Source organism: Solenopsis invicta, chromosome 8, assembly GCF_016802725.1.
Source record: "Solenopsis invicta isolate M01_SB chromosome 8, UNIL_Sinv_3.0, whole genome shotgun sequence".
NCBI lineage: Eukaryota > Metazoa > Arthropoda > Insecta > Hymenoptera > Formicidae > Solenopsis > Solenopsis invicta.
In genome coordinates, this window is record NC_052671.1 from 7,884,016 (window position 1) to 8,138,830 (window position 254,815).

Here is a 254,815-nt window from a genome sequence, read left to right on the forward strand (position 1 = left end):
GGAAAGAACAATTTTGCTGAAATACAGATTTGAAAATAATTATGTTGAACCATTTAAAAAATTGTATCAGATATATAACTTTATTGCTAGAATGTCAAAACTATTTGTAGCAACTTTTTATCATGCTTAGGCGTTCTACATAATTATTTTAATGACCCAACATAAAATGTATTCTGATCTGTGTCTAGCTAAATTTTTAGATGCTGCAGTAAAGTTTTTCCTTCCGTGTGATTGAATGTTAAAATGTGGTAAACCTTAAAGAAGTTTTAAATGCTGAAAAATAAAAATGCCTTATAATAATTGTATGTTATGTATCGGCATATTAGCGCCATTACATAATGGCGATCTAGTAAACGAATAATTCCATAAGCAATCATTAGAATTCGTCATCTGATAACGAAGATAATAAGGATGGCTATCATTATTATAAACCATATGATTTTAAAAATTTATTTAATATGTTTCTTGAGCTTTTTTTTTATTCTAATGAGATGAAATAAACTCCAAGATAAAAAATTGTGCGGGAGCTGTGTGTACAGCTCAAACAAAATATAATTATATATTAGACAAAAATTTAATTCAAAGTAAATGCCGTGCAAGTTACGCGTACGCCCAAACGGTCGGTGTGCAAACAATCTCTTTGAAAAAGCGATTCGAATCTTGAAATAACCATGCGCGCACGTTTTGCGCGCTTTTTTATATTTTATATTTTACTCGAAGCCATTGGGGAATGCCAGCTCGCCTTTATGCTGCTCGTTAATGAAAATCAATTCTTGGACACTCGTTAAACGCCGGCGATCCGGCAGCCCAAATGTTGAACGCGCCGGTCGTTCCCGATCCAAACGCATGTTCTCCACTTCGGTTGGATTTACGAGCGCCGCCAGTTTCGATTTATGCTGCGTCCCGTTTACTGCTGACTGATTTGTGATCTTGGCGAATGAGTTACGTTCACACTTCGCGTGACGTTCGATGTTAAAACGTGCCTCGTGCTCGTCTTACGTGTCGCTTAAAATTCCATCAGATTTCACTCAAAAGTGTTATCAAGAGTAACATGTACCGCATGTACGTACACCGTTTGCGTAAGTCTCACGCACCTCCAATATTTTACATTTATAATTTTTGCGACGCAATATTTTCCCCTTTTTTTTTTCAATCCATCTAGACAGAACTTCGTCCAGTATGAATTGGTTTGATGCTAACAATTCGGTATTAATTTATATAAAGTTATTCAATATTAATTGATTAAAAAATATTGACATCAAGTGAAAAAGAACTTTCACTGCATTTTAGAAGCGAACGAGCGCTCGCGTTATACGTACCTTCGTTTCACTATAATTTTTTTTTTACTATAAACAGACTGAAATTTTTATATTCTTCGTCTGTACTTTATATGGCACTCGAAAAATATAAAAGTTGTACTTGTTACGTCTCGATTTGCAGATTGCGCGGAAGGTGCGATTATCGGGTAATATTTCAAACTCGATTATTAATATTGTAATAGACGTGTATATATTATGACATACATTTATAGAGGGCAAATGTGAATAGATAGGAGGAAAACATTGTCGAGTCGGTTGAAATAATAATGCGTTGCATATGCCACGTTTCCACAAGAATATGCACAGTCATTTTGCACGATAATTATAATTGAATGCGATTTGAAATTAATGATTACCGACACACCGAGCTATTAGTGCGAATTTTATCTCATCTGTTCTCGTCTATTTAATGCGATGATGCGGTGCCATAATAACGCATCGATTTACGGATTTGCAGCAAAAGCGTGTACACACGCATCTATTAACATTTTCAGGATGCTCAACGTTTCGAGATAGCGCGGCGATTATGGGAAGTTCTATATCGGATTCCTACATTCATTGTCGGCAAACGTATCATTAACATCTGAATTATCTGAACATAATTTTCGTATCGCCATTGTGCCTTGTATTTGATACGGTGACAGGCGGATCATGTATTCACGGCTGAATTAATTCGTTCAAAAGGATATAATCTTGCCTATTGTTTATGTCGTTTTGCTATTGTAAGCACGAATTCACACATTTTTTTTTCTTTTCGGAGCTAAACTTGTCGATGAAACGCTCGCCTGCAATTTAAAAAATTGATTGCCGACGTATTTTTACTCTCGCCCGTGCTCCTGGATTATCCTTTATTTCATGAACGGGTCAATAGGGGATACAGATTGAATTTCCGAAGTAGAATCGCGAAATTGCGACTATAGCCGGCGCGAACCATCAACAAAATGTGATAATAACACGTTCGTGCCACTCGATTTCATCGCCAGTTTCGATTTTCTCTATTAAATAAGTAAAGACCGTATAAAAGTTTCGTTTTTCTCGCTGAGATATCGCTCTTCTTGTGTCAGGAACTGCTGGGAAGTGGAACGGCGAGTTTGTAGAGCGCGCAAGATTTGCGTATGCATGAGAATTTTTGTATTAATAATTCAACGAGTATTTTCTTACACAGAGCAACATATTATCGATTTCTCTTAACAAAGTTCGGCGAAGTTAGACGAAAAATGCTCCTTTCGTTTTAGCATACAAAACTGAAAATTCCAAAGTTTAATTCTAGCGACATATTAATAATTCATGGGATATCTTTTTTTTTTGAGTTGCCAAGAGCTAGTTATATATTTCAATTGCGAAAAAAAATTAAGTCATTTCATAATAAATTTATTTCCTGAAATTGAATTTCAGAGGATCTGGGCGGAATTTTCACAATGGATCTCAAAGATAATATTATAAAAGTTAATATATTTTACGAAGAAGTAAAAATAAAAATAAACACATTTTCTTTCAAGAACGTTAAAACTGGAATACTTTCTTCTTCATTATTTTACTACGCTTGTGCGAAGAAAATCGTGTGTACGAAAAACGTTGACTCTTATCCTTTGTAGCTTAATAGAAAATGATTAGCGATACATTACGTGTATATCCCGCATATCAAAATTAATGAGTGGCATTATGAGTGCTTATTGAAATATCAAAAATGTATTTATAACAAATGTATCTATTTCTCCTTAATTAAATTACTATGATATCTATATTATAATATTATGCATTAAATTACTCAGAAATTTATTGTATAAATTAACATAAATTATATCCGTATTACGTATTGAAATATTTTATGCGATAAATTATGACTCTATTAAGGGTGCTATTAACCCAAAATGGTCGGCCTGATATAATTGCGAGGGGAAACAATGCGGTTCACGATCCTCCCATTGAACGAAACACGAGATAAAGTGTATCATTAACTAAATAAGTAATTGATTACTAGCGGATATAATTAACTAAATAATTAAATGGATAATTAATTGCTCCGCAATTACTACCCGTCTCGCGTGCATATGTAACTGCACGCGATATAGTAAAAATTCTCAATTACATGTGCGCCACGTACGTTTACATAGTATGAAAACCCACCGGAGTATATATTCCATTAGAATACATAGAATCTTTATTGCCGAATGTGATGCAACAGTTCCATGTTTCCATTAAACTAGTCTAATATCACTCACGCAAAAGCTGACCTGCGAAATGATTCACGACGAAGTTTGCACTGCCCGCAGAATTGAATTATGAAAGTTCATCGAAGGTAGCGACCCACGCTCCGGATATCACCCGCCTTCGAAAGAGAGACGGAGGAGAAGAAGGGAGGGAGGGAAGGAGATAAAGAGGTTTGGAGAAAATTTTGATTCAATTCTTTCCCCAGTTGATTATTATCCAATTCGATTCGTGACGTGGGTTTTTCGGGTATACCGAGAAATTCTCCCCCTTCGAAAGTTTGCAACAAAATTATTTCCGGCAACTGGGAGGCAGATTGTTTTATCTCGTTTATACGAGCGCCATTCGTAAAATCCGATTGCGCGATCCAAGCAAAGATAGATTTCGGAATCACTAACGAACAAGAGAAAATTGGAAGGATGGGAAGGAGCGCGACGTGCTTTATCCCACGCGGGAGACGTGATTTGTCCTACACGGAAAGAACGGTTTTGCTAAACTCGGCTAAAGTATCTAAAAGTTTAGCCGGCTACAGATCTAAAAGTAATTTCATTAGATTACGAAACTAATAACATGTAACTCGGGACTCTCGAAAATTAAAACAGTAAACAGAGAATTAAGGCCAATAAAAATCAGCGCAATGAGAATTATTAACGTTCTTATAATTATTTATTTATCTTAAGCGAAATAACAAAATCAATCGAACGAACGTTTCAACTCTCTTTGGTGTCATCTTCAGCGTATCAATGTAAAATGTTAAGTTGAATAAATAATTACAAGAACATTAATAATTTTGATTGCGCATCTCTACCCGCGTTGGCTCTCATTGGCCTTATTCTCAATTAGTTGTTGTTTAGATTACAAAAGTAATTATGTAGAACGCTCAAGATGGTTACTAAGTAGCACACAGAGAAAACGATTTCTTCAAACGTAATAAATTTTATTATATCCAAATAAATTTGTTATTTGGAATAGTCCAAACGAACCAATGTTTGAATCAATAAGTACGATTATTTGAATTTGAAACAATATATATCTTCTTCTTAAATAAATCATTTGTTTGAAATGAAAAATAAGTATATTTTCAATATATTTTGCAATTTTTATATAAATAATTTGTTTCATTGATCGTATACTTATTGTAATCAAATAATATACGTATTATTTGGTTGAAAGATATTACTTCAAATAACAGTGTTATTTCTGTCAAATAATAGAGATTTTTTTAAACGAAACAACAAAATTTTTATTCAAACAAATAATGTTTCGTATAAGCATATGTTATTTCAATAAAACGAATTTCAGTCAAATAAATAGAAATACTGAATCTAAAGAAATCTTTTTCTCCGTGCATGTCAAAACATTTTGCCGCATTGCTCATCATGCTTGAACTATATAATCATTTTAGTTAAAAAAAAGTATTTTTAGATAAATGCGTTTAGATAAATTTTTAGATACTTCATCAAAACCACTCTTCCCGTGTACAGTTTCCCCTAATATGGAAATTTTAACACAGGCAGAGACCTGCTTTGACGTTAGTATACACTGCCGTAATAAATTAGTACATTTTAATAACGTAATGATATACGAGATCTCTGTTATGCGTACATTAGGCAGACGTGGCATCAATTTTCAACTTTTTTACATGTATAAAATATTAGATTCCTGAATACATTATCTATTTATTAAATTTTTCATTCAGGGAACACTAAGTTCAAGGAAAAAGAGAATGGAGAACGTTTTTATTTTCTCTCGAGATATTGATATGTCAATTAGATATTCTGCATATAATTGGATTTTTAAATCTTCCCCGAAGATAATATACGCAAATACTTTGCGCAAATTTACATTGAAGGAAGAATTCGGGGACTCCGATTCTAAATCCTTCGCGTCTGTCTAATGCGTTCGAGAGACAAGCCCGAAAGAGAAGCTATTTCGATGAGGAAGAAACGGCTTCCTCATCGTTACGGCGACGCGACGTATCGGGCGACGGTATGGTGAACGTAAGTGGCACTACGGAGCGTCGGGCGTAAAGTGGATCCGTGTATTTCGAAAGGATGGGAAGAATGAGAAACGAGACTTCTTAACCGAAGAGACGGTCGAAAAGAGAGAGAAAAAGAGAGAGAGAGAGAAAAAGAGAGCGAGAGAGAGCGAGCGCGCGGCACGGCTAGGAGAGACGCCGTTTCGTCGGTGGCGGATTTCATGCCGCGGGACGATATTTTTTATTTATGAGACCCGTTAACGTACCGAAGCCCCGAAGCTAAAGCCCTCGGCCAATATCTATGATAATGCGCGATATCGTGTCACACGGGTTTCGACGACGATGACGATGAAACGTGCCTGCATCACGGAATCGCACGTGCGTATCGTGCGCGTTCGTGAAGAGAGCCCCATTGGCTTAGATTACGGCGACATGTAGACAAGATAATGAACACTTGAGAAATGCGCCACTTTATTATCTTTATTAATAAAACGCCCATCATTTGTCCTTGCACAAAGATTTTATCCTCGTTTGAAATAAGATTATGCACTGTAAATTTAATTGTCATCAGCGCAACCATTTTTCTAGCAGACCACCTTTCAATAGATATTATCGTAGAGGATGCTTGAGAGCTATTGGAAGAGAAAATCTACTTTTCATTTTGCCCTTCAATACTGATCGCAATAATTTGACGATATTCAAGTTGGGCAGTTACGCTGGCTGGAAAAAGATGTTGAAGTTTTGAAGAACGGAGGGTAATTTTGGAAAATATCGTGAGAAGCAAATTTCTTTCTCCTACATCATATATATGTAATTAATCGAAAGACGTCCTGCTAAAAGAATGGTGCATTCCGTCGATGTCTATTCGAGCATTATATGGTTTTATTTCAATAAGGATAAAATCCCTGTTAAATACAAATGATGGATATAAAGAATTATATCCATCTCTCTCTTATTGTTAAAGAGAAGGAAGTCGTTTGGCTCCACGTGAGAGCGACTGACTCGTGAGATACGGACCGAGAGTTTAAACCCACGCATCTCATATATACGGATTTTTAAATTTATAACCTGTAGTGGGAGTTACAAAGGAACTCTTTAGATCTACGTACAAGGACAGATAATCTCATCCGCCTTCATTACTACTACTTCTACTTCTATTAATAAAAAAGTAATGTATTTCCTAGGGGCACAATGTGTTTACATTACCTGCATTTCATCCCCTGTGTGTATATCTACATGATTTTGTTAAAGTATCTAAAAATTTAGCTAGGTACAGATTTGAAAATAATAAATAATTATGAAGGGTGTTGAAGCATGATGAGCGATGCTGCAAAAAGTTTTGATATTTGTAGCAATTAATTTGAGCGACATAATTATTTTGGTCTTCGTAATTATTTTCCTTTTCCGTGTAAACTTATAATAATTATTAAGGTAATATCCTATAAGTTAATATCATGTTTTAATTTATAATAATTTTAATCTTTCTCAACCTTTTTATCTCGTAATTGCAAGCGTGGTTAAAAGATAGGTATGCCGTTTTCTCGTCAGAGTTAGAAATCGAAGACGCGGGGGAGCGCTGTCAAGTCAATTAAATATAATTTAATGAAATGTAACGGCAGCAAATTTCAAGCAGGTACATTAAGAAGCATTTTTAATGTACATACATTTAATGAAATTTAATGTTGTCAAAAGTGCATTAAAAACGCACTAATTTCACAAGATTTTCACTTATTGATACATTAAATTTAATGTGTAACTTAAAAATACAAATTAAATTTTATGACATTTCTAACAATGTAACAACTGAGAATAAACATTTGTATATTATTTATCGAAAGCAATTATTATTCTATATCTCGCAAAGAGTGCACTTATAACATTTTATTGACATTATTGCTATTAAACTTGTTAATAGATATAATTATTATAATAATTATGATTTAGTTACATTAACAGTGATTGTTTCATCAATTGTCAGTTGTTAAAAGTACGTTGCGCTAAGCAAAAATACAGCACAAATATAAACTGCCTTATTTCTGAATAATATAACGTCATCCTTAAAATCTAAGCGAGACTCTTGAGGCGTACACATATCAGTTGCCACGTCAGTGGTTTATCGTTGTTTAATCATCGAATTCTAATCTTACTCTGACATTATATGGTATCGTGCTCAACGCCATCAGATATCGAATGTATAATCCGTTAAAAGGGCAACGAAGGATAAATCAGGGATGTTATCAAGTCCTGCAGATGACCACTATTCTTATCTATACTTAAAAGGTATAATAGCAAAGACAGAAACTTGAAACGAAATAGAAACGATAGAGATTTTATTATCTATCTATCTGTATTCCTAAACTTACTTCATAAAGTCCACTTCAAATCGCCATACCGTAAATAACAAAATATCAATCATCGTAAAATATCATCATTCAATCTTCGTAATGGGAAAAACTCGAGTCTCAATTAGATCAAAGAAAACCTATACGTGAAAAGGAGTACGAAAATTATACGTATTTCTCTTCTTCTCGATTTTACAGCCGTTATTTTCAGCTTCAATCATTAGCTGTTAAATAATATATTACTTTATTTTTAATCCATGTTGCGATCAACGCTAACCACTTTCTTTTCGCGTGGAAGAACACGTGTCGCTTATGTCAAATTAATCTCTATTATCACGCGCCCGGAAGTCCCTTGACTTTTCCTACGCGAGGGTGAATGGAGACAGGGCTCGAGGAGTTTAAGCACGCGAGCCGTTCTCTCGCGCTTCCGCACGGAAGTTTCCGTGCTCCGGCTATTCGCGTCCAAGTTATTCTTAACTTGCGTTCAGAAATCGAGCCGTTGTCTTTGAGAACTACTTCGCGAGCGTGTCCGCTCGATCGCGGGCGTTAAAATTGAACGGCACGTGTCGAAGGACGTAAGTGTCCGTCCCCGATTTCTCCAGTGATTTTCTGTCGTTCGCGGAAATCCGATAGCCAGCGGTACGCGCTAACAAGACGCACGACCCGGTTACGAGAGGATAAAAAGTCAAGAAAAATCGTCAAGAAAAATCCAATATCTTCGTAACGTCTCGTGAAAAACTTTATTAATCATGTACAGTGGAGTCTCCTTAACTTCGACTCTATGGGGCGATAAGAGCAGAATGCAAAAGTTATAGAATACCATCACCGCAGCACGAGTCTACCGATCACCATGTACTTGCGCGAGCAAAGACTCGTGCACTGAAAAAAAAGACTGGTAATAACTACCAAATGTATAGTGAAATAGTATCAATTAAATATTTGGCTAGTATAACCAAAAATAATTTCGCTTTTCTAAATATTCAGTAACTTACACCAGATTTGATAATATTTACTAAACACTTAGAAACACAAAATTATTTTTGGTTATACTGACAAAATATTTAATTGATATTATTTCACTATACATTTGGTAGTTATAACTAGACTTTTTCTTTCAGTGCACGAGTCTACCGATCACCATGTACTCGCGCGAGCAAAGGTAGACTCGTGCACTGAAAAAAAAGTCTAGTTATAACTACCAAATGTATAGTGAAATAATATTAATTAAATATTTTGTCAATATAACCAAAAATAAATTTGTGTTTCTAAATGTTTAGTAAGTATTATCAAATCTGCTGTAAGTTACTGAATATTTAGAAAAGTAAAATTATTTTTGGTTATATTAGCCAAGTATTTAATTGATACTATTTCACTATTCATTTGGTAGTTATTACCAGTCTTTTTTTTTCAGTGTGCTGTGGCGAGGGTATTTCTATGAAAGGAAGAGGGTACGATGTTAGTGTTTGTGAAAGTACGTGTGAAGAAATGCAAAGATTATAGAGGGCCAAGGTTAAAGAGGTTCTACTGCATCTGGATGTTATAAAACGCAAGCGTTTATACATTACGAAATAAAGAGAGAAATGTCTCTTTTATTTAGTTGCAATAATAATGAATACGATGGGAAATGTTTGTAGAAACGGGCGATTCTATTACATTAGCAAGTTGTACCAGGCGTAAAGCTGCTGAAGATTCGTGTAACGGATTACTCCCTCATCTTGGCTCTCATCTCATTACACAAATTGCAAAAAGGATTAAAAAGATTTTCCAAGGATGATTGTGATTTAATCAGTTCTCGCGCCACGTTATACTACGCAGCTGCTCGCACTGATGAGAGAAATTACGTAGGCGTGGAAAGAAGTTCATAATACGTTGTCGTTATACCAATGCTTCATTGTGCAACATAGTTTACACAGCGCTGATCTATAAATGCAAATTTAAATATAAAAATATCTCGAGATCTTCTATTTGGCGAGATATTTATTCCAACATTTTTTCGCTGCTAATAATAAATAATAAAATCGATTGGTTACGTAAATAGGTTTTGTATAGTTTATACCAACTGTAGGAATTATGTAGTCTGGAAGATTGAATTCTAGTTTCAAAGAGAAAAATTAAAAAATTAAAAAACCAGAAGGAAAAAGAAAGTGGTACTAGCGGAACTTTAGCAAAGTGAATGCAGGAGGGTCAAGGTCGGCGCAAGATGCTATTTGCAATGTAAACTAGCGCACGCTATTTAAACAGCTGACGGATGGGCCGTAGTATGTTGTATAAATAATTGTTTTCAATATTGCGTGCGTTGTAATGGTGCTCCCAATTTATGTTGTAGTCACATGATCAGTGATCAATCGTGATATATTAGGAGTGTAATATATTATCTAAAGAAACATGTAAGGGAGACAGGGTCGAATTAACGCTCAGGTTAATCTAAGCTATATCCGAAGGTTGCAGATTTAGAAGGGACGACATTTTACAAATTTTAGAAATTTCTAAAAGATTAATTTTATAATAAACCTTGCGATAATATATACATAAGACGAGGTACGAAAGAATAATAACTAATAGAATATAGTATTTGATTAATTTAGATTAAGTTACATTTGAGACTTGAGAAAGAGTGGCAATGATTTAATTACATAGGGGCGGCAATTCGACCGATAAAGGGAGAGAAGCGAAGTTTTAAATAAAAAAATATATGTGTATAGGAGAGAGTTGTTGAATGCGTATTAATCGCATAAATCGCACTTGATCAATATTTTATAGTTTTATTTAATATAAGCAGCATTGGGTTACAAAAATATAAAACAAATGAAAAATGAATAACATCAATAAAAATTTGACAGGTTACATTGTTGATTTTACGCGTATGTGTGCTAATAATATTTAAAAAAATCATATAACTGATATGAATTTTTGATCAATTTTATCAATAAAATAATGTAATCATACAATTTTGTACTAAATTTATATGCTTTAATGAAAGACAGTTTATTGTGCAATATTTTATATTTATTATACATACATATTTGCAATTGTTATAAAGATTAAATTCAATATTTTTATAAAATTTATCAAGTTTCATAAAGCATACCACCACAAATTTTATTACAATAATATTAATGTAAGGATGATAAGTGATATAATAAAACTTATAATCGATATGAATAAAATGCCAATTGCAAAAAGAAATTCCAGCCAGGTTTATTTCAATGTCCTCAGTTGTTCATCATTGTTATTTATTAATTATTAAATATTTGATCCTTTTCTCGATAAATTATTAATAAAATAAGTATTTTATTAATAATTTATCGAGAAAAGGATCAAATATTTTAATTTGTAATACGATTTACGATTCACAAGTACGGTTTAGGTGACCGGTACTTTATGGAATATGTTGTTAAAGGCTTATAATAAATTAATTTGTTATTGGTGAAAGGTTAAGCACATTGCAGTACCTGAAACATCAAGCTACAATTTCCAAAGTTTATTTGTGCACAAATCAGTATACCAAATGGGAAACATAATAATAAAATATAATTTGAATGTTACGCTTTGACAACTCTCCCCTATGTGCATTAAATTATAACATTAAAAATTAAATTTATTAAATATTAAAATAAAATAAAATTCAATATTTAATGATGTTATTTCTGAAAGAACTGTACCATATCAAAATTACAACATTAAAAATTAAATATATTCAATATCAAGTTAAAATTTAATTCATTAATTTTGTAAAATTATTAGTTTTCTTAAATTATTTTCAAAAGGCTGAGGCTCAACACTTTCTCGAGAGAGATGGAGAAATGGAAAATTGTAATGCAACTTATATTTGAATAGATTATTTCAGCTTTCCAAGCAAAAGTGAGAGACGAGAGAATTTAAATTTCAATGGCGCAAGGTTCTCGGCATAACTTAATCATCAATATCTTTGATATCTTTGATAATGTTTGGCTCGAGAGTAGCAACGATTGCTACTTTGAGTGTTGTAATTTCGCTTAATTAGATTTACCGTCTCGATTTGCCAAATTAATGGACTTACGTTTTTTTAAAACGAACAATACGGATGTTCTCGTTACTGGCGGGAACGCGGAGCGTCATAGCGGAATTAATTCAAAGCTACTCCGACTCGAGAAGCGCGGGGAGGCGTTGTTGCGAGCGTAGGAGAGCTTTCCTCATCACTTGGATACGCCGTCCTCCGCTCTCTTAATTTCTCATCTCCCAGAGAAACGCGAGGCGCCGGAACCGAGACGACGAGCCATTCTCGCGACTGCCGGAAGAAGCCGCACGAAGTATGCGATGCGGACGGTGAGCATGCGACACTATTAGCGCCTTAACAGAGAGGCGGGCGTCTACCTGGGTAGACGCCTGCCTCTTCATGTAATCACATAGTTACTACAATTTCCGCGATAATCCGCGACCGGATTATCGCGCAGCATCCATCCGGATGCACGAGGTGGATGCAAATCTGCGTCTATAACCAGTGTTTGCCGTTTATGTAAAATTATCGAGATAATTATCTAGATTATCTAGATGAAGAAATAACTTTACTTGAATATTATCTGTTCTATAAATTTGAATCAGTGGATAATTACTGAGTTAGATCATCAGTGGCATACTTGGGACTGATAAATCAGTGATTATCTTAATCTAAAAATTCAATGAAAGGTTATTGGTAATTGTTGAAAAGTTCTTATTGATCAGTGTGATAATAAATACGCTTATAAATACTAATAAATATACAATAATCGTTAATAAATAAACAATGAATTCATTGATTTTTCAGTTCAGATTATCAGTGATATACTTGGAACTAATGATGAGAATTATCACAGTAGATTAGTAAAATGTATATTATTTCCACATTTCTTTTATCTTGAATAAAAGAAGTGCTATCTTTCTCAAACTATCCAAGTTAATGTGAGTGATAACGACTGTAGAAAGTATTGTCCTTTGCTGCAAATTCTGATTCATACTAATAGGAAAATTAAATTTTTGAGTGATAACAACAAATTGCACAGATCAGAAAATAGTAGAGCAATGTCAAAATTACTTAACTTTAACTTATTGATTAACTTTGTCGATCATCATAATGCGAGTTGTGTATTTCCTCTATATTTTTTAATTTTTATTTTTATTTGCGTATTTATCCAAATAAAAAAAAAATATATATATATTTTTGGTCAAATGAAATTATTTAAACAACTCTTGTTGTTAAAAAAAAATGAAGATTTATAAATAAAAGATATGGATACATTGTTTGTATATTTTTACGATATTATTTAAAAATTATTGAAATAAAACAATTTATTTTTTATTCCGATAAATTTAGATAGATTAAATCATTTTAATTCTATCCAAGGTACGTGTAATTTTTCTTATCTCTACTTCAAGTTATTTAAACTCAGCACTGTGTATAACGCGCTAACATGAATTGGCTGTGTAGACAGACGATACTTCTTTTTTTTTTCATTGCATCGAACTACGGAAGATTGAATCCCGTACAATTCCGTGTGCGAGAGCGCGCGCAGCTCTATTATCTCCGGGATATTTGTCGTCAAAATTGCCTGATTACAGACGCAAAGCTCTGTCAGCGACTCCCGCGCGTAGCTTATTCATTGGACGCGTCGCGTCATCTTCCCGGAATTTTTCCTTTCGTAATACTGTCGTTCGTTTCGTGCAAAAATTTCGGTTGTGCAGCACGCAGCCCGAGACTCGAATCCGAACTTGATAAGAGCGTTTGTATTGGAAGGGAAAAAAAATACAGAAAAACCGAGGGGGGGAAAAAAGAATTTGATCGATTGCGCGGAAGAGCAAAATATTGTACGTACAAATATTTGCGCACGACAAATTTTTATGTATCACAATCGATCCGCTGGACTGAGAAACAAATAGTTTTTCACGTTTTATTTCGGAAGCGTGTGCAGTTGAATTTGCATACAGCGACACTGAATGATGTTACGAGATAACGTCCGCAAATTGATATAATTATGGAAACCATGGAAGTAAAATAGCTGAGCGGAGACAGTTGAAATAATATTTGACTGCAAAATTCTATGCGAATATTCGCTCGAAATAAACGTTGGCGACATTGCGCTCGCGTAAAATCGACGAAAGTAATTAATTCACGCAGTAATAAAGTAGAATAATTATACTTCTCTTCTGGGCTGGCAAATGCATTGTTTCTGAAAATTCATCGCATTATACGCGGAAACGCATACAAGTTTTATGGACGAGTTAAGGATTATGGCGAAACCGAATTTTCGATTAAATTTTCGAAAGCCGCCCCCCACGCTAACGCCTTCACACTTTCGTGCATTAATCTCGCGCGGCTTTCGAATAGATTACCATCGTTTACGTCGAGATTATGACGTAGCAAAAAGAACATTTTATTATCAATGTGGGCGCGCGGTTTTCAGAACCGGAAAATATGTACATACGTATAAAATTACAGAAAATATTATTAGCCACCAGAAATTCAACCGAAAAAAAAGGTTCATTTTCTCCGATTTGTGTTTACGTGGATTAAAAAATATGTAAAAATATATTTGTGGAATATAAGTGTTATTCCACTGAAATAAATCTTTATGTGACTTGTTCTTTTATTTCTGCTTTCGAGATCAATATGGAAATCGCTATAATACACAAATAGTAACTATGGCGTACGTCACAGAGGACTGTGTAAGTCTCGCTTGACGCGTGGAATTTTCTAAATTAGAAAATTCCACGTGCCAAGCAAAAACGTTATGAAACACAAGTTTTCATTTTTACACACAGTTTTGATCACAATCTTGAACGTGAACAAATGAAATATGTGTATAAAAGTGTACATGTAAAGGCTGTGACAATCTTCGGAGTACAACAATTTTACCTTTGCGTAAATCTGCAATGAAGCATAAATTTATGACCCTTTATGCGATCAACGTTTTTGAATGTCACTATAAATTTGTGGTTTTGCGTCTTCTTTAGTTTGTGCACTCCTACGCGGAAAGAACAATTTTACTGTAGCATCAAAAAGTTAGATCAGAAAATAATGTCATGTTGGGCTAAAATAATTATGTAGAACGCCCAAGGCATGATAATGTTGCTGCAAACAGTTTTGACATTCTAATAACAAAGTTATTAAATTTGATACAATTTTTTTTAATGATTATTTTGAGATCTGTATTTCAGCAAAAATTATTGTTTTTGTATAACACATAACACGTAACGGATGTGACAACCACAATGTTTTTATGCAAAAAGTCAAGTAAGATAGAGCCGAACTATCTATATAAGACCTACTTAATTTATTTTATTTTATTTTTTTTTAATTTTATTTATGGACATATTGAAATAAACCAAGTGAGAATGAAATGTTTGTTTCAATTACTCATCAAAATAAAATTGTCTTCCATATAGAACATTCATAAACAAAAAAAATTTTTTTGAACTATGGCATTAAACTATAACTTATTAAATGCTTGTTTTTAATAAACCCCAAATAAAAGATAAATTAAAAATAAAGGAAGTAAATATTATGTTTTTTTAGTAGAAAAAAATTTGTTTTTTTTCTATAGTTAGAAAATTGAATAATATTATAATATGTTGTAATAAACCATAAAATAATATATACTTAACAAACTTTACAGCAGCTCTTTTTTTTTATAAAAACGGCTCATTTATCCATTTTGTCAAAATTTTTTGTTACAGTAAACTCTTTACTTACTTCATGACACATTTTGTAATCGTGCATTCTAATCATAAAGTGGATTTTTAAATGGGCCTTAGTTAGTACTGAGCCTTATTTGGCTCAAGTACATTGCGCGTTGTAATCAAGATCGTTGTAATCAATGTCTTTGCGAAGATCAAGTCATTGATAGGTAAAATAAAATTCTTTCTACAGTAGAAACAACGCGCTCCACTGAGTTTCATTGCGAGAAAAGGAGCGTAATGCACACGGCGCGGCGTCCGTAATCCTTTTTAAGAGCGCAAAATTTCCAAGAATTTCAATTCGATTCTCGTCCATAATGCGCGACCTTGAGAGTTCGATTTGAAAGGCTCGAGGTTTCTATTAATCCAGACGGATGAAATCGTGCCGCTAGAGCTCTTGACCGATGAAGTTGTGTGCCATCGCGCCGGCAACGAATTAATGGAAAAAGTTTCGCGGGAAAATTGTTGCCATAAGTCGGCGAGCGAGAAATGAAACGAAACTCGTCCTAACTTTTTTTTTCCAATTAACCAGACGATTGCGTGGGTGATCCGCGTATCGATTCGCATCGTTCGTTTTTACCTCGAATAAATCGGAATACCGAATGTTCCGTTTCGTGGCAAATATCGCTGATCGTCCGTGCCTTGTGTGTAATGCGAATAGTTGGGTACTTCTGTTGTTACCTCTACACTGCAACTGTAAGATTCGCTGCTGCTGTTACTGCTACTGCTACTGCGTTCGAGCGCGCTTCCGCTTTCGGCTCACGAAGCACCGCATATATACCCGAATGCGAAACTGTCCTCTATATGCCGCGTAAGTTCCGCGCACTAGAGATTAATTTGCGACCGTTGTTTGAAGGAGTCCTTTTGTAATTCCCGGCGTTAGAAAATGCGATACCCTGAAAACAATGTTTAATATTCTCTGTGAAGTGAGCAGTGCGATCTCTACGGTATCTCGGTGCGCGATGTTGAAAAAAAAATGTAAAAAGTATTTATTCAATGCTTAAGATGCGCCTAAGGTGTATGATAAAATATTTCTTGTTCTGCAAGATTCTTATTTATTTTAGAAGTTTTTTTTGGAAGAGGAACAGTTTAACGAGAATTTTATTGCGCAGCTTCGCTTCTTTTAAGAACGACTGATTTAAGTATTATAACACTAATTTAGATATTTAGATAGAATATATATCTGTGCTTTGGTGCTAAAAGGGCCAATCTCCAAAACTGTCAAATTCGAGTTACATACATTAATGAACTCTAAATGAGAGCCACTATTATTGTAAAAAAAGAGCCGATGTCTTTCTATAAGTTCTATAAGTTCTTAACGCTAAATTTGAAATTACATCTCTCTCTTTTTATTACCTAAGTTTTGGCCAAAACAGCAAAGTGATAAACAACTATCTTCCGTTTACATTCAAAATGTATTTTTAAACTTGTTAAAATCTGTGGAAATTATTGCATACATCTTTAATTTAATTTTTCCTAATATAACTATATAATACGCAGTAAAAAATAAAATGTAATTCTAACATTTTTGCATGTCCCAGAAAGTCCACTCTAAATTTTAAGTTAAAATAACTTAAAGTAAGAGTTATTTTAACTTAAAATTTATAGCGGACCTTCTGGGACATTTTATTTTTTACTGTGTATACAGTTCATTAATGCACACAACTCGAATTTGGTAACTTTGGACATTGGCCCTTTTCGCACCAAGGTACAGATATAAAAGATTCCGCCGACGTTCTCTGTACAGCAAACTTTCGAGACGATTCATTAGTTTGAGATAGGCATAACGTGAACAAGAAGCAGTGAACAAAATATATCTTACGGGATAAGGTGACACGTGTCTACTTCTCCGCTTTAAGATTCGTATTTCACAGCCGTACAATTCGAACATTAAAATTATAAAAGAGGATAGACGTATAATCTCAGGTTTGACGTCACAAATATCGAGTTGACTCTCAAGCCTCATCTTTTGAACTACATTACTTCTCAAAACAGAGTTCTAATCGGTTTTAATCGAGTTTTGCTGGTTTCTCCGGTAAGAAACGCGATTATAAATACGGGCCTAAGTTCTCCAGTGAAGTTTTGCGGCTTGAATAATATTTCGTAATACTTCGCGTACTTTGCGATGCTTCAAAGACATTCCCCTGTATCGTAAGAATTTAACGAGGGTGCCAGAATTCAGAGAACAATCAAGATCCAAAGCGCACGGATTCTTTTAAGAGAATTGCATCGCGCGGGATGAAAGAGGATTTCTCGCGTTCCTTTGTTGTCGATATAAATTGTTAAAAATACAATTTCTCCCCAATTACTTAACGAGTATAAATAACCAAGCTGGCAGATATTCAGAAAGTCGGAGGGGAATTCTTTTCATAAGATTGCCGCAAAGGGAGAAACAAAATCGTTAGCACCCTGCTAATGTTTCAAGTTAAAACTAATATTTTGAAAGACACGAAGAAGGAAAGTTGCTAAAGGAAATACAATTTGTACTTAATATCGCGAAGTGCATAAAAGGAATGCAGGATTAAATATTTCTCGCGATGTCCGTGTACGCGCGTGTCGTTTAAGATCGTAATTTATTAAAACTTGAATTACTAAAAATTGCACGACTTTATACAGTTCGCATAAAATGAAACCTGCCTGAAATCGTTTAAAAAAAAAGAAAGAATAAAAGCTACGTAATCGTTATACAGGGTGTTTTCTGTAACTCGATCATTTAGAATATCTCCGTTGTTTTCAATGATACAAAAAAATATCAGGGAATAATAAAAAGAAAAAATTTGTACGTTCCGAAGGGCCAAGTATCATGATGAGGCAGCAATTTTTTTCACGCTTATTATTTTACGAGATTTCGTGCTTACATTTTTTAAAAATGGAATGGCATATTTTCATCAATGCAATAATGAAACGTAGTTTGTAAAAAACAAAACAAGTTTAACTATGTGAGCTACGTAAACCTTACGATAACTTTAAACGTACAAAAATCATGTTTTATTACATTATTACATATTACATTATTACGTTAATGAAAACATGCCATCTCATTTGTAAAATGTTGCTTTTAAAATGATCATTATTACAAGAAACATCACAGCTGGATTCCTAAAGACGAACATTTTCATTTAATTTGTTATCCAAATTTCGTATTATTCATTGCACGTTTGCATTATTCGTAATTAATTGTATAATTTGTGTTATTCATTATTTTTATTATTTATTACTTCAGTGTTTGTTAATCAGTATTTTTTATTCAGAAGGTAATTTTTATATGTTTTTTTTTTTATGTTTAGCTTAAAGTTGACATGGCGGACTTTTTTACGAACTATATTATTGCGTTAATGGAAATAAAAAAATATTAATCCCTAAATGATCGAGTTACAAGAAGTACTCTAGTGCATCGGTATCAAAAACAGTAATAGTGTGCACTCTCGCTATTTTCTATTCGAAACAGATAACAAGCGCCGTGCCATCGGAAATCTAATTTGATCAAGCAAGACGTTTTTCCAACCTCACCTGGATCTCCACCGCGCAATTTTCCGCGCTGTTCGACACGTCGAAGCGTCCTTCCCTTTCACCCGCCCTCTCTCACGCCCACCCTCTCGTGCCGGAACTCTGTTACGACACCCTCGACGTATAATAACCGGAGTGTCCCGAAACGCGCGCGCTGTTCGTCGCCTGCGCATCGCGAAATATCCACGTCGCATCCCCTTCGTCGGACAGCGGCGAAGGAAGGAACGAAAGGGGCTGCAGGATAACGGAGGGGCAGGGAACACGAGGGAGGCACGAGCCCGACCTGAGCCATCGCTAGGAAACTTCCTCTCCGCGCGCACGAAATCGATCAGATAGTGACGCTGGTGTGACGTCTTGTCAGGATCCACTCCGCAGGCTCTCCTCCTGCGGTCTTCACGTGGCTAATGAGGGTGTCGCGAACACGTGGAACACACACACACACACACACACACACACACACACACACACACACACACATACATATACATATTATATATACATATATATACATATATATATATATATATATATATATATATATATATGTGTATGTATATATATATATATATATGCACACACACACACACACACAGATATATATATAGGAAATACCTTGTGGAACTTAGCTCAGGAATGGAATTCCTTGATATATTCAAAGTTAATTTGGAGTCCCATTTGTCCTTTGCGAAAATATCAAAGTGACAGTTTCTGAACCTCAAAGAATTTTAAAGAATTGAGTTCTCTACGTACTAAAGTTAGAATGCCAGTCAGAAAAATAGTCGGAAAAGAGAACTGGTCTCACCCGAAGTTTTCGCGAACCTGGCCTGGCGATTTCAGCGCGAAGCTTGTTCTCGATCAGCCAATTTGGCATCTTAGATTCCTTAGTGATACGTTTGATCAGTCCAACACGTACGAGGCTCTTCGGGCTTTTACCTCTGAGATATGCAGTTTTTTGCACGAAGCGGCGTCGCGGAGCAACAGGGATTTAACGGATTACGCCCTAAAGAGATATTTACGAGCGATTACGAGCTCCGAGAGAGCGCTTTCCCCGTTTCGAATTATATAACGCGAGTACGACATGTCGCAATTAATCGCGAACGAAGTTAAGATTCAGCGATGCAACTCGATTCCCAGCGTTTCCGATTAAACATATCGACGACGAAGCTACGTTGTTTATTCAGGTACGCGACTTGCATGCGGCCCCGGCAACGATTCGGTGCAGCAGCAGCAGCAGCAGTAGCAGCAGCATCAGCAGCAGCGGTAACGCTGTCAAAATTTCACGATTTCGTACTTCGATTTGTTACCGTATGCTTTACGTATGCATGCCGCGTGTATTTGCGTATTCCGTTGCAGCTCGGTATCATTTTATATTTCCCGATCCTCGAATTAAGCGATAACGCATATTTACATCCGCCACCTATTTCTCACTCATCCCTCAGCGCAGCGGCCCCTCTGCGCGTGGTTAATCGCTTAAAATCGCGCAACGCGAGCCGCGAATACGCAAGTACGCTGGACATGTACGTTGGAACGAGTCGAATTTTAATTGCATAGGTCCGCATCGGCAACGCGCGAGAGGCAACGAAATCAGAAATACAATTGACAAGCGCGCGACAAAGTTACGCGCAGTTAACGTTACGCACGTCTTAATACTCAAAAACGTCCGTTATATCCAAGAAAGATGTATTTGTTACTAGATCTGAATTCGCCGTAGGCGAATATTTGTTTCCGAGTGGAGAAATATTAAAAAACTTTTACGCCTAAAGATAAAAGATATAAAGAGATTTGTCCCTTTATTGCCCCGTCGTTATATTTTTCTTTTTACCACATCCCCCTCGTGTCGAAAGTGTCGACCTCTCTTCCAGTATCCATTTCATTGAGCTGACAGCGAACATCATATTCATTCACCAGCGAGTCAGATGAACGATATACGACCTCGCGCAAGAGACCGGATGCGAGGCGATCGCAGAGTAGTCGAGATCGACGTACGCACCGACGAGGCACACACCGCGCGGTGTCTTGGTCTTGTCCTTCGTCCTGCATCGGCCGGTCGTGAGGCGAAGGCTTCTTGCCCCTAACCCTCGAGAGGGTAAGGGGCGCGAGCTTGCGCCCTGAGCTGCTCCTCGTCGAGGAGCCCTAGGACGAGGGGCGCGAAGAGGGAGGGCGAACAGAGTGGCGTCAGGTGGGGTTGAGAGGTGAGCTTTTTCGGGGGAGGACGCGTTCGTTCGCTGTAGAACGTGGCTGGTGCAAGGGGTTGTCGCGGCACACTGACAGCAAGGTGGAAAAGAGGGAGGAAGGCAGGGGGATAGTGAGGTATAGTGGTGGCGGTTCTTCGGTGGGAGAAACGGTAGACCCGGGCAGTGCAAGCCGGGCTGCCTGCCCGACGATACGGTCGCTCTGTTGGGGTGTCGCGGTAATTTATCTCTTTTTTTTCTCTGCACGCGCAAACTGAGCTTGACATCGTCCGGTTTTCTCTTTCTCTCTCTTTCCCGCTCTCTCTCCTCTATTCTTTCACGAGCGCTTCCGGCGTGTACGGCTGTCGGATCGTGTCTTATCGAGAAGGGGGGAAAAAGTGGGCGCGCGCTACCTGTGTCAAGACAATACCGGAGAGCACGTGCATCCGTGCGAAAGAGAGCCGAAGAGCGCGCTCGAGGGATCGCACACGCACCCCTACCCTCTTCTTGGAAGCTCGTGCTGCCGACAAGTAACAGGTTGGTGTTGTAGCAACGTCTTTAGAAGCGAGCGATCGCGATCGATCTGACGCGGAGGTATGCGGGGGTATGTGCGCCCGTCTATATAATCGCCAAGCGATTTAACTGCTGCCACTATGCTTTTAATGGTCGATCTGCGGATATAAGAACGCTAAGAACGTTAGGAATCAAGAAATCAAGTAACAGTTGGTGACATGTTTGGAAATATGTATCTATACCTAAGAGAGTGACGTACCTATACTTGTACGTGACATATGCATTTAACGGAGTGTCCGAAGGACAAGCCGCCGTTTAAGTTACGCCCTTGCTTTAGTTTATTTTCATGCACGTTAATTACTTACGACTTCGTCATGGAAACAGATACGTGAAGGAGTGATACGTGAAGGAGTGACGATCGCGATTTGAGAGATGGTGCATAATCTGTGTAAAGGTGGCGAGGCACGTAGTACTTTCGGTGATCAATATTCAGGTGTGAACTCGTTATAACTTGCGACGGTAGTAGGAGATTTAGATGGGATTAAATCGGAAAATATGTTCGAAAGTATCGACAGTGGCGATCGGCCCGGGAGAAAATTGCAATCTGCCAAGGAGCTGAATCGTTTGTTCTGAAATGTATTTTTAACCCTGACGGCCATTTTGTAAATTTTATGCAGTTTAACGTGTTTCAAAGAGAGAAAATGTATTCAAGTCCGACGTGAGACGCATCATAATGAACATTGTATATTATTATAAAATCACGTTGTTCATAAAATTTTTGTTTGTTTTTTTTTACACGAGAAAAACGATTTCGCTAGAGTATCTAAAAATTTAGCTTAACGCGGAGCTGAAAATAATTTTGTTGGACCATCGAAATAATTATGACGGATGTTCAAGCGTGATGAGCAAACGTTGCAAAAAGTTTCGACGTTCCACCAACCAGTTTGAGTGGTCCAACATAATTATTCTGATGGCCTGACAAAATTATTTTCACATCTGCATCCAACTAAATTTTTAAATACTTGCAAAACCGTTCTTCCGTGTACGAGCAAAATTTATTTGTAATAAAAAAATAAGAAAGATTAGATAGATCTTTAAATAGCTTTCTGTAATTTTGATACAATCTCAAAATCTTGTAGAATATATAGATCTATAAAATAAAGTGAAAAACATAAATCTTGCAATCATAAGTGGGCTGTTAATCGAATTTCAGATGTTGTTCTAATTAACCTGGACCATTTAACAGGTTGACAAGACCAGTAAATCGCGATTTTGCGCTTCGCGGTCAGCAGTGTTCGATAACGATCGATTTGCTGCAAAATGCAGCTGCTTGCTTCCTAGGATTTAATGAAGTGATAAATGACAAGCGATAGAATCATAATGAACATCATATATTATTATAAAAATCACGTCGTTCATAAAATTCTTGTTTCTTTTATTTCACGTACAAAATTTATTTGTAATGAAAGTATAAAAAATATTAGATAGATCTTTAGATAATTTTCTATAATTTTGATGTGATCTCAATCTCGTAGAGATTTAAAACAAAGTTAAGAACATAAATTTTGTAATCATAAATGTACTTTTAATCGAATTTCAAATATTTTTCTAATTAACCAAGTAACAAGGTTGATGAGACCAGTAAATCGCAATTTTGCGCTTCGCGGTCATCAGTGTTTAGTAACAATCGATTTGCAGCTGCTCGCTTCCTATGACTTAATGAGGTGACGAGCGATCATAATGAACATCATACATTATTATAAAAATCACATCATTAATAAAATTCTTGTTTTTATATAGTCTCGCGTGCAAAATTTATATGTAATGAAAGAATAAGAAAGATTAGATAAATCTTTAGATAATTTCCTACAATTTTGATGTGATCTCAATCTTGTAGAATTTAAAACAAAGTTATAAATTTTGTAATAATGTGCTTTTAATCGAATTTCAAATATTTTTTTTTAATTAAAATTTATTTGTATTAAATAAAGAAAGAATAAGAAAGATTTACTGAATCTACAGATAGCTATCTGTAATTTTTATGTAATCTCAATCTCGCAGAATCTAAAGTCAAGTTTAAAAACATTAAGTGCCATCATAAATGTGCAATTAATCGAATTTGAAATGTTGCTCCAATTAACCGGGACTAAGTAACAGGTTGATGAGACCAGTAAATCACGATTTTGCGCTTCGCGGTCAGCGGCGTTCGATAACGATCGATTTGCTGCGAGATGCAGCAGCTTGCTTCTTAGGACTTAATGAGGTGATAGATGACGAGCGGTAGATGATGCTTGGTGGTTTCCGCGGTCGGTTTCGGGCCGCGCCAACTCGATATAAGTTGGCGAGCCCCGTGCCAAGTAACAGGTTGCCTCGCGGTCGTAGATTAGAGCGGAGATTTGTTTCGCGTCAGTCTCCGCTGCGCGCGAGTATACGATACATAATTAAGTTACACGCGTAACAAGCGAAACGGGGTTGAACTCGATGCTCGCTCGTGCTGGCCCGTCCTTCAGCTGGAATCACCGGCGCTCCACCTGCGTCGCGTCGCGCCGCGTATTTTACGCTTTTCTTAACGACGCGCGCGCGCGCGAGCGCGATCGAATTCGCTTGATCTAAACCCGTTAATCTTCCCGTAATTGGGAGCCTTTAAGTGCATTTGAGTAACAGGTTGGCGCTCCCAAATCCGACGTTAGGTCTAACAAGACGGTAATTGCGACGCTTCGTAACTATAAGTGCAACCGTTTGTGCAATTAGCACTGGCACGAGTGTCGCACTTATCCCAAGGATTTGCAGGTCTAACATTCAGTTGAACAAACTGAATGATGTATTAAATAACGCGTACATTTCGCATTAATATAACGAATACAAATACGCGTGTGTCGCTCAAATATGCGTACTTGATTACAATCCACGATTTTGTCATCGTGAAATCTAAAGGGAGTTCACGTTTCCGCCGTAATTGTCGCGTATCGCGAAAATGCAGAATAATTATTATAGAAATAATTGTTTTAAATGTTCTATGAGAGATTATACTTCAGTATCAACTCGGGACACACGCGCGTTGTCATGTTTCACTATTTGTTATACGTACGACTGTATTTCGCTTATATCGATACCCCTTTACCTTAGACACGTGACTTTAAACAGCTTATACACTTAGGCGTCCCTATAGCTCCGCGAAACTTTTCTTGTTTCCTGCAATATCCTGTTATGGTGCTTATTGTTCTTCTTGTGACGCCGATAAAGAAGTGGAACTTCTTTCTTGCGATCCCGCGTGAATTTACGGCCTGAATACGAAGAGTGTCATTCATGCCAACTTCACGTATCGTCTTAATCCCGTTGCCTTTCCATTTACATTTATTCGACCGTAAAATAACGATTCCGCGCTTTACATTCTTTACCTCCGATGTACCTCGACGTAAATCCATCCGGTAAATGAAGCAAATTTGAGTAGTCGAGGAAATACACATATCGATAATGCAATATCATTTTCAATATAAAGGAAGAGGACTCCTTTTCGGAAAGATTCCTACGGATAGACTCCTACAGACCTCTCGTCGCAAATAACGACCTGCGATATACCTCCGAGGTATTTGATTCGTTTATTCGTGGCGCGACATTTGCAAAGTTTCCCCGCTTTTCGCGAGAGTCCTTCTATTTTTATCCAAGCAATTTGCATGAACAATTTAGATAGAGCGAGGTGAACAGGTGATATTATAACCGCAAATGCGCGCCAAATTTTATTAACGCTCAATTTTCATCGAAAAATGACGTTTCCGCAGGTTTAATTAAAACGTCAGTTACCAGCGCGCCGTGTGAAAATGATCGTTGGTGAATTAAAAAAATCAAAAAAAAATCAGCGAAACCGCATTTCGCGATTGTTGAATAATGGCTGAGGTCGGGCGCATGTGTTTGCGGCGAGGGCCGGAGCCTTTTTCTCGCGCGTCCAATTCGCGTTTCGTAATTTCAAATTTCGTACTCGCTCACCCATAAAATGTGACCGTAAAGTGTTAATATTATTAATAATTGTTGTTAATATGCAGAACAAATTATTTGAGCATGTCCCATTGATATAATACACTTTTGGCAAATAGCGATATCTAATATTGTCGATCGGAATTATTGTATATATCCCGAACACTTTTAATTTCGAGCAAAATCGATCAAAGCGAAATAGCAGCTGCTCAGCTGTGCCATGTTAAACTGAAACTTGCATAGCCATCGTGACCGAATTTTTGAAGCGGCGGTGGCGGCGGCGGCGGCGGCGGCAGCGGTGGCGGCGTGGGCGCGTGGTTTCGTTATTGGTAAGTCAATAGCGGCTTCAATAAGCGACGTTAACGCGGCCACCACACAGCCATCGAGAACCAATAAATTCAACGTAACACACAGAGCAGTGCGCAGCCGTTGGCGAGATGCCAACGAAGCGGGGCGTGTGCATCCTCACAAAGGTAATGTTTCCGCGGCGCCTTTTCTCATTTCGCAAATTGGCTTCCGGTGCGGGATTCAAATCCGCGGCGCTCGCCGCTCGCGTTCGCGCTCCCGCATCCCCCGGGATTGCGAAGCGCAGTTTTACGGGCCTTGCGGAATTTACCCGTCGACCCAAAGAGCGAGTCCGGGCATGGACGCTTTTACGTCTCGGCGCGAGAATATAAAAGCTCGTTGAAATATTTCTTCCTACCCCGTCGCGCGCCTTCCCAGATTCCCGTCGGGCGCTGTTACCGTCCGGAAACGAAGTGTCGACACACGACTTATTCGTGGGGCGAGAGCATCCTTATTTACGATTGTGGCGCGAGTTACACGAAAAAATCTCGTGAATCTGCGAATTGCTCCGAGAGCGCAGAGGAAATATCGAACTCTCTCGCGGAACTTCTTTGTAATTTTTTTTTCTTTTTTCACATAACTTTGCAAATTCGACGGAGCTGCATGCTGGGGCATAAAAATATGTTACTTCGTTCGCGTGGCTATCAAACGAGCGCAAAGAGAGCGGATTCTTAAATGGATGAAAAATTGCAAGATTTAACGCAAGAGTGAGAAAAGTATACAGAAAAAATTGATCGAATCAACAATTTATCGTTCCATTCTTCAGCAAAAATATAAAATCTTGTTAAAAGAATTTATAATCTTAAACAGACATAAAAAAAACAAAATTACTTCATGCTAGCAAATTATGTTTGTTTAAGATTATCAAATTCCTTCAAGAAGATACTCTTGCTACTAATTTTTTTTTTTTAATAGTAAAGGAAAAGAAGGTAATATGGCATACATTTCTATTTTATTGAATAACTTTGTTTATAATTAATATTTTTTCTTGAAATTTAAACGATTACATTTATTAGAGTGTTGTTTGACAGATTCTAAACTCAAAGTAATGAAATATTTATTTAGGATGTGATTTATAAAAATCTAATGCATTATATAATGAAAGAAAAACAGTGATTGTAATATCTATAAAATAATTAAAAATAATTTTAAAAAATTAGTTTAGTTTAAAAGAAACACAGTATCTTGTTACAAAATTGTATATTTTTAATTTTCCATTGTTTCGAATTTTTCTGATAGAGAATTTTTCTGCGTTTAGAAGCTTTAAAAATACCATTAGAAATTTTATTAGAAATATTATTTTACCTCTGTTTAACATCAAACAGCAAGCATAAAATGATGACTCTAATGTTTCTAAACACCGCCCTCTAAAATGATAATCGATTTATTGAAGAAATATTTCAATTTAAAATTTTTTCTTAAAAAACCATATTAACAAAATTCCATGTTATTGTTTTAACTTTGTATAACTCGAAATGTGTACAGCCAAATAAAAAGTTAAATAACAAAAAATAAACACTCGAGTGTACATTCGTGTGATAACACACTTGAGTTTAAAAATAATAAGGAAGTATGTGTAATTAAAGGTTAAAAGTGTACCTTGAAAAAGTTTAGAAGTGCTCAAAAGTAAAAGTGCCTTGTAACAATTGTTAGTCATTATGTACTGGCATATTAGCATCACAAAAAACGGCGGGTTACTAAATGAATAACTCCATAAATAATTGTTAGAATACGTCACTTAATAACGAAGATAATAGGGGTAACCATATTGTCGATAGTAGCCATAATACCCTCTTTTCGTCTAAAGTTTATCTTAGAAGTATATCCATTTTCTTCATTAGTGTACTTTAGACACACAAAAAATTGTAACCTCAATATTCGCGTAACAATACATGTACGAAAAAGGAGTTAAGTAAGACTAGTTTCGTTGAAACGGTTTTTATACGTATGTATGTGTCTACAGACGAAAAAAATTAGTACCAAATCAACACATAGACACACATATTTCATTGTTTCATATAACATATAAGCAAGAATATAAATCTTGGAAGAATTTATAAACTTGAACAGACATAATTTGCTTACACAAAGAAAAAATTTTTCTTTGTGTTAGCAAATTATGTTTGTTTAAGATTATAAATTCTTCTAAAATTTCGTATTCTTGCTTATATATAAAACAATGAAGTGTTGATTTAATACTAATTTCTTTCTATGTATTTGTGTAAAGAAGCAAAATTGTTATAATTTGTAGTTTAAAAACATATTACCGTCATTCATTTGCTTCCATTCCTTTTCATAAAACATATCTCAAACAGACATCTTACTAAATCACTGAGATCTCACTGATTTGCAGCACTGTACTTCTAATTATTATAACCAGTAGCTATTTACAGTGCTATACTTATAATTATGATCATCAGTGACTATTCACTTTCGGTGTTCTGATTAAGAGGGGCGTACTCTATAGTAATCACTGTGTTATCACTGAATGACATATATTACATAGAGTATCTACTACATAGTTTTGATTGACATGGTTATTATGAACAGTCTGCTATACTTAACACCGAAATCAGACTATTCACTGTCTTTCAGCGGCTAACACCTTGATTCCGATTTACGGTATATACGTGAGGAAACTCGACGAGACTCGCGCGGCGCAGCGATCGAGTTGCCATTAAAGCAGAGCCGCAACAATGATCAAGTATATCTCTAGAAAAGTGTGAAGAAGAGCGATTTATGTGAAACGAGGTCGGTCAAACAGCAAACAACGTCGTGATTCTCACCTTGGATAGTTCTTATTTCTTAAGCTCTTCTGAAAGGAAAAAGGTCAGGATTAGTGTCATCGTTCATTGTGTGAAAACGTAATCAGTTTTCACGAAAGTACGTTTTCTCGCTTCGCGAGAACGAAGCGAGCGCGACAGTTCGGCATGAGCTTGACTTCGATTTCGTTTCACCTGCTCTAAAGAGCGAAAACTCATTCCGAAGAATTTAGAGAGTAGCGTATTGTTTAATTAGCATACTTGGTAACAATTTCAATTTTGAATTTCAATGTGTTCGAGTAAACGGACTTACTGAGTAAATCTTAGCTCATGTATAATCAAAACGGTCTCCTAAACCGTACTTTGCTGCAGTGTATTTGATTTACAGATTTTGTATTTGCACATATAGCTTGTAACTGCATGTATAGAGCTATAAACTGTATAACAGATTTTGTAATAGTGCACCGAGAGAAAAAATTTTGTTGATTCAAAAGATAGTAAAAATACCTGTAAAGAATATTTGTAATGTTGTCACTATATTTGTTGTCACTATATCTAGAAATATTTGATGCTGGTAATTGTTTTCTTTCAGCGCATGCATAGTTAAAAAGTAATTAAAAACAGATTATTTTTTTACATACTTGTTTTAAGCACGCCATTTTAAATATAAAATATAACAAAAAGCACACGAGGATGAATATTTTTTTAAGCTCTGCAATTCGTACAAGTTTTTAAAAGAATTCTCAATCGGCTTGCACAGAACTGTGAAAGGACAGATAAAACATTTAAGAAAATCACTACGTGAGAGAAATTACTACGGCTACGCAAACTTTATTTTGTTGAAAAATTTATTAGCAAACTACGCGTCTCGATTTCACATTTATTCTTTCAAAGCAGTGAATGCAATAAGATCCGTAAGAAAATTTATTCCGCGCACGGATTCCGATCGCAAACTAGCATAACTGCCCAGAGCATCCGCCAATTTCGAGCGAGCACGTTTTGTGTGTGCGCTACAAATCAAATTACAATAAGATATATTTGAAATACGTGCTCTCAGCTGTAAACTACCTCTGCATCGCCAAATTCAATAAATTTGACTAAATTCGAGTGAACTTCTCCGCGAGCGTGGCTAAGAAATTAGACTGTATTCGATCAGTCGGCACATGCAATGGCACGAGGCGCGTTGAAAGACGCGCGTAATCGGGTTTATCAAAAGACTCGCGCTTGGAGCTGCGAGGATGCGAATTAATTTGACTTGCGCCAACGTCAAAAGCTGACACATGCGTGACGGGTCCTTTTTGCTTTCTCGCTCACTGTTCAATTTCGTTCGTTCTTTGTCGACGAACATCCGCGGCCATGCTGGCTGCATAAAGGAAAATGACACACGTTCGGTAACGCCTAAAGCTTATATGAGACTATCGACTGTGAAGAGGCCCTCAAGGGAGAGCAGTGTTCAGTTTTTGAGTGCAGCCATTAGGCAGTAAAATTTACTAGTCGAAACGGTTTGGATATGTTTCGAATTAACTTTAGGTATCGCAAGTTATGGATTTTTTTATCCTTTGGCATATGATATTAAGTACTAAAAATAAAAATAATGTTATATCGCTGGCTGTTGTATGCGGGCATATTTTAATAATAAAAAAAGGATTTTAATGTAATTCGACAAAGGAGCAAAATGTTAACGTTGAATGTATAATGAACCATTTTTATTAATTTCATCCAATATTATTTTAAATTGAATAAAATATATTATACCAAATTTATAATATATTATATAGAATTATATTAGCATTAAACAAAAATTTAAGAAATTTAGTATAATAATTAAATATTTCTTAAATGTTATGAAAAAAAGAAAATTTTTTTATTAAAACAGATATATTTAATTTTTTTAATGAAAAGTATTTTTAAAGAGCTTCTATAGCTTTTATTTAAAGCAACAATTAATATAAATTTAAGATAATTTTTAAATCAATTTATTAAATAAATTTTCTAAATAACAATTTCACGTTTGTTGTTTCTGAACAATAGAATGGTATAGAAATATGCCAATAAATGAGCAATTAAAAGGACATAACATATATATTATAATTTTATAATACAGTGTTGAACTATAATGAAAGAAACGTTTTGACTTCACTTAGTCATTTTTTGCTTAATAACAATAATTTACGTAATGATTACAAGAAATTGTTTCATCAGATGACATTATTAAAGAAAAAACGTGACTAATATTGTGATTATATATAAGAACATTGGTATGCGTCCAACTACTATTATTAATTTCATTATAATTCAATATTGTGTTATAAAATTATAATGTATAATTTGTTATAAATTAATATTGTTCTAGATTTATAATTTAACAAATAAAATTACACCGAGGTATACTCGTATTACATTCTATTAAAAAATTACAAATAAAAGAAGATAAAAAGGCGATGATTATACATGTCAATGGCATTATAATATTATGTAAATAAACAACGTATTCTTATTCTTATTCGATTATCATTATTTATCTAATTTTTGAATTTACTAGAAAAATTACTAGTTTGTATCATCATGGAGAACGTTTCCTTTGCGGGTCTTCATAAAGGACCACTCGACTATGGCTGCAATTACAATGAGACGTCAACTAATTGTACCGGTTGTCCTTCGCAGTTGGTAGTCTAATACTTAATGCGCACTACTCTTTTCATCTATTTCTTTCTTTTTTCTCTCTTTCTGTAGATTCACGCTCGCGCTCCAGAGAAGCATTGTCTCACGCAATTCTTCTGAAAGCATCGCGATGGATATTGCGAGCAGCGGGCAGCGCGTATTCTCGTGTTACTCGTCTTACCCTTAATAAACCACACACGATCGCTCCAGTCCTTGTACCCTTTTGTTCCTCCGCCGCTCTATCTCTTGGTGGACGAACACATGAAAAATTCAAGTATCTCTCTTCACTTCTCGAGTCTTCTCGTGTAGGTTGACGGTATGCCGCGCGTGGTTATCGCTACCCTTATGAACGAAGTATCAGTTTTGATTGCGTGTAGGAGTTAATTAACGTTGCGACGGATAACAAGGAATTTTACGTTAATAATGCTGTGGTAATAAAGTCTGCACTATATATGATTTCCTCTGTGGGAGGACGATAATGATAGCGACCATATCATCTTTTCCCTTTGCGGAGGTTTAATTATAAGAAACGCTAATGCATTTCCCGAACACAGGGAAAACGTTTCGCGTTGCGACAAAGTAATCGAAAATGCGCCCTCGCATTTTGATCGGGATGATTCAAACGTCGGACGAATCTCACGAACGCATTCTAAGTAAATCATCTTAAATTTCGAATTAATTTTAAAAGCGAATCGACCTTCACGTTATTCGTTAAGTCTCTAAAAGCTGTAGTTTAACACTTTCAAGCGCTAAAATTAACTTAAAACTTTGTAACTTTGGATTTTTCCCGATTAACATTTAACTACCAAGTAATCCCGTTTGCGAATAGTTTACGAAACAGTTCAGTAAATATCGCACGACCATTCTCATTCGGCCGCTATTAGATGTACGAGGCGGAGATTTTTCCTATGTATATATAGTATGTATACCCGTCTCAAAAGTTTACCTATGCCGAATGAAGTTGGAAATATACTACGTACGATGTATATCGATTTGCGTGCATGCCTATCCTGGGAACGCTCCAGCGATTATCCTACAAAGAAAGTGTGTCAACTACACGTCTCGAAATTCCCTTTTTATCGTATGTCATCGGGCTGCCATCGTTCCGGCTTACGCTCGGATTGTGCGGTTTTATTCGTGCATAAAACGGATAGGGTGGTACCACGCGTGTGCAACGTCGTATAACTATAATGCAGACGCGCGCAGTCAAAGAGTGTTAACTCGAAAGTTTCACACGCATTCTCGTTTGCGAAAATCACCCCGTACATTCGCCATGTAAAACTTGCGTTGTGACAGTTAACTTGCATTTTACCGCTGATTATTTTGATCCCCCTCCGCCATTGACATTTTTTTAAATCACACGTTCTCAACGTTTGCACGTTGTAACGTTTACGATTTGTGTTGATTATTTTTAATAGGCAGGTTTCTAGAAAGTTTTTAGAAGGAAAACGAGGACGAGGATGTTACAAGAGCTTTAACAATGGCAAGAACCGATAGACTCTCGAGCGTACTGATCAAGTTTTTGTCGCATTCTACCAGCAACAATTGGAGCAATCGTGATTTCGTAATTGGATTATACGCGCTTTAATACTCGAAACGCTACTTGAAAAGCGAGATATCGCGCATACCATTGACAAATGGAGGGAAAAAAAAGACAGTAGATGATCCTCTTTCGCAGCGGCGGTTCGTTCGCAACGATGGTTCGGCGAACGGCAAGTGCCCTCACATCGATTTTTGCACCATCGTTGTTTATTACGCGCTTGCGTTTCACACAGTGTAATTGCTTTGTATTGCGCGGCGCTTTATATCCGCTACTAATGAAGATTAATAAATAATAAATGTTCAGCGAGAGAAACTGTAGTACCATCCGGCCAAGTGTTACGCACGTATGATTGATGATGCAGTACTATTGTTTGATACGATTACACTGTAGTAAAATTCAGTTAAAATAGTAGCAACTTGATTTTAAAACAGTAGAGTAATTTCTTAGAGAAATAAATCAACGGTGGAAATAATCAAATTTTTTTTTTGTGAAGCAACAACGTTTTCCTTCGCGAATGTTCGGCGACACTAAAAACGTAGTTGAGTAAGACTTCAGTAAGACGTGAATTAGAATGGATTAGTCTAATTATTTTTGGAAAAAGAAAGTCAGACACAAAAGGGTTAAAATTAAGAGACGCGCAAGTCAGATTTATATAATAACTTGCGCTTTAACTTTTTCGCGCCTGATGGCACTTTGTGTGTCCAATTTTCGAATATCTTTCACAAAAATGAAAATAACAACTTCTTTATGGACTCATTTTGAAGATAGATGGTACGGACTCTTCACAAAAAAATTAACACCCTTAGAAGTTTCCCTCCCTGATCTGCATACTCTCATAAAAAATAGGATAAAAGTAAAAAAAAGCACATATCTTCGATAAAAATTAAGATAGCGAGTTCTTTCTGGATTTATTTCGAAGATTAAGGGCCGTTTATGAAAAAAAAAATCGCTATTTAATTTCAAGATGCAGATAAAAATACGAAACTTTGTTGGATTTGAATATTTCGTCGTACTGGATACGCCATTTTGAATTTTGCACATTTATAATCAGCGACACTAAAAACGTAGTTGAGTAAGACTTCAGTAAGACGTGAATTAGAATGGATTAGTCTAATTATTTTTGGAAAAAGAATGTCAGACACAAAAGGGTTAAAATTCGACAGCTTCTTTCTTAACGAAATGCATGGACGCGGGGAGCGCGGAGCGTAATGCAAAATATAGGTTTCCCATTTCTTTCCTTCCGCTACACGGAGGATGTAATTTACATCTTGACGAAAAACCAATGCAGATAAAGTACATAATTAATGATCCGACGTTCGCAATCCTCTTTCAAGATTGTGCCGGTTGCCGTGTCGCGGAGTAATTTAACTTTTTTAAAGATAAGTTGCTCAAAGGAATCTGATAGATGCGAGACAAATCGTAATCGCGTGCACTCGCAGTTTAATGAGGTTGCTCTCGTAGCTTAAGTTAACGTTTCTCGTAACCGAGGAGCGAATGAGTGCTATGAATAGGTAAATCTCGGATTTACATCGTGACGTACGCAACGCGTCTCCTTTAGCGGCTATTAGGCGTTTATGCTTCGTTACTAAATTTACATGCTGAATAGATTTAGCCTTTGTTCTCCGGTTTTATTGAATTCGCTCTTTTTTTTTGCCGTTACAGCCAATTCCTCGTGTCGAGACCGACCGTCCCGAATGTGCGCATTTTTTTCGATCCCCACGAATACCTACTTCGTTCTTAGCCGGCGAAATTGATTACGTTTTCAATCGGATTATATATAGAAGCGCAAAGCTAAATGACGTAATAAAATACTACTTTATGGACGCTCATTGAATTAAGTATCGTTGAAATTCCAGATTAGCATGAAGTTCTTCATTACGATATTCAATAAATTTAATATATCGGAATCGAATTCGCAAATAAAAAAAATGTAGGATTATTCATATATGTTATTAATATTAATATAACAAAGTGCATATATAATTTGAATCAATATCCTCTTTAAATATATGGTTGATTAATTTACGTTAACTTCACGTTATGCGCCACTTTTTTTAATTTTCTGTGAAATCTCATGTAAGATAATAATTCATACATCAATGTTTGGTATGCAATTGAAAAAAAAAGACTGTCTCACAATTGCACCCTTTGAATTCTCGTCGCTAAAGTTGCGTCAAGCGGAACTCGATTTTTCGAATTGCTCGATCGCACGTTGATTCCGAAGGAAACGCTGCATTGTAAAGCAAAATTGTAACGATTATTTGTGTTCAGACAGCGTATGATTAAAAAAAGAAAGGAAAAAAATGTCGTTGCCACGAGTATTGCAGCGAAGAGGAATGTCTTGTTCAGGATGCCATCACTAGGAAAAACTTGGCTACGCTACGATTATTAAACTGCCATTAACATTGTTTCACACACGTATTTTACATTTGTATAAATATTTTTCGCGTTAATTCTCGACTAAAGAACCGGTTCGACCTTGTGCGAGATTTATGATTTTATGACGATTCAAGTAAACGTGCGTAGCAGTTGAGGAGATGCAGTTGTTACAAGAGAACAGCCGCAGTTTATCATTTCGTCGCCATAAAACGTATTTTCGAGTGATTGAGTAAATCTTTGTCCCAAATATCTTAAGCTCGCAGCGTTCCTCAGTTTACTGCGCACGGTAAATTTATGGGGTCATGGGAAAAGCGGCAAGCACTTCGGCGGTGAGCTCTCGGTGTCGGCGGCACTATTATACCGTCGCGCTGATCCGTGATATTCCCGAATTAATTCTATGTAAATTACCGTGCGGCATCGCGAGTCGCGATCTCTGGCATTTGGATCCGATGGGATCATGTAGCTCGCCATAATGCTAGAAATAAACGGTCGTATTCAATAAAAACGCTTGTGACGTCATCGCATAATCGTTACATAATTATTAATATAATTTAATATAATCTTCCGTATGTAAAATAATTTAAGCATTTCACATTTCAAGAGCGAATACCGATAATTTTGTCTGTTTACGAATGCCTCCTGACTCTTTAATATCAAAACCAAATTGTAAAAATAATGCTGACAGATCGAATAAAGTAAATGCACTCTCTTTCCCTCTTCTCATTTAAAATACAATTTTAAAGATGCAACATTCCTTTCACTTTATTAATAATGGCATTAAAGTTTATGGTTACCCTGAAAAGTTTTCTTATCATTTTTAGACGAATTGGAACACTTTTCAAAAATACTCAGAAAGTCTACATTTTTTTCTCGAAATTTGTTCATACATGTAAATTTTGAAATATTCCGAGATTTCTCATCCCATAATTTCTAAAAGGTACTTTTAACTTTTTTAAACTCTATAACATTTCATCAGAAATTACAAAACAAAATAATTATGGAACAAAAAGTCATAAAAGTCTTAGGATATTTTATAAATAACGTATATGAATAATTCTGAGAAAAGATGTGAACTTTCTGAGTTTTTTTAATACAATACTTCTGAAAAATGTTCCAATTTATAAACAAAATCTGAGAAAGTTATAAAATTGTGCAGATATTCTTAAAAATATTATATGAAGAACTTTGAGAAAAATTTTCCTCAGGACATTCTAAAAGATAATTACGTATTTTTTTTTCAATCTATGTATAATACTCGGTTTGGTTTAAATTATCATTCGATTAATTGACCTCGTATTTGGCTTCGCCCTGGATTCTTCATTAAATTCGCGAAAATTATGGTGTCTGACAATGAGTTCGCACTTGTCGTTCGTTAGGCCACCCCTGAAAATTATCACAGGTAATTTCCGTGCCGGGTGTGCATCGTCCTAGTTATTTACCGCAAGAAGGTCACCGGTTGACCCAGTTTCCCGATCCGGGACATATGCGATCGCGCGCTTCTTCTCTCGCTTCCCTCCGCGCCTCCGTTCTCGCTCCGTTGTCCGCCGCAAGTCGGTTCTAAGAACGTCAATTACGCGTCAGGAGCCAGGATTAAATCGAATAAAAATGCAATTACCGCGACACCGAGCGTTTATTCCGCGCGGCATTAAAACGGATAGCAAATGAAACAAGAAGAAACAAGTGGCTGTGGCGCCTCTCATGAGCATTAAAAAGCGAGGTGCTTAAAAAAAAGATTAAACGATAGTCTCGATAACTTGTTAGAAATAAGAGCGCAATATATATTGATACCTATATAAAATCGGAATATGCGACAGAACCATTGTTTCGTTGAACATTGTTATTAATAGCCAATTCTTATTGAAGTTTTTGTTACTCGTAGCTTTAATATTCTGCCAGTTGGATACGAATTATATTCCACACGTGAGCCATCTATTTCTTATTATTTCAATTTAATATAATTTAATTATCTTTTTAACATCTCTTGCATTATTCAATTTATCAATAATATATAATATTTTGGCCAAAAACAGATAAAGATACTTAAAGAGTTTATTTTTGTTCTTGAATTTTTCAGTTAAAACTAACGAATTGAAACGAGTTCTATAATTTTCAATTCTCTCTTTAACTATTTTTTGACAAATTGATGCAGTAAATTTATAAATCGTAATAACAAGTAATTTTCATATTTTATTTAAATTCATCAGACGTGGCTATTATCCAAAATTTTTGTAAAAGCAAAAATATATAAATATCATATTTGTTTTCTATCAATTTAAGAAACTATAAATTTTGTACAATTCCTGCTTCTTTACATTTCTTATTTAAAATTGCTTTTGGGCAACATACGTATATACATAGACATATTTAAATCAATTTTCTCAACATTAATTTAGAAGCAAAAATGGATCGAAATACCTTTGCACATTTTCTCATCAAAAGCATTACATTATATTGTATTATTAAAGTATATATGACATTTCAAGTCGAATGCAGATTATATTACAGCGGAGCGTTAATGTTATACATATAGAACTTCTATGGATAATAACGATCTTACGATTATTACAACCATTTTAGTAACGGCGCGGCGTACACAATCTGCTTTAATGTGGGTGGTGCGTTATTGTCAACAGTATTGTTTCGCAGGATGCAACAAGGCCGGCGAGTGCCCCAGTTTCGCATTTCAAGGCGCATGATGATTACTTATTCCTCTCGCAGCGTCGATCGATACGCACAGACGACCGGCCTCATCCACGAAAATGCATCGGCGCGCCATTATCGACGTTGCTGTTGATCAATTACAATACAACGCGCGATTACACGCTCAATTGTAAATTGGGCACATTTATGTCCGTCATTGAGCGTCGAGTAAAGAGAGAACGGTCGACCTGAATCTCGCTGGCGCAGCGGCTCGTTTAAAGAGCGTTATCTATTCCTTTCCTCCCTCTTCTCCCGTCAACTTAGAAAATGATATTTATGTGACTATTAGCACTCCTAAATCACACCGAGGACGACCAAAGAAAACTTTTCAACCAACTACCGCCCAAGAGATTCCCTTCTAAAATACTCGCGAGCAGATAGTGCATTTTCACGTGACTTTATCCCGTAAATTCTTTAAGCAGCAGTTTATTCGAATTAGAGGTGTAAATGTGGACGTTACAATATATCATTAGCTTTGTGAAAGTTTAAAGAGAAGTAATAAAAGAGATGTATCTCGCGACGGAGAAACTTGGGCTGGAAAAGCGTCGTTGGACAACTTAACTCTTCCGCGAACTAAAAATATTACCAATTTTTGTAATTTCCAAGTCAGTCGAGTATCCACGCAAGTGTCACGCGTACAAGATCGAGCGTGCTCGATAAAAGAGGAGTTCCGTCATGTTTATTGCATCTTCGCGAGAAAAATATCTCAAGGTGTGGGAAGAAGTCGCGCCCTGTGCGCGTAGTTGTTTGGTAAGACGATACGCTTTTTCAAACCACTTTCTACATAAAGTGCAAAGGGATGAAAGAGCCTTCCTTTCCGGGTCATTGAAGGATAAAAATATGAGAGACTGCCATCTCTCAGCCTTGTCCTCTCTAATGATCCTTATAATTTTGTATTTATTCCAAGATAAACCGAAGACAGAAGTGGTTAAAATCGCACATTTAATCGGTATTCGAGACAAGAGTAATGTGGGCTGATAAAATGTGCGAGAGAAATGTGATAAATGTTCAGAGGTGGAAAGCGTTTTAGAATTTTTATCTGCAACGTACAACACACCGCACCGATATTTGATTACATTTTTATAATTTTCACATATAATTGCAATCCCTTCATAATTATCGACTTCATCTTTGTTTTTACAAAGGCGAAATGTTCTGACAGCGATAAAGAAGCGATAAATTCTTGAAGTATTACCGCGATAAATTATAGAAATTTTAACGTGACACATCTGGATAAGTTTATAAAATTACGATCTTTGCAAACACGAATATCGAAATGTAATAAGCATCCATCAGTTTTTTTGCTGCCCGATCCGGAATTTATCTCTTCATACAAGTCTGATAATGATAAAATGAGTAAGCGAAACGCCCGTACAGACTGAGTTCGCGTGCTCGTAATTTCGAACACCTGTAGCTAGAGCGATCTATAAACAAGTAGCCCTGAAATTCATTTGCTCCTTCTACTTTCATTATTGCTGGGAACAACGACGTTAATTCAAGTAAAATTGTATTAATAATATTGTACTAATAATTGTATTAATATTTTTCTGAATTTTTTTTAACAATTGTAAAAATAAGTACTCTTACAATTAAGTAAAGGCCAAGTAAACGTCTTTTTATTTTATCTGATCTAACTAAAAAATTATTTCGCCACAAGGCCGTCAATTATTTACAAGATTTAAATATTGACTTGAAAATATTACAAAAATTAAGAGACAGCGATTTTTCGATCGAAGTGGATCTTGCTGCTTAATAATATTTTCTTATCAATTATTTTGTATCAATATTTTTATCTAAATCATTATATTAAATATATTTTTCAATTCTATAAAGTGCATGCCAATATGGGTGTCGGATATAAAACGCAAACTCGTAAATTGAAACTAATAGTAATAATGTCTCAAATTAATTTGATTGTCAATTTAATGACGACGCTGTAAAAAGCTGTAAAGAAGTTATTGTGAAAAATATCACCTCAACCAGAGTTCGAACCTGGCACTCCCTCATTTCGTGACGAGTGTCATATCAATTCCATTACCACGGCATGTGATGATTTTTATCGCAATAAACAGTATTAGTAGAACGTTTTTTCTTTCACACAACGTCGTATATAATAATAAATTGGATATTAGTGTGAATAACGCAAGAGATAAGAGAAAGTGCTATTTTTTTTTAAATATTAGTTTCTTAATATTTTAGTTAAAAAAAAGCTCCCAGATTGATAAAATAACCTTTATGACTATGTATATACACCTGTATAATTAATTATTAATTTCTAATTTATTAGATGCATAATTGGATTACTTTTGCGAAAGGGTTTAATTAATTATTTGAATGTTAATTGCGCCTGCACGTCACCGACTTTTTTTCAAGAATAAAAAAACTGACTAGTACTGGTACTTTCGGACACCTGTAGCTATATTGATCGGCTGGGGTCGGTCGACAGCCCTCGACCTCGAAACCACCCTTTCGAGGCGGGAGCGAAATTTAATCCTCTTTCCCTCTTTACCTCAGTCGCTAACATAGCCTTGGGTTCGATTCGCGTCGAGTTGTTCGTCGCAACGGCGAGAATTTTCTTCCGATCGACGAAACGCGCCTTCATTACGAGTCACCTATGTACTTTCAGCGCGGACCTTAAAAGTGGCCCTGATATCGAGCTTCATAAAAAAAAAAAAAAACATCGCGATAGAGCAAGAACTATTGTCAAGTCGCGTGAGTTTACATTTTGTTACATCGCATCGAATACGATGCGAAATTCATCTAAATAAATTGGAAATTTACAAATTATTACATTCGATTAATGTACACATTGCTACACTCAGTGTAGTGATGCGATAATAGTAACTCTTATAAGCCTTTCAATATTTTCCTGGAAAATGGCACGCCTGAACTTTGCAAACTCGGCCAGCACGACACGTGTTGCTTTTCTTTTCGCATCGCACGCATAAGTTATTATGCGAAGTTGGCCGCGAAGTTGCTTGTGACTGGACTGACTTTGATGCTCGAGGTACCTTTACGAGTTACTTGCTAAGTATTGGTTTATAGTATTGGCTCCCCGTGCGTTGCATTATGCGGTAGCCAGCCCGTTATTCCCGTTGCATATTTAATATTGAAAACAAACCGCCCGACTTTGAATAATTCACCGTGATTTCTCTCCTTAATATTACTGCTCGATCATTTTAATGTCGAAAGCTACGATACGAAAGATACGATCGCGCTGAGCATATTTATCGAGCGTATAATAAAATAATTCGTTTCCGAAATTAAATTCTGATTGTTACTGGTATTGATCCGGCCGAAGACCATGCCCACAATCTAATATCCGGTGTGAAATTTACTTACATAAAGTTAAAGCAAAAATATTAGGTCCCTGATACAAATCTATACATAAATTGAACAAACTATTAACGCATTACACGAAGAGCGTACTGTCGCAAAAAATATTTATAGATATAATACTGTTTGGCAAGATATGATTTTTTTTTGCAACATGAATGCGAATAGTCATTTTCACATTTCACTGTCAAAACTTGATTGTCACGTTATGATTTTGAGGAAAATAACATCAAAGACGTCAAAAACGACGAGTTCAGGGCTTTCATGACGTAGTAGTTTCGATATCAAATTTTTAAAATTTTATTACGGATATATGGGTCATATTTAAAAAATATATATCTTTTTTACATTACGAGTAGCTATTTTCGATGTATTTTTGCTTGCTGAATACGAATCCATTTTCCAAATTTGGTCATCACGTCATAATTTTGAGAGAAACAGCGACCTTGAGGACTTGTCTCGTTTATAGTCTCTTTGATGACATTTTTCTAAAAGTCCCGATGTGATAACCAAATTTTGACAACAGGCTCGTGGCAGGTAAAAATACGTGGAGAACGACTATTTACACTCGTATTGGACGGTGTAATTAATTCCTAGTTAAAATATCTCGTAATTACTGCATTGTGCGAAAGAAGAATCTCGTTCGCACAAGTGCGATGATTGCGACCCGCCAATTTCACGTAATCGCTCGATGCACCTTTCGCCGGCGTTAAATAATACAAGTATTTGTAAATTTGAGGGCGTAGCCGATCGTATCATCACTCGCTGACGATGTATCCGAGGGCCGTAGTCACGCGAGATCGCGAGAAATGCTCGTCGTAAAGTTTTCAATGAGCTTACCGAAGTTATCACGCGGGCACGATCGAGCCACGCGAAACACGTCGTAAAAAAAAAAAAAAAAAACGCGCGACGGACGTTGCGATAACATTATCGGAATACCTCGCTGTGCGTACTGCTCTTACGCGCACACACACACACACACACACACATACGCACAGGCACGTATACCTTTGTACGTTCCCTTTACGACCCCATCGAGATACTCTTCGATCCCTACCTACTCATCCTCCAAGGACGTCGGTGGCTTTCCTGCCGGATGTATTTCATCTGCGGGTCGTAAAAGGGCCTTGCAGCGTGCCGCTGCCGATGGTAATTTGAAGACATTCGCATCTTATGTCCCAGGAATGGCGAGACGGTAACCTTCGCGCGCCTCCCTCTTTTCTTTCCGCGAAAATCTCGCGAGGGTTGTTGACCCGGTGAACAATGCGATTCTCGTCAAAATTGCGCTCGTCGCCTGTGTTTTTTTTTTTTTTTCAAAAGTACGTAACGCACGTTATACATTTGCGCTGTACGCGCGCGAGTTTGATGCGCCGCGATAGAGCGACGATTTAAAAGTACGGTATTTTACATCGGTGACGGCGATATTAGGTGAGGAACGAGAATGGTCGGAAAACATAAAAGGGACAATGATTTATACTTCGCGAGGGCTTTTATCGTAAATAAGTATCATAAGAGGAATTGTTATCCGTTATTTAATCTTTCTCCATCTTCTATTATCCAGGTCGTTTATACAAGCTTATTTATCTTCCAGACGTTTTACGGAACTCGCGGACAATTCAAATACACCGTACACTCTGTTATTTATTAAAGAGAAAAATAAATCACGCGCCTGACACTTTGATATTAACTGCCCTTTTCACACGCAAACTCGTAATACTGTCGCGCCTGCGTTACGCGTAAAATAAGAACGAACAAGGGTGGAGAGGGACACGATTATGTTACAAACTGTCGAAAAATCTCGCGTCCCAGCGGATCGATAAGCGACTTGACGCGAGTTCTTGAATATCCCATGATGTACTTCTGCTTTAATGTCTAGAAGACATCAGCCGCCCCGACTCGTGGCTGGGTCGGATACGCGGCTTCCCGGGGCAAAGTATGGTAAGTGACGTGTGATGGATGCGACGTAAGCTGGGAATTGCAATGTCAATACTTTCGAAATTCCCGTAACTTATACGGACGACTGATTTTGTTATTTTTTTTTTAACGCCGCCTATCGTGATTTATGAGCTTGGTGTTTGAAATTTCTTGCGATAAAATATGATTCTCGGTGCGAACACATTGTTCGCGACTCTAAAACTGGACCTTTCTTTTGGAAAAAGACAATATTTATTCGCTGTGAGAAGTAGGGAAACTTTGCAACGTATTTAACAATATCTTCAATCACAGGACAAACAGTATCAAAATAAATTAGCATCAAACTGGTATACTCAATTTAAGAATGAAATAAAACAACGATAATCTCGCTTATATTAATCGTTGAAGAATTTGATAATCTTAGATCTTCAATATTATGTTATCATCTAATGCGGTTGACAGTAATTTAAAAAATTCTAATGTTTGGTTGAAAGACATTGTTATTTTCTGTCTGATATTTTTTTCTCTCGACTTATTAAAATTATTATTGAAAGATAAAAAAGTATTTTTTTAATAAAATTATATAAAATTTTTTTATATCATTAAATTATGCCCGTTTATCGTTATATAATCTTATTTCAATATTTAAATTTTAAAAATAAAAAAAAATATTCAAATAGTATCCTTTTTATTGTCTGATAATTTAAAAATGTTCAAATTTCCGGAAAGAGTTTTATTTTTATAAGTGCAGATAAATTATAAAACATATAATGGCAAAATATCATATTATAAATGTAAAATTAACGTTTACAGTCCTAAAAATACAATATAAAATCTTACAATCTTAAGTACGAATTTAATACGGTCCTGTCGAACGCAGTAGCGCCAAAATGAAATTGCAGCCGCAGGCTTTCGATAAATCTGTCGCTGTGGAAAGGAAGCGGCACTGTTGTAACGAGGTTTCAAGCGCAATGTAACGAGATATTGTTGCCACGTGTTTGTCCCCAAAACTCCGGCAAATTGAACCCCGTTTCTCTTTCAGGGTGTGCCGCGACACCGCCGGTGAAAAAAAATAAACGCACTTTTTTTTCCCGTCGTCCCGTAGTTGCAATTTCACATGTGTACATCTCTAGAGAACAGGTATTCGCAATACGGAGTTTCGTGATCCTGCCGATCACGGTGTCACTGGAGATCTGTCGTAACGGACGCGACACGTCCTCTTCGCATATGAAATACAACCTGTCTTTTTTTTCCCGCTTTTACAAACGAACTGTTAGCATACTCGAAATATTGCTAGAATTTTGGGCTAAAGTTTAATCACTCCTGATTTGTTATATGCTTGGAAATATTCAACTCACTGGATATATTTAATACAAAGCACAATGAAAGAGATCCATTTAAAAAAATTTTAATTCTGCTATTTTGTATAATCAATAAAGTAGTTGTTTCCTAAAATCGCCAAAATTTCGCTAAAAAGAAAAAAAAATGATCGGAAGAACGTTGGAAGCGTTTTCTGATTTTTTATTTAATTTACATTTTTTGATAAACATTCGATCATGTAAATAATATCATCGATACATCTTTTTAGTTTTTACAAATCCTCAATGTCAAATAAATATTCATAAGATATGCTATTGGTTAGATCAACCACTCACTCGAATAAATAAATTTCCGTGCCGTTGATGCAGAAAACTCTAACTCGCTTTTTCCTTCTACGTTGTGTCGTGTACGCTACGAGTGACTTATGAGGTTCCGAGAATCCTTGATCGCTTTCGAAAGGAATAAAGGATGTCGTTACTTTCTTCAGAATAAATGTTTCTTATGGGACGCCGTGAAGCCAGGGTAGAAATTTGCATTTGGTACATCGTCGATTTTTAAAACCGATTCGCAAAGTTACTGGCAATACAAGATCTCGTTTGAACATGAAAAACTTGAATGTTCCTTCGGAACAGGCAACATAAAATGTTGCTTACATTGAATATTTGTAGTTTTACATCTTTTCATTGAACGTCAAATTCTTGTCATATTTTTTATTACATTTTATTAGAGCATATTTTTATGATATCATTTCTAGAAAGTTTTATGTAGGGAAAAGTGGTATACCTTTGACCATGTTTGATATTTTTCATTGTGCAAGTTTCATTGTGGTGTCAAAAACAGAAAAATATTTTCAAATATGTTTTCAAATATTGACAGTAATACATGTCTTTTTAAAAATGGTTATTTTGTAAATTGTAACGTTTTGTAATATTAGAAAAAAAATTTAATTCTAATGAAAGGTGCAACATCCATGATGTACCTTTGATCAATAAAAAGTTTATAAGAAGAAGTCAAGAAATTTCTATATATTGTATATTTTTACATTTTGAAACATTATATAAAGTATGTAATGTACAAATTTAAATATAAAATATATGGAAATTGAACAAACTAAAATAACATAAGGAAGAATAATAGAACACTTCCGCATTATAAATTCCATTTTAACCGAAATAAAATTTCCTTACAATATCTTTTTCAAAAACTTTACCTTAAATTTCATTTGTATTTTATCTTTCACAAGATATCTGTTACCGGTCGAAATGACATCTGTTTATTTTCTATTTGTTAATAATTTGATAAATTATATTAAAATTAAGAATGTTAAATTATAAATAATTTTCCAGATAACTATTTAATAATAGAGACAATTCAAATATAAGATAGAATAAACATGCAATATTTTATAAGATTAAGAAAAAATTTTCAGAACTAAGTGTTCTATACTCAAAACAATAAATAATTTTTCATAGCAGCATTTCTTAATTATTAAAATTGTGGATTAAAACACTTTTGATGGTCAAATTGCAAACTATATACTTTTTCAAATATTCAGTGAGTGGTTTCACAAGATAATATGGTCAAAGGTCAAAGAAATACCACTTTTCTCTATTAGACTAACTTTTTTATTTATGCTGCGCGAGGATGACGTCGCAGTAGTTAGAAAAAAAAACAGGAGTGAACCAGGTATCTAATTTTCTCGTAACTATCTTTTTTTTGTACATATATATACCTTTATATTATATTAGTGTTGTACTATGATTTTAATTTTTTACTGTTATTTAATATTAACGAAACCATCGTGAGTGGAATCAATTTATCAAGGTTACCAGCAGCGCAACAATATATAATAGTATTATACAACCTACGTAAAATGATTACTCTCCCTATACGAAATGTAAAAGGTTATTTCGTGATGAGTGTAGAGGAATAGTAAAGGATGTAGGATGCTAAAAATAAATGATTAACTGTATTCTTTGTTCAGCGTGATGCCAATCATAAATGGCCATAAATCCCACGCCTTTTGGTAGATGGCAAAAATGCAAGGGCTTCTAAAAGTTATTTTTTCAAATATAAAAAAATGTTTCATTAAAAAAAAATTTTTCGATAATAGTATAAAAAAAATTTTTATTGGTATAGTTTATTTATCTTAACATACACAATAATACTTGATAAATTAAGTTTCCGATAGATGCGATAAATATATCAAAGTTATCTTATATTTACTAATAATATTAACTATATAAAAATTTATCATTTTTAATTATCGTACGATAAGATAGAAATTTACTTAATTTCTCTATTTACTTTATTAGAAACATTTCAGCGATAAATATATGCGAAAGAATATCACGTGGTATTTTGCCGTAAGTCTATCGCCCGCTTAAAATATTATCGGTTTTCATAATTCACTTCGGTCGTGATTCGCTAACGATCCATTATTATTTACGAGAACTGTGACATCGAATTTCCCGCTACAAATGTAATGAATAATTAGCGCGCGATCGTTCCCCAATGAGTAAGTATCTCAAGGGCATTCGATGTATCGCCCGTTTTGGGATGGCGTTTTTCCAGTCCATACACGGTGCTAAAGAATTCGTTAATTAATTTACATAGTTCCACAAAGTATGTTCGACTTATCAGGTCAGCCTTAATTGCTCGAAGAAATTTCAGAGATGTAATATAAGTTCTGAGGAGTAAGCTTTCCCATTCTTCGATTGTTTGTTTTCTAATTATTGCATCCAAGAATAAATGCAATGTTGTGCTACAGAGAAAACAAAAATCTTAGTATTTTTCCATGCATAAAGTAACTTGTTTTTTTAAAGATTCTTTTGTAAACTTTTCGCAGGAAAGTTTCTTCAGAGATGTTTTGACATCATTAAACCAGAAAGCAATAAATTGATTAAAGGGTCATTTCATTCACGCTGGTAAAATGCAGCATGCACGTTAATTACAAAAAAAGACGCAATTATGAAATAACTAGAGTTATTTAATAAGAGAAGCAGGAGAACAGCATGCAAGAACGCGATTGCGGCTTTTGCTCGCTTTTTCTTTGCATTGTGCATATACAGGGTGCTCCAGATTTACCTGTTAAGAATACCAACTGGTGTCCTGAGATCATTTCGAGACGAAAATCCTGATATCAAAATGTCGAGGCTTCAATAATTTTTAAATGAAAAGGGTTTAAAGTTGGCAAATCAAACTATTTTCAAAATATAATTGCTTAAGTACAGTGTATCACACAGTAAACTGTAATATTATATATTCCTAAATGTGATCCCTATTTTCATAGATTTTTTTTTGCATTTACTTTCATGGCATAATGTGGCGCAGTTGAATACGCAAATTAAAATTTTTCTTATTCGAAAACTATTGTAGCATCGACATTTTGGATTTTCGTCTCAAAATTATCTCAGGAAATTATTTCTGCCATTAATGGTAAGTCTGGGACATCCTGTATATGCGCTGCTGTTTCTTTAAATATTCTCCTTTCACAAATACATGTCACGGCCATGTGCGACGCTAATTTATGAAATTTATTATTTTATTCTTCTACACCTTCTGTGGCTTTTTATATTACGACAAACGAAGTTATTCACATTAGATTTACAGTGGGAATATTTGCGTGTTGTATTTAACTGTGCAAATGTATTATGTATAATCACTCTTACTTGGTTGTGTTCTCGGGACGATAAGAAAATTACATGAATCAAAATCTTGAGAATTTCTCCGTTCAACCGTTATATAACGATGCTTTGTATAAACAGATACACGTACAAGCACAGGTTACAAAAGGTAAGAGCATCGCTTCCTTACTTATTTTTTTATAATATTGTATAACAGTTATTTCAACTACACCGATAATTCGACGTCGAGCTACTCTAATAAAATTATAGAGAGAAAATCGTGTATTCACGCAAATTTTCTGCGAAAAAAATCATACTAATGCAATTTTTAGTATGAGAAGTATAAAAAGTAATATGAACTCTGCTAACACGAACGAATTAGTATAGTGGCAAAGTATATGCAAATGATAATTGTTTGGTGCGGCAAACGTGCATACTTAGATTATAACTGCGCGTTGCTGAGCTCGTATTCAAATATTTAATGTAAAAAAAAAAAGAAGTGGAATACTACGTAGGCCACTTCTTTTTTTTTACATTAAATATTTGAATACGAGCTCAGCAACGCGCAGTTATAATCTAAGTATGCACGTCTGCCGCACCAAACAATTATCAAGTAACAGGTACGTCGACGTTCATTTTGGCGATTCACGGCCGATTATTCTTTTTATCATATTTATATGACTCGATCAAGTCGGAGAGTTAATAAAATCCGGATTTGTATCCGACAAAGAAATAGCGCCCCGTGATGACCTCATAAAGATTCTTTATCTCCCACATTGTGGCTATCACGGGTCACAGGAGACAGAAATCAATCGAGTGGGCTGTATCCTATACGAGGATAGGTACTGCCATTCTGTTGTATGTTTCCTCCACATAATTATCTTTAATTTACATTCGCTGCTGGATTATAATCGAATGAATCGATTCACGCGGTAGCCATAAGGATGACTACGTTTCCCATTTAAATTTATAGCTCAATTGAGTTTGCGCATGAATATAAATTGACACTTCTGTTAATTTTGAGATTTACATCGTTATTTCGTCATTAAGTTTAATGCTTTTGATTTGCGCAGAAATAAGAGTATAATATTTACGTCATATTATTGTAAAATAAAAAAATAAAAAAATAAAAATATAATAACACATTGTCATTAATTATGAAGCTCTTCTTTATTACATTTTGAAGTTTATTGCTACGTCATCCGTTCTAACGCAGATATTTTTAACAACCTTTTTTTTTTAGAAATTGTGGAGATATATTTTTTTTTGTCAGTCATTTTACTCATTCAAAATTTAATTAGAAACTTTCACTTAAAAAATTTTAATACTGATTCGCAAATCCTGCTTATAAAATTGATTTGATATATCGGCTCTCCCTCAAGGGAAATTTTAGACTCAAATTTTATTATCATAAGCTCGATTTTTCCCAAGTAGAAATAAATTTTTAAGAGTCTCGGTCTCTGAATATAAGAATCGAGAGAAGACAAATACGAGACTTATCCAGAACGGATCTAGGATAAATAGAAAAAAAGAATCTCATTCTTCGGAATTCGATTCTAGAATTATGGAAATAAATACGGCATGATAAATATATTCATCCGTTGCGCCAGTAATGTTATCTCGTGCAATTTCCCCAGACTCAAATATCGAGGTGACAAACTTATTCATTATATTTACCGTGTCACGTTGTCGTATCCATATTTTCTGATTCCGCCGACGGAATGTCATTCGCATCACGATGATAAAAAACGGCGTATGTATACCGCTGGGCTGTTGCGCAGGGTTGCATCAGCAGCGCGGCGCGGCGCGGCGCGGCGGTGTGTTTGCAGAGCCCCAATTTCTTTTTGTGGGACGTTGCGAAGGATGAGTCCGTCATATGCAATACCCCGTTGCGAAGGAATCGACGGCGAAGGACGAGGGATACGTAAGCTCGCAGGGCTTTCTCGATAGGAGAAACGGAAGGCGAAGGGGCGAGGCGCGGCGAGGGGAAAATACGCGCGCACGTACACACTCGGCTTCGCCGCCCTGCCGATCAATAGCTAACAGGTGGCAGCCATTTCCTAGCCAACGTTGGCACTTGGCCTCTCTCTCTCGCTCTCTCTCTCTCTCTCTCTCTTTCTCTCTGTATCTGTCGTCCTACGTTATCCTTGCGAGATCACCCACGTTACTATTAACGGCAGTGAAGAGACTCGACCGAATACGAAGTAAACAACTAGGAGCGTGAGAACATTGTTATGCCTACAGATCAGTTGAGAAGAACGTGATGCAGGATCGTGCTTAAAATAAGCAAATCCTTTGATAAAAATTATATCGCAGTCTCAATGTGCGGAGAATCGAGAATTAAGGACGTGTAGGTCTTACCCCAAGCCGTTGCCAAAAATATAAAAGTTTCGTGGAACATTTTAGTATTACGTTTGAGTATGTGTGCAAAATTTGAACAGAATTCACTTGTTGGTGGTTGAAAGGTTATTTAATTTTTTGCTTACTCTTGATCCTTATGCAAAGTCGCGTTTTGTAGTACTTATTTGGAAATTCGATGGCGAAGTAGTCTATGTAGCGCAGATCTCCTGGGACATCCTTTGGATGAAATGTGCCATTTGGGTAGCGTTATGAATTAAAATCAAAATGTTTATATATAATAATAAATATTCTTACAAAAATTCATTTAGACCCACTGCTTCGTTAACAAATTATTTATTTAAAACTGCAGCAAAATATAGTAATTTTTGCTACAAAAACCATTATATAAAATCAAATTTTTCCTTCTCTGCAGCTAGTTTTACGGTCAAAATTCGGACACTCGCAAAATTTTTTGTTATAAATTAGGAAAGGAAAAAAAGTAAACCTAAAGAAATCTTCAATTTTTAAATTTTGATCAAGCCAAAACATCCTTAAGAAATGAACACTGTTGCAGGATTCAAAATAACTTAATTTTCCGCGAATGTTGTGCTACATCTTACATTGTGGAATAATTTTTCTGTCCCTCCTTCAGACTTAATAGTAAATATACGTGGCAATATACGTGCTATGAATGAAATATTATGAAGGACACAGTAAAAGAATTATTAGATGTGCCATCTCGGATAAAAATGTTTGAAAAAATTATTTCAACATTAAATTAAATAACGACGAATCACGAGTTTCACATTATAAACTGTTATTAATACTTATATGTATGTAGCTACATTTTATCGTTTGCTCATCTTTCGCGGTACACTTTTGCGTTTACGGTCAATAACTTTATACTTGAATCAAACATCGTACCTCGTCGTGTTAACTTTGCGAAAGGAAATATCAAGATCACTTTTGTCAACACACATTCACTTCGCATGCCAAATATATACACTAGAACTTAAGAAAATTTGCTTTGCGTAATTCGACGATGTATGAAAGCGAAGCAAAGATGTATTTGCGGATGTGTTCCTGATATGAAGCGCGATCCGCACGAATATCTAAATTCAAGGCACCGATGAGAAACAGTTTCCGCCCTGCGAAGGGTACTAGAGTGTGTGTGTGCGCGCTAATTTGAGATTCTTGACTCGACTGACTTCCAAGACTTGCATCTTGCAGTGCGATTACAATGAACGTGTCCCCCGCCCTCCGCCCCCCGCCGACTGGAGACTGCTTATTCACCACTGTAAAGTAGGTGTTGTATGTACACGCGCGTCGTCGCTCCTTGCGTTGTTTCTCGCGCGTCGCTGAAAATTGCGCTAAATCGCGGAAACGCGGCCCCTTCGGGATCGAGTTTATCTCGGGGTTGATTGCGACGCGGAATGAGCTTTGATTGGGCCGCCGGCAGCAGTCAGTCGGGCAGCTTTTAATCGAGTCGATCGATCACGCGACGCGCACAAAAGCCCTTCCGTTTCCCCGTAAAAGACGGGGAAGCGAGTCACCTCGGGTAACAGCGAACGAGATTAATAAAGGAGCTAATGAACAATGCTGCTGCGTGCCCGGATAAGGAGCGGAGCTTACAAACTTATCGAGTTTCGGATGCATGCGTCACTTCAACGATCGGGAGATTGACGAAGGAAAATTGAACAAATCTACTTAACAGCGATTTCATTACGGATTATGATACGCTATTAGTTAAGCAGCGAATCGTCGATGAATGAAAAATATTACAGATATTAATGGATTGCGATTTACTATTTTCGAGAGGAATGTATTACCGGATTATATATCGGAGTAAAAGCTTTTTATCGTTTAACATTTTTATCGTAAAAATCGAATAGAATTTCCGGACAATATCTTTTGCGTGTCAACGTCCAACGTTTGCGTTTCCGTGAAATGAATTAATTTTCGCAGCTGCAGTTGATATCGAATTCGCCTTTACTTTCAGGAAATAAAGGGACGGCTCAAAGTATATCGATGCCAATCGATTGAAACGCGTATATTGCGATCCATTTCCGTTGGCTTAATTAGAACGGCCACGAGGCCGCCGGAATAAGTCCGTTCCGTCTGTACATGTATATGTAAACCGACTGAATTTCCAGGAATATCCAGGGGAATGCATAGGGCTGATTTTATACCGCAAGCCCCGACCTGAATATTGGTGTTCCGGACCGATAATAATTAAGGGCTTGTTGGTGCGATCCGATGGGCGATATACCATGAATTAAGCGTTATCGTTCATCACTTCATTCACTTACTGATAATCTCTGCACGTCACGGCTTATTCGTTTTCCAAATTTATATTGCAATTTAATTACGAACCTTATGATGCTTATTTCGTTCAATGAAGCTTATAATTAAATGGTACAAACGTAGAATAAATCTTCCTGTGTCATTTGGTAGTTAAATAGTTGCCAAATGCGTACCACTTTAGTGATTTTTTACTATATTTCGCATATGGTGTCGTTTTGGATGCAGATCAAAGTTCGAAATTGTAGGTTGATGGTTCAGTCCTCTTATTACATGTTAAATCTTTCGGTAATAACAAATTAATTTGTTATAAGCTTTTTAGTAATATGCTGCGAAAGGTGTGATTTAGAAAACCGGTTGCCTGAAGCGTACCTCTGATCTTTCAAATCGTCTCGTCTTTGAAAATAACGAATTTATAAGTGAAAGTTATTAAAAATGTAAGGGACCATTAACTAATATTTATTTTGTTAATAATTTATTAAAAAGGCGATCAAATATTTAATAATTAATAAATAATCATAATAAAAGATAAGAACACTAAAATAAAACAGGCTTTAATTTATTTTTGTAATTGACAAAATTTTATTCAAAGCGATTACCAGTTTCACTATTATCACTTTACTATTATTAATCTTACATTAGTATCATTTCTTTGTAATAAAATTTGTAGTGATACGAATTAGGAAACTTGATAGTTTATAAAATTTAATTTTTACAATAATTGTAAACATGTATGTAAAATATTCAACAATAAGTCTTCTCTTGTAAAAATATAACAATTAAAAATAAAATTGTACAATCAGATTATTATCAATTACATAAGTTGATGAAAAATTTACATCAGATGTATCTGATTTTCTCAAAAATGCTGATAGCATGCACAAAACAAAATAAAACTTGTTGAATTTTCATCTATATTATTTATTTCTTATTAACTTTTTATTTTTGTCACTAAATGTTGCATATATGAAATAAAAATGTGAAATATTGAATAGGTACACTTTAGGAGAATGGTACGCATTCAGTAACTTTTCCCTATAGGACTCTAGCAAATAAAACAATAGGATATTTTTCAACACTACATAAAACTTTTATTCAAAGAGATTGAATTAAATGTGTTTCTGTTTTGAAAATATGTATTTTTTATCAAGAAAAATAAGATGGAAAAGTAAAATGAATGTGAAAATAAATAAACAATATAATAATAGCGTTCTGAACAAATACGCGTCCCACCTTGGTAACTACGATTGAATGTCGATAAATTATCTGGAATTAAATTGTAAACAATATTATTTATTTATTTCAACATTATTTATTTAACTTTTTAAATAAAAGTTTTATATATTATTGAAAAATACTCTGTTTATATACAAATATAAGATCATGTGTCTCTTTAATTTTGAAATTAAAATTTTACGTTATTACTTATAGCTTCCAAATAAAAGTATATAACAAGATTTTAATATTTCTTAATTAAATCTTGAATTAAAAAATTTCAAACACACAATTTACACGAATGTCTAATATGCATAAAATTTTTAGAAAAGCACGAAATATAAGTTTAATATGTAAATATTTTTTACAATTTGCTTTCTATACACAAGTTTATTTATCCTCTTTGGAATGAATGGAAAAGAATGTAATTATTTCCTAACTTCCAAAGTTCCTACCTAAAGATGTCAATAGCTCGATACCTTGAAGAGTTTGAGATAACTCAAAGTAATATTACATGCTTTTGTGTATCACGGTCGCAGTTATTGGCTAGTTTCCAATCGAGGTTGTTTATTTCGGCAATGCATCGACTCACATCGTCGACTCTCCAAAGTATTTTCTCCGACCGAAGAATGTACGGTCCTTATCATTGTTGAAGTACTGAAGGATCATTGTTATGTAAAACAAAATCCTAAATTCTCATTTCCCTTACTCGTGAGACGGGAATACTTTGACAAGCGGTGTAGAATGCGATTTAAGATGTTTATTTACCAGAGACATAAATTTCTGCATCCGGGTCACGTACAGTCATCTAGCTCTTGTTTCTGAAGTAACGATATGTTTATACAAAACCAAGGGAGATGCAGCGATAAACAAGAAAATATATCACAAACTTTGAATAAATCATTGTAACTTTAATGGTGAATAAATCTTTCATTCTTCTTAGCAGCTTTTCTTTCCTCTTAAAGGCTAAGTGTTTACATTAGCACGATCTATTTTCGAACGAACTAGTTTATGCAAAAATGCTCATTTCTTCAAAATTTCACGTTATTTACGCAAGACAAGCGTTTTCAATTGTTTTCGGTCCTTAACCATTTTTTCAACGTGTTGTATAGGAAATTTCAGTACAGCTATTTAAAGTCATCATTAATAATTATCCGTCCTTAGGCACGACACTTTAATACCTGACAGCTTCATTAGCGAACTCTGTTATGGATGACCCTGTCGTAAAAGTTTAGCATCCTTCTCGTTAACCCTTTAATGGACTATACGCTCGTTGTCTTTACGATCTGTTTCGACGTTGCTGGCAAACAATAACGAATTGCCGTCGTACACCGTAGGTATGTCGCGCAAGTTACGCCGTCATAAAATTGGTTTCAATGCAATTTCCAACATCGCAAATGTAACATTGTTTAACTTGTAAATATTTTAAATCAATTACATAATGACGCGCGATTAAAACCTCATGAAATATTGTTGGGGGATAAATGAATTGCGGATTATAAAATTGAAAACACGTTCGGAAGAGCTTCGTAAGGACGAGAAATGTCTCTTTATCTAGTTTCCAATTTATTAGCGAAATCAATGACATTCAATCGCTAAGTAATTTAACCGCTAGTTAATTCGGGCGCGATTTAATTACCAAATCTTAATAAGCGGTTTTTGCCATTAAATCGAAATCGTGAATCGATAATCTTGTGCAGTATAGAAGGACTAATGGGCTCAAATTAGGCTTCCCAAAACTTATCGACTGAGTTTTGTGATTATTAGAATAATAAATATTAACTTTATCTAAAATTAATTTTTGTATCATTAATTTTATTGTTCTCATCAATTTTGGAAAAATTAATTAAACTTTAAAAAATTGACCTTAAAAAATGTTAAGACTGTTGTTTAGAAATCATAACAATTTTGCTATTGATAACGTATTTCTCAGCATCAGTTCTTATATCTTTTTTTAAATAGAAATCGATTTTCTTTAATAACAATTCCTTAACCTTCCGCGAATTAGAAAAAAATCAACATGACGATTATGTGAGATATTTCACACTACATGCTACTCATACTATACACCACCATAAGTATATTAATTTAGTACGACTGTAATTCTACTGTCATAACATCGATTCTTGCCTTTCAAGATATAAAAATAAAACAAAATAAGAGAAAATAAAAAGAGAATAATTTTTTAATCTTTTAAAACAAGAAAACAAAACAAAAAAAAATAAAAATGACTTTAAATTTTGCTGGAATACGTTCCATTTAGATTACCGAAAGTTAAATATGTTTGCTCATGCATCGAGAGATTCAATACAAAAAAATATTTGTTTGCGAAATCGCACAAAGCGTCATATTGTTACGGATTAAAAGTAAAATTAACAAACTCTTGTTAGACGCTACTGTAATAATTTTATTTTGCTGTTGATTGGTACGATAGGATATTTCGCTGTGCGCCCATTTGTTATAGTCGGCGTAAACAAAGACTGATGAGTTGCTATCAATCAGTGACATTTGTTTTGTGCATCATGAAGTAAACTCACAACAAATTTGTTCAATTAATTTTATAATTAAAGCACAATGCATTTTCCATGTTAATCAATTAAACTTAATAAAAGACTTTTTGTATTAACATAATCCAATTAATTGTACATTAACGAATAATGTGAAGGGAAAGCATTTCAACGCGACCCCGCTTTTGTGCTTTCCATTCGTGTTCAGAAAAACTTATTATCTCTTTAAATTAATTTTCTCTTTTTTTTTATCATGTAGTAATAGTATGCAACTGTGCCTTTACTTGAATATGTAATTTTTACTGGTCGCGAGAGGAAATTTTCGAACTAATCTCCAAAAAAAGGAGAGGAAAAGTAATTCCCGCAAAGTGGTGGCGCATAACGAGATCTCGCGGGAGTGGAAGTCACGTTTTTCTTGGAAAGTCGCTTGGAGAAATTCGCGCCGTTTACAGAACCGCGAAAATTATTCGGCTAAGACTCGGAACCTCGTATTTTTTTAGATTTTCTTGTGAGTAAAGTCTGAAAATCTCATGATGCATTTATATTCGTAATCTCTCGCGGACGCTTCCTCGTTTCGATAACGTTGCGTAACTTTTTACAACAGCGTCGTGGAAACGCGCTCTTATTCTATTTAAGAAAAATAAATCAAGAATTACTTACCCAAGTCCAATCATTATTGTACCTCTGTGGGACATCACGGCGATAGCGCCCAGTGTCGGGGCCGTTTTGTCTGTTGAATAAAAAATGAGGGAACGGAGCGCAAGGTGGAATGACGCGCGTTGTTCCCGAGAAAGGCGGGCGTGCCCATGAGAAATTGGATTAATTCTGTATACAAGCGAGCGCCTCCACCATCGTCCAACAGTATCTGCAAAACACAATGCTCTAGCTGATGACATCATCAGAACTTACGCACTACGAATTAAGGAAACTATAACTTAAAGTCTTACATGTTAAAATCAAACGAAAATATAAAATATCAGTGTTTGCCGTTACATATATAAAATTATCTAAGTGACGAAATGATTTTATTTTATCTTTATCTAGAGTTATTGGAATGTATATTACATCCATCTTTATCTTAGGTAAAGATAAAGATGATATACATTTCAATAATTTAGATAAAAATAAAATAGTGTCATTTCTTCATCTAGACAATTTTAAAAAAAGTGTTATCTTTTTTTAAAAAAAAGTATTATCTGTATCGTACTACTTGAGTTCTGAGTTACCAGTTTGACTTAACAGGAGAATTTTTTGAAGTAATAACAACAGATTATATAAATCAGAAAATAGTAAATGAGTGGTTAAAAAACTTTTAAAGAAATGATTTTGTCATGATAACGTGATTTGTGAATCTCCCTCCATATTTTTCAACCTTGATTTTTATTTGTGTATTGTTTCAAATAAAATGAAAAGCATTATTTTGTCAAATTAAATTATTTGAAAAACTCTCGTTTTTAAGAAATAAAGATTTATTAACAAAAATATGAATATATTGTTTTTATAGCCTAAATTGTTTTGCTCAACTCTGATATTATCTCTTAAAATTATCTAGGTAAAACGATAATTGTCTTTTATCTAGATAAATTTAAAGTTCAATTATCTGTATCTAAAATACGTAATTTATCTTATCTTTATATAGTTTTTTATCTTTATATAATTGTAAGTTAAACACATCACTGATCAATTATACATTAAACATTTTCTTTACATTTATTATACCTCACAGTGGATGCAGCGTTTGATTCATATTACAATTTTTAGATCGATAGATTCGCAATAAATAATGTAAATTTTTTTACATAAATTTTTATAGACTGATTTAAAATTTTTATAGAAAGGTGTCTATACGACAGCATAAAAAAGCATTAAAATTGAAATATCAATCTGAGAGTGATTTTAGTTACATATTGCTTTTGAAGTAATAACAACATATTACATAAATCAGAAAACAGTAAATGAGTGGTTAAACAATTTTTAAAGAAATGATTTTGTCATTATAACGTGATTCGTGTGAATCTAGCTCCATATTTTTCAACCTTGATTTTTATTTGTGTATTGTTTCAAATAAAATGAAAAGCATTATTTTATCAAATTAAATTATTTGAAAAACTCTCGTTTTTAAGAAATAAAGATTTATTAACAAAAATATGAATATATTGTTTTTATAGCCTAAATTGTTTTGCTCAACTCCGATATTATCTCTTAAAATTATCTAGATAAAACGATAATTTATTTTTATCTAGATAAATTGAAAATTAAATTATCTTTGCCTAAGATACGTAATTTATCTTATCTTTATCTAGATAATTTCAAGTTAAACACATCAGCGATCACTTATATACATTAAATATTTTCTTTACATTTATTATACCTCACAGATGGATGCTGCGCTTGATTATGCTGCGCTTGATTCATATTATAATTTTCAGATCGATAGATTCGCAATAAATAATGCAAATTTTTTCACATAAATTTTTCTAGACTGATTTAAAATTTTTATAGACCGATGTCTATACGAGAGCATAAAAAAAACATGCATTAAAATTGAAATATTAATCCGAGAGAGTGATTTTAGTCGCATGTTGTTTTATGCAAAAATACGAGCCTTTTTAATTTTTACATATCGTTATTAATTTAACAATATTTTCTCGCGCCCTATCAAAGACGCTATCGGAGATTAAATCTGCCGCTACGTGAAGGACACTTCGATTTTGCGGGACAACAGCCGGATATTGGCGACATCGTACGCTTGGCAGCTCGTACAGCCAGATCGCCACGTAACAAACGGATGCGCACACACGCGCGACATGCTTACAGGGATGAAATCTGATATGGGATAATAGGTCTGAATCCTCTCCCTCACAGACACAAGCAGAGACGCGCGCACGCACACGCAGAACGATCATGCGTACGTACGGGGAGGAAAACGGCACTCGCGCGCTCGCGGAATTATAATATTGGACGTCACTGTGTAATGATGTAAATGTGCATCGAGGCGCGCGACGTATCCCGCGATTCCCTCTTGCGCGTCAAGGCTTTTTTTATTTGCGATCGACAGAAATTTCCGCTCGCGGACACGAAAGCGCGTCGCACAACTCGAGGGGGGATTAATTTCGAGATTTTTATCGAGCGCGTATCGCGATACCGATAGAAGCATGGACAAGTGGAATATCGGATTAGAATTTCCGTGGGCTGTATAGATGCTGCGACTATTGACACGGTAACGTTAACGTTATTGCGCGACGTGTGTGTGAGTGTGTGTGTGTGTGTGTTATTATTATTTCTGCACGTGATACAAATTCATTTATTTCGCTTTCAAAACAAAGACCGAGAACTTCAAATATAAATATTAATTTTGATCTCGGAAAAGGTCGCATTTTATTTATCCGTCGCCGATTGCATTTATGGAACGTGGAACGATGAAAATATTTTCCTTGCGATCGGCTCCTCAATCGCAATCAAACGATTTTTAAAAATAAGAGATTATCTTACTCAAACTGATCTATTTGCGGTCGATGTCAGTGAAACGAAATTTATTTGACTGAGCAGCTTTTGTGACGGAAATGAGAGAGAGAGAGAGAGAGAGGCTCTTTGTCAAGAGCGAAAATTTTACTTTTCACGACGAGAGAACGAATCGTCGGCGGACGTGGCTAGATTGATTAGATTCATTTATTACAGTCGCTCTGCCTTCTCGGCAGAGCGAATTTCAGGCCACGGGAATAGTTGCGTCTCCCCGCTCGTGCAGCAAGGAGTTCGGTGAGGACGGAGACAAGTCGGTGAACGCTAAAGATCACGCGGAAACTCTATATCGAGTTGACACGGACGGAGGGATCGATCGCCGCTAACTTGATGTACTATTTACGAAATTTTCGAATGGCGAGCACGTACGGCGGGAAATGAGGTCGCGTGTGAAAATAACGAATGTTACGAGTGACGATGAATATTGCGCAGAACCTGCTTCTTCAATAGTACGCGAACAGCTAAGGTACACGTCATTCCAGCTTTAATAAAACATTGGATTAATAAGAATAGAACATTGAAAAACATAAACATTGTTGCTTGCAAGTAATTTAGAGAACTTAATTTTTAATTAAGTTCTCTAAAGTGCTGGCAAGTAACAAAGTTTATGTTTTTACAAATTAATCTTTTACGCATATTTTGTAATAATTTATATATTTTCCATGCAAATTATATAAAACACAAATAATTATTATTAAAATTCGATATTTAATATTAATCATATGATATTGTATAATATTTGTTCGTTATTCTTTTTTGCTTACACGATAATATCGTAATTTACATGTAATAATAGAAATTACAATAAATTGTAACAATAACAAAAAAAGTATTATTATATTTCTGTCATTTATATTTACTATTACTTCTCTAGAAATCTCTTAAATCGAATTGCGTACGTGTCAATGGATTTTTGTCAGGGCAATCGCGAAATGAATAGTTGCTCGTCACTTATATCTATAGAAGTCACAGAACGGCATTGAAAGTTCACGCCCTGAGTTTAGTTTCCCTTCGAGAAGTCGCACGGAAACACAGGCAGGGATATTTCTCAGATAAAGTTTCCCCGGAAGCTAGCGTGCGCTTAAATTCAACGGAGGATAGACGTAGAAGCGCTGACAAGTGGAAGAGCGTCCTATCTGATCGGCCGCAACAAGTAGAAGCAGCTAGCGCGTGATCAGCCGACAAGTAGTAACAGCTAAAATTATCACCCACGGGAATTTGCTCATTCGATGCCAGAATCAACCAAGTTCTATCAATAACGAGGTTATCACGTCTCGCTCTTGGTATAAAGATGCCAAATTAAGGATACGTGTGTTTCAAAGTATTATCAAAATTTTAAAGATTGATTCATAGGCTGTTCTATTATTACGTTTGAGTATCTGCGTAAAAGTTTATTGGGGCCTATTGTTGATTTAAAAGTTGTTTAATTTTTTTGTTTATTCTTGATTCTTATCGCGTTTTGTAACATTTATTTATTTGCAAATTTGATGAGAGAGCAATATTACAAATTAAATTAAATTTTTTACATAAAGTTTATGTTATGCTGATTAATGCCTACTTAATTTATTTTATTTTATTTTTTTAATTACATTTATGAGAATATTGACACAAAATGAGAACAAAATCTTTATTTCAATTACTTACAAAAATAAAATATATGTTTTATATATTTAGAATATTTATAAATAAACAAAAAATATTTTTTTTTAATTTTGACAATGGATTTTATTTCAAACATAAGACTCAAATTAAAAATAAATTAAAAAAGAAAGTAAACATTATCTTCTAAATCAGTTGTTAAAAGATTATTAATGATAAAAATTTCTTAGGAATTACTATATTAAACGTAACGTTTATCTGTAATTTGTCTTAATTAATCATTTGATCTTTAGGAAGTTTTAGCTATTTGGTTGTGCAGTTTCTTAAATTCGGACACATACAAACAAATATTTTTTGGATCAGTAAAATCGTATTTTCGAATACTAAAAGACTCTTCCACATTTTTTTAGATTTTTTAGATTGCTAAAAATCCTTTGAAAAATAATCGGACAGCAATGACTCGATTAGACTAGAAAGCAGTAAAAAAAAAACGTTGAATCATGGAGGATTAAAATCAAAATTTTTTAATTAGGTAAAAAAAAAGAATAAAACCTGCAACAGTTTTTGTTCGATACCTTTTTTCGATAATTTTTAGTTAGTATTGTCGCGGGCCAAAATATAATTAAATTAGAATCGTCAGTTATTAGAAGAATATATTAAAATAACGTTAATACTCTTTTGCGTGTTTTTTTTGTATTGTTTTTGAGTGTGAAATTTGCTGTTAATTAATCCTCCAAATCGGTACGTTCACAGCTGATTATTGCTAATATTTAATATTTAACAGCATTGTGCAATATACGTGTGCAATAATTATAACTGCGAATATTCCCCTTTTCATCCTCTATACGTAATTTTCAAGTTTCAGTTTACTTCATATATAATACATGTGTAAACCGCGAGATATTGCTGCGCGTTTGCCGTACACAAATTATCATGTTGAGAATACACAATTTGTCGTATTTATCTAACGATAATGGAACATATTATGTGTGTTCGCTCTAATACATATTACTAGTGTTTCAACGGCAACGCCGTCGTGCGCGCGAGAAACCAGTAGAGCGAAACTCGCAAATCCTGTATGTGGGAGCAAAATGCATATACAATAACATAGAACGATGGCGGTCTCCGACTATAAGCGCGGTATTAAAGTATACAGTGAGCTCAACAAGTAGCCACTGGGACAAACATCGTTTCATAGGGAGGGTGAAGCTAGAGGTTGCTTTGTAACCACGGTCGTTATAATCCCCGCGTATAAACGAGCCCTAATACAGGAACGCGTATTATCGATCTTTCCAGCGTAGCAATTTATCAAGCTGCAAGAAAGTATCGTAGATAATAGGCGAAGTTGCCCTTTGTTTGTTCTCAGGGAGTAAGCAAGTGTTAAAGCAAACAAGCATCAGCCGGAAAGCCTTTTTCCATTCATTTTTTTTCCGCGAGTGATGCATGGCTGTTAAAATTAAATATCTAATTAATGGTAAATTTGATTATAATTTAATTATTCGAGCATTAAACACTCCAAAAGCTTATAGAATATTAATTAATTTATGAAACTACGCATATTATCTAAGGATTACGCATATTATCTATAACTTTGCTATTAATGCGGAATTATTAATAACTTTAGTGTCAGAGCTCGATATTTATGACATAAAAAATATTCTTTTTCTATTGCTAAAAAATTTCTGTTACTCACGACTCTACATTTCCAATAATTTTCCATTTCCATTAGACGACATCGCGTAAGTTTTCAATTCATTATAATTTAATGAAGAATAGTTGCCAGCTATTTTATCGTATTTGTCCAATACATGTTTCTGTAGCGAATGCGAATGGCTGTATATTTGTTCGCACAATCGACTAGAGGTCCAATTGAACGCGGTCATTTCTCGATTTCCTCTCGAGTTAACGTTTCCGGTTGGACTGCGGGCTTATTCGATATTCGAAAACGTAATGGGAGAGAGCCAAAAGCGCAATTGGCTCATGGCGAATTCCATCGCTATTTATTGCTATGGATAAATATCCTCTTTAAACGAATTTTTGTCCGGCAAACGCGCAGATCAAATCGCACACGTGAAAACAACAAAATATATTCCTTGCATCGTCCTGTACGGTAACATGGAACGGGAGCATGGAGGAGTTTCGTGTAACAAAGCAACTATCTAGAGAGCTTTGGTTCGCAGGTAATTTAAATGAAAAAAAAATACATATATATATATATATATATATAAAATAGTAACATGACGCGTTTTACACGACGCACTTAGATAAATGTGCAGTGCAGTATTAAAGCAATTATTATAACCCGGTGAAACTGAATTAGTAATAATTAAATTTGTTACACCATTTAGTTTGAATATTTCTCATAAATCAAGAAGGATTTTAAAACAAATTGCAACATCGCTTTGAGCGACGGATTTAATTAACGGGCTTGCTATACATGCTAGGCGCTTATGCCAACGTGATCACTCAAAGGGTTAAAAGCGCGGCGGAATTATTGTCCGGGCTGTTAGCCGAGAAGCGAATACGTGCGTTTTCGAGCAATGGCGACGGGTAATTCGAACGTGTCCCGCGCTGAATTTCGTGCATATAAAAGAAATGTGAACCGCCAGCATGTCGCGTATCCGCGGGCAGACGGCACGCGGCGCGGTGAAGGGCGACGGCCGCCGCATTGTGCTGCGAACCCCACACATCTAGTTTCACAACTTCCTCTCGATTTACCAGTTTTGATTTAACCGCAGACGATATCATTTCAGCCTCGTGTATTTTAGGCGACAAAAACTAGGTCGCGCGAAAGCTACGCGCTGGCAAAATTATCGATTCGATGCATACTTGATGAACCAAATAAATATAAGCAATAAACTTAATTGGCGTAACGTACAACGTATACCGCGGGAAATTGTTCAAAAGAGAGAAACCGTATGGGTGAAATTTAAAAATTTAAAAAAAAAGCTACTAAATTTAGAACGCACAAGCTCTTTATATTTAACACGTGCTATTGCATCCCCGGATCTTTTTATTTCCCACGCGTGAAGATCGTATATTATTTCAGGTTGAACGTCAGACTGCCATATTTTATGTTAAATGTAGGATACATAAATATACTCGTTTCAATATTTTAGATATTACATCGCATAAATTTTTTAAATAGGATAGAGCGGGCCTTTTCTTCTACGGGACTATTCCGTTTAGCGATAATATTTATGCTTCCGAACTGTAATTGTGCTCAAGAAAGAAATTCTGGACTTCCAAAATCAAAAGAGCACAACCATACGCTTTAAATAATTAATACGTGCTGTCGCTCTAATCCTAGAATCTCTTTTCCTTTTGTATCTGTAACTGGAAGTGAACACGCTTCTAATATAGGGTAAGGCTGCCGAAATCGCACCACTTTTGACATGAAGGCTTATATCCAAGAAATTGTGAGAAATTTTCTTAGGTAATAATAAAGTACAACATTTCTCCTTTCACATTTATTTTTTTCAGAATTTTATGTATTGCCATCAATTTTGAAATGACGCCTTCAAATATTGCGATTTAGGCAACCGGTGTCCTAAATTGCACCACAGGTTAATATTACTTTTCCTGGGGTAGAACGACACTTTTTTTCTGCTAGATTCTTTCTTCTCGAGCAAAAATACGTTAGATAAGCATACTTTTATTAATATTGGAGATAAATACCATAAGCTAAATATAATTTCCATCAATGTTATCATTTCGATAACTTTTCAATAATATTGCTATATTTAACTTACTATATTTAATACAATTGCTATATTACGGCAATATTGTTACAATGTATGCTCTGTATAATTATTATATTTGATTTTATATGTATAACCACGATTAAAGCAATATTGCGATTTAGAAGACTAAGATATGGTGCAATTTAGGAGATTAAAGCATTTTGTAAAACTTCATTTAATTTACAAATAAGAATGTTAATTAAATTTTAATAATATTGTGATCATTACAAATTATCAAAATTTAGATTATTTATTTTACCATTTTTGCAATCAATCTACAAAATGTGTTGAAAAATATTAGCAAAGTTGCGATTTTTCTGTAAATATTCATAACAAAATTTCTATTGTCCTTAACATGTTGAGTTCAATGAAGGATGACGATAATGTTATGTAGCTCCCAAATAACTCCATGAAGACTGTATAAGCGGCGGTTGAATTTATACTCGAGATGATGCGATTTAGAAGTCGGCGCGATATCGGCAACCTTACTCTACAATAAACATTTGATGTCTCACTAGTCAAAAAATCGCAACATAAATCAAGAAAATAGAGAATATAGAGACGGAAGCCACGTTATCGTTCTGGTCGTGAGATTTATTCTGTTGCCGCATGTTAAGGTTACATTGTGCGACTGCAAAACCGCAGAAGAAAATTCTCTCCACGCCTTCTCACTTCGCTGGTCTATTCTCTCGTCGTCAACGGTATTACATGCAAACCACGGTTCCCTGAGGTTCTATAAGCGTGCCATTCATTGTTGCGCCAGCAAACTCCGCGGCTGAAGCTCGTGTGTCCTTGTCCCAATCGTGGTGAACTCGTTCTTGCGTTCCGAGCACAGACAAGCGCGACCGATCTCTCCTTGTACTCAGGATAATTTTGTCTCCGCTTCATACGTCATCGGAGACTACCTCGAATCGGGTTATTAGTGTTATTACGTTGCGAGAGTGGCTTGTTTGCGCTACGTTCTGAAGCGATCATCCATCGCAAATATTGCGAGTTGTAGCTCGATACCGCTTTTGCGTTTCATAATATCTAGGTATTTCCTTAGAATTTCTGTTAATACCGATACATCTCTTGTAAATATTAACATTGCATCTATAAAAGCATTACTCGGTGTTTATTAAATATCATGAGGATAAGAAATTTAAAATAAAAATAAATTTTTATTCTAATTGAAACTGGACAAAATATTAAGGATGCTTTGGCTGTATATACAATGAAGGGCATGCTAAAAGTTATTAAAATTTAAAAACTGAAGGCTCATCTAGGTTTTTTTCTTTTTTTTTCTTAATCAACGACAAAAAATTTTGTTCGCAATTTTGGCCCTGAAATTAGTTGCAAAGAAGAAGACAATGATTGAATTTGGTTTATAATTGTTTTTGCAGCAAAGATTACTATATTTTGCTGCAGTTTTAAATAAATAGTTTTTAAACGAGCAAGTGGATCCAAATTTTTGTACGAATATTTATTAGAGTTTCATTAGTATATGTAAAAATTTTGATTCCATCGTTAATGCTACTTTCTCATCAAATTTGCAAACAAATACCGCAACTTATTTTGTATAAAAATCAAGAGTAACTTAAACAACTTTTAAATTAACAAGCAAATTGCGCTAAAATTTTGCACAGATACTCAAACGTAATACTAGAATAATTCTAAAAAAATTTTTATATTTTTCACAGCGTTTTGAAATATGACCCATACATCCTTAAATGGCAAGAGTGCAAAACTCATCTCAAACGAAATCATCTCAAACGAAATAATATAACAGTTAAACATAAGATTATAATTAAACAACAAGCCGCCTTATTCGCTGTACTCACGCGAGATACGTCGGTCATTAACGTCCCTCGTACGAACAAGCGGCCTACGCCTTCGTTAATTAACGTAGCTCGTAGAATTTAATCCCCCAACGTAATGATCTACGAAATCGTAACGTGCAATATTATTCGATACGATCTTGGTTACTCCGCGATCTTGCCGCCGTGCGGAGATTTTCGAGTAGCCCCCGAACTTTGCACTTTACTGATCCCCCGTCGATCGTGACACCCACGCGAACATTAACTTCGGCAATTAATATGGGTGAATACCGTGCCCGCTTCTTGTCGCCCCGTTTCTCATCGCCCGGGCGACAGACCGCCCACGTTCGAAGGATATTATCCGTGAGCGCCACGACAGGATCATTATGAGATAAATTAATATACGCCGGAGTATTACGAGCGCGAAGCGCTTGAAATTCCATTCCTCCCATTGTTCCATCCCGTTCAGTCGACGATATCTACGTTTTTCTCCCGTGCACCCTCCTTTCCGCGATTGCACGCCCCCTCCGCTGTCGTGTCTCTTTGATTCCTCTTTGCCTTCTCCTTTCGCACCCGAAGATTAGTATAATCGCGTCATCGCCACGTTCGATTGCGTTTTCACTCTGCCTCTAGGAGAGCTTCGTATCTTACGCGAACATGAATTTTTCTCTCAATTTTTTTCTTGTATTGTCTCTCTTTCCGTCTCTTTTGAAAAAAAATTGTTTTTTTGTCCTCTCATTAAAATTATTTCAATTAATAACTAACGTTTTTAATTATGTAAGGACGTATCGGATATACAGTTTCTACGAAATAAATAAAATTTGAAAATGTGTTATTACTTTAACACTTCAAACAAACTACATATCCAAGTCGCGCAAATAAGATTATATTTTTATTTAATTACATTCTTACAGTTTATTTGTTCTACTTGCTCTATTATTAAAAATTAAAATATTTTTTTACAAAAATAAGAAAAATCTCAACTTTTGCAAGTACTTAAAAAATTCAAGATAATTTATACAAAGTTCATTATGATATTTATGATTATCTGTTTAGTTATTTTATAAATAAATAAATTTTGTTTATTTTACTGATCTGTTCATCTCACTGAAACATTATGTAAATCATCTTGAATATTTAAAGTACTTAAATAAAAAAGTTCAAATTTTTTTTTTTATTATTCCTTTTTTCATTATTTCATCATCAACTATATTTTCATTAGAACACATGTCTACGTCTTATTGAAATAATTTCTTATCCAAATAGAAAATTGATTTTTTCTACTACTTTTGAACGCAATACAAAACAATCTGTAATTTTTTAAATAATTATCTTAATGTTTTGAGACAACCCTAATATCAATTAATAATAATTAATAGTTTACATTCCGTACTCTCTACTCACTTTACCATTACATATACACACCAAGAGAAACCGCACGACAATCGTTATTACGTGAAAATCCTGACCGCATAAACGGCCGGTAATAACAAATTTTGGCCACAATGATGTTAGAACGACGATGAAGCGGCAGCGTAGCGTTAATCCCGCCGAGCAGAACGGTTAACGAAGCCATTTACATCGCAATTACTATGATTCACGTAACCATGAAACCCGGTCGCGACCGAAATTTGTCTCGTTGCGCGGCAAGTTAATTGCCTGATCCGCGGAATGCGGCGCGGAAGAGCGTGCGGCTTCCAAAACGCACGCGGCGAGACAAGTCGGCCGCTTCCCGCAGCGAGGAATCAATTCGCGCCGCGCCAGGACTGCCTTCAAAGTTTGCCAAACGACCGCAATTGTGGGAGGAATTAATTAACGCTTGTGAAAGACGGAATTGCGCATTTGGCCGGACAATTTTTCGGATGGCAGCTTCCCACCGATTGCGATTGACAGTTTATCACCCAATTTATTATCATTCAGACAATATTCGCTCGTAATACAACGTGAGATATTTCGCGTGGAAAAAGTATATAGTTAGGTAAATTGCTTGATTACATTATTTTGTTATTAAAAACTTTTAATTAAGAAAACTAGTAATCTCAAAGTGTTTGTTGCAGAAGTAAATACCGTCGTAACTTTCATAAATTAACGATAACGTAAAAGAGAAAACTTTCTTCTCCTACGTGGCGAAACTGCAATAATTTCAATTTGTTATTTGACACTGTTAGACATCCATAATAATCATTCAAGATAATAACGTAATTAGAATTAAATACGGATAAAAATACAAAAGTCGAACGAATCAATTATAAATGTTTCATTATTGTACTTTCTGAGTTTCTCTCATTTAGTAACAATTTTAATAATTAATATCAGAGATTTAATAAAATGACAGTTAAAAAGGCATCTTGAGCCTAGCTGTGTAAAAATACTTGATACAAATTTTGTCTCTCAATCTTAATATGTTTTTTTTAATACTAAGACTGAGAGACAAATTTTAACAGTAACATAAGTATCACAATGCGGATAAAAATACAGGAGCCGAACGAATCAATTATATTATGAATGTTTCATTATTGTATTTTTTAAGTTTCTCTCATTTAATAATACTTTTAATAATTAATATCAGAGATTTAATAAAATGACAATTAAAAAGGTATCTTGAGCCTAGTTGTGTGAAAATACTTGATACAAATTTTGTCTCTCAATCTTAATATGCTTTTTTTAATACTAAGACTGAGAGACAAATTTTAACAAGCAACATAAGTATCACAATGCGAAATAATGAATGTTACGTGATAACGGAATTCAAAGTTTTACAAACGTTTCGATTATATATTAGACTATCTTTCTTTTTCAACACATTTAGATTTCAATTTATTCTTCCATTTCTAGATTATATCTTTCACTTACTGTTTCTTTTTTTCATCACAAAAGATCATGTACATCAATATGTGTGATACGTAAATATATATGAATGTCTATATACATACATATAGAATGTGAGTTTGCTAAACTCAAATGATATATTTGATACATATGAATGATATATATGAATGTCTATATACCTGTACAATGTGAGCTTGCTAAACTCAAATCACTGTGCAGATCAGTCATCCCTGTGGGATGAACCTCGTTATCATAAAAAATATTGGTTACAATCGCTTGAAAACTGTAAAATATAACGCGTACACGGGCATACAAATTCATTAGTTTAGATGCGGCATCGTTATGGAGTTTGAATTCGTAATTACAGTACCATCGCGGTCAACTATGCCTGTGGGAATCAAGGACCTCTAGTTGTTGCGTGGGTGATTTCCTTGATTGAAATTACGGCTAATGAGGACGAGTGCATAATGCAGCGCGTCGGTACGTTGATTAAGTTCAACAAACTTAGTTCAGCAAACTCTTACCACACCTTTTAGAGATCCTTAATTAGAAAATTATATTTTTAATAACTCAAAATCGCAATTTTGAACGCGTTAGTCTCGTGATTGGACTTTATTTTCCTTTAACATAAATATTACAATCACAATTTGAATGTAAATATCCGATTAAACTTCTTTAAAATTTTTATCGACTATAGTACACAAATGAATGCTCGTGCTTAACTGCAAGTGGATAAAATTAATGTAAACACTAGTTTTTGTCTTAAGCACGTGCTCCAAATTACAACATGTTTTATTCATGCATTTAAATTATTAATTTTGGAGGCTGATATTTTCGAGTTTGTTTTTGAAATTACAACTCCATCATTCGCGGGGAAAATATTTGCGCATTTGATGCAATCGTTCGGAATTTCATAGTTCGATTTCATGCGAGATATAAATAATTATTTTTTTAATTATTTTCTCTCGGTTAAAGAAAAAAACTGATAACGAGATCTGCTCTGTGGCATTTTACTCACAAATGTTTCCACAATACGGAAAAAATTTTTTTTTCCGATACTTATAATAAAAAAATAATAAAATAAAATAATTAATTTTGATAAAACTGTTTATGTGATTATTCAAGAACAAAATATAGGGTAATGGAAGAATCGAACAACATAGTCGTTTTCAACGCATCGAAATCCTTAAACAGAAACATTCTTCAAAGTACAAGAAATAGATTTCTCTAAATTTTGTAGATCTGTGTTATTAGTGAATTCCAAGTATTTTCCAAGTGCAAATTAATTTGCACGATAATAAAATCAAAGTTATAAAAATAAGTTATTCAAAATGATAATCGAATCTCGTATCAACGCCTGAGTAAACGAACGTAATTTATTTCGACGTTGATACTTGGAAACTTAACTCTTTTCAGCTGTCCAAAATATCGGCTTGTCGCGCGTTAGGAAAAGTAAGATTAATCATTTCAAAACGTGTATGCACTCGCTCTCAGAAACTGACATCCCATATGCGACGAAACAAAGCCAGATATTAATTTGCGCGCGCAAATATTTGTTTGCGTCTAAACTTTCTAACGAGGTTACGTTCATCCAAACATTCCTCTCAAAGCAGCTATTCTGCGAAAGGACTGTTTACGAACTACAAAGTGGTATATGACGCGGGAAACTCTGAAAACCTCAAAACCGCCTTTAAAGTAGAAATCCATTTACTCAGCGCTCGAAATAAGCCAGAAATATTTTCATAGGGTAGGCCGCTCGCCGAGAGAGACGGGCTTTGATGATCATTGAATCCATTATCACGATCAAGCCTCGTAATTCAAAGCAGAAGTGGATCGAGTCCATTTATCAAATTCATTTGAAGCATGAAGTCATATATAAGTCGTATATGTAAAGTGAACGTTATAAATGATGGACTTGGCCTACTTTTGCTCCGAGTCTCTCAATCGCATGTAATTAAATGCCGGTTGATACTTTTCAGAATCGCGTGACAGCGGCACACCGGAACCACTCATGTCGCTTTGAAGAGTGATGACCGTCACAAGAGATGCTTTCGCGGCAGGTGGGCGAGCCGCACGGCTCTATCTTACGCCAATCAAGATTCTGCAGTTCTAAAGACACCACAGAACTGTTGTGAGGTCAGCGATTGCTAATCAGCGGCGGGCCTTTATGCCGGTACTCAGCACCAGGAAGTGACGAGAGGCGCAACTGGGATTCAAGAATCCTCTGTTTCCTCCATTGAAAACAGGCGAGATCGAAACAGAGAGTCAGGATGTTGCGCAACAACGTAATGTCCTTCATGAAGAAGGTAAGTGCATCGTTCTTTATGCACGCCAAAAGTTTTCAGGTTGTAACGGGTCGTTTTTGTTAAATGCCAACGATATTGGGTTATTGGGTGACTATATGATTCTTTGTCACGCTATTTATCCAAACGCTGCTTTTAAACAGCGTGAAAACGGATGGAAATTTTGACAGATTTTAATAGTCAAAATCCAAATTAAAATTTTACAATGTTATATAAAATATCAGGTGTGTGCATAAATTCATACATTCGAGTCCCAATTACTTACATAGAAAAAAAAATTAATATCAAATCAACAATCTTTGTTTCATATATAAAAAAGAATGTAAAATCTTCTTGGAAGAATTTATAGCTTTAAAGAGAAAAATTTTCTTCATGTAAACAAATTATGTCTTGTTTAAGATTATAAATTCTTCCAAGATTTTATATTCTTGCTTATATACAAAGATTGTTCATTTGATACACATGCGTCTCTTTTTTTCTAATACGCGCGAGAAAATTTTGTGAGTTTTGTTGATGTAGTCATTGTTTTGCCTTCATATTATTTTTAGATAAACCTCGAAAAGTTCACTTTTGTCAGTTTCTTTATTACTTTTTTTTTTTTAATAATTGATAGCAGCAAAAGGCAAGAGAATTTCGTGCGACACATGTGGTGAGGAAATTTCGGCAGGAAGCATGTTTAAAAAGTGATACAGGCGCTTCTGATTTTAACAGTCGATTAAGGTCAGGCCACCCCCAAAAAACTGACGATGGAGAGCTGTAAGACCTATTCGACATGAACTCAGCTGCGACAACTTATTTTGTATCTTACTTTGCGACTTACTCTTGCTAGTACTTTAATTTAATAAAAACGTTGCGAATTTATGCAGACACGTAATAAAAAGCGTTACTGTCAGAGACGGATCCGCGATAGAGCTTAAGCGGAATGCTAATTGTCACGAATTGGATCTCGCGCGGAATAGTTTCATTTGGTATACACTGATGATATTTCGTTCATATATCTCAATCGAAATGCGAACGGAATCACGTCTATTTCCGAACGAGTATTTTTAGACGTAATAAAATGTAAAACCATGCAGATACGAATTATACGCTAAAATGTTCGTAATTACATCATGGGAGCCGAGCCGCGGGAGCTCTGCTCGGCGATCCGCATGAATCGAATGAAGATAGAAAACCCCGGTAATCGATAGATCGTGCCTGGAGTACGCAGCTGGCTATTTAACGACCGGTTTTATCCTCATGGATACTCCCGGCGCATCGAATATTCAACAGTTGGCATCGATCCCCCTCGAAATACGGAGCATCCGGAATGGACGTTCCTAATGCCGTCAGATCTGACCTGCGCCTAAGACCCCGGAATCGCGTGCGATTAGGTACACTGGGCACAGTAGCGGGATCTCGGCCCCCGAGATCAATGTCAACGCAAAGCTTTTATTCGTGCAAATCGGTCATTACTTCACGAAAGTCACTTTAGAATTGCAAATTTTCCTTTAACACGATATTTCCATTTCCCTTCATCAATGAAAGCCGTTCGTTTGGCGTTAATTGTGCTACGTGATTTAAGCATACGATAATAATACTAAATACCACAAGCCCGCGTTTTAACGTCATGATGTTACAATATACAGTCGTCACACAATAATATAACGTAATTGAAATTAAATATTAAAATCTGCTGATATTGTGAATTAATACTGTTACACTGTCATATTCGCAAATGTCATAATATTTAACGTGACGTCAAAACAATAGGAGATACTTCTATGTATATCACACCCAGAGAAAAGTTAGGTTTAAATTAATAAAATCGCTTTTTTTTAACTTGGTTTTTTTACGTTTAAGTGAAAATACTTCTGAAGAAAATAAAAATTTACTTGATTTCAAGAAATGACGTTAGTAACTTTCCTTAAAGTAAATAAACTATTTATTTAATTAAAACAAACGATTTTTTTTAAAAGAAAGTGCTGACAGAAATGCGAAAAGTAATTTAGTTGTTCTGGTTTTAAAAATATATTTCTTTCATTTAAATAGAGATTTGCATTGCACAACCCAAAAATTTCTTCAAAGCAAAGAAACTTTTCTTTAACCGTATAGCAAAATGTACAAATTTTTTTGGTTCAAATCTTTTTTGTCCGAATAAACTTTTCTCTGGATTGGTATCGATTATTTTCGAGATTCTATATTTTTTAATAATAATTTACGAGACAGAAACTGGAAACACAGAAAAAACGAAAATCTTTTCTCGTTTCCATCTTTCTGATAAACCAGTTTGCAGTTAATTTAATTTGTCCTTGTTTTTTGAGAATGGTTGTTATAAAAAACAAATTGGATACCCGAAAATAATACTGCGACGGACTCGCCAGAGAATAAAAAGTTCTCACTCGCGACACGTGTATGATTACAAGGATTACAAGGATTACATCCTTAATCTTCTCGTGTATAAACTTAATCGTGCGTTTCTTTACGTACAGTCGCATATAGTCCACTTCTCTCTGTGAAAAATCTCTTTCGGCCACGTCTGCACTTTTCTAAAGGCAGGCCTGACCTGGCCCAGCGAGATGAAAGCTTTTGCATGCGGCGCGCGACGTTCCTTCCAGCCGGTGCCTCTGGAAATGTTTGTACGTTGGTTCTCTCTTTGGCTTCTGTTTTCACAGTTTCACAGTGGCTTTGGAATTTCCGTGCCCGTGTCATCTCCGCTGTTTCTTCTCGCTTTTACACATCTATTATATTTACATTAATAAGAATACTTGGAAAATATTTGAATATTTGAATATTTTGATTCCTATGACTATAATCCTTCAATTCCAGTTAACGTTCATGGCTTGAAAAATAGTAATATTGAAAATAATTGCGTTATATCAAATTTTTTATTGTTAATTAAATATTTCATATACAAATTTATTATTCTCATTTATCGTTTTATTTTTGCGTTGTTTGTTCTTTCTTCCCTCTCTCTTTCTTTGACGCGTGTTATTTTTACACGTGTTATTTTTACACGTCTTCTGAAATTACGTCAGGCAAAATTTTGCAGTAGAGACCCTTTGCTGTTGTGATGCGACTCTCTTTGAAATATATTGTTAAACACAAAAATCTAAGAAATTGTTTCTACGTGCTTAATTTGAGATTTCAGACATGGAGCAACCTCTCAAAGATAACGCTTATATTTGATTTCAAATAATTTTTGACAAAATAGTAAAATACAAAAATTGTTTTAGACAAGAATTTTATATTTTTTATGAATTTTATAACTGTGTATTTAGATTTTTCAAAAATGTAATATTTTCTAAAACACTTCTCCCTCTTTATTATTTTTAGAAAATTTGAATTTTTATTGAGAATAAAAATTAAATGAAACTTTTATTAAAAATAAAATTAAAGAAAATTTTATATTTAATTAGTATTTTACAAAATCTTTGAAAAATAAGCTAAAGATGTCATCAAAAGTCTAAGTAGGCACATTATTATCATAAAGTGGAAAACTCCTTTGATGAAGAGATGTCATGATATATAAACTGCTAAGCACAGACATAGTAAACATCGTTTCCATTCAGAATCGGCAGTTGTCACGAGTAAATTAACAGCCGGTTGAAAATAAAAAGCCAAAGAACGTAACTGTAGTATTACATAGATAAAACAGATAGCTCGATAAAAGATAAATTAAGTTAAGATTCACTTAGAGTAAAAAAATATAAAAGTCAAGATTTAAGGAGTTGAAATAAAACATTAAATAAGATTGACTATAACGTGTCTCGTACACACGCCCGTTAAAAAGTAAGACCATTTTACTTTTATTCAGGACATTTATTTTTCTCCTGTTAATTTTACAAGTTCTACTAGATACCGGGTGTTCCGAAATTTGCGAGTAAAAATACTGTAGCAAGAAATTGAATTAAAAAATATTTTTTTTTGTAGATTTTTATTTCAAGAATTAATTTTTCGAAAAATAAAGACTCGAAGCTAGACAATCGCCCGTCATGCGGTCACTACTGCTCGGTAGTGTTATGGCCCTCGTACACGAACGCGATGAGCGATGAACGATATTCAATGAGAGCTCGGCATTTTCGGACATCGCTATGTTGGAAAAAGCAGTACTCTCATTGGATATCGCTCATCGGTCGTCACATCCAGTGTGCGAGGGACTCACGCAAACGTGTGACCGTCTAAACGTAGTTTGTGATTTTTTTTTTCCCAACTTTAAATCTGTATATTTCAGAAGCTTCTTGAAATATTATAAAAATGTACAAATAACTTTTTTCTCTAAATATCGTAGATTTTTGTATTTAACAATATATTTCAAGAAAAATCAGATCAATTTTAGACAGTAAAATCGATACATTCCTTTTTGTTAATATACATGAAGTTCAAAAGGTGTAAATGTTTTTATCAACAATGCCTAGGCTTCTGTCTTTTAACGGGAGAATTCTTATTTTAATAAAAGAAATGTAGCAGTATAGCATATTTTGTCCTTTTATGCAAGCACACACGCACATATGAATTCTCATATTCTATATTTTGATATTTCATCCATTCCGTTTTCGTTTTACTTTTCAATCTTTTCAAGAAAATTTCGGTATATTGATATAACACTATTTATTGATCTAGATATTGAAAAGCATCGTGTTTTCAGCTACTCTTCTTTAAGCACGGTCACGTTTTTTTTCTTTCTACCTCGCGCAAACGTTCTATTGCATAGGGGATAGCCCGGCTGTGTATATTGAACAGAGTCGTTTCGAAATTTATCGAGCCCACAGCGCGGGCTTATTTATTTGTTTCCCGATGGTTTCAATATTCGGCAATGGCCTTAAAAGTCGGGTGGCACGGTAAAGTGGTTCGTTTTTCATATCCGAAAAGACTCTTGGCGGTTCTTCTCAAACACCGCCGTTACTTTTATCGAACGTCGCCAAGATTACATCGAAGATCAGACAGCTTTCACATATATTTCGTTGCACGTTAATATTCATAAATCGTAAATCACACACGCGAAGAGATCAATTGTTAATGCGCGACGAGTATATTACGTGATTCAATATTCCTTCCGCCGCAGGTAAATCATGAATTTTCAACGATCCGATAATAAAAATATTATTTTGACATTTTCCATATGTATGTGTGTGTGTGTGTGTGTGTGTGTGTGTGTGCGTGCGTGCGTGTGTGTGTGTGTGTATATATATATATATATATATATATATGTAGCGAATGACATAAATATTGTGATTAAAATGTTAAAGTTTGTACATTTACAGTGCAGCTTCATGAATAAAATTTAATTTTATTTGCAAAGTTGTATCAGTTGATCGTTGAGATGGAAAAAAAAACAAACTAGCGCGACTAAAAATAAAAAAATATCACGCTGAAACCTCTGTCTTAAAATAGAAAAAAAATGTCCGGTAATTCTATATTCAGAATATCGCTCTCCGTGCAACTTTATTTTATCGTTTCGCCATACCGCGCGCTCCTTTTCAATTGCTCGCAATTTCGCGACTTCAGCCGAAATTTCTTCAAAGTGCCAGGCGCACGTATCGCGGCGCGGCAAAATGACGCGTATAATCTCATTAAACGCGTGCTCCGCCAGTCATCTTCATTCTCGTTCTCTTGCGGGACCGGAATATTCAACTTTTCCCTGCATCTCCACTCGTCTCCATGAAATCCGTGTCGTCCCACTAAATCGTCGCCTTCTCACCCTTCCTCTCTCCCTTCTCTCCCCACGCAATATCGTAAGCAAACTTTTATTAACAAACTTTCGTTATAAAGCTGTATCAGTGCTAACGACTGAGGTGAGTACGCAAGCTTGTCATTCCCAGCGTCGCGAAAAGAAGAAAAGGCTCATTTCCTCTCGAGAAACAAAAAAAAAGGAAAAAAAAACCAAATCATAAGCGCTATACGAGAGAGGCGCGAAGCGATCCCCGTGACGCAAGCAGCTCAGACGAAATTTTCCGCTGACGCGCGTTTCCTTCGCCGTGGGCTGTTCGTAACGCCGGCAAAAGCGAGAAACTCTAGAAACTTGAGAACGAGAAACGGAAGGTCGGAAGGTATCCGGCGCGATTTTCCACCCTCCATCCGCCGCGGAATTGTACAGAAAATGCGACGCGCTCGCGCGCGGGCGCTGCACCCACGCACCCGGGCAGAGGGGGCGGTCGCTTCTCGCTCACGATCACGCCTCGGTACAGCGTTTTCCTGATAGAAATGTATTGCTACATATTATTGCAAGTGCTGCAGTAAATGCCGTAGTAATACAGTTGTTGCTGGCACGGCGCTTTCTTATTCCATTCTGTTATTTCCCCGCGGCGGCTCATTGTTTCCGAGTACTTCATATTTTCTATTGACAAACTCCGTTCTCGTTACGCGTATAAGTTACCGTACTATTTGCGCACGCGCGCGTGTGCATTCAATAAACTTGTAGTAAACAATTCACATGCATGTTCAAACGGTATTCAAACATTATTAATTTAATTTAATAACGTACGCTTTAAGACGTTGCTGTTTAATGTTACGTCGGAGAATCATTAGACTTCACGTGCAATGAAGGAATATTAGATATTATATTGGGAATAGGGATTAGAGTTTTAGAATCAATTTCCTATCAATAAACACTTTAGATAAATAAGTTGTTGCGTTTCGTATTACGCATATACGCGAGGTGGGTGACCACTAGCTAAAATGTTGTCCCATAGATTACATGATTTCATTTGATTTCATAAGATTGCATTTCATTGCAAATGATTTCATCTGATTACACAATAATTTTTCGTGATTGCATATGTAATTATTAGATTTCTTGTGATTATGAAAATAATTTTACTTGACCAGAAACACCATTATTTGCTGATTTCTTTCAAATAAAATTAAATTGAGGGCTAACCACTCAGAAAATAAATATATTCAAGACTTTGTTGGGGTTCATTATAATTGATAAAATTTTTTTTTAATAAAAGCGCTATAAAAATTTTTGATAATCTTTTTTTGAAAAATTGATTACAAAAACTAAAAACTTGTACTAATTTCATCAAATTTTATGGATAGTCATACATGATTTCATCATAAATTTCATCATCATTTCATGATGATACACATGATTTCGAATGATTACACAGAAATCCAAAATGATTTCTTCTGATTTACATATAATTTCTGGTGATTTTGTTATAATTTCTGATGATTTCATCTGACATTATGATTACATCTAATTGCAAAACAATTGCATGAGGGTTTCGTAAAGATTTCGTAATAATTTCGAAGACACTGTTCCATGATTATATTAAGTAGTTACCTCCACGCATGTACGTCTTGTATTTTATTGATACACTAATTGTAAATGCAACATTTTTTGTATAAAAAAATACATTTTCTTGAAACCATATATTTTTTTATACAAGCATTTGTTCGTTCTGTTTAAGTAAAATTATTTACTTTTAAGTAAATAGGCATATTATCCTTTTGTATTTTTATATTTAAATTATAATTATACAAATAAGCTAATAATATTATTAAACTTAATTAAATTGTTTCTCTAGATTAAAAAATCTGATTTTATAGAGCTACAAGAAAAAATTGCTTGATTAAAAATTATTTCTTCATTTTATTCACATAAATATTTTGAGATTAAGAATTTTTTAACTTGACTGCAAGTAGATAAGCTTAGTACTTACTGAGTAAATATTTTTTTCTTTTAAGATATATTTTTTTCTTTTATTGTATCCATTGTGCATTACATTCAATATTCACTGGAGGAAAGAGATTTTAAAATTTTAATTCTTATTCCTATTATCCAATATTCTTCCATTGAATACAGAATCTGTTTCAAGACCGTAATTGTTCGTTAGAACGTTCAACAATCCACTAATTCTTGTTTCGTGCAATTAAGTCCGTATTGAGTGTGTTCTTTATACATATAACAAGAAAGTGAATAGCTCGCAATGAATTATGGAGTATTTCGGGGATTCGACAATGATAGGGTGCTTAAGCTATTTCAAAATTAATCAGATTAATTATTGTTACTTGATCTTTAATGCCGCTGTATGTTTAGTTTAACAGACCGTTCTGTCGAGAATTGTTTTTCCGGAATAATACATTTTCGCTGAAACGCGGAGCGCATTTTCCTGATTGTGAGTGTATAGATTCATCGGGAAATAACATCTCTTACACATCATTTACAACGCTGCGATATAGCTATTGAAATATATCCATGTGCTCGTTCGTTATTACGAAATCTATGAATTCTAAAATGCACCGGAAAATCTTTTTTCCCATGCTCTCGCGAGACCGCTCGAGTTCGAGGACCAATTCCATTAACAGTCATTTTTCCTTTATGTCGAGTAGGAGGCAGCCGAGGGAGGAAGAGAGCTGACCTTTCCTGGTAATTGACCAAAGATTCAATTATCCGTATTACATGTTTCTCTCTAAACTCGGAATGAACCTTTGGACTATCGCGTGAAAGGTGAGGTGTTACGTCGCGTTTTAACACGCAATTCAACATTGTGACCATCGAGAACGCAAAATTTTATCAAATCATCACCGGTCGATCGCTTTGCGATGAATGAATTGTCGCCATAACATGAAAGCGATGAGGTGCGCGAAATGTGCTGAGACGGAATTAATTCGCGCCACGTGCGACAAGAACAACCCAATAAAAAGTGAAAAATCCATCATTTGCATTTTCGCGACCCCGTATTTCAATTCAAGCGCGCGCGCCTCGTGACATTAACGGTTCCTCGTCGAAGTAGGTCACGCAGACCAACTTCTTTAAAAGAAAAAAGAAAAAATAATGAAACGATTCAAAGGAGAGCTTCATATCCGGATAAGAAGAAAAAAAGACTAACTGTTACGGCCTGCACATGCTCTTTGCTCCTTTGCATGTTTTTTTTTTTTTTTGCGAAGCACACGGGAATCGAATCTATCTGCTCCGCGCTTTGGCACGTCGTCGTACGTTCGTCGGCTCGATATTGAGCGGCAAACATATTTTGACATTTAGAGGCCCTGAATTATTATAACTAAATCAGAAGATCGCGAGAGCGTTTCGCTACCGGAAAGTGCACGCTCGGCAACGATTACGTCGCAGCTTTACGAGGCTCCCGACGCGACGCCATAAAGTCGACAGGTGTCAAAGGTAGCTTAAAAGCTCGACGGTGACGTGCAATTGCTCGCGTCATTAACACGTTTACGTGCGCTACCACCTTTGTTCCATTCAGCTGTTAATTAATTTGTCGTTTGATCGTTAGGTGTCGATGAAATTAGTCCTCTGTATGAATAGAAAATTATCGGCTTGTTAATACAGCTCAGCGTCCTCCACGGCACAAAATGTCATGTGCGTATACATGTTTTCTAGCGGTAATAACCTTCGAATTGTTTCGGCAATACCTGTCGACATTCATTACGCTCCTCTCGCGAAGCGTTATTATTTATCCCATTAACAAATTAAACCGCCTCCTTTTTCTATTTGCGAATTATATTTGCCGGATGTGCATTTTTTAGGACGTTGACTACTACACGGAGTAAATACGGGGGTAAATAAAGACTCAGCGGCGAGAGAAGACGTGGAAGATTTAAGATATTTGTTCACCGTAAATAATTCGCCGAATTAATCTCGTGCAAAATACTCGTACATCTAAACTGTAATCTAAACTTTACCTCTAACTTTTTCTCGCATTCCTCAAAACCGTTATCAACAATGCAAACGAGAAACGTAGGAAGAACACATTCTTTTTGTCTATTTCTCTGGCGTTTTTGTAATCTTAAAATTTTTTAATTAACAAGAAAAATATACGACCTCGTCAAAATAAAAAAATAATAATTTAAAATCGGCCACATCAAACATTTTATAACGCTTAATTGAACATTACTTTAAGACAAAAAGTGTATTTAGAGAAAAATTACATAAAAAGAATAACTTTCAGTCGCAGATGCAAAAAATTAAGAACGTAACATTTTAACTTTTTTTTCTAAAAATATTTAAAAGATTGTAAAGTTGACTAAAAATTCAAAAAAAAAAAATTATAAAATTATTAAAATATATAATACTTTACGTTGCGATAATAAAGAATTTCAGGAAGACACAACGACATTATTAACAGTTTTAAAATTAATAACGATTTTACTTTTTACCATCACTCCGTTTAATGAAATTGTGATAAAGTGTTATACTACGTACTTATACCATTTATTACAGTTTCCGTTTTAAATCAACCTTTTTACTTACATTACGATTAGTTATTTAGTTCGCCCATAAAAAAGTTGTACTTGCAAGAAAAATTCCCATTCAAGAAACTTCACGTTAAGAAACATTGCACTATTATACTGGACGGAGAGCATTTAACGGTAGCCTTCGCGTAAAAATAGCGATAAAGGCGGATAGTGCCAGTGAAAGAACGTCGACTTTCGCTATTACGATCCTAAAAACTTCGCCCGTTAGTGCCGAACCCTCGACGTAACATAATTAAAGCGTGTAATATCATCCCTAAACTTATGCTAATTTTATAAAGCTTCACGGGTCGCTCCCATTTTGGCTTCGGAAAATACACCGCGGGGGATTTACGCAGATAAACGTTACCGCCATTCGCTGATTCCGAATTGGAGGTCGCTTCTTTTCTAATATAAAATATTAATATGAGCACACCGGGGAAATATTCGCGCGCGCGTACGCGGCGGGCCAAGCTTTCTGTCTATCTTATCGGAACAGAGAAAACAATTTCATAGAATCGTAACCCTTCGAAAATAGGAAAGATTTCCGATAAATCGGAGAAAGCGCATGCTGTTCAATGCTACGCGTAATCCATACGCGAAATCCCATTTTTCAATGGAACGGAGTACATCATTCGTCATTCGATAGGTGTTGTTCTGGCATGAAAAATATATATTTGGGGCGTGTTTATATTCCTCTTTTATTTTTATTATTTTTTTTTTCTCGCGATCCTAGCTTTCTATGCTCACCGATATTATTAACACAATCGTAAAAAGCTTATGCTTTCACAGTAATTTATTGATAAATTTTTATACGATTTTTATTTCGTATAAAACATGTGATGTAACTGTAGTATCTTCAAAACTTCCATTAAAGAGATTGCCACACGTAAAATCTTAATATGTTTTTTTAGCCAAAGATCGCCGAGTTTAACGCTGTTATGTATCACAGAGCTCAACGCAAAGTGCAATAAAGAAATTTGTAATAAATTTTGTTGTTACATAAATCACGATTATACTTTAATTTTCTAATTGGTTGAAAAACAGGCCTTTTCGAATTGGCTATCGATATTTTCTAATCAATACGCGATTTATTAATTCACAGTAAAACTGAAGATACTTTCAGTAAAGTGCTCGCTTTTACTTCTAATAAACCGTCGGCGTTAGCGCAATTTTTACGCGTGAATACATGTTTAATTAACTCCAATTTGAGCTAGCCAGATACGACAAAATTTAATTCACTGCGCGGGACGCAATTTTCATTTTTTTTTTATTTTTTATTTACTCATTGCGGATTTTCTTTTTTCGCACGCTCTCAAATTAATACGGTTATTTATCATGGCTGTGGTGACCAATAAGTCAGGAAGCGGACGCGGATACGATAGTTTTCGCGATGTGTCTGCGCAAACACAGGCACATCGCCATTTTCATCTATCACGAGATTATATTTCTCCCGATGTCATAAATTACACGCTATATATGCGCAGATACGAATCGTGGCCGTCCATTAGAGCGCCGACTGTTGCGTCCAACTGCATGCTGTACACGCCTAGAAGCTGTGTGAAATAACATTCTTGAGCTAAAGAAAATATTTATATTACACTCAGCGATATTTTAAAAATGATTACACTGAGAAACAAGAGGTTTGTTTTCTATTCCTGCGCTGGACTCTAGAGCTGCACTCTCCTTTTTGCTTTTGCTAATTTCAAATATATACTCATTTCATTCTAAGTGCATGCTGTGAAAACAGAACCAAGATTTCTATTTTTCAAAACTGTTTTTTAGATATTTTATATATATATTTTTTTTTAGATATTTTTAGCTGCTGAAAAAGAATACAATGTTCAGAAAGTTCCGTCATCCACAGATTTTGAGAAAATTGGCCAAAGAGACAAAAAAAGGATTTGAGCATTTTTATATTATTAAAGGTAGCATTGGTAATAATTTTTTTTTTATTTTGTTACTCCCACGCAAAAGTATTAATTTTTATTTTTAAAATGCACTTTGACTCGTTTTGCTGTGACTTTTTGTTTTCGAGAGAACAATTTAAAGATAGCTCCTTTTTTTTCTATGTAACACACACATAACCACCAAAATTTTGACCTTTTTTTTTGCATCGCGAGTGTGAATGTCATTTCCGATATACAACTTTTGCCTGTTAAATACGAATCCGTCGTCTAAATTTGGCAATCACAATTTGAGAAAAATGACAAATTCAAAGGTTCATTGTTTTTGCCCTCTCTGATATTATTTTTCTCAAAATTGTGACGCGATAGTCGAATTTAAACGACGGTTTCGTGTTCAACAGCCAAAAGTACATCGAAAATGACATTCACACTCGCGATGCAAAAAAAAAAGGTCAAACGTTTTGTCGGACAGTGTTGTATGGAAAAAGTTATCTTCAAATTGTTATACCTCGAAAATGAACAAACATATTGAAGCAAACTAAAGGGCATTTTAAACCTAAAAGTTGATACATGGCATAGACAAAATTAAAAAAAAAAAAAATTGCCATTGATGCTGCAACATCGTAAAAATCCTCGAATGTACGTATTTAACGTCTTTTGTTTGAGCTTTTAAAAATTGAAGAGTAATAGAATTCTTTAAAGTACGCGTTCTTTTTTTTTTTTTTAGTGTGAAAAGCTCTACAAGAAATATTCATTACGCGTTGAAAAAACAAATGTTGATCAAACATTTGTTCCTCTGTATTATTAATCTGTCTGTTATTATATGAATTTATCGGATGGAAGATATTATATTTGTAGAAAAACAACACATCATGAGCGGCAAACAATAACACAAACAATGACAAAGGTTTCTCGATTGCGAGGTAAAAAATGTTAGCACGTTAAAAAGAAACGTCTCTGTAAAAAAGAGATTATCGTGCCGGTGAGAAGTGTTCCATGTCCACAGAGATATTAAACAAAATGGCCCAGATATGTATTTATCACAAGAGTGATAATACTCATGAAAGGCCGACTGTTGTAATTTACGAGAGCCCGCGCGAATTCTCTAGTCCTGTGCGCAAAATTTTATTCTGCTTTTCCAGCCAGTCATATAGTAGCAGGATAAAGCCTAATGCACAATGAAAGGTACAAGTGTAACGGGCATCAGATTTCAACCTATGTAAAATTGCGCGTTAATGCAAAATAAAAAATGTAGGGACGTGGAACAGGCAATAGGAATAAATTTTCGATGCGTGGTGAATTTCTATTCTCTATTGCTTGTACCTGTCCAATTGCAGTGATTTAATTTTACACGAGCTCTTTTGAGGTTCGCTTATTTTCTGTTCCTATATTAAGCTTAAAGATTAATGTACAATGAAAAGCACTGGCAATAGCAACAAGGAATAACCCTATAATCTACTTTGTACAATATTCCTACAATATTATACGAATATTATTAAAAATAAAAATAATATTAAAATAATATTCCCGGAATATAATGTTTTTTTTGTATTATAAGAATATTATAAAATGTTCTGCAAATATTATTTTTGTTCAAAAGTCAATGTAAATTATTATGCCTAAAGTATTCATAAACTTTATATAATTATTACATTTAAAAGTTACAATATTCTTGAATTTAAAATATTGGAGTAAATAATAATATTTATTTCTCATTTAATATTATTAGGAGCGGACATATAACCACCTTTTATTAATGTTAAACAATATTACAGGAATATTATTTAATATTAAATGATACAACAACGCTCACGGGGAAGGAACCGTTCAATATGTTGAACGAGGAAAATATATAAAGAGTTCTTCGTTCAAACATATTGAACTGTTCCTTATACCCTGCTGCGCTTTTCATTGTGCATTAGGCTTAAGGCATACAGCCGATTAAATCAGGTGGCAGACGATTCGTGCCGAACTGCACGCGAACTCCAGTTACGCGCGTCATAACGTTTGCAAATGCGACATAGTGTTATCGGTAACGCGGTCGCTGTTCGACAATTCCCGTCGCGGGAAATGTAAATGTTGAGAATTTCTGATACACATAAATTTCGGGCCGCGAGAATATATCGCTCCTTGCGCTTATAAATTAGGCAATTAACAACGCGAGCTGTTAGAAAATCGGTTATACACCGATACGTCGCTTTACTACAATTTACTGCGCAATTTGCAATAATCGTGACAACAAGATTTCAATACTGCAAAATATAGGTTAAACTTTCTGGTAGAATCGCGCTTCGCGGTATAAATGCAGTTAGTCGAAACTAGTGCACGCACATTGCTGCCCGTACTTTCGCAAGATTTGCAATTCATGCGAGGATCGTAGTAGACACACGACGTAGAATCCAAAGGTCGAAGTCACGCGGAAATGAGTTCAACATTTTAAGAATGGGATTTTTTTCACAGCCGCCGGCCGTGATTAATTTAAATGTCCGCAAAATGTTCAACGTGCTCTGTACTCGGAATTCTCCTTCGCTTCCAAATCGAAATTTTCCGATCTACAGTTCAAACGAAGAATTCATTTATTATAACTGTAGAGCAGTTGTTTCGCTGCTACGAGATCGGCGGTAGTTATTGCTAATTATACGCGTCGCAATCAAACGCACGTCGAACTTAATAACGGCATAAAGGCTGCACCGTATGCAAAGGCCGCGCTGATCAGCGAAATGACACGAGCAGGCGGAAAAGCGAGGAGCAGCTCGCGTGGTCTGCGACGCGTTTAATATTCCCGATGTGTGTGTACGTATATATTCGCGTTGCCGCATTTCATCAAGGGTAACCTGGATCAAATCACGGCGGTGTCCCACCGGCTGTTTCCGACCGCTGGAATCGTTTCAGAAATGGGGCTTGCATTATGCCACGCTCAACGTGCCGAATAATATAGCCGGGGTATATAAGTGAAGAGAGCGTGTTTGCACGTGCACAGAGTAGGACGAACGAGAGAGCGATGAGTACCTTGGACAAGAAGAGCTTGCGGCACCGAAAGCATATCACAAGTAGAAAGCGAAGTTCCTACAGAGAGAGAGAGAGAGAGAGAGAGAGAGAGAGAGCTGGCCAGATGTAGTGCAATTTACATCTCGATTACGAAATTGGCTTTCGCCTGGACTCGCTTGTGTACCTGTAAAGATATTTACTGTCGTCCTACTTCAAAGGTCAGCGCGGCATGATCGAAGCTCGGGGAGAACGTTGGCGTTCGCGGAGAACAGAAGTCCTTCGAAGAAGAAATAGCCGTTTTTCTCATTTTCGAAAGAAGGAGAAAAGAAAATTGAATTTCGCCGTTTCATGCGATATCCTTGGATTTGATCTACGATATTTTATTTTAGTATACCGCGCGGAGAACGTCAAATACAATTTTTCGCGATCCCTTCGACAAAGAACGAAATTCAATCGATTACGTACTAAAATTATGCCCGGTTTGTTATACTTTATGTCGTGTAATTTATTATGTTCATGTCTCGATAATGTAGTACATAATCCCAAGGGAAATGGATTCTTGAAGTTTTTGCGGATATAATACGAACTTTTTTTTAGATGATAATTCGAGATGTAGATTGAACAATATCTTTTTAGTAATAAAATCAATAAGTATTGTCGTTTCAATTACTTATAAATATTTAAAAATTGCTTTACACATTTAAAAAAATTGATAATTATTAAATTATTCGTCGCAAAATTACTGCGTTCTCAATTTATCGGACAGTTTCAATTTTTATTTATACATTGAATAACTGTAATTTATCATATATATTATAAAAGATATCCCCTTCCAATATTGCAATAAAATGTTTGAATTTTTAAAACTCAAATTACCGAGATGATAAAAATGAAGTTTTGGTCCGTCCACCAACTTATTCATGAATTTTGCATAAAGTAATGCATACGTAAATTGAAAGTTTTTATCATTTTGTCGAGGGATTTGAGGGGACCGCGATGATCCTTGATTAAAATCTCCGAAGTTCGCAAGTTGCTCAAACCCACAGCGATAATTTTTACAAAGTATTATAATAGAGCGCTACGATAAAACATGTATATGTGCAAAAGGCAAAAATATTGAATCTCGGCTTTAGTTTCAACAGAGTTTCGCTTAAGGCGGAGAGTATCTATTTAATCTCCGATCACTTTTCGAGAGTCTCTCAATATTTCTCCTTGTGTAATCACGCCGACAGAGTTCGGGGACATCATAGTCGAGACACGATCCGCGACAGATCTACGAGTTAGATGTTAATTAATATTTACGTTCGCTGGGTCAAGGTTATTCGAGAAGATAGAGATCGCTTACAAATTAGGTCACTTCACTCTTGCATACTGTGTCTTATAATTGACGTGCTATCGGAAGTATTGGTAGGCATATTTAACATTTAATTCTGAGCTATTAATATTTTCTTTCAATTTGCATCTTATGAGGAAAAAAAACTGTTAAGTTCTTTGCGAATTAAAAAGTAATGCGTTATATAGACGTAAAAGGAGAGATTGTAGTTAGATTATCGTCATTTTCTTAAATAGAATTATATGATCAAAATTTTTATATCGTATAATTCGTTAGAAAATTGTATTTTAATCGTCATACCTAAATTTTTATGTACACGATGGAGTTCAAACCACATTAATTGTCAATGTTTAACTTTATGACAAAGTTTCCAAACCATTATGTTCCAGTTGTAGGAATTAAATCAATTTAATCGATTGTTTGCCGTTTTTTACGATTGGTAAAAATAGAATAAAATCAAAATGTTGTATTGATGTGCAATATTTAAAATACTTTAATATTATTAACTATTTTTATAATATTCCATCTTATTTGTTCGGTTAATTGATCTTGATTCTATTTGAGAATTATATGATTTTTTTTTACGTATGATTCCCTTATTCATTCTAATATAAAAGTATTAAGGTAGACATCGAAAAACAAATAATTTGCGAGATATTTTTATTCTGGCAAATATAGAGATACATTTATTTTATAAAATATAAGATATCTCGTAAATTAATTACTTTTTTGATAATTATATCTTAATACTTTACTGGTCAATGAGATAATTAAATTGATATAAAAAAAATACACAATTGTTTTTCAGAAAAATTTTACAAATTACAATATGCAATTATATATTTTTTTGAAAAGCAATTACAATGTATTTTGTTTACAGCAATTAATTTATTTCATTATTTTGCACGAAAATATTAAATTACGATCAAAAATAATCTACAACGTATTTTAGATTTTACAATTTTAAAAATATCTCGAAAGCTATTTGGTGATTTCTTTGAATTTTATCTTTAATACTTTTATTTACGAAATAATTGAAGAAATCGTATGTAAAAAAATTATATAATTTATTTAAGAAAATGACCTATGTATAACTTAAAAGAAAATCAATTATATCAAAAAGTGATTTTATCATTATATGTCTCTTTTTAAAAAACTTTCAAAACCTGAAACATTTTTTAAATGCGTTTTTTCCAAGACATCCAAGTGTTTTAGTTTAAATGTGACTGTGTGTCTCTCCAGATGTAATCGTGAAATTATAATCAATTTATAATCATGAAAATGATTAACATACAAAACAATTTACAATAATAATAAAATCTTCTTTCTACTTGGGGAATTCTTTATACTTGGACATGAAATATATTTAAATTTTCTATTGCATAATCAGTCACGCTTCAATTCAAATCATTCAAATACTGTTACAGATGGGGATGACGCAACAGGAAGCCGGTGCATCGGGGCCAGTCACGCCGGAGGAAAGTGGAAAAACCTTAAGCAAGTTATTGCAGCTGGGGAACATCATAACGGCGGGAAACGGTAGGTCTCGTTGTTCACCTTGGCTTTAATATTTGCATTAAACCGCATACGATTATTATTATAACGGAAACCCAATTTCATTTCTCCATTCATTCAACGTTAACCTTCCCTATATCTCAATTACAAAACTATGCACGAGAGGGAATTTCAATTTCGCATTGAAACGTCACTCTAAACTGCTTTTAAAAGACCAATTCCCTTCTCCCCCTCCTTCCGCGCCTCGTCTCGCATCTTCAGAAGTGCATTTCAAAGAAGACTTCAGCTTACTTAACATACTTTATGTGTACTTTCCAATTAACATCAACGGCCAAGTCATTGTTAGTACAAATCATAGTATAAATCGCGTTTGAATGTCGTACAATCGGAATTGTACCATTTCTTCGCGTCCTACTTCTCTCCGTAATTTCTTGTTACGTCACTTCAAATTCATTCGTGCAGTTTTCCTCACGTTCGTACCTGACCTGACTGTAGAATAAAAGCGTCCGCTCGAGAATGATTTTTATATTTCACGACAATCTCTCTCTCTCTTTCTCTCACGGCACTCGAATCCGCCAGAATTTGTATTTGTGCGTGAAGTGTGCAAATAGTATTTCGCGTCGGACATAACACTTGCATAAATATCAGGCCGTGTTTGCCCAATTATACGGCGCTGCGTTGGAGGACGAAAGCGCGCGGGATGGAGAAGAGGTGCAGAGGGCAGGGAAAGCCAATGGGGGTCGAGGACAGTCCGGGCAAGGGCGTTTCCACGGGCTTTTCATCGGCGGCGTTGCATTTTCCTTTTTCTCTCATTTTCCACGATATACGACCGAAAGCGCCACGTACACCGCACGCTGCGGCAGAAATATTAAAGACGAATGCTGCACCAGGGCCGCTGCTCCGCGCAGGGTGCTCTCGCATCAGCTGCAGCAATGGCCTCGACGCACCTGCGCTGCTCGGAGTGCTCGGCCACCTACGCATCGGCCAACCTCCACGCCATGCCACGCCGGTTGTGTACGATACAATGCTGTCTATTTTGATTTATGCGCCCTCGGCGAGTTGAAGAAACGTCATGCCGCAATTTATCAGCGTGGGGCATTGTTATGCGCGATCCATCGAAAGCTTTCGCCGGACGGTTTTTGTGAATGAGCTCGTGTTTCCCCATTCCCCGAGACTGAATAAAATTACTCCGCTCCACTTCTACCTGCGTTTCGTTGATGGTTTTTTAATATAAATGTAATATCTTGGTGCCGCGCGCTCCTCCACCTCGTATTTTACCGCTATTGGCAAACATAATTAATAGTCCCGCGTGGCTGCGTAGGACTTTAATGCTTTTACTTCGCTAAAAGGGAAGGTACGAATTCAATTTGCATTTTTTACATTACTCGACGTAGGACACCGGAATACTCGCGCGCGCAGGTGTGCATACACGCACGCATACACACAGGCCAGAGCATCTCGACTTGCAGCCGCGTTTTCACAGAGGTGCCAAAAGTTTAAAGGTTACTTGGTGAGGTTCAAAGGATATACCAAAATACGCAGCGATGCATCATTCATAGTCGATTTGCCAAGAGAGATTCGACTGGAGCATACATTCGCGAGCTTGATTATGAAACGATCCATCGCCGATCGGCGACGAGAATCGACTCCAAAGCTGATTCGCGCAGACAAATGTGATAAAATTTTACCCATCCATCAAATTTTTTGAATTTTGCGGATTACAAGCACTTTTCGAGAAGGAAAATAAAAAATCCGGCGGAAACGTGACGTGTACTCGCCGGTTTCCCTTCACTATTACTGTACGAAATAAAAGTGCCATATTCGAAGGAAAATCCACATGATCGATCGATTGAGAGAGAAAGAGAAAGAGAATGAGCGCGATATCGAGCATCGCAAAAAATCTCGAGCTCACTTTATTTTTAAACCCTCGAACGTAAAAAAAGAAAAAAAAACGTTAACGAAGACAAGTGGGAAGTGTTATAAAAATATTCTCTAGGCAAGCTGAAATCAGCTGTGCGAGGGATACAAATGACAATGGTTCGACGGGGCGGGCGAAGAAAGTTTTTCCCATCGATGGGTCTCGCTCTCCTCGTTCCGTGACGTGAACCGAGCCGCAAATTTTTGCTCTCTTCATTTGTATTTCATTTGCATTACGTTAAATTCCATCATTTAACGTTGCCGCGTAAAAATGCTTTGTCTCTTTATCCGTCCGCTTAAAAATAGACGTTTCGTAATTTATTATTTATTATCATTCGTACGATATTTTAAAAATCGTAAATGTGATAAAACGGACAATGGACAATGAACAATGGACTCTCGAAGTTTAACAATACGAAAATTAAGTAGAGTTAATGAGAGTACGGCGCGGTTATTAATGCGCGAATTAAATTATAAACACTTTCAAAGTTTATTGTACATAACTTAAGTAAAAAACAAAACAAACATTTTGACTCTCCTACTTCCTTCTAATATCGTTATTATCACTTTCGTTTTTTATTTAATTCTTTTTTTAAGCGTACGTTTATAAAATAAAGATTTTAAACGTGTGCTTGTCTCAGAAATAATTCAACAGCATAATCATTGTCTGTAAGTATTAATTATAAACTTATGTTCTCTCGATAAAATCTCGAGGGTGATAATAATGCTCTGTCAACCATACTCGTAATTCTTCCTTTTTTTTTTATAAAAGAAGGTGTGAGAATAAAATATTGAGGTGTCTAACTGACTTATGATAGCAACTCTATAAAATTGTTATTCTTAATAATTGCGACACATCTAAAAAATAATCACCTCCCATTTCCGTTGTAAATTGCATTCTTAGATAGAATAAGTTGAACGTTTCAAGTATGAAATTAATCAGATAGGATGGAACGGACAATGTATCTAAAATAAAAAAGAATAATTCTAATGGTCGTTAAAGCCTTATTCTTGGTTGTCTCCAAATCTTGCACGACTAGCAATAAGTCAGCAATAATTGGATGAAGTGAAAGTCCCACAAGAGTACCGAATTTGTACGATGTTTTATACAGACAGAAGTCAGATTGATAAATATTGGAATGAAGCTTGCTCAATACGTCCATATAAAAAAAATATTGATGAACAACGTTGATGAAAAATACGAATGACATAACGTTATGTAAGCAGACTTGTGTTGAAATAATAGAAAAAATAAAATTATTTTGCAATAAACTATTTTATATCATGGAAAGAAAGAGAAGGAGAGATAAAGTAGATAATCGAAATTAATTATGAGTTGCATTTTATCTCTAAAAATTCGCGGACTAAATTTTTATTCTGGAAAAAGGAGAAACGTGCCAATTGCGAGGTGGAAGAAATACGATAAGTCTTTTGACAAGAACGGCTTTGCGAAGATCGATCTTCCATTTCCTCGGGGGTCTAATACACGTTTTGTTCGTCCTATCGTTAAGTAATGATGTTTAAGCCTTTAATCGCAATCACAAACGATCAGACGTAAAGAGAAGCGAGTTAATGTCGTTCTACCGACAAAACGGGCAGTTCTAATTAATCCGCTTCGTCCCCGCCGCGTCCCGGGCCTTCGCATTCGACGATTCAACTCCGCCTCATCTATTGGCGGAGATTCACAGCTCGAGAGTTTCCCGGGAATTTCGCCTATAACCTTCTGCAGACCTCGCTGAAGCTCTCACCCACTGAACCTCTCCGAGCCAATCCTAAAGGGGAGAAACGGATACTTCCCGGAGAAACTTCTGTGAAACACGCTAGTTAACCTGGCGAATACGGCGGCTTTACTTCTCAGAGAATCGTGCTGATTAACAAAATGTAGACGAATGATATCATATTTTGTCTTCCTGAGAAAAGCGGTTATTATTACGATGATTGATGTATCGTAAAAGACACGTTCAAAATACGACATGCGGATTCGCGAAGCTATAAATTTGCTAAATGAATGAAGTGTATGAACTGGCAACGAAATTTCCCTTTTGTGATAGTAATATATACTGAAAAAAAATCTGGTTACAACTACCAAACGTATAGTGAAATAGTATCAATTAAATATTTTGTCAATATAACCAAAAATAATTTTATTTTTCTAAATATTTAGTAAGTATTATCAAAGCTGGTGTAAGTTACTAAATATTCAGAAAAGTCATTTTTTGTTGACTAAATATTTAATTAATACTATTTCACTATATATTTGGTAGTTATTACTAGTCTTTTTTTATTGTAATATTCTTGTATACCTATCTGACTTAAAAAGTAATCTAACATTTATATATGTGTGTGTGTGTGTTGGATAAATGATACTGAATACTAAATAAAATTGCAAAGTTATATCAATAAATAAATTCGAAATCAAATTGAGGAATATTTATAAAAATTTTGAAATAAACAGAAGACAGCGCGCAGCAACTTTTTTACTGAAAAATTTAAAAACATTACAAGAGAAAGGATTGCACCTTTAAAAAATAGCCGTCGACATCTCTTTTCATTTTGCTTCCTCGCTAGAAATTTAAGCTATTTGCGAGGGTGGCCGGATAACGCAAAGCGTCGAGATGATGGAGTCGTGAAGTCGACATAAACGGAAGAGCTCGGGCGAAGGAAACTTCCACGGGTGAGTAGAAAGTTCGACAAAAGCGGCGTACTCGACAAGCCGGGGACTAAACGTTCCTGTGAAAAATGCCAGCATATGTTCGAAAGGGATGGAACACGGAGACACGTACAAGCAGCTGGGTAACGATACGAGAGAGATGCGGATGCCCTCGGGGCGAACACAAGGGAAGAGGGAAGCGATGGAATAGTAACTGTTATTTACACCTGGAGCACGGGCACCATACGATATCCGCCCGCAATTCCCGCGAGCCCATCGGCGATGCACGTACTCTTCTTTCCCCCGTTCTTCATAGTGTGACCATCAATTTGGGATTTTGAAATTGTCTGTTGGGAGATTACGAAACTATTATACGTGCGCGATTTTCTTCGTGGCTAGTATAAAATAAATTCAACTATAATCAGAGATATATCAGTTATAAAAGATTTATAACTGTCGTTAAGAGACAACTTTTAAAATTCATAATAGATAATTAATTTTAAGAAGAATTGCCAAATGTGTTTTATATTTTTGCTTAATATAAGCAACGGTGACAAAAATATAAAATGGACGAGTAATACAGACAAAAATTTAACGAGTTACATCTTGTTTAATGCGTACCAACAATACTTTAAAAAATCAGATGCAAATGATTTTAATTTTTGATTAGGTTATGTAGCTGATAACAATGTTATCATTAATCATCAATCAATTATGCAGTTTTATAGTAAATTTTGATATTGTCATAAAGAAAAAATTATTGTGGAATATTTTACATTGCATGTACGTATTTGCAATTATCAAAATTAAATTGATCGTATTTATTTCATTGTAAAGATTATATTTTTCTTTATTCGACATTTAAATTTTGTTAAAAAAAATAATATAAATTGACGTCGCAATTTAAGTTTTCTTGAATCATGTTTTGGCGTTTACAGTGATCACCACTGTTTCCAAAGGACTTATCAGAAAGTGAAAGAATACAAGTTTTATAAAATTGAAACATATAGTGCTTGCTGTAGCCATTTTTCCAAATATTTAGTTTAAACAAAATAACAACTGGTCAAAAGCATCAAAAGTGATTTTTTATTTGTAAATTTTACTCATTATTTGGCTGCAACAAAAAAGCATCATAAAAAAATCATACGTTAAATATTATTTTTTATAATATCTAAAAACATACGTCTACATTTGCAAATCGATAGTCAAATTATCTTCAAAATATCACGTTTCGTAAATGAAATTCGAAGCAACATCATTATATACGATCTTTCAATAAAATTTAAATGTCAAATAGAAAAAGAAATATGATCTTTACAATAGAATTAAAACGACTTCTGTATCTTCTTATTGGAAATAATCAATAATGATTGATTACTTTTCTTTTTACTTACATCTTACCGTTTAAAATTTTTTACATGCCACAGCTCTAATACGTAATATAATTTGTAAAATGTGCGAGTTTTGAACATAGTTGACTATAAAGAAATGTTATGTAACATTTCAAGAAGTATAAGTACACTTTAGAATAAGTGCATTTAAGGAAATTGTGGGCAAAGTTTTAAACCCTTTTTTATATCTTTTTTATATCTTTCCCTGACTGATTTAAATTTACATGATTTTTCCCAGTTTTACTTGTTTTTCAAATTTATAGCAGATTTGTAAATATAAGACGCGAATAATAAAACTAATCATTAATATTAATAAAAATGTCAATTGCAAAAATAAATTCAAGCCAGTTTTATTTTAACGTCCATATCTTTTCATTCTTGTTTTCAATTATTAAATATTTAACTCTTTTTTCGATATAAATTAATAATAAAATAAGTATTAATTAATAATTCCTTAGATTTTTAATTAATTAAATTCATAAATTCAATACTTTCAAAGTTTTTCAAATGATTCAAGAGATAAAATTTCAACAAACGGTTGCCCAAATCGTACCTTCTGCAGCGTATACGTTGCTAAAAGGTTCACAGTAAATTAATATGTTATTGATAAAAAGTTAAATATTGCAGTAATAAATATTTGAAACATCAAGCTACAATTTCCAATATTCATTTGCGTACATGCCAAAAAGAAAATATGATAAAAATAAACGTAAGCAGTATGCACTCTTGGCAACTCTTCTCTGACATTATGAATTTTTAAAAAGAAACATATATTATTATTATTTACTCGTTGCAATATCAGAAATAATTAGAAAACGCTTAATTGAAACGAAATGAAACCACTGTTCTAAATTTCAAGTAGGTCAGCACCATCGTACGACTTATCTAACAAATAACTGGTGTGGTTTTGTTAGCCGATTACGAATAGCTGTTGCAAATCTGCAATTTCGTAACGTTTCACCTGTTCGAAGGATCCTTATATACTCCCCGCGACGGAGCCGCTTAGGATTGGCAATGATTTGTAAACCCGAATCAACTCTCCGGGGCTTCATAGAGTCAACGCGTTGGAGTATCTGCTTCTCGTGTGGCTTCGATCCCTCTAGTGATTGCGAGCTTGTGTGCGTTATACGTAAAATATTCAAATCTACATCCGCTATATCGATTTTCATCCTGCTCTCTCTCTCTCTCTCTCCCCTTCTCTATTCATCTCTCCTCCGCCCGCCGCCACTCGTTTCTTTAATCCCTCCTGGCAACGCGTTTTTTCATTGCCCTTCGAGTACAACTGCGATCTTCGATCTTTGAAGATTTACTTTCTGATCCTTCCATCTCGGTAGACTTCTTTCAAACGATTCTGTAGAAATTTTACGCGTATTTGCCGTTCGCGATGAAATGAAAAAATGCAGATAACTGTCTCTCCTATCACGGTCGTTTCGAGATAATTCGTGTATAAAGTATGCAATATCGCGTAGGATGTGATTAAAACCATCCGGAGACAGATCCGGTTTCATGATTTTTTATTCTGGATACTTTGCTTTAAATACGTTCTCTTGTTAAATTTTACAGCGTAGAATCTCACTCAAGACAATTTTTTTTTTTCCCGTAAAACCTGACACACTTTAGAGTAGAGAAGCAAGAAATGCATATTTCATATTCGTTATTTGTACGAAGTACCGTTTTCTGCCGCGTCTTCTGTACTTTTGTTCTAAGAAAGTGACAAATCAATTTTTATAAAATGATTTTTCGTCAAACGGAAAATGCAACTTGAATAAGTAGAGGAGAGAAAGACGGAGATTTATCGTTTAATGAGCGAAAGAGGAGGTTTGAAATCGAAGATATTACGGTGGCGAAAAATGTAAGAGGCAGCGGCGCTAGTGATTTGAAATCCCCGAGCCTCCTTTCTATTGAAAGTCGGATTTCGCATTATTCGCATACATATCCGGCGAGAATGTGATGCCTTTGTTCGCGCGTTTGAAAGACGAGGAGGAGAGAAGCGTTTTGAATGGGCCACCTTTAATGTTCAAGCCAGGCACCATCGCGATATAATTCAGCGGTAACGCACGAGAATACGACCGATTCCAATCTCGCATTTATACCCACCCGTACTAGTTTGCTCACCAGTACCTCTCCTCTTATACAGCCTTCGAATCGCTAGCATCATTATCCCATATACCATGAAATCTAATTTCGACATTGTAACAACGGCGTACAACGTCGTATTGCGATTTGCGTTGTTACCTGATCAACGTTTGTGCTTTCACCTCTTAAGTGAGCATTTCGATATTCAATATACTGGAAGTTATTATTATTGGAAAATTTACGTGACATTACTTCCGACTGATGTTATGCACGCCAAAATTATCTTTTTATCCTACTCAATTTTGGATAATGCAAAAAATGCAAAAAATAACAATTGATTTTCAATTTAATATCGTGATATTACCAGCAAGTCTTGTTCAACTTAGAACTGCGTTTTAAAATCGAAAAGTTATTCGGCGCGCAGTTTCGTAAACTTGAAAATGTATATAAAATTACGTAAGTACCAACATTAAAATCTAGTCATGACCTATAAGGCGTTTAATGTTGCGAAGAAATAACATTTTTATCACGCCGATTATATCTTTGATTATTAATAAAATGGGATTAATTTTATATCGCTATCGATACATTAGATATTTACGTCTTTTTTATCCTGGCGCGAATATCCATGTAGCGATATTTCACGGACCTTCCGGGAGTTATTGTCAAAATTTATCGCCACCTTGATGTACGTTAGTCTCATCAAGATACACTCCGTGACTACTAATTCCATGGTATTCCATTCAACCAACCAACTCGCTACCGATCCGCTGCTCCATTAATTACAGTGATGATTAACAATGTGATTGTGCCTAGAGATCAATTACCAGCAATAACCCTACCAATAGCGCATCGCCGTCAGGCATTAACACGCCCCATTGCGATTCATTAATTTCACTTCATCATTTGGTTAAGCAGTGCTGCTGGGCGTGTGAGATACAAGTTATTAACAATGCCCTTGTAATAAAAACAATTTTCGTCAGTGTCCATTGCCTGTGAGAGATTTGATGGTTACACAAACGTGCGATTGTTTACTGGGAAACAATCGATAATTGATTACGCAATGAGTTTTGATTAGAATCAAAATACTAATGAGCTATATGTATCGTTTATAGTCACGTTTAATATTTGATGTTAATATAATATTATATTAATATCTGCACTCTTTCTCTCTTCTCTATTGTGTTAGATTAGTTTGCATGTCGCCATTCACGGCGGCATTTATTCGCTTTTTATTTTAACTCTGTGATATTTGTCATAAAAATTGATCATGTATATTTCCAAAAAAATATATAAAACTATAAAAATAATTGTAGAATGAATAGTAATTATACATGTATTACTTATTCCTTCCAATAATTTCTTTATAATTTCCTTATTGAAACGTGTTACAAAGCAATAGCAAATTATTCCTGTTTAATCTGTAACAGTGCTTGAAAATATATTTGACACGTAGCTTGAAGAACTCAAAAAGGTATATAAAGTCACAAAGAAAATATCAGCACAATCCTATGACCAAATAAAGCTCATCTTTAATTTAAAAAAAATATTGTATTTATTTATTAATAATTAACGTTTTCAATTTCATAAAATTGTTTATGTCTACGCCACAATTAAATTGTATCAACTCTAAATTTTAATGTAAAATTATTTTTCCTTTTGTTTACTGTGAAAGCTTTATTTATATTTTTCGCATATTGGCTACTAAAAAGAAGCATATTACACAGTTGGTCTGGTAGCTTCAGATTAAAATTCTAGCGAATGAATAGCCTGTTATCATGCACGTATATTTTTGTATTTTGCTGAAATAAAAAAAAAAGATTGAAAAACGCATCAACATATTTTTCTTTATGAATATAACATCGATTAAATATTAAAGGAAATTCATTGCAACATGTTTAGAATTTATTAAATATTTTTCAAATGTTTCATAAATTCTAAATATGCGATAGTGATGAATATCGTCCGAATATTATCCGTCTAAAAAGACAGATCTAACATTTTACATAAAATGGAGAACATCTGCCAATTATATATGACGTTTTATCTGCACGTGATATGATTATACACAAGCATTAAATATTCTAACAAATTCACGTTTTTCAATAATTTTATGTAACAAGGCGCCCCGAATAATTGCTACATTTACTACATTAATATTAATTGCATTGAATTGCACGAAACGCTATAAATGGGTCATCAACACTATGTTATCTCTAATATTACGGAAGCGTTACATCAGGGATTGGAGGCTTTAATTACACGTCCGTTTATCGTGCGCTGAATCGGGCGCAATGTCAATCGACAATATCGACCGGACCCTCTTCTGCAACAGCCAGCGGTGATATCAAAAATATGTCTCATATCCAATTACGCGAATATGGCTTATTAGAGAACGATGAAAATTCGTGAAAATCAAGCCGTTGCGCACCTGACAAATATTTGCAAGCTACGTGCTTGTCGTTATATTTTTTAGAACACAGCAGTCGCGACAGTCGATACCATTGATGGTCGTATCGCCATTTGAAAATATGCGCCGTTAAAAACATTCGTCGTGCAATGGTCGAGGATCAATAATACGTAGTTGAGCTGAACGGTATTGAAATTAATACATTTCGCCTTTTGCGCGTCTAAACATATTGCTCTCTGTATGAGCGCACGAAATTGGATTGAATTTACATTAAAGATATTTTAGCTCTAAATGTCAGCTAAAATTTGTAAAATTAATTGTTCCAAAATAAAACATTTGTATGAATAATTATTAGAGTTTTGTTGATATTATACGTGAACAATTTGATTTAATTAAAACAACTTCCTTACGTTTGCAAATAAGCATAATAAAATATTTTTTAATAAGAATTAAGGGCAAACAATAAATTAATAACTTTTAAAATAGAGAAATATGTTCAAATTTTACATAGATACTTGAATATAATAATAGAACAAACTATAAAAAAAATTTAAAATTTTTGGTTAATACTTCGAGATGTAACACATTCTTAATAAAAAAATAAATTTTTTCGCGTACATCGTGGCTCCAAAAATTTACTATAATAAAATTAAACGCAAACAGTGAACACACAATATAATATTACAGGATCAAAGTGATCTCGCGCGTTTGATATAGTAAAATTATATATTCGATCAATTTCTCCCTCACTCTCATTATTTAAAATATAAAAATTATTCATTCTTTAATAATCGCAATAATAAAATTGATATTATTATCACACATAAAAAGCGAAGTATGTATTTACTTTTCCTATTGTGCATTAATTTTTTACTATATACTTCCATGTCACCGGATCAACGAAGTGGTTTCTGTTCTTTTCTTGTTTTCAGGTTTTCTTGAAGTTTGTTGATGTGAATATTATTTTAATAAAACGTTTTTTTTCTATTTTTTTATTTAAAAGTTCTGCGTTTATTGGAAAATATTGGAAGCATGCATCTAGTTGCGAAAAATAAATATCGTGAGATATATTGATTTTATAGAATGTGTTGAGAGAGAGAGAGAGAAAGAGAAAAAAACGTGCGTTGCGTTTGCTACATTTATATCTATAAAATATCTGATTTTTATTAGTTGAAGAGTGTCAAGAACTGCTGACGCAATATCACATGTTAGCATTTATAAAGCATTTAACTCTCGTCATGTTAAAGCAATAACGATTATTAGAGGGGATCCATATTGAGTGATTTATCAAGTGCTATTATTACAGAAAGATATTCGTACGAAATATAAAGCAGTAAATATTAATAATTTTCCACGACACAGAAGTAATAAAAATATATAAAAAAATTTCGAAATAAGAAGGAAGAAATTTTACTACGACGGAAAAACGATCTTAAAAAAAACTCCACGTCGCTCTGTTGACTTTGTAAAAATTGGTTTGTAAAAATTATTTAACATATTGAAACATCACGCATTATATGTTCTTGAATAGAATATTTTTAGTCAATTATTGTTACTTTCTTTAAATTTTTTAGATTTGAAAAATTATTCCGAATACCTTTCCGTTCCAGTTAGGACGATAAATCGATGCGAAACGATAATTCAAGTTGGTCGAGGTCGACCTCTTGTTAGACAACTCTCGGGAAGTTAAATCTCGCGTGTTTGTAGCAGACCATCGCACTTCCCGAAAACTCGAAGCCGCGAGGAAGTTCAAGTTGCCTCTGCTGCTGGAAACTCAAGGAGATCCTGTTGAGCTTTCCATCAAAAGGATAGAAACCCTCTCGTCTTTTCTATGGTTATTTGGGAGAGTCTTGAAAGAACGGTAACGCGTCATGAACAGTACAACGGGGTTGAGCGAGAGAACAATCCTCAAAACGTTAAATACGTAGCGAGTGTAGAGAGCATTTTGGTTCTTACGGTTAAACGCGGTTTTGGGAAACCTAGGAAGCATTGTCTCCGTGTATAATCCGTCTTTCAGAGTTCTCGAGGTATTGAAACGAATAATGTATTTCATAAGCCGCTTTACATTATACAGCAACATAGTGAGCGCGCATTTCAAGAAAGCGCGTATTTTCAATAAACGGCAAACTTGTTTAAAATCATGCCGTGCCAGATTTGTCGTTTTATTAATATAATTTATTAAGCGAAACATAAAGAGTTTTCATTAATTATATTAATAAAAGACTTTTCTGCTTGCCTATCAAATTCACTTTAATCATAATAAGTAATATCAAGTTTAATTAAAATCATTCCTCCTCCAACCCTTGACGATGTTTCATAAATCTTGGATTTAATGCGAGATAAAAACGAAGAAGTTGTAATGATCGCTTTTATCCTCCGGGGAGATCGGGACATTTTCCCAATGATTTTTCGGACAATTAGCTAGATAACGATTTGTCTTGCGTCAAAGTACGGATAGCCGGGGGTTCTTACGTGACCTCGGTGAGTCCGAACGATAACGAAGTAATCGCTACAAGAAGGAAAATCCTGACATTTCTCACACGTCGTTCAGAGAGAATTTCTTTTGTTGCGCTCGTCGACTATACTGGTAATTCTCTTTGTTAACGTCAACAGAAACGCAAACGCGGTTTCCGACCATGTCTCTATAAAAACAACTGTGGCAAGGTGCCAGCTCGGGAAAAGTTAATTTCATTAATAAAACCGAGTTCGCCGCGTTCAGTTTTTGCTACAATCCAGAATACTAACTTATTGAATTACACCCGTAATTTGATTCTTTGACAAGCGCGTATGCGCAATAAAATAAAATTATTATTAATTATTATATTATTGGAAATATTTAAACATTTAATCGCGGCCGCGTGTGAGGTTTTATTGTTTTTCATCTTACATTTTACGTCATTTTATTAATGTACAAATTAAAAATATATTATGAGACAGAGATTTTTGCTTCGATAAAAATTTCAAGGATGATTTGTTAATAAAAGTATATAATATGTAAAATTAAATAGTAAATTAGTTATGATCAAATTTTAGGGACGTTAAATATTATTTATTTTGTAAATAAAGTTCTACGTATTTATAAATGTAACAAAATTTTGATTTGGTTAATCTGAAGAATATTTTGTGTTTAAACGACTGTTTTATATTCAAGATTTAATTGCTGCGGTATTTAATATCGAAAAACTTCCGTATATAGACATAGAAATATTTTCCATAAAATGTGTATTTATGAAAAATCAATCTTCAATTTGTTTAAAGATCTGTAATAAATTTTCAAGTACTGCAAATAGAATGTTCGATATAAATTCATAAATAATTGCACCAAAATTTGTTTTGTTTTATTTTTTTCTGATTCGATCTGTATTCCCAACGTGCCGCGATTAATAAAATAAAGAGTCGCTTTAATATACTAAATGTGTAATATTTATTACAGTAATACCGTATAAGAGATCAGACGGGGAACGATTTTGATCGCGAGTGCGAATGAACGGAGTTAACTATTTAATGGCGGAGCAACGGTCTATGTACGACGCATTTTCCAGAGTCATAACTCACGTAAGATTCGATCTGACGGTTAATTTCCGCGACGAGAAAGGTGATATGCGGTGGATCATGGGCATCTAGCCAGTTTTTCTAAAAGTTTAATTGGATCCACGAGCAATCCAATCTGACCACATGCGCTCGCACACGATTCCGATTTTTTCCGGATTTTACCGCGGGAGCGATCTCTCAGCTTTTCGCGTCTACGAAATTACACGAAAATTTATCTCGCAAAAAAGTTGTACTGTCGTACTTCAACGAGTAATTGCGTTAATTACAAAATGCGTCCCGTTTTTTTTACATTCGTTTTTATGTCGCTATTTGTCTGTTAAAGGATATACTTTTTTTCCAACAGTAAAATTTGCACAAATCTTTCTGTAAATAAGAGATGTTTTAATAGAATTTTAAATTATTTGAAGACGAAGATTATTTTATCGAAAATCTTCGTCTTTAAAGAATTTACAAATTTCTTAGTATATTTCGTCCTGCGAATTGATTATTCATTCTTATGTATATGTACAAATTAATTAATAAATATCTTTGTTTTCTGGTTCTCTTATGGCATACTATGAGTCGTTAATTTTCAATACTTTTACAAATATATAAAAATTATTAAGCCATTCTTACATGTGATTCAACATCTCTAGAAAGTATATTTACGGTATTAAGTAAAAAAAAAATTGTATGTAAATGTTATGATTTAATTGTAACACAATATCAGAAATGCACGTTTTCACACATAAAAATTCATATAGCTTTGAAACAAAAATAACTTAAAAAAAAAATATTTTAAAGTTGATATTTTATTCTACAAAAACAAAAATGTTGTAATATTGTTTACTTGAGTTATTCAGTAACCTGAACATAACATTTTTTAATGTGCATAATGCCAATCCATATAAAAAATCGCACGCAATTACAGTCGAAAGTACTAACAGTAACAAACAAGTTGGTTTCCTTACTGCTTATGTTTTACTGCTTAGAGCTTGAATAGAAAGATTGCCGCAATAGTCGTATAGTCGTGTGTCAACGTACAAAGATTGACGTAAATACGTATATATGTCTTTGTGCGTTGACTTACGATTATGACTACTATTGCGACAGTTTTTCTGCTCAGGCCCTTAAAGTTTTTCTAGCTGCTATTAGCCTTAACGGATACAAACTGAAGATGAATTGCATATATTTTTAACAAAGTTACTTTTATTGATATATTACATTACAAGAAACATTTTGTAATATTATTTATGTTTACATTAAATATTTAATGTAAATATTTTTGCATTTTAGCTCTAAATGTTATCGTTTAAATTGCAATTTTTTTCAATAGCTCGTAAAATTCTTGCAATATAAATGAAAACTGGTTGGAAAGAAAATTAAAAAAATGTTTTAGCTGCAGAAAAAATATTAATTCTATGTATACAAGAGAGATACTTTAGATCATTTTTGTTTCAGAGTAAATTTTCAAAGTTTTCTGAATAAAAGACACATATGAACCGAGGCCGGCAACGCACTTAGGCACTAGGTCTCTTAGATGGCAAAGCTTTTTAATATAAAAAGAAGGAGATAGAGGTTGTTCTTTGTCCTTGTGTTCTTTTAATATTTAAAAAAAAATGCGCAGAACACAAATGTTCTAAAGTGTGCATTAAGTATTAAATATGGAAGTTGAAAAAGTAATATAGAAGTATTAAAAGTTTTTACATAAAAATGACTAACGTATTATGAATCTTACATTTTATCGATCGCTCATAAATAAAGTAAATTTAAAAAAAAGTCTTTTGTCGTCTTTTTATCTAACTTAAATTCTAATTCTTAAAAAAAATCCCTGAAATAAAGAAAAATACCACACTGCGGCGCAAGAAAAAAAAAGCACACGTTCGCGGGAAAGTCCATTTCTTTTTCTTGACTCGCGGTACAGTAATCTTTTTTATTCTGTTAATTCATACCGCAATGTTACTTGCGACGGAGGAAGAACCACAGATTATCTGATTACTCGCGAGAGTATTTGGGTTAATTGAGCAGCTGCAAAAGCATTGCTTGGCAATACAGTGATATATATTATTGGCGCTAAGAAATATTTCCTGCGACTAGTATATAACACAATCGGCTGATAATTTTTCTCCTTATTAACTCGAAGCAACGATGAATAGCTAGGTAATGATGCAGACAAATTGAATGTTATTACAGTAATCTGCAAACGGTACTTACTTTCTTGAAATGAATGAAATTAGACGTAATTGTATGTATTTTTTTCAGCAGCTAAAATCTTTTTTGTTTTCTTAGTTTTCATTTATATTGCAAGGATTCCACAAAATATATTGAAAAAAAAATATATTGTATAAACGATAAAGCTAAAATATGAGAAGCACCACATTTATTTGAATATTACAAATAACAATGAAAAATGTTATTTCTTGTAATTAGTTTCAAGTTTTTCGATTCCTATCGCTTTTCACGTAGTTTCTGAACGCGCGATTGAAGTGTTTCGTGCTCTTTCTCTCTTTCTTTTCCTTCGATGGAATATACATCGGAAACTCATTCCTGTCGATAACGGCCGACCCTCGAAATCGCGCGGCCGTTTTCCGACAAAGATTTGCGATAACGCCCGCCGCTCGATTAGGAAGTCTCTCGGCAAATCGCGCAAGATAAAATCACTGCCGGCGTTCCTCCCTACTAGAAGGAAGGCGGGACTGAATACTTAACGAATCTCTCCCGGAGATATTCTTAAGGATCTAAATGGAACTTTAAAGACCTTGCAGAGGCGACAGAAGGGCGGAAAAGCGTCTGTGGCAATCGATTCGCCAATTGCGAGTGATCCCGGAGGATATAGCTTGTAAGAGAGCTCGCGGATAGAACTGTCACAATCTCTTCGTGAAGTATGATACTATAAAAGAGATTCTGTTCTTTTTTCCAGTGACGAAACCGGCCAAGGTCACCCCGGTGGAGGACATTCAGCCCAAAGAGGATTCCACCACAATTGAGTCTTTGAAACCGTAAGTATCTAACGATTCATACAAGATTCACACAAAACATGCATTGTCGTAATTGCGATTGCATTTTCGTTATTGCGTCGCTTTTAACGGTATATTGCTCGCAACGAAATTAACTGAAACGAAAATTCGTAGAAAATTCATACACCATATCAAGCTATAACGATAATCGTGTAAAAAAATTTTTACAACAACTGCGTTTGCTGACTTATATTGATCTTAAATTTGTTAAAGACACTCTTTATGTCTTTATTCTTCTATATATTTTTTTATACTATTAGATACATAAGAATATTTTTATTTATAATAATATTATATTTAATTAATTATTAATATTATAATTAATAATGTTATAATATATAACATTTCAATCATGATACAATGCGCAAATGTTCCCCAGAAACATGAATTTCCGTGTTATTTGATTTATTGTAACTGTATAAATACAATATAAGATTTCTTCGTTGTTATTTAATTTCGAGTTGATCAATTCTTTAATTATTCCATATCAGGAATAATATTATCATGTTATATATATATCACGCAATATTTTGAATATTACATTATCATAGTCTGAATACAGTATTGAATCAAATAAATTATACACATAACGTACACGTTTATAATTTAAAGCTATTAAAAATTTCTATGTATTTAATATATTATATATAATAAAAAAATATATTTTATATTAGCACATATGAGAATGTTTTCAATTTTAGATCAATATAATTGAAATAACATGCAATCTTTTCGTCGTTATCAACTGTAAAATATAATATAGTTTCGAAATAATATATAATAATTTTTTATAGAAAATAGAAACCTAAGTGCGCACTGCATGTTTGTTGGATCGGAGGAACTTGTAAATATGTATAAATTCATCTAAAAAATTATTATTGAGCACTAAAATTTGCTTCCGACCGATTTTGCTGTGTTTCTTAATTTAAATGTATTGATACACTTTCCGGTCACAGTAAAAGTTATTGACTACTTTAAAACTTTGTTAGGTAATTCAAAAAAGAAAATATACAAAAAAATATATTACTGTCATAATATCGTTATACATTGTTAGATATAAATTTAAGAGAGTAACGGTTTAAATAGTGAACGTTGATGAAATATATAATAAAAGAATGCAAATTCTATAACTTAAAAATACGACGCTTTAATTATATAACACTGTTGCGCCCGCGCTTTGTCGTCGTCTGAATTTGTCGCCGCGGGGTGCGTCATGAGAAGATTGGCCCTTGACAATGTGTCGTCTTTTTAGATTTCTTTTCAGATTTTAAAAACTACGTTGCCGTCGTTGTCACAGCTTCAGAGTTGTAAACACGTACGAATCCGTTTATCATTAAAGTTCTTTTTACAAAGGAGTGCTCTTTCTTTTTCCGAGTGCTCGAGCACGAGATACGGTACCTCGTTCTCTGAACATTTCAATTATTAATCGAGACAAGCTCTCAGTTATAGTAAGATCTTGGTGATCTAAAATAATGTTTCTTGTGTGATTTTATATAAAAATTTCTAATTCTTTCGAACTGCGCTTCGAACTTTCGATCGAACTTCAATTTTATTTTTAAAATTTAAATTTTAGAAAAAAAAGAGTAATACAAAGAGATTACAAAATATTATGCTAGAAAAGTGATTTGACATATTTCGATATAAAAATTCAAAGTAAAATTAATTTGTAAAATAATTTTTTCCCAAACATTGTAATTTAATGACCTTATAAAGCAATTAATATATTTTAATTTTATAATTGCATAAATTTCAAGATCGAAAGTAACGGCACACGGTTTAAACAATTTTTTTTAATATATACAATTACATATAAAATATTATTTGAGCATTGAAATCCGCTATGACCGTTGACTTTCTTTCAATTTTAATTGTGTTATACATTTATATTAATAATGTATATTATTACCTATATACATTATTATATTATAATATTATATATATTATAGCATAATATAAACAACTATTACTTTCATTATTACTTTTTTTATTTTAAATTTATATATTGCTTACACAAGAAGAAATTAATATCAAATCAGCAATCATATATAATATAAGCTCATATATAATCATATATTTTTCATATATAAGCAAGAATATAAAATCTTCTTGAAGGAATTTGATAATTTCAAACAGATATAATTTGTTTACACGAAGAAATAAAATTCTTCATAAAAAAAAAAACAAATTTCTTCATGCAAGCAAGATATGTCTGTTTAAGATTATTCAATTCCTTCAAGAAAATTTTATACTCTTGTTTATATATGAGAATATAATTGTTGATTTAATAATTTTTTTTTCTGTGCATAAAAGAGTAAACTTTTTATATTTCAAATCTGTTTTTTCTGATTTAATATCAGATAATGTCGCGTCATTAATTACAGTAACTGTTTCCAGCTCTTCGTTTTAATAAAATGACGGTATTCTCCAATAAATGTCAATTGCATAGTTCCAGTGTTCGGGCGACGAAATTTCACTCGTTATTTCGCCGAGTGCAATTTGAAAACTATTTGAAAACGTTTCGTCCGGTTAAGGGTCCGTCGTTGTTAATCCGCGCTCTACTATCTCGCGCGAGTAAAGATTTATTCGCTTGGGAACGCACGTGCAAATGAGCGGCGGACAGTGTCCGTGTGGAAGACGATCCATTGAAGTTCACTGTCAGTTTAAACGGGCGCGACCTACCCTTGTTTCTGTCGTCTGTCCGCCTCCATTTGCTCGTGCGCCCAGCCGAGCGATATTTAATACGACACGTCCATTAAGGACTGTGGATTGATTCCCCGTTGATCAGCTAAGTAACCCACGCTTGTTCAAATAACGAGCACGCCGTTCCACGAACGAGCATGTTTGTATCGGATAGAACGACCGGCGGTTTTCTAATAACAGGTCTTTTACAACTTGTTTTTTTTTTTACAACGATCGTAAAATTACGTTTACGGTCGTTGAAGAAGCGTTAAATTTTTTTTATAGAAAAATAGACACACAACGCGCACGTATCTATATTATAAGAAATAAGATTATTAATAATTTCATCACTGTGATGTACCTTTGAAATTTGTGACCCCGCGTGTAAGAATTTGCAATTATCTCAATTTTCGTGTAATAATAAATCTGTTTACATTACAATAAAAATTCAGTGATATAAATTCGCCCTTTTATCGTTATGAAAGCAAGTTACTCGAATATAAATAAAACAATATATTTCTCCCTTTCTCAATAAAATATTTCAATACTTTTACACGCAGTTATTATTATTATTAAAAAAAAATAACCATTATGAGAGTTCTTCGCTTTCCGTTCTTAAAAGGTACATCTTCATATAATGTGTACACAATAGAACGTAATTAATTATCTGTAGTACTGTGATTTATCTAGTGATTTATCTCAATGTCCGATAATCCAGGCGCACGAATGTTTGACAATAATCCCGATAATGGAGGACGCGCTCGGAGAGATCGTTGTCGTGCCGAATGAGGGACTGCGCTTAATAAAGTTTATCGGGTTCGATGTTTCAGAAAGTCAGAAACGGGCGGCAAGACAAGCAGCGGGGACGACTGCAGGGTATGTCGGAAGTCGTTCGGCCCCGAGGAAGTCTCGCGAACTTGTTGCGAGTGTCAACATAAGGTCTGCGAGGACTGCGCCTCGTATTCGACGACAACGAATTCCGACGATCCGGTGAGTCGGCACGCCTCCATTTTTAATTAACCAGCTTGTTCATTGTTTTCCGCTGGCAAATATTGCCGTAAAACGAGATTGGATGGCGTCCGGGCGCAAATTAATTGCCGAAACGGACGAAAGGAAAATACGAAAGAGTTTCAAGACGGAGGGGAAAAAAAACGAAGGACTGTAAAAATCCAATTTCGAGAATAACAACGTAATTAATCGTGACATTTACCGTTCCCTCCTCTATTTATAAAAAGTATTTATTTTTTTAATTTAGACGTTATACATAATCGGAACCGGCTGCTCCTTTGACATTTCGAATTAATAACTACGTCGCTTAAGATTTTTATTTGATTTTTCCTTTCATTGCCAAAAGGTCAGTTCATTTGATTACTTACTAATAAGTAATAAACTTTTACGTTAATATGTTATATTTCATATAGCAAACTAAATGTAATGTCTGTAAGCGATTTGAATTTTATGCAAAGCGACGATGATTATTTTATATTGCGTCGTCTATCATATACGAAGCGAAAATGAAACGTTAGAAATAAGAAATTATTATTATTATAAAAATAACCATCGTGATAATTCCTTACTTTCGGTTCTTAAAAGATATACTTTAATATATGCACAATAGAATGTAATTAGTTACCTTTGTATTGTGCAGTAATTTATCTCAATGTTCGACAATAAAAAAATTGGTCTTGCCGAATGAGGGTCTGCGTAATACGCGTGTATCCGACTCCGTATAATTTTGCGAGAGAGCTTCCAAAAATGTGTTCTAAGAACAAAGATCCTATTACTCGCCTTCGAAGCACGAACGTGAAGGGGACACAGTTAATTGCCGGTTGATAGTGACAAGAAAAGCTGAAAATACACAACAGTAGGAACGAATGAAAATCCTCTAACGCTTAACGTGGACGTGTAAATGACATCCAGCTTTGTTGCTTGCAAATTTTCATTCTCTCTCTCTCTCTCTCTCTCTCTCTCTCTCTCTCCCCCTCTCTATATCTCTCTGGATTCTGTTGTTAAGGGAGAATTACCTATCGTCCCTCTAAGCAACGTAGCGCCAATAGGAAATTAACGCGAGAAATTATTGAGGCTTCCATCCTTGGACTATTCAAAGTTTTTCTCGAAATAGCTAAGACAATTATGCTTCTTCACCCGAACCATCGTTTCGCGTCGATAATTAAATTCAGGAGGTGGGAAGCGCAAAAAGCGACTTCGTGGCGCTAAACTTGCTCGCTGTATTATCGTAAACGTATAGAGGATCTAACGGAAATTTATTCGCGACTCGCGCAAATTCGCTCCGCGTTTAGTCGCGCTGAAGATTAATTGGTTTAATGGCGATTTTGTTTGCCCTTCGCTCGCTGATACGCGTGATGTTGATCGGGCGTTAATTCTAATTACACGCGTAATTGATAAATTCGGTAAATGCGCGCGCGGCCGATCGCGCGAGATTTAATCTCGCGCCGGATTACAATGGACGGCATGCCCTTGCACGACATTCCTGCGGGCAACCCAAATTTCGTATGTGCGTAATCATTCTGAGTCTATTCATCCAGTTTCTATTCACTTCTAGCGCACGGTACATCTCCATGGTAACCTAAATTCATTAAAATGTACATTCTTCTACATTTGATAAAGCGGGAACGTTACGCTGTGTAGAAAAATCACGTGTATGTATGTACATGTGAATCTGATGGAAATGCGCGCATTTAGTAAATTTCGAGATTTGCATTCGCTATTTTTGACGCTCGCGCGGCGGTAGTACGCGTAGAGAGGACGCTTTGCTTTTATTAAATATGCTCAAATTCCATTGTTAATTTCGCATGTTATAAATAAAATAAATAAATAAAAAAAAAAGGAACAAGTCGAACATAATACGATTATACAAATATTACATGTATATTAAATTTACACAGCAGTCGTAGTAACATTTACAAAAGTTAATAATACTTTTACGTATTTTGCATTGCTATTTGTCGAAGTAAAAATGCGTAATATTCCACGAGTGGGAACTCGCATATATACATATGCTTCCTAGATATGCAGTGAAATATTTTAGGAATTGCGGATTAATGTGACTCATCTCTTTTAATCAATATGAATTAAATGTTTGTATTTTATTCCATCTATTATATTTACTTTTCTCGTACTGAATTCGACCGAATTCCGTCAATTTAGATCGTACTGTCACTTTGAACGTGGTGCTATTAAATTTGTTTGTCTTATATCTTGATCTCTCGCTGACTATGCTTTTTTTTACCTATTTTTCACCGTTTAATCGGATTACTGAGCGACGGTTGTATTTTTCTAAGAGTTTTTTTTTTAAGCTTCTAAAAATCTAAAAAGAAAATCACGTTACATACTCTTTTTCGCTTTTTTGTACGTATCTGAATTTGAGGCAAAATCGGCAAAATGTGTCGATATTAGATGCAAGCTTGTCGTGTACATGGACGAGCGTTGACAGGTTTTTTTTTTTTGATTACAGTCTTCCTGGCGATGTAGCGTTTGCCGTCGAAAGATCGCCTCGAGGGACCAGCCGATAGTGACACAGGAATCCACAGATTCAATGCTAGACGTGCCGTGTTTGGAGACTCTTCACAGGAGGCACAGCGATGCCCGACTCGGTCCCACTGGAAGTCAAATAGGTGCACTTGGAACTGGATTGGCTCCACCGCGAAGTCCGGAAATTCGGAGACACTCCGACGTTTCGCCAGCTAGTCTCAAGGAACTGGAGAAGGTAAGCAAAAGCTTGGTCTGCCATCGTCGTATATGCTTTCCTGAGATGAACCAATTAATCAAAAATAACGCAACTCTCTCGTGATGACTCGATCCTTCCGATCGCTTCATTTTACAATGCGAATAAATGCATAACACATAGCTTCAATCCTACGATACATCCGGTAATAGAAAGAACAACTGAACATTGTAGAATAAAATCATGTTGACGGATTATACTTCAACTACTTTTACGCCAGTTACGATTAAAATATAATTTTTTTTTTAGTCAAAAACTATCTTTTTTGATACACGTATTGTCGGCTTACACGATTCCTTTTCTCTTCGCAGAAAATTAATACGTTCAATGGGATAAAGTGAAATTTTTCTGCGTTAAAGAGACGAGGATATGATTTTCAAAATTATGGAAAATTAAGGCGCTTCACGTGCGCACCGTATCATTCGACTGCGACTGGCTTTCGATGTTACTCATGATTTACTACCGCACGAGATTCCCTTTTCCCAGCGAGGTGCATAATTCAACATCCTAAGAGATATACCGTTCTGCGCGAGAATATTTGTGCAGCCATGTTTGAAATTAGGGTTGCTGAATTACCGCTGCCAAACGAGTCAACGTATAACATGCTTTGAGTGTCCGCTTGAACGCTTTAAGCTACACCTCACTGTTATTTCAAATGCATACGCCATACTATTCGCCGAGATTCCTGCACACCACCTGCATTATGCAACAAAGTGCAGGTCACTCGTTGAGAGGGATTTCGAATTATTCCGTTCCGATTGCAGTCGACGACTGCAAGGACAAAAAAGCCGCTTCCTTTTTACAATCACAAGCGCTGTTTTTTTTAGGTCGCGCCCCTCCCATAACTTTCAAAACGACGTTGATTACGTAACGTGATTCGATTCGTATTATAATATCAATCCCGGCGATATTACTCTCTCTCTCTCTCTATCTCTCTTTCTCTCTACATAAAAATTGCGTAGAAAAATCGCGAATCGCAACTTTTATCAGAACTTTTAATAAAGTCATTACAATATTCCGAGTAAATAATAAATTGGTACAAACGGCAAAAATACACGGCGTGTTGCTTTAGCTTTTAATAAAACTCTTCGAGGCTCTCTTGTATTTTTTTGTCGAAGCTCGCCGCTTTCACTCGCAGCAATATTGCTTGAAGTAAGGCAGTAACTGCATACGCGCGCCTGAATTAACCGTTTTACTCATTACGCCCGTTATGTTCGACTAATTTGCGGTAATTTACGAGAGGTCGTAAATTGTTCGGACGATCATATCGACGATCGTCCTCGTCACGTGCGGCTTTAACGAGGTGCGCTCCCGTCGGTGTCGGACTCAACGCGGGGCTCGACCACTCTCCAACGAGATCTCATTGCGCGCGTAGATCGTGTGCACTTGTCACGCAAGCGGAGCATACCCGCAGACACACACACACACACACGCGTGTATATCGGAAATGAGTGCACACCAGCGTGTATCTCGCATGTATGTGTGTGTGTGTGCGCGTGGCCAGACTTCTCATTACCTGACACTCAGACAGACAATTATCGGAGGCGTAATTACCGCGCGGCCTCGTGGCGACCGTAGACGCGAACTTCGAGGGCCCGAACGAAAATGCGTCGTAAAGGCCGTACAGACGCTTTACGATCCCCGAGATATGATCTAAAGAGCCATTGTTGCATTCCGCTTGCAAATTGCAAGATGGAAGACTTAGCGATAGCGAACTTTAATGTACTACAAGAGAAACGAGATGCCAGGAAATTTTACTTCTACTTTCGACCTTAATTAGACCTTTTACGCCTATTTTAATATTTTAAACACTCTAAAATTGAACGGACCTTTTTTGAACCCATTGACTACAGTAGAGTCTTTTCGAAACGTTTTAAGAGATTTTAAAAGATCGAAAAAGAACCACAAAGTAGACAATTTTTCGATAATTTTCATTTTGAGGCACAAAGGAGTTCACAAGAAGGTTTTGAGTCGAAATTTTACTTTTACTTTCGATCTCAATTGGACTTACTACACTTATTTTGATACTTTAAACACTCAAATAGACTTCCTCTGAACCCACTCTCTAAATCGGAATCGGTGTATTATTCGTTGAAAGACAGTGAACAGGTTGATCTCAGTTGTATACCTATATCAATCAGTGATACATGCCTTTCAATGATAACACACTGATTCCGATCAGTGAGATTAGTGATACTACGCTAATCCCGATTAGTAAACCCCTTCTCTTAAGTGGAATCACTGAAAGGCACTGAACACAGTGAATTATCACTGATAGTCACAGTTATAAGTATTATATAACACCGTAAATCAATAAGATTTCGCTGATTCAGATTTAGAGAGTCTAGTACGGTCTTTGTGAAGAGTTCTAAGAGGTTTCAAGAGGTCGAAAGAGGTCGAAAGAGAAGCTCAAAGTAAAAAATTTTCCGATAATTACCGTTTTGAGGCACAAGGTAAGAGTTCAAAAGAAGGTTCCGAGTCGAAATTTTACTTCTACTTTCAATCTCAATTATTATGATACTTTAAACACTCGAATAGATCTCTTTTGAACCCCTATAATAAAATCTTCGTGGAGAGTTTTAAGAAGCTTAATTAAATGCTCAAAGTGGGAAAATTTTCGATGAGTATGATTCCGAGGCATAACAAGGTAGGAGTTCAAAGGGTCTAATTAAGATCGAAAGTAGAAGTAAAATTTCGACTCGGAGAGGTCTTACGCTCTGCCAACTAATATTTTCTCTTTTTTTTTTCATCGGTAGTTTAGCTGAAATTTCCTCGGCGCTTCCTTATCGCTATATTGTCCCACATTCCACGCTCTGCGACTTACTTCGCGTTTACAAGATGTGACATTTACGCGAATCAATACCCTTGAATCTATCGAAGCTTCGGTTATTGATTGTCGCACGGCTCTTTAAGGCTGAAACTTACATTGTGCCAGCCGACAACTTCGTAGCACCGCGCCGGTAGACGTACGTCTCACCTCGAGAGAATTTATCGACAGTCGTTTTTGTCGCTTGGCAGAATAATCGGATCCGTGCGCGCGCGGGCGGAAACGGCTGCGGAAACGAAAGAAAGTGGAGTGAAATTGAAATGAAGGAGAAGCGCATGGTTCTGCACGTTTCTGAAGAATGTAAGGCTGTAAAAACGGCAGACACCGAGCAACCCCTACGGCCGCGTATCGCAAACGGGATCGCTCATTGCGCAAAAATATCAAAAAAAAAAAAAAAAATCATAGCTTTCGAAAATTGCCCTTCCGCGTTACGCGCGTTCGTATTTATTTTTTTTCCTCCCCTCCTCCTCTCGTTTCGATTTTCAATTTTGATTTGACAAATTCGTCCATTGAGATGTATCTCGTGCATATACACAACGCGCAGCTTCGTTTTCGTAATTGGTTATTGTTATATGTATTTTTAAAAGAATTGTTCCCAATAGCGAAGTAAAAAAAATAAACCAAAATATTTTCACTATTACTCTCTCAATATTTATAATTACTCGCTGACTTTTACTTCTCATTTTCTTTTCCGCGTTTCGTTCACTTGGGACACGTCAAGTAAATTGCTGTTAAATCTCTTCTGATGAAATAACGTCTAATCTCACCGGACAGCCCGCATGTCAGTACCGTTTGTCCAACGAGCGGAATGCCAAAGAAGGGGCGGATTCGAGGTCGTAAATCCGCTTTGTCGGAATTGTCATGACGTAATGAAATACGTCCTACAAGCATTTACGCACGTACGTAGGCGTATAGACAAACCCGAGGTGAGAGATAGGAGTTGCCTCGTATTTACGATGGCAAACGCTAATTCTGCAGAGTTTACCGCTGGTAGGACTGACTCGCGCGCGCGTCGGTCCCTCCCCGTGATACCAATCCCTCGCTCGATCAGCGAAGGACGCCCGGCGCGTTTATCTTCCTCGTGGTAATTGCCATTGGCGTTTTTTTTCCATCTCAAGATTCAATCCACTTCGCTGCCATTCGCGCGTCACGGCTACCGGTTTCTCCTCGCGAGAGCTGAAACGCCCGCATGATGGATGAAACGGCTTGGCCGCGGTCGCCGCCGGCGGATTGCGGAATTTGCGCGATCGCAACGTTGTTTAAGGCACACGTGGCGCGAAAAATAATTACTGAACTTCAAAGACACCGAAATGTTCTCGCGATTGAAATTACCAGTTACCGATTAGTCGATTCAATCGGATTGCCGCGTGAATTTTAAATTGCACCGATGCGAACGGCGTTTTCAATCGCGCGACGTTAACATTTCAAATGAAAAAAATTCTACATTTATATTGTTTCGCTCCTATCGTTGTACATTATTTTACTTCAGCTTGATGCTCGCAGCGGCAAAAATTCATTAATTAACTTCGCAAGAATGTGCGTGTTCGAACTGGAACGTCAATGCGACTTTGTAATTAAATTGTTCTTCAATCATTTGACAGCTTTGATTTGTAATTGTAACGCGATTTCTCGTCTCGCGGCGTCTCGTGCGAGACTATGAATGCAAACGCGTCTGCATTTCCGGATTAAATTTGCATTCGGTACTTGTGTTTGTACCCACCACGGCGCCCTACATTACGGCGCCGGCTTTCTGAGCTACCTACATGCACTTAAACGTTCCGGCTACGCCTATTGGATAATTTACGGCCGGCTGAGCATACTGAGTGATGCGCAACACGCGGAGTATCCGCGCTACATCCCCGTGTCACGCGCGCGCTTTGCGCTTCGAAAATCATCGGCGGTTTTACATCATGATGCAAATGGCGACCCAGTTTTTCTCCCTCGCATAGACCGCGCGGCTGTAACGTGGTTTCGTTTCAAGAGGAAATTATCGCTACGTGCTGGAGAGGAATAACATCTTTGCGTCTCTGCGCTCCCTCGTCGTCGTCGTCGCGTTAAAATAACGTTTTCGCACGCCCGCCGCATCACCATGAATATTTATGCGCGCGACAGGTGCTCGAGAGCTGCGGAATCGAGCTGCAGTGGCGCAACCACTCGGCGAGTAGTGGCGATGAGCAAGGAAGACGTGCCCGGTATCGCGCGCTCCGTTCGTTACTCCGACCCTAATGGAGCCTTAATGCCGAAACCCTCACGAACTTGGTCAACGGCCCAGCGCGTTATATACGCGCGTTTCACTTCATCTCGCCGCTCTAATTATTGCCGACGTTGCAATTATGCCGCGCGGCGGGATCGCGCGTGACGGAAACGGGACGTAGTTAATTTTCGGATGTGGCCGTTTTCATTATTATCGCGAACTCTCAGGCGTGTTTCCCGCGGTCTTCCTTCTTGTTATACTCCGCGAGCGCGTCCCCGACGCGCTATTCATTTTCATTATCAAAGGGCAGCGCACCAGCTTCAGAGCTTTCGAGCGACGAGCGAAATGTCTTTGTTGCAATTTGCCGGTGGAACGAATTACTTCAGATTCACAGAAATTGATTCACGTTATGTTGGAGCACGGTACAATCACTCGTTTCATTCACAAAAATAATCCACTATCCTCTCAAACAGTCCTTGAATCTAAAGATAATCAGGAACTTGTGTATCAGACAACTTTATGTCTAATTTAATCGTTTAACAGTTTTTCACAATTTTTTCAGATATATATTTCCAGAAAATATGTGTTGATTATCTGAAAAAATTGAAAAACTATTGAATAATCAAATTATCAAATTATATCTAATTCAAAACAAAATGAAAATGGATACAAATAAAATTTTTCTCTGATAGATGGAAAATTTGGTAATTTATTATTGACTCGCGATAAAAGGTCAAACAGCTCTTTTCAAATTTGAATGACAAATGCGACTGAATTTGAATTACGCAGCTTCGATCATTCGAGTAATCATAAACCCCAGAGTAACAGCTGATCCCTGTGCGTTGATCTAATCATGAGCTTCTAGGTGTCAATCTGTGCTGCCTACTAATGTTGTACTTGTATTCCCCGCCCGCCCCTTGCCGTGTTGTTGGAGGATGCTTGGACTTCCTCCCCGCCCTTACTCACGGCCTACATGTGGTGACGTTTCCCGCATCGAGCCCTAATCTCTGTATCGTAATGTTGTAGTTTCGAAAGGTTGCAGGGGAACGCCAGAGGGAGGAACTCAGATGGGAGCGCGACCTGGACCGGAAGAGCAAGTCGAGGGGCGGCTCGCCCGATCGCCATCAAGCCTCCGATAGAGGGAGAGCGACCAGCCCTCAGAGAGTCGTCATGCCGACCCAGGCGGGCGGTAAGGATCATTTTACTCGTTCGTACGAGATATCTGTTGCTCCTTCATATACCGCAGACGTCACATTTCGCGTAACGACCGCATGTTACGATACAATCGAAGAAATAAGGAATTGTATATGTGGCTCGTTCTTTTTAATGGCAAAAAACGGAGTTTGTAATAAAACGCTACAATATTACTATTAATGTAATATTGTATAATTAGGCTTGTTCTAATTTAATCTAGATAGATTATCTTTACGGATACGTTTTAATTATTTGTTAGTTTTAAGAACAACGTAACTTTCTATTCCATATAAAAATCTTTGCGAATTAAATATATATTTTCATAGAAACAGTTTTTTACACTTATAAATTTGTAGTTTTGTTATTATAATCGAGCAATTGGGCATAACGAGGTTTCCAATTATTTCTGACCACAGTCAATCGGGAGATATCATTCGAGATCAAAATAAATTTCGAATAATGTTCTACGTTAACCGCGTTGGATCGCGTCATCTCTCAATTCGCTTAGCGCGTCAAACTCTAACGTCATCTTTCAATTTCCTTGATAAAGCGATCGAGCAGGAGGGCGGTGATCTGGACGACGAGGAGGAACGTCGACGTCGCGCTCGTCGTGGAGGTAATACAGTTCGCCGTAAGTCTCGCGTGACCAGGCAAAGGTCTTACGACGATGAAATCAAAACGGCGGCCACGATGGCTGCCGGTGGAGCGCAGCCCACGCACCCTGACACCGGCCTAGGACTTCCGGTTCAATTACCAAGACGAGCGTCTGCCTACGACGTTTACGCTGTGCCCGGAAGTAGCGGCCTTAACGCAATGGCCATCGCCGCCGCTCAACAGAGAGCCTCCATTTCGGCGCAAGGTGCGTTAAAATGACTTTACTGCAATAGATGAGAAATTTATTCTTTGATTTCTGAAAGAGCTCGCGTTTGTAATTTAATTACGCAACGCCGTAATAGCCTTTCTTTTTACAATTGAAAGTCTCATAAAAGCTAAGCAAGTTAATTTTTAGGATAAAAACTTCTCATTTTTTAATTGACGATTGTATAAATATAATAAATTTCCTTGGACATATAATAGATATAAGAACATTGTTTTAGAGTTTGATTAATATTTCGAGGACGTTCCATTTTAAAATAAATTATAAAAGAAACCTCTGGAAACTCGTTTGATTCTTGCCGGAACAAAATGTTCACCATGTGGCGCTACTGACGGAGAATGACTTGACGCCATAAATAACTCGGATTCTTTAAAAATAAATTTGTTTGATTTTTGCGACTTCAATTATACATATTTGAGTATGAAAATGCGCAGTATAATACGTGAGATGAAAGACATTTTCTTCTATTAAGTCTTGCAACAAAATGGTCCTCTGTCGAGGTACTGCGAGCATGCAATATTATGCACATTAATATCATGAGCACATTAATATCATGTAAATTTAAACACAAAGAAGTTTGATTCAACTATTTTTTTCTTAAATATCGCTTTTACTCGTGATATGTAATACAGTGTGCGTTAGAATTAATATTTTTATTATTTATGCTTCACACACATACCTAAAATACGGAAATAATTTCGATAAATTATTCCTCAGAGGTACTTCCAAGACAACGGGAGACATTTCTATCGAATATTGGTATCGTGGTCGTGCTGCACATTACATGTACACGTAATTCCTCGCAATTTCTCTCGTTAAAACGCTATCTTTGACCTCTCCCAAGCTATTCTCGGGAGGAAGTTTAGCAGCCGGCTCTTCGATCCTGGCGAAGGCGCCGAAATTTCCAACTACCCCTTCACTTCCCTCCCGATAGCGAGCTAGCTGGCAACACGTGCTACGATTTCTCCACCAAATATTGCGCGTTTACGAGTTATCGCAACGGCATCCGCGGCAAGTTAGAGACGGCTGCGCGCTCTAAGGGGGCCCTAAGGATAGCAAAAGCTGCCGACTAAGGATAATCGAATAGACCTTGTCGAGCAGCAGTAACTCTACCGTGTGCTACCGTGTGTATTGCTCGTTCTTGTTCCATAGATATCTCCGCTTCCTCTGTTTCGTGATAGAAACAATTCGCTTCGTTACGCGAATGCGGGCGTCCTGCCCGGTGTTTCACCCGTCAAAGGCGAAAGCAACTCCGAGGAAATGAGTAAGCCGATTTTCGCTAAACAATATTTTGACCGCAACGATGCCTGACCTCCTCGTCCATTTCGCTCGACATTTCCGCCGCGAGGAACGCCAGCGACGACGGGAACTCTCGATTTACAAAATTTTCAAACCGCGGCTTCCATTTTAATTAACTTGGCGAACCTCCCGACGATGAGAGAGGGGACTCGTAATTTAAATGTCTCCAAACGACAGCTATCCGTGTTATGCAGTTCGGAGGTAAAACTTTATGAAAATTTCGCGTAATGCATCAACAAATTGTTGGTAACCAGTTGTTGAGGATATCGTTAAAATTTCCCGCAGGGAACAGCTTTAAATAGCGCACCGGGCGAAACTAGTTTCAGAATTCCCATTTTCATGCATTCAATTCAGTCGCGTCTGTTGGACGTGTGTCGCGTATCCTGAGATACATTTCTATGACTGTGTAACTTTAACACTGTGCGCGCATATTACCAGTCTGCGTGATCGGAAGCACTAAACAAGCATCTCAACTCGACATGGAAATTCCGCTTTTCTCTTTCCTTTCTTCTTCCCTCCCTCCCTCCTTCCCTCCTTCCCTCTGTCCTATTGAAAGGCCTTGCACGCGGTGAACTTGCAGTGAACTTTCTGCGGAAACTATTTTCGATGCGTAGGGACATATATAACGCGATTTCAAAGCCATCAGTACTCTCGCATACACGCATTGATCGGCTATTCGGATGCTCCTAAAATTTCCATTTTGCCGAGCGTAACGTGTTATAGCCTCAATTCGATACTTGGCTTGATGTAACGTGAGTTTCGCTCGCCAAGGGGCTGATATCGCACAATGGATACAGTAAAGCAAACTTGGCCCAGTCAACTTGACTGTCAAGATCGGGTTTTGCATAAATCGAGAAGCCAAGCGAGAAATTCGCTTTTTGAAGTAACTCGGTAGACGTATTATTTTTTTAAGAAGACGTATTATAACATTGTTATAATATCGCGTTACAGTCTGAAAACTGATAGACCGTACCTAGATAAAATGATATAGCATCTTCAAATAAAAATTTTATTTTCGTACAAATTTAATTACCGATTTTATTATAAATTCTCAATTTTTAACATTAAGCAGATTAATGATATAAATTCAAACTCAATAAGAAACGAAGATCAAGACAATAAAAAATAAGATTTGATTATCTAATTATTAACCACGAGATATTAAATTATCGATTTTTTTTATTTTCCTCTTCCTCTCTTCAATCAGCTATAACATTGTTTTAATGTTGATATTTCGCACTCTCTCCATTTCTCTTTCGCGGACAAACAAAAATCTACCCCTATTCGTGCGACCCGTATATAGTGTGACCTACACTTGTTTCCCTACACAGCGGCCAAGAGCTGAAAACTCCACTTTCTGCGTTACAGAAAGAAACAACATCGGCATTCGACCCGCATCGCACTTTGGTGTGAAAATAACCATTTTGACTATTTTATTTCTTCCGAATATGTTTAACTCCTTTTAAAGTCTTTGTGCGGTAACCGGATATTTCGATATTCTGATATCGGCTTTTTCGCGAGCATCGTTATTACTCGGGCACAGAGGAAATTAAGAAAACAAATATGTAAAATTCATCTCAATTGAATAAAATTGATTTTTTATATATATATAAAATTTATTTTATTTTATTGAAATATGAATTTTACCTATTTGTTATATATATATATATATATATATATATATATATATATATATATATATACATGTATATATATACGTTTATATAATTGCAATATGTTCTGCGTCGCGCACGTTTTAATGATTAATAAAAACACATTTCTGTGAAAAATATTTCAGTTGTAGATATAAATGTACGGCATCGAAACATTTCATCCGTAAAACTGATATGTCTCAATTTTCCGTAACACATTACTATCTATTATAGTTTATATTTTTAAAGTTTTACGTTTTTATAGCCAAACTCTCATCTCTTCCGAGCGTATTAAAAGAAAAAAAAAGTTACGCTACTCTTTCATCTGCACTATTATTATTGCATTAGAGGACCTTTTTATTCAAGGCGATTTTACCCGCTATAACGGGTCATATTTAATATTTCAAGTATAATATGGTTGGCCTGAAAACGTCGTTGGTCGTCTGCTTCTTCGCAGGCACCCGAGAACCTGAAGAGCGGCCTCGCAGGTCGTCCTTCCGCGCCGTGAAACCGGTGATGCCCTACGACGTCGCGGCCGACGATGAGAAGATGATTAAGCTAGACTCGTCATCTGCACCTGTGGTTGCACCGCCTGTGTCCCAACCTGTTCTTATACCCGACGAGGAGAGGCGCAATCGACGAAGGGGCTCCCAATTGTAAGTTATAACTGGCGTTATATCACATGGATTTATTGTGCAAAAGCATGACCGCGCATCTCTTGTTTCGTAATATAGTGTGAGCAAAGTGAAGTACACTTCTTATTAAGATGTTAAGTCATACGGCTCAACATGTTGAAAATCATCTTGACGTTTAACTCCAATGCGACTTAACTCGACATCTGTTGTAAGTGATAATATTTCTCGCAAAACCATTTCTCATTTTGTTATTATACAGTGAACCTCTGTAACTATTGAGCAGTTAAATATATACAGAGTATGTATAAAGTCTCTTTCCCATCCCCTATATTTCATAAAACGATAAAAAATTATAAAGTACTCTTTTAAGGGAGTTGAGAGTAGAGTGCCTCTCAAACACGTATTTTTCGTGACTTTCCACAATTTTAAACCGTCTGCGAAATACAGAGGATGAGAACAGACTTTATAGACACCCTATATATCGTTGCATTTGAGTGAACAACACAATGTGATAATGCAATTAATTCTAGTTAATTTTAATTAACCACACCCAGCACAGAAAGAACATGACATAGATAATCTCTTATTATTTTAATTAAGATTAATGAAATTTTGAATATCATCTCTCTAGTAATTCAGTAACTCTGGAAATTGAAATAAAATCTGCAGTAACACGTTCATATTTATCATTTCGGCTCTTTCTAGCGGAAATGACGTACGCAATCTGCCAATTTCAATTTCGTACTTCAATTTCAAATTTCCATACATTCGTTTGTTTTTTGACACCAGAATTTTGACGTCGAGATAGACATTTCGTCCCTATTTCGCAAAAGTAATTTAAACTTCTACATTTGTCTACGTCAAAAGAGACCAGGCTTTCACTTTTTCGTTTGTAAATCAAGTATTTCCCCATTCAATACCAAGCTGTTTCAATTTTATCTCTGCGCGTCTATTGAATCGTCTAATCTAAAAAGAATAAAAAACGATTAATAAACGCAGCAATTTCTTCAAACCGCGCAGGACAGATTTTACTGTAAATTACGTTTTTAAATTAATTTCTGAAGGTACGTTCTTTAAAGGAAATGTTCTCAATGTATACTTTAATTCTTCAGAATATCCTTTCATTTAACCAAGTCGCCATTCCCCTCCAATTAAGTATATATTCGAATTTTCTATTGAAACATTGCACCGTTACAAAATCCGATTACCTTTATAATTTTAGCGGTATACGTTGCTCGCGTGAAAAACATGTAAACTGGAAATTGAAAAATAAATCGGCGTATCTCGAAATAAATCGTTGAAATATTTTTTCGAACGACGACGTATCGATATTGCGCATAGCTTTCACAATCCGCAAATGTTGGTCATATCGATTTTATGGAAGAGGTAATTTTTGAGATATTCACTACGCGAAGTATCTTGGCGCGAAGATCTCTAACGCACATACACATGCGCATATCCAGAATACTCGATAAAGGATTTCCATATTTTCCATAACCGACGTTTCTTGACGCGAAATGGAAGGCTCGGCGACAATCAGTCATAAAATAAAGTTCAGATTTCAAAACACGATAATGTGACGGAGTGGCGTGTAAACTTAGGTACGCGGTCTCGGTCGTTCAATCTTCGAGAAATGTAATTACCATCTAGTGTTTACACCTCATTAAATCCCGTACCAACAAGTTTGGATTAAATAAACCGATCGCAGCGATTCCCTGCCTAGTTTTTTTGTTTGTGATCTCGCTGGTGATGCGGACGAGGGAAAATTTACTTAGCTAAATTTAGCTCTAAACGACCTGTCTTGAGTTTCCCTTTTTTTTTCAGCGAACGAGTATCGATTCGCAATCAACGAAAGACTCTGATATAGAGCCGAACCGAGCCATTTCTCTTGTATCCAGCCGGTGCGGCGGCGAAAATAAAGATCGATCTTCTCGTCCGTGATTTCTTCCCTTTTCCGCCACACCAACGGCTTACTAGTAATTACTCTTTTTTTTTTCTTTTTTTTTTCTTAGCAAACGCGCGCGCGGTCGGCGTGCAACGTGTGTTGTAAGCGCATATACGCGCATCGCGAGCAAGAGGTCGAGTGGCTCGCAAACAGGGGGAGTTTGCTACTACAGAAATAATTAATACCACCCTCTACCGCCCCCCCCCCCCCTACTCTTCGTTAAGTGTGCGCATTTACTCGCGTGCGAGCATCTGCGGTTCTTGCCAAAGTCGAGTTTGGAACTATCACAATTTCGGAGAGCTTAATTTTCTACGCTATAGAAGGTTACTCGAAAATACACGGTAAGCTCGCGATATTAACTATATTAGAGGCTTGCGTTTATATGGTACTCAGATTGGGTTAATACGACGGAACTGCACAAATGCATTTGAATTGAGCAGTAGCGTTTATGATAAATTAAAATCGTTCTTAAACACACGCAACAAACACACGTTCTCCGGTTTTGCGGAAGTATTTAAAAATCTAGATAAATTTTTAAATACCTCGGAATAACTGTTCTCTCCGTGTGCATTTTTATTTCGTTTAAAAATTGTTGTACCTTCCAAAGAGATTTTACTTTAAATGAACATTTCAGTACTAACCGTCTATTAATTTTATTTAACATGTGATCTAACAAATTAATAAATCAATTCTATGTAAAACCTCAGACATGCACTTGCCCAAATCTGTTAAAAAAAAAAATGTTTGTTTACATTCGCAATTGAAAATCTTTCATCGTTGATGTAAGCTCAATAATTGCGGCCAAAGATTCTTTCTTTGAACATGTTCTACGTGTGAAAGGGTCGAGGGCCCGACATCGAGGGTAAGGAAGTGTCATCCCTCGGACAGGTTGTTACGCTTACACGAAGGGGTTGGAAATGTTTGGCGGAAGGGTCGTGTGTTACGTGATGTATCGTTCTTGTCAAAATTGGCTTAACCTTCGCGATCCTTCGTCGTCATCGTCTTCCTTCCAGCCGAGTGAAAAAGTCCGTGAAGGATGACGAGCTAAAGTCATCAGTCAGCGTTATAAATCACCTAGACCGCGTAACCGTTATTATCTCGTACCGTCAGGTGCCATTGAAAGCCGATGCCGTTGTACACATCAATTCTTCATACTCAAATCAGTTTTGATACATACTTTAAAGATTTTGGTTATTATATTGGTTATACTAGAAATCGCAATATTTTTAGTAATTTCTCTATAATTTTTTATAAATATAATGTATAGGAATTTAGTTTAACGGCAGTACTGATTAATGTTTTAAAATCTAAATCTAATTAAGCGAATTGTAAGCGATTATTGCAATTTATTTGCAAAACGAGTGCTGTTGAAAAATATTTATACACAATAAAAAATAAAATGTCCTAGAAAGTCTCCACTCTAAATTTTAAATTGAAACAACTTTTATTTTAAATTATTTTACCTTAACTTTTGAGTTATTTAAACTTAAAATTTAAAGTTGACTTTCTGGGACATACAAAAATGTTAAAATTACATTTTATTTATTACTGTGTAATCAAAACTGTTGTAAATATCTTTGTACGCCTTCTTTTTCGCCGCATTATCTTCCAAAAAATTGTATCTTGTGACTTATGGATGCTACGCGGTGAGGAATTAACCTGTTTGTCTATCGAACGTGATAAACTTGAACCTGCGGAAGAAAGCTGCACTAAAACTGTCTCTAATGTAATTTAATCCGATAAACGAAGCGTACGTACGATACTTTCCAAAATACACGGGCCGTTTTTACGCCATCGAAAAAAAAGTCGTCAATTATTCACGATCAATGTGTACTATCTTAAAGCGGCACCATTCGTCGACCTCGATTTCGACGTGTCCCGGCGGATCGGCTAAATCGAGAGACGCGAGAGTGGTTGTCATTAGAATTAAAACAAGTGCGCGGTACTTTACTCTCTGGCTTATGTCGGCTTACATCGGCGAGACGTCGTCCGGCGCACTTCGGAGAATGGAAGCACACTTGCGCTTTAATGCGACCTTGCTTGCACTACGTCGAAATTTGGTCGTGCCTCGAATGCCTTGCATCGGGTGACCGTGCGCCGCACCAACCACGATCTAGGTATCGTCATCTCGGTAAACCGCCGGAAATCAGGCTAAATCGTGCCAATAATTCTACTGAATATCGCACCGCCTTAACTGGCATACTTTCCGTTGCTGTGCCAGTGAATTTTCGACCCATCTCACGCGCGCGTCTAGTAAAGTTACATACCTCGCCTTTCTCTCGCGGTAACTTCAAAAACTCGATTCTACAGCGAGAAGTCGCGTCTCTTTTGTGTGACGAACGCTTCTTCACGAATAATCACCGAAGTTTATTGATGTGTATTCTCCAACTTTATAATACGCGATCAGATAAAAATAGCGAAGTGAATTTGAATGGAATTTTTATGTGGTTGTGGCTTATCGTGGCAATTATAACTTGTTGAAAGAGTGAAGAAATTTGCTTAACTATCGCGTATTTATAAGAAGAGAAGTGTAGAACTTGCTAATTAATTTGACAAAATTTAAAAATGCAAATTTTCCGCAAAATATTGAAACACTGTAAAAGAAGCTAGCCTAGAGTCGTTTTTTTTTTTCTTCCTATTTTAACTACGTGAGCAATTTGCCAAAAGTTTCGAGGCAACAGCGAGAAAATGTAATGACTTACGTCATACTTTCTTCCTTTTCTCAACAAAACTTAGGAATGTAATAATAAAAGTTTTAATTCTCGCTTACTTACGGCCTGTCCGAGCAATTATTGTTTCCCGTAGCGCCGGCCGCGAGACATAATCATTTAATCGTGTAACCTTTTAATTCCTATTTACTTACGGAACTACGATTTAATGTAATTATCGTGTTTCGTTATTCCGCCCTCTGTGTTCATCCTGCCATGCAACTCGAATTTTCATAGAAACTAAAATACGATAATAATAAGCGTGGACACGCAAATTTGTCGCAGTCCCGCGGAATTTTCTCAACTTCCCGACAAAAGCAGATTTTATATAATTTGCAACAAGAAAATTTATAACAATTTGTTTACGCAACAATCAATTTCTATTTCCTACCTGCACGTTTCTGAATACTTTTCACAAGTTTTTGTTTTACGAAACGATTTTAGTCCGTAACGAAACGAAGTTTAATATACGTATGTATAAAAATATTAAACGCATAGAAATTAATTTTACTTGCTATCACTGATACATATTGATTCAATTTAACTGTCTGCACGTGCTTTTTTTCTTATAACTCAACCAAGTGCTTTACATTTATCTCAATGAGAAGATAACGCCAAACGTGCAAGTAAAACAGGACTCTATTTTTCCGTAGACCCTCGACAGAGTATGTACTAATCGATATCGCCGCGCAGCTCATTCTTATTCAGCGAAACGACCAGGAAAAGCTTTTATTCTGCCGGAGTTCGTGATGGCACTGCGCAATTAAGCGATTCTCCTTCAAAGAGTGGCTATGAGCTGCGATGAAAAGAACGGGAAGAATCTCATAAAGGGATATGATCTTGTAAATTTCCATCTAGCTCCAGCTAACCCTCGTACAAAACTGAGTGAATGAGTGAGTGAACGAGAGAGAGAGAGAGAGAGAGAGAGAGAGAGAGAGATCCTCTTTTAAAGCCGACATGTGACATTCCATTGCATTTGATCGAGAATTCGATATGAATGCAATATATCTTTTCATTGGGAATGAGAGAAGAAATTTTTTTATAGAAATCCAACAAGAAGCACTTATTTCTACGATCAAATGTCAGACTATAAATAATATTTAATTGCATTCTGATTCTTGGAAACTGACCTCTTCAATTCCATTTAATTCGTTTCTGCTTAATAGTTTTCTCGTACTTTTCTAGTTAAAAACCTGTTACATTTTGTTGCGCCGGTTACCATGCATGACCTCTGGTCGTAGAGATTTTTTTCCTGATTATTATTCACATCTTTATTAATTTATTCGTACCGCCCACACATAGCTAGTCTTAATTTATGTTTTAAAGGATATATATTTGAAACTCAATGTGCGTATCGTATGAAGACACAATTTTACAAAAAAAGAATTGTTTTTCAAGAACTTTAAAAATAGGTTTCTTTTCGTAAACATGAAAAAAATCCCATAGTATCTTTAAAAAATATTTAAAAAACAACTGTATTACAACTTTGTTCTGATCAACCATTTTGATGTTGCAAAAATAATCTTGCGTCATTCATAAATTATTTTTTACATAAAGATACAATTTTTCTTTTCAATTAATAATAATTATATATATAGATTTTGATATCTCAATTATTGTTAACTATCAAAATTAGAAAAATTTTATATTTTATATATAGTGTGTACACACATCCCAGTGTAAACTAGCATTAATATAACGTCAATATAATTTTCTACTCAACAATGTAACTATCGCATACAATATGTTATATTCCTATTTGGTGGGAAATAATATTGATGTTATGTTACTGTTAGTTTGTGTTTACACACTTCAATACACTTCTCATTTCTCGAATTTGTGCTCATCTTTTATTCATACATATTTAAACAAACTCTTGCAATTCTTTTTTTTTTAATAAAATTATAATTAATGCCTTTTGTAATTATCGTAAATATATATAAACAAACAGTATTAACTGAAAAACATAATTTAGGACATGTTCTATATGAACTAAAATACCAATATCAAGTGATTCCGAAGTATCTTTGTGCAAATAAAGGAAAACGGAGGAATAAATATTTTTAGAGGGAAAACTGTCGGCAAAACGTCAAGAAATCTCGTCGATCTGGGCGCAATTTTATTCGTTCCCAAATGCGCGCACTTTCTACTCCATCAAAAACACAAGATTCGGGAAAGGAATCAGATGTAGGATTTGCTATTTTTCACTCTTGATCTGCGCGATCGAGATGTTCGTAAAAAGACTTCGCCGACGGCTGTTGTATTTTTATTTCTACCGAAATAAACGTTCCGCACGCTTGTGCGTTCAACGCAAGATTTCGTCAAATCGATGGTTTCATATTTGAAAGGTCGATTGCTCGCGGCAGAAATCGCTTCTTGTCGATACCAGGCGAATTCGCATGATTGAACGTGCTTACAGAAGAAAGAACTATCAATGTAAGATGAAAGGCCGGCTATTTTATCCTCTAATACGGCGATTTCGTCTTTGCAATCGCTGCTATTAATAACAGATTCTTTTGAGAATCTTCCGTCAATTCTTTGGCGAAAAATTGATAAAAGTTAATCTAGCTCTGAAATTATTTGATAGTGAAAAAAAAAGCATTTTTATCAAGCAAAACTTTATTATGTAACGATAAATGAAAGACAAATTTATTTGTTAATTAAAATCAAACGCTTTTTATTGTTTAATTTATTATTGTTTAAATTCAAATGGTTGGTATTATTGAATTGAATTTTTAACCGCGATTGCGAAAATCTATATCTGTTTTAAATTTAAAAATAATATAGAATCTGTAACACGTTTTTCCTTGTAGCGATGTAATGAAGAAAAGGAATTTGAAATTGAGACTCCCTTTTTATAACTACATTCAATCGTATTGCGATACGAAACGACAGCTGCAAGTGTAATACTACAAAAGAGAGATTTCAAACGCGATTACGAATTTCCCCGAAAATGATGAGGCATGGGAGAGGAGCTTACGAAACGCGAGACAATAAGGAAGTCTTTTAATATAATATCGCGTTATCAATTCTTTACTATATTTAACTTAAAAAAAAAAAAAAAAAAAAGGACACAGATAGCGCCAATAATTCTCTGTATAGCTACTCTTCTCCCTCTCTGCACCTTCTCGCGAAACAATTCAATGATCGTGAGCCGTGATCGCGGAGTTATCTCGGTGGATACGGAAATGCTTTTGAGGGGACGAGACTCGTTAAAAGTTGCACGGCTCGTTTGAGATCTATCTCGTTCGCCTCGGAGTTACACCGTTTTGTTCTTCGTTTTCTGTTATCTTTTTTTTTTTCGGGTCTTCCGGCGTTGCACATAAAAATGCAGGATAAGCCCAGCGCTGCGGGGCGCACGCTGCCTCAGCCGTCGGCGGAATTGCAAGTTTCAATTTGCAAGAGAAACGGAAGATGCAGCGAGGCGGTTGCATCAACGTCATGCACGCCGCGATATCGTTTGTTTAATGCAGCGCAGCCGCGGGGCTTCCAGACAATAGTTTGTAACCGGCTCGCAACCGACTTATGAATTTCTATTTATTCTGCGAAACGGCGCGATAACTTTTCCGGGTTAAAAGTGGAACGGTGGAAACGCAGTGGAAACGCAGAGATGCGCACGCATTCCTTCGATTCACGCTTAAAGAATACGTCTTGCAGTCTCCTTGTGAGAAAACCGAAAAAGATGTCTCGAACTTGTAGCCGACTTCCTTAGAAGAACAAGTTCCGAGAGTCGCGGCCACGTTTTTCTTTATAACATGGATTTGAAGAAAATTCCACCAAAAGGGTCACCAAATCTCCGCGATATAAGTAGATCGTCCAATATAACTTCTCAAGTTTTACTAAATTTTAATGGAGATTTCGACATTAACACTGCTTTTCAGAGTTTATGTATTCGACACTAATACTACTTTTCAACATTTAAAAACTTCATAAGTTACAAGTAGAGGGAAGGTAGTACGGAAAGATCCGGCCTCTCCATTTACATTTCGTACAACTTTGTTGATAATTAATATTTTGAATTGAAAACTTAATGATTACATTCCTCAATGTGTTGTGTATCGATTCGAGATTTAAAGTTTTATAAAATATTTATTATTTAGAGTGTTATTTATAAATATATTTTTTCTTGTTTTAGAAAAATGCGTAATTTTATTAAAAAAACATTGTTTTTTATACAAAACCAATTTTTAAAATTTATTTTTGTGGAAAGACGAGGGACACACATTATCACATTAGTTTCTTCTCTATTACGTAATGTCATCATATTTTTATACCTACAAGAGTCATAACGCCATCTTCCCCTCTACATAGTTTCAATTACAAAATATTAAATCAATATAAATGTATGGTTAAAGTTCACGCTTAGAAACCGTATTTGTGAAGTATTAAAAATATACGTCAGCCACTCCATTCTTTATAAAGTGCAGTATGTACATATTACATTTCCTTAATTATTCTTTAGTTAATAATTCGCAGCGAGTACTTTCTCCCCTTGTCATCACTGCCGCTCGAATTTCTCCTTCACACGGAAAACTTTTGGCACGATTACTTATGTCGACAGCTTTCAATATGTTATAACGCCGAAGCTCATATAGACACTGGAACTACTTGATAGCACGCCGGTGTTTCGACACTTTTCTCTTGACATATTTACGCCAAAGGCCACATTCTTACATTTAATACTGAATGAATCGAAGTCTTCGAAAAGTTTACGTCTTCATAGAAAATAAAATTTCTTACATCAATTTCTAAAAACCATCTTCAAAGAGATCTAACGACATTAAATATCCAATTTAAGTGCACATTGCATTTGCTATATTATCAGAATGTGAACAGAAAAACGTTGGCTTGATAAAAAAAAGATGTTTCGAAAAATTATTCTTAAAAGGTAAAAAAAGAGCCACGAGGATATCAGGAGAAACTGGTTTAGATACGGTCGTTTAACTTCGAAATTTTGATATATCACATAAAAATTGCGCAGGCACTATTTCGGGCAAAAAATCGGATTTGCATATCTAACGCTAAATATTTCCGACGAAATTCAGCACGGAGCTATCGGTTGCTTTCGCGCAAGGTAAGATAGTGGTTATAGCGGTCTACTTTATGAATCTCAAGCGTAAGCTTCCTTAGCCTTTATGGTGCAGAATTAGGACGGTAATTTGTGTCCATGGCATCACACCAACGCGGGCGGGTAAATTTATGGCATACCCGGGGATGCTCATCGCACGACGGAAAGTTTAACACAATTGCGACTACGTTTGAAAGTCCCGTTACAAAGCATGAAAAATACTTCGTTTTCGTTTCACAAAAATAAACGAGTAGAGTGACCGTGGTTTCTTTTTTTTTTTTATATTCTCTCCAGTCGCTTTTTCCATTGTTAAAGAAAATCTAATTTAGCAATTAACTGTTTTGTGCTGTTGGAAGTTAGAGACGTTTGATAAGCGCGCAAAATTACACAACTACAATTCCAATAAAAATGCACTACTACAAAGTCCAATTTTTTTTTTTATTGCGCTTCCACGTTTCTTTTTCTTCGAAGCTGCGATTTGAATAACACGTGTAATAATGAGTACTCAAATGTTTAACTTTTAATTAAATAGTTGCAATAATGTGTAGCGCGTTCAAATCGAATTTATTTTTAATTGTCTGCTAAATTTTCCATTTTAACAACTTTACATTTTTTTTTTTTTTTTTTCCAATTAACTTCGAATTTTATCTAAACACTCAAAGCGAAAAGAAATCTAATATTGAGCTAATATAAGAGGTACAAATACAAGTAATAACCGTTTAATATCACTGGAATCTACGGCTGTTAAAAGTTAATTTTAAAGTCAATATAGTCAGCATATATTAATATTTACCAAGTGAAACAATATTTCTTGGCGGTTTATTATCGCAACTTTAACCGAGAAAGCTGAACGTCGATATTGGATGTAACATTTTTCGAGCTTCGCCCCGAGCGCTGGCTAAATTATTAAACTTGTCTTGGCTATTCCGAGATAGTTTCACAATAATAAAACTTGCTTCAACGTGGGCAGTCAATATCAATCTTGCGGCTTAACCCGCGAGAATCCGAATCCGCCTAATCCCCATAATGGTTATAATCGGTCGCTTAAATTGGCTTACGTCCATGCTCGTGGCAATGGCAGTCCTTAGCGGTTTTCAAAAGGGTTTTTAGTCGATCAATTAGTTAGCTGATATTTAAACATTTGTTTGTTAATGAGTACTTAAAGGGCATTACTAAGAAACTTTCTAAAGAAGTAGAAAGGGATTAAAAATTTTCTGCGATACATTCGATATTTATAAATCAAGTAAGTTTGATTCGATAATGTCAGTCAAGTGAAGTCTTGGCTGTCTCGGTCGTTTTAATTGTTTCCATTAAACATCAATTAGTTATTTCAGCCGTTTTAATTGTTTCTATTAAATATCAATTAGTTATTCTCAAGTCCGCTTCTTAAAATGTCAAATCTCTTTCTTAATTTCAATAAATCTTGTAAAAAGATTTATGATAATTATTTTTTCAAAGATTTCGCATTAACATCACACGGATCTTTTATGTGTTATTTTAGACCCGACATAAATGCGATAAGAGCGTTAACCTCGGCTCAACCAGGAGCGGCAAAAGCTGCCCCTGCGGCGGCTGTTAGCAGGGTTGCAGCTGAAGAACGCGAATTGCCTAGGCAGGGAAGTCTGGTCGACGGGGAAGGCATCAAGATCGTTATTCATGACGTCGACAGTGATCTAGGTAAGTTGATACGCCGGAAATATTTCCGAAATCATACAGTGTACGTGTTAATCCTTATCCTTATCTTTACTACTCTTCTCATTGATTATCCTTTATCTCTTAATATTTTTCTATATCTATCCTTTGCTAGGAAAACGCTTGTTTTCAAGTCGGTACTGTAAGACCCTGCACAATGAAGGAATATTATATTAGATATTAGAAATATATAGGAATTAAAATTTTAGAATCAATTTCCTCGAATGAATACTAAAAATAAATAATGAGCTATGTTGCATCTTGTACGACACATTTATATGCTATTCGTATCTATTGTGCTTTACGTTTAATATTCATTAAGGAAATTAATTCTAAAATTGTTTAATTCTTATATTCCTATGTATCTAATATTTCTCTATTGTGCGCAGGATCCAAGTTCGCAATCCTGCTATTTCGTAAAACAATATTTTTACATGTTTGTTTGCAATGATAATAAATAATTACCTTATCTTCGCGTTTCGTAAGTAAATAAATTTCTCTTACTACACTGAATAGAAAACTTATAATAAATGTATAGCAAAATATATAGTATCACTTAAATATTTGGTCAATGTGATCAAAAATAATTTTGCTTTTCTAAATATTTAGTAAACTTATACCAGATTCGGTAATATTTACTAAACATTATTTAGAACAATAAAATTATTTTTTTGTTATATTGACAAAATATTTAATTGATACCATTTCACTATACGTTTGGTAGTTATTACCAGACTTTTTTTCCAGCGTATACTAGATTATGCACAAAATAGATAAAGTTTAACGTTTATCTGATTTTTCGCGAGTAATTTGACGCCTTATTTAAAAAAATACCTACAAATCGCAAGGTTTTGATATGCTGCATTCAAAATATCACCCGATGTAGCACTATTCTCGTTGTTCACCGAATGTTAAACAAGGATAAAATGGTAGCTCGAGTGACATTTCCGAACGCAGCCCTACGAGCGCAAATGTTATGCGAGGAAAAGATGCACACGAAAGAAGAGTGCGTTTGATCGATCGAGCTAGAGGCTTGCCGGGCGGTGATTCAATTCCGCGGATAACATCGCTTTCAGTTAATCCCGAGGTTTTTGTCCCGCCAGTGATGAAATCCCGTTAATTAGGAAACGGCAATTTAATTTCGTATAGGTCACCGTGGATCCGCGCTTTCTCGTCCGAGGGAGGCCCAAAGTGCCGTGCTCAAATATCGATTAATTTACAGGAAATAACGGAACGTGTCTTTGTGTGTGGGGGTTGCGCGACATTCAATGTTAATTATTGCGCGATATCCAATTTCAGCACGATCGAACATCGGCCTCGATTTGCATAAAGTTCACGCGTGACTTACTTTTAACAGAATCACTCTTCCGCATAGGAGTGGCATTACAATACATACCTAAGATCGATGATGTGCACGCGCACCGATACGAAAGAATCCTCCCCGCTGTCCTGCAAATGAACACAATTAGTCATTTTCACAATGTGGTAATACATTCTCACAGTGAAATAAACTATATCATACTTCTATGCATTAATCGATTAGTCATTAACGTTTATCTTAATAGATCTTCTCGATGAAATTTTACACATTTGTCGTGAAGAAATTTTTCCTTCTCGCTATGTACAACTGGCGGTAAATATCCTCTGCTGTTTTTTTTTACGCGGTTTAAAAATTTGCAAAAGGAGAGGGACGGCCTGGTTGCATAATGTCGCATTAAAATGCATGCGTATGAAGAACTCATGCGCGAAGAGTTAAGATCGCGGCCTCCAATTCGTTCGAGAGACAAATATTGCCTCCTTTTCTTTTTAAATATGTGCAATCGTATACACGAAGCGAAACCGTGAGATTATAATTCAGTCTGACTTTGTTGCGAGTTGAAAAAGTTTTTTCGTTCCCGGTTCGAAGAAAAATCGTGCCACAGCTTCGACATAGTATTTCCCTTGCACGGATTATCGGGCTAGGAGTACTTTAATTAAAACGCGCCTTATGCTTTTATTTTATGTTCGCTCTGAGAGTATATATATTACTGCAGAAAAGGAATCTATTTAAACGCTTTTAATCGATCTTTTTTTTTTCTACTGCAATTCTTGAATGTATATATAATTATAACGGAAAACGAAAAAGTTTAATTATCGTATCTTTGAGATACGGAAAGGTTTTTTCTAATAAGATACTGCGTATTTGGAAGAGTTTCCGATTTAAGTTGATAATGTTAAAAACGGACGTTTGACGTAAAGTTAAATAGTAATTATTTCTTACGTTTGAACACTCGATGCCGATGAACGTGCAACGTAATTTCTAAATGTTTATGCAACGAGATCTGCACAAAAAAAATATTTTTGTTAAAGTGTCTAAAAATTTAGCTTCGTACAAATCTAAATAATTTTATTAGACCATCAACATAATTGCGTAGAACTCTCAAGTTGGCTGTAAAAATATCAAACATTTTTACAACATTGCTCATCATGCTAGAGCGTCCCACATAATTATCTTAATGGCTTAACAAAAATATTTTCAGATCTATACTTGGTTAAATGTTTAAATGCTTCAGTAAATCCGTTCTTTCCGTGCATAGGGAATTTTTATGTTAGCTGAATGGTTTTATCATCTAGACGAGAGGCTAATTTAATTCGGTCATGATGCACCATCTTTTTATTGCAGCTGACCTAATTTTTTAAACCTTTCTATTAAAAAAGTACCCATTTTCTCATCATATTTAATTAAAATTACGGTAAAATCACTTTTCGAAGTAGTTCAAATATTGATTTAATAAACAAGTTAATCTTTGATGTACTAATTCCATAAAATATATACCTCTCGAAAGAAAATCGTTTAATTAATAATTTCAGATTTTGTGTATAATTTTTATAATAATTTTCAAATATATTTCTCTCTTGTCACCCATATGCAACAATTCGTTATAAAGTATTAGAAATAATGACACCCTCTTGTCTACCACTCAAATAGTATTCCGCATTTGCACCGTTTTTAGGCCATTTTACGATCGATTTGTTAGCGTAATGCAAAAAAAAAAAACGTGAAAACTAAAAGAAATCGTTTCACACGGCGATGTTGTCATCTCTCATCGCGATTGATAAGAAATCGACGGTCGACAGAGGACGCTTGAAAACACGCAAGAAGCTTGGATCGCTGCCAACGCGCTTACAGTTTACCGAAGATATTATCGCGTCGACCACTAGACGCAATATTTTCCTCTTCACTTGCGGGTCACCGAGTTACGGCTGCAAAAACGGACCGTTTCATTTTTTTTCGCCCGGCAGGCATGCAGGCAACATCCCCCCTCGCGTAGGTCCGCGCGCAATATCGATTGCAGTCGCAGCAGTTATCGCGATTTGACACGCCATGCAAGAGCTACGTGGGAATCGCGATCTGTCCACGTGTTCATTAACGGCATGTCGGTTGGAAGGCAGATTACGCCATCATCTATCTCGCCGATAAATCGCGATGCAACGAACGAACTGCGCATGAGATGAAGAGAGTTAAGTTAGAGACGCGAGGGGGTGGTAGGAAGGCAGCAGAGAACGAAGCGGGGGTGCGAAGATAACATGTACTTTTCATGCTAAAGTGATTGTATGTAATTTTGCCGCGTGCAAGCTCGCCGCTGCGACGACGGCGAATAACGCAGTTTGCACAGAGTCGTTTGTTGAAATCGTTAGTGGGTCATGTAATTGATTTATATCTCGCGACGAGAGACAGGGCCTTTCCTATGCGATATCTCGTGATGAATTAAAGGAAATTTACAAGGACGCACAGTGCTTCCAAATGCCTCTGAATCCGATAAAAGTTATTTATACATTGTTTATTCTAATTCTTTTAATGAATTTTGTTTCAACTGGTTTGGTTAACTTAAAATTAAAAAAAAAAAACAAATAATGTATATCATAATAACGTTTTTAACTTATTTTAAAAATTATTATCTGTCATCAGTATTAGGAACATTTTGATCATAAGATATGGTTTTATAGAGCGATGACATTTGCTATAAACGTTTTTTCTCTTAATTTTTATTTGAAGTTGGTGAAAAAAAAATGAATAGATCAGATGTTGTTACAAAGTTAATACATTAGAAAGTTAATAATATGAATGTTAATAGCTTTTCTTGAAATCTTGCAAGTACGATGTCTCATAAATTGTCTTAAACGTTTATTCTTAATTTCTTTATGTTCTTCTGACATTTGTCCTAGATATTATATTACTAGTTAAATATCTCTGTTATATATTTTACGAGAAAAAGAGGACAAGGCTGTGCAATTTCTACTTTAAAAAATTTGTAGTTTAAACTTCAGGCATTAAAAATGAGATATCGATCGGGCATCATCGGGCTTATGATTGCATGACTTGTTGCATCAAAAGTAATAAATCACATTAGAAATAAACGTCGTCTAAATATCAAATATCACGGCTTATATTGATTAAAATTTGTTACTTTTGTATAAATTTACTCAAGTAAAATGGAAACAGATATCATATATCATTTCGTATCTACAAAAAATCCCAAAAATATATCCTAAAAAATATGCTTCAAACTTAGTAACGCTATAGAAAAAGTACTTTTAATATTTTTTTTTTAACAGAGAAAGACGATAATGCTTCCGGCTTTTGTTGGTTCTGTAATTCTTCGATACAGTACAATAAAATTATTATAAATAATTGTTAACGATTGAAAACCCAGCTTTTATAAGATTCAAACCACTGTGATACAATAAAAATATATAGTCACAAGTACGTGTAAACTGAAAAATTTGAATTATTTTATTATTTTATCATTTAACAGAGATTACATCATAAAATAAAAACATTTCATAATTTAATTATAATACAAGGGTTGCTTTTCAAAGCTGCTTAAAACTTTGTTAAATGATATTGTAGTTAAATCTTTTATATATTATATTTTCGCTACGTATTGAAATATCGATATATTAATCATATAAATGTTGCCTAAATAGAAACAAATTATTAGATATCAGATTAATTATATAACGAAATTATACTTGTTGCTCTGGCAAAATTGCGCTGTAAGATTTTCTAAGCTTCTTTCTTAGCATTCAATACATGACAAATTAATTTGCTCATTAATTTGTAATAATAAATATACCGCAATGAAAAGAGCGCGCAATGGAATGATAATTAAGCATTTTTCATGCCAAGTAATCGTACAACATTCAAGCTCGTCGCAGCTAAGCTGCTAATGAAAATCGCGCAGAATCGCGTTTTACGACGTTTTTCATTAAAATTAAACCGACTTGGAAACGCACACAATTAAACAATTTCTTTACACGCATTATAATTATGTTAGGGAATTTCCTATTCGCCAGGTTTTTTTATGCATAAATTTAAAGAATAATTAAAATTCATAAATATTTAAGGAAAAGTTATTATAACACGCGCAAAAAAGAATTTTAATTATCTCCATAATGTTTATATTTATATAATATACTTTAATATTCTATGCTTTACAATATTATAATTCTTGGATATAATAATACAGTTCCAAACGTAAAAAACAGTATTTTCTAATTGTTTCTGATTTTTTTATCAATAAATCTATTTTCGTTTCATATGATTAAAAATTTATTTCATTTTCATTTTGTCCTATCGATAGCTTTCGTCTCAAATTTTCCCGCGTATCGTCATCTTCCCGAGGCGATTGTCGGGGTTTGAACGTAGAAGGGATGTAATCTGGGTTGTGCCAAAATCGCCTTTACGCTACATCAAGCAGAAATCGCCAGGGCGCATTATAAAAAAGGAATTGTTCGAAAATCTCGACCGTAATTCACTTCGCCTCGCTTTGCGACCTTTTTATAGCTCGCGTGTATTAAACAGAGTTTTTCCGCTCCCGCACAAAATGCAGCAACTTCAGTTAAGCTTGTTTCCTTGCAGAGATACCGATTTATACCGGCGTATGTGAAAAATGACTGATAGATATTACGTGGCCGTAATATCTATCAGTCATTTCACCTGCGCTGCAATCTGAAATGATGACTGACAGCGTTAGGAGAAATTCCATTTCTTTTTGAACCGCGTCATGTCATAAACTAACTCGAGCTGCATGTTTCCATTAAAATAGTGATTAGTTTTATGATTAGCCCGCTCTTTACTCGTTCTATAATTAGTGGAAATATTTCAAGCTATTTTTTTTCAGTCGTAAGCACACTTCAATTTGTATTCAATTTCAAGTTTCAAAAAATATTGGTTTTCTCTCGCACTTTTTGTATATTTTGTAAATTTTATTTTTAAATTAGATTTATTGCAGTTGTTTCGATTTCTGCGAAGTTAGCCTTATTTCTCAGAATTTTGTTACGCTGGTAAAATTCCAACACTTTTCCTGGAAAAGTTTTAAATAACAATGCTGTTGTATTGTATGTTTCAAATCTTTTTGTGTTACATTATCTTTGCTTTGTGCGTGCACATATTAATACTGACGTTTCTTACTCACCAAAAGGGTTGAAACAAATAATTTACTGTGTGAAAATAAAGAATATTAAGAAATTAAGAATTAAATAATTAAAAGACATAATTATTATAAAATTGTAGAATTTCAAAATCCTATCTTTCATATAGGAAATATAATATTCATCTGAAATATAGAAATGATAAAAGATAATCACTCCCTACACCTGTGCTAAATTCATAAACTTTTTGGCGTTTAATTTGTGATTAACCTTTATTTTGTTATTCACATTTTTTTGGACATTATTAAAATATAGAAACCCGCCGGTTAATTAAAATTAGTTAGTTATTAATACTGAGTTTTAAAGTTGCCATGTATTTTGTATCTTTCAGCTCCCCGGATGAATGCGAAGAGAAGGGTAAAGCTGAGGAGAGATCCCGTCATGGATAAAGGACACAGAAGTGAGTATATAATTAGATAACTAATTACTACTGATTGAAGCGTCTTCGATGTGCTTAAAACTTGAGATTCGAGGAGTGTCTGAATTCGCTCTACAAACTTCTATCGATCCGTCACAGTTCTCTCCAACACGACTGATACCGTTGATTTATATATCACCGGCACTTATTATCGCGCAGACAATGATAGTGGTACTTCATGCTATCTCTATGGTCTTGAATATTGACTTTTCATACCAGTTACATTGAAACTTTCGATATATTATTAATCATGAAGTGTGCGAGCGTTCGCATTTTGAGTAAACTGTACTACTTTCTTTTATATTTACCAATAAATACGTACTTTGAGAAAAATGTTGATACTAGAAAAAAAAAAAACATTCTTTGATATATACTGCAAACATTTCGTAAAGTGCACTTGTTCAAGTACTGAAATAAATAAAAAAACGAGATACTTGTTTATTATTTTATTTCATATAATTTATTATTTTATTTTGATTAAAGATTAATTGATACCGTAGCGTGTTTTTTATTATATAACAAGAAAATTTTTTGATCTATTTATATTATCCGCTTATATACATTTTTTAGTCTTACCTTTATAATAGTATCATCATTTCACCTTTAAGCATTATCGATGTCGTCGAGAAGAATTCAAGTAAAAGAAAAACCGTTTATAAAATATTTAATAAAACTTTCAAGAAGAGATTACGTGATGTAACACGTATCTAAATGTCAGGGGGTACTTGCTTGCGACAAAGCGAGAGATCAAGAGTTCCATCTGATAATAACTAATTATAATAAGAATAATGACGTTTCTCGAAAAGACGGCTGTATTACGCAGAATAATCGTTCGCTAAAGGGGTGCAACAGGTTCGCCGTGCCCGGAGTGATGGTAATCGAGAGATTAACGAATCGCGAGGTACTTTGATAGGATCCCAGTTAATCAGTAACCCGGGCTGCGACACCATTAATCTTTTACCACTCTCCGGGGAACTTCATCTCTCTTTGTCAACCTTTCGCGCGCCACTTCCTCTTCGACTACTTCCTCTCGCTTATACTTTTTGTGTTTACTCTCCTCATACATTGTCACTTGCCACCCCGAGCCCTTTGCGTCTATTCCACTGTGACGTTTCATCTATCGTTTCACCTTTACATTCTCAATGAATTATGTATTTTCGTTTCTACCTACGTACACCCATACACTCGTGCGAGGTTTAATCAAGAATTTAATCTAAGATCTAATCACATCCCTTTTTAAATAAAGAGAGAAAAATAAGACAGATCTAGATTCCAGGAAGTTTTATTAACATTGCTGCCATAACTGTCTCGACTTATTATCGTTACGCGTATCATCTAATCTCACATCGCTGTATACAACGTGTTTTGTCGATGTGGTGCCTCCATATCACACGGAGCTTGTCGATGCAGCCAACCGTTGCTCTAAATGGGTGACGGCTTACAGTTATATCAACCGTTATGTAATAGCTACTGCCACGACGTGCGGCATATGCGTTAAGTAAATAGCCAGGTAAATGAGCGGAGATGAGAGAGAGAGAGAGAGAGAGAGAGAGAGAGAGAGAGAGAGGCGGCAACGGCTCTAAGCCTGCGCCCGACGAGTAGGCGTGCGATTGACGTTTAATTATTCGTTGCGCATTCAGACGCTTCGTTTCCTCTATAACATCGCGCTCGCGTTCTCGTCGTTTCCCCGTTACGACACAGCGACGCGGCAAGGGTTACCGGAGAAATTTACCGATTATGTTTCCGCGAATATAATTAATACAAATGCACCCAAAGAAATTGCTCGAGACGATCGGAATGCCAACGATAAAAACTACCGCGGAGCCAATATATTTGAGACTTTTACAATTCGATCAATGATTGATAAATTCGTGAAAATTAGACGATCAATCTCTCGATAAATCCTACGCTTAAGTTATAATTAGGCCGAGATTGAGCTTTGTCACGAACGTTTCTGCAATAATAATGTCAATCGATTCGTGGCTCGTCTTCTGCTATTTACATATTTCGTCAGCCTCGCGAATTTCGCATTGTTATACAATTACCGCGGTCACTGTAATCAAATATTAATATGTACGCTAATATTTAGAACAATTAATGCATTTATTTAATAACATGAAATTCCCGACTGTGACGACCGCACAACCGTAGCGCGAGTTTACGGGCGGTCCAGTGATTCCAGTATCACCATGCGGCTTGTTTAATATCGCGAAACTGCGCATTACACGTATGTTTGCTTGCTACTCTTATTACCCGTTTAAAACAAATATACAAGCGATTTTTTTTTTTAATTTTATTTCACGGTAATGGTAATTGGTGGAATTTAAATTCAAGAAGATATATTTATCGATAGTCATGACATAGAATCATAGCTGTGTGAAATTACGGTATTAAGTTAACAAGTTTGACTAATGTTCATGATAAATAAATCTTATTTTAACTCCAGGCCAATATATTTTTGTTCATTAGATAAAATAGAATTTTTAAAATATTTATATAGTTGTATATTTATATTACTTATAATTATATTTATATTGTCGTTTATATAATTATTTATTAATAACGATAGCGTACAAATAGCTTTCAAGGCGTTTCTGAAATCTTTCAATCAATGTTTCCGATTTAGTAGATGCGTTTTGTTTCCACGATCGTTTTCAATCGCTTGTTACACTGTACAATAATATGATTCGTAAAGACAAAGCTTTCTGCCGATCGCGAGCTGATTTGACAAACACATGTCTCCCCACGGCGCCATTTATACGTCGTTTTGTCTTTACGCATGGAACAACACCTACTAATCACGGCTTTATCAATAACTAATCTGTTGTAATCACACAGAAAGCGCAATAACGATGGTACCACTTCACTATTCGTGCAATCCGAAGGGAAAGCCATTAAGCGCAATGATACGTAATACACGGACGTAACTGGATGTGATTGTAATTCCAGGTCGCAATTTCGCAATGACAGCTTTTCGACGACTGACGACAGGGCAATATCGCGGAGGATAAATATATAATATCCGTTTGCAATCGCTGTTTTCTACAATTAAATTAATCACAAATAAGGCGATTAACAAGTCTCATAAATCATCTAATTAGTTGCGAGTTATTAAATGCTGACGTGCATTTGGCTTTATTTGGTATTTATAATTTAAAATGTCAAAATATAACTGTTAAGCGCTATCTCAAAAGGTACATATACATTTATTCTTGTTCGTCGCAGTTTTTTTAAAAGTAAAAATTGAATCAATATCGAGAGAAAACATTGAATAAAGATGAACATCGCGTATCTGCTCCGCAAAAATGTTTTCCGTAAAGAAAAAAAAAAAAAAACGTTTCCATCTCTTAAAACCGCAGTGGAACTCAACGAACGGACATTCAACGAAAACCGCTGAATATGAAGGGCCAGGTTCGAACGTTCCATAAATAGTGAATAGGGGGCAAGGGAGGATAACGCGTGCGAATGATCTGTCGCCGCCGCGCACGAATCTAAATTGCAAGTCGCCGACATTTGCACACATCTATCCGCGGATAATAGCTTTTCGTGCGAATCACAGGACACCACAGACGCAGCTGTGCTCGCAGACCCCAAGGTGCGCCGATATTCAACGCGATCGATCGGCGCTCTCTCTCTCTCTCTCTCTCTCTCGCCGCGGCCCGACTCAGTAGAGACGCGTTAACGCAAACGGACATGTCCCGTGTATTTTGCAAGCCTGTTTGTAAACCGTTCGGCTTGGCCGCATATACGAATACGTGTCGATCAATCGCCCAGTTGTCTTGGTCTGACGTGAGTCTCCGTATCTGTGACAGACTTCATATAAAAGCGAAGTCGCACGAGATAAAATAAAATAATCCCAAATAAAAAATTGATTTTACAACGCCATCCGTAATTTCTAAATCATGAACAATTGAACGATTGGCAAATCTAAAAAAAAAAAATTAAGTTTCAAGGATGTAAATAGCGAAAGTTTACTTTTCAATTATTTCCGGAAATAATTTTGGTGGATGAAAAGGCAGGCATATAACCGGAAGAAACTCGATGAATTTAATATGAAACTGTATTTTTGCCGATTAATCTTGCATGAAAGGTCGCAAGAGAATATTTTTTATAGGTAGCAATCGATACGACAAACAATTTGCAGGTGTGATCTATCCATTGCGCGGCAGTTAAATATTTTTGCGGGACACAGTAACGAATAACGTACTGCGAGAAATAACAATGTCTGGAATTAACGATCAACAGGTTGACTATATGGATGCGGCAGGAATCTGTTTTGATTTAATCATGAGAAATGGGGACGTTTGCTGTGACAGTTTTGGCGAATATTGTCAGGCCTGTTTGATCGGGCACAAATACATGAAATAATAGGGCGGAACACTATTATAGCGATATACTGGATATTAGTATAATATATGTGTACGCAAATACACCGAATTTCTTATTGGTGTCGCATAAAATAGTATGTATTTATATTTTATTTTTTTATTTATTTATTTAAAATGTAACGCAAAAAAGTTAGTACTACAATTATGCAAAAAGGTATTAAAAATCGTTGTTTATATTCATGCATTGCGTAAAATATTATTTAAATAAAATTGCTTGTTATTTATTTCAGAAAAATTTAATTTGATTGAAGATTTATGGTATGTGTATTTGCATTGTGTTCAAATAACTTTATATCAACTAAAAGGATTAAAAATCTTATAATTAATGCTGAATACGATGTATACGGTCGCTTAAATCATACTTCATCAATGGTATATTTATCCTCAATATAAACAACAAATTTAATAACAAAAATATAAAGTAATGAGAAATAATGCAGACAAAAATGTAAAGCGTGTGCTTGCTAACAACACTCTAAAAAATCATTGCAAAAATAAATTCAATTTTTCGTTTTATTTCGACGTCTACATCTTTTAACTGTTATTTATTAATTAATATTAAATATTTGACTCTTTTTTGAAAAATTATTACTAAAATATTTTTCTCTCTTAAGAAGGGAAAGGTTATCGACTGATATCCGGGGTGACCAAATTCCGAAGTGTGAAATTTACTACGAGTGTACAAAGCCCACCGCTAATTGATCGAGCGCTTGTAGCATCTACCACTAAAATACTATCTCCGCTTTCTCCTCATCGTAAGGGAAGGACTACCTTAGCAAGTAAACGAGACATTCTTCACGCTCTCCCCTAGGTTCGTGCGGAAAACCGCTCCTAATTCTCTGATCATTCTTACTAAAAATAGAAGAGAAGACCTCAGCGGTCTGAGTTACGTGAAATACTTCAGCTATACGGGATCCCACTCATTCCCAGGGCACGGGGTGGCTCGGTCATTTTCGTCGGTCCTAACATCAAGAAAAGGAGATCCAAAAGAGTATACATCCAATATACTTGGGTCTGCGAGGTCCGGAGGGGTGAGACTCAAACTCCGAACTTCCGCCCAGTCAATATGGCTAACTTTGTCCCTCCCTATGAAAACTCACCGATGGCGACGTTACCGTCGCCTGCGTCACATGGATGGGGAGTCATCAGAAGACGTGCTTCCAGTCTCCAGATCGACCCGCCGTCTCATTATTGCCCTACGTGGGCTCCAGGTGGCCCTTATGTGGCTCTCATTATCACAGCGAAAGCAGCAGTTTTGTCCCCAATAAAGATACATCTACCATGCTCAAAGAGCACAATTTCCTAAAAATTTCACTGGGGAAAAAATGTCTCTACCCTCATCGGTCGCAAGAACGCGCCTAGCAAAGGGGAGGCTTTCTTATCCGCAGGGGGAGGGATCTTAGAATACTCTTTTTTTTCTTATTATTAACAACGGTAACCCATGGAGAGTTATCATTTTCCTCCATCTTCCGTTCATTCCTAGAAGCGGAAGCCACCGATCGCTCATCCTCTCCCCCACCTCCCAACGGAAGACGGAGAAGCGGGAATTCCATCTTCCCGCCGCAGCAGAAACAAAGGAGCCCAGATGAGCATCTCCGCTCTTCTAAGCTCCCCTACTCTCTAAATTAACAAAGACCTTAATGAGAATCTCAAAGTCTTTAATCTTCTGACCAACAACATCTAATCTATATTCGGAATATCATCAGTCAGAGAAATCGCTGTTTTGAGTCGGTTCGCTCCTTGAACAGCCAATTCAAGACCGCAACGCGCGGTCATGCCACCGGACCTTGCGCTGCAGGATTTCTATGAATGAATCCTCAAAGAAAGAACCCGGTATCTCTAAGCTCAAGCACTTCTGTACGTACCCAAATTCTACTTTGATCCTCCAATCCACGTTGTCGGAGCAGAAGCCAGATCAGAGCCTGTCCTCTCACCGGGATTCATAGTCCTTTTGCTGTGGAGCTCGTTGACAACTCCACGTCAGGCTTGTCACGCGATGACGACAGGGACGAGCCCGGGACAATAACTCGCCCGTACCGTCCCTGGGGTATCCGGTCACCTCTCGGCGATAACTTGCTCTGCCTTGTCATCAATTCCATCTAATGGTTTGTTAACAGTGTGTCCATCACCGGAGTTTTTTTTATCATGGTTTTCCTTTCATTAGACCGACTACCCCACTGGGCTAACTAGCCCAATCGCCCTACACAGATCGGTCGAGGAAAAACAGCAAAACCATGAAACACAGATCACGGATAACCCCGATCGACCGCAACAAAGAGGCACGCGCCCGGATTCTCGACCCCAAGAGTATCCCGCATGAGTACGACACAACCTGCGGAACCCGCAACTCCATTACAAATAATGGAGGTTGAGAGCTTGGGGGATGCGCACGGCGATGGCCTGTACGGGAAACTCGAAACCGGGCATCTGGACACGTTCATAAGAATGTTTCTATCTATGATTTTTAAAAGTTAGCTCTTCACGGCCCGAGCGGTGAAGCCAAGGTCTCCGGTCCCCTTCAAAAGGAAGGGGATTACGATATGGTTGCCTTGGCAACACCGATTCCCGTGCTGCAGTATCAAAAAGATGTTGCAGCTTCTGAGGAAACTAAAGTCAATAGTAGTTAATAATTACTTGTACTTTAATTATTTCAATTTGAAACTTTCGAAGATGATACGAAAATCTAACAGGTACAATTTAAGCGACCTAAATCGTATCTCTTGTAACATGCAGTTTTGTAGCGAACAAGCTTATAATAAATTAATTTGTTATGGGTTAAGCGTGGTAACATAACAGATATTTGAAATATCGAGGTATAATTTCCAGCCTTTGTTTACAAATTAATATCAAATGGGAAATGTAATAAAAAATTAACTTAAGTGGGGACGCACTTGGCAATTCTCCCCTATATTTTGATGCTTTGCTATCTTTCAAATAAACAGAGAGTCTAATAATCCATCACATTATAAATTAGTATGTTGTGTAGTATACGTTGTTCAACATGGAACATTAATAACAATGCATTAATAATCAAAGAGTACGCAATTCTAAAGCCGACGTAGATTCACGATTACCCTAAAAAGCAGTACGCTGTATAACAATTACAAGCTCAATTTGGATTTTCGCGGTTTAACATGATTAAAATGCAATTGCGTAAGTGGATGAAATAGATATAATCGTTGAGTGACGCTTTCAGTGTTGCTCGAAAAATGCAAATCGCGGAACAGAACACGAGCGACGGTAACTCGGGCAGTATGTACGTGGTCCTGACAATAGAAAAAAAAAAAAAAAAAAAAACAGAGGACCGATAGATGTTCGTGATAGACACGCAAAACTGTAAAAAAATCTCCACGAGTGACGACGCTCGCGTGTAAACCTCAGTAACAATGTAAATTAATTCGTAGGTCACGTTTTCCAGAGTATGAATTATCGTGTCGCGTTGCTGCAAACTATAATTTAAAGCGGAACGCCTCTCGCTTTGTCGCCTCCATGCGCGTGACATCGTTATACTTCGCGCAAGAACAGTGGGTAGGTGGAAACGATTTATTTCACTCGGACAATAATTATAATTAAACGATGTCGACGAATAGCGCGGAAAAACACGGATCTACTGCCGAGGTTTAATTGCGCGGGAGAAGTCGGCCTCTAATCTCAACATGACGTATTTAAATTGTTACTTCGGCGCATAACCGTATAAAACGTGTTAACCGTAATCCATCAGTTTGATAACGTCGTCATGAAAGCGGATCTTGATAGATCACGTACATTTTTAATGCAATTGTGAAAGAACTATTTTAATTTATACGTACGCATTCGGAGATTCCTAAATAATATGCGACATGCACGTGCAAAGAGATGAAATTTCGTAAATATTTATAAACATTATTTAAATAACCAGTTTTAAGGGAGTTTTATTAAACGTACGTTGAATAAAACATGAAATTGCAGATCTCATCCGTAAAATAAAAAGTGTTCTTATTTTATGAAAATAAGCAGTGCTTTATGCTCTTTTATTCTGAAGTACAGCAAACTTATACGAGATATCAGCATCTTTCTCGTGACTCATTTCGCGTCTCTTTTCTATTGCTTGAAGATTTTTGATAATGTTTCAAATTATCAAGCGCTCACGCACATTTACATTTAACCGTGCCGTCTCGCAAAGATCACTCATTCAAATGTTAATACTTCCGTAAAAACTTTTCTTCTCATTTGAACATTTAGAGAGTCTATCTAAAGATCGAGAACCTACAATCGCGCAAACGAGGGCAAACTTAATAAAAATGACGAGTAAGAAAAAATATACGAGTTTGCGTGTACTGCAAGCGCAGATGAAAGCTTGTTGTCGTTATTATTATTATTATTATTTACACGGGTTCCGAGTAAGATCTTTTTGTGCCACATTTATTACAGAAAATTACGAGAAAATACGCGAATCATTACCATTTCCGCTTTGTTTTACGAAATAGTTCAAAACAGCTGGTTCGTTTCACAAAGATATTTCTATCTCAAAGTTATATAGAGATAAAATAATAAGAATAATATAAATATATTTCAGTTAATGAAGAAAATATATCAATGTGTGTGTGTGTGTGTGTGTGTGTGTGTGTGTGTGTGTGTGTGTGTGTGTGTGCGTGCGTGCGTGCGTGCGTGCGTGCGTGCGTGCGTGTGTGTGTGTGTAGTTTTATTATTTTAGCGTTATTAGATGTCACGCAAAATTTAATAAACTTTTTTCTTGCGAAGCAATAACGTACTCATGGCATTTTTCAACATTTTGTCAAACTGATTCGGCATAGTAACTAAATTCAGGGAAATTAGAAAAATGGCTAAGAAGGGGGATAAAAAGAGAGCCGAGGAAATGAGAAAATCGTCTACAGAAACGGAATCCATAAAGAGATTGTGCCTCGAGCTTCTGAACTGTCTGCAACAGGTACGCTATTGTGGCTACGAACAGACACATTTTCCATTATCATAGCCATTCCCCTGTCCTTTCCAACCTCATTGTCTAATTACATATTCACGTGGTTTGCCACGTGCTTATAATTATGATTCATTTTTAATAATAAATGTCATTACGATATTTCTGAACAAATGTCACGGTATCAGACTACAAGTAGCAAAGTATTCGTACTCAATTACAATTTTATAAATTTTAATTTCAATTTATACTCGCGTAAAAAGTAATTCAATAATAATAATGTAATTCAGAATTAACATCGTTATCGTAAGCATGAAGCAACACGTGTAAATGAGCAGCATGTAGTCTATAATTATGCAACTTGCGCGTTACTCGTAATTAGACCACGGTTCTTGCAAGTTGCTGAGCACCAACGTGAATTTTAATTAGCTTTGTTGTTTTCGAGCGTTCTTTATATTCCTTTTTGCTTCATAAATGATACTCGAGTTCCGAGTATAATATTTATTTTATCGTAAAATTTTGTTTCAACTTGGAAATATAATATTTAGAAGTTTATTTATTAAATTTAATTAGATTTATTAATATCATACTTAAATCATATACTCATATTTGGGTATATTAATAAATTCAGGAAATAACAGGTTTATTTTAAAAAATTAAAATTAATTAGAATAACAAAGTACAATTCTTCCGAATATCCAGCAGAAAGAAACAACGCGAACAAAATCTGTGCACTTTGTGGAATGATGATAACTGATCATCATAACTGATCGATCACAACTGATCATAACTGATGGTTATTGATAATTACCATGGCGTGCGAGCGAAACCTTTAACTGAATTATTCCCGTCGCTATCCTGACGCAAACGAGATTCTCCTTAACCAGTTCGTCAGAGCATTAACAGATAATCCCGCTGCGCTCGAAAACTCGATGACGTTGATCAATTAAATGGTACGACGACGTCGCGTCTCTGTCGTATCTCGTTAAAGTTGCGTTTGTGCAAACGCAGGTTTGTACGTCGGTCAACGATAATTCGGAATGACAACCGATTCGTCAGACTGATATTCGATGACTGCCGAATTAAAAATCGCGACTGACTCGACCGCGAGACATCGACATGAGGTTTTAACTCGATTTACCTCAAATACGTGACGTTTTTGACTCTCTGTCAACTACGATGATTTCATTCGATGGTAGGCCCGCTGAATCGTTGATATTGTACATACGATTTCATTGTGGACCAGCACTAGTTTCCTCAAAATTCAAACAGTATTTACATCCACAAATCATATTTACTGTAAATGTAATGAATATGCATACTTAATATAAATTGTAATATTATAGATTTTCTATACAAATATATTGTGCATAGAAAATCTATAATATATTTTATATAATAATCTAAATAATTTTATGTAGAATTATCATTTTATATAAAAATTTATAAATAAATCTATATTAAGAGAGTTGTTGCTCAATTTGTATCGGTTGCTGAATTTGTATCACATCATTATGTTATGTTTTTACTTAACATTTAGCAATATTTGACAACAAAAATATGAAAAAAAAATAAGAAGTGAGTAATATCGACAAAAATACCACACATTACCTCTTATTCCACGAGTGCTAATAATTCTTTAAAAATTCAGGTATAATTGCTTAATTTTTGATTGATTTATATACATATCTGATAATAATGTAATCATGAAATTTTCATCTTTATTTTTTTGTATTTTTGTAAAAAAAAGGTTTGTCGTAGAATATTTTACATTTATTGTACATACACATTTGCAATTATTATAAAGTTTAAATCAATATTTAAAATCTTTCAAATTCCTTAAATCACACCACGCAAGAAATTTCGTTATAATAAACAATTGCAATGGTTCTGAGGATCAATGTACCGGGCAACGGATAACAACGATAAATACTGATGAAATCATTATATTAGAGTGAAATAATTATACATTTGTCTAAACGTTAAGATGCAACAAATCATTCCTGATTACACATATTCGCAATTTCCAACGTATACATTACATGAATCTAGCGTGGTAATCTGAGTACATTATAATGTCGTAGTGATTAGTAAATGAATAACAATGTGTATTATTGTTGTTATTTGAATGTACATATCTGTTATTCGCGCCCGCAGGGGGTATGTAGTTATAATTTCTTGGCACTTTCCACGCGTGTCTCATTGTATCATATTGTTGCATTGGACCACCAGGCTGCTGATTTGCATAATCTTGGTGTTGACAACGTGCATTATAAGCATTATGAAAAACAAATCTATTATTATTTCTAGAAATGTATTGCGCGTTGTTTCTATACATTTGATTATTATAAAATTGACCTCTACCTTGAAAATTTCTCAAGAAATATTGATTTCTCCATCCTTGTTTATGTCTCTGTTGATATTCTTCATTATAACTGAATCGCTGATTTTGAACTTGTGCTGTATTCTCTTTATACGTCTTTTTATTATTGTGTGAGTTATTTTTCTCTTTATCTTTTACGTTTTCTTCTTTATTTACCAGGTGCAAATCAAGATATTGCAATCTGGTAATAATCGCTTGCGCGTCATTAAAATCTGCGCCTACCAATGCTTCTCGCGCCCGCCGCGATAACTGTTTCGATATTTCGAAATTTATTTCGTAGTCCAACATTTTGGGCTCAAAATATCTCGCGATTCTCAGCTGTTTAGAAAAGAAAGTTTCTAAAGATTCACTTTTATCCTTAAATTGTCGCGCCAGCCATTTTTCTTTTATTCTTAACTGGATTGGAATTGAAAAGAATGCTTTCTTAAAGTGTTCCTTAAAGGAATCGAGTGTTTTTATTGTTGATTTACTATTTTCAAACCAATATTTCGCTTTATCCTCCAAGCTGTTTTCTATTATCAATAATTTTGCCGAGTCCGCTACATTTCTCGCTTTAAAATAATTATCTAAGTCATTTAAGTATTCGATCGGATGTTTTTTATCTTCGTCACTAAATTTCGGTACTTTTACGTCTAAATTGAATCGCTGCGCATCTACTAATAAGTTCGAAATAATTGCCGATCGGTTACCACTAAAATTATTCGCTTCGTCATGCGCGCTCTGATTTTGCCCCCTTCCCTGTTCATATTTCAACCGTAATGTTTGCAACTCGCGTTTCACTCTATTGAATTTTTCCTGCCGCGCACGAAATTCTCTAATTTCCTCATTTAGTCTTTTAACTTGCGCTAGCTGCTTTTCAATATCCCTTAATTCTTCCTCCATGCCTTTATTTTTATCAAGTGACTTTCCACTATTTTCTACTTATTTTCCTTATCTGCACCTTCCGCCGATCGTTTTACCAGTCCTCGTCAACGTTCACGCGAGTGCCTCTCTATTAAAGGGTGTGCCTATTATTCTATGCCCAATACGCATATCTCTATCCGTTATTCTCTTCCATATTTACTTTACGTACATGTGTATACTTTTTCTCTTTCTTTCCGTTCGAGCGCCGAATGTAACGGTTCTAAGGCTCAATGTATCGAACAACGGATAACAGCAATGATTACTGATGAAATCATTATATTCGAGAGAAATAATTATAAATTTGTCTAAACGTTAAGATGCAACGATTGAGTCAACGTATGTTAAATGAATTCGGCGTGGCAATCTGAGTATATTATAATGTAATGATTAGTAAATGAATAACGATGTGACCTGAGAGAGACAGAGAAAGAGAGAGATATGGAGGAAAGGCTTTCGCATCGCCAATGGGCCGGCTGTGTTTTTCGAGATGAGGGGTCTCAATTGGGTCGTACTCCGTTTCCTCGTGTATAAGTTTTTCCAACGTGTGCTTCGGAGATTTTCTCTCTTATGACAACGGCACGTCTGGAACACCTACGCGGGGTGCAGCCTGGCGTCCCTAGTTCACGTCTCGTCTTAGGCTGATGGCAGAAAACGAGACGTAAGCGCTTAAGTCTGACGACAGTCTAATAATATTTAATTGTAACCTATTAAGGTATATAATATATTAATAGTACTCACTTCGTCTCTCCGATCCACTTATTAGATGAAACATCCAACACAACATTTCTTACGTCTCCACGTTTTTTCTGTTTTACCCTACGTCACCTCACATTAGACTTAAGCGCTTACGTCTCATTCTCTGCCATCAGCCTTATCAAAATTCAAACTTAACATGTATGTGCTTAGTCAACCAGTTGAGAGCGTTCTAGTTCTTCGCCAGACTCAACGAACCTTCTCTACCAATCTAATTCCTCTCGACCAATATAAAACTCATTCCCTCTCCGAATTCTTTCTCTCTCTCTCTCTCTCTCTCTCTCTCTCTCTCTCTCTCTCTCTGTCATCATTCGAATATCGCCATACAATATAAATGTAAGACTGATAAGAGATAATACTAAAACTGATAAGAGATATGAATATAAATAGGTCATTTGTAAAAATAAGTTTAAGCCAGTTTTATTTTGACGTCCTTATCTTTCCATTGCTATTCATTAATTATTAAATATTTGATCCTTTTCTGGTAAATCATTAATAAAATAAATTCTTTATATTTTTAATTATTTTAATTACCAAACTCGCTACTTTCAAAAGCGATATGATTTTGATAACCGCTTGCAAAACAGCTTTATTTAATTAATTTGTTATTGACAAAAAATTAAACATTGTAGTACTAGGTACCTGAAATATCATGCTACAATTTCCAATATTTGTTTGCGTACCAAATGAATAAGAAATATAATAAAAAGTAACTTGAATAGTATTTCATATAGAAAATTTATAATATTACAATTTACAATATAGTAACGAAAATAATATCAAGAGACATTTTTTTATTTTCTACAACTTCCATATTCTTTATTTCTTTTATTCGTCCTTTATCAAAATATAAGAAAGTTACACAGAAAACAGCTACGTCTCTATTCGTAATCGTTGAAATTTATCAACAGCATTTGCGTCGAATGTTCCCCTCGATTCGAGTGTACGAAAGGGCGGCAGAATTACGTGCGGCAGCCGCAGGATTAATTCGTACACATCAGAATGAAATTACGTGCGCGGCTAGTACGATAACACTTAATTAAGTGGTTCTCCTCGCGCGCGAGTTTCGGATTTCTCACGCTAATACACACGGGGACAATACCATTGCTGGCAGCGTGCAAGAATGGCACACGGTCGACAATGGAGGCTTAGGTACGCAGAAAGCGAAGATGTTGGCTGCGCACGCAATATGCATAGCATGAGAAACGCCATAGAGGCTCGTTCTATACAACGCCCGTGTGTTCGTTGGTTGTATATCAAACTATACCTCTCCGATGTCTCGACCACCCTTTTCACAGCCCACATCGCATCCTTGGAGAAAATCCTTATACTACGCCTACGTTGTTTGGTGACACAGCCTTGATAGCTCCGTCGAAGATAAAAGTGGAGATGTGGAGAGAAAGAAGCTATTTTTCCACAATTATTGGAGTCGGAAATCACAATGAAAAAAGGTCGAAAATTCAAACGAGGATCGGGCTATTTATAAATTGATTCCTAAAAAGTATTAAAAAATGTTTGAAATAGTGCTTGCAATGGATTTCAATTATTTTTAATGGTAGTAGTTCAATCTCATTCGAGTCTGTCGATAATAAACAATAAATATTAACGTTCACGACGGCACGGCCATCATGCGGGTCATCGTTATCCCACCCACCTGTACTACCGATCAGTCAAGCACTTTCTACGCAGGGGATGGCGATATGTTTGTATACCTGAAGTATGCATGCTACCCTATGTGCATTAGTCATGATCTGACCGCTAATGGCCACCTGACTCGTGATCCATGCGGTGATCACACTGTTCGCAAGATACACTTACCCGAAAACGTGCCAGTCATGATTGTGTTTACATAGTTTTGAAGATTAGTTACAACTGACCTTACACTGGTCTCCCCATATGGTTTACATAGGTCTAGACGTAGACTATAAATTAAAATAAAATTTTAAACACGTTTTTCAAAATAATATCTTCAGATTGGATAGCAATACTTGAGCATCGATAAATCTATTGGCAAAATAAATATTCTTCATACATCCTGATTTCAACTTACAAAATTCATAAGAAAACATCGTAAATAGCGAATGCTGTAAACTTACTTTTACGATGTAAACGTGGGAAATAGCGAAATGCTGTTGCAGACGTCGATTTGCCGCGCGTAAAAAATGCGAAAAGTTAACCTGGCATTTTTTTATCGCCGCCATGCAGCGCCAAAATTGAGAATATGCTATTACATTATATATTATTATCGGCAAATCTCGTTTTTATCTTCTTCCCTTCACCCTTCCCTTTGCTTACTATCATAGTTATATAGCTTTCCTTGTTGAAATATCAATAAAAGGTTATATTGTATTTATTATTTGCACAAATAGTGCGAAACTTGCAATCTGTTATCTCTTATATATTTTCTCGGCATAAACACGATCGATTCGTTATTCAGTCGAGTACAGTACGACTGCGCGATATTTTCTACAATTCCGTGACTACATTAATTTGTGTGTCAATTCCAACAAACTCGATTTCCGCCGGGGATGGAAAACTAACTCGCAAATATGCTCGAGAAATGAATTTCAAATTTATATTTATAGTATTTCTATGGATATTGCAATTAGAGTTTAAACCGTGATCTTTAGTCATATTTTGGTTTTTGGAATACTTGTCAATCTTTCTGTTTTCTTAAAAGTTCTTTTTTCAATAAAAATAAACGTAAAATCAATTCTATAAATATTTTGATCGTGTCAAGTTGTCCAATTGATGCAGAGACAAATTGAAAAAAGTGTTTGATATTTGTGACTATATAATTGCGTGGTAAAATAATTTTTGGAAGTTCCATTTTTAAAATTATGACTACTTTAATAATCTTATACGTTTATCAACTATAAAAAGTTTTACTATAAATTACAATAATTCCGAATATTAAATATAGTAAGATATTAAGATATGAATGATAAAAATAAAATAAATATTTCCATGTAGTAAATGTAATTATAATTATAGTAAAAATAACTATTTTTTAAACATTCGCTTATTATTCATATTCTATGGTAATAACAACTAAGCTATAACCATTGCATGGTTAAAATAACTATTATAGTTGGCACTAAAAATAGCTGTATATTATAGTTAGTGCAACCAATTGTTTTTTTTTTTCTTTCAGTGCATCTAAATCCGAATAATGTATAATGCATAAGATCAAACAAAGGTAAAACAGGATTTCAATGTTCCTGGCCGTTTCCTTTCAAGCAATTTCCTAAGCTTTTGCGGACACGTCACGCAAGTTCTCATCCACTTAGAGTTTGTAGAATTTGCGGTTGTCCGTGATAAGGGGATTGTCTGTCGAATCCGCATGGTTAATCGTGATGCGAGGGTTTATCCAGATGTTACGAAATCCTTAGAGCCGATAGTTTGAAATTGGCTTGGTCATGTTGAATTGTGTTTCAGTGCGCTTAATCGCTGAATTCAGCGAAACATGGCATTGAAATAGCTCTGTCAGCGTAAATGAATTTAGAAGAGGACACATGTAATATCCCGCTACATATAATACAATTAAAGATTGTAAATTCTCACGTGTATAATCTATGGACTGTACATTTAATCCACTAGAATTTTTCTGAAAGATGATGTGAAAAATTGATACATTTACCAGTGTGACACTTTTTCAAATTTGTAAGACTATAATTGATATAAAAGTGTCAAGAAGGAATTTTGTTTTTGTCTGTGCAATGATATTGCAAAGACTAAAATAACAAATTATCTCACAGCATTATTTATGATTGCCAGTGATAAAAATAATAAATAATTTCTTTGGTCGACAAACTGGCAAGTGTTTATTGAAATTTCTTTACCTTAAAGTCATTTTGTCAACCAAATTTGGAATTATTTATTAAAAAGTTTAAGTCTATTAAGATCATTAAATGATACTGATGTCTTTATGGCTGATAGTAAACATTCTATTTGATTCGTTTAAAAATAATTAAATTTCCTAAATTATTATTTTTTATCGGCTTTTTTCATAAAGGTAAAAATAACGACGATTGCAATAAATCGCAAAGCTAAATTACGAGTGCTCGCATGCGCATTAGGTACGCTAACAACGTGACATTGTTACCCCAACAATCGGCGCAATTGCCGCTCGCGTTTACAGCAAGCGTGGGCGTTAATTATTTTCCTAGACCCGACGTTGTAGCTTCAGCTACATTCGCGAATACGTGTAAATTCTGCTGTGGGGTAGAGGGAAACGTTGGGGGGGAAGCTGCGCGTGTTAGTTACGCCGCTGCACAAAACGTAAACTGCGTTTCGCTTCGGAAAGGTGCCGGGCGTGCCACACGTGCGCAACCCGGATCGTTCTCTCGTCTCTCGATGACGCAAATCCTGACTCACAGAGACGAGAGATACCTCCCACGGAAATTATGGCGTTGTATTGCTTCCCGAGGGTGGTGGGTGCATTACGTTCTTAGCCAATGTCCCTTTGTTGCAGCGCGTGGATTTGGCATGAGGGTGGTAGGCGGCAAGACCGGGTCGGACGGCCGCACCTTCGCGTGCATCGTGTGGACCGTGCCGGGTGGCCCCGCCGAGAAAGCTGGCTTGCAACAAGGCGACAAGGTACGTTAATGTGTACTATATATACCCTACATTTTCTAAGAATCATAACAAGATTACCTTACACGTATAAATTCTCAAACTAATCTCGAAGTTGCCTGTCGTGTCGTGAGATCTTTAACTTTCTTTCCGTTCCGGAGAAGCTTTACAGAAATGTTGGATATTTGTTCAGCCACTTGTTTATTATCGTATTTATTTTTCGAGCGCTAAATATTTTGGAGTCACGCATCCCCTATTTATTCCAAGTATCATTAAAATATATTTATATATGTATATCACGTTGCTTTTATATAAAAACATATTTGGAATGAGATTTATTTGTTCACTGGAAAAAAGTCTGGTTATAACCAAATGTATAGTAAAATAATATTAATTAAATATTTTGTTAATATAACCAAAAATAATTTTACTTTTCTAAATATATTTAGTAAGTATTATCAAATCTGGTATAGGTTACTAAATATTTAGAAAAGTAAAATTATTTTTTGTTACATTGATCAAATATTTAATTGATACTATTTCACTATACATTTGATGGTTATTACCAATCTTTTTTTTCAGTGTTTATTATTATATTTTAAATCAGATTATCTATCATTATCATTGTTACAGAAAAGTTAAACTTTACTTCGAATAATGTATTGGTATTTCGATCGATCCGATATCTGTTCGTAGCGAAGATTACAGTATTACTTTATTGCTTTGTTCAAAACTATCCGTTTTTACAGATACAATACAATAACACATCGCCTCTAACACTTCGTGAATTTTATCAGCTCAAGGCAACGTTATTAAATAATATAACGTAACGTAAACGCCCGAGAAAATACTATACAGAATAAAGTACGGATATAGAAAATATTTTCCCACGAGATGTTTATCGTTACCCATCGGGTATTATGAACGATAAATGCGTGTAAACATCGACATCCCTCGATGCATCAATTTTAATTGAATTTAAAGTTGAAGTACTGACAGTTAAGTGAAGAGTCGTTCTACTCACTCGCGTGTCCGTACTAACATTCAAATTGATAAATTTCGTTTAATAAACTGCATATCACTAAGAAGCACATTGTGCATTAATTTGTAATCAGTTTCGTTAAAATGTGTTCATGTAACATAGAAATGTTGCCAATACCGATTACATAGCTCTTTTAAAGCGACACCCCTGCAAAATTCGATCAAATGTCATAACATTATTAGATGTAAAAATTGCTATGACCATCTTATGGAAGATATAATAATTATAATACTTTCTAGTTTGTATTTGTATTTCCAAAGATTTTATTTTTAGTTTTTGTGTAAGAAAATAAAATTCAAAAACAAAGTCAGTATTAATGACTTCTTTTAACGTATTCTAAATACTTTAATTATTAATGATATTATTAAATTAACTAGCAAATTTTTTTTAATGTTATGTTTTTTTGGTTTAATTTAAAAACTGTACTTCAAGCCTTCAGAATATGCAGCGTAAAGTTCAGGAAACTATTCTAATAAAAATGTCATGAAATTCAATGTATTTTTAAGTTACACAAGTATATTAAATTTAGGGTATCTATTATTGGAAGGTATGCGCATAAAATTTAGTGCACTTTTGACAACATTAAATTTTTTTAATGTACCTGTTTAAAATCTGCTTCCATTACGTAACATTAAATTTTGCTAACGTATTTTAATAGTGGAAAATGTATATAAAATTACCTAGGAAATTATTGTTTAAGCACCAATATTCGCTTTAACCATTATAGGCCATTTCTTAATTTTAATTATGTCACACACGTCTTGTAATTAATTATTAAACATTCCCTTATAAAAAAAGTACACCTAACTAGACGATGGTCCAAAATGACACTCAAATCGAGTGTTAATCCCCAAGTTGGAAGTTTATTTGGGAGTTAGCCTAATTGGATGTATCTATTTATAAGAAATCACGTCTATCCTTACGTTCAAACAATGCAAAATTTAAAGCAAAATGATCTTAGACAATATTTGAAATTATTTGAATACCATAATAGTCAAATGTCATTCAAACGTCAAGCCGCGCAAAAAGGCGGAAAGTGCAGTCCTTTGGACCCTCTATCTGCCCCTCGAGTGTCATCGCGCATAAAGGGTCGGCATAGATAGATAAGCACGAGTGATTGATCGATCGCGGGGCGACAAAAAGACGCTCTCTCGTTTCTGTTTACCATCATTACATTTTCATAAAGATTCCCCAACGATGATCGCTTATCGTCGATAGACTTTTCTCTCGCGCTCAGCAGCAACGTATAATAAGAAACGTGCAGATGTCGCATAACGCCTCCTCCCCCGTTCTCGTTATCGCATTATTCCCCCCAAAAAGAGTAAAACTTTCTAATGCACGATGAAAAGCGCAGGCAATGGCAGCAAGGAATAAGGAACAGTTCAATATGTTAAATAAGGGAAACATATAAAGCGTTCATTGTTGAACACGTTGAACTGCTTATTCATTGTCCGCTATTTTCTACTCCGTTCATTGTATCTAGAGCTTAAGAGGGCACGCGTTCATTCTACTTTCCTTTTATCAGCGGGATGAATATCGAACGGGAATTGAGATAGCCGGGCGACCCTGGCCTACCGCGATGCGAAAAACGAAAAATGCGAAGCACATCGTGAGCACAAGCGTAACGTATATTTGTTAGTTAACTCCGGCAGAACGAAAATCCTCGATACGACGCCTTCGCCTGTCCCGCGGATTCAGAAATGTTTTGTTTAATCCGCTTACATCCCGTCCCTCTTTGTAAAATCGGAGCAAACTCTCTCTCTCTCTCTCTCTCTCTCTCTCTCTCTCTCTCTCTCTCGACGAAATCCGTGACGAGCAATTCGTTAGTGTCGAGTTCTGACATAGACAGGCGTAATACTAGAATCATACATAATTTCCACGATTATGCCCCGTCCGTTTCCGCTGTTATGTGTCCTGACCATGTGATGATCAAGTTTCCTCATTTAGAATGACAATTGTCATGTGCTTAGAAATGATCTTGTCAATATTCCGTGCTTATCCGGTCCAGTTATTGCCGTTGTTACTACAAATGCGACGTTATCGTCCAATAGTAATTATTATCTTGTGTAATAATCGAGCAAGTGCCTAAATCTTTTATAACAGAACACTAAGAGACAAAATTGTAGTGGTAGCAACTATAAGGGAACAACCATACCAATTTCATTAATATAATTATGATATATTAAGTAAACTATATTATAGTTATCGCAACTAAGTTAATGGTTAAGAGAACTAATAAAAAATAGTTGTAATGTACTATATAATATAGTAATTTCAACTATTTTTTTATTTCTCTTAACCATTAACTTAGTTGCAATAACTATAATATAGTTCACTTAACTATATTATAATTCTATTAACAAAATATGTATGGTTGTCCTCTTATAGTTGTCACCACTACAATTTTTTCTCTCAATGTATAAATAAATAATCAAAACTGAAGCATGTCTTATTTTACATCGTCATTTTCGCAAGAGGAGGAAAAGTATTATTAAATAACATATAACCCGCTCTCGTCATTCCGCTTGCAGAAAGATATATTGTACAAATACAATATACGTATAAAGATGTGATTTATGAAAGTCATTTCCTGTGGTAATCGGCGAAAACGGAGTTGCGATATGAAACCTTTTGCGAAAATCTGACCTTCCCTTGCTCGATGTGTGCGATATAATCAGCAATCTAGATTACTTCGCTCCCCAAGTACCTATTTGTCGTCACGCGTGCAAACCTATATTTAGCAGCGCGTTTACAACAGAAAACGGATAAGTTACCGATTTGACGATAGAACAGAAGTACTCGATTTACTGAAACGAAGAGAAAAAGCACCGACGTGGGAAATCTTTTTTTCTACCTTGCGAGAGCTTTATCGAACGATCCCGGTCCGAGAGAATAGAATTTTGTGGAATTCAAGAAGGACGAGCATCTGTCGCAAACATACATGCACACACACACACACACACACAGACATGTATACCTATAGAGTGTCATGGTTTAAAGTTATCTTTTCTCTCTCGATGCTTCAAGTCACCCCTCGTTCTTTTCCCCACGATCTCGTTAAATCCCAAGAATAATTAAACTTCTTCCCTTCTAAGCGAGAGCAAGAGAGAGACCTCTCTCGAAGATCAATTGCCGAGATCGCGTTTCGATACGACCAAATTCCAGGCAAGTTTATCGCCAGCGAGATTAGATTATACTTCGATTGCCACTCACAAAATTTCTTCAAAAGTCTCAACAATGTTTCGTGACTAGTGTCCCGATTTCATGGGCAAGAATACGAATAAGTTCAGCAATTTAAATGTGTAATGTTTTTCTCATTAAATTCCGATTCAATAAATTAAGTTAAAAAAAATATAGTATCTCGAAATTTTTAAAAGTTATTTTGATTATTTTTGAATTACGACGATGATTTATCTTTATAACTTGAATCTTAGAAAAGTTAATTATTTTTAAAAGTTATTTATTTTAACGTTTTTAACTTTTTAAACGTTTATTATAAATAAATTTAATTAAAAATATTAAATAAATAATTTATTTCTATAATAATAAGGATAATAAATAAATACGAGCTCTTTAACATCTTTTACAGTAATTTGTTATTCAAATAATTGATTTTGTACAACACATTTAGTATAAATATAAAAGAGCAGATTCATTCATTTTATATTTATTTTGAACAGACAAACGTATTTCGTGCTTTAATATTATTCTAGTTAGACACATTAAATAACAGCTAGCAAAAAAGAGAAGAAAGACAAAGAAAAGGGAGATAAAAAAGCATTCTTCTCGCGGAAGTGCGAAGTAATTAGAAGCCCCGCGAGAGCAAAGTTCCTACTAAATCGGACCTGGAAACGCGGGGAACGAGAACGTAATTAAATATTGATCTTCCATTTTGTATCGCGCCGGGCAAAAAAAAATCGTAAACGGTTTTACATTTCACACGTTTCGAATTTAAAACGAATGTTGATCTTTCATCAATTGTTTGCAATAAAAAGGATCGTGTCGAAGTTAAAGAATCCATCATAAAGTATGATGGAACGAAAATAAAATCCAGATTAAGCTATTATCGACGAATTGAGATTCTCATGCTGGATTAAACGTTTGTATATTATTTTCCCGGGACAGAAAGTAAGGTCAAAATTGAGATTTGAAAATTTTCTTTCCCCGATCTGCATTATACAGGGTGTTAAAAAAAAAACCATTCAGCATTTATATGACAGATAGTAAACGCGATACTGACGAGTAGAAAAACCCTAGTAAACGTAGGTTGAAAGCTCAACCGTTTCTCAGATATAAACATTTTTTACGTCGAGCAACAAAAGTATTTCCACTAGCACGATCATATAAAAAGTGCATATCTACCATTTCTTGATTAGAGTAACACGCCGACATTTTAGCATAATATCTTATAACTATGTAATCAACGAATAATGTGTAGATCACTGTGGTCGATGCCAATTAATTGCTAATAAATCTTCTGTTATGAAGTACACATGGAAAATGAATGAAGACAAAAAGGGACGTGCTGAATGGTTTCTTTTGAACACCCTATAGATAAAGCCCTTACTGTCCTTATTTGTGCTATGTTGGCGTGATGTATCTATCAGTGCGGTGGATTACGACGGAGTATTGCGTACATATACTCGCGGTTAATGGACGATCGCCCACGCGGTAATTAATAACAATAAAGTTTGACGTCGAGTCGATCGAACAGCAAATCCAACTCCCAGCATCTCGCCTTCTGGCAACGTTTGCTCCTGACGTCACATGAACGTCGTAGTCGCGCCGGTTTACGTCGGAAATGAAATTTAACGTCAACGAGAACGTAGTACGGTGTTAACCGGCGTGATGTGATTCGATAAATCGTATAAGGAACTTTTAGTGCTGACTGATACTTACGCAGTTTGCGCGACACGAGCGTGTTTCATTTATAAATTACTCTTCGAATGCCGAATACGAATGAGAACGAACATAAAGATGCAGAGTAAAAATATACAGAAGAGCAATTTCTAATATATATTTGAACAGATTACGATCGTCGAAATCCGTTTGACAGCAAATGAAATATTTGTGAAATACGTCGATCGTAAAGAGGATTGCCATAGAAAATAAATTTTTAAATTTTCTGACTTCATGACTTTTCAGACGACAATGCAGAATTTCTCATGACCAATATAATTTTAAAAGAGCTTATACATAGACTAATGAATACAAATATACAATTAACTTTGTATATTTTTATAAGAAATCGGAAAGAAACAGTAAACTCATATTTATTCTATTGTAAAGATTATATTTTTCTCTAATCGACACTTAAATTCTATTAAAAAAAAAAAGAAAAAAAATTAGTGTACAATTCTAACACGTAAAAAATAATTTGTAAAGTTCGCGAGTTTACCTATTTGACTATAAAGAAATGTTTGATGTAACATTAAAAGAATTATAAGTACATATTCTTTAGAATAAGAGCATTTAAGGAAAGTGTGAACAAAGCTCAAGTTCCAGACTTTTTTTTATATCTTTGCCCGACTTTTCTGGCTCCTCTCTGACCAATTTAAATTTTCATAACCTTTCCCGTTTTCCAGGTCTGTGGGGACCCTGCATATATGTCACTAAATGAACAAATATTGTAATATACATACAATGTATAGTCATATACGTAGCACAACTAATTTAATATACCCAGCACTTATTTAAAATAGAAGCAAAAAAAATTTCATATTTGACTCTGCAAATTGAACATTGCAAGTTATATAAAAACATAACCCAGAAATTGAATCTAACAATAGCTTAAATTAAATTCGAAATATTTAATGCAAGTTGAATATTTATCTTGGAAGATTGAGATTGGAAAAAGAGATTTCAATGTGTCAATAGGATTAAAATAACTGTACAGATATAAAACAGAATAACGCCATATGATTTTCACATCATGCGCTATATTGTTTTAATATTTCATGAATGAATTTTGTGATGATTTCACGAGTAGGACAAATGCTGTTAATTTATTGAAAAAATATTATATATCTTTTTCATTTTAATTTTATTTCAATTTGATAATAAAAAGTAAGCCCGGACAATCAACGTTATCGTTTAAAAATAAATTTCAACATAAGATAAAATTGCCGAAAGTACTTTCAAAAGTGTTTTCATATAAACTGTGTTCAGATATTTTGAAAACTGAAAGATTCTATTGTTAACAATTAAATAAATTTTATAGCAAGTATAATTTACAATAAATAAAATCTAGCGAGATAAAAGCATTATCTTCACTCTGTCCTACGTTTTTCAATTTGTTATTTTGAATGAATATTTATTAAACAAATATTTATGTTATAATATTTATAATATTTACGCGATGCCAATAAATAATTTGCATAAATATGAATGAAAAATATAAAAAAATTTAACAATGGATGGTGTAAAGAAACACGGTCAATTCACCGCAAAGAAAAAATACGAAAAAATTATTTACAGCGTATGCAATGCCTCTATTGCAACTTAATATAATGAATAAATAAAATAAAATATTGTGAATGAATATTCTGATGCACGCAAGTTTCGTAAATATACGTTTTTGAACAATTTTCATGTTATTTTAATAAAGATATCTCTTATACGTATCTATCTTATAATATATACATCGTATATAGTATATATTATATTTTAATCGGCTAATCAAATATTTTATTAACTTTCTATTAAATAATTAAAATATAATTAAAAAGTTATAATTCTCAAATAAATCACAAATCTAAAAAAACTTAAGAACATGTAATTTTATCTAGAGTATTCCTTTCCAAAATATCGCTGCTGAATTATGTCTGCTGCGTACATATCGCGACTCATTAATTGTAGTGCTTTTCCGTTGAAAACGTTGGTGCCGTAATTTCTGAAATTTTATTTTTCGCCAATCCGTTGACAAAATTTTCACGCCTCTCATATATTCATTCATTATATCTGTCGCGTCGCGATATTTCTTTCACCACGTGAATATTCTATACATGAGGTAGACCCACATTAATCTCACGTTTCACGCTTTATCTCTGTGTCGCTCAAACACGGTTTGTAGAAGCGGCTGTGAGACAAGTATCTTCCACTTGTTTTACAGCTGCTTATACATGTTTTAAAATCTATATTTAAAAAAAAGAAATTAATTCTAGTAATCATCATTAAAAATTATATTAACCTTGATTTGATGTATTCTACACCCACAGAAAAGATTTCTGTATTTAATGTTCTCTCACTCTTCCAAATAGCATAAAATAAAATATAAATACAATCTTAATTGTTAGTGGAAATATTTTATTCTTAAATGGAAAAATTCTTAAATCTAATACAAAATAATCTTGGCAGTCTCATTAACTTTTTCAGACAGATTTAGTCAATGGAAATTTGTGCCGAATTTCATAAAAGTTTTGATTTAACAATAGATTAATCTGAATAAAAATTTGAAAAAAAATTTGTAAAAAAATATCAGGAAAGCCGATAAAGGAGTTCCGCTTCGTAAATATTAACAAAAAAATACCTTGTCGCGTAAATCGTGAAAAGCCCATAAAGACTCGTTTTATGAGTAAGCAAACGCTGCTGGATTTTTCGTTAATTATTATATAATATATCGTATACGAATCTTTATTACAAAAGCTTGTTCACCTCTATTGATGAGTGCCCGAACTGCGTAGCGATTAATCATTATACGTTATAATCGAACACATTTTTATTTTAAATGTAAGAATATGTAGGTTGAAATTTATGTGTTACTCTTGTCTCGAGATAATAAAAATCGCTCTTATTTAATTTAATGGAAGTAAATGGAAACTATAAATCTCATCTTAAGATTATTTTTATATTACATAAAGTTTTAATAAGATTAAGTATGACAAAAATACTTTTAATCTTTTTTTTATTAGGTTACTAAAAATCTTTTCTAAAAGGGTAATAATTATATCTTATTAAAAATTATATATTCATTATTAAAAATTATAATTTCAATTTTAACGGACAACAAATTTTTTTAATTTGTAAATAAAATAAAAAACATGATAAAATCTATTATAAATTTTATTATTACATTACTACTACGACTACGAAAAAGATTAACTCTGATCGAAGTGATTCTGCAATGCAGAAGCATAAAACAGATTCGAAATCGATTATTTTATAATTCTTGTAATAAATATCGCCGATCCTGCATTCTGAAAACCGCAATTCGGCAGCTTTCGATCGCACCGATAGATCGTCGTTTAAATCACACGACGTTTTTTTCTCTAGTTAGCTTCGCGGCACTGTGTCGCCGCCAATGTTCTATGAATATTCCTCAGTGTGTCCCGCGCTGACGAACGCATATTGGATTTTTTTTTGGCGGATCGATGCAATATATCATACAATGAACGAGGATCACGGAAATAGCGAACCGACGGCTGATCGTTTTCATACGCGTCATTTCCTGTATCCAGTTACCGCATCCACTATCTTCTCTTTATAAGGGTTCAAGGCAGTGAGGGAAAAAAAACCGTTCACGTGGATACACAATGTGAACGCTGAAAAGCTCGTTTTGAAGCACCAAGACAGAAAATTGTGCGCGTGTGTAATAATGTGGAATACGTACGTGAGCAGCATGATTGCGAATTGAAACGAGTTTGATTATCAAAACGTGAAGAATGATTCGAAAAAACAAGAGATAAGGCCAAAGGGATAACAAATACGAAGAGACTTTAGTTTACTTAAAGGAATTACGTATATATATTAAATGTGAAATATTATTAATTTTGCAGCTACAAAATTCAAAGATATGTTAAGAATAAAAATTTATGATAAATAGATGAGGAGAGAGCAGCTGTAAAGTGCGAAATAAATGAAAAATACATTAAAGGGATAGAATTCTCCGTTGAAATATAAGCAGAGTGTATACGAGTATATAGATATAGCGCTTGGAGATCCTTTCGAGCTAAGGAGCAAAAAAGGTTTTTTTCTCCACTTTTTTTAAAACACAGAAAGTTGATCAAATGAAAAATTCTCAAATGAAAAATTCTGCATTGCTATACCACCTGCGTGGAGTCATATCTCTCCTTCGCCTTCTCTATCCTGCGAGTCTCCTTTAACGCACCCGGGAATATGCAAAGGCAAAAAGATTCGCGCACAAAAGCTATCCGGCAATATTTGGAAAGTTGGAAACACCTTTCCACCTGCTTGGATAAATATTTCCATTTCGATGCAAAGTTTCTCATCGCAGGCATTTCTTAGTCCGAAAAAGGAAGACATCGCTTTACTCAGAGCGCACGGATCGCGAGCATCGCGATATAATTATGGCGTTGCGTTTGAATTTCATCGGATATCTCGCAGAGAATTACGCATTTCTCCCCGAATTTCTTGCATTCTAAACTGCTCTTATAAATTCTTTTCGTTAGAGGACTGCGAATCCTTCGCGAGTATTCGCCGGTACGTAAATAAATGAACGGCAGATGGAAAATTCATTTCCGAGCTATGAGCTTTCGAATATGAGTCACGCTGCCTACGTCGCAACGACGATAAATGTTCTGTCGGTGAAGGAAAATTGTGCGCCGGCTTGTTGTACCGAGGCGAACTTGTCGTGAGAATGCATGAGGTGAGAATGCATGAGGGGTGCTTTCGCGACACGCGCATGCATAGAATTGTACATACGGGCCAACTCGCGCGCATCCGAGATACATATTTCTATGTACTGCGAAAAGAGGACGTGAGTAATCGACTATTCCGTCGCGCGATACGCGTTTGATATCTTTCAGCACCTTAAGCGGCAATGAAACAGTTATCTGAGACGTTGTAACTCATGTTCCTTCGCAGGTTCTTTTATGTATACACGGAAAGAACAATTTTACTGCAGGATCTAAAAATTGAGCTAGATATACGGATCAGAAAATAAATTTATGCCGTGCCATCAAAATAAAATATATGTAGAACGCTCAAACATGATAACGTTATTCCAAACAGTTTTCATATTCCTAGCGATCAAGTTAAACATTTGATACAATTATTTTCAATAGTTGAATTACTTTCAGATCTGTATTTCAGTGAAGTTCTTTCCGCGCGGTAAAACATTAGGCCTGTTCTTTTTGGACGAGCGGTTCACCTTTAATCTTTTTCCTTTCACGTTGGGGAAAAAGAGAGAAAAGACGAACCGTACGGAAAGTTCGGCCAAAAAGAACAGACACGTAAAAAGCGTTCGCAACAGAGTATCGCGGATACGAGTATTGGCAGTTATTCAAATGTCAAATCGCGAAATTTACGAAGTCGCTTCACAAAATTGCAAACACTCAAAATATAACGTTGCCTAGCTTCAGTCCATTTTAATGTGATAGATCGATTCCGTTCGTAATTCCATCTTTCGCATTCACGCTCTTACACTCGAGAGAAAAATGGTCGCGGTGTATCGATCGCGCGCACTTTCTTCTTCCCCGACGTACAGCGATTTGCATTCAATTCCGCTCCGCAGTTTAATTGAAAGCCGTCAGGCGCCGTAATTAACGCTTGGTATCATGTTCCTCAAAGGATCGGGTATGGGCATTATTGCAAAAGGTTGGGTATGGGCATTATTATACGGTAGAAGTTGGCGACGCGAATATATTTTCAAATTTCACGCGCGCGCCAAAAATATGTAATAATCGAAACAAACGTGCGACGAGCGAAATTTCGTAAATTTCACGATTTGATATTTGAATAACTGCCGACACTGGTATCCGCGTAACTTTGTTGCGAGTACGTTTTTATTATTTAAAAAAAACCGCGAAAGTGCATGAATATTACTTTTTTCCTGCGTTTTTCCGTGAATTTTTCACATCGTACAGAAATAATTATGATATCCTAATCAGATGTTTAATTTGATTCTCGTTAATTAGCACATGACACTTTAACAAGTGTAAAATAAACTGAAATGTTATTCTACTCTGTGCATATTGCAGAATAGGAAGTATAACGTGTGAATACAAAAAAAAGGTGGAAAGGTCACTTAAGTTATTTTTTTATATTTCGCATTTGGTGCTGTTTTAGATGCAAATCAAAATTCAAAATGGTAGCTTGATGTTTTAGGCATCTATTATTACAAACCATTTAGTAATAACAAATTAATTTGTTACAATTTTTCTACCATATACTGCGAAAAGTGTGATTTAGAAAACCGGTTACCTAAAGTATACTTGTGGTCTTTTAAATTGTATTATCTTCGAAAATATTGAATTTATGAATTAAAGTTATTAAAACTATAAAAATATCATTATTTCTTATTTCATCATTATTATATATCAAATATTCAATAATTATTAAATAACAACATTACAAATTTAAAAACACCAAAATAAAACTAGCTTGAATTTATTTTTGTAACTGATACATTCTTATTCATAACAAATACTAGTTTTACTGTTATTACTTATCAATCTTACGTAATATTATTTTTTTAGTAAAAATTTGTAGTAGTATATACGAATTAGGAAACTTGATAGAGATTATGAAGATACGGATTTAATTTTTATAGTATCTGTAAGTATGTGTATATATAATGAATGTAAAATACTCTACAAGTCTTCTTTTCTGAAAATAGAATAATTTAAAATAAAATTGCATAATTACATTATTATCAGCTATATACGTATAAATTGATAAAAGATTTACATCAAATGCATCTGATTTTCTAAAATGCTGGTAGTATAGCAAATAACAAAACAAGATGAAACTTGTTAAATTGTTGTTTATATTTCTTATTTTTTATTTTTGTTGCTAAATGTTGCTTACACAGAGTAAAAATATAAAATATTGAAGAGATACGATCTAGGAGATCGGTACGCATTTAACAACTCTCCCCTACGTTATCGAATACGACTGCGAGTTAAATCCGTTCCCCGTGAAAATCATTCGAAAGCGGAGAGCCTAATTTATTAAGTTCGCCGATTTCCCTTGACGGTGAACGTCCCCAACCACGTATAACTGCTGTGTTTCAATTTTCACGGTTCACTTTACGTGACAAATGACATCCAAACGAGTTAAGACAGACAGGCCCTTAATCTTAATGTCTCCTTGGCCAAGTGACCTTAAGGATTAACACAGCGATTTCTCCCAAAAGTTTGTGCAGCTTACCGTGGCTCAACTCTGGCGACGATCTCGCCGTCTGCGTTTACCCTCACGGCAATCCGCTCGAGTAATTAAAATAATTAAAGTACTTAAAGAGCCGGAGGAATCGGATGTTTTACGACCGATTGCAATTCCTATGTTGCCTCGCCGAGACGAGTCTCAACAGTAATTTTATGACTGAGGCCAATAGGGTCTCGAATTGCCAGAAATTTCCGGACCATTTGCTCTCGTCTTTCAAATTCAAGATAAAACGTTTTTGTTCCGTAGTAAAGTTACATCCAGAAATTGTATTTTTAAGATACTTCATATATTTTTACTTTATAAAAGTCGCTGCGCGAATAAACGACGAATTTAAGAATAGTCATCACATATAATTGGCAAAAAATAAAAATACATGATATAATGGTAAAATAACATAAGATTCATGTTAAATTATATATCTCTATTTTTAAAGTTTTTTTTTTTAATCTGTGCCGCATAACTGTCAAAATTTATAACAAAGGGATAAATATTCACATAATTAAACTTGCAACCTCTTAATTGTTTGAATAAAAAAATTTAACAATTGATAACAGAACGAGCTAATAAGAGTCAGCGCAATAATTGTAGCACAATTCTTCTTAAATTAATTAATCTTAAAGTAATTATTATCAATTGTTAAAAATTTGGGAGTCTCCATTAATTCAATTTTACTTTAAAAAAATTTATTTTAATTATTGTGAGACATTCTTTTTTTAATTATGGTTATTCTTCGTTATAAATTTTGAAAAAGCCACAGATTTAAAAAAAACGTTGTATATTATAATAATTATATATTATTAATTGTATGTTATAATTAACTTTACATATTAATATCTGTGTGATAATTAGTTCCTAATTTATATAAAATAAAAGTAATCATTTAAATTCGATTACGAATAAATAATTTTATTTTAATAGTAAACGTTAACGTTAAAAAGTGATAAATATTTTTCTCGCATTTTTACATCATCAAATAATATACATTGTAACAAAATGTCTATTTGTAGGTGCTAGAATGGTCCGGCGTGTCTTTGATCGATCGGAGCTTCGAAGAGGTGCAGCAGATAATCGAACGGACCGACGACGTGGCGGAATTAGTGGTAGAGCATACGACCGAAATGTAAGTCAATGCATGTAGTAATATTACCGTAAGACAAACGTGAATAGACCTAACCGTAAATCAATTCTCTGTACTCGCATCGTGTGTTCCTCGGCTATCAAACTCTACGGCACTATCGCAAAATAGCACCGGAGATTTGCTGGATGATCCGCAAGCCGGAAAAACACCTACAAATTTGGGCCTGCTGATGGGTGAGTACTAGCAAAATTTTCTAAAACGCGAGTGGTCGAATACTACATCAAACATCCAAAATTTTTCCTATCTGAGACTAATGTAGAAATAATTTCTGATTATGTTATATAATTTTCGATAATACGTAAGTGACTTTGACGTGTTTCCATTTTCGTATAAGTAATTGTAAAGGATAATGTTTGAGATATGTTTGAAGATAAAATTTTCAAACGTTAAAAGAAATATTTTTTTTTAATATAGATATTTTGTTACGTAATACATTTAATTAATAAATTGACAGTTTGTGTCTGGTCAGTTTGATCCCCGTACGAATGCTTACAAATTAATATGAAAATACCAATTTTATATAAACCCGCTAGTAACTCCCAACAAGAGACCGCATTTTATTGAAGATCGATATAAAAGTTAACGCGTAGAAAATTTCATTACATAGTTTCCGTAAAATCGGCTATCGTTTATCGATTTTCATGCCCCAAATACGAGTTCTACGAAAAGAATTTTACATTCGAGAGAGACCAATACCCAACAAAGTATTACGTATCCTTTACTGATTTGTAATATGTGATATGACTGTAAAACTCAAGTTTGACTGCATTTAATTAATCCGTGGTCAGTGGTGAAGATTGGTCACTTCGAAAGCGGGTCAACATAGACAAAAGAAAACACCTAAAGAGATAGCAGTCGCGTGGAAGCGTGCCTCTATACATTCTAGAAATAAATGCCTCCTAAGTAATACGAGCAGTGTCTTTTTATACAACAGATAAAAAAGTTCCGTAGTATTCTAGGACGGGGATGGCCTCTGACCGCTGACACGGTTTCGTTCTGACCTCGAAAATAGCTACAAAACGGACAAGTATTTTAGTATTCCTGAGTATTTGCTAAATTATTTATTCGCTACAAATTGGCCGTCCGTTCACAATCGTGAGCTGAGTTTCTGCATATAAAAGTATGCAATTTTTTAATAATCTCAGTCATTAGAAAATAAATCATTATCTACAATCTGCTATAAAGTTGATAAAAATCGCAATTTTAACATTTTTTTTTTTATAACTCTGGACTGAGATGAGTCACGAACTTTTATAAAGTTGAAAACGAAGGATCTGAACTACTGCTATAGGAAGTTTATGACACGTCCCAGTTCAGAATTATTAATCATTAAAAAATGTCAAAATTGGGTTTGTTAACAACTTTAATAGCAGATTTCTAAAAATCCTAATAGAGACATATCACACTTTGATTGATGTTTAGCAGCCAAAAGTACATGAGAATGACTTGTTAAACCTAAGGCAAAAACAGTTTGATTTTTTGTCGCTCAGTGTTATTATTAATCATTATTATCCCTCTGCAATTGATCTTTCTACTCTATACGAGAATAAAAAAATAATATGGCTCAGAATTATTGTATATAAACTATTCAATAAAAAATTTTGAACTAAACAAGAATTTAATTGTCGGAACACTCGGTTTTCACAGAAAAAATTAAATTTTTACTCATAATTTCGAGCTATATGTTTTTTTACTCTCGCATGACGAGAGAGGATGACTACTTCAAAGTCAGTGTCATCGCAGTCGTTATGGAAAAAGAGTTACGGAAGCGACATGAGTCACTGATACGATGCATTTTGATATATGTTTGCAGAAACCGAAACGGACAAAACGCCCTCGTCGCCGACGCGCAGGAAACTGCCAAAGACGCCGGTATAACGAGTTAATAAATTGACACCTAGACACATTGACCGTTTCTCTCTTTCTCTCTTTCTCTCATTATCCTACACGATGTACACGATGCATACGCAGACTCGGGGATAAGCACGCTTAGAAGCCGAGAATAAGAGCGTAAGGAAAATAGAAAGAGAAAGGCGCAGGGGAGCAGCTGAACAAAAAAAAAATGCTTCCACTCGCATTAGTCTCTCTTTGCTTTTGTATATAATAATATAAGTATAACTCATTAGCCGTACACGAACACGAACTGATTTGTGCGCACTTGTAAACGAGAGATGTGCACAGACAGCCGTGACGCGTGTGAAAGAGTGCGTGAGACCCCGCGGCTTTTAGCGTCGACGTGCAAATCAGTCAAAGTGAGCGAGCTTTGTGTGCTGAAATGTATCGTACGCGGTTTATAAAAAAAGAAAAATGCTGCTGTAATTACAATCAATTTTAATGTCTGCAGATCAATTTTGGCGACCAAACGACGTTCTGCTGGCAAGACTGCATTTACGTCTTCGATCATTTGTCCGATTATTCATTTACATGAATATAAACAGCGTGTTTTAATTTCAGCGTCAATATTTTATCGTAAGAGATGACTTACCGACTGTAACTGTAAAATTCACCCAGTGTGCGTGTACGTGCATGTACACACACACATACAGAGTATCTTGTTGCAATCGGTGAGTCATCTCTTATGATAAAACGTTGACACGGAAATTAAAACTCTCCCTAAATCGCAATTATTTTTTTTTTTATATTTAACACAAAAAATCTATCTATCTCTCATTTTCATACGTAACTCATTTTATAAGATTTTTAAAGTTGATGCCAATTTACAATCGCAAATTGAGATTTTAATTATGCGCGTATATCCCCGTTGACACAGTTTACATAATGCTGGAATCAAAATGAACGACCGTATTAAGCTTTTACGATAAATATCGGATAAATTTCGTACAATTATATTTTCACCGGGTTTCAATGGTAAATCGTTTCGTTTGTCCCACGACTGTTCCGGTCTTCGATTCGTCGATAGCACCGGAGTTACCTCCTAAATTTTGTCTTTCGGTAGAAATCTCACGGATCGCCAATCTTATCCGAACGCTTAGTCGGCGGTACTTAAGAAAAGCTGACAGAAGTCGAGTACTCTGATCGAGCGTTATTCGCGAGGAGTATATGGCCACTTGAATCACGCGACTAAGCCATTTTTATCTCGGTAAGACACAATGCGGCACAATTCCACCGCGCATTTTCACTGATCGTGCGCGAAGACTGCTACATGTAAATATTGTACGTATACTTCGATGTAACGGTGTTACTAATAACGCTGTCCCCTTTTGTTTCTCTCGCAAAGCAAAAGCATGTCGTTCGCGTTGTCGCGGTCGCTTCAGATAAGTTTACGAGGATCAGCATCGATGACGAGGATTAAAAAGTCTGTCCGATAGAACGGGGGATACTCGAGAATTGCGTAAGCGCTTACTCTCGAGCGTGTTTCTGGAGAATTAGGCAATTTCGGGAGAAAGAACTGCGAGATAAAAATCCAACTCCGATTGATCCGTAATACATAGCGAGATAGCAGCAGGATAAAGTTTTTGATCTGTAGCAAAAACTTACTTCGAGTTTGCGTGATTTTTAGAACTCCAGGCGCAAGGGTGTAATAGAAGTTATCGTATAGCTTTCTAAACTTTAGGAGAAATGGAGATACGAGATTATCATCCATCGCGTTTTGTACGATATTAGTCGGAGGAAACTAATAGCAAAAAAATTGTCCGGGGGTTCGTGAAAAACCATATGGAAGAATTTTCGCAAATCGTAATAAAATGTGTAACCGCTCTTTCCTTGCGCGATTTCACGTTTATTCGCTATTTATTAGCTATTCTCTGTTTCGGAATTATTTCTCAAGCCGTTGCGGCGATATCAGAATATTTCAGTGGCGAACAACATATCTACCATCTCCGAAAGCTATTCCATTTTTATCATCGCGCATTTTCGCAATTTTGAAGATTTAAGGGTCTTAACGTATACTTTATTTTTTTTCTTTTTTTCTCTCTTTGAAAGAATAGTTTCACGAGAATTCAATCATCATATATTGCGGCTCGCGTCGGTTATAAAGAATTTATTGCTGATTACCTTTGTTTTATTCTCCGCCATTCTATCGGTTTCACTCGTTACCATCGCGTGCTCTCGAGCTCGCGAATGCTCCGATAAGTATCTTACCAGACGTGAGAGTTTTAGCAAGGATGAACGAAATTCTTATCGCTCGCCCAGCAGCCGAGCTTTCCTCGAATTAGTTATCAGATAAAGTTTAAGGACAAGACTGTATTGTAGCTAGTAAAAAGAAAAAAAAAGCAGCGCGCTCGTGATTTATAGGTTCAACCAGTGCCGTGAATATCCGATAACACACTGTACGAACGTTCCAATACCGTGATACGTATGACACTGTTGGTATGCACGCTGTTTTCCAATCGATAGGTGGCGGTCCAAGCCGCCCAGTTGTTGAATACCCGAGCGGCATATGCAAGAGAGAATCTCGAAAAATATGCTGCACGAATGTCGCAATTATTCCATTGAATCGTTACTCGTGCGTTGAATATTACGCAACGGCTCGCGTTTAAAGCTACTCAATATTCGGATAGTACCTTGCGAGATGTTTGTATGGAGCCGCAGTTAACGAACGTATCGCTGAAAGCAAAACGTTCGCGTTATGTGATTGCCTGACATTTGTACAAAATTTAAAAGAGAGCATTTTTATAAAGATACGAATCTTGAACAGTATGTAATTATTAACAGAGCCTTTTATAGAAAAATGATGCAAAAATATATTTAAAAAAAAAGAGCACACGATCCTGCTGTTTTACATTTATTTGCATATTTGTTTAATTATAATTTTACGCGCGTAAAAGTTGTAATGTTTAATCGTTGAAGTAGTAAAAATTCCGATTATTATTCGACGGCACTGGTTTCTATCGGCTGATATCGATCGTAGAACTTGTCGACGCGACTCGAAAGCAACTTAAATTTATTAGTATCTACGTTGTATATGATCCCCTTTAGGCCATACAGCAGCACTCGTACAATCACTAGCAGAAATGCGCGTTACGGTGTACGCCGCTTTGTTTTCTTCGACGCAATCGCGGGGGTGTTCTCTCATACGTACGTCGGAATTTCGCAAAACGACTTGAAAAAATCGTGAAAATTGAGAAAAGACAACTTTTTGGTTACTCAATGAAAAATTCACAAAGTGTAACTACAGAATTGCAAAAATTTTATATCTTGTTTCACGCAGAATTTAATTCTGTTAAGAAAAGCGATTACTCAATTTTTAGTTTTCTCCTTTTAAATAACGGTTAGTTTTGCAAAAAATATTTTCTTAAAATACACTTATCATTTGCTTGAAACAAGCAATATTTACTTGAAAATATATACTAAATAAAAATTATTATATTAAAAATAATGTAAACAATATTTGCCTAAAATATTTTTTGTGTACACATAAAAAGACATATATTTGAATTATATAAGTAAATATTACTTAGTTCAAGTATTCCGTAAGTTCACATAACTACAAATCTATTATAAAATGTCAAATTTATTCAAAATATATTCTGGTAATTTATTGTTTCAATCAAGAATATTAAGTTAAAACAAAAATCCAATTGGTCCATTATCCTGACTTTTCTTCGATACAATTTTATAATATTCTTCGAAAGAGTATAAATTCTTTTTTTCAGCACGTGATAATAAATTTTTCTAAACTTTGTATGAGTAAGTAATATTTTAAGACAATTATTAAGGAAATATTTTTTTGTTAAAAACAATTGTTACTTACGAAAAGAAAAAAGCAAATTAAACGCTTTTCTTAACATCAGGATTGATATTTTTTTGTGTGTACCAAAAAGATTATTTCATCAGATTCATTAATTTATTGTTATTTGCTCGTTTATTATTCATGCCGTTATTGACAGTTAACGTCATTGTAAATATTAATAGGTGGAATCGACTTTATTATCAGTAGAGACGCGTTGTACCCATAGCTATAAAATTAAAGGGAAAATTTCTCGTTGAAATGTTACAGTCCCTCCCCAATTGAGGGAACATACATATTTCACGTATCATCGGCGATCAAATTCGCCGTCCCGGAATATTCGGCGAGTTTCAATTTATTGCCTTTTTTTCCCGCGCGTCATTAATACGCAGAATTTCGAATGCTACCGAGACCTGTCGCATGTTAAAATAATTTTATCTGTTAGCGCTAGGCACCCCGGCCTCTCGCGCAAACTGTTGATTCAATCGTTTACCGATTCATCCTGGCGCGGCGGCGCGGCGTGTTATCTTAACGGTCCTCCTAATTAATTATCGGAGTACACGACAGATGAATCGGCCGGGTGTGTAATTACATGCATCGATCAATCGCGAGCTTACGAACACCTCCGTCCGTCGGTTTCGCACACACGGGGAAGAGGCAAAATGCCTAAGCGACACCGCAACCGATTTCTGTCTGAAGAGAAAAGCTTTCGTACAATCAATCGTAGAGAATCGCCGTGTGAGCACAGCCCGTATGCTCATATCGCCTCCGAGGATTTTTACGAAAGTCATATTCGCATTTTCGCGAGGAGTGTCAGCATCGGTCGCGAGATTATTAGATATCTGGGAGCACGAGCGATTGAAAATTTTAACATGTAAAAAGACAAAGAAAAGAGATTCGTCGCCCAGATTCTTACTCTAATACTACAGAAAATGTTTGATACGTCCTACATGTATACGTATAAATAAAAAAATAAATAAATAAATTTGTAATGCGACACTGCAACTACTGAATTTGATAAAAAATTCAATTTTTTGGAAATTTATAGCGTACAGGAATTTGTTTATTATCAATTATTAATATGTGTGCAATTGAATAGATGTATTGCGTTAAAAAAATATATATATGTATATATATATGTACATAATAATTCAGGAAATATGCGGGATCTTTTGTACATGAAAGAGTTTCACCAATTGGAATTATAACTCTAATAAACAAGACTGCTTAACAATAAAAACAACAGTAATATGGTAACAATAGCATTGATTTTTATGAACCATCAGATATTTGATATAAAAATAGTGTAAATATGCGGATATATGCTAAAAGATAAATCAGGGGGTGTACTTTAATTTTGTAAAACAATTTTCCAAAAATTCCCGGAAAATTTTATTTTACAAAATTCTAGGTAAATTAAAGCAGCTTTTAACGCAGCTTTGAAATACCTTTATTTTATTATATCTTTTAAATGTTTCTAATTATACAAAGAAAAGTTATTTGAGCTCAAATAATGAAAAAGTAAAAATAAAGTTAAATATAGTAAAAGTATGGAATGCGAAGCGAGCACTGAAAAAGGAACATTTCTTGTTGCATTAATTACAAAACTGAGAAATTCAACCAGTAAGTCTGTTTGAAAACGGACGAATCAGAAAGATTGAATTAGCGGATTATAGTAAAGTCTAACAAGCATTCTAATTATACATAAAATCTCAAATCCCATTATAGTAATCAGAAATTCTACTTGGTTTCGCTACAATTCACTCAATCGTATACGTTAATATAATAAAATTATTTTTCTCAGTATAATTAAAAACATATATACGCTAATTAACAATGTGCTGTCTTATAATGTCACTGATTTTTAATAAAAACTCGCAAGTCACACAAAAATGTATGTGAATGAGAAAGAAACGACAAAGGTAATAATTTTGTCAGAAAGAGAGAGAATTAATATTTAAAATTAAATTCCAAAAATTTCCTTAATCTCCAACAAAATTCCAGGAAAATCCATAATATGTATATATTTTTTTTTTCAAAGATAAAATAATAGAAATATTCTGAAAATTCCAGCTTTTTCTCGGTAGTACGCACCCTGATAAACATATATTAAGCAATATTGCAACAATGAAATAAGAAATAAATCCCGCAGATTCTTGCAAGGAACAATATTAATTTTTCTAAGATTTCTCTCTATATAGACATAAGAACATTTTATATAGTAAATAGTCCTCCATTTTTAACGATACTATACTGGTGCTATCCTATTGATATAATCTCATCACTAAATCAATAACAACTGATCCAATGTGATACGTCAAAGTTTAATGATAAATGACCGACAAAGCTCTCTTTCTCTACTGTAATCGTGCATATGTACCGCAAACCTTCAGAATCACTCGTGCTCCCAGAAATATATTTCCCGAATAATTCCTCGTTTTTCTCGAGACAGCGAACGGGCGGAAGCGGAAACTCGCACGGCTCCTAGATATTAACGCGAGCTTCGAGACGTATAGAAGCGATTGTAAAGCGCGGATCAACACAGGAATGAATCTAGCATTTTAGCGCAGTTTTAGATATACTGGGTGTTTTGATAAAGTACTCATCGAATTAAGAATTCTTTCTCAATCGGCGTAAATCCGCGACGTGAGTGGAAGCTGTTAAGTTGAAACCTGGGTTTTCAACAATTTCATAAATTTCTATCTCTGAAAATCGTATGGGACATTTATTTCCAATTTTCGATGTACATTCGCGTAAACGCGGACGATTGCTGGAAGAGCGTTGCTGCTTCCGGTTTTCTCACACGCGTTTTTGAAAAGACTTGGATTAAAAGTCGAAAGGCTAAAGCCAAGCTTCGATAACTCGACCAGGTTTCGGCTTCGTTACGTCACTTGCAATAAATAACGCGGATTCGTCTGGATATATCGCATCAAGCCAATCATCTTCTCTCTTCGATCGGCCGTGTAAATATTACTCGATCTACAGACTAGAACTTTGTTATGGACCACTGTATCTCTCGCGAGAGAGATTTTTGCAGTTGGACCAATAAAAGTCCATATATAGAATATGAAGCTTGTTCGAACGCAATTTGCACATGTCTGACACGGAATGTCATTTATAATGCTAGCAGCGTGACAAATCGATCCCATGATTCTCCGTGTCACTTTTACGAACACGAAGTGGTCGATTCACGCGGTACATCGCGCGAATAAAAAACAAAAAACGCCGAAAATTGTTGAATCTGCTCTTCATATACGCGTGCTACATGCATTAATTATATTATATAGGGTGTCTATGATTTTTCACTTCCATCCTCTATGTTTCGGAAACATAGTACAAAATTGTGGAAAACCACGAAATGTGTATTCGATCATTTCGAGGGGCCACTCTTTTAAAGGGTGGAGTAGCCCCTCCAAATAATTGGACATGTATTTTGCGGTTTTTCATAATTTTAAATTTTGCGAGCAGATTTTATAGACACCTCGTAATATTTATTTATTTATTTATTTTTTTTTTTAATTCAATATATTTCGAATATTTAATAAAATAAATAATTTTAAAAAGTGATTCTCTTTCTTATGAATTTTTTCGTTAACCAAGTATGTTAAATAAAAATAATAAATAAGTTGCGTTAGGCAAAGATATTTTCCAACAAAGGCATTATATCTCAACATACGTAACTGCATACGTAACATAAAAAAAAATTTCTAAATTGACGCTTTCGGTCAGACGTACGCATTTTTCGCTCGGACAAGTCGTGTATATTACCTACAGATTTCTACCTTTATGAATGTTAAAGGATCAGATGGTATTCGTGCAGATTTATCGAGTACGTTTAGACGAAAATTATGTGTTTTAAATACGATTATCGAGAGTAAGACTAAGATTGCTACAGTGCTTAGATTTTAGACGCTTTCGACAGTTTAGGGCGCAGCTTTCCGAATCTTTCGGGCGCATCCTGCCTTTTCATCCCGATCCTGTAGAAGGATGTGAGAAAGGCCAAACGTTGTGCGCCACGCGTGCGTTTGTCGCCAGTATGCATTTACCGAAATAGCCAGGATTATTATATCTGCGAGAGCGTGCGTGTATCGCCGAAATTGATGAACTCTGTTGATCACGGTTCTCAGAAAAATATGTGCGTTTGGAAAATGATTGCGAAAATTATTAGTACACTTAAACTTTTCGAGTTTTTTTTTTACGGTAATTCAGGAACCTTTTATTTGTCATTTGCACAACTGGGGAGAGCTATAAAACCAAGAGGGATATCTCGCTCATTTACGTTGCGGAATGTACAAGGTTGACCGAAAAAATCCAGTGAGTGGGAAAAACCGTAGTAAATTCCGAGAATACTTGAGACTCTTTTACTATTTCAAACTTTATCCAGTGGTACAAATTAGCAAAAAGTAAAAATAATTATTGCATATTAAACGTGTTTATACAACTTTGTGCAAAATGATACTTTTAATTGTAAAATTAATAAGTCATTGATTTCATTTTCCTTTATTGTAACTAGTACAACTTATTAAGGATGTTCTCAAAATATAATTTTTATATTTCTTTTTATAGCTTAGAATGAAGCCAAAACGTTTGACGAGAACGTGTAGTTAAATTTTGTTTAATTATATTATCAAAACACAATAAAATAAATTTAATCTAATCAATTTGCGCACTGACGACCATGTTGATTCCTGACGGCTCATCTTTTCGAGCTGTAGCGATTAATTTTTTTAAGAACGAGGAGTCGAATCCAATTTCGTTAGAATTTTTATTTTCTTAATAATAATTAAACTTTGTAATAATAGTCTTTTTAATTTCAATTATAGTAATTTTAATTTGCGAAATACTTTTCTTAACAAAAATTTCGGAGATACAATTGTTGCTAAATTTTATATTAATTTTTAATTTCACAGGAAAAACATAATAGTAACAGAATTAAAAATTTGTATCTATATAATTGTTTCGCATTTACTGCTCAACAGCTTGTAACAAAAACTAATTAATTTACAATGTCGATTCTTATAACCTGTTACAGCTTTCATTTCGGATAAAACTTGAATTGGAACAGATGTTTTTCAGTTGACAATACTCTCTCGCCGTTTTCCATTTATTTTATCGTCTTTGATAGAAAAAAGTTTCTGCCGGTTTTTTTTTTGGAAAATACCGATTTTATTACTGGCACAAACTTTATAAAAAAATATGGCATTTTTCCTACCTCGTAAGTACTTGTACAAATATAATCAAACAACAAATAACATGCGAATATTCTACATTACCTCAATATAGATCTCGCTAGATGTACAACCTCGGTGCTCAATAATGTTCCTCGAGCTCTTCGCCGTTCCTCAGTTATCCTCAATGCTCTTTAATGTTTCTCATTGCACTCACTGTCGCACTGAAAGAACAATTTGGTTGATAATACAGATATGAAAATAATTATGTTGGATCATTAAAACAATTACATTGCATTGAAAAAAAGATTTAGCAGCTATTACCAAATTTAGTAAAGTTATCGAATTTTTAATTTTTATAATCTCCCGCTTATACAAATTATTATTGTTCAGCACTACCCCAGTAAGCATAAAATCATTACTATAATTATGTTATTATACAACGATGTTAAATAAAATGTAACGTATTCAAATATATTTTATTTAACGTTATACAACATTAATATCAACTCTGCTCGTGACTAGATTAGAGATAACGTTTTTAAAACATTTCAAAGAAAGTAAAAAAAAGTCAGCAATATTATTTTAAAACGCTTACAAGTGCGTGATATCAACATTGCTAAATGTTGCTTTAATGTCTCTTGCCTATTGGGAAGAACGGCTTAGTGACAAAAGCCTGCTAACTTTATCTTAGAAAAAGATAAAGATTCGTGATCGCGTTCAGCTCGTTAGCACAGTAAACAATCGTCCGCTGATTTATTTCACACTTCGGCATTCGCAATATAGTGTACACAGCGGTGAGAACTTACCTGGAGCGTTGCGGAATAATGCGCGCAATTGTCTCGTCTAATGAACGTGCGAGGAAAATCACTGTAACGCGCCCGTAGATATCGTCGGATTCCCCGGATCTCGGTGCTCCTCCTCCTCCTCCTCCTCCTCGGTGCCCGCTAATGAATAGACACACGTACTCGGGCCGCTCTTCTTCTTTTTCTCAATTGTGTGACCTTTAGATTTCCGAGTCTTCAATTAAACGTCACGGATTCACGATCGTTGAGCACCGAATCGCCAGAGAGCTCGGTTGTCCTAAGGTTTGTTCGCGTCGCATGCTCCGAGAGCACTTGGATCACTTGGATCACTTTTATCACCAATCGCAGCATTAGCTCTAATGCTGCGATTGGTGATAAAAGTGATCCAAGTGATCCAAGTGATCCGAATGCTCTTGGGGCACGCGACGCGAACAAATCTCTAGTCTACAGTTCAGGGCTCTCGACGAGGAGCGAGGAGTCCATACGAAAAAGATACCGTTCGTATCGCGCACACACGATCCGGCGTAAACGCTAAGACCGATTCGCGCTCATTGTCAGAGGCACTAGTGGGTCCTGTTCCAACCCACGAGCGATAGAGACAGACCCCGGCACCGTTGGCGCGTCGAACGTGAATGATGAACCGTAGGACGGTCGCGAGCCAGGATTTTCGACACCTCGAAAGCTTGTTGCGTACTCGGCCGTGAAAATACCGGGAAACGTGACGTAGCGCGTCGGCGAAAATAATGAAAACAATGAGAAACGACGCGCCGCGAGGACGTCGAACATTTGCGAGAAACGACGACGCGCTGCGAGTAAACATGGCGGAGGACGGGGAGGGCAATGCAGCTCGCTCCCCCCCCCCTCTCCACCCATGCCGCTCGCCCCGTGCCTCGATACTATCGATCTCGATCACTCCCTCGATGAACGACGTCTCGATTCGTTTCGATGTCCGGCGCGTTCGGCGAACGCGAACACAAATAAGAACGCCTTCGAAATGCTCGGCGGCCGAGTACGTATGTATGTACATATGTACCATTTGGCGTCGCGACGCTATCGCATCGCTCGATTCGACGTTTTGCGAAATAATCGTGTTGAAAAGCGGATTTTTCCGAACGCCAGTCCAGTCGAGCGAAGCGTGAAACGTAGCTTCGGCAGCGAGAGACATACTTAACCTTTAAGTAGGTAGGTGGTCGAAGGTTACGTAAGTAGGTAAGACTAATTATATTTTACGCGTAAAACACACAACTCTGACTGCAATTATAATACTTCTCTTGGTAATAGACAATTTATATAAATTGTAAAAAATGCGCGCGCGCGCGTGTGTGTGTGTATGTGTACGTATGTGTGGGCATGCTTTTGTGCATGTTTCTTGCGTGTATGAGTATTTTATAATTTACTAGATAGCGCGTCTTCTTTTTTCCACAGCTGTTCATTTGTTAATTTAATAAATATTTATATTAGTTAAACAGTTATGTAATTATTTGATAAAATAATTATATTAAGTAACCATTTATCTAATTATATTTAAATTAATTAATAAATTAAATAATTATTAAATGAGCAAATTTATAACCAATCGGAAACGCGGAAAGGAAGCTTCAAGTTAGATAAGATGTTAATTTTTAAATAATATATATTGACACACACACACACACACACACACACCTATTTTATATAGGTATTTTATAATTTATAAATTACCTATTATCAAGAGAAGCAAAGGGAAGCACAGACTTTTGCATTTTCTTTATCTTCTTAATGTTTTTAATATTATATAGTTTTACATTTAATATATTGAAATCAGATATACATATTAACAATTTTAAAACTTAATTACTTTTTTTCTATTTTACTCTATATTATCTAATTTACAATAGTTTACATATTTCACATGTTTGTCTACATAAAAAAAGTTTGTGCAAACACGTGTTACGTATTTGTTCAAGTAAAAAACGAGTGTAGACGTCATCTTGACTTTATTCAATTTCTGTGATACACAATTGATCCTTTGACACTGAGGATCGATTGTGTATCACATGAATTGAATGAAAATTACAAAAGTGAGCAAATCCATTAAATTTTGATAATAAAATTTATAAATATTTTAGTAAATTTATTTATTTTTGTAATTCTCATTAAGAGTTGCATAATACACAATCGACCCTCTGATTTATTATACTGAACTCGATCACGTGATAGTCTTTTCAACTTGGCGCGTCCTATACGCGACACGCGGAAAAACAAAGCGCAATGGCTTGTTTGAGACGCTAAAGATAAATCTACAATGTGCTCTTTTCTTTTTTCATTATTTGCTTTTTACCTGTTGCCTTTTTGCCTCTTTACACATAATGTTTTGTTGACATTGGCGAGATAAAAGCTGACGAACTCCGAAAGAGACAAGAAACGTGTGACAAAAAATAGGTTTGTCATTAAAATAGTGCGTAATAAAAAGGTAACAGTCGAAAAGCAAGAAACAAAAGGCAAAAAACATACTGTACATTAGTCTTTAAGGAAAATCTTGATGGCATCGATTAAATTACAATGAAAAGGCAATTCGCTCGAGTTTGTTTTTCGCCAGTGAGATAAAATACGACGAAATGATAAATATCTTCCGCGTAATCGTTCAATAAAGAACTCTGAAAGATATCTCAATGTTGTATTATGCATCAATTTTAAATATTCTGCTCACTGGGTTTCTTTAATATATTTCACAAGAACAAGCTCTCGTATGTATCTCTCTAACTTTAATGAAATTTGGTGAATTCGTAAGAGTAAAAATTTAATAAGAATTTTTTTATCCACAACCGAGCACATTTAAGGGGTGAAATCAATTCTTGAAGATTAATTAAATTTTTAGCTATAATTTCTGAACGAAGCATGCTAGCGTAATTTCATAAATGTATAAAATGTACAGAACTTCGAAAGAATACAAATTTCGCCCCTTACACACGTTTTAATTGCCAATAAAGAATGTATATATTTTTACCCCCTCTACAAACCTATCAAATTTTATTTTAAAATCAGAGAAGAACTGATTGGGAGCCTGTTCCTTGTGTCGGTGCAGTAAATTCTTTTTCTCTCTCTCTCTCTCTCTCTTTCTTATATTTTATTTATTTTATATCTAATCTTTACTACATATATTTAAGACGCAGAAACAGAGAGTGAAATTTACACTGTAAAATTATGTAAAACATTTGAAATAACGATTTCTCCAAAATCAACAGAGTTCATTGATAATCGGGACAGTTTGACGAGAGTGCGATATCTTATTGCCATATAAGAAACACAAATCTACGTTGTATACCGAAAGTTCTGTCTCTGTTCGCGCCCTTGTATGTCTCGTCGATGGTGGAATTCGCGAGAGGAGCAAGACGAATATATAGACGGTGCCTCTAAGTTGTGTACCATTATTACTTTGGCAGTTCTTAGAGCTCGCGCGTGTAAGGGCCGATACCTCTTCGTTTCCGATGTTGCAGCGTCGATTCTAAACGCCTTTAGCGAGTAATGACGTGAGTCAGAACTTTGTTAACGTAGAGAGATTGAAATAAAAAAAAAAAAAGAAGAAGCTTAATCTTACCGAGGCGGAAATATAGGGATTTCTGCAAGCTGTTGTTTATTAAGCGATATAATAAGATTTGCTGTACGACGTATCTGTGTGGAAAATATAATAGATTGATCGTATATAAATTTTATAACTATTAATAGCGTGTAGCACTTCTAGGGCTAATAGGCATGAGATCTGTCGACTCTTCCAGCGCGAGCTCTACGATAACGGCATTCATCGACTTCGTACGTCGTGTTACTTTGTAAACGGACTTGAAGCTTACGATGTTAATCGCGCCCTTTCCTAAAGCTACGTTCGCGCATTTTAAGTGTACCTCTCATTTTTAATTTATGCTTTTTTAATGAGGCGAGGCAGCATGAGGCTGAGAATTAAGGAAGCTCACTCGCGCTCGACGGAAATCGCCGTGCAGCATCTTTGAGTCCCTTTGCAGAGTATTTAAAATCGGATCATAAAATTGGATGATAGTGACGTTCGCGCGTCCTGCGGGATCCTTTAGCGACGTACGTACGCGATGGGGCAAAAGGAAAAGAAGGAAATGAAAGACAGCGCGCGCGAGCGTGCCCGTCGCTTTCGTGTGAGAGAGAACGAATGTCACGCTTTTCACTTTTCGCTTTTCACGTCAGAGTGGCAAGACGTGTTGCTACAATAAAGGCGCAACGTGCAACGAGAGCAAGATTCGAGAAAGAAAAAAAGAAAAAAGAAAAGAAAAACGCGCAGCGCAAGAAAACGAAAGTGTCAGTTGGGGCGAGTTGTGTCGTTGCTGTTCTCCTTTCTTTGCTTCATTGTTGATTTTCGCGCGGATTAAAATCGCCTGGAAGCGATCACCGTCGCGAAGCACTGTCGCGAATGTCGAATTTCTCACTTTGGCTCCGAACTTGGCCGGCGACCTTTACTTTTTCGACAGCTTGATAAAAAGAAAAAAAACAGGAATGGAATAGTGTCGAGCGAGATGTTGTTTATTCTTGTTAACCGTCTGTTACAATTAATATCGGAACCTCAAACGTTTTCCGTGAAACGCTTGCTGGAACGATTTTGTTCTCACCCAGTTGAATATCGCAGCCGACTATCGTTTAGCACTTGAATATACATATTTTCAAGTTCAACGGATTTATCGGATGCGTGGCACACGTGAAAACGCGGAATATTATTAAATGTAGCGTTACGTCGCTTATTTATTTCGTATTTACCATTTTACTTTGGTATAATTTTCGAAATAAATGCACGCTCGATAAAGGAAGAGAGTTATTTTGCAAATATGGGTAATACCGCATTTACAATGACATTTCAAAGAGGTTTGCTTTACAGAAAGTCACGTTTACATTTCTCTCTATAAATTGCTAATAAAATACGTACACGTATATACATTTATATGTGCGTTACGCTCTTTAATTTCTCCTGGCAAAGCTGCTGGACACTGTTCCAGATTTTCTCGGTATAATTTAAAGCCTGGATTCGCGATGAGGCACGTCCTCTACTACCTCGTGTTCTCGAAAGAGCGGTCTCAAAAGCCTGAATGGAAAGGAGAAACGGCGGAAATAGCTAAAGGAGATTCTCGCGGAGAAGCTCGACTATATGCATACACGGAGGCTGTGGCACTCGATCTTTCTTTACGTAATTTACCCTGCCAGAGAAAGATCATATATATGTATAAATGTATATCCATCTTCGTTTCAACACCGCTCTGTCTCTCACTCTCTCTCTCTCTAACTGTTTCTTTCTCCCCCTTATCACATTTTTGCACAGCTCCTCCGTTTCTCTTTTACGTTTAGATGTATCTCGCTCAGTTACAATGTATCTCGTACCCCTTTCCCCCCACCGCCTCCCCCACTATCTCGTTCTCATTCTTTCTCTCTTCTCTCTCTTTCTCTCTCCCCCGCCCCCTATCTCCTCTGTCTCTTTGTCTCTGAATCTTTGTCTCTTCTCGCTCATCCCGATGTACGATGGACTTACACGAGACTCCTCTCTGGAAGACTCCTCTCTGGATCTCTACACATCTCTGCTCCGTCTCTTTGCTCTACGTTACTTTAAGTAAATCCGTTACTTCCACCCATACGAATGTACATACTCGATGTCATCTACGTTTCTTTATATTATACATATATATATATACATGCATATATATACGCAACTGTATGTCTCCCTGTATATACCCGCTGATAAAAGCTGACCGCACCGTGTGTAAAGACAAAAAGATCTGTAACGATCAGAAACCAAAAAAAAAAAGAAAAAAAAAGAACTAGACAATCCGCTGAGACGAAAGAGAAATGAAAAAGACATGAAATGTAAGTTGTCCATGTTGAGCAAGTTTAGCATATTGGTCCTCCACGCTACTCTCTCCCAACTGGCACGAATTCTAGTTGTACGCTAGCGTTTCTTTCCTCCTTGGCGGCTCGTTTTTCTCACCTTTCTCTCTCTCTCTTTCTCTCTGTCTGTCTTTCTTTCTCTCTCCCAATTCTCTCCGTAACGTCTTTGGCTGTCTCGTTGTTTAGCTGAGTGATATTTCAGTTCATAGATCGTATACCAACCTCTCTCTCGCTCTACATACACACACATATGTATGGCTCTCTGTCTTTCTTTTTCTTTCTTTGTCATTTTTTCCACCCCTCCTTATCTGTCCGCTGCCCTTAATTTTGGTTGCGAGCGCAGACACACGAACACCAAACTCGTCCTGAGTGATGCACAAATGCCAAACGTCCGAGCGCATTGTCATCTTTGCGAGAGGTATCGCTCGTGGCGCGCGCTCGCAATTGGGATGCTGCGACTAGCTATCGACGGCAGTATGATCGACAATTCATTCAACGTCCCATCGATATGCAACGCGCTCGGCGAGCACGCGGTAAATAAATATAAACGAGAATTCAACGGCTCCGCGTCCGTTTGATTTTTTACCTTTGCTCGAATGCGTGCGTTTTTATCCAATGTTTGACGACCGTTCGGGACCGTTACGGAGCGACGAAGCCGATAATCTTTGACGATAACGACGAAACAAGCGCGCGGATCGCTCGGATGGAAAATGCGGGCGTTTGGTTGTTGTTACATTCTCGCTTTTCCCTGGTATATGTATACGCCGACAACCGGGGGAGGTATGTGCACAAGCGCAGATTTAATGGACGCACTTCCATCGGATACGTCGAGAATGAATTTTCCCAGGGGGAAAAGGGGGAGGCGGGAGAACGGTGTTGCGAAACGTATCACAATGCTGGCCGATTGTTATACTGGGGAAATGCGCGCTTTGGAAACAACCGTAGACTGACATTGTACATAAATGCTTGTCGCAACGGCTCTTCTTCGGCTTCAAAAGAATTTATGCACGTGTAACTCCAAAGCGAAACGGTATATCGATGCATCGGGAAAACGTTTGATAAACTCGATCTCGAAAACAGAGTGTCATGAATAATGAATGATATTAGTAATAATCGATCGTTCGAAAATTTAATTTATAATTAACGTGCAGCGTTTGGGAAACGTTTTCATAAGCAGCTCGCGCAAAAAGCAAAATAATTTTCCAAGAGAATTTTTTTATTTTTTAATACTTGATTGATAATTTTCATTAAATTCAACGTGATTACCGAAGCGGTGAAACTTGTACGCGACAATCCTATTTTAAACATGTAAGATTATTATGCGAAAAGATAATGGGAAGAGATAGTAAAGTTGGGGGTTAGATTATTTTCGTGATTTCTTCCCGGAATCTCATCGTCATCCTCATTAAAATTCATTTTTCACTTTCTACTTTAAATCGGGCTAAAAAGATTCCCCCATCCTCGCCCGCTTTCATCCGCGATAACTTTTCTATTCCCATTACCGAGAGACCGCACCTGTTAACCGAGATTATTCGTAAAAATAATCTCGAAGCATAATCTCGGCCGTCTTATGATCATTAATTATCTTTTCATGTTGTATTTGCCATTTTTCATTTTGAACGATATGATTTTAAAAATATATTGCAATGATTACACATCTATTAATAAATGTTTGCAAATTTTCGTGTAAATATTAATAAATTTATAGCAATACTATACAGTTCTCTCGATTCTAGCTTGGAATTTTATTTACTGTAACTTTTGGCATAATTTTCAAGATTCAATTTCTCTAAATTTGCTAATTAATCAAAATTACTGCTACTTGTATCTTTCGAACTCTTTTTCGTAAATATCACTTTATCTAAAAATTGACTACGTTACAAATATAATTTTGAAATTAGCATACCATCCGAAAGTTTAGCCATTAGAATTACCACACTGTATCAAATTTCAGTTTTGAAATTAGGATATTAGATTTATATTTACATTACGAATTCGTATCCTATTCCCGAAAACTAATGTTTCACATGAAATAACATTGGAGCTATGATATCAATTGGTTTCAACTTTCATTTAAATGGAACAGCAATAGGTACGATCAATTTGCATAAACAATTTCCTTTGGGAGAGAACGCAAAGCAATGGTAAACTTATTTTTTCTCAAATTGTTGTAATTCTAAATGGCAGACAGCAAATTGCATAACAGATATACTATTTCTAATGTGCACGTCATTGTCAGTATGACTTATTGCAGCCGAAGAAGCGCGTCGCGACGATACACACTTGTTTGCTTGCGTAGAAAGAAACCTTTTTTTCAATAAAAACATCTGTAAATACGTATTCCATCAGCTTACAGTTCGGGAAAACCGTACGTGAAAAGAAAAAGAGTGATGGACGATTTATGTTTTTTTTTTCGTGATAATAAAAGGCCTGGACACCCGGGAAGGCACGCAAAGTCGGAATGCAGAGAAGATGCGTGAAGTGATGTCGTGGAAACATCGGAGCAGGAATACAAGGAGAGGAGAAGAAGACTGACCGAGTGGAAAATATATAAATCGTCGGTCGTGTGACAGAAAAAGAAAAGAGATGTTAATGAAAATTAACAAAGGCTTGCTTTCAAACGAACGTTTTTCTTGACTGTATCGCACGTACAGGACTGTAATCCAATTACGTGTCTTCATGATGCTATTTTAAAGAGATAAAAATATCAAATAATAATTTTAATAAATGAATAGAGTGCCATTTTATTACTAGCTCTTTGAGACAATTTATTGCTACTCATTAAAACAAATAATAAAAAACAATTTTTATATATATTGTAATATTATAAGGTTTTTTAATTTTAGTTGCATTAATTAATGTTATGTTAAAATTAGGCATTACATTTGTCAATGTCTAATCTTAATATAATATTAATTAAAGTAATTAAAAAGCCTATATTATATATATATACGCAAATAAAATTTATTTACATCTATTTATTTTATTATATTCATGGCTTAATATTAAATTAATGACATAATAATTATATAATTGGTTTTTTACGTTTTTTTTAAATAAAACAAACTATTTTTAATGAAATCGAGAAATTATATTCGAAAATTCAAAAATCTGAAAATGTGTAAAGATTAAAAAATCCTAATAATTGTAAAGCTCCAAGAATTAAAAGATCTAAAAATTTCAATGTCTTTATTGAGATGTTTAAATTTTAATTTTTCTATTAAATTTTTAAACGTGGGAAATTTTATGACTTTACATTCAAAAATCTTTTGTATAAATTTCATATATGAGAATTATAATTGTATGCAAAATCTATCCAGATTGTAAAAAACCATGGAATTGTTCACATCATTTATAATGTCAGCTTTGAAATCTTAATTTAAACATTTAATTAAAATATTAATTATAAATGAAAATTGATTATAAAAAATTATTGGTCCGAATAGCTAGTTTGAAAGAGTGAAATAAAAATTAAATTAAAGCGAAGTAGATTAGTACTTTTCTCGGATTACATCCCTGCACACACACGATTACACACCCATAGTTGCTGTATGTATAGTCTGCGACATGGAATGGGTCTTGACACGAATAAAATTAAACCTCGAGGACTGCTCTTAGTTTGCTCACACTCTTCTTCTTTGTTTTATCTTCTCAACAAAACTCCACCGCGAAACCGCTTCTGCATGCAAAATTAACTCTGCTTCGGTCTCCTCAACAACCGCGAGTGGAGCACGAAGGTTCCGTTAAAAAAATCCTTCAATGTGTTCCGCTGAAAAATTTAAATACCTTTAACTGAATACCTTTATTCCCGAGTTTTATCCGTGTTACTATTGTAAACAAACTGGTTAGTAAATTTTTAAAATTTTAAAGTCAAAATAATTGTAGACCAGCTACAGGAATAAATAAAACATTGATATTGCAAAGTTATTGGGAAGTTATTGTAAAAATTCGTAAAAATTTTCGTAAAAATTTTTTTTTCGAGTTTTTATAATAATTCTCTGATAGCTCTGCGGTAATAAAATTTTATTGCTATATCTGCTGTACAACTATTTTGGGAATTACATATAGATTGCGGAAAAAAAAACAAGGAACGTTCGTCACCATCCGCAGGTTCAGAAATCTTTACCCCCCTCGGATTACGATGCACTGGAAACGTTAGGATTGATTTCGTATCTTTTAGGAACAAATAGCGAAGGAGAGGCAGGTGACCGGTCGCCTACAGATCCAGGTTTCGTACGAAGCGGAACGTAAAGAATTGGTCGTTTCGGTTTTTATGGCCGATGACCTGTGTACGCGAGAAGACACCGGATTCGGCATCTTGCCGGAGGCTTTCGCAAAGCTTATCCTTGCTCCGCCATCGTAAGTCCATGGACATCTCATAAATTTTCAGATTGAATATATCCGACACGTTGATCTTTCGCAAAATCGATTCTTGACCGTACTATAAAACGGTACAATGCAAAGAGAAAAAAATCCATAAATTTGACACTAAAGAAAAATTATGTGAAATTAGGACATGACAGATTGATTAATACCTAATAGAAGTTCCGTGTAAGCGCTGTTAACGCGTTTAATTGCTTTTCCAAGAGCTTCGCCAAATTGATTTCTTTTTCTTCATTTATCTTTTGTTTACTCTATGCTTCGACGGTTAAAATGAAAGGTTAATTAATCACTTGTGACCTTCGCAGCGGCGATGCAGCTCCGCTGAAAACTATCGTAGCCGAGCCGACCCAGAAACCCATCTGGAACGCTACATTGTTCTTTACTGGAGTTGATGGCGAGAGCTTGATGGAACGTGCGATCGAGGTGACTCTCTGGGATTACTGTCCCGATGGCGATAATGTGTTCCTTGGTGAATGCACTGTCGATGTTCAGCGAGCGCTTGAAAATGATAGAGCTGTTTGGTAAGTGCATTCTTTTTTTTTTTTAAGGACGGAGATCAAAAAAAACTTTTTGTGCTGAGTAACTGTAAACATAATTTGGTATGCGGTATTTGATTGTAAATCGATAAAACAATTTACAAATTTTTCCAGCTAAACTGCAAATGCTATAATACTTAACAATTATTGTAAATTGACTAGAATTAACAAGTAAGATTTTATATATGAATTATGAGATTTTTATTTCTTTCATCGTCTAAGAAGATTATGTTTTTATCATTATTAATAAAGTGCAATGTTTAATTTTCAAAAAATAAAAGAATGTCGCACAAGACCTATGTCAGTACTGACAATTTTTCTCTATTATTAATTATATTGTAAACTTGTCAACCTAATAATTTATCAAATTTTTTCATAAATAATAAATAGATTCGTAAAATGATTGATGTCGCGAGTTGTATACTAAGCAAACTGATGATGATTAGCAGCAGTTGCAAAGAATCGAGGATCCGTAACGTTCGTGTATCGAAGTATCTGTAAAATGTCAGGTATCGATTGGAGGATCCACGCGGACTTCGAACAGGCAAGTCGCCGTATTGTTCACCGCGGGGCTCGGTATCGATGGACGTCGCCCAAAGATTATTCAGGAAAGAGCTGCGGGATCGTAGCTACAGCGACGATACGCAGAGCGACAGCGGCAGCCCCGAGTTCTGTTTCCTACATCCGGATCATGCTTGGCACAATTCTAGACGTGGTTCCAGTCAGTCCGAGCAACTCGAGGTTGAGCCTTACGAGCTCAACCGGGATTACAGCAGATCCCTGCCGGGTAGCCGCAGGAGCAGCTTCCAGAGTCAGGGCGGCACTGATAGCAAGCGTGAGTGTCAGGCACGAAAAGATTCTGCACGGTCCAGCTTCTCCTTTCGAGAAATCGCTAATGGAAATGCAACCACGCGTCAGTAAGAGGATCCTCCTCAAGTAATTTCCATTAGTCTCTCGGGAGTGAGAAATTAATGTGAGGCTTAATTACGAGAATATTTAATATTATAGCAGGGTAGAATTTTAATCACAATGAAATGATATCTGATGAATAAAAGTCATATCGAGCCCCTTTTACGATGAGATTTAAGAAAATTTTAACTTTTAATTTTACTCTGACTAATAATTCTTAATATGTAGCCATATAATGCAAAATTAAGAGATGTAATAAGCAGAGAAAAGATATCGGATAAATTCTTTTTTTTTTTTTATTGTGTGAAATAATCTAAACTTAAAATTTATCAGACATGAGCTGTTAGCAAATCGCCATGATACAGTGTTTTTAATTTAATTTTGTGATTTTAAACGCATTTGCACAAATGTGACGCACTAACAATCAATAGAGATGAATGAAATTCTTGGACGCTGGAACTTTGGAAATTTAGCTTCTGAAAGATGTTTTTGTCGAAATTTTCGATATCGTACGTGGATACTCGACCCAATAAACTATGTTCCGTTCTCCGCTGCTGGCTACCATCCCCAAGCAAACTCTCCCTTCTTCTGTTCCTTTTCAAAGATGATAGAGTGGGACTATCCGTGATGCTATTGTTGGGTAACCTCGAGTGCTGCTTGGAAGCACTTGGCACGCTTAAGTAACAGCTTCCTCGATTATCGCTATTCGATTACGTCACTTCAGCTAGAAGACGCTCATGTAAACGTTGTAAACAACGGGAATCGATGCACCGCGAAGTATCGTGAAAAATAGCAAGCATCAAAGAAGCATTAGAGAAGCAAAAGGATAATATCATAACATTCTTTCTTCTTTTAATGAAAACACATATATAACAATTTACAATCTAGTTATTTAACAATTCCGAGCAATTGTGAACTTTCAGAGTTGAATATCTGTAAGTCAGAGTTTTATGAGTTAAAAGTTGAAATGTTTCGTTGTCATCGGATGTTATCATTCTTAGATGTCGCTAATTGTATCTAATCGCTCCTATTTAATTCATCGCAGGTGGAAGCATGTGCGAAGCCGATATGCCCGTGTACTACAATCGCGATCGGCGGCGAAGCTCGTTCACCAGACCGATGAGGGATCCGGAGGAGATCCTGGAGGGTCTACGAGCGTTGAAGGCGACCAAGGGCGAGCTTAATAGGACCATGAGCCTCTCCGGCGACAAGAGACGCGGCAGCCGTGAGTATAAAAATTTTCCTTGCTTTCTCTCTTTTAGCCATCATTTCGCTCGTTCGTTCGTCCGTCGTCCGTCTGATTGTTTGTACCTTTTTGTACCTCTCCATTCGTCACCACACCTCCACGACCATTTTTACTGCATTTTGTGATACACTTTTCCTCTTTTTCTATCTTTCTCTTTTTATCACCGTTACTGTTGTTTAACGTCTTGTTGGTAACCATCACCGCCACCATCACCGTCTCGTTCGACCAAGAGAGACTCATTAATAAACGTCACATCATAATCGTGCATCCAGATGTAAGTGTGCGAGTGCGCGTGTGCATTGTGTCTGGGTGTTCGTGCACCGTCTCACATGTGGTTGTCCCACCATATTCGTTACGTGTCTACATTACACGAGTCACCTGCCTGTTTCTTTCTCTTTGTTAATGTTATTTTTTTCTTTCTGTCCCTTATCTTCGATTTTTATTAGAAAACAGTTTTCGCACAGAAAACTAAATTTCATGAACTTGCTAAACGTTCTACCCGAATTCTGAAAACCATTCTTGTTTTCGAATTGATGTAAAGCAAAAGAATTTGAAAATTTGACAGTAAATAGAAAAATTAATAAAATAGAAAATAAATGATTAAAGATGTACTATTAGACATTATATTTTCCATTAAGAACAGATCTCATTTTAACGTAAAATTAATTAATACTAATACAATAACTTGATAAAATGTAAATCTTTGAAAAAATTTCGAAAATATTTCTTATTTTTATTCTTGCGTCTATACTATTTGTTATATGACACGAAGTAGCAGGACACTTCCGCAACAATTATCTCCTTGACGTATAACTTCAGTGCCAATGTTATTTACAAAATTTTTTAACTTTTTTTTAAAAAAAATTATTTATATAGTATATAATTTAGTTTTATATATGTAATGAATATTATTTTGTAATCACATTCCTAGTCATACTTAATGTAGCCCCCACCTATATGCTCAGCCTCACATCGTATAACATTTTTCTAGAAAATTAAAAACCTTTCTTTCTAATTTTCCAATATTTTTGTATTCGAATGTCGATGCAATTATTATTTATCTGTCTCGCACTATCATGTCCTGTCGATCCCGCGCGGCTTGACCGAGCGAACGATTTTCACACACAAAGGAGTCTCTCACTCGTTTGTCAAAAACCATGATTTCGTCCCAGTTTACGGAATCTAAATCGGACGGATCAAAGTGGGAATAGCCCGACCTGGAAAGGATTTTGACAAGACTTCGGGATACACGATCGGTTTGATTATATAGATTTTCGTGTCTAATGTCGACCATGACGATGACCGCCTTCGATACTTGCATTCTCAATTGTGCCTCATCGTCGCTTATCTCATCACACGTTCGATGTTCGGCGTTTTACCTCGTTTCTGGATTAGACTGCAAATCTCCAACGAGCATTCGCCAAAAGAAATCGTCACAACCGATTTTTCGCCACATTCACCGAACTGCGCGGTACCGATTCGTCGGCGTCGGAATGGAATCGAACCAGAGAATCAAAAGTAGAAAGCATCCCGATCATCGCCGTGGAGCGTTCATCGTGCGACATTTCGCTTGGGTCTGCGAAATTTCAAGCTTCGCCGGTCAATCATCCTCTGCTTTTTCGTCTCGAGGAGTCATCGTCCCGGTCGACCCGGAAATGCTCGAATTGGCGTGGTTTCACCGAGCATCAAACCACCACCGTTCATCCCGCCACTGTGTCTGTCTCTCGCTCTGCTTATGTTCTACGAAGAGGTCGATGTTCTCCACCAAAACCAGCCAAAGATAACGCGACCACGATCTGTGCTCTCTGCTCATCTGTATTTGCGATTCGTTGTTGCGCGCCGCTGTTGCCTGTTGCTGATTGCTCGTATCGTCTCACAGCCTGACAGTAACGATTTGGATCCTTGCTCTCGCCCTGTGCCTCAGGCTTTTACGAAGCGAGAAACAGTATCGTTCCCTCCGCCGCCATCGCCGCCGCCGCCGCTGCTGCTGTCGCCGTCGTCAATGTGATCACAATAGCGGAAGACATAATTCGCTGTTGTGCTTCTGTGCCGTTGCACGCACGTGTGTGATGATTTTACGCGCTACGATCTTCCGCTCTTTGTTGCTCTCTTTCTTTCTATCTCTGTCTGTTCTTATGCTATTCGGCCTCTCATCCACTCCGCCGAGTGTTGTTTGACACCAAGCGCTCCGCGTGCCATAAGCGATGCGCTGCTCTGATCGTTCTATCAGCAAGATTATCGTCTCTTCGTTTTTCAGGCTTAATGGTCGCTTCAGCTAGCGGCTTTTGACACATGTTGAACGTACGAAGACGATATAGATGATACGTTAACAGTCATAAAAATATTTTGTATATCATTCAAGAAACTGATGCTCGAAGCAATTACCCGATAAGCGCTACAATATTATTTAATATTATTTTAATATTAAATAATATCTCTAAAATATTAATAAAAACTAGTTATACGTCCACTTCTGATAATATTATATGAATGTTATATGAGGATTAAATAATATTATTTTAATATTTCAAATTTGAAAATAACTTTTAAATGTAATAATTATAAAGTTTATGAATATTTTATGTATAATAATTTACATTAATTTTTTATTACAATAATATTCGTAGAACGTTTTCGTAATATTCCACGGATATTGAAATAATATACCACAAATATTATGTAAAAACGAGCGTATAACATTGCTACAATACTCCCGTGATATTAAAATAATATTAAAAATATTGAATAATAATATTCGTATAATATTCGTACAATATTCTAGAAATATTGTGTACTATAGGATAGTGGCAATATTGCTTTTCGTATCCAGTTTTTACCATTTTTGCAATATTATGCTTTGCAGTACATTCCGCTAAAATGTATTGATTTTTTAAACGTATAAAGAAGAAGTTAATTTTTTTATTTAGTTCAACGCGAAATTATCGCCATTTTTATCTGCTGACGGCTAATGAAGACAGTAAATTTGCAAGGAAGTAGACTCTGAATTGTGCATGAGAAAGAGACTGGCTAATGTGTTTGGAGCACGTATGAAAACAATGAATTCAACGCAATGGGTCAAAGTGCTCCTCACGATTATCCCTGTCAAGTCTCCTCGCTTTCGCTCGAAACAGTCGAATTTGTGAAGCATCCCTCTCGTCGCTACGTTGAACATTCGAAGCGATCATTAAGCGTCCCGACGTTACTAAAAGAATCGCAAAATATCACCAATATCAATTTCTCGCCATCCGACTTCCTGTTGACATCTGTGTGCATCTTCGTTCACATAAGTGCACGGCCTCGAGCGCAGCGTGCACTTTTGAAATTTTGACGCCTCACTGTATTGTTGATTATCTTGATATCCTTTCTCGGTCGGCACCGTCCGCCAATGCCAAAACTCTGAACGCTCTTCGTACTCAACTCGAATCGCGAAACACTCGGTTCGCTCGGTCGAAACGCCATCGGCCATCGTCACGACCCCGATTATCGACGACAAATCGTGGGCCACGCACGCACGACCAACCAACCAACCAACCAACCAACCAACCAACCAATCAACCAACCACCAACCAACCACCAATCGACCACCATCGACCACCAACAACGACAACAGAGTGCGTAGTCCCAACAGTTACTGTGTGGCAGTGCGAGCCTGTGTCTCCGAGGACCGGTAACTCGGCCTCCTTCCCATTGCCGCACTCCACACCACCTCGATAAATAATCGCAAGGCACTGTCAACCAACGTTACGGGCTTCCGGTAAGACACACTCTTTCTCTATCGCTCTTTTCCTCTACCACTCTCTCTCTGTCTATCTGTACTTTGAGCAGAATCTCGCTTCCAACTTTTGCCTCTTTTAGTTTACCCTCAACAAACGATATCGTAGCATTTGTTCTGCAACGATGAGAGAATAAGAACGGACTAGGTTTAACGATGTAACAAACGTAGATGTGTAGCTAAACTATTGAATATCCGTTAGAATATTAATTAGTCCATTAGATATCCATTAGTTTGAACGTTAGTTCGAAATAGACGAAACTAGAAACGGATCAAAAATAGAAATAGGATTTGGATTTGAATACGCCCAAATCTGATTGAATTCCTGGATTACAGCTTTAAATTTCATAAATTTTAATTCTCACAAACATATTCATTCACGAAATTTTAATGTACATTTAAAAAGAAAACAACTCTATGTCAAACATTAATTCCATTAGTGATATCACGTTTTATTCGGCATTGAAATCGGTAATAAATATTCTATTTTATTTGAAAATGTTTTGTTTTTTTTCATAATTGTTCTTTTTTACAAGTAATCATAATAGAAAAGATCTCTACAAAATTTATATGGTAAATAAAATTTTTATAATTATTAAAAATAGATAAATAAATTTCTCTCTCTCTCTCTCTCTCTCTCTCTCTCTGTCTCTCTCTCTGTTTATCGTATGTCACGTTTATTGAACATATTTTTTTGACACATGTTGAACGTACAAAGACAATATAGATGATACGTTAACAGTCATAAAAATATTTTGTATATCATTCAAAAAATATTTTTTCTCTGCAATCTTATTTTCTTCATTCATCTTTGTGGGGATCTTACTCAACTTTTTACTTAATCAAAAAGGTAAACGAGATGCTACACGAAAAGGGAATTTGAAAGAGGTACACATCATTATACTGTTGATAGAGAATACCGTTCTAATATCTCTCATGTTTCGCTTCTTTATTTTTGCACTTTTTTTCTCTCCCTTTGCGCGCACGTGCCATTAATTTGTCTTTCCCCCGATACACGCTACATTGTATTTTTCAAAAACGCACGCAACGCCATTTATCATAAGACAAGGAAAAGATAACATGTCGGTAAACTTCACCCGCGGAATATTTTCTTCCCCTTTTGCACGCGTCTTTCGTGATCCCATCGTGATATAATTTTTTATACATCGAGATTAATTATACTTCTGTTAGTTTTGCAACTTCTCGGGTATATCATTAATTTCCTGCTTGCGTTAATCGTACTCCATTTCATCTTCTGCTCTCATTTATTAGTCCAGTTAATCATTCTAAAGGCCAAGAGTTAGTGCGTTAATTCTTTGCCACGATTTAACTTCATCCCTTTCTCTCTCTCTTTTTTCCACGATTATATCTCTTGTTGAATTTGAGCGAGACAACCATTTAAAAATAATATACTCGATATTTTCCCGGGAATTGCTTTTATTATTCTATTTGACTTTGTTAATTATCAAAATTTCTTGAGCAAATTCAGTTTAATTAGCGGTTATAACTTCATTAACATATCCTAATGGTTTCGCCGAAATACACGTCTACATCAACTTTGCATCTTGAGTTATTTTAACGTTAACAACTTTACGCATAACTTTCATAACTGGATGGAAAAATGAATAAATTTACAATTAATAGAGAGCACTTACACACATATACCCATACACGTTTGCTCGCGCAAACGTTATTTATTTATTTAATAATACATTGCGGAAATAGTGCAATTTTTCGAGTCATCTGCATATAGGTGAGTAGCAAACAAAATTCCCTTATCTTCGTTCCTTTCCTCATTGCAAGCCTTTACGACTTCCTTTTTGCTTCTCTTTCCTAAATTTTCTTGCAATTAGAGCGAATAGCGCATTGATATATTTGTTTCAGCGCACTATTAGTTTATAGATAATTTGAACGCTAGCCACTTACTGCTACCACTGTTGCTATCCACACAATCGTGATCTTAGGTAAGAAGTCGAATGCCATCGTCGTATTGTCGCACGTCTTTAGAACTGTATATTGACATGTATATATGACAAGTAGTATTTTATTAATATGATTGACTTATCTAACAAAATGTCTCTATACTGATTATATGACATATTTCTACCAATTCTTTAAGTATATCTATTGATATTATGCGCCTGATTTAGAAATTGTTAATCTTTTTTATTTTTTACTTTTAAATATTTTTTTATTATTCTTTTCTATATTTAAGTTATTTTATTTTATAATAAAAATATATGTTAATAAAAATATATGTTATATCAAGGAATATTTCTATATTTGTATATTTTGTAGAAAAATATTTTTATTCATAAAATGATAATGTACAATGGATAAAAAAGTATTTTTATTGATTTTTTTTGTAAGAAATTTTTTTTATACAAGAATTAAAAATAAAAAGTATAATACAAAAAAAGTGGAATGTACATATTGATATGTACATATATGTAAATAGAGCAATGTGCTAATAGATATATGAATGAAGAATACGTTATTTACGCCAAGTAAACCTTTGGTTTTATTGAAAAAAATTAAAAACAAATTGGTAGAACTTGTAATTCTAAATATGTTATGTTTAATAAGTAATTAAATTATCTAGACTATCTAGAGAGTTATAATGTTCATAAAAAAAGTATTTGCTAGATTATTGAAATGATGTATGCGGGTGTCCTATAACAAATAATAAGGAAGTGTAAGAATTATAATGAGAACTTTAGAAGGAATATGTTAACAATAGAACAAGAACTATTAGCTCCCCGAGCTTCTAATTATCTTATTACAGCTATCGAGACCGAACTTCCCTCTTCGTAGAGTTGAAACTCCCTGCTATCGTTGGTACTTTGGAGCCGAAGTTTGTATCTTACTTCTGTGTAGAGAACGCGTTTGGAATTTATTACATACATCTACGTAATTCAGGAAGCTTCGGTCGTTGAATTTCACGATTCGGTTAGCAGTTCCATTGCCGTTGATTGAATTGCTTGCATAGAAATACCTACTACATATTCTTGCACAATAAAGTCGACGTTATCAGCAATTTAAAAATTGACAATAGTACGACACGGTGATATGTTGATTTACTTTATTTGTTTATTTTGAATTGTAAAAGTGACATGTACGCAAATATAATCTCTTCCTGCTTTTCTTTTACCATTGTGAGTGATTTTAATATACGATCAAATATTTTATTTAGTACTTTTACAATTGCTTATTCGAAGTACCACTTAAATAAGACGATCAACATAACGCGTTCACAGGACTTTTGAAGCAAACGTTAAGAAAACTGTTACGTTAACAATACAATATCATTTATTAGAATCATATTGAAATTCACACGACCGAAGATGCTTTGCAGCTGTCGTATTGTTGAGTAGGAAGCTTCTCTGAGAGATCTGTTGCAAAACTGAGTTTGAAATTACAAGCCCGTAGCACTAACTCTTCTGACTGGCAGGTGTAAATTATTTGATTCAATTACAACTTAACTGCAACCTGTATGGAAATACGGTACTTGGAAAATCATCTGAAACTAGGAATGTCAATTGTATAACATGTTAATATTTTCGAGCATGGTTATTCGGTGAATAAATAACATCTTGATAAAATAGATGTCTGCTTGCTCGCGCGATGCCATACAGTTTGCAGCTGATCCGACGTGATCAGTAGTGTAAGAAGATATTTTTCAATTTGTAGGGCGGGGTGAGCGCAAAGACAGCGTCATGGAGATTCCTGAGAGATTTTACGATCGAAATAGCGAATCCGACGAAGACGAGAAATGGAGGTACGCGATCCATCTTGCGTGACAAGTTAAAATGGATCAATCACTCCATTCTATTCACATTTTCGACGTATTTATTATTGATTCATCAATTATGCTTTATATCATCGCGTCGTTAATATTTTACTTTAGTCACAGCGATGAGGAGAGCGCGGAAACTCCAAATCATCCTACATTGATATTCATTAAGCTAAACGTAATTGAATTTTATGACATAACTTTTGTTATTGCAGTCAGTCGGCGAGAAATGAAAATGGCGTCGATCTGAAACTGGGTCGTGGACAATTGTTGCCGAAAGGAAAAATAATCAGTGGTAAAATATTCGTTCCAGCCTTATGAGCTCCTTAATTGGTCTTCTAAAATTAAATTATTTGTTTTCGCAGATTTTTATGTTTCATCCTGGTTCCTCTGAAGATTATATAATTTTCAGTGACTCCAGAAAGTTATTTCCATAATTACACTTAACTACTATAATTTTATTCAATTAATAAATTGCAGATCTAAAGCCGCATTTATTTTTGATCCATTAATGTTCATTTCTACCTAAAGTATTATAGATTAACTTTGGCCTCGCTTTAACTCACTCTCCACCCTTTTCTCATTCTTAAGTTAAACCGAGATCAAAGTTAGTTTTGTACATCGATGGAAGCTCCGGCATAAATCCTCTCGAATATTCATTAATTTCGATTCCATTAAAATTTTTTCTCGTTACAATTTTGCTTTTGCACTCGCTTGATTGCGATCGCAAACATTGCAGGAGCGCAGAACGGCGAAGTGCAACTGGGCTTCTATATGTGCAAGGGAACTCTCGAGGTCGAAGTTATCTGCGCAAGGGACATTTGTCCCGAGGAGAAGGAGGAGCCAGGTAATTTGAGGAGCGTGCCTTTGCCGCTGTTAATTTCCCCCATTCGAGTTATTCGTTCCTGTTTGCAGTTACTATAAAATTCTCGCAACGTCGTACCTTTGAGAGCCTCCCGGCCATTTATCCTCGCGCGAGCGTTAATTCCGTAGTTGTTACTTTTACAGCGTGCGGGCGTTCGGTCTTGATTATTCATGCATTACTTTAGCGTTTAGAAACAAATTTCCGCGCGGGCGTTCAACGCGCCGGTTAATCGCAACGACCTACATCCGCTAACTCGTTAAAGGCTTATTAAGGTCGACAGTGAAGCGAAGCTAACTAAAATATTTACTTTTACGAATATTTTAGACGTAATGTAAAATAATAAACGAAGCTATTGGCTCAGTCTTTTTATATTTAATTTGGTAAAAAAAGAATATTTAATAAGACTTGCGACAATAATACATCTTAACTTATCTTCTTCAACCGTTTCTATTTTTGCGCATTATAAAAGATCGAATGTCTCTTTGATCCATGTCTTCAATTGAAAATTTCCAGGAGAAGAAAATTCTCTCCACTTCCGCAGATACCTTAAAAATAAACCAGATTTAAAATAAACTATTTTCCCGAGTACCGTCGGTAAAATGTTTATCCTTATCCGCAGATACTTACGTGAAGACGTACTTGCGAGAACGAGACGGCGAGAAGTGGCTGCAGAAGCGCAAGACCCGCGTGGTGCGACACTCGAAGACCCCGCAGTATCGGCAGACGCTGAAATACGTACGCTGCGACACCCTGCAGGGCAGGCACTTGCTGGTGATGCTGTGGGAAAAGAAGCAGGGCTTCGAGAGCAACCAGGGGCTGGGTGGCGCCGAAGTGGATCTCGATGTACTGCCGCCGAAGGAATTCATCTTCGACTGGTATCCGCTCTTCCCGATCCACACCCTCGGCACGAACAACGCGGACTCGCCATGATGGCTAAGGGAAAAATGGGCCCTCGAGGCCGGCGAGCTCGACCTCAGATTGAGCCTTTTGCTCAAGGACGAGGGCGAGTCCGTCGTCAAGATCATCTCTTGATGGAAATCGTGGCTGATCATGTGGCAATTTCGACTGGCTCGAATCGAACGCGATCTCGAACTCCGCGCGACAACGGCATTCTTTATTATTGCAAGTCCTTGAGAGTAGCGACGAGGCTCACGTTGTTGCCCAGAATGCAAATGAAGTTCGCGTCGACAAGGTTTAGTTTTTTTTTTTTGCTACAACTTTTTAATCATAACTTGTAGCAAATTTGGTTGGATCGCACTGGTACGTACTGGTGCACATTAAAGTCGCTGTACACTGATCTAACCTTGTTTAAGAATAAAAAATAAATATTGTAAATGATGAAATATATATTTTACTAAATAGTATAATAAAATATCGATTGATCGGGTTTTCACAATTTTATCTGTTTATATTAAATGCGTATTTTTACGTCGATTTGTGTACGACAATTTTAATGTGCATCAGTGCTCACTAGTCCAACCGAATTCGCTATTATATTCACAATAATATACGGATGTGTTTGGATGATGTTCAGAATAACACATTTATTTTATTCAATTGATCTATCAAATTACATTGTACACGAATATTAAATATTAAGCGCATCCAATGCTGATATTAACGTCCATTAACGTATTTTATAATTGTTACTTAATCAATCTGAAAGTGCAAACAAATAAGTAATGAACACATCTGTCAGTTGTCAGAATGTTCGGTTTATTTATTAACATTTGCAAATACAAATGATCGTGGAAAGGAGTATTTCTAAAATTGGATATTATCGAAATTTTATAATAAAAGGATATGTCTTTTTTTCTTTTAATAAACATAAAGTTAAAATGTCATGGAGCGTAAGAACTTCAGATTGCATCGCAATGTATAAAAAGTAATTCTCAAAAATAAAAAGATTAGTCAGTAACGTGGATCGATCATACGTCGTACGACAGACTTGATTGAAAAAAAAAAAATGCTTAGCGTATAACCGGAAGACAATCAACTTCAGAGGGTTTATACAATTGTTCAATAAGACAATCAACTTTAAAAATTGTAAAGACAATGAAGCTTCCATTGAACTTACACTTGTGAGCGTCAGCGTCAGCGTCGTCGCGTTTCAACTCGGTAGTAAAAAAGGAAGTAAAAAAAAAGAATAGAAAAGATGAGAAAGACAGATTCAAGAGAACCGAGTTCCTTCGATTAGCGCCTTTCGAGATCCACGAGTGCCGATGAAGCGCTCGCGGTGATTTTAGCAATAAAGGTGTACCTGTGAAAGTCTTGTTCGCACGAAGCGGCAGGAACAAAGAATGAAAAAGGTACGGAGAGTTTATTTTTCGACGAGCAACTACAGAGACAAGTGGAGGCAGCCATATATCCTGATGAAATGATAAGGGTCCATTTTTCCCGAAACAAATATAATGATCGACGAGTGAGTATCGTCGACTGTGCGAAGCGAAACTTGATCGACATCTGCCGCCGGCGGTGGTTAAATCTGGTTGATCCAGTCAGTGATTCGATTGAATTTCGCACGTACTAATTCAAATATCGATACTTAAGGGTCAATATAGGAGGATGTAGACCCCTCCTATCTGATCCTTCTACGCCGACGAGGCGCTTTCGGGATTCGCGTTTCTATTTAAAGTAGATATTCGATTGAGAATGTAGAACTTAAAATTTGCAGTAATATAGTAAATTATTGTAATCCTTTTAATCTATTAATTTTTCAAAATGTATTCTTTTGCCGTGCTCTTACATTAAATTTATTATTGTATAAATTTATATTAATTTGTACAGAACATAATTTCAAATTATTTTTTTTAGAATTTCTTTTTTGTATAAATAGCTAAAAAAAAAATGATTTATGAAAAAACGGAAAACAGTCGAATCAAATGGAACGCCTCGGTCGGCGTGACTAAATAATGCTTTAACTATTTAATGATAGACAATCGTTTCAAGGCTCGCTGGCCGAGCCGATGACATAAAAAGACGAGTAATTAGCTTGAGGTGGTGGCGAGATGAGCGGATGAGTTCCCGGAGGTAAACTTCGCGGCCAACTTGAATAATACCCAACCAAACTCGGTGTTTAGAAGTCGCACAATTTTTGTAGCTCGTAGACTGATAGCGGGACGTCGAGGCGGACTTCTTTGACGTTTCTCAGATGTAATACTGACGTCCCGTTTTGCGTAGCGTCTCGAAGATCACTATGACCTCATGAAGCAAGTTCGATTGGCCATAAAAAGAAAAAAAAAGAAAAAAAATCGACAGAAACAACATAGGAAGAGATATGCGAAAATTCCAATGCGAGCTTAATTCATCACTTCGGGATGATTCACGATGATCCTCGGGACGCGTTAATGTGAATGTTTAAATCCTATGATGTCCCGCGACGAGATTAGGGACATAATGGATTGTCCAGAATTATTGCGCTTACCCCGCCCGAGTAATTAGTAATAGGTAATGAACGTGATAATATTAATTAATGATTCAGCAGCATTCTCACGATATGATCCATAAATTTATTATTACGCTGAGTGTGATGCGTGCACAGACGGAGAAACACGCGGCGGTACTTAAGTGATGTGGTGTATCGTGTATAACGTGAGGCTCACGGCGGGTCGGTATCGACCCCCGGGACTTGGTATACACGTGCACATCTATATAAATATATATATTATATATTATTGCAATCCGCGGGGAAAACTGTAACGAAGGATAATCAAAATGTACATGTGTTTAACCGGTACGATTAAGGATAAATACGGTGTCACTGTCCCATATCATTAAAACTCGGTGTTAACGATGTAGATGTTTAAGGGATGTCAACGAAAGTTCGGTCGAAAATTTATTTTTGCGAAGTTCTTTGAAAAAAACAAAAAGAGAAAAAAACGAAATTCTTAACGACGGTACATAGGTACGCGGCTCTTACATTGGTAATGTCGTTTCTTCTGTACGTAAGTTTACGTTGATTCTACCTTTTTAAATATTAGATCTCTTGCAAAATATCAGATTCTCTGACTTTTCTTACGGAAACTTTTACGTATTCATTATTCACGTCGGATCTTTAAGATCCAACGGTTTGGACAAATCTTGCGATTCCTTTGAGGATTCCTTAATTGGCAATCTGTAAACGGCAGACTTTTGATCGGAAAGGCATGCACAGGCGGAATCGCGAGCGCCCAAGCATTCAGAAGAAAGTAATTTTTTTACTTAAAGCACACGGAGCGGAAAAGCATATCGGCCCGAAAAAAAACAAAAATGAAGAAAAAAATGACTCTTTAATTACGGTTGTGCTGTTCAGACACACATACACACACAAACATCTTTTATCGATATAATCGCTACATCAGTCTCTCGCCTCGAACGCCAGCGACACGCCTCGCAAGACTCATAAACGAGACGATTGTGCCTTTGCGAGGGCTACGTCAGATATATCGTAGAAAAAAAACAGTGTTTTACGAGCAATCGGCCTAGAAACATATCCGATGATCATGAATATTAAACAATACAGATTCGAACTTTGCTGTAAAACAAATTACTTCTTGTGATCTCGTTATATGCTTATATTTATAATATGTAATACGTTACGTAGTACTCGTATCGTGATCTTAACGATATTACGCACATTTACCAAAGTCGTTAATATTTTAATTAACGTGCAGCTTGTAATGTAAATTAAATTTCGAAAATTTTAAATATTAATTCTTTACTTTACGAACGATAAGTTATACGAATTACGCGAAAGAAACAAGGAAATAAATTCAAAATATGATCTTAGCAAACGACGAAAAATCGAAAGTACAAGCGAAAGAGATATTTGTAGCAAGAGGATAAAGGAAATCGGTGAAACTTTCGACGAAAAATCACGAATTAATTCGAACAGATGCATCATTTCGTCGAGGGTTTCCTCGTGTGAAGATTATCGCATGGACAATCTTCTCGTACGAATGCAATCATCTATACTTTAGACGGAGGACTTCTCTCCTTTGTAAGTAGTTGAGCGCATTCTAAACAAGTTTTCTACTAGCCTTCGAAGTGACCTAACTATTACGGACGTTATCGATGCCGTTGTTACTGCTTCTTGTTCTCCTCTCTTGACGATTCTAGATAAATTAATACTTATTAGAGCTCGAAATGAGAATTTACATTTCGTACACTGAGAAAGAAATGGTGGTTTGACTAAATTTTTCGACTCGATTGAATTTCTTCAGCTCACGTATCTATGTATAATATTTAAGATAAATGTATATGTAGTTAAGTTAAATATATAAACGCTTTATCCAAAGTTCAAGTATTTTACGTATTTAAGTCAAATACATAAATACTTGAACTAAAAAAATTTAATCGAGTTGAAAACTTTAGTCAAGTTAACAATTTTTCTTTCTCTCAGTGTAAAGGTTTTAGAAATTGTAGTAATATCAGTGTTTTTTATCAGTGAAATTACAAATCACAAATTAATTTTTTTTTCTTTAAATTATTATTTGGTCATTATTTAAATCAGGCCTGTATTATTCTTTGCGTTTAAAAAATTTTTATTCTTTGCAATTCTTTTTAAACTATTACAAACTAAACACGCTCTTTCATACATTTTATTTATTTATTTAAACTTAAATAGATATAAATAAAATTAAGTGTTTATAATGCAAACGTATAATTATATCTATATATTGATATTTACATCTATATGTTCAAAAGTCTCTGAAAGCGAAGGATTAAATTATCTTCGAACACGATGCTTCACTCATTTCTAGCGCGTTTCTAAAAATCTTCTAGTAGTTTTCGACGAAGTTCGAGCTTACAGTGAAACCCTTACCTTATAGTAAAATCTAGACACGTGTCATTCGCTCAGATAAAGAGCAACTACGATTTTTCTACGATACAGAACGCTAGCACCTTAATGTAGAGCATGACTTGAGTCTGTTTCACTATATTGTCTTACGTCTAATTATGACGAGCACGCACACAGGCATACACACGGACACACACATACACACGAAATACACATAGAGACAGACGGACGGACAAACAGGCAAACAAATACATACGCAAAAAATATATTGTATCAATCTTGACAATCGAAACTATTGATTCAAATTTACGCTGTGGATCTCTAGAAGATAATATATACTTATTACAGTTCATACTATATACATATGTACTATGGGCCGTGTGTAAAATATTCCTAGAAACGATCGCTAATTATCGCGTAATTGTACATTCGGTACATCATATAAATTATCAGGTCAATCACAGATATAGAATTACTTTCCTCCCCTTCAAAAAAAAATTATTGCTGAATATAGTTGAAGGAAATAGACTTTCTTCCTCTCTAGATGAATATCGACGCGATTGGTCACCTCGTTGAGAACGCTGTTAATTAAGAGTTACAAGACGGCCTGTTCCCTTACATATCTGTGTTGTACTCGTTCTAACTTCTAACTGTAAGTGTCAGGGACAATCTCACGGAAGTGCGCGCGTATCTTCACGTGGATCAAACAACAACGGCATTCTCTAGCCTGCGTAGCAGGAAGCGTGTCTCGTATCAGCGTTTCGGCGATGCAAATCGATCGCCGTTTGAGTTTCTTTAATTGCTATGTTAGTGACGCTAAGAATTTAGCGGAAGGCAAATCGCTAAATGGGCATACGATCAATCTGTTATACTTCATGACGAAACGCTGTGCGAGAAGAAAACTAGCCATCTGCCGATTGTAGTTCTCGTTCGTTTTCGTTCCTCGTATGATTGTGATCGTCCTCATTATTCCTTATTATCATTTCCAACACTTGTTCGATCATACTTTGCCACATTTCACGAGAAAGGATGTTTCGCGGGAATTTAATTAAGCGATCGGCGATAATGATGATCGCGATCTCCGTTTCTCAGCAGGGAACGCTCAAGTACGGCCTAAAATCACACATTCGAACGAGTCACGAAAGGAATGCTTGATCCTCGTAGATGCGCGATTAATTGTTACATACGTACACCTGTAAGTACTAGCCGTTAAACTGATGATTTATAAAATGTGTAATTAAAATGAAGCGCGAGAGAGAGCGGCTTCGAGAAGGAAGAGGAGAAAGGCGAAAAACGGAATCGCACGTGAAAGATTTTAAACGAGTTACAATAATCATTCGGGACCCAAACAATTTCGGCCGCAGAATTAGGGACTGGTAGTTTAAATGTGTTTAGCGATAATTAGTCTGCAAAAAATTCAATTCGACTAGAACTGATTCATCGTTAAAGAAGATATTCTCTTTAGCAGAAAGAGCTCTCGGTCTCCGCTAACTGACTTCTTCTATGACACCGTTTCGCTCGAGGCAACTCGAGATTCCATACACTAGACTAAAGCAATCGAACTGTTTTTCCAATATTCTCCGCGTTTCGTCTTTCTAATATATCGCTCTGTCGTTAGTGACTGTAGATACTAATATAAAATTAGAACTTATGAAATTAGACACGTTAAGAAATTCTGCCATTTTCTCATCAGCCATAGGGATGGCAGAAAAACGTTTCGCTGGTGTACAGTAAGCTGATTTCCTTCGATCATGACACGTATTGTGAGCCGTCAAAGTTTAGAAATTTATATACAAAATTTCATTTATGAAATTTCACCTTTTTGGATAGTGAATACATGAAGTAGCGAATACATATTGCACTAATAATAAAAATGGTTAACCGCTCTTAAATGAAAATTATATACATATATATATATACATATATACTAAACTTTATTACTTATTTTGAATAATTATTTTAAATAAGAGCATTGATATTGAAGAGATACATCTATATTTACAAATCATATATATTTAATACAATCACTTCTTAAATATTATCAAGTTTAAATTATATACGTATTTAATAATTTTAAATGACAGCTGTCACCCCTCCGACATAGCTACATAATTTTATTAATTAAATCTCTGACGTCTGTTTGAACATAATAAATATGGCTAACAACGTGTCGAGAAATACTGAAGAATATCAGCGTAAACAGAAATACACTATGGCCTTGTAAAGTCTTATATAAAAAAGGGCAAGTGTGTCGACGATTCTTCTTGCTTTGTTTTATTAGAATTATTAGAGATTAAAATTCGTATAATTTTTACGGGCGATTGCGCAATCGCTCCGCGCTCGTGCGTACTTTCACGAAAGTGATTGCTCGCAAGAAAGAGCGCAACAACGGGAAAGACACCCTTAACGTAGCTAAAAGATATAAATACGATATGTTGTCACACATATATCAAACTTAATGTGATGTTCCCTGCATGTTGAATGTTGATCGTCACGTATGTGGATTAGCGTCACCGAGTGTGATAGAATTGCGGGTTAATCAGAGTGTGGGTAATTAGCGGTTAAGTGAACTGCGATACAATTTACTTTCTATTGATTTTGTGGTAATTAGTGGTTACGAAGCAGTCTTAATTATTAATTAAACATTGATTGGTCGATGGTGATCGAGGAAATCGTTTCAGAACCAAATAAAATTTATTCTTAATATAACGTATGAGATACCTGGGTTGAATAAAAGCCACTTGATTCCTTTTATTTTTCAAAAACTCTATGGATATTAAAATATAATGTATTTCAATATATATTTCCATAAATAAACTGAGGATATTGAAATAAAGTGTATTTTAATATCCTCATAGTTTAAGCCCATCTTGTATGCATAAATTTATATTAATTTAAAGTTTTAATTTTATAAAAAAAAAGCTCCGTTAAATAAACAAGATATTTTAATTCTGATTGGTTACAAACGGTTTTTTAGAAATTCTTGATAATATTTAACAAAATATTTGAGAGTAATTATTAATATTTTTTGTTTATAAAGTTTGAAAAAAATAATTTGAATATTGTCCTAAGAACTTCTTGTAATCGATGAATCAAAGTTTATATAATAATTAGTAAATTTATTTAATTTTAATCAATTAAAAGAGTCTCGCTCCTCAATTTCAGGAACAAAAACTACGAAAGTATCTAATATGACTTCTACAATTTTTTTACAAGGAAAGTTCTCTGAGAGACAGTAAAAAAAATGGAATTTTCTATATATTTAAAGATATTTTGCGGATATTAGCAGCGTGTCTTAAGATAGCTACCATGTCTATCTAAAAATCTTATTTTGTTCTCAAACACGTGTGTTTTGTATTTAATCTGTCTATTGTGTAATGATGAAATGTCGAGCATTACTAATTTCTAATCGTGGATCGATGATAAATAGAATAAAAATAAGGCGAGAATAATAAAGGAAAGAAGAAGGCAATGTAATTAAATAATAACGTAGCAATTAGAATAGACATTATTATTCTTCAGTGGAGAAATGTATTTTTCCATATGTCAGAAGAGAGAGAGAGAGAGAAAGAGAGAGCAAGCGTTCCATTATAGTACAATATTGTATGTAATATTTTTCTTGAGAAAGTACAGGAAGGACCATCATATATCTTGCAAGAATGCAAATAGTTTCGATTAGTCAGCGATTAAATTAGAACAATAGGTAGATTGTTGATAAGGTTAGCGCAGTATGCTTCGTATTTCAGAATTAATTTTTCGAAGATTAAAAATCGACTGCTGCGTTCGGTCGTGCTAAGAATGACGTGCAAAAAAAAACAGGTGATATGAAAAGATATATAAAGATAAGGAGTGCCAGATTGACAAAATGTATAGAATGTATAGATTGACAAAATGTACAGTGGCTTTATACATCCATAACAGAAAGGTACAAAAAGACGAAGCCTCAGCCGATTTCCGTTTGCTCCTCGTTAAAATTTTGACGACGGTATACAAGTCGCAAATTTTTTACATTAAAATTTGTCTTCCTAAGAATTTTGACCGTATTATTGTCTTCTGTTTAATTGATATTAAATTTTAATTTAACATCAGTTGAGTGATATTAAAATTTAATAAGTTACTTCCTTGCTTTTATGCATACGAGTGCTTGTGCAGCAAATGGTACCAGTAAAATACAGTTGTGTATGCGGTCTGTAGACTAAAGTCTGTGCTGGAAACGAAAAATTCAAATACTTACTGTGTAATAAGTCTAAATTATGCAAAAATATCTCATAGCTTGATTCGCGAAGCGACGATTGAGCTTTTTTTTACATTTGTCTCTTTCCTTTCTTCCCACCTAACATCTGAATACGCTTACTTCATTTGAGATGCAAAAGGCACAGAGAGACGATTAGGTCTAATGTCGACGACAAACTTGAGGGATGACTGATTTGTAGTATGTATAATATGCGTATGTGTGTAAGTGTGCGTCTATATGTAAGGCTTTTGAGTTGTTCATCCATCTACTTTTCCTCGAGAAATTTATGGATTTATGTAAATCCCTTCCATTTTACATTAACCACTTTTCCCACCACACACGTGCAGCACGTATGCAGACACACCACAGACACATGTACACACGCATGTACACACCCACGTCATGTACGAAAGAAATGCTGCATATATAAAACAAACGTTAGATAATTAATGATGTGAAAAAAAAGCGAGATCAAATTGCTGCTCGTTCCTGTAATTATCAGAGACATGTTTTGTTCTCATGTAAAGCACACACACCGAAATAATAAATAATATTTTTTGTCGACGTAATTTATCTTAATTTATCTTCATTTCCTCGTCCGTCCGTAAGAGAAAACGAACGAAAAAGATTCAAAACTGCAAGTAACTTAGGTAACTCATCTAAATTAAATAAAATGACAAATCCATTTAATGCCAACTCTTTTATTCACTCAGAAATTCACACGACTTATAACAATACACAAATATTATATTAAATAAGTTATATTTATATTGTTTATTTAAATATTATAAATAATTATGGTCTTATCTATACTATCAAAAGCATTTACTTTTAGCAACAGCTAAAGAATTTTCAGTGAAACTTTTACAATTTTGACAGTTTTTTAATTCTTTACAATAAATTAAATTATTACTATAATTAAAACGTATGGTAAATATTTCTTTTTTTAAAAAAATTTTATATAACTTAAACGCAATTGTGAATAAGATATTCTATTATAAAATTCTACATTACCTACGATAAATAATGAATATTTGCAGTATTTAGTGTTCTTGTAATTATATGACAACAAATTACACAATGTACAAAGAAGACCATTAAAATCGTAAACAATAAATTAAATTTCACAAAATTATTATAACTTAATGAAAAATTTCCAATTTGCACAAATTCACAGATTTTTTTTTATAGAGTCGTATATACAGTATCATTTTTTTATTCATCTTTCCGTTGTATTTACAAATTCAGAATTTATCCATTAATTACTAAATTTAAAATTTATTTGAACAACACAATGTGTTTTTCTTGATATATGACCGTTAAGATTTGTATGTCCTGTCCCTTCCTATTATGTTTGGGAGGAAAACACGTTCCTGCCGGCAACGTGTTTCATTACAGTTACCAATCTCGCACGTGTTCTGCGAAAGGATAACATCTCTCTCTAATTTGGAAAAGTAATTAAGATTTAAACAATCTCTCTGCAACTGCAATCATCTCACAGCATGTTTTTGCAGTAAGTACCATCATGTATGTACATACGTCCGTGTATGACGTTCAAGCGTATATCTAATATTCCTTTCACCACGTTAAAACATGTTACCGAGATACGTAAAATGACCTGAGAAGTAAATGTCATGTCAAGTCATCAGTAGCCTATCATTAAAAGACGTTTTAAATATATTCACATCGTGTACTTTTAATAACGTTAGAATAAATTTAAATTATATTATGTAAATTATAAATACTTATCATTCTACCTTTCTTCTTTCTCTGCAAATGTGATTACGTCAGTAACGGTTCATCTCTATTGAAGGAAAAAGAGGAGAAAAAAGAATCGACACACACATAAAACATGGCTTCTTTGTGAAATTCATATAAAATTTTATTTTTATTGCAAGGCAGTTTGCAGAAATAAATGTGTTAATTAAAATTTTAAATAAACTAATATCCCGACAAAGCTTTTGATAAAAACAATTTGTTCAGTTTTATATTTTTATGTTAAAAGAAGTCTATTTTATTTATTAAAGTCTATTTATTAAAGTTTATAACGTCACTTACAAGTTATGTAAAAAATCTATTTCTTCAGTAAATTTTTAATATGACACATTTCGAAATAATTACATATATATGTATATATGTATATATTTTTATAATATTTTAGATTTATTCTTGTTTATGCATATATCACATTATTAATCACGTTATTACTATTCTTAATCGACGCTACCCTTATAATTATTTTTATAATTTGCTCATTCTTTAATTATTGTGCATATTAATTAATTGTATTTGCTTATTTAATAGTATTCTTGTATCAGTTCTCATAAGCTAAGCGCAATGCAGAACAATACGTTTTGCGATAGCCCATACGACGATTTGCTTAATTGCCTGCTAAAAGTTTTGTTCTATATCGATAAAATCAGATCATCCGTTTTCTAAGTTAATCAAATATATTTGATTAATATAAAAAAAAAATAGGAAGCCATGTATAAATACTTAAATGATGTGTCTTAATAACGTATGTACATAACATGGATAAACGGATTTCCTGTGCTTATCTTGTAAGTTTAAGCGGAGTGCTTCTAATAAATAATGGAATGATGGCAGCAACTGTTATGCCACGCAATATTGTGCAAACTCCGTTAACAGAAACTCCGTTAGTAAGCACAATTCATGAAGAGAACCGTGGATACAGTATTCCCACACCTATGGCAATTTATAGTACAATATTCAGCTTTAACCAGTTGAGATCGTTTGATCATGATGATGATAACAAAAGTGCATAACAATACTTATGATATTTGTAGGGTTATAATTAAAAGCTGGTATTCATAGTAGATTCTTATATTTAAGGCTGCCTTAAGATGTCATTAACCAATTAGAGAACTGTATTAGCAGTTTAAAACATTTCTTAAGACGGTCTTGAAATAAGAATCGACTATGAATACTGACTTAAGCACAGTTTATAAGTACTAAATATCTTTTACAGTCTACTCGATCAAACCGTTAAATTATAAATTTTAGTATCTTTGTTTATCTTACAATTAATCATTTTTATCAAATTGAAATAGTTTCTTGTATCATACATTAAGTACATAAGTAAGTTAAATTAATGTTATAAATTTTACAAGTTCTATCTATTTGTTGTGCATGATATAGTGTTAATGTATTACTTGTTATAAAATTAATATAGTGTAAAAAATTCATAAATTATTTTTTTTTTCAGATTTGTTCAGTTAATGAACTAAATAATCAAATTTTACCGAATTGTAATAAATCCATTGACGGGTGGTCGCTATATTAGAGATATCTCACCACGAATGGAATATAAAGGCTATTTCAGTGTAGTGTCCAAACTCTATTGTACTGGTGTTAAAGTGAATTATGATCGACATATATTTTGCGAAATAAAATCTGAATTTCTATTTTATATTCTAAGCAACGTAATATTATTTAAAATAAAATTTCTTCCGTGATTTTTATCATATAAATTTTTCTCAGTAAGAATAAAGTTCTTGCTAAACTCGTATTATTATATTTTCATACATAATTATTATAGATATAACTAGACTATTTAAGAAAAGTATTTTTTATTTAATTAATAGATTGTTACAATTAAAAATTAAAATGTTAACGTTTCTTTATTCGAGTGTGATATTCTTAAAACTTATATTTTTATATCGGTAGTAGCAACAGGAAAAGACATTTGCGATTAACACAAAATTATAGCATTGTTAAAAAAAATATTTAAAATATTTTTAAATAAATTTTAATTAATGTCAGTACATTTTAATTAATATCAACACTGAAAGAAAGAAAGTGTAAAACTGTAATATTAAAAGGAAAAAAATACTATACATTTATAAAATCATATTAAACTCTGATCTTTGTAATATTTTTAATTCTTATAAAGTCTAGAATTTTCTTACCCAAATATTTTCTAAACACAATTTGAAGAAAAAATCTGCGATTGGTCTTATTAACTCCCAGTTTGGATAAATGAAATGAAATAATATGTAATATACAAATATTTTCTTAAAATACATGTGTTTCAAGAAAAAATACAGAATATATTTCATAACTACAAATGCACATTTTAATTAACGTACTTAATAAAAAGAAGACGCTAATATTTAGAACAAAAGAGATTGGTTAGATTTTTTTATTCTTCATGTTGCATCAGTATTTTGTCAATGCATATTATTTACAATATTGTAATTATTTTATATAAAAACAGACAAAAAGAATTATAGTTTCGACACATGTATCGAACGTTGGTATTCGCATGTTCCGATTTCGTGGCATACCATACAACTTGCCACTTATGGAATAAGGGAAAACTAGAGAGGAAAATAAAAGAATGAGAGTAGAATCGATAGTTTTTCCTTTGCCGAAATGAAAGCTACAATTGCATACATCATATTGCACATCGTGGTCTTTCTTTTATTATCAAGAATATCAAAGCAGTAAGAGTTTGATAATTTTTTTTATGTGAACTACTTATCTAGTGAGATAAGACAAACTTTCTATTTTAAATGATATGACTCTAAAGATTGTTTTACTCTAAAAATTGTTTTTAAAAGTCAGGCAAAAGAAATAATTGCAATTTTATAAATAATTTATAGCTTTTCATAATTTTAATTTTTTTTTAATAATTTTTTTTCTTTTCTTTCGTAAATTATATGTATGTATGTAAATGTCTGTACACACACATACACAAATTAAATTTATAAATATATTTTTAAAAGACACCCAAAAATCTTACTCTTACTTTTACGATCTCTACTTTATATCTTACTGCTAAATTTTGCGTTAAAATTGTGTAAAAACTATGGAAATGTAAAGGTTTTAGAAGTAATATTCACAATTCTCAATCTTGAAGCAATTCATTCTTTATAATATTGCTTTATTTGCGTTTTCTACTTCACGCTCATCAATCTTTTCGGACAAGTCATAAAAATGGTCTTCTACATCTTATCCGACCTAGCCAAAAATCAATTTAATTGCTTTGGTGAAATCGAGTGCCATAAGTATAACGACGTGCATAACATTCGAGAATGAAAGAGAGGAAAATTGAAGAGTCATTAAAATCCCCTCTTCATGCGACCAATGTCACTTTCACCACCTCGCGTTCCGCTACTGATGAATATAAGACCACAAAAATCCAAACAAGCGGAAATTCTACGATTAGTACACATATAATAACTCTTTAAGATCAGGAAAATCATTATTAAATTAGTTTGCAAATAACATTGGGGTTACTGCTTTCCGCGCAATATTGAATTTTCGCAGAAAGTCACGAGTTCCTGGGAGATCCATGTGACCTCTGTTAATTTGAAAATTAATTCCCGAAATAAAAATGAGCTTGGGATTCGCCGAGGATTAATTTACGCCATCAGCTAATACGGAACTAATGCGTCCCACGTCAAGTCGCATACCCATCGCTAATCTCTCTCTCTCCGAGCCATTCACCCTCCACGACTGTCTCCCTGCCTCATTCTCTCTTTCTCTCTCTTCGTCACTCTTCTCGCAACGGATCCTCTTGCTTCCTCCAATCACTAAGTAAGCGACACAAGTGAGGAGTGTTAGGTGTGCATCGCGGATGCTGGAGGGATTTCGTAGGTGGCCGCCGCGGCTTCTCTTGCCGCGAACCGCTGGTGTGGGGATAACTGGAGCTTCGGCTTAAGTCAACTGTATCGCGTGAAGATGAAGTAGTACACATTGCCTCGTTGCGGAGTGCATGCGTCGGAGTGCACGCGATAAACATCGCGCGGATAGAAGAGTGATCAAAGAGAACCGGAAATCGTCGGGAGAATAACGTAAAGGACTTGTGCAGTTTGTTCCCGAAATTCTTGCTTATTAATGCATTAAAGCAGAAGATATGAGACTCTACGCTGTGAGTTGAATATTATATTCTTTATGTTTTTTCATTTGCACTTTTTTATAAAATATTTTAATTTGCTAAGTTTAAGTGTGACAAAAGTAAGAAATTTTCATGTTCATTTCATATCTTAACATTACGTATCTTTAAAATAGTTTTTAAATTCTGTATATAAAAAAAGTTAATGAGAATAAAAAAAAACATCGGTTAAACATGAAATAAAAATCTTAGCTTTATCTATATATTAAATTTTTTTACTAAAAATTTTATCTACAAATGTAAATTTAAAGCATAATTTTACCATAATTTAATTATATATAATTATTACATTAATTTAATTATATTAATTATAAGTTAAGTAAGAATGAATAATGACAGAAAAATATAAAGCTACCTTGATTATATATTTTCTACTTATTTTCTACTTTTGTTTATCTTAAACTTATTTTAAAACTAATTTATGTTAAATATTTTTAAAATCAATAAATAATTCAACAATTTATGCATCTTATTTTTGTCAAGACAAATTAAAAAAAAAATTTTAAATTATAAAATTTATAAACATTATTAATTAATATTTTTTGTATATTATTAATTTATATTAATATATATTATTATAATACTTATAAATATTATTAATTTTATAAAACCGATTTTAGAGTAAAACTTATTTAATTTAGTATTTCTTATCTCAAAGTCTTATTATATTTTTTATTTTATTTATTACAGATAAAAAAACCACATAATAAATACATATAAAAATTATAAAAATTTTTTAATTATCTTCAGAAAATTAAATTGTTTTACATTGTATTTTGATAAAAAATGCGTTTTTATAAATCTACAGTTGTCCGTACTTTTACATCGAGATGTAGATAACAGTGTCATTTTTTTGATGCACAGGATGTATCATAATTATATTCTCTTTACAGGTTGCTCTTGTAACATGGGCGGCATTCATAACAATATCTGCGGAACATAACATCGCAAAATTGAGTGATGAAAAGGTAAACTTGATAAACAGTATCGTATTAAATTATAATGTAGAAAATCACGTAAATTATTAGCAGTGAATTCTGGGAAAATGATTAAAATGCAGTGCTTTATTAATTATTTATATAATAAATTATATAATTGTATAATACAATTAAAATTTACCGTTAAAACTTTTTATTGTTAGTTGCAAATCTTTAAATAATTTTAAATAAAAAAAAATGAATAATTTATACAAATCTTGAAAAAAATTCGAGAAAAATATTCTATTCTAATTTGTCTTCAATAAAAACTTAGAACGGTTTAGTATAAAACCGAGAAAGTGATTTTGAGAGAGAGAATATGATCAAAAATCATATCAATGATCGAAAACATTGGTAATTAAATTTAAATCAGTGGTTCCAACACGTAGTAGAGAAAGTTCGAAGATGATTAAAACGTGCGTCGCTAAAAAAAGTTTTCTCTTTCAATTTCGACAGCTGTAGCCGTAGAGGGTATAATGACGGGTCCTAGAGTTTAGGCGAAAATAGAGTGCTTACAAACATCCTTAACCTTGGGGCATAGAAATCTTTAACCTCGATCTACTTGCAGCGCGTCATTCAAGTGCTACTTTACGTATAGGCGCGACGAGCCGAGATGAATTACAGCTGGGAGCTAACGTAGACTGAGTGAATGTCGAGAAACAGAGAGAGAAAGAGAACATTTTCACTTGTGCGGCACGTTTGTGCTAACAAAATAGTTCATTGGCTATGGTTCCCACCTTTTCTAAAATGTCTTTCGCGAAGTGCCAGAGTTCGCGCTTTTCCATTGAAAAACGCGAACAACTAATTTTTTTCCATCATTCGTATCTGCAATGTGCACAGTAATAAAAGACAATTTATTGATAAAATAAAACATTAAGAATTTACAAATAATACATGAAATAAAAGTTAATTTTAATTTATATTAAATTTTTTTTGTACAAATTAAAACTAAATATTTTATATATAAATAACACATAATTAATTAAATACGAAAGTATTTAACTAATTTATTTAATTAATTTACTTAATTTTAATTAATTTATAAAATCAAATAGGTTTATTCTATTAATCAATATTTTGAGATTTAATCAATACAGAAAAAATGGCAGTCAAGAAAGTCGAATACTTTCGCGTACATCTTTATTTGCATATTCTGGAAATTTTCACGTTTTCGTGTCAGAATGTATCCTCTTTGCCTGCCAAGAAATTTCTAGTAGAATAATAAACTACTTATCCAAGAAGCTTTTTACAGCTGTACTTTTATTTTGTCAAAGAAGAAATCAAAAATGAAATTTTAATTATTCTATATTAAACATTAAAAGTTCTATATTTACCATATTATTCAATATATCACGTGTAAAATAAATTTAAAAAAATGACAATTACATTATTTTAAAATACAAAAGTTAATAAAAAATTTAATGAAAAATAAAATAATATTAAAAAATAAGAATTTCAAACTTTATAAAAATATTATAAAATTAAAATTTATTTGTGTACATATAATTTAATATAATAATGTAAAAAATAAAACTTTGTCTCTCTCTCTCTCTCTCTCTCTCTCTCTTTCTCTCTCTTCTGTTATTATTAATTTTCTTGAAAATTAAAAAAGTAAAACTGTGTGCATACTCATATTTATACATGTAAATAAAAGATATAAATTTGTTTCTTTAAACACGTTTTTAAAATTAAAATTAATTTTTTAACTTAACAACGTTAATTTACTAATTGAAAGTGAACGTTCTTTTGCTGTAAGGTAGAGTAAGTTATAAGATTTCTTTATACTCTCACGTGAAATAAAAACACATTTTCAAATCGTTTAAGGATAAACGGTGAAAATTTCGCGTCGTGCAGACTGGAGTCGCGTCAGCGGGTGGGTTAATCGCGGTTGTTTAGTTCAAGTGCATCTCGGGTGAAATTGATGCAATTGCTATTATACAAATACCGAGGCTGAATTAAGAGGCGCGCTCGCGGAACGTCGTCAGGGACAAGGTAAAACGCGACAACGGGCGGAGAATGCGCCGACGGGCACGAGGGGCATGTGCATTTTCTTTGCGTTAAAAGGAAACTTGCCAGTGAAAGTGGCCACACGCGGACGTAAATTCGTTCGCCGGTGATTGCCGTTGTTCCAACGAGATGCACCATCGCGCACCATCCATCGTGTGTTACACAATGTCACGCAACGTAGAGAAACGAATCGATCGACGTTTGTCAAGTGTACGATTTATAGTCGCGGTTGAAATTTTCCGGTCGAAGAGCTGAGAAAATTATATCTTGATCGACTATTTCTCAAGTTATCGAAAAAAAAATAATAATAATATAATAAATGTTGCATCGTGAGAATCTACTTAATTCAAGTTGTTCGGTGATATATGCGGTTCTTGGATAACAAGAAGAAAATAAACAAATAAAAATGAGAAAGAAAATTGAAATGGATATGCGTTTTTGTCGAGGTGAAATATTCTCTGAATATCGTTACGATTTAAGCAATAGAAATATGCAGGTAATTCAGTGAATATTTATTTTCTTATGACAGGGGAACAATATATGGAGAAAGTTGTTTTCGATGTGTTTATGTATAAATCATGTACCAAATTGGAAAGATAAGGTCGCTGGTTCTTGATGTTCTCAACAAAGTTACGATTATTTCTTATTGACGCATTTGCCCCACAAAAGGCAAGGCGCTACTCGTTATTATTATCTTAATGTGCCATTTCTCTCTATTCGTGTCGGATAAACCAAAGATAAGGCAATTACGTCTTGATTTATTCGTAATATTTACGCATCCATGCAGCGTCATACATCCGTAACACACGCAAAAAGATTCTGATATTTCTAGTTCACTGAGAATACTGTTTAAACTAGGTCATTAGCAAAACGGAAAAATACAAAAGAAATTTGAATATCACGGAAAACAGTGGCAAATTTCTCGAAAAGCGTGGTATAATTTTCTCTGAACGCATAATATTTTTCTTTGATAAAAAAGTGTATATATCATAAAAGCAAATTGCCGAAAATGCGTCAAAATTTACGTTCAATTTATTCAATAAAAATTACAGAATTTCATCAAGTTAAGCTTTAAGAATTTAATTGAAAATTTCGATTTATATATAGTTCACCGAGAAAAAAAGTTATTAAATAGATTAAATTTTTCAATTTGATTAAATTCGATTAAATTCTTCAGTTTAACTATTTATGTATTTGACTCAAAATACATAAAATACTTCGACCTTAATTTAAGCATTTATATGTTTAATTTAAATACTTAAAGAAATTTAAACAAGTTGAAAAGTTTAGTCAATTCAACGATTTTTCTTCTAATTGTAAGTGTAATAATAAAACTCTTATTCGAATTAAAGCTCATTATACTCGAAGTTTGAAACACTGAGAAATAAACATTGGGAAAATTATTGGAAGTTTCCATAAAAAAAAGGACGAGTAAATTTATAATTTATTCATTAGATTTCGATTAAGAGATACAACTTGAAACCTCAATCTAATCAAACCGATTCCTTTGTCATGCCGAACCATTCAATTAGAAGTACAGAAATATGTGTTTTGCGAAAGAAAGCAAAATATGTGGTTTCGGCAAATAAGGAGAAAGTAAAGGGTCCATTGGACGTGGATTGAGGACGTATCAGCTCCGCTTCGTTCTCGCTGGACCATCGGGATTTGCTCGACTCTCACTGGTTTTTCTTTTGCGCGCGCGGTGCAGGAATGCGGCGCATCTTTCTCGTTTCTCCTTTCTTCTCGCTCGAACGCCACGGGAGAAAGGGAGATCGGTGCCGGTACCGTAACTGCACCTTTCTCTCGCGCCGGACGACCATCAGATGCGTTATTTTCAGCCACCGCGCGCGCCGATCTCCCCGCGATGCGGAAAGATCGTCGTGCGGGATTACGACGAGAAATTACGGGGTGCCGCGGATTCTTTTTAATGGGTGTGTCCGTCCCATATAGCCAGAACACCGCTCGATTCTTTTCGAGAACTGGTTAATTATCTCTAGCAAAGATAATATCTGCTTAGCGAAACTTACTGACAGTGTTCTCTTTATTTCGTTTTATTTTATTTTTTTTCAACAATAAATTTATCGTGTTCATTTTCATGTCCATTAGTTCTTTACGGGCCAATTAGTCGTCGCAATTTCGAGAAAGTTGGTCGCCCGGATGATAGGAAATGACCAAAACAATTTCTTGTCCTACAAACTTTTTGGAGAATATTGTTCTTGCGCTCGATTACACTTTTTGCACAATATACGCATGTAATGTATATAACATATCAGTCGCAAGATGCCGGTTTCGTGTTTCATAAAAAAGTATGCCGATATCGCTACGTTGGAATGATCTAACCACGTTGGCTGTCGATTTTTATCGTGAGTACGCTATATTTCGCATTTTTTACGCCTTCTTCTTGCAAAATCTTCTGGGTCACCGCGATTTGCTTCGTTTGGACATCCATGGCGCTTGGATGCGATCGAGTATCTCGTTTCCTCCTCCGGTCAACATCCGAGAATACCGCAGAAAGAGCGAAAGAAAGAAATAAACGAGTGCCCTCAACGTGATAGAATGAGGAAAGTTACTTAACGAGCGTTCGAAATAATTTAAAAGCGACGTTGAACACGATAATTACGGCTGCTTAAGAAAATGAAGGGAAGTGTACCTCTTAATATCGTACAATAAGTTATATAAAATAAATTTTTCCGTGCGCGCGATTTGTGTAAATATTCTTGCAAAGCTGCAGGGTACAAATGAATGGAAAACGATAATCATGGTCACTAATATCAGTTTTATATTGTTTTCCTATCAATTAGTCGTTTACATAATAATATAAAGCTAAAAACTGAAGGGGATATGTTAGAAAGATATTAGAAAATGCAATAAACAATATTTTATTACTAATATTTTATTTCCTAGCTCTCAATAATTTTCTGCTTAATTTTAATTCTAGTTTAGTTGCGCGTAATTTTTTTTACACGACGTGCTATAAATTTTTACAAATATATGCAAATATAAGTATGATATATTCGTAAAAAATGTATAAATTTTAAATTTTTTTTTACAAATTAATATAATTAATATATAATTTATTTAATTTTATTTTTGTGTACAATTATATAATTGATCAATAATGCAAATCAATAATAATGCATTAATTTACGATAATTAAAATAGATTTTTATTTAACAATTAAATTAAATTGATTTGCACATTTATATAATTATTATTTTATTTCCTAATTCTCAATAATTTTTTGCTTAATTTTAATTCTAGTTTAGTTACGCTTAATAATTCTACTTTAGTTACGCGTTAATAATTTTTTACACGGTGTACTATAATTTTTACAAATATATACAAATATAAGTATATCTTCGTAAAAAATGTATATCTTCGTAAAAAATTTGAAATTTCTTTTTTTAAATTAATAAACTTAATATAAATTAATCTAATTAATATTTATTTAATTCTATTTTTATGTATAATTATATAATTGATTAATAATTAATTTACGATAATTGAAATACTTAAATCTTTATTTGATTAACAATTAAATCAAATTGATTTGCACATTATATAATATGTACTTATAAGCTGGTAAAATTTTTACTTTTATAATTTCATACAGGAAACGCAGCTCCGCAATTTCCTGATGTAATTTTCCTTATAAAATTGTACCGAGTCGTCGAGAATTTTCTAGGCAATCACTGCAACTGATTTATTTTTCAGGTTATCGATTACACGACGTTTCATGATTTGCCGTATGATTTGAAGCAGATAGTACAGCCGTACGTGACGGACGTAGAGGCGAAGAGTTCTGGGCGGACGGACGCCGAAGATCATTCTGACGTTTTCCAGAATGCCGGATTAAGTAGATCAGCAGTTCACGCCGGCGAAGAGAGAGGATCGAATGGTGTTTCCACGACCGATTCCTCCTCGCCAGGATCGATTTATGCGACGCCGCTCGCCGAGACAAGTATCCGTTTAGAGACAACCGACAAGTATCCATTTAGAGAGTATGCAAGTCACGAGCAGCCAAGGTACACCGACGATGTGCTCCTCGTCGAAAATGCCGGTAGTTTTGGGCAAAAAGTCCAGCACGGTCACCCGCGTGACGAAACGATTGTCAGGACTACCGTGCGGACCAGCGAGGGCCAAAGGGATGGCGAGTACACGAGTTTCCAGAGGCCCTTCAGCAGCACCAGGTCGCCTCTCGAAAATGAAGATGACCGTAAAAGGCCTCACACGCCGGCTACTCGGGAGGCATTTGTGCTGAAGAAGGAAAGTAATTTTCCAGACGACGATTCGTCTTCTGACGATTCTAAAGTAATCAAGTCTGAAACATTCGCGGAAAATTCCGATAAAGTTTTCAGTGAAATCACAACGGAAAGCACGTCGCCCGGCAACGTTGCCTCGATCCTTGAGAACGACATCGTGCCCGAAATTCTTCCGACGCCACAAGCGAGATTATTTCGAGCGCGTAATGACACCGCGGATGAAAAAACCGCAGAGAAATCTATCGAGTCTGCTGAAAAAACGGAGAACGTTGTGAGAACGTCGACGTCCGTGGAGATCAGTCCCTCGCTTCAAGTGAGATTTTCAGGCCCCATCGTAGTGGCCGACTTGCCTAATAGAGAAACTCAGGAGATGGTTATTGATTATATGGACGATGCATCCGAGGCGTACAGGCCAGTCGAGAACGCCGAGATTACCGCGGAGGCCAACGCCGAAGGCACCAAAGTGGCGGCTTCCTCCAGCATAACATCCTCGGTTATGCTGAACCCGCTGCAGGTCGGAATCACGCTGATGAACGCCAATCAAGGTAGACTGACGGACGAGAGTGAGCAATCTGAGACGATAGACTATGTCCAGGACTATCCCCAGGAAGATCTACAACGCTTAGGGACTGCGGATAAGGAATTTGTCAAAAGCAACGGGAACCAGTCACGTATCGATTACCAGGATGAGAACTTTGAACGCGAGATCGAGAAGAGTGTTGGAATCGACGCGCAAAAAGTTCCCAACAACTCGGTCGAGATTCAAAAGTCCGTCGAGCTGTACCACACCGCGCCGATACAGGAGATCCATTATCCTCCGGAATACGTTCAAACTACAAACCTCGGTGTCATCGAAACGAATAATATTGGGAATTTACAGCGATCGAAGCAACCATACGATCAGGTCGAGCAATCAGAATTGCGGCCGACTTATAATGTTTATCAAGGTAATACGATATTGCCCATCGATCCCTCGATCGTTATTTATTTCTTTTATTTTTATTCAAGAATGTGTATTACATCTATTTTTACAAATACATTAATATTTATAATTTACATAAATTGTATACAAGTAAAAATTGTGTGCTTGTAGTATTTTAATTTTATTAAATTATAATATATTTTTACAATTTATTTATTTTATTTCTTATCATTTTTTACTGTTGTAATACAAACATTTATAATGTAATGACGAAATTCTCAATTTTCTTGTATAAGTACTTTAAGAAGATTATTTAACTTGATTTATACAAAAGTTCTTGGCTTAATTGTTCTGCAAATAAATAAATAAATTTTTATTTACAGAATAATTTGCAAAAGTAATCTTTGTATCGCAATGAATCTTTACATAAATTGTCTTAAATACTTAATTAATAAAAAATAAGTTTTTTTATCATAATTTCTTAATGCATTTTTAATAGAGCACTTTTTATTAAAATAATTTTTAATAAGAATTAATTCAGTTATAAAATTCTAATACATCCTTAATTCTAATCTATAAATGAAGTTGGTAGTTTGTGTAAATAACGAGAACCCATCAACGAATAGAAAATTCTTAAATCATTGTTACTCAAATTATAATCACAGAGAACCGTTTAAAATATTATATCAAAAATTTAATAGAAATTAATGTCGCAATGAAAGAGAAAATGAGAGCCGTATCTGTATTTTATTTTTTACTTTTACTAGATATAATAGCAATTCTTTTAAAAAATTTAACAAACATTTATAATAATTAACCAGTTATACAATTATTTAATTTAATAATTATAGTAACAAACTAATTATGCAATTATTATATTTATATAAATTAAATAATTAAACAATTATTAAATTGACAAATTTACAACTAATCGGAAACGCGGAAAACTGGCTTCAAATTAGATAACATGCCAATTTTAAGATAGTACGATACGAAGGTCGTCCAAAATCCGCCCAAAATCTTATACGAACGTTGAAGTTAAAGAATTGCCCTAATAATAATTTCGAGACAATTTAACTTTCACCGAATTCCTTTTAACGCGGAAAAAAGTCTGTATGACGCAAGACACAAATTAACATGCAACGACGGATTAATGCTCGCCATCTGCGCGTAATAATACTCGCATTATCAAATCACGCATCAGCGCCACTACAAATTGCCAGGTTTCACCCATATATGCGGTGGAATGCGGCAGACACAATGCATTAATCTCGCCTTCCGTTTCAGGTAACGACCAGGACGAAAAGAGCGTCATTAAGACGCACGCATCCACGTTCTCGCAGAACCTTAACCGGCACGAATACAACGCCCTCGAGGAGGACGCTGGCAGACCGATGACCTCGGCCGTGGGCGCCGAGTACACGTCGAGTACTACTCGCGAGCAAACGCCCCTCGAGGTGCAGCAGCCGATCAAATATAACGGCTACCAGTCGACTCTGTTAACACCGAATCAATATGATGACACGTTGTACGATCAATCCAACGTACGACAGAATTTTAACGGCAACGATAACGGCGTACCGCCACGCGCGAAACTCATCGGTAGCTCCACGAGGCAAGAAGCAGCGAGCGAGCCCGTGAAACCGTACGTACCGAATACGTATCAGTATTCGGTGCAGCAGCCGCAATCGAATCAACCGTACGATCATCAGCAGCAATTTCGATCGCCGGAGATAAGGCGACCGGAGGTTCAGCAACTCCTTCTCAGGATAATACCCGAGGGAGCGTCCGCGAACGGAGGCTTCCTGGTGCCGATCCCACGACCCTCCTACCCTATCGAAAAGATCGTTCACATGTCGCATCCGGTCGAGAAGATACCGGTGGAGCGGCTGGTTGAGAAGAAGGTGCAGATACAGATGCTGCCGCAGCAGTATCCCGTGCACGTGCAGGTGCCGGCCGAACGTGTGGTGGAGAAGCAGATCCGCCTGCCACAGACCTATCCGCTCCACATTGAACGGGTGGTCGAGAAGAGGGTGCCATATACGGTTCAGCGATTAATAGTGCAGCCTCCTCCGTACCCGCTGCACGCCGTGAGACTACCCGGTGCGGCTTACCCGGCGACCTATTCGGCAACGGCACCGATCGAGCAACCGGTGCACGCAACGGTTCCGATGGAGAAGGCCACGGAGAAGCCGGCGGTCTCCTCGCGGCCTCCTTCTCCTCCTCGGCCGCTGTACCGCGTGAACACGGACAGGCCGACTGGCGGCGGCAACTCGGTCGAGACCAGGTTCACCAAGTATTACCAGAAGCCGCAAGAAGCGATCTTTGCCGAGAACGCGAATCTCCAGCACGGTCTCGCACCCGCCGGCGGCTTCTCGTTCGCGCCGCAGCTGCAGAGCGACACGAACGTGTCGCAATTTTACAGCATTCCCTACGGCAGACCGTACGACTACAACATCGACGTCGGCAAGAACTTTGTTCCCACCGCGCACTTCTCCAACGTTAAGCTGGTGATCCTGCCGAAGAAGTTCGCCAATCACGTGATATTCCGGCCACAAACGACCACGCCGGCGTACGTGATACCGTCCTTCGGACGGCAGATCCTGTACAATCTGGTGGAGAAGGATAAAACGATCAAGGACGAGTACGTGGGTCCTGCGCCGCCGCGCAAAACCTCGCAGAGCAAGGTGTTTCTTCAAACGCCTGCGAAGTCGCCGCAGTTCACCACGAGCGCCGCTCAATCGTCATTAGCCGCGCTGAGAAAATCCAGGCAACCTGAAACGCAGCATCACGGAAGTTTCAGGCAATCGAAAATGGAGTACGGCTTCAAGCCGCCTATGGTGCCGTCCATTCAGTACGACGAAAATACCGCCAGTAAAGTAGAGAATTAACGTAACGGCTTATGATAGTAATAGTAATATTAGACAAGTGTCTAAAATGCGTCATACAACGCGTCTAAAAAAACTTTCCATCATTCAAACGTATCTTGAGCATATAATATTTTAGACGTTTCTTGCATTCTTGCATTATTCAAATGTTTCAGAACGATTCGTGGATATGATTGAGTTAATGAAAGAGATGTTAATGAATGAATAGAAAAGAGCTAATTTACAGTACTTCCTTCGTATCCATGAAGATTTATTTGTGACACAAATTTTAGATTTTAATATTCTTTTTATATTACATGTATACTTATTATTGAAAATTATATTTTTCAATCACTTGAGGTGTTTTATAATTTATTTTGATTCTAATAGTAATTTTACTGTTTTGCAATTAATATTAGCAATATATCTATTATTATATTCTATGGTAAAATGTTACATTTTGTATATTTTATGTACCTTGTTACATACATAAATATCTAAAATTATTTTATTACTGTTACAAATAATTAGGAGAAAAGCGACAGTTTGCAAACATCATAACATATAAGAAAGTATTGTAATGTAATATTCTGTGTTAACCGTAAATAGAAAAAACGATTTAATATCGTTACTGCTAGCACAGTACGATAGTTACGATAATGGAATAAACACATATGTAAGTTTTGTACAATATATTTTCTACTTTCATACAATACTTCTCGCTGTACTGTTTATTTCACACATTTTGATTCTATTTTTAACAATGATACTTTATATTGTATTAATTCAATTTTTTTTATTAATTTTATTTTTATAAATTTCTACTGTAGTTCTCTCTCCTTCTCTCTTGTGTGTGTATTATATGTAAATATGTGTACTGTTATGTCATCCTTTATATTCCAACTCTAGGAGTTGGACGTAAATAATTTCTCGTATTCAGAAAATACGCAAACATTTATTAATAATTATATAATCTTATCTTATATACACGTATACAAGGTATATACTTATGTATATATTTATACTTAATACTAAGATTATAATGGTTTACGTTTGCATTCATGATATAATTACATATAATACTTATATATACATATTTTTCATGTTTTCTTCATGCAATTTAAAACGTAAAATCGCTACGCAATATAAAGCAGACCACCTCTCAATAAGAATAAACAATAACTACAAAATCTTCAACTACAATGTTGACAGATGTTTCATGAACTTTTTCATATTTTCTTTAATATCTTAAGATAGAAGAAATAGATTATGTTATAAAAACCTTTATTATTACAAAATATGAAATAGTATCATGAAAACTACTATAATATACTATCTGATAGAAGACACTTTCTACTTTATATTTATGTTTTCAAAGTTTTATTTTTAATTTTTGTTTAAAAATATTAAAAAATATTAAAAAATAAAATAAAGTACCATTATTAGCGATTTTTTATAAGCATAAGATTTTTACACACGCGCGCTTTCTCTCTCTCTCTCTCTCTCTCTCTCTCTCTCTCTCTCTCTCTCTCTCTCTCTCGCTCACCCTCTCCCCCCTCTTCCTCCTATCCACTATATAGACTTCTATTTTCGTTTACAATATTACAATATTTCAATATTTAATTATTTACATATAAATTATAATTTATTTTACATATTATTTACAGATAAATTATAATTAATAAAAATAACTGATAATAACTAATAATAATATTTTTATATTTCTTACACACATACGTAGATATACACACATACAGCGAATTTTTAAATTGGACAATTCGACAAGTTGTATAGAAAAACATACACGTTTATCTCCTTTTTTTTTACTATTCCTTACTTTGTCAATATTTCAGAAAAATTTTAAAAACTTTTTAAGAACGACCCCAACGTTCACATGTCTTATACGATAAATTAGGCAAATTTTTCAGAGCTCAAAAAGATCAACTTTTGGTCGACTGTCAATCAAATGTCGTTTATATAATAAACTGCAAAGATTGCGAGGCCTCATATGTGGGGCAGACGAGCAGATTTTTAAATACTAGAATCATGGAACATAGGACACATATCAACAGAAACGCGCGGTTAAACATTCTGTTATCACAGATCATAGAATTAGTTCATCACATGAATTTGATTGGAATGGGGTTGAAATTTTAGCCAGAAAAAAGTTTTAAACAAAAGACTAATATCAGAAATGATTTATAAAATCATTTATAAAAATAAAAACAGCCTCTAAATTCGCAAACAGATACAATTTTTTTACATCCGTTAGAAACCGAATTATTTACTAATGCTTGACGTTTCTGTCTCTTATTTCTCTTCGGATTTACTGTTTATTTATTATATATTCACTGTCAGCTTTATTACACCGTTTAGTTTTTTGTAACCATTCGTTCTATCCACATCGCTGTTACTTTGTACATCCGCCTCGCGTAAATTAATCTATCTCTGCAAAATACTTTTCTGTGTATGTATTGCTTAGTATTGCTTCCTTTTTTTTATTTTATCTAATTTCGATCATTCAATGTTTTTATATAGCGCTATTCTTAAACAAATATTGTACATAATTGTTTTAGTACGACCATTCGAAAAACTTTTTATACAACGACACGGACCATAACGTATCACATTGACTACAATTGTACTGCATCATTTTAAACTGACAATTTTTGTACCTGCGCTACACAAGCCTGATTATTAACCATCGCATGTGGACTGAAGTAATAATTTTACACCGAGGATCGAAACGTCTGTAATACTTTTCTGTTAATTACATTAATTCTCACATGAACATCTTGTGTTGGCTCACGGTATTAATTCATATTTTAATTTACTTTTTCAGAGCCTTTCTCATTTTAAATTTAATACATGTTTAGATTAGTATTTCATTGTTTAAGTAAGATATTCTTAAGAAAGGACAGAAATAGACAGAAATTTTTCATCATAACTTAAACGTAAGTCCGATTAAAATAATAACCGTATAATAAAATGAGATAAAACAAAAAGTTTAAATCTGTTTCTATTCATCGGTTTTTTAAACAGAGTTTTCATATATCGCTTTTTACGACGAGACCTCGTACTCTCGTATACTAAATGCAGAAAGAGGAGAATGTATCTCCGAGTAATACATTTATACGTTGTGCTTTCAGACTGTTTTGAAGTTTTCTCGGGAGGCCATTCCCGGAAATTATGCCGTAATTTAAATGCATATTGTAACTACAGTTTCTACACGCAAGTTATTTTCACATTAACATAAGATAATGTATTTACACAAAATATTTACAGTTATTTACACAAATAAGTGTAAATAAGTGTATACAAATTTTATTGGTTTGTGAATATTGCAGAATTTCGAGTGAGCGACACCGAATTTGAATCCGTGAACAACATAGTTCCACGGTCGAAGAAAGCGATTTTGATTTACAATTAGTTTCGCAAACGCCGTGTGAAATCGCGGAAAAAGGGATTCTTTGACTTACGAACGATAAACCAACAAAATAAAGCAAATGTACCATCATGCAGTATTTTTATAAATCGTGTTTTCAGACTATTTCCGAAGCTATATAAATTTTCATTAGATTGCATAATACTAAATTGTTGCAGCATTATAGCTGATCCACATAAATTGGACAACTGTAATCATTCCTCTTTTTTCCAGAATTTTTAACCTTTGGAGGTCACACAAGGTTTAAACGACACACTTCGATTTTGAAGGAAAGTGTCTTCATAGTAATACCTCACCAGCTGATATGGAACCAGTCGAACTAAACAGAAACGTTCTCTACCATTTTGCATCCTTTGCAATAATTAAACAGATGTTAATTATTGAAAATCGCCATATGCTGGAATTATCTAATTAGAACTTAAAATAGAGCGTATGACATTATTACATTAACCCGCTTTAATTCGATAGTTCTTCAATAGTGTATTAGTAATTTGTTTGTATTTTTATAGTTTTTTTTTCGTAAAAGTATCAGGCAGTATATCATCTAATCCTGCACAAGAAGTAGAAAGGCATTTCTTTAATAGTAAAGAAGATTGCTGTCCATTACGCTTTTATATAAAAAATTGTAAAATCAAGTATCAATGTTCTTCCTGTGTACATCCGATGTGCGACAGTCATCATCTTTATTTGTGTAACAATTGCGGCAAACCAAAATAAATTTGCAAAATTTCATATTTTTTAACTTTTAAAACCATTTCAGATTTAAAAAAAGTTACTTTTGCACTGATTTTGCTTGATAAATTCAATTTTTTTTGTATAAACGTAATTTTCTTTTTTTTTTTTTTTTTTTGAAAAATTGCCAACATTATATAAGTAAAACAAATTCATTTTCTTAAACATTTACTAGAAAATTATTTTCAATAAGAGTAGCATATTTTAAAAGTATTACCATAACTTTTAGTAAAAATATTGAAGAACTTATAATTATTTTAGGTAAAACGTGGTTTTTTTCTTAGAAAGTTATATTATTAAAAAGTGTTTACATAATGTAAGTGTAATTTTAATTATTAATTTTTTATGAAGAAAATGCATTCTATAATGTTTAAAAAATTTACATAAAAATTTTTCCGATCTAATTATACTGTCTGCTTTTATACGTTAAGTTACACAGAGGTTAAATTGACCCACAGTGACCACCAAATTTTAAATATGGTGTCATATTCCCTTCTTTATCAAACCATAGATCATATAAGTCTTTGAATGCTTTAGAAGCATTAGAGCCTGATCCTTTTAAAACACTGGAGACATTAGTAAGAGTTATTTTATTTTTCTCTAGAGTTTTTAAATATCTGGTTTTATGTCCTTCTTCATCGAACCACAGATCATGTAAGTCTTTGAATGCTTTAGGAGCTTTAGCGCCTGATCCATGCAAAATAGAAGACACATTAGCTACATTTATTCCCTCTTTTTCTAGAAATTTTAAATATTGCGTTTTATGTCCTTCGTTATTAAACCACAGATCATATAAGTCTTTAAATGCTTTAGGAGCTTTAGCGCCTGATCGACTTAAAATACTGGACACATTAACTAGATTTATTTTTTTCTTTTTCAGAACTGTTAGATATTTTAGTCCTTCCCCATTAATTAAGAAGTCCAAGAATTTGTTAAATTCAGATGTTTTCGCACTGCCAACAATACATCTAGCAAATTTAATTTCATTACAAGTATGTTTACTTTGAGCTGTTTGGTAACTGGATTTATTATTTTTTATTTCCTCAAAAATCGTTTTCATTATTCCTTGTGTAACAGGCCCGAATTCATGGGACTCTACCCAACGTAACGCTAATTTATGTAATTCTTCATAGCTGTATGCGTAATTGTGTGACTGATTGTGAGTTATATTTTTTCTAATAAGAGTATTTAATTTTGTCTTATTTGGCTGATTAACTGCAAATATCAATTTATCTAAAAACTTTTCTTTTCTTTCTCTTTCACTGTTATTAGAAAGTATTCCCACTTCTTTCTCTTTTTGCAAGGAAGGCGGCAGCTGTAACTGATTTATAATCTTCTCTCGTGTTACTTTTTCCGAAAATTGATAAAGATTATTTTTGTTTATACACGAACTATATCTTAAAACTCTATATTTTTCTTCACAAATATTTACACTATTAAATTTGAAAAGATAGGAATCATTAGGTAGCCTTTTTTTTAACCTCTTTTCTTTTGTGAGATCTAAGTTTGCATTAGTGTAGATAATCAAATGTTCTATATCCTCGCTAAATTTTTCAATAAATAGTGTAAAATATTTATTAATGGAGAACATATTTTCTTTCTGTCCAAAGGAAAACAACTGACTACTGTCTATATTAGCATCTGCGTTGTGAACATAAAGGTAAGAAATTTTATTTTGATGATAGATAGCAATGCTATTATCATTTTTTCCAAAGTTTATGGAAAATGCATTTTTATGCACAAATACATCATGAAAGAAATTCATTAGTACATTAAACTGATATATAACTCCAGATACATCAACTCCACATTTTATATACTGATCTGAAGTTTCTAAGTCACATAATATTTTTTCTTGTAATGCTACATAATCGTCTTGATCTTTACCATATTTTTTCATTTCAATTTTTACAATGCTGCTCAGTTTTTCTCTGTTAGGCTGATTAACTGCAAATACTAATTTGTCTAAAAATGCTTCTTTTATTTTTTTTTCAAAATCCTGAGTAAATTTTCCTTTTTGTACTACTTTCTTCGTAGAAGACAAAAATTCCAACTGTTTTAAAAGCTTTTCTCTTGTTGTTTTATCTAGCGAAAACCGATAAAAACCACCCTCTTGTGTATCATCGTTTGTAAATAAAAAATCTTTTAAAATGTCACATTCTTCAATTTGTATGTCATCAAATTTAAAAGGATAAAACGTTTTAGCTCGTCCTATATTAAATGTGTTCTCTTTTGTAAGATCCAATTTTGAATTAGTATAAATAATGAGATATTCTACATCTGTTAATGAATTATCTGTTGTCAACATACGTTTAGCAAAAACATTAAAATAATTATTAAGTAAATGGTTGCGTTTTGAAAATAATTTGCCATAACTAGTACTATTTTCTGTATAGTATTCATCTACATATTCAATTCGTATATGAATTGACTTCTTTTCATAACGAATAACAACATTGTTAAATTTATCAATTTCAGAATCTTCAAACGTTAATGATAATGAAGGATATTTATGTTCATACGTAAACTTTCTAAGCGAGCAAAGTACTGACAAGTTTAATTGATACATAAGTTCGATTAAGTGATTAGAAGAATGATGTCTGTGGTGTTGAGTACGATGATATGTATACAATTTATCCTGTCCAGATTCATCTTGTACATCACTAACACATCCTAAACTCTCTTGTTTATTTGAATCTATGCGTATTAATTCTATGCGCAGTCTCTTTAATACTATATCATTTCTGTCTTTAGGAGAACGTTTCCTTTTTTTAGTGTTTACACTCATTTTACAATTTTTCTTTCTTAAACTCTTTCCTTAAATGTCTCTTTTACTTGTGTGAAGCACTTCTAATATCTTTCAATAGATTATACAAATTTTTATTTAATATAAATATCTCAAGAATTGTTTTCGTTATCACTATGTTATTTACTGCATGATAATAGAAACAGTTAATAAAGCAAATTATTTTTGTGACTAATTGTATAATTCCAACATGTTGCCTTATATTAATTAATTTTATATCTAGAAAAAATAGAAAAAAAAGGAACGTTTTTTTAGAAAAAGTAATGAAACAAAATATTCAGAAATGCAGTAGAGAGTTAATAAAGGAATTTCTATTATATATTGTTATATAAAATATTTAGATATTAGCAATTTTATATACTATTTAGAGCATTTAGAAATACTGATAATTTTTTAAGGCTTTAAAAAAGCTATCTGAAAAGCTTTTACGAAGTATGCGTAATTTTCCTTCAAATGTATTCACTTGAAGAACAATAGATTTCCTTTTCTTTTGTTGGTTTCTTCACATTACTAACATACCATAAACTTTTGCTACCCGTATGTATCGCGTATTTCTAAATACAATATACGAGGTGTGTTCAAAAAGTATCGCGAATTTTGTGTTTTTTCAAAAATTATTTATTTATTCATGAATATCTATTTTGTCCCCTTCAAAGTAATCCCCATGAGATATTATACACTTGTGCCAACGGTTTTTCCAATCTTCGAAGCACTTCAAAAAATCATTTTTTTTTATCTTGTTCAGCTCCTCCTTCGATGCCGTCTTTATCTCGTCAAGCGTAGCGTAACGTCGTCCTTTCATGAGCCTCTTCAGTTTAGGGAACAAGAAAAAGTCACAGGGGGCCAGATCTGGGGAATACGGTGGCTGCGGCATCATTAGTGTGTTGTTTTTGGCCAAAAAGTCGCGCACAAGCAACGATGTGTGAGCAGGGGCGTTATCGTGGTGCAAAAGCCAATTTTTGTTCTTCCACAAATCCGGGCGTTTCTGGCGGATTGCTTCGCGCAAATTGTGCATAACTTGCAGGTAATATTCCTTATTGACCGTTCTACCCTGTGGCAAGAACTCATGATGCACCACGCCCCTGCAATCGAAGAAAACTGTCAGCAAAACTTTCACATTCGACCGAACTTGGCGCGCTTTTTTCGGTCTTGGTTCGTGCGGCAGCTTCCATTGAGATGATTGAGCTTTGGTTTCCACGTCATAACCATAAATCCACGATTCGTCACCAGTTATGACCCTCTGGAGCAAATTTGGGTCGTCGCGGACAGAGTCCAACATCTCATTAGCAATGTTCATGCGATGCTGTTTTTGGTCGCAATTGAGCAATTTTGGTACGAATTTCGCGGCGACCCGTCTCATGCCCAAATCATTGATAAAAATCGAATGGCACGAGCCAATCGATATGTTTAGGTCCTCAGCAACTTCTCTAACGGTGATTCGACGATTGGCCAATACCATTTTCTCCACTTCATTAATTTTTTCGTCTGTTGTTGAAGTGCTCGGGCGTCCGGCACGCTCTTCGTCGTTCACATCTTCTCGGCCTTCTGAGAACATTTTGTACCACCGATAAACGTTGCTTCGGTCCAAGGTAGCTTCTCCGTATGCCACAGTCAACATTCGGAATGCATCCGCGCACTTAATTTCGTTTTTCACACAAAATTTGATACAGGTTCTTTGATCCATTTTTTTGAATAGGTAAAAATCGAAGACGATCCAAAACACGTGCAAGCAAAGCAGCTGTCAACAATTAAGTGAACATTCAAAATGGCCGAGCTTGTCGGCATAAGTGAGAGACATGAGTACCAACATAACGCCACAAAAAGATCGAAATTCGAATATACGTAACCCGCGAAAATTCAAAATTCGCGATACTTTTTGAACACACCTCGTATGTGTTTAACCATGTACGCACCTATTTATAAAATATATGTATTATATTCCGGCTGAATAATCATGTCTTGCATCTTGTCTTCTTTTGTTTATTTTCTTCTATTCTCCTTCTTCCTTCTTCTTCCTTTCAGCCCGATATACCTTAAATAATTTCAATAATTTAGTTATTATTTAATACGATGTAGAATTATCTGCTAATCTGAACATTAAGCAAGATCTTCGTGTTCAGGGACGTCTTAAGCGGGGGTGCAAGGGATGCATGGCACCCGGGCGGCAGGGCTTAGGGGGCGGCAGCTAGGTCGGATTTTTTTTAATTTGAAGCCAGCCAAAATTTTTTTTACTAATATTATAATGTAAAAAATTTTAACACTAAGTAGAGTAAACAAAAACTCAAAAGTGTTATAAAAATATAATTTTTTCTTTAATTCATATACAGTTGTAAAGTAAATTTACAATTGTATATGAATTGAAGGAAGAATTTTATATAAACACGTTAACTCTATCATTTGTTCTATCCCTTTCTCTTTTCGTTGCTGTATTTCGTTTCAAAGGCTGCGGCCGTCGCGCAAACCGTGAGCTCGCGACGCCTCAGATATACGTGGTTTTCGTTGTGTGCGTTATCGCTACGGAATTGTATTGTGTTTGGCCGAAGATTTGTAAGAGGGTACTTTTTTTGTAAAAAAGTTTACTTTTTCCTTTCTTTTCTCTCTGAACATTTGCCCTCTAGTGTAGATATATTACCTATTTATTGGAGCATTATTTTACGAAGTATCATCAATCAACTGTAGAATAAAAAGTAAGTTGTATCCGGTTTTTTTTTGTAAAATATAGTTACCGATGGGTGATACTCTTTTGGACACAGCACGATTGGACACCAACTAATCATCTTGACTTATTTAACCAAACCAACGAAAAAACTCTAGGCATCGGCCGCTGTGAGTGGTGGTGTCCAATTGTGCGGTGTCCAATCGTGCGCACCCCGTTACCGATTTCGGGAAAATTTTCCAAAAATTTATAAAATTTTGAAAGTATAGCAGCTGAGATAAATGTTAGTAACACAATTATATTACACGAACTATTTATTTTATCTATTACATATGGTCGCGATGCGGAATGATTTTTCGAAAACCTTCGTTGCATTGAATCAACAAGGGAAGATGTTCCCTAAAATACATCTTTTTCCCGCGTCGCGATCATATCTTTATGCATAACAATCTCCAAATTTCAGTAAGTCAGAGAATGTACAGCAGTTACGCATTGTTTCTATTTTGTTATTCATTTATTTGATTATTTGATTATAGTAATATAGATATTATTTTTGTTATTATACTATTTATTAGATAATTATAGATGGCTGATGGAAGAAAGAGACTTTCTGGTTTTCAATATCGAAAACGAAAATTGGAAAAGAAAGAAAACGCAAAAAATGTACAAGTTCGATCAAAAAGTTTCTCCAGTCAGGACCTTCAACGAGTTCAGATACAGATACGAATCTAATATTTGAAGAAGACGCTGTAACAATATTTGATACATATTAGATATTAGAATATTAGAAACAGCATCAACTTCAACAATAGTCTCAGCTTCGACATCAGTCACTGAACTGTCTAGTAATGATATTTCGAAGTCCTCCGAGCCGTTACTTAGTATCGATTCATTGACAGATCCTGCTCTTTGGCCACATGTTATGTCAGATAATATTAAATTGTCAATAGTTGAAATAGGGCCAGTACAATTAAAAAATATGAAGTTTCCAACAGATGAGTCAAATCGATCTTTTTCAGCTGCGTATTTTTTTAAAAAGCTCAGTAATAACGAAACTGTCATACGGGATTGGCTTCTTTATTCAAAATCTAGTAATTCTGTATTCTGTTTTTATTGTAAGTTATTCAATAACTCTGTGAATGCATTTAATGATAAAGCAGGTTACAAAGATTGGCGTCATTTGTCTAGGAATATAGAACGACATGAAAAAAGTGCAGCACATTTTCAAAGTGTGAGGCAATATGTAAATTTAAAACAAAATTTAAAGAAAGAAAAAACTATAGATTGCATAAATCAGGCCCAGATGGATCGTGAAAAAAAGAGGTGGATGGCAGTTATTGAAAGAATTATATACGTTATTTAATTTTTAGCCAGACAAAATTTAGCTTTTAGAGGGCACACGGAAAAATTGTTTGAAAAAGATAATGGAAACTTTTTACAATTAATAGAAACTATTTCAAAATTTGATAACGTTACAGCAGAACATATTAATCGCATTGAAAAAGCCCAACACCGCAATATGCCTCATTACCTTGGTCATAACATTCAAAATGAACTAATCACTATAATAGGCGAAAAAATTAAACAAACTATAATTAATACTCTAAAACATTCCAAATATTATTCTGTTATTTTAGACTGTACACCAGATACCAGCCATGAGGAACAAATTGTGGGATATTGTTTTTATCATTTATGTTCTATGTCTTTAGTCTTTTTTAGTTCCTAGGGATATAGATAGATTGCTATAGATGACTGAAGGATGTGTGACAGAAGGAAGAACAAAGAATTACGTTTTTATTTTTTCCCCACTTGACAACGCAGAATGTTACTTGATTGCCCCGCTCGCCTTTGGAAGATGTTCACGTTTATGACTGATAATATAATCTGTATAAAATTACTCTCAAAATATATCTCTTTAAATGAATACATGTGATTTGTATTCGTGATTAGCCACACAAATTACGGTAGTATTTAGATTTGTTTATTTAAATCCCTCAACGAAAAATGTTGAGATAAGGGAGCATTTTCTTGGATTTTGTCCTATTACTGACACGACGGGACAAGGACTAACAATGTTTTTACTGGACTTTTTAAAAAACTCAAATATTGATATTAATGATATGCGTGGCCAAGGCTATGACAATGGTGCTAATATGAAAGGTAAAAGGATTGGCTTACAAAAAAAAATTTTGGATATAAATCCTAGAGCATTTTATGTACCATGTGCAGCACATAGTCTTAATTTAGTTATAAATGATGCAGCAAAAAGTTCGCTGGAAGTTACTAATTTTTTTGTTATTGTCCAAGAAATATATGTATTTTTTTCGGGGTCAACATCGCGATGGCAAATCTTAAAAAAAGAACTTCCTACTTTAACTTTAAAGCCACTGTCCGATACACGATGGGAAAGCAGAATTGATGCCGTGAAAACTCTTCGTTTCAATTTGGAAATTATTTATAATGTTTTGTTTTTTATTTATAACGATTCAAATAAGGACAATGACACAAAGAACTTAGCAAATTCTTTGATGTCAAAAATAAAGTCATTTAAATTTGTTTGTTCATTAGTTACTTGGTATGCTATTTTCTTAAAAATTAATATTGTAAGTAAAATAATGCAAAAATCCACTGTGATACTTCCAGAGGCTATTAAAATGTTAGAAGAAGTAAAAAAATACTTGATTGAACGTCGGACGGATTTAACTTATACAGAAATGCTTAATGAATCAAAAGTTATTGCTGAAAAATTAGATTGTGAGATCAGTTTTCCAGCAATCAATACTGTGCGATCTAGAAAACAAAGGCCTATGTTTGATTATGAAAGTAGAGATGATGCTACAAAATCCAGAGTTGCATTTTAAAGTTAATTTCTACTTTTTTTTATTAGACACCGCTATAACTAAACTAGATGAAAGGTTCGAATTACTAACTGATCACAATAGTTGTTTCTCTTTTTTACACAGCCTTGACACTTTAACAAAATTAGATTCGAATGATAAATTCAAATACTGCATGGATTTACAAAATAAATTGACAGATTTTGGAACTAATCATTCTAACATAAATGCAATCAATTTACAAAATGAAATAGAGATTTTACCGACCTATTTAAAATCTATCGCTTCATCGCTTGATACTCGTATTTTAAAATATTTGTTTGAAAATAACTTAATTAGCACATTTCCAAATTTATCGATTGCTTTACGCATTTACTTAAGATTACCTGTCACTGTTGTTGAGGGTGAAAGATCATTCTCTAAATTAAAAATTATAAAAAATTATTTAAGATCAACTATGACACAAGCAAGGCTATCGAATTTAGCTATAATAAGTATTGAAAAAGACATTGACATAGACATAAATGATATTGTAAAAGAATTTGCGATAAGAAAATCAAGAAAAGTTGATTTTAGCTGTTAAAAAATTATTTTCAATATTATAATTGATATTTTAATAAATAAAAATGTTATTTAGTTTATATTAAGAATAATTTTCTCTATTTAGCTTTATTTCACTCAAATCATTCATCATCCCTAAGTCTCTAATCATTAAACCCGCAAACTAGAGGAGGGGGCGGCATATGAGTCCTCGCACCCCAGTTAAGCTAGAGACGCCCCTGTTCGTGCTGATATATTATGTTTCATGTTTCAATTCATATCAAAGTGCGCATCGTTCTACGTTCGATTTTTGTTAACGAGTTATTTCAACAACAGATTATCTGATTTTTACAATGAATTATTTGAGAGTGAGAGAGACAGAGGAATAAAATGCGGATACCTTTTGCTTAGATGTTACTAGAAGCTCGTCGTTAGAGTGAGCCACGCTTTGATCTGGCCGTTGATCAAGTCGTGAGAATTAAACGCTTCGCTTGCACTTTGGCGCGCGGTGCGACCACGCCTCTTGATCTCCACTGCTTACAATACTTATTTATCAGCAGGCATGGGTAGTAACTAGTTAAAAAGTTAAAAGTTAATAATTTTTAATTTAATTTAGTTAATTTTAAATGCGTTAATTTTTAATTTTAACTAATCATTTTTAAACATTAATTTATTAACTTTTTTCTACGTTAATTTTTTTAACTGTATAAATAACAATATAATACATCGGCACCATCCTCAACACATGTAGAACGAGTATTTAGTGCTGGTGGTTAACTATTGGTACGAATATTGATTGGTGACGAGGAAAGTTAACTGTTCATTTTGAAATAATGCTTTTATTAAATATTAATAATTAATTACTATATAATTAATTAATTTACTATACTATTAATTTACTATACTAATACTATACTAATAATTAATTAATAATTAACGATAAATTTTTTAATTGGATTATATTTTATCAATATATCACATATAAGGTTATATTTTACATTATATATGTAAAATATAATATTTTTAATAATTTAATCATTAAATGTAAAAATTACGAAAGAATATAGAAAACAATATTTCTTTTCTCTTACATAAATTTAAATTATAAATAAAAAGAATTTATTTAATAATTTATACTATAATGGTTTTGTTATTTAAAATGCAATTTTAAAAAATTATGATATTCTAATTTTAGTAATGATTTTTAAAATTAACTTTTATTTTAACTTAAGTTAATGTAACTTTAACTGAATCAATGTTCCATTTATATAACTTTTAACATAACTAAATTAATTTTATGTGCCATTACTTTTAACTTAAATTATTAATTTAAAAAATTTATTAACTTACCCAATCCTAATTTTCAAAAAATCTCCTCCTTCTGGGGTTTTATTCTCCAAAACACTTGGACCGTCTGAATTCCTCGTCAAATAAATTCACAGTCTGCTGGAAGCGGCTTGGACGACTGCTTTCGAACGTGGTTTAAGTTCAAATAACTGATTGCTCGATTTTCGTTTCTGACCGTAGTCTCTTCCCCTTAGAGTCCTATACAAAGAGAGAAGCGACATTGATGTCCAAAGCTCTGATTGGTAATCTGATTGATACTTGATTGGCTAAGCGAGCAGCTATATTGTGACCATAGCTGTTTGCAGAATGATACGAATGGTGTTTGATGACGTTAGAGCGGTCCCAAAACGGCGATGGAGGACTCAATTGGATACTGAAGGTTGTGGTGGGAGTTCGATGTCGCTTCTCTTTTTATATAGGACTCTACTTCCCCTTCTCATTGACCGGTTCCCTATTCATCTTTCTCTCGCGTCTCGGGTCTCTACCTGTCCTTATATTTGTGTAGTACGATTCATCAATCAATTATTTAAAAAAATGAGTCTGTTTAACAATTTCACTTTTCAGTATTCATAGCAAAGTAAATTATGAATGCAAACAATATAAATGATAGTGGTATATTTTTTCATTTACATGTTGATTTATATATCATTAATTCTTTACAATCATGCTAACAATAAGTTAAAATAATAAATTTTATTTCAAAGAATATACATAATGTTTAACACTACAAAACGCGTGATATTAGTACAAAATTACTTTTTCAAAAAAAAAAAACGGTAAAAGAAGCACTACATGTATGTATGTGCGCAATCTTTCTTATTTCAATTCTTTTCATTGTTTCTTTTTATCTAGTAGCGCTAAGTTTTTGCATATTAAAAATTTTGTGCTCTTTTTGAAAAAATAATTCCGTGCTGTAAAATTAAATACGGTTAAATTTAAATAATTGTGTTAATTAAATGTAATTAAAATTCTTACGATTGTTGTATTGTATTATTTAAAATTAATTTTTTGTTTATGGTTTTTTCCTAATTTTCGAATTTTCGAGAATATTCTTTAGAAATGTAATTTTTTCAACGTAAGTTATAATGTCCATTAAATGCACATATATTTCTTTGAATAATATAATAATTACTTTTTGTTTGATATAGAATGGTTTTTGTAATGTAAAAAAAAGCTAAATACAAGATAGTGTACAAGTTATGTTATATTAAATTCAATTTTCTCTAAAAAACCTAAAAAAAAAATCCGCACTTGGTCAAAGGATCGATGATGGTACGACTCGTCGAAACAAGTATCTACCTGATACGTATTCCACAGACCTCGAACATTCTAGAGTCATCAAAAGTGCATTTAATTCGAAACATCCGCTCTTTTAATGGTTTACGAAAACCATACCTGCCTTACCTTTCCTGCCAAATTCTAACAATAAATATGCATTCCTCAAGGCTGGACAAAACACAGTAGGAGGTATTTACAATACAATACAATTTTTGTATTATCACGGAAATATTTTCCCATTCCAACCCAAGTGGTGTAGTATCTTTCATTTTTCTACAAAATCTAAGTGGTAATATCTTTAATTTTTATTGTATAAAACCTAAGAAGAACTATCTCTATATTGTCGTTGAAAAATCTTATTCCAACTCAAGTAATATTAACTTAAAAACAAATGATATCTTAAAATTATGTATGTTATTTGTTAGAAGTAGTATATTAATTATTTTAAAGAGCAATATATTCTACTTATAATTGGCGCAATTAAAGATTGTATAAATTTCTTTAGAAAAATACATATAATATCATTTAGGTTGAATTAGATTACACAATTTTAAGATATAAAATTTAAATTTAGAAGTAAAATTTCAAAAATTTCCAGCTAGCAATAAAATTTCCAAGAAAATTCTTGATTTCCACAGTCTCAATCCCTGACTTTCTAGGTTTTTCCAGGTAATAGACATTATTTATTTTCAAGTACGTAAATACCATTTGCAGGAATAACATTTTTCAATAAGAGTGCAAAATATAATACCACTTAAGGGGGGATTCTAGTATAACGGGTAAAAAAAAATCAAATTTTTTTTACATAAATTAAAAGTATAACATCTTAAAAATACGCTCCTACAGTTTTAAAGTCGAATTCGCAAAAATAAAGAAGTTATAGCTTTGCTGAGTGAGATGCATCAGAGTTTCAAACAGCAGGTAGTCGACCGGTAGGTTAGGTTGTGTAAATAAAAATTAATTAAATATAATTAATTTCTTGCAAATATATTTTGCATAAATATTATTTTTTGCATTGCTTATTCTTTAAAGTAAAATATTCAAGGTGTCCATTACCTGGAAAAACCTAAAAAGTCAGGGATTGAGACTGTGGAAATCAAGAATTTTCTTGGAAATTTTATTGCTAGCTGGAAATTTTTGAAATTTTATTTCTAAATTTAAATTTTATATCTTTCTGACAAAATTATTTTTACATTTTTTATATCTAATGATGGAAAGCGCGGCAAACGTATCGACGAATATTTTTGTTGTGTTCAATGTTTTGTGATCCTTTAATAAATATGTTGTCTAGACTAATTTTGTAATTAATAACTGTCTAAGTCTAAAAAATATTTTAATTAAATATATAATACTTTAAGTTTAAAGATTTTATTACATCCCCGTAAGGTTACATTTGAAAATTTGAACATTTTCGCGTTTATACAGACACTTAACGTACTTGACCTACTTAATCACTAATCACTAGTCACATCTTACTTCTATCCCCTCTCACTCTCTCTATCTCTCTCAAAAGTAATGGTTTAAAAAATAATTTGAACAAAAATTTTATTGTTGTAAAAGTATTTAATAAAGATACATTAAATATTTTAAGTATCTCCTATCACTCACTATTTTCGTAAATTTTAAAACATTTTTCTCTAACAAAATTAAAGCTTATTTATAGTTAAACCTTAATTAGACAAATTTAATTGTGCATGAAAAGTTTTTTATACATATGTCCCTATTCATTTTCTTCAATAGTAAAAGGTAAAGTATTTATCTTATTGTTTCTCTAATACTTAAGCTTTTTGCTTCCTATAGATGTGAACAGTATTTAGATAAATCTAAGAGTATACCTGCTTTTTTTACGTATAAATATTATAATTTTTTATAGTTATGGCAATTTGAAGTGTCAGTGTGTTTTAATCATTGGCTCATCTTATTCTTATGCTGCAAATTTACAAGTCTTATGTTATCATTAATGGATATCATGCCTGCAGTAGATAGTATACGTATGACGCAGTAGATAGTAGATAGTACATATTAGATGGCTCAGAGAACTGAATTATCGACATAGATAGTCTGGAATCAAAAGAAGAAAACCTCACATATACTAACAATAAGAAGCTAAAAGTTTATCTTACTATTACTATTCATCGATATAAATTACCTTGTTTAATATAATCGGTGTAATATCAAGGAAATGTTAAAGTATGCAAATTTGTCTGTTGTTTAAATTTAAGCAGTATCTTGCAATAGAAATGAGCGTAATATTTGCAGCGCGATTAACACAGCGGAGTTTATTTCTTCCTTCTCACATTGCTCAATTTCATTATGTTTCGCATTCACCTGGTTAAACTGCACTTTTTATTTGCAATAAAATTTGGTAACACACTCTGTATCTCCGAGAGCATCGTTGCGTATCGCTCACCGAGCCATGGCGCGATTTTCCGTAATGTCTTGCAAATTACAGCTTGCCATGTTTGACTCGTTAAAAAGTCTGGTAAACAACATTTAACGTAGCGTAACGATTTAATAATATACACGTTAAACGTTAACAAGTCATACAAAAAGCTCTGCATTTGCACAAAGATATAGCCAGGCATTCCAGGCATATCGTGTAAACAGGCACATTAAAAGCAAATGGAACATCGAAATTAACATAAATCGATTTTCCGCGTGTATACGTCGAATGTGCAGAAACCGCATTTGATCTCTCATTCTGGTATCATTTTCCGTGAAAATATTCCTCTATAAAATGTAAATGTATCGTCATTACCAAGCTACTGAATAATTTGCGTTGTTAATGCTGTTCGTCACAACGAAATGCTTGGAATACTGTTTCTCTAAATGATACGTCAAGCAAACAAAAATCGACGAAAAAAATTACACAGAAAATTTGGAAAATGTTATGTGTTGATTATTAATTAAATAATTTAGCGAAAAGAACGCTCTTCTCTCATCTTTTTCTCTTTTTTATTTTGACATATAACATTCAAAAGACATTTTTTGAAGCATTACTAAAGAATTATCATTTTAATTGTGTATATGAATATACATACATATAATGCGTAAACAATCAATGTATATAGTACTGGGCAAAATAAATCATACAACATTTCAACCAATTGAATTTCTCAGTGTAACTATTTTTTTTTAATAAACAGATTATTAGATACAGTAAAATCAAAGCATTTCAAAGTAAATAAAGTAAATAAAGAAAATATAAAATATTTAAAATAAAGATAATAATTAAAATAAATTGTGCTCAATTTTTATTATTTTATATATGTATATTTTCTTTATTCAATTAATTAATTTATTTTGAAATGCTTTAATTTTCCTGAATCTAATAATCTGTTTGTTTGTTAAAAAAAATAGTTACACTAACAAATTCATTGTTGTATATTATATGTTTTGTTCAATACTGTATGTAAAAATTTGTGCCAAAAATAAAATCGAATTTTTGGGTAGATTTTGATAATTTCGGGACAAAGTGATTGTGGTGACACTTCCCCGATTCTAATGACGGGCGAAGTTACTTATCCACGCTTTGTTTGCAAGTCATCTGCCGGCATGAACCGGCAATCATCATTCGAGTCGTTATGCGCACAGTGATGGGATTCCAGCGATCCGGCCGGCGCGCGGTTGTAAGGACGCGCTGATGAGGGAGAGATTGCGTGACCGCCGGCGCTGCATTGCGAAATGGAATTATCCGCCGTTAGGTAATCATAGGTAAGAAGAGCAAATAGCGTCAAATTTAAATCAGATTGTATCACCGCGCGGCATTCCTAACCGGTGGCTCTCCGGCTCTACCGTAGAAAGCAAGCAACGCGTGAAACGCATCACTTAGGAAAGTCTCACTTGAGTTTAAGTGCCGGCGCGGGTACCCCCCGTCAGCTCCGTCAGCGACCGTCTTTGAAGATGATTGTCGTATTGCACGTACGGTATAGTCATGTATAGCAATAATAATTATCTATCATAATGAAAGTAATATATAATAATAATGTAATATAATATATTATCTCTGTTTAATACCAACGTAAAATGTTTATAATTATAATTTGTAATATTATATATAAAATTATTGAAAAGAGCCCTTAAATCTGAGGTCAAATAAAGTTAATTATTAAACTCAATTTGCTAGTTTGTCAACTAAATTTTAATTATTTTTTATTTTTTTATCATTGGTGACTACAAGTAAAACTACACTGATT

General features: G+C 34.8%; 2 protein-coding genes and 1 long non-coding RNA gene across 7 annotated transcripts; 2 read left to right on the plus strand and 1 right to left on the minus strand.

Moving 5' to 3' along the window:
• Nucleotides 1–15,477: 15,477 nt before the first annotated feature.
• Nucleotides 15,478–186,952, minus strand: LOC105207974. Its single transcript, XR_005575460.1, has 5 exons — nt 186,639–186,952; nt 185,935–186,053; nt 137,257–137,309; nt 57,309–57,513; nt 15,478–16,432 (listed from the first exon to the last, which is right to left on the minus strand). It is a non-coding gene; the product is annotated as an uncharacterized LOC105207974 (long non-coding RNA).
• Nucleotides 21,334–218,589, plus strand: LOC105207975 (regulating synaptic membrane exocytosis protein 2). 5 transcript variants are annotated; one of them, XM_026130151.2, is made up of 23 exons: nt 21,335–21,751; nt 72,114–72,440; nt 90,266–90,377; nt 107,249–107,327; nt 110,855–111,014; nt 113,500–113,751; nt 119,826–119,979; nt 120,535–120,843; nt 124,270–124,468; nt 135,670–135,845; nt 142,666–142,734; nt 160,569–160,693; nt 174,842–174,954; nt 175,081–175,145; nt 176,786–176,844; nt 196,684–196,862; nt 197,192–197,407; nt 197,932–198,257; nt 199,377–199,556; nt 207,040–207,127; nt 207,358–207,437; nt 207,882–207,989; nt 208,627–208,937. In XM_026130151.2, the coding sequence occupies exons 2-23, from the start codon at nt 72,405–72,407 to the stop codon at nt 208,935–208,937; spliced, it is 3,396 nt and encodes a 1,131-aa protein (XP_025985936.1). In that variant the 5' UTR covers nt 21,335–21,751; nt 72,114–72,404. The 5 variants fall into 5 exon arrangements, 4 of the variants coding, with proteins under 4 accessions (XP_025985937.1, XP_025985936.1, XP_011175981.1 ...); XM_011177679.3 differs by having other exon boundaries at nt 21,338–21,751; nt 119,817–119,979; nt 208,627–218,589; XM_039452978.1 differs by lacking the exon at nt 21,335–21,751 and adding an exon at nt 59,117–60,633 and having other exon boundaries at nt 119,817–119,979.
• A 5,032-nt stretch (nt 218,590–223,621) lies between these two features.
• LOC105208028 lies at nt 223,622–235,690 on the plus strand. The gene is made up of 4 exons (XM_026130260.2): nt 223,622–223,916; nt 224,834–224,908; nt 230,639–232,133; nt 233,396–235,690. The coding sequence occupies exons 1-4, from the start codon at nt 223,902–223,904 to the stop codon at nt 234,997–234,999; spliced, it is 3,189 nt and encodes a 1,062-aa protein (XP_025986045.2). The 5' UTR covers nt 223,622–223,901; the 3' UTR covers nt 235,000–235,690.
• The last annotated feature ends 19,125 nt before the right edge of the window (nt 235,691–254,815 follow it).

Bases quoted from the DNA above. Each gene is read 5' to 3' on its own strand.
- LOC105207975 (XM_011177679.3), top strand. From the start codon at position 72,405: ATGTTGCGCAACAACGTAATGTCCTTCATGAAGAAG. The intron at 119,980-120,534 runs GTAAGGATCATT...TCCTTGATAAAG, and splicing joins CATGCCGACCCAGGCGGGCG to CGATCGAGCAGGAGGGCGGT. The intron at 135,846-142,665 runs GTAAGTTGATAC...TGTATCTTTCAG, and splicing joins TGACGTCGACAGTGATCTAG to CTCCCCGGATGAATGCGAAG.
- LOC105208028 (XM_026130260.2), top strand. The intron at 224,909-230,638 runs GTAAACTTGATA...TTTATTTTTCAG, and splicing joins CAAAATTGAGTGATGAAAAG to GTTATCGATTACACGACGTT. The intron at 232,134-233,395 runs GTAATACGATAT...CTTCCGTTTCAG, and splicing joins GACTTATAATGTTTATCAAG to GTAACGACCAGGACGAAAAG.